Source organism: Salvelinus fontinalis, chromosome 16, assembly GCF_029448725.1.
Source record: "Salvelinus fontinalis isolate EN_2023a chromosome 16, ASM2944872v1, whole genome shotgun sequence".
In the NCBI taxonomy this organism is placed as follows: domain Eukaryota; kingdom Metazoa; phylum Chordata; class Actinopteri; order Salmoniformes; family Salmonidae; genus Salvelinus; species Salvelinus fontinalis.
Genome location: NC_074680.1, coordinates 6306664 through 6595021, shown reverse-complemented (window position 1 = coordinate 6595021; position 288358 = coordinate 6306664). Strand labels below are relative to the sequence as shown.

General features: G+C 42.5%; 9 protein-coding genes across 15 annotated transcripts; 4 read left to right on the top strand and 5 right to left on the bottom strand.

The window, feature by feature from the left end:
• The first annotated feature begins 48147 nt into the window (after positions 1 to 48147).
• Positions 48148 to 102361, top strand: rcan3 (regulator of calcineurin 3). The gene is made up of 4 exons (XM_055864241.1): positions 48148 to 48474; positions 82102 to 82275; positions 91924 to 92095; positions 99062 to 102361. The coding sequence occupies exons 1-4, from the start codon at positions 48388 to 48390 to the stop codon at positions 99226 to 99228; spliced, it is 600 nt and encodes a 199-aa protein (XP_055720216.1). The 5' UTR covers positions 48148 to 48387; the 3' UTR covers positions 99229 to 102361.
• Positions 102362 to 136734: 34373 nt separating this feature from the next.
• On the top strand, positions 136735 to 142339 carry tmem234 (transmembrane protein 234). The gene is made up of 5 exons (XM_055864237.1): positions 136735 to 136792; positions 138161 to 138312; positions 138465 to 138531; positions 138717 to 138809; positions 138972 to 142339. Exons 1-5 carry the CDS (start codon positions 136780 to 136782, stop codon positions 139082 to 139084), a joined length of 438 nt encoding a protein of 145 aa, XP_055720212.1. The 5' UTR covers positions 136735 to 136779; the 3' UTR covers positions 139085 to 142339.
• Positions 142340 to 144439: 2100 nt separating this feature from the next.
• Positions 144440 to 150043, bottom strand: LOC129812572 (doublecortin domain-containing protein 2C-like). 3 transcript variants are annotated; one of them, XR_008753029.1, is made up of 5 exons: positions 146786 to 147433; positions 145731 to 145770; positions 145553 to 145618; positions 145268 to 145420; positions 144440 to 145021 (listed from the first exon to the last, which is right to left on the bottom strand). XR_008753029.1 is itself a non-coding variant. In XM_055864238.1 (5 exons), the coding sequence occupies exons 1-4, from the start codon at positions 149394 to 149396 to the stop codon at positions 145406 to 145408; spliced, it is 303 nt and encodes a 100-aa protein (XP_055720213.1). In that variant the 5' UTR covers positions 149397 to 150043; the 3' UTR covers positions 144440 to 145021; positions 145268 to 145405. The 3 variants fall into 3 exon arrangements, 2 of the variants coding, with proteins under 2 accessions (XP_055720213.1, XP_055720215.1); XM_055864238.1 differs by lacking the exon at positions 146786 to 147433 and adding an exon at positions 149215 to 150043; XM_055864240.1 differs by lacking the exon at positions 146786 to 147433 and adding an exon at positions 149215 to 150043 and having other exon boundaries at positions 144440 to 144864.
• A 66-nt stretch (positions 150044 to 150109) lies between these two features.
• On the bottom strand, positions 150110 to 155387 carry iqcc (IQ motif containing C). The gene is made up of 5 exons (XM_055864236.1): positions 155162 to 155387; positions 154268 to 154408; positions 151072 to 151402; positions 150819 to 150943; positions 150110 to 150694 (listed from the first exon to the last, which is right to left on the bottom strand). Exons 1-5 carry the CDS (start codon positions 155195 to 155197, stop codon positions 150659 to 150661), a joined length of 669 nt encoding a protein of 222 aa, XP_055720211.1. The 5' UTR covers positions 155198 to 155387; the 3' UTR covers positions 150110 to 150658.
• Positions 155388 to 155451: 64 nt separating this feature from the next.
• On the top strand, positions 155452 to 231690 carry fancm (FA complementation group M). Of its 4 annotated transcripts, none has more exons than XM_055864232.1 (23): positions 155452 to 156271; positions 156369 to 156541; positions 157373 to 157450; positions 157712 to 157870; positions 186185 to 186316; positions 186677 to 186809; positions 186920 to 187009; positions 187449 to 187547; positions 187942 to 188120; positions 188663 to 188869; positions 190362 to 190587; positions 191820 to 191971; positions 192363 to 192521; positions 206446 to 208330; positions 208594 to 208682; positions 212379 to 212450; positions 212684 to 212803; positions 213019 to 213184; positions 213533 to 213639; positions 214812 to 215486; positions 215973 to 216339; positions 217866 to 218157; positions 227647 to 231690. In XM_055864232.1, exons 1-23 carry the CDS (start codon positions 155545 to 155547, stop codon positions 227774 to 227776), a joined length of 6417 nt encoding a protein of 2138 aa, XP_055720207.1. In that variant the 5' UTR covers positions 155452 to 155544; the 3' UTR covers positions 227777 to 231690. The 4 variants fall into 4 exon arrangements, with proteins under 4 accessions (XP_055720207.1, XP_055720205.1, XP_055720204.1 ...); XM_055864230.1 differs by having other exon boundaries at positions 190362 to 190617; positions 213022 to 213184; XM_055864229.1 differs by having other exon boundaries at positions 190362 to 190617.
• Positions 159160 to 180109, bottom strand: soul3 (heme-binding protein soul3). The gene is made up of 5 exons (XM_055864235.1): positions 179490 to 180109; positions 170991 to 171085; positions 165389 to 165530; positions 165098 to 165281; positions 159160 to 164560 (listed from the first exon to the last, which is right to left on the bottom strand). Exons 1-5 carry the CDS (start codon positions 179740 to 179742, stop codon positions 164389 to 164391), a joined length of 846 nt encoding a protein of 281 aa, XP_055720210.1. The 5' UTR covers positions 179743 to 180109; the 3' UTR covers positions 159160 to 164388.
• On the bottom strand, positions 230918 to 240210 carry LOC129812568 (mitochondrial basic amino acids transporter-like). The gene is made up of 4 exons (XM_055864234.1): positions 239651 to 240210; positions 238308 to 238351; positions 234694 to 234777; positions 230918 to 233983 (listed from the first exon to the last, which is right to left on the bottom strand). The coding sequence occupies exons 1-4, from the start codon at positions 239688 to 239690 to the stop codon at positions 233210 to 233212; spliced, it is 942 nt and encodes a 313-aa protein (XP_055720209.1). The 5' UTR covers positions 239691 to 240210; the 3' UTR covers positions 230918 to 233209.
• Positions 240211 to 240434: 224 nt separating this feature from the next.
• Positions 240435 to 248699, bottom strand: LOC129813456 (tryptophan--tRNA ligase, cytoplasmic). The gene is given in 11 exon segments (XM_055865782.1): positions 240435 to 242893; positions 243337 to 243449; positions 243751 to 243840; positions 244284 to 244294; positions 244527 to 244709; positions 245059 to 245178; positions 245440 to 245491; positions 245494 to 245526; positions 248126 to 248321; positions 248419 to 248475; positions 248640 to 248699. Coding segments are annotated over 11 exon segments (1077 nt in total). The 3' UTR covers positions 240435 to 242731.
• A 10469-nt stretch (positions 248700 to 259168) lies between these two features.
• Positions 259169 to 286242, top strand: wdr25 (WD repeat domain 25). Of its 2 annotated transcripts, XM_055864227.1 has the most exons (8): positions 259169 to 259282; positions 266265 to 266377; positions 266775 to 267425; positions 277521 to 277668; positions 281581 to 281711; positions 282906 to 283076; positions 284662 to 284802; positions 285611 to 286242. In XM_055864227.1, exons 1-8 carry the CDS (start codon positions 259171 to 259173, stop codon positions 285830 to 285832), a joined length of 1689 nt encoding a protein of 562 aa, XP_055720202.1. In that variant the 5' UTR covers positions 259169 to 259170; the 3' UTR covers positions 285833 to 286242. The 2 variants fall into 2 exon arrangements, with proteins under 2 accessions (XP_055720202.1, XP_055720203.1); XM_055864228.1 differs by lacking the exon at positions 266265 to 266377 and having other exon boundaries at positions 259171 to 259282.
• Positions 286243 to 288358: the final 2116 nt, after the last annotated feature.

The window sequence follows — 288358 nt, the reverse complement described above, 5'->3', positions numbered from 1 at the left end:
ACTACAGACACCTGTCGTCGTCATGGGAAAGATTCATTGTTATCTTTTCGTAAAACAACTGGTTGCAGTAAAGAGCCAATCCGGATACTAAGCAGATCCTGAGGGAAATCGACGAGTACGAACAGCTTTACGCTATGGAGGAACAACATACTCCATCGTGGAAAGATCCGACCACCTCACAAAATAACTTTAACCCGACAAAAAAAGAAAAACAGATTTATCTACAGACACTGATGATTTACTTACCATTGAGGTAGCTGGAATCTGACTGGAATGGCTGGAATCCATGCAACACTGGAAAAGTTGTGTGAGGAGGTAGCAGGGCTGAGGGGAGTTTGGAGTTCAGCCAGAGTGAAATTCTCATGTTCCAAAGAGAAAACAAGACACTCACAGCCAAGGTAAAAATCCACGAATCCAACATGGATTGTCTACTCAGGGAAAACAGAGTGATGAAGGAGTCACTACTAGATATACAAAGTCGTAACATGCGTGAAAATCAATTTTTTTCTGGAATTCCTGAGGGCGCATCCAATAATCCAGAGGGCGCGATCAGAGAATTCATGCAATCCGCCTTGAAACTTCCTATAGAGACTGTAAACAAGGTGGTTTTCCACCGAGTACACAGACTTGGAGCTCGGAGCAACAAGACCAAGGGTCCCCGACCGATCATCGCAAAATTTGAACACTACCAAAAAAAGGAGCTGATCAAAAGCAGGGGGAGGGAGCTTAAAGGGACCAAATTCGGTCTCAATGACCAATTTCCAAGAGAAATAAACAAACGTCGCAAGAGACTGTATCCGGTACAAAGACAACAGAGGGAGAATGGTAAGCGTGCCTTTATCATTGTGGACAAACTCTTTATAGATGGACAGCTATTCCCGAGAGAGCTCTATAACATCGTGGCTGTACTAAATTCTACAGGGACTTCAGGTTACGGAAAAAAAGAAGGTATGGGAACTGTAAAAATATCTGAACATTATGAAGTGGATATGAACACACACGTACTCAATTACATGCTTGCTTACACATACGGACTTATACATACACACACACACACCTTCTCTCACTCTCTCTTTCTCTCTTTTCTCTTCTCTTCTCTATTGTCGAGAACTGTTTTATAATTGAATGTGATTATTGTTTGTCTATCTTTTTTATGTATTTGTCTACAAGTTCATATATGTTTACAACAAGCAAGGGGAAGATATCAGAATAGGGGCATTGGGGATAAATAACATATTGTATGCAATAAATGTATATGTACTGTAGTGAAGCCGTCTCTAGAGTAATACAAGGTCTCTTTCATAATCATGTGAAACGTCAATTGCTAGGATGTGTTTTTCAATTATGTTGAAGGTAATTATGATGCAACTATGATGGTGATAAGATATGGATTACAATTATCATAATGAATATTAAGGCTATACGCACTACATGTTACACACATAGACACTCAACCATGCAAATTGGCAGAGTTATTATTTATTTGGACATCACACATTATAGTCTTACTCTTATACAGACATCGTACACACTCTCACTATATCACATCCAATATCATACACATCGACCTACTCAGATTTGTTACACATATAATAGCTTGTCTCAATTTTCTAATATCTTTGGCATTGGCTCACAGGCAAACAGGCAAAGGAATAAAACAAATACTACTAGAACCTATTTCTTGAATTCTACATATCAGACACTTGAAAGCTCTGGTTTTGATCGTCATAATACCGCTGATGGCAGTAACTTTACAAGCACTAATTATGGTAAATTTAGACTGAGAATAGTATCTAGTTATTGTAAGGGGTGAAATAAGTATAGCTAGTAATAATTGTAACGGTTTAGCAGATTGTCACGACTTCCGCCGATGTTGGTCCCTCTCCTTGTTCGGGCGGTGTTCGGCGGTCGACATCACCGACCTTCTAGCCATCGCTGATCCATTTTTCATTTTCCATTGGTTTTGTCTTGTCTCACATCACACCTGGTTTCAATCTCATCATTACATGTTGTGTATTTAACCCTCTGTTTTACCTCATGTCTTTGTCGGTGATTGTTCGTTGTATGTATAGGTGCTATGTCTGTTATGGTGTGCGACGGGTTTTATTGACCCACTTTTCTTTATTTTGGATACGTTGGTTTTTGGAGTTTGAGTTTTCATTAACCTGTCTAGGATGAGGGTGCCGCTAGCGGCACTCCCCCCCCACCCCCACTGAAAAGGCAGAGCCGCGAAATTCAAAAAAAATATTTTTTTTAAATATTTAACTTTCACACATTAAAGTCCAATACAGCTAATGAAAGACACAGATCTTGTGAATCCAGCCAACATGTCCGATTTTTTAAATGTTTTACAGGGAAGACACAATATGTAAAGATGTAAATCTATTACCTAAAAACACATTAGCATAATCCACCATCTTTTATTTGTCCACCAACACCAGTAGCTATCACCAATTCGGCTAAACTAAGATATTTATAGCCCCTAACCAAGAAAAAAACTCATCAGATGACAGTCTGATAACATATTTATGGTATGGGATAGGTTTTGTTAGAAAAATGTGCATATTTCAGGTAGATGGCATAGGTTACAATTGCACCCACCGTCACAAATGGACTAGAATAACTACATAGAGCAACGTGTTTACCTACTTACTAATCATCAAACATTTCGTAAAAATACACAGCATACACTAATCGAAAGACACAGATCCTGTGAATACAGACAATATTTCAGATTTTCTAAGTGTCTTACAGCGAAAACACAATAAATCGTTATATTAGCATAGCACATAGCACATAGCAGCCCAGCATTGATTCTAGCCAAAGTGAGCGATAACGTCAACATCGCCAAAATATATTAATTTTTTCACTAACCTTCTCAGAATTCTTCAGATGACACTCCTGTAACATCATATTACACAATCCTGTAACGGCTGTCGCTCTCCTCATCCTCGGACGAGGAGAGGAGAGAAGGATCATCAGACCAAAATGCAGCTTCAGGGAAATAAGCCATCCTTTTATTTACACGACGATGGCAACACGAAACACAAAACACTTTCAAATTTACAAAACAAGAAAACGACGTCGACGAAACCTGAACATAAACTTACATAACTAAACATAAACTCACGGACAGGAAACAGACGACATCAAAATGAACGAACAGCCAAACAGTCCCGTATGGTATCGACACGACACAGACACGGAAGACAATCACCCACAAACAAACAGTGAGAACGCCCTACCTAAATATGACTCTTAATTAGAGGAAAACGCAAACCACCTGCCTCTAATTAAGAGCCATACCAGGCAACCCAAAACCAACATAGAAACAGATAACATAGACTGCCCACCCAAAACACATGCCCTGACCATAAACACATAAAAAACAACATAAAACAGGTCAGGACCGTTACAGAGCCCCCCCCTCAAGGTGCGAACGCCGGGCGCACCAGCACAAAGTCCAGGGGAGGGTCTGGGTGGGCAGTTGACCACGGTGGTGGCTCCGGCTCTGGACGCTGTCCCCACACCACCATAGTCACTCCCCGCTTCAGTCTTCCCCTCCCAATGACCACCCTAAAACTCACATCCCCTAAATAAACGGCCAGCACCGGGACAAGGGGCAGCACCGGGACAAGGGGCAGCACCGGGACAAGGGGCAGCACCGGGACAAGGGGCAGCACCGGGACAAGGGGCAGCACCGGGACAAGGGGCAGGTCCCGGCTGATATACTCTGGCAGATCCTGGCTGAGGGACTCTGGCAGGTCTATGCAGGCTGACGGCTCTCGACGCTCATGGCAGGCTGACGGCTCTCGACGCTCATGGCAGGCTGACGGCTCTCGACGCTCATGGCAGGCTGACGGCTCTCGACGCTCATGGCAGGCTGACGGCTCTCGACGCTCATGGCGCTCTGACGGCTCTGGCTGCTCATGGCTCTCTGACGGCTCTGGCTGCTCATGGCTCTCTGACGGCTCTGGCAGATCCTGTCTGGTTGGCGGCTCTGGCAGATCCCGTCTGGTTGGCGGCTCTGGCAGATCCCGTCTGGCGGGCGGCTCTGGCAGATCCTGTCTGGCGGGCGGCTCTGGCAGATCCTGTCTGGCGGGCGGCTCTAGCGGCTCCTGTCTGGCTGACGGCTCTAGCGGCTCCTGTCTGGCGGATGGCTCTGTAGGCTCATGGCAGACGGGCGGCTTTGCAGGCTCATGGCAGACGGGCGGCTTTGCAGGCTCCTGGCAGACGGATGGCTCAGACGGCGCTGGGGAGACGGATGGCTCAGATGGCGCTGGGGAGACGGATGGCTCAGATGGCGCTGGGGAGACAGATGGCTCAGATGGCGCTGGTGAGACGGATGGCTCTGGCCGGATACGGCGCACTGTAGACGTGGTGCCGGAACTGGAGGCACCGTGCTAATGATAAGCACCTTCCTACTAGTGCGGGGAGCAGGGACAGGGCACACTGTATTCTCAAAGCCCACTCTATAACTGATGCATGGTACCGGCACTGGTGACGCCGGGCTGAGGACAAGCACATCAGGATTAGTAGGGGGAGAAGATACAGTGTGTACAGGGCTCTGAAGACGCACTGGTAGCTTAGTGCGTGGGGCCGGAACTGGAGGCACCGGGCTAGATACACGCACTACAGGGAGAGTGCGTGGAGGAGGAACAGGGCTCAGGATACGCACTGGTAGCCTAGTGCGTAGTGTAGACACTGTAGGTACTAGGCTGGGGCGGGGAGGTGGTGCCGGAAATACCGGACCGTGGAGGCGTACTGGCTCTCTTGAGCATTGAGCCTGCCCAACCTTACCTGGTTGAATGCTCCCGGTTGCCCGACCAGTGCGGGGAGGTGGAATAACCCGCACCGGGCTATGTAGGCGAACCGGGGAAACCATGCGTAAGGCCGGTGCCATGTATGCCGGCCCGAGGAGACGCACTGGAGACCAGACACGTTGAGCCGGCCTCATGACACCTGGCTCAATACCCAATCTAGCCCTACCAGTGCGGGGAGGTGGAATAACCCGCACTGGGCTATGCACTCGTACAGGAGACACCGTGCGCTCTACTGCGTAACACGGCGCCTGCCCGTACTCCCGCTCTCCACGGTAAGCCTGGGAAGTGGGCGCAGGTCTCCTACCTGCCCTTGGCCCACTACCTCCTAGCCCCCCCCAAGAAATTTTTGGGAATTACGGGCTTTTTGGGCTTCCGTGCCAGACGCGTTCCCTCATAGCTCCGGTTCCTCTCTCCGGTAGCCTCTGCTCTCCTCAGTGCCTCCAGCTGTTCCCATGGGAGGCGATCTCTACCAGCCAGGATCTCCTCCCATGTGTAGACACCTTTTCCATCCAATAAATCGTCCCATGTCCATTGCTCCTTCTTCTCCTGTCCCTTACTCCGTTTATTTTTCCCTTGCCGCTTGGTCTTAGCGTGGTGGGTGATTCTGTAACGGCTGTCGCTCTCCTCATCCTCGGACGAGGTGAGGAGAGAAGGATCTTCAGACCAAAATACAGCTTCAGGGAAATAAGCCATCTTTATTATGAATACGACGATGGCAACACGAAACACAAAACACTTTCAAATTTACAAAACAAGAAAACGACGTTGACGAAACCTGAACATAAACTTACATAACTACACGTAAACTCACGGACAGGAAACAGACGACATCGAAACGAAAACGAACAGCCAAACAGTCCCGTATGGTACATACATTACACGACACAGGAGACAATCACCCACAAACAAACAGTGAGAACGCCCTACCTAAATATGACTCTTAATTAGAGGAAAACGCAAACCACCTGCCTCTAATCAAGAGCCATACCAGGCAACCCAAAACCAACATAGAAACAGATAACATAGACTGCCCACCCAAAACTAACGCCCTGACCAATTACACATACAAAAACAACATAAAACTGGTCAGGACCGTTACAAATCCATATAGAGTTTGATCGAAAATGTGCATATTTAGCCACCAAAATCATGGTTAGACAATGTGAAATGTAGCCCAGCTGGTGAGAAAATGTCCGTGCGCCATATTAGACAGTGATCTACTCTTATACATAAATACTCATAAACGTGACTAAAAAATATAGGGTGGACAGGGATTGATAGACAATTTAATTCTTAATACAATCGCGGAATTACATTTTTTAAATTATCCTTACTTTTCAATACAGTTTGCGCCAAGCGAAGCTACGTCAAAAAACATGGCGTCCTAAGCCACTAACATTTTTCGACAGAAACACGATTTATCATAATAAAAATGTCCTACTTTGAGCTGTTCTTCCATCAGTATCTTGGGCAAAGGATCCTTTCTTGGGTCTAATCGTCTTTTGGTGGAAAGCTGTCCTCTTGCCATGTGGAAATGCCAACTGCGTTCGGGATGAACTGGAAGCGTGCCCAGCAATTCACAGCGTTTCAGAAATAAATGTCCCAAAATCGCACTAAACGGATATAAATTGCTATAAAACGCTTTAAATTAACTACCTTATGATGTTTTTAACTCCTATAACGAGTAGAAACATGACCAGAGAAATATTACTCCCTCCACTAATGCTTGGAACAGGTGCGGGTCGGTGTCCTCCACGCGCACCAAAAGACTTACTAGCTACAGGGTTTTTTAATTTATAGTGCCTGTGAACGCGCAATCGACCCCATTCAAATCGTCATCACGTAAAGGCATCCAGGGGAAGACGTAAGCAGTGTCCGTATACTCATAGCAATAACTGTGGCCTTTTAACTGACTCCAGATCAGGGGCCAACATTTCTGAAATCTGACTCCATGTCAGGGAAATTGCTGTAGAATGGGTTCTGTTCCACTTAGAGACAAAATTTCAACTCCTATAGAAACTATAGACTGTTTTCTATCCAATAATAATAATAATATGCATATTGTACGATCAAGAATTTTGTGGGAAGCCGTTTCAAAAATTACACGATTAGCATAAATAGTGACAACAGCGCCCCCAGCCTCAACAGGTTAAATACTCAGTTTATACCAAGTTCGTTCTCCTGCGCCTGACTTCCCTGCCACCAGCACGCACCACATTACACAGATTATAAAAAATGAAGATCAGTCTTTACATGGCTAAAATAAAATTAATATAACATATACTGTTTACAGGAAACTCACTCTATATCCTTAGATGAAGTTGAGTGGAAAAGGGAATGGTGTGGTGAAATACTTTTCTGTCATGGACAAAGGAACTCAAAAGGTGTGATATTAATTAAGAAAAATGTTGATCTGAATGTGCAAATAGTCAGGAATGATTCGCAAGGAAGGTGGATCCTTTTGAATATGAAAGTGGACGAAAAAGAGATTTGGCTCATTAATCTATATGGTCCAAATCAGGATGATCCACACTTCTTCAAAAACAACAATTTATTGAACTTACAGGCAACAGATGATCTAATCATTATGGTAGGAGACTATAACACAGTGCTAAGTACCTCAATGGACCGTAAAGGTAATCACTCAACAAACTATCATCACCGTGCCCTTAAGGAAATCACAAATATTATGGACACATTAGAAATAGTAGATATTTGGAGACTAAAAAACCCTGACCTAGTGGCTATACTTACATGGAGGAGACTTAATCAAGCTAGTCGTCTTGACTACTTTCTTGTCTCTTTCTCTCTTGCATCAAAGGTTAAAAAAGTTTTAATAGGAGAAAGAATGCGATCGGATCATCATCTAAATGGCACTCTTAAATGTAATCAAAGTTTACTGGAGGACAACTTATTTTTAACTAAGACAAAATAATTTATAACTGAATTTTTCCGGTATAATATAGGTTCAGCAAATCCCCTTATTGTTTGGGATACCGTTATGTACCTTCAGGGTCATTCAATTCAATATTCATCAATAATAAAAAAGCAGTTTCTGGCTAAAGAGACAAGACTAACAAGGGAAATCCATGAACTAATAGTACAGGTAGATAGCAATAAAAACGATACTAGAGATACAAAATAAGTTAGAGGAAAAACAAAAAGAACTTCAGGAACTTATTCAAGAATGATGTAATGTAATCTAATACAAAAATAAAGCAAACTGATGGAATATGGAGAAAAATTCTTCATGAATCTCCAATACAGGAACTCGTAACAAAAATAATTTGCAGAAACTCGTTACTGAAGACGGAATCATCTATGATTCTCCTAATTATATTTTAAAAGGGGAAGCTAATTATTTCAGGCAGATGTTGTCACGCCCTGACCATAGTTTGCTTTGCATGTTTCTATGTTTTGTTTGGTCAGGGTGTGATCTGAGTGGGCATTCTATGTTGTATGTCTATGTTGTATGTCTAGCGGCTGGAAGCCAGATAGGCAGCCCCAAAAAATATTTTTTTGGGGGGGAACATGGGGAGTGTGGTTAAGTCAGGTAGGAGACCTGAGCCAACTTACCGGGGACACCGTAGGCAGGCATAGCCCGGTGCGGTACATAGCAGCGCCTCGTATCGGCCGGGCTAGAGTGGGTATCGAGTCAGGTGCCATGAAGCCGGCTCAGCGTATCTCGTCTCCAGTGCGTCTCCTCGGGCCGGGGTACATGGCACCAGCCCTACGCATGGTGTCCCCGGTTCACCAGCACAGCCCAGTGCGGGCTATTCCACCTCGCCGCACTGGCCTGGCCACGGGGAGCATTCAGCCGGGTAGGGTTGGCAGGCTCGGTGCTCGAGACCTGTAGTGCACCTCCATGGTCCGGTCTATCCAGTGCCACCTCCACGCACCAGGCCTCCGGTGGCAGCCCCCCGCACCAGGCTGTCTCTCCGTCTCCTCACTACAGGTGCTCCCGCTTGCTCAGCGCCGCCCGAGCCTCCCGCCTGTCCGGCGCCGTCAGAGCCGTCCGTCAGTCCAGAGGCGCTCCTCAGTCCAGTGGGGCCCTTTAGTAGGGTTGCCAGTTCAAGGTTGGCGGCGAGGGTCGCCGCTCCTAAGAGGCCACTGAAGCGGGTAATGACTATGGTGGAGTGGGGTCCACGTCCCGTGCCAGAGCCGCCACCGCGGACAGATGCCCACCCAGACCCTCCCCTATAGGTTTAGGTTTTGCGGCCGGAGTCCGCAGCTTGGGGGGTGGGGGGGTACTGTCACGCCCTGACCATGGTTTGCTTTGTATGTTTCTATGTTTTGTTTGGTCAGGGTGTGATCTGAGTGGGCATTATATGTTGTATGTCTAGTTTGTCTAAGTGTAGTGTTTTGTGTCATGCACTTTATTCGATAGCGTCACGTTCGTTGTTTGTTATTTATGTTAGTTCGTTCAGTGTTCTCTTTTCTAAATAAATTCAAGATGAACACTTACCATGCTGCATATTGGTCCTCCGATCCTTCCAACTACTCCTCCTTAGAAGAGGAGGAAGACGAACGTGACAGATGTTCTCTATTCCGTCTCATCCTTTCCCGCTGAATGAAGATTATGGTAAGGAATTCTTTCCAAATAATATATAAAATGGAAAATTAACAAATGTACAGAAAGATCAGTGCGAAGGCCAAATTACAGAGGAAGAACTTTTTGAGGCTATTAAATCCTTTCAGTCTGGAAAATCCCCAGGGCTTGATGGCATACCGGTAGAGGTATATCAAGTATTTTTTATATACTAAACGCTCCATTGTTAGATTGTTTTAATAACAACTTGTCAGGGTTGTGTGTGGAGAATACTTGGAGTCAAACGCAGGACACAGGTGTTGAGCGAAACCACAGAGTTTTACTCAAGATAAATGCACAATTCCACAAATGGAACATAAACAGATACGAACACGTATCAAATACAACACCTAACGCACAAACAATCACGGACAAACAGAAATGAAAGCCAGAGGGTTAAATAGGGAACATGATGGGGGAATTGAAACCAGGTGTGTATAATACAGACAAAACAAAACGAAACTGAAAAGTGGATCGATGGCGACTAGAAAGCCGGTGACGTCGACTGCCGAACACCACCCGAACAAGGAGAAAGGCCGACTTCGGCGGAAGTCATGACACTACTCCTTTAGAAATGGTAGTCTGTCAGGTACTCAGCAGGAAGGTCTGATTTCTCTATTATTAAAACAAGACCCAGTTGGCAAATATAAAGACTCGGTCTATCTAAAAAACTGGAGGCCCCTTACACTTCAATGTTGTGATGCAAAAATACTAGCAAAATGCATAGCACTCAGAATTAAAAGGGTTTTACCAGGTATTGTTCATTCTGATCAGACAGGTTTTTTACATGGACGATACATTGTAGATAATATACGACAACTACTAGAAATAATAGAACATCATGAAACATATAAGAAGCCAGGAATGGTATTTATAGCGGATTTTGAAAAGGCATTTGATAAAGTAAGACTGGATTTTATTCATAAATGCCTGGATTTTTTCAATTTCGGTAATTCTCTTATAAAATAGGCAAAAATAATGTATAGCAACCCCAGGTGTAAAATAGTAAATAATGGCTACTTTTCAGAGTTTTGAATTGTCAAGAGGAGTTAAACAAAAGTGTCCGCTATCACCATATCTATTCGTTATGGACATCGAAATGCTAGCTATTAAAATCAGATCCAATAACAGCATTAGAGGATTAGAAATCCAAGGCTTAAAAACAAAGGTGTCCATGTATGCCGATGACTCAAGTTTTATATTAAGTCCGCAAGCTAGATCCTTGCAATGTCTCATTTGAAGATCTAGATAACTTTGCTGTACTCCTTGGACTAAAACCTAATTATGATAAGTGTACAATATTACGTATTGGATCGTTAAATGCAACTTTTACATTACCCTGCAGTTTACCTATAAAATGGGCTGATGGTGAAGTAGACATACTCGGTATTCATATCACAAAAGATATAAATAAGCTCTCCACAATGAATTTCCATAGAAAACTCGTAAGATCCTGCAACCATGGAGAGGTAAATACCTGTCTATTTATGGAAAAATTGCCCTGATTAACTCCTTAGTCATATCTCAGTTTACTCACTTACTTATGGAGCTGCCTACTCCTGATGATTCGTTTTTCAAATCATATGAGCAAAAAATATTTCGCTTTATCTGGGACGCTAAACCAGACAACATAAAACATGCTTATCTATATAATGCATATGAATTGGGTGGGTTGAGATTATTAAATATGAAAGCACTAAAACTCTCTCTAAAAGCTTCACTCATTCAAAAGTGTTATTTGAACCCTAAATTTGAACCCTAAAAATGGCCTTTTTGCTTTTGTGCAGATTGCCATGTCTCATTTTTGATTAATTGAAAATGATACTTTTTTCAAAGTATCTCTCTTTTTCAAACAAGCATTGCAGATCTGGCTACAATTTCAATTTCATCCCCCTGAAAAGAGAGAACAAACATTACAACAAATATTATGGCTGAACTCAAATGTGCTCACTGATAAAATACCTGTATTTATGGGAAAGATGTTTGAAAAGGGTATTTTGTTCTTAAATTATATTGTAAATTGGAATGGTAGAGTTATGTCCGTCATTGAGTTATCAGAATTGTACAGAAAGGTCTGCTCAATCCACGAGTACAACCAGTTGATTACAGCATTACCCAAAAATGGAGGAGGTAGGTGGCAACGGGAGGAGGTAGGGAACTGGTCTGTCTGCTCAATATAAAGGATCAAAACTTGCGGAGGAATAAAAATAACATACATAGAAAAGTATACCAGTTTAATTTGAGGACCAGAATGTTGACAACAGTGCCATACAGATTGGACAAAAGCTGGGAAGAGATTTTTGATGTACCGATTCCATGGTACAGGGTCGGTATGCGTTGATATATAAAACAACCCAAGATTCAAGACTTTGTGCTTTCCAGCTAAAACAATTATATAGAATTCTTGCAACCGACAAAATGTTGAATATTTGGGGCATACAATCACTGCAGATATTTTTGGTGAGGATACAGAATCAATATGTCACGATCGTGTGGTGGATTGACGGACCAAAATGCAGCTTTTGGAAAATAAGCCATCTTCTTTTATTAAACAACACGAAGATGAACACGACACAAAAACACTTTAACAAAACAACAAAATAACAAAACGACCGTGAAGCTACAAACGTTGTGCACATACAAACAGGCTACAAACGTTCTTACATAGACAGAAAACGAACTATACTTGAATAACTACAAAACAACAAACGACGTAGACGCACCTGAACATAAGAACTTACGTATAACGAAGAACGCATGAAAACAGGAACAGACTACAAAAACCGAACAAACAAAACCGAAACAGTCCCATGTGGCGTAACATCACACAGACACAGGAGACAACCACCCACAAACAAACAGTGTGAAAACACCTACCTTAATATGGCTCTCAATCAGAGGAAATGAAAACCACCTGCCTCTAATTGAGAGCCATATCAGGTCACCCTTAAACCAACATAGAAACAGAAAACATAGACTGCCCACCCAAACTCACGTCCTGACCAGCTAACACATACACAAACTAACAGAAAACAGGTCAGGAACGTGACACAATAGACCATTTGCTTTGGTATGGGAAGGCCAGCATGCCGGAGTCGCCTCTTCACTGTTGATGTTGAGACTGGTGTTTTGCAAGCACTATTTAATGAAGCTGCCAGTTGAGGACTTGTGAGGCGTCTATTTCTCAAACTGGACACTCTAATGTACTTGTCCTCTTGCTGAGTTGTGCACTCCTCCCACTCCTCTTTCTATTCTGGTTAGAGACATTTTGCGGTGTTCTGTGAAGGGAGTAGTACACAGCGTTGTACGAGATCTTCAGTTTTTTGGCAATTTATCGCATGGAATAGCCTTCATTTCTCAGAACAAGAGTAGACTGACGAGTTTCAGAATAAAGTTCTTTGTTTCTGGACATTTTGAGCCTGTAATCGCACCCACAAATGCTGATACTCCAGATACTCAACTAGTCTAAAGAAGGCCAGTTTTATTGCTTCTTTAATCAGAACAACAGTTTTCAGCTGTGCTAACAATGGTAAAAGGGTTTTCTAATGATTAATTAGCCTTTTAAAATGATAAACTTGAATTAGCGAACACAGCGTGCCATTGGAACACAGGAGTGATGGTTACTGATAATGGGCCTCTGTACGCCTATGTAGATATTCCATTACAAAATCTGCCGTTTCCAGCTACAATAGTCATTTACAACAATAACAGTGTCTACACTGTATATCTGATCAATTTGGTGTTATTTTAATGGACAAATAAATGTGCTTTTCTTTCAAAAACAAGGACATTTCTAAGTGACCCCAAACGTTTGAACGGTAGAGTATGTTGCGTAGAAATGCGAAGAGGGTGGCCAGCAGAGATAGGTGGGAGGGGCTGAGGGAAGCTGAGGGTTGGGATGCGGAATTGGAGACAAGTGGGAGTGGAGTTTCTTGGCGGGGGATAGAATGACGGTCAAAGATAAAAGTATAAAAAATCGAAATAAAACAAAAATTACGTTTAAATCGCACTGAGGGGCAGTGTTTTACAGCTAATGCCGGTTTGCCTGAGGCTGATGCCGTGCGGGTGTTTGTACACATGTATATACAGACACTCTCATTCAAATGCACATACACGGACACACACACACATGTAAATAGTGCCGAACATGCACTCAAACATATTCAGTTGACCTTGCTGTTATGATTTTTGTTGTCTTCAGTTTTTTGCATTGTTGTTTTCTGTTTGCCTTTTGTCTTTCACTTTTTTTTCTTTTCATTTTCTTGTTATGGGGGGTGGGGAATGTTTTTTTAATGTTATTTTTCTCTGGGAGGGTCTCAGATGGTTGAGGGGCAGCTCTTGGGGAACTGGGGGGAGGGGGGGGGGATCTTGGAGGGCTGGTAGCCTGGCGGTTGGGAGCTTGAGCCGGTGGGTGATGGATGGCTGGTTCGGGTCCTTGTTTTTGACCTTGCGGGAGATCTGTCGACGTGCCCTTGAGCAGGGTGTTGACCCTGGTTGCTTCTGTGTGTCGCTCTGGATGGGAGTCTGTTAGATGACTAATGTGATGTAGTTGTTGAGCGGCTTCACTGCAAGTATATTGTATGTTTCAGATACTCAAAAACAACAACAACAAATAATTACCAAAAGGGTTATAAACTGTTATTTTTTTTACTTTTTGTTTTAACGTGTTTTATTAACATGCTTGAATCGTCAAGTAGTAGTTGGAGATATGGTCTAAAATGCACAATGATTCAATGTGTGGATTTGATTTAAAACTGAAGGAACTGGGGGAAGAGACGTAGAATAACGCCATATTTATTGTGTTGAAAGCATAATATGAGGGTTGAGAGGCTTTATTTGAGTTGTCTTGGTGTTGAGGATGGATTTGACACCATTTTCTGCTCTTTTAATACAAATAATTTTAAGTAGGGATCTAGCTGCATTTATTCTGTGGACTACTAGGATATTGAATGTTTTGGGTTGCATAAATATTATTACAATTTCTATGTATCGCTGTGCAAGCAAAGCCAATATGAAAAGAATTTCTATGGGTAATTAGAGAGGTGAATTAGAATAGACTACAGACTTTACTGGTCAAAGCTTATTGTTTGTCATTCTGGCAGAATGGCAGAACCATGAGCTCACAGAATCCCATTGTGTTTGCTTCTTATAACCCTTAACCTCATTGCCATATTGCTGTTGTATTGTGCACTGGGTAAAGCTAATAAATATTATACTACTGATGTTCATTCAAAAGATTAACGTATGACCATATAAAACATCAAATCTATGAAAGGGTTCCCAAATACACAGATTATCCATTATATTGACCAGATACTCTAGTGGCCGCTCTAACAATGAAAATAAATGACTTCAAAAATGGAAGGCAGTCGGGAGGAGGCATGATCAGGTGGGACCATTCTAGCCAATGAGAGGGCACAACCGTTTCCACTAGTTACCACAGCTACAAAGTCAAAATTAGCCATTATTGTAAAAAAAAATAAAAAAAATATCATGAGCTTTTTAGTCTTCATTTAAGGTTATCGTTAGGTATAAGGTTAGTAGTGTGTTTAGGGTTATGTTTAAAATCACATTTAAAGAAGATAAATTGTAAAAATAGGGTTTATGACCTTGTGGCTGTGGTGACTAGTAACAACTTGGCCCAACTCCCATATAAAGTGTTTTTAATTACTTTTAATGATAACTTTGACACCTTCTGGAAACAGAAGATACTCCACAGGAATGACGGAGTCCATCCAAATCATCTTGGCTCCTGGACACATTTCAAGGCTGTGTTGAAACAATGACTTATCAATGACCAAAGACCAGCTCAGCTAATCCCTCCCATTGTGACAATGAGTCGTCATAATGCTGCATCAAATGTACATTATCCTAAGGGCATTGGCAGACACAATGTAAGTAACTTAATTTATGTCCCCCTAATTGCCCTGAATACCTTTGTTAATCCTACTGCTATTTGATGCAGTAATCATGAGCCTATGAACCAGAGTTACACTGTTAGCACTGTGCCCTAGTAGGTAAAACCACTTTGTGCAGCTCACCCTGCACTATTTTATTTATTTATTTCACCTTTATTTAACCAGGTAGGCAAATTGAGAACTATCAAGTCTACTTCTGATAAGCTTCCCAGTAAAGCATTAAAAACAATCAAACAACACAGAAAAGTGCTAAAAAAATGGCCCATATTAACATATGCAGCCTGAGAAACAAGGAAGGTACATGAAATTAATAACTTGCTTGTAACAGATGACATCTCTGACTATCTCTGAAACGCACTTAGATAATACCTTTGATGATACAGTGGTAACAATACATGGTTATAACATCTACCGAAAACACAGAAATGCCAAAGAAGGCGGTGTTGCGGTCTATATTCAGAACCACATTCCTGTAAAGCTTAGAACAGATCTAATGTTAAATACTGTTGAAGTAATATGGCTACAGGTTCATCTGCCTCACCTAAAGCCCATTCTTGTGGGAAGCTGCTATAGACCACCAAGTGCTAACAGTCAGTATCTGGATAATACGTATGTGTGAAATGCTTGATAATGTATGTGATATCAACAGAGAAGTATATTTTCTGGGTGATTTAAATATTGACTGACTCTCATCAAGCTGCCCACTAAAGAAAAAAATTAAAACCGTAACCATTGCCTGCAACCTGGTTCAGGTTGTCAGTCAACCTACCAGGGTATTTACAAACAGCACAGGAATGAAATCATCAACATGTATTGATCACATCTTTACTAACGCTGCAGAAATTTGCTTTAAAGCAGTATCCAAATCCATAGGATGTAGTGATCACAATATAGTAGCCATATCTAAGAAAACCAAAGTTCCAGAGGCTGGGCCTCATAAGAGGTCATACAATAGTTTTTGTAGTGATTCATATGATGTAAAGAATCTGTGGTGTGTAATGAGGAGCAACCAGACTCTGCACATTTATGAAATTGCTTATTCCAGTTACTAATAAGCACTCACCCATTAAAAACGTATTTAGGATCGGTGGGTCCGCCACCGGACGGTTGAGCTAACGTGGACTAATGCGATTAGCATGAGGTTGTAAGTAACAATAACATTTCCCAGGACATAGCCATATCTGATATTGGCAGAAAGCTTAAATTCTTGTTAATCTAACTGCACTGTCCAATTTACAGTAGCTATTACAGTGAAAGAATACCATGCTATTGTTTGAGGAGAGTGCACAGTTATGAACTTGAAAAGTTATCAATAAACCAATTAGCCACATTTGGGAAGTCTTGATACAATATTTTGAACAGAAATGCAATGGTTCAATGGATCAGTCTATAACTTTGCACATACACTGCTGCCATCTAGTGGCCAAAATATAAATTGCACCAGGGCTGGAATAATACATTATGGCCTTTCTCTTGCATTTAAAAGACGATGGTACAAAACAAATACAAAAAAAGGTTAGTTTTTTCTTTGTATTTTCTTTTACCAGATTGAATGTGTTATAATCTCTTACATTCATTTCACATTTCCACAAACTTCAAGTGTTTCCTTTCAAATGGTATCAAGAATATGCATATCCTCGCTTCAATGCCTGAGCTTCAGGCAGTTAGATTTGGGTCATTTTTGTCATTTTAGCCAAAAATGTAATTAAAGGGTCCGATCCTTAATTAAGAGGTTTTTCAGAAAATTACTGTAAAAACTGTTAAATACCCTTGGTTTGATGAGGAATTGAAAAATTGTATGGTTGAGAGGGATGAGGCAAAAGGTATGGCAAATAAGTCTGGCAGCCCAACTGATTGGCAAACGTACTGCAAATTAAGAAATCATGTGACTAAGCTAAATAAAAATAAACTAAACTATGAAACAAAGATAAATGAAATAAAGAATGATAGCCAAACCCTTCGGAGCACCTTAAATACATTTATGGGGGAAAAAGTGGTAGAGGTGAGAAATTGTTGTTGTCTATCAACAATGACAAGCCACCGGGGTCTGACAATCTGGATGGAAAATTACTGAGGATAATAGCGAACGACATTGCCACTCCTATTTGCCACATCGTCAGTTTAAGCCTACTAGAAAGTGTGTGCCCTCAGGCCTGAAGGGAAGCTAAAGTCATTCCGCTACCCAAGAATAGTAAAGCCCCCTTTACTGGCTCAAATAGCCGACCAATCAGCCTGTTACCAACCCTTAGTAAACTTCTGTAAAAAATGGTGTTTGGCCAGATACAGTGCTATTTCACAGTAACCAAATTGATAACATATTTTCAGCAAACACACTCAACAAGCACAGCACTTACACAAATTACTGATGATTGGCTGAGAGAAATTTATGATAAAATTATTGTGGAGGCTGTCTTGTTAGACTGCAGTGCAGCTTTTGACATTATCGATCATAGTCTGCTGCTGGAAAAATGTATGTGTTATGGCTTTACACCCCCTGCTATAATGTGGATGAAGGGTTACTTGTCTAACAGAACACAGAGGGTGTTCTTTAATGGAAGCCTCTCAAACATAATCCAGGTAGAAGCAGGAATTCCCCATGGTAGCTGTTTAGGCCCCTTGCTTTTTTCAATCTTTACTAACGACATGCCACTTGCTTTGAATAAGGCCAGTGTGTCTATGTATGCGGATGACTCAACACAATACACGTCAGCTACAACAGCAACTGAAATGACTGCAACACTTAACAAAGAGTTGCAGTTAGCTTCAGAATGGGTAGAAAGGAATAAGTTAGTACTAAATATTTCCAAAACTAAAAGCATTGTATTTGGGACAAATCATTCACTAAACCTTGAACCTCAACTACATGGAAATTGAGCAAGTTGAGATGTCATGGTCAAAACATATTGATGCAACAGTAGCTAAGATGGGGAGAAGTCTGTCCATAGTCCTGAATGTATTGTAATGTTTTTAAATTGTATAAACTGCCTTCATTTTGCTGGACCCCAGGAAGAGTAGTGGCTGCTTTGGCAGCAGCTAATGGGGATCAATAATAAATACAAATACAAATAGGGTGAAGCATGGTGGTGGCAGCATCATGCTGTGGGTATGTTTTTCAGCGGCAGGGATTGGGAGACTAGTCAGGATCGAGGGAAAGATGAACGGAGCAAAGTAGAGAGATCCTTGATGAAAACCTGCTCCAGAGTGCTCAGGACCTAAGACTGGGACGAACGTTCACCTTCCAACAGGACTACGACCTTAAGCACACAGCGAAGACAACGCAGAAGTGGCTTGGGGACAAGACTCTGAATATCCTTGAGTGGCCCAGCCAGAGCCCGGACTTGACCCATTCTAACATCTCTGGAGAGACCTGAAAACAGCTGTGCAGCGATGCTCCCCATCGAAGCTGACAGAGCTTGAGAGGATCTGCAGAGAAGAATATGAGAAACTCCCTAAATACAAGTGTGCCAAGCTTGTAGTGTCATACCCAAGAAGACTAGAGGCTGTAATTGCTGCCAAAGGTGGTTCAACAGTCCTGAGTAAAGGGTCTGAATACTTGTGATATTTCAAAAGAAAAATATATTTTTCTTTTATTTCTAAAAACCTGTTTTTGCTTTGTCATTATGGGGTATTATGTATAGATTGATGAGGGGGGGGATGATTTAATCCATTTTAGAATATTGCTGCAACATAACAAAATGTGGAAAAAGTCAAAGGGGTCTGAATATTTTCCAAATGCACTTGTTAGTGCTTGCGACTGGATGTGTGGTTCTGTATGATAGCCACATTAGCAGCTAATTAGCATTTAATTTTCGGGGGGGTACTTACAGCCCAATAAATTGATAAAAGTTACCTTCTCCGAGAGAGATTTGCACCGTTATCAAAACATCACGCCAGGGTAAGCCTACACCAAACACAGACCTTATATGAAGTTGTTTAAAAATCCCAGACAAAAAATTAATTGTGAAAAAATGATTGGAACCACTTCTGTGTTTTACCGCTAGGTTTTATGGGTATTATGACTCATACTGTGGTACTCAATATGGCCGAGTCTAACCGAACCACAGACTGAATGGCAAACACTTCCAGCTGATTGCAAGGAAATGTGCTTCGGTCGACTACATTCGGCTATTGTTTACATATTGTAATGTAACAGGCAGCAAGCGCTGCTTGAACCCTCGACCTATCCCGAAGCCCAGTGCACCATCGACTGTGCCACAAAAGCATGCTTGAGTAGCAGAGTCGATATCCACGCTTATAAACCAGGGTCGCTACAATATTGTGCATCATGTGCAATGAATCAAAAGACAAGTGACAGAACCTACCAGCGGCGCAAAAAGTCAGGTAAGCAACACTTTTTAGGGGAGATTTTTTTTTGTGCCCACGCAGCTGAAACAGGACTAGTAAAGGGCCATTCTGATTTTTCAGGGGGTGCTGCAGCACCCTCAGCATCCCTACTTCCCGCGGCTGTCCACCTCCTACCACCAAAAGGAACAACAGCATGTACAACCGGTAAAGTAACCTCAAATGCCATTTTATTCAACATTCTGGCTTGTTGAGACTATTGCAGCCTTTTTTAACAGCGACTTCTTTCAGACTGATATCCATGGAGTAACCATGGTAACAGTCTGATGTTTTGGCAAGGATAAAAGGTGAACCACTTTCCTGGTAGCACTATCAGTTATCCCGAGTTGAACTCAGAATTTAAATTAAAATGTAACTCCTCAATCCTGTTTCGAAGTATATGGCTCAGAATGGCCCGGTTCCAAAATGAATACATTTTTCACCCCTCGCTGTAACGGCTCTCGTTGGTGGTAGGAAGAGTAGACCAAAGCGCAGCGTGGAAAGTGTTCATGATTACTTTTATTCGAAAAACACTCAAGCAAAATAACCAAAGCGAAAACGAAAGCGCACGGTTCTGTCAGGCTAAGACACTAAACAGAAAACAAGATCCCACAAAACCCAAAAGGAAAATGACAATTTATATATGATCCCCAATCAGAGACAACGATAGACATCTGCCTCTGATTGGGAACCACACTCGGCCAAACACAAAGAAATAGAAAACAGAGACTTTCCCACCCGAGTCACACCCTGGCCTAACCAAACATAGAGAATAATAAGGATCTCTAAGGTCAGGGCGTGACACTCGCAAACTACGTCTACCTGGGCGCCGGGCCAGATTAATATAATCCACTCATGGATGGAGTTTACCTCCTTTCGTTTCAGCTCAGCTCGCATTAAACTTTTCTGGCAGCTCTGTAACAAAAAACGGTATACATTGTAGCTTTTAGAGAGATTACATTGTTACAGCCTTGCGTTGTTGACATGCTGTGCAGTTTTGACTAGGCTACACAATATTGTTGTTGCCTATATAGGCTATATTCTGTGCTTTGGAAAGAAATGTACCAGTATGTGAGTTGTATTTCATCACACAATGTGTGATTAAATTGTACGAATTGTAAATACATAAGGACTAATCATCTATTCAGGCTGGGTAGTGTTTCAACTATATCTTATCAGCCACCAGGGGTCATCCTATCCGACCACAGCGTTTGAAATGACCCTCTATTGACTTATTCATGTAGGGCTACACTCTTAGAAAAAAAGGGTTCCTCGGTTGTCCCCATCGGACTACCCTTTTTGGTTCCAGGTAGAACCCACCCTTTTTGACTCCAGGTAGAAGATCTACCTGAAACAAAAAGAGTTCTTCAAAGGGCTGTCCTATGGTGACAGCCGAATAACCCTTTAAGGTTCTAGATAGCACTTTTCCCCGCCTAAGAACCTAGTTTAAATGCTAGTGTTGAGGTCTTATAATGGGAAACATGTATACGGAAAAAAGGAATATCTGCAGCATTTGGTTTGATCAATATCCTCATCACTTGTTGTCTAGTATGCCTACTGCCTGACTGACATAATAATAGATAGATTAGAACAGTAAGACCATGCAAGGAGCAAGGAAATTACAACATCAATGTCATATAGATCGATTATTTGATTACTTTAAAAAAGTAAAAATATCAATACTTTATTTCTGTATCTCTCTCTTTCTTTCTCTCCAGTCTTGTCCCTGCTAGTGCCCCAGTAGGGGGGCCTCCTCTCCACCTAGCAGCTCACCTCTACCCCTCTGTTCCCTGTCCCTGGGCCTGGCTGACCATGCTGCAGGAGGGGGCCAAAGCCTGGAAGAGGCTTACAACATAGACCCTGAAAGACGGAGGAAGAGGACATGGTATGTGGGGAGGATGAAGACAAAGTGGAGAAGATGATGGACCTCAGTGACCTGCCCAAGCCCTGTTCGCCTTCAGGGTCCACGAGGCCTTGTTCGAGGAGGACCGCCACCGGGTGAGACTAGTGGTGATGTCACTTCCTGTTTCAGATGTGCCACACCCCCTGGTTGACTTGTAGGCTAAACTAAATTAAGGCCGTTAGGAAGCAATTCACCCAAAATGTTGTTTTGATTTAGCATGTGTGTGCACGCATGCATGCGTGTGTTATGTATCTGACTATCCATGCATGTGTGTGTTACCTTACATGAGTTCTGTCCGTCTCCCAACCACAGATTCAGTTCTCCACAAATAGCATGATGTCATTACCTATCGAGAAATCGCACCCCACACAGCCTATCCCCAGCCTGGCCAAATTCAGTCATCTCTCCCACAGTGGCTGCCAATGGCCCAGGAAGTACACCTGCTGCTACAAGGTTTATTGGTGACACATATGCCAGGGAACATCCCATGCTGGGGTCTGATATAATGACTCACACCCTATCCCTAGATGAGCCACTTGCCATATTCAGTCACATTATATCATTGTATGCATGCACATGTGGTTAGCTCGGCCTTAGCATGTGCATGCATGCACTTCTTTCATGAACACGCACACGTACACACACACACACACACACACTCACACACATGCATAATCACGCACACATGCATTCAAGCACACAGACACACACACACCACCTAAGCTGAACCTATGGGCCATGTGCCCCTCTGTGACACAGTTGGTGGATCAAGGCCTGTCACATCTTTATCTACCAGGGATGAAACACAGCCCAGGCTGTCTAAAATAAAATACTTTTTAATTTTCTGCCCCTCTAATCCAATTAGACTGTCCCAGCATCCATCCCTCCATCTGGCATGCCTCACATTCCTCTCTCTCTCACTCCCTCTCTCTCTTGATTCTTTACCTCTATATTTCACTCACTCAGTTCCCGCTCTTGTTTCCTCACTCGCTCCTTTCAATTCCCCCTGCACTCTTTTTGTCTCTCCTTTTCATTCTCGCTCTCTCCCACTCTCTGTCTCCTTGGACAAATGATAACCAACACACAAGCAGGCAACAAAAAAATGGCACACAAATAAGTGAATCACTCTCACTTTGTGAATTTGGTTGGTTGTACACCCTTTGCTCCTTGCAGTTGAATCCGCCCCCCTTCCCTCCCCATCCTTTGATTCCTTTTAAGTAGAAATGCCACCCCCTCCCACTTCAATTAACGGATATCAACACATTGTCACCGTACACTGCATTTGAATAGGCCTGACTAAAAATAACCATTTCAACACTTATTTGAATATTCGAAAACTGTGAACGAAATGAGAAGGTAACCTTTCAAAGGTTATGGGGGAAAACTCTCGATGCCCCCGCATGTGAATGTTGTAAGTAAGAGAGTAGGTGGTCATTGTATCCATGAACACACACAATCACACAGACGTCCATTAACATACAGTTCAAGCACACACACATAAACCCACACACATACAAACCCACACACAAGCGCTGTATGTCCCAAATTTACAGTTGAAGTCAGAAGTTTACATACACTAAGGTTGGAATTATTAAAACTCGTTTTTCAGCCACTCCACAAATTTCTTGTTAACAAACTATAGTTTTGGCAAGTCGATTACTTTGTGCGTCTACTTTGTGCATGACACAAGTCATTTTTCCAACAATTGTTTACAGACAGATTGTTTCACTTATAATTCCCTGTATCACAATTCCAGTCAGTCAGAAGTTTACATACACTAAGTTAACTGTGCCTTTAAACAGCATGGAAAATTCCAGAAAATGATGTCATGGATTTAGAAGCTTCTGATAAGCTAATTGACATAATTTGAGTCAATTGGAGGTGTACCTGTGGATGTATGTCAAGGCCTACCTTCAAACTCAGTGCCTCTTTGCTTGACATCATGGGAAAATCAAAAGAAATCAGCCAAGACCTCAGAAAAAAATTGTAGACCTCCACAAGTCTGGTTCATCCTCGGGAGCAATTTCCAAACGCCCGAAGCTACCACATTCATCTGTACAAACAATAGTACGCAAGTATAAACACCATGGGACCACACAGCCGTCATACCGCTCAGGAAGGAGACACGTTCTGTCTCCTAGAGATGAACGTACTTTGGTGCGAAAAATGCAAATCAATCCCAGAACAACAGCAAAGGACCTTGTGAAGATGCTGGAGAAAACAGGTACAAAAGTATCTATATGCACAGTAAAACAAGTCCTATATCGACATAACCTGAAAAGCCGCTCAGCAAGGAAGAAGCCACTGCTCCAACACCACCATAGAAAAGCAAGACTACGGTTTGCAACTGCACATGGGGACAAAGATCGTACTTTTTGGAGAAATGTCCTCTGGTCTGATGAAATAAAAATAGAACTGCTTGGACATAATGACCACTGTTATGTTTGGAGGAAAAAGGTGGATGCTTGCAAGCCGAAGAACACCATCCCAACCGTGAAGCACAGGGGTGGGAGCATCATGTTGTGGGGGTGCTTTGCTATAGGAGGGACTGGTGCACTTCACAAAATTGATGGCTTCATGAGGCAGGAAAATTATGTGGCTATATTGAAGCAACATCTCAAGACATCAGTCAGGAAGTTAAAGCTTGGTCGCAAATGGGTCTTCCAAATGGACAATGACCCCAAGCATACTTCCAAAGTTGTGGCAAAATGGCTTAAGGACAACAAAGTCAAGGTATTGGAGTGGCCACCACAAAGCCCTAACCTCAATCCCATAGAAAATTGTGGGCAGAACTGAAAAAGCGTGTGCGAGCAAGGAGGCCTACAATCCTGACTCAGTTACACCAGCTCTGTCAGGAGGAATGGGCCAAAATTCACCCAACTTATTGTGGGAAGCTTGTGGAAGGCTACCCGAAACATTTGACCCAAGTTAAACAATTTAAAGGCAATGCTACGAAATATTAATTGAGTCTATATAAATTTCTGACCCACTGGGAATGTGATGAAAGAAATAAAAGCTGTTATTATTGACATTTCACATTCTTAAAATAAAGTGGTCATCATAACTGACCTAAGACAGGGAATCTTTACTAGGATTATATGGCAGGAATTGTGAAAAACTGAGTTTAATGTATTTGGCTAAGGTAAACTTCCAACTTCAACTGTAATATCTTTGTTGCTTCCATTCCCTGTTTAAATCTCTGGTGCATTGATTCTTTCTCATCTGTAAGAACTCACATCCCAATCCCAGCCTTTCTCCTACTTACCAGCGAGACAACATTCTAGAGTCAGACACACGTGGTAAGTGTGGGCTAGTCTGCCACTGTAAACAGGTACTGTAGGGCTCTGTAGTCGGAGCAAGACGTGCCATAGCTTTATCAAATGCTCTTAAGAACTGCAAAGAGCTTTTCCCCCCAGCTGCATTGGCAAAGGGAAAAACCTAGTGACACACTTTCTTTATCTGAATTATATTTCCGTGACCTACTCTCAGCAAAAATAGAAAGGACTTAGATTTTTTTTTAATTACGCTTAATTCTACCTAGAAGTTATGGCGGCCCAGTCTTTCCTCCCCGTCGTTATGAAGTGATAGCCTCATGGTAATTCTTTATTTTACAGCCCAATTTCAGCTAGTACTTACCTTATATTTACATAGAAACTATGTGGGAATAATGTCTAGCGCTTACCTCAAAGAATTCAACACAATTGGTAACTACCCGTACCAAATGGTACATAGAATATAAAATAATAAAATAGAAAATAGAATAGATTAGTAAGCAGTGGGCTGTAAAACAAAGCTCTACCCAACTCATTTATTTAGTTTGTATTTTATATGAATTGCCCTAGATTTGCTGCACTTGTTATTACACGGATAGAAATTTCTGTCTAAGGAAGGTCACGCATGATGAGGCTATGCTGATGAGGGGTGTGTGAGGGAGTTTTTGGTTAGTAATGAGAGACAAGAATGGGAGGGGTGGTGGTGGAGGGGAGGAGGTAAAGGTCAGTAAAGGCTATTAAGACTTCTCATGTCTTATACAGTCCGTGCCAGCAGCCTAATCAGATGCTCTCAGTGCGGCTGACAGGAACAATACTTGTAGGCTACTTTCACTGCCTATCATGATTAAAGTAGAACCCCCATCCCAAAACCATAAGACAATGCTCTTTGTGGTACAGACATACTGCAATGAAACAGTAGCAGAGCATTGGTAGTGCAAAAAAAAGTGATTTATTAGTATCTACATACAATCTAGTGCTTTGAACACCAGCAAAATCTAATACATAGTAGTTATATTAAGCTTAACTATACTGAATACATTTTCCATTTGCACAAAAAAGCTTATTTTTCTCAGATTTTGTCCACAAATTTGTTTACATCCATGTTAATGAGCATTTATTTTTGGCAAGATCATCCATACACCTGACAGGTGTGGCATATCAAGAAGCTGATTAAACAACGTGATCATTACACAGGTGCAGTAAAAGGCCGCTCTAAAATGTGAAATTTTGTCACACAACACAATGCCAGGGATTTCTCAAGTTTTGAGGGAGCGTGCAATTGGCATGCTGACAGCAGGAATGTCCACCAGAGCTGTTGTCAGATAATGTAATGTTCCTTTCTCTACTATAAGCCACCTCCAACATAATTTTTGAGAATTTGGCAGTATATCCAACCGGCCTCACAACCGCAGTCCACGTGTAACCACGCCAGTCCAGGACCTCCACATCCGTCTTCTTCACCTGCGGGATCATCTGAGACCAGCCACCCGGACAGCTGATAAAACTGTGGGTTTGCACAACCGAATAATTTCTGCGCAAACTGTCAGAAACCGTCTCAGGGAAGCTCATCTGCGTGCTCGTCATCCTCACCAGGGTCTTGACCTGACTGCAGTTCGACGTTGTAACTGACTTCAGTGGGCAAATGCTCCCCTTCGATGGCCACTGGCATGCTGGAGAAGTGTGCTCTTCACTGATGAATCCCGGTTTCAACTGTACTGGGCAGATGGCAGACAGTGAGTATGGCGTTGTGTGCGTGAATAACTTTCTGCTGTCAATGTTGTGAACGGAGTGCCACATGGTGGCGGTGCGGTTATGGTATGGGCAGGGATAAGCTAAGGACAATGAACACAATAGCATTTTATTGATGGCAATATGAATGCACAGAGATATCGTGTTGCGATCCTGAGGGCCATTGTCGTGCCATTCATCCCCCCCGCCATCACCTCATGTTTGAGCATGATTATGCACGGCCCCATGTCGCAAGGATTTGTACACAATTCCTGGAAGATGAAAAATGTCCCAGTTCTTCCATGACCTGCATACTCACCAGACATGTCACCCATTGAGCATGTTTGGGATGCTCTGGATCAACGTATAGTTTGGGATGCTCTGGATCGACGTGTACGACAGCGTGTTCCAGTTCCCGCCAATATCCAGAAATTTCGCACAGCCATTGAAGAGGAGTGGGACAACATTCCACAAGCCACAATCAACAGCCTGATCAACTCTATGCGAAGGAGATGTGTCGAGCTGCATGAGGCAAATGGTCACACCAGATATTGACTGTTTTCTGATCCACGCCACTACCTTTCTTTTTTTTTTAAAGGTATCTGTGACCAACAGATGCGTATCTGTATTCCCAGTCATGTGAAATCCATAGATTATGGGCTAATTCATTTATTTGAAATGACTGATTTCGTTATATGAACTGCAACTCAGAAAAATCTTTGAAATGGTTGCATGTTGCATTTATATTTTTGTTCAGGAGTAACATCATCGCCCTGATTGCATTGTCATTGTGCACTGTGCCATGTAACCCTCAACTCCGCATTACAATTAGTCAGAGTGGTTAGGATCAATTCGAATTCAAAAGAGTCAATTCAGGGAGTAAACTGAAATTCCAATTTAATAACTGAGAACATTGCTTTTATTTTCAGTGACTTCACAATAGACCGAAGAGGATAAACAATTACAAAAGTTCATACGTTATTTTTTATTTCATCACTTCCCGATTTGATCGAAACCCTGCAATTTGTGCTATAGTACGATTTAGTGAAGGCACAGCATTGACTGTTTGTACAGTTGGGAAGCAGCAGAGCCATATAGACCAGAGTTCAGTGTTGTGGCCTGTGTTTGTTTGTATCTAGAACCGAGAGATTAAAGCCAGTCTGAAGGATAAAGGTAATATTGGATTGAGCTCCTGTGCTGCGTGTGTTATGTTGTCCGTCTATTTTTGGGTCTCTGTCCCGTAGGGGGAACGTGCGGGAGGGCGCACAGAGAGCTGAAGGTCACCCACGATGCACTGTTGCAGAGTGTGTCCATCGTCCATTCCTCCGGAAGACTTCTGGAAGTCTTTGGTGAGGTAAGCCTTACTCATAGTCAAGTTCATGGTCTTGTAATGGCTGACCTCAGCATCCACAAGGAAAACTTGAGCACGTCTGTCACAAGACATAATGATGGCCTTACAAACAAACAAAAACACTTCAAAATTGCAGTTGAGAATAACGTTTTCACCTCAATTGTGAATTGCGGTTTCACATGGGAAATTTCAATAAACGCTACTTTGTTAAAGTTCGATAACCAAAGTTTTATGCAGGTTGTTGTTTTTGAAGGAGGGGATGACATTTAAAGTACACTGTCATTGTGTTCTTTGGAAAGGACATCGTCTTGTTCTTTGCTTATGCCTTTTGCCGCTGCAATTTGCCTGGCAGGGAGTCTTGCTGGAGGATGAAAAATCTATGTATTACACTCTCTGTTCCTCTCTTTTTCTATTTTTCTATCTCCCCCTATGTCTCTTTCTATCCACTTATCCCTGTATGTATCCACATCTCTTGCCCTTAATTACTCTCCATCTCTCTTTTATCCCTTCTCTCTCAAGCTCTATTTATTCCTCTCCTGTCATTTCAATCTCTCTGCCTCTCTCTCTCTAAAGGTACAGTCTATTTTTAATTCCCTGGCATGTTAGCTACAGTTCAAGTCGGAAGTTTACTTAAACTAAGATTGGAGTCATTAAAACTTGTTGTTAAACTACTCCACAAATTTCTTGTTAACAAACTATAGTTTTGGCAAGTCTGTTAGGACATCTAGTTTGTGCCTGACACGAGTAATTTTTCCAACAATTGTTTACAGACAGATTATTTCACTGTATCACAATTCCAGTGGATCAGAAGTTCACATACACTAAATTGACTGTGCCTTTAAACAGCTTGGAAAATTACAGAAAATGATTTCATGGCTTTAGAAGCTTCTGATAGGCTAATTGAAATAATTTGAGTCAATTGGAGGTGTACCTGTGGATGTATGTCAAGGCCTACCTTCAAACTCAGTGCCTCTTGCTTGACATCATGGGAAAATCAAAAGAAATCAACCAAGACCTCAGAAAATAAATTGTAGACATCCACAAGTCTGGTTCATCCTTGGGAGCAATTTCCAAACACATGAAGATAACACGTTCATCTGTACAAACAATAGTACGCAAGTATAAACACCATGGGACCACACAGCCGTCATACCACTCAGGAAGGAGCGGTTCTGTCTCCTAGAGATGAATGTACTTTGGTGCGAAAAGTGCAAATCAATCCCAGAACAGCAGCAAAGGACATTGTGAAGATGCTGGAGGAAACAGGTACAAAAGTATCTATATCCACAGTAAACGAGTCCTATATCGACATAACTTGAAAGGCCGTTCAGCAAGGAAGAAGCCACTGCCCCAACACCGCCATAAAAAAGCCAGACTACAGTTTGCAAATGCACATGGGGACAAAGATCGTACTTTATGGAGAAATGTCCTCTGGTCTGATGAAACAAAAATAGAACTGTTTGGCCATAATGACCATTGTTATGTTTGGAGGAAGAAGGGGGAGGCTTGCAAGCCGGAGAACACCATCCCAACCATGAAGCACGGGGGTGGCAGCATCATGTTGTGGGGGTGCATTGCTATAGGAGGGACTGGTGCACCTCACAAATGGATGGCATCATGAGGAGGGGAAATTATGTGGTTATATTGAAACAACATCTCAAGACATCAGTCAGGAAGTTAAAGCTTAGTCACAAATGGGTCTTCCAAATGGACAATGACCCCAAGCATACTTCCAAAGTTGTGGCAAAATGGCTTAAGGACAACAAAGTCAAGGTATTGGAGTGGCCATCACAAAGCCCTGACCTCAATCCCATAGAACATTTTTGGGCAGAACTGAAAAAGCCTGTGCGAGCAAGGAGGCCTACAAACCTGACACCAGCTCTGTCAGGAGGAATGGGCCAAAATTCAACCAACTTATTGTGGGAAGCTTGTGGAAGGCTACCCGAAACATTTGACCCAAGTTAAACAATTTAAAGGCAATGCTATCAAATACTAATTGAGTGTATGTAAACTTCTGACCCACTGGGAATGTGATGAAAGAAATAAAAGCTGAAATAAATCTCTCTACTATTATTCTGACATTTCACATTCTTAAAATAAAGTGGTGATCGTAACTGACCTAAAACAGGGATTTTTTACTCGGATTAAATGTCAGGATTGTTAAAAACTGAGTGTAAACGTATTTGGCTAAGGTGTATGTAAACGTCCGACTTCAACTGTAGATCTCGTAGTGGCATTGTAAAAACAGGAGAGAGACTAAAAAGGAATGGGAGCACATTCTATCCTTAAGCAAATGAGCCTGTGGGTTTCGTAAATAACAATGCTACTTCCCTCTGTCTGCTTGCCTCGTGAAAATGACACGCTTAAGTCTTGGAACACTGTGCCGTCTTCAACATTTGTTTATCCTCTTGTCTTTCCAGCTGCTGGCTATTCAGGCTGACATACAGTGCATTTGGAAAGTATACAGACCCCTTACAGACATTACAGCCTTATTCTAAAATGGATTAAATAAATAAATACATCATTATCAATCTACACACAATAGATTTTTAGACATTTCTGGAGATTTATTCAAATAAACAGAAATACCTTATTTACATAAGTATTAAGACCCTTTGCTATGAGACTCGAAATTGAGCTCAGGTGCATCCCGTTTCCAATGATCATCCTTGAGATGTTTCTACAACTTGATTGGAGTCCACCTGTGGGAAATTCAATTGATTGGACATGATTTGGAAAGACACACACCTGTCTATATAAGGTCCCACAGTTGACAGTGCATGTCAGAGCAAAAACCATGCCATGAGGTCGAAGTAATTGTCCGTAGAGCTCCGAGACAGGATTGTGTCGAGGCACAAATCTGGGGAAGGGTACCAAGAACTTTCTGCAGCGTTGAAGGTCCCCAAGAACACAGTGGCCTCCATCATTTTTAAATGGAAGAAGTTTGGAAAAACCAAGACTCTTCCTAGAGCTGGCCGCCCGGCTAAACTGAGCAATCAGGGGAGAAGATGACCAAGAACCCAATGGTCACTCTGACAGAACTCCAGAGTTCTGTCAGAGTGACCATTGGAGATGGGAGAACCTTCCAGAAGGACAACCATCTCTACAGCACTCCACCAATCAGGCCTTTATGATAGAGCGGCCAGACGGAAGCCACTCCTCAGTAAAAGGCACTTGACAGCCTACTTGGAGTTTGCCAAAGGGCACCTAAAGGACTCAGACTATGAGAAACAAGATTCTCTGGTCTGATGAAACCGAGATTGAACTCTTTGGCCTGAATGCAAAGCGTCACGTCTGGAGGGAACCTGGCACCATCCTTACAGGATGTCATTGAGTGGCCCAGCCAGAGCCCGGACTTGAACCTGATCGAACATCTCTGGAGAGACCTGAAATAGCTGTGCATCAACGCTCCCCATCCAACCTGACAGAGCTTGAGAGGATCTGCAGAGAAGAAAGGGAGAAACTCCAAGTAGAGTTGTGCCAAGCTTGTAGTGTCATACCCAAGAAGACTCGAGGCTGTAATCGCTGCCAAAGGTGCTTCAAAAAAGCACTGAGTAAAGGGTCATGAATACTTATGTAAATGTGATATTTTCAGGTTTTTTATATACATTTGCAAATAATTCTTAAAACCTGTTTTGCTTTGTCATTATGGGGTATTCTGTGTAGATTGATGAGGGGGGAAAATGAACGAAAGATTACTTAAAGGGTTCTCCTATGAGGACAGCCAAATAGCACTGTAAGGTTCTAGATAGCACCTGTCTTTCTAATAGTGTACATTACGCGTTATAATGCATTTTCAAGGAATACTCTTCCTATCATTTGGTCAGTACTTGTCTTCCTCGGCTGTGCTCTCATCCAGGTTTGTCCTCTGCACCTTGCTTCTCGCTATCTCTTTCTCGTTCTTGCTTTTTCTCTGTTCCCCATGACTCTCTCTCTCTCCCCCCTCCTTTCTCTGTTTCTCTCTCTTTCTCTCTCCTCTCTTTAACGCTGTATGTTCTTTCTCTCTCTGCTCTCTCCATTCTTTCTTTCTTATTCCCTTCCCCTCTCTCCCCACATGCTCCCTTTCTCTCTCGCTGTCTCCCCCTGGCTCCCTATGCCTGTACTTGGCTGCTTTGCTTTATTATTAGCTCGGCCTAAATTACGGCAGCTGCAGTGGCGCCAGGGGGTGGCTGAGCAGGGCCGAGTGAGGAAGTGTGGCACTGGCAGCCTCCATCGCTGCGAGGGCACAGTGATGGTGTGTGTATGTGTATGTGTGTGTGTGGAGGGGGGGGGGGGGGGGGGGGTACAGTGCTGTTTTTAGGCATAAGCGACATACGGGAGCCCCCAACGAAAAAATGAAGTCAGTCGGGGTCTCAACTTACTGTTAGTTAGGATAGTCGAATACACAACGTTCAATTTTGACATTTGGTAGCACATCAACAGTTTACCTCTTGTTATGTCAGTATCTGACTGTCATTCAATTAGCCCATGTCCGCTAACAACTTATAGACTGCTAGGTAATTTATCCTAACCAGCCGTCTAAAGCTAAAGCTTGTAGTAATCATGGCCGAATTACTGACCGTATTCCTGACCTCCAGGGGGCCCCCAAGTCACTCTCACTCAGATATCATATGAACATGGCAAAATGTGTAGAATTGCAGGAAATTAGCTTTAAAACTGCCAATATGTTTCTCCAGCCTATGGCGAAATGTGAACGGCAGGAAATTTGCTTTGAAACTGTGAAATGTTCTCGCCGTCCCATGGCAAAATGTGTAGAATTGCAGGACATGCCAACCAAAGAAACAGCTCTGGGGGGTTGTGTGTGTGTGTGTGTGTGTGTGTGTGTGTGTGTGTGTGTGTGTGTGTGTGTGTGTGTGTGTGTGTGTGAGAGACCCTGTACAGACAGACTTTACGATACGTTGCCGGTAAAGAAAATCAGGCAATGTTTTTAAGAGCCCAGTTTATACAGTTTAATTTACCACGTTATTGCCAGGATAAGCCTATTATATCTCCTGTGCACATGCCTGCAAGTTTAGGAGTGGGAGCAGATATGGGCTGTTGTAGGTGGACATCTATTTGAATAAATCCATTGAATATACACCATAACAAAGAAATCCATTATTCATTTGTTGTAGGCAGGTCATAGGAAATATTATAAGACGAATAAAATATATTTTCAAAAGAATAGAATGGCATATTTTGAGTTGAATGATGTTTCTGGTCTGTGGAAGCCTACATGCTAAATGTCTGCACCATGCATATGAAATCAATAGTTCAACTATTTTGTTTATTAAAACAGACAAGAATATCATGAAAAATAACTGAATAAAATACAAATAATATTTTTTCCATAGAACAGAACTTTCCATGGAAGTCATACAGTAATTTTAAAAAAGGGATATTTTGAAACAGAGCCCAAGCTTTTTTGGGCTCTGTTTGGGCTCTGTCTTACGTTGTCACGTTGCTGACCTGTTTTTCCTTTTTCTTGTGTTTATTTAGTTGGTCAGGGCGTGAGTTGGGGTGGGTTGTCGGTGTTATTTTCTATGTTGGGTTGTTTGTGTTCGGCCGGGTATGATTCTCAATCAGAGACAGCTATCAATCGTTGTCCCTGATTGAGAATCATACATAGGCAGCCTGTGATTCACGTGGTTTCTGTGGGTGTTTGTATCGCGTGTCTGGGTTAGTACCACACGGGACTGTTTGCGGTTTGTCACGTTTGTTGTTTTGTATGTTGAAGTGTTCAGTCTGTTTTCATTAAATATGAACACTAACCACTCTGCATATTGGTCTGATCCTTCTCGCCTCTCCTCCTCGTCCGAGGAGGAGGATTACAACGATCGTAACAAACGTTGAGAGTAGGCTTATCTTCATCATGATACCGATAGAAAATAATAAGAATCTACACTACCGTTCAAAAGTTTAGAGTCAGTTACAAATGTCCTTGTTTTTGAAAGAAAAGCACATGTTTTGTCCATTTAAAAGAGCTTAAAATTGATCAGAAATACCATGTAGGCATTAGAAAAACCCTTTTCAATTATGTTAGCACAGCTGAAAACATGTTGTTCGGATTAAAGAAGCAATAAAACTGGCCTTCTTTAGACTAGTTGAGTATCTGGAGCATCAGCATTTGTACGTTCGATTCAGTGTAGACATTGTAAATGTCTTCCGGAGGACGTCCTCCAACCTATCAGAGCTCTTGCAGCATGAACTGACATGTTGTCCATCCAATCAAAGAATCAGAGAAGGAATCTAGTACTGAAAGCATAAGCTACAGCTAGCTAGCACTGCAGTGCATAAAATATGGTCAGTAGTTGACTCAAAGAGAAAGACAGTACTTGGAACAGTTGAACAAATAAATGTATTCAAAAGAGAGAGATATTTTGTTCACTTTGACTTGGCCTACTATGCAGCTAGCTAGTTTATCCTACACAAACACTCGGCTCAAACAGAGAGGGATGCAATGTTAGTTAGCTGGCTATGGCTATCCAACACTAGAAGTCTTCCAAGTCAAGGAACAATTTTGGTTTTATTCACTTATTGCCACCGTGGCCCACCGGTGTAACTGCTAAACTGCTTGCTTCTGACCGTACACTGTATTGCATGATTGTAGCGGGTTTACTAATGAGTTAGTTCTAGTAGCTATGTTTTTTTTAATCGTGTTTTGAGGGGGTTCTTAAAATTGTAATGTCTTAAAGTAATGATGGACTGTCATTTCTCTTTGCTTATTCGAGCTGTTCTTGCCATAATACGGACTTGGTCTTTGACCAAATAGAGCTATCTTCTGTATACCACCCCTACCTTGTCACAACACAACTGATTGGCTCAAACGCATTAAGAAGGAAAGAAATTCCACAAATTAACTTTTAACAAGGCACACCTGTTAATTGAAGTGCATTCAATTAACTTCATGTGACTACATGAAGCTGGTTGAGATCATGCCAAGAGTTTGCAAAGCTGTCATCAATGCAAAGTGTGGCTACTTTGAAGAATATAAAATATATTTTGATTTGTATAACACTTTTTAGGTTACTACATGATTCCATATGTGTTATTTCATAGTTTTGATGTCTTCTACAATGTAGTGTCCAAACTTTATTTATTTAAAAAATATACATATTTTCCTTTATTATTTGCCCCTAACCCCTCCCCTAATTGGAGTAAACTAATGGACAACACAATGTATTTTACAATCGTTATCTTTTTCTTTTTCTTTTTGATTTTACAATCGTTATCTGTCAGCTACCCTCAACTCCTCCCATTTATCTCTGAAGACCATCCAATTTGATTTCTATTTGCCATATATTTTTAACTTTGCTGTTTAACAAAAGTTCGGAACCTATATACATTTTACAGACACAGTATACAGTTGAAGTCGGAAGTTTACATACACCTTAGCCAAATACATTTAAACTAAATTTTTCACAAATCCTGACATTTAATAATAGTAAAAATTCCCTGTCTTGGGTCAGTTAGGATCACCACTTCATTTTAAGAATGTGAAATGTCAGAATAATAGTAGAGAGAGTGATTTATTTCAGCTTTTATTTCTTTCACCACATTCCCAGTGGGTCAGAAGTTTACATACGCTGAATTAGTATTTGGTAGCATTGCCTTTAAATTGTTTAACTTGGGTCAAACATTTTGGGTTGCCTTCCACAAGCTTCCCACAATAAGTTGTGTGACTTTTGGCCCATTCCTCCTGACAGAGCTGGTGTAACTGAGTCAGGATTGTAGGCCTCCTTGCTCGCACACGCTTTTTCAGTTCTGCCCACAAATGTTCTATGGGATCGAGGTCAGGGCTTTGTAATGGCCACTCCAATACCTTGACTTTGTTGTCCTTAAGCCATTTTGCCACAACTTTGGAAGTATGCTTGGGGTCTTTGTCCATTTTGAAGACCCATTTGCGACCAAGCTTTAACTTCCTGACTTGAGATGTTGCTTCAATATATCCACATAATTTCCCCTCCTCATGATGCCATCAATTTTGTGAAGTGCACCAGTTCTCCTGCATCTAAGCACCCCCACACCATGATGCTACCACCCCCGTGCTTCACAGTTGGGATGGTGTTCTTCGGCTTGCAAGCCTCCACCTTTCTCCTCCAAACATAAGGACGGTCATTATGGCCAAACAGTTCTATTTTTGTTTCATCAGACCAGAGGACATTTCTCCAAAAAGTACGATCTTTGTACCCATTTGCAGTTGCAAACCGTAGTCTGGCTTTTTTATGGCGGTTTTGGAGCAGTGGCTTCTTCCTTGCTTCCTTCAGGTTGTCAATATAGGACTCGTTTTACTGTGGATATAGATACTTTTGTACTTGTTTCCTCCAGCATCTTCACAAGGTCCTTTGCTGCTGTTCTGGGATTGATTTGCACTTTTCGCACCAAAGTAGGCTCATGTCTAGGAGACAGAACGCGTCTCCTTCCTGAGCAGTATGACGGCTGCATGGTCCCATGGTGTTTATACTTGCGTACTATTGTTTGTACAGGTGAATGCGGTACCTTCAGGCGTTTGGAAATTGCTCCCGAGGATGAACCAGACTTGTGGAGGTCTACAATTTTTTTATGAGATCTTGGCTGATTACTTTTGATTTTCCCATGATGTCAAGCAAAGAGGCACTGAGTTTGAAGGTAGGCCTTGAAATACATCCACAGGTACACCTCCAATTGACTCAAATTATGTCAATTAGAATATCATAAGCTTCTAAAGCCATGAAATCATTTTCTGGAATTTTCCAAGCTGTTTAAAGGCACAGTCAATTTAGTGTATGTAAACTTCTGACCCACTGGATTTGTGGGTGAAATAATCTGTGAAATAATCTGTCTGTAAACAATTGTTGGAATAAATACTTGTGTCATGCACAAAGTAGATGTCCTACCCAACTTGCCAAAACTATAGTTTGTTCACAAGAAATGTGTGGAGTGGTTAAAAAACAAGTTTTAATGACTCCAACCTAAGTGTATGTAAACTTCCAACTTCAACTGTATTTTACACGAGTTATCTTGTTGTTTTTAGTCCCACTCTTCAGCTCCACTCAACCCTTTCATCTATTTCTTAACATCATCCATTTTTTAAATTATATTTGCCATTTATTTTTCAATTGTGCTGAGATGTTTCACAAAAGTTCTGAATCTTTCTATTCTCATAGTTTCTACAGATTGTAAATACATTTTTTTCTAAAAGTATTATTATATTGTTGATCGATTAACTATGACTTTTAGAATCACCCAGCAGTGCTATTTGCAGAGTTAGCTCCAGGTAAATGTTGCAATTCTTCAGCTATTCCTGAACGTGCGACATAAAACAAGCTACATATGGACAGTACAAAACAGAGCCAGCAAAATCTGCAGAGCTGGGATGGTTGTATCCCCATATATATAGCGTTCTATTGATTGCAAGAATTTTGTATAATCATTTAAATTGAAAAACTCTTAAGTTCTGAATCGGTCGTCGTTTTGCGAATCAGTTCATATACCAAGTGCCATGGAATCGTAAATCGAAAATCTATTCCCAACTATTTTGCAATCTATATTGCACAGCTGTAAATGTTTTGGTACTTAAATTCAACTGGTATACTTTTTTTTATTTATCACAATTTTCTTCAACCAATGTTGGTCTATAACGCAGAGAAGTTCCTTACTATTTCCCCCTTGCCTCTTCCATTTTTGGTAATGTTGCAATTAGTTGGTTGTACTTTTGAGTAGAGCAGACATTTCCATATTTTTGTTAGCTGCATGTGTGGCATAACTCCACCAGTCCTATTTAGGATATCATTTACAAAGATTATACTGTCCTAAAAAAATGTATTTCGCGTAAAAAAAATGTTTTATTCAATTAGTTTGAGTTTAACCATCACTTTTGTTGTATTATTCGAAAAGTATTTAGACCCTTGACTTTTTGTTACGTTACAGCCTTCTAAAATGGTTTAAATTGTTTTCCCCCTCATCCATCTACACACAATACCCCATAATGACAAAGCAAAAACAGGTTTTTAGAGATTTTTGCAAATGTATATAAAAAACTGAAATTACATTTACATAAGTATTCAGACCCTTTACTCAGTACATTGTTGAAGCACCTTTGGCAGCAATCACAGCTATAAGCTAGAAGTTTGGCACAACTCTACTTGGAGTTTCTCCCATTCTTCTCTGCAGATCCTCTCAAGCTCTGTCAGGTTGGATGGGGAGCGTTGATGCACAGCTATTTCAGGTCTCTCCAGAGATGTTTGATCAGGTTCAAGTCCGGGCTCTGGCTGGGCCACTCAAGGACATCCTGTAGGGATGGTGCCAGGTTTCCTCCATACGTGACGCTTTGCATTCAGGCCAAAGAGTTCAATCTCGGTTTCATCAGACCAGAGAATCTTGTTTCTCATGGTCTGAGTCCTTTAGGTGCCTTTTGGCAAACTCCAAGGGGGCTGTCATGTGCCTTTTACTGAGGAGTGGCTTCCGTCTGGCCACTCTACCATAAAGGCCTGATTGGTGGAGTGCTGTAGAGATGGTTGTCCTTCTGGAAGGTTCTCCCATCTCCACAGACGAACTCTGGAAATCTGTCAGAGTGACCATCGAGTTCTTGGTCATCTTCTCCCCTGATTGCTCAGTTTGGCCGGGCGGCCAGCTCTAGGAAGAGTCTTGTTTTTTCCAAACTTCTTCCATTTAAGAATGATGGAGGCCACTGTGTTCTTGGGGACCTTCAATGCTGCAGAAAGGTCTTGGTACCCTTCCCCAGTACTTTGTTGAAGCACCTTTGTTGAAGCACCAATCCTGTCTCGGAGCTCTACGGACAATTCCTTCGACCTCAAACTGTAGCTTAATTTTTGCTCTGACATGCACTGTCAACTGTGGGACCTTATATAGACAGCTGTGTGCCTTTCCAAATCATGTCCAATCAATTGAATTTACCACAGGTGGACTCCAATCAAGTTGTAGAAACATCTCTAGGATGATCATTGGAAACGGGATGCACCTGAGCTCAATTTCGAGTCTGCAACGGGTCTGAACACTTATGTGAATAAGGTATTTCTGTTAATTTTTTATTTTTAATGCATTTGCCAAAATAAAAAAATAACTGTTTTTGCTTTGTCATTATGGCTATTGTGTGTAGATTGATGAGGAATAATAATATTTAATACATTTTAGAATAAGGCTGTAAAGTAACAAAATGTGGAAAAAGTCAAGAGGTCTGAATACTTTCCAAATGCACTGTAGTTAAACTGGGTTTTGACTAAAGAGTTAATCAGGGTGATTTTTCCACAAATAGACAGGTATTTTCCTTTCGGTGGTCGCTAGATTTTATCAGTTCTTGCTCAATTGCTAATAAAATGTATTGTAGTGAGAATTTCTTTGCTACGGGATATGAAAACTGAGTATGTCCACATCACCATCAGACCATTTTGTTGGTAAACTACACGGTAATATAAAAGTTCTGTTTTTTTGTGATCCAATACATAATATAGTACACTTATCATAATTTGGTTGTAATCCAGAGAGGTTACAAAAAGTATCTAGAGGCCTCAATGAGGCTGTGCAGTGTTCCAAGTTGTGGATTTAAAGAAAACATAAATCCCCAGCGTACACCTTTGTTTTTAAGCCCTGGATTTCCAGCCCCTTGATATTATTGTTGGATCTGATTTTAATAGCGAACACTTTGATGGCCGAAGTAAATAGACATGCCGATTGTGGACAACCTTGTTTGACTCTTCTTGACAGTTGAATTGTTTCTGAGAAGTAGCCATTATTTATTATTTTACACATAGGGTTACTATACATAACTTTAACCCATTGTATAAGAGATTCTCCAAAACTGAAATATTCCAGGCATTTATGTATAAATTCCAGGCGTACTTTATCAAAATACTTTAAGTCAGCTATGAATACCAGGCCATTTTTGATAGTGTTCTAATGTTCCCAGTACTTGTCTTATATTATCTCCAGTGTATCGTCTATGTAAAAAAAACTTTGATTAGAATTAATAATATCAGACAATAACTTTTTAATTCTATACTCTATGTATTTTGCTATTATTGTTTTCAAGCGTAATAGGCCTCCAATATTTTAATTGGACTGGATCTTTATATTTACCACTTGGGTCCTTTCAGTAATAATGAAATCAGACCTTCTTGTTGAGTATCTGATAATCTACCATTTCTATAATAGTGATTAAAACATGCTAATAACGGTACTCTGAGCACATCAAAAAGGTTTGGTATACCTCAACTGGTATGCCATTTAGCCTAGGAGTTTTCCCGGATGTAAATGCTTTAATTGCATCAAGTTCTTCCTCTGTAATTTGGCCTTCACGTAAGTGTTTCTGTATGGCTGTTAATTTGACATTATTCATAGAAGAAAATCCATAGAATCAACTTCGGTTAGTGGAGATAGAGAAGACTGAAACGAAAACATATGCTTAAAGTACTTGGCTTCCTCTTTCAAAATATAGTGTGGTGAATCATGGGTGACTCCATGACTTGTAACACGTTTCAGTAGATTCTTTGTGGTAGCATTTCTATGTTGAAAGTAAAAAAAAAAAATTGGTGCATTTTTCCCTTTATTCCATCCAGTTCACTTTATTTTGACAATATATTACACTTAATCTTTCTTGAATAAGTTTGTCCATTTATTTTTGTTTTCTCTCTAACTTATTCTGTGCCTCTCTGGTACAGTTTTTATTGATATCTATCTGTACTGGTATTCCTTCTTATCAGGTATCAAGATAGGACTCAGATGCAAACCGTGTTGAAGTAACAATGTTTATTACAGCAACAGGGGCAAAGGTACAGGACAACAGGCAGGCTCAGGTCAGGCAGAGGTCGGTAATCCAGAGGTATGGCAAAGGTACAGGACGGCAGGTAGGCTCAGGGTCAGGGGTAGGCAGAGTGGTCAGGCGGGTGGGTACAGGGTCAGGACAGGCAAGGGTCAAAAGCCAGGAGGACGAGAAAAGAAACTGGGGAAAAGCAGGAGCTGATACAAAAACGCGGGTAGGCTTGACAAACAAGACGAACTGGCAACAGACAAACAGAGAACACAGGTATAAATACACAAGGGATAATGGGGAAGTTGGAGCCAATCACACAGACAGGTGAAACAGATCAGGGTGTGAAACGTCTATTTCTTTTGTTAATATGGATATAAATATCTTTTGACCTAAATTGCTTTTGTTTTAGAGATGGGTATTGAATTGCATGGCCTCTTATAGACACATTTAAAAGTATCCCATAAAATAAGGATATGATGTACCTATGTTATGTCAGAAAAAGTAAGTTGTAAATTATTCTGTCCTAGTTAAAAACAAGTTATAATCCAATAGGCTTTGGTTTAATTTCCAAAATTCTCGCCCTCGTAGAAAATCAATTATTTGATAGTCCGACCACATTCTGTCCCCATCAACACTTTTTAAAAACTTTTGGTGTCAGTGAGAATGACATAAGAAGGTAGTGAAGACGACTAGCTTAATTGAACCCCCGCCATGTATATCTCACTAGGTCAGGATATTTAAGCCTCGCTCATCATTAAGCTTGAGGCCCTGGGTCTGAACCCCGCCCTGTGCAACTGGGTGCTGGACTTCCTGACGGGCTGCCCCCAGGTGGTTTAGGTGGGAAACAACATCTCCACTTCGCTGAGTCTCAGCAATGGGGCACGCAAGAGTGCTTGCTCAGCCTCTTCCTGTACTCCCTGTTCACCCATGACTGTGTGGCCACGCACGCGTCCAACTCAATCATCAAGGTTGCAGACGACACAACAGTAGTAGGCTTGATTACCAACAATGACGAGACAGCCTACAGGGAGGAGGTGAGGGCTCTGGGAGTTTGGTGCCAGGAAAATAACCTCTCACTCAACGTCAGCAAAGGAGAAGATCGTGAACTTCAGGAAACAGCAGAGGGAGCACCCCCCCATCCATATCGGAAGGACCGCAGTGGAGAAGGTGGAAAGCCTCAAGATCCTCAGCGTACACATCACTGACAAACTGAAATGGTCCACCAAAACAGACAGTGTGGTGAAGAAGGCATAACAGCACCTTTTCAACCTCAGGAGGCTGGAGAAATTTGGCTTGGCACCTAAAACCCTCACAAACGTTTACAGATACACAATTGAGAGCATCCTGTCGGGCTGTATCACCACCTGGTACGGCAACTACACTGCCCGCAACCGCAGGTCTGTCCCAGAGGGTGGTGCGGTCTGCCCAACGCATCACCGGGGGCAAACGTCCTGCCCTCCAGGACACCTACAGCACCCGATGTCACAGGAAGGGCAAGAAAATCATCAAGGACAACAACCACCCAATCCACTGCCTGTTCACCCCACTATCATTCAGAAGGCGAGGTCAGTACAGGTGCATCAAAGCTGGCACCGAGAGACTGAAAAACAGCTTCTATCTCAAGGCCATCAGACTGTTAAATAGCCATCCCTAGCACATTAGAGGCTGCTGCCTATATACATAGACTTGAAATCACTGGCCGCTTTAAGACATGGAACACCAGTCACTTTAATAATGTTTACATATTTTGCATTACTCATCTCATTTGTTTATACTGTATTCTATTCTACTATATCTTAGTCTATGCCGCTCTGACATTGCTCGTCCATATAGTTATATATTCTTAATTCCATTCCCTTAGATTTGTGTGTATTGTTGTGAAATTGTTAGATATTACTTGTTAGATATTACTGCACTGTTGGAGCTAGAAATACAAGCATTTCGCTACACCCGCAATAACATCCACTAAACACGTGTATGTGACCAATAGAATTTGAAGGTCAGTCAATCTGGAACATTTCAAGAACTTTGAAAGCTTCTTAAAGTGCAGTCGCAAAAACCATCAAGCACTTTGTTGAAACTGGCTCTCATGAGGACTGCCACAGGAAAGGAAGAGCCAGAGTTACCTTTGCTGCAGAGGATATGTTCATTAGAGTTAACTACACCTCAGATAGCAGCCCAAATAAATGCCTCAGAGTTCAAGTAACAGACACATCTCAAAATCAACTGTTCAAAGGCTGCATGAATCAGGCATTCATAGTGGAATTGCTGTAAAGAAAGCATTACTAAAGGAAACCAATAAGACGAAGAGACTTGCTTGGGCCAAGAACCACGAGCAATGGACATTTGATCAGTGGAAATCTGTCCTTTGGTCTGATGAGTCCAAATTTGAGATTTTTGGTTTCAACCGCTGTCTTTGGATGATCTCTGCATGGCTGGCTCCCTACATGAAGCATGGAGGAGGAGGTGTGATAGTGTGGGGGTGCTTTGCTGGTGACACTGTCTGTGATTTATTTAGAATTCATGGCACACTTAACCAGCATGGCTACCACAGCATTCTGCAGCGATGGTTTGCGCTTCGTGGGACTATCATCTGTTTTTCAACAGGACAATGACCCAACATACCTCCAGGCGGTGTAAGGGCTATCTGACCAAGATGGAGAGTGATGGAGTGCTGCATCAGATGACCTGGCCTCCACAATCACCCGACCTCAAACCAATTGAGATGGTTTGGGATGAGTTGGACCTCAGAGTGAAGGAAAAGCAGCCAACAAGTGCTCATCAGACGCAATAAGAAGGAAATAAATTCAACAAATTAACTTTTAACAAGGCACATCTGTTAATTGAAATGCATTCCAGGTGACTACCTCATGAAGCTGGTTGAGAGAATGCCAAGCGCGTGCAAAGCTGTCATCAAGGCAAAGGGTGGCTACTTTGAAGAATATAAAATATATTTAGATTTGTTTAACACTTTTTTTGGTTACTACATGATTCCATGTGTTATTTCATAGTTTTGATGTCGTCACTATTATTCTACAATGTAGAAAATAGTAAAAAAATAAAACCCTTCCCAAATAGGCATAGGCCTACATAATTGGGAATTGAAACGATCCACAGCAAAAAAATGTAAATAAGCTAATGATCCTTTGTGGCTAAGTCATGCTCCCTGGTGAAATATTTTGAATTATTTCACTTAGACAGGATATATAATATATAATTTTGCTAAAACATCAATTTACTTTAGGGCAATCCAGCATCCTAACAGTGCACCCGCCAACCTTCCTTTCCAATTCACAAGAGGCTGAAACCAGAGGTCTGTATTTAATGACGAGACGCTCGTGTCTCCGACCTAACAATGGGAGTCTGTGTCCCAAAGGTGGGAAGGCAGGTGACAAGCTTAGGTCTGCATATTATGCCCATAGAAACGCATAGAGCTTATTCTGGACAGATTTTGGCGAGAGTGAGCCCTTTCGCTTTGCCTCTTCTCTGCTGAAACTGTCACCCGAGAAAGCATCTGAGTGATTGAAACAGTGCCCCTATATATGTAGCCCATGTAGGTGATGCTGTTTTGCCAGAAATCATATGACATGCCATACTCTTGGTTCAAACAGCACCAGATACATTTTCTACACGTACTGAGACAGAGGGGCGCTGTTTTGTTCGCTCGGATGCTTTAAAACCTGTTTGGGAAAGGGTGCAGCATTTTCACTTTGGATGAATTGGTGCCCATAGTGAACTGCCTCCTACTCTGTCCCAGATGATAATATATGCATATTATTGTTACTATTGGATATAAAACACTCTGAAGTTTTTAAAACTGTTTGAATTATGTCTGTGAGTATAACAGAACTCATATGGCAGGCAAACTTCCAAACAGGAAGTGAGAATTCTGAGAAGGGTCGATGTGAAAGTCATCACCTATTCAATTCTCTGTAATATATGGATCTGTTTGCACTTCCTACGCCTTCCACTAGATGTCAACAGTCTGTAGAACGTGGAATGAAGCCTCTAGTGTGATGTGGGGCCGGATGGGAGCTATTTGAGTCAGTGGTCTGGCAGAATGCTAGTTTCTGGTCACGAGCGCTAGTCATGAAATGGCATTGTGTGCCATTACTTATACAGACATGAAGAAATGCTCCGGTTGGAACGTTATTGGATATATATGATAACAACATCCTGAAGATTGATTCTCTACTAAGTTTGACCAGTTTATTCGACTTGTAATATAACTTTTTGAAGTTTTCGTCCGACGTTTGCCTGAATCTGCGCCAGCGTTTGGACACGTGTACTACACATGCTAGCTAAAGTTGCTAATTGGACATAAGTAATGGACATTATCGAACAAAACAACAATTTATTGTGGAACTAGGATTCCTGGCATTGCATTCTGATGAAGATAATCAAAGGTAAGGGAATATTTATGATGTAATTTCGTATTTCTGTTGACTCCAACATGGCGGAGAAATTGTTAAATCTGAGCGCCGTCTCACATTATTGCATGGTGTGCTTATAAAAAAAAAATATAAATCTGACACAGCGGTTGCATTAAGAACAAGTGTGTCTTTAATTATATGTCAAACATGTATCTTTCATCAAAGTTTATGATGAGTATTTCTGTTATTTGACGTGGCTCTCTGTAATTACTCTGGATATTTTGGAAGCATTTCTGAACATGGCGCCAATGTAAACCGAGACATTATCGAACAAAACATAAATGTATTGTGTAACATGATGTCCTATGAGTGTCATCTGATGAAGATTATCAAAGGTTAGTGATTAATTTCATCTCTATTTCTGCTTTTGTGAGACTATTTAAAAAACATTTTTTTTAAATCGGACACGATGGGTAGATTAACAAGATGTTTATCTTTCATTTGCTGTATTGGACTTGTTAATGTGTGAAAGTTACAAATTTCAAAAAAATAATTTTGAATTTCGCGCGCTGCTAGCGGAACCCCTGGGCGAGAAAAGTTAACTGAGATTGATGTGTCTTTCTGTCGGTGCACATCTCACACCATGCCCAAACCGGACTCGCGCGTGCGTCCACCATCGTGCACAAATTGATTTTGTCCCCTCACACCAAACACGATCCCGACACGCAGGTTGAAATATCAAAACAAACTCTGAACCAATTATATTAATTTGGGTACAGGTCGAAAAGCATTAAGCATTTATGGATTGCAGTTGCTAGCTAATTTGTCCTATTTAGCTAGCTTGCTGTTGCTAGCTAATTTGTCCTGGGATATAAACGTTGAGTTGTTATTTTACCTGAAATGCACAAGGTCCTCTACCCCGACAATTAATCCACATATAGAACTGTCAACCGAATCATTTCTAGTCATCTCTCTTCTTCCAGGCTTTTTCTTCTTTGGACTTTATATGGCGATTGGCACCTAACTTTCATAATAAGGTGTATTACCACGACCGACCAACCAACCTCAGTTCATCTTTCAATCACCCATGTGGGTATAACCAATGAGGAGATGGCACGTAGGTATCTGCTTCTATAAACCAATGAGGGGATGGGAGAGGCAGGACTTGCACCGCGTTCAGCATCACAAATAGAACTGACTTCTATTTTAGCGCATGGCAACGCAGATGCTCATTGGCGCTCGCGAGCAGTGTAGGTGCAATGATTGAATAACATGTATGTGTATATTTATTTTGCAACGCTCGCAAACGCGACGCGAGCGGTGTGGTCAGCATGTCAGCCAAATAAATAATCAATATTTCAATATTTTATTTGGACGGGCAAGGAGGTACGGCAGGGCGGGCCAGGCCACCTAAGGCCCGCCCATAACGCCGACCCTGGTACAATCAACTTTAGGGACAGTTCTTTGTGTACTTCTGTGGTCTGAAGTAACCTTTTATGAGTGGATCATCTATTTTTTTTTTTTTTTTTTTTTTTTACCTTTATTTAACTAGGCAAGTCAGTTAAGAACAAATTCTTATTTTCAATGACGGCTTAGGAACAGTGGGTTAACTGCCTGTTCAGGGGCAGAACGACAGATTTGTACCTTGTCAGCTCGGGGATTTGAACTTGCAACCTTCCGGTTACTAGTCCAACGCTCTAACCACTAGGCTACGCTGCCGCCCCATAAAACCGCCCCGTGTGACAATTTTAGGTCCCCTATTAATCAAGGATCTGGTGAAGGGAATGACGGTTGAATATCCAGGACACTCTCAAAATATATTTAATTGCAATTCATAGAGTAAAAATATTCATTTCTCAGATATATTTGCAAGGAGGATAAACCCCTCTGAGAACACTGGATTAATGAGGATAGATGATGGTTTTATTCCAAATAGATTTTAAGATGAGTTTAGAAAATGCTGACTGAGATCATTTGCAATTAGTAAGAAAACTCTAAAGGGGAGCACATCCTCAATCTACTCATTTTTATAATAATTGCATGATATTACTAATAGAAAGTAGTACTATGATAATGGATCAAAAAGTGTAACACCATCCCATTCGATTATATTCTATTCCATTCTACTCTAGTAACATAGTGCTTCTTAGTCAATTCACACTCTAACAGCGGGGTCATAGCCTCAGGCCGGTCAGAACCAGATTGCGCCACCCCAGTTAACAGTGGATAATATCTGGCTCGCATGGTTGTCTGTCTGTCTCTGTGCCCTGTGGTAAATTACATGACAGACAGACAGCCCACTCCCTCCAGCCTATTGCCTACTCATCATGGCTTATGACAACTTGTATTGTCTTAGCTAGTGAATGATGAAACTGAGAGCTTGTGCTGGAGTTGTGGAGTGTGAGGTAATGCAATACTGAAGTCTGTCGGAAGTTTGGGCCAATCAGATGATGTTGAGAGAGAGAATGCACATGTCACATATCATCATAATGAGTAAGGGAGATATGACAATTGTGGCAAGTTATTGTACTACATACAGGCTGCTTCTGCAAGGTCCACAACATATTAGCAGGCTATACTGGATTTGTCTGGATTGTTCTGTATTTGCACCAGGCACTTTACGATCAAATGCATTGGGAACATTATAATGACAAAGTACTACTGTGGCATATAGACAGCCTACCCCATGAATAGATATTCAGTAGTGTCACTACACATGTTGTGGGAAAGGATGGGTATATAACAGGAGCATGCATATCACTTGAATTTGAGTAAACCCAAACGGACTTATTTCATTTGATTGAGCATGGTGCGTTCTATGTCAGAGAGAAAGTAGCCTAGGCCTATTCTATGGAACCAAGACATTATCAAATTCAATTCCAGGCTATTTTTGTGGACTGTGCTATAGGCAGTCCTGATTATTATTGTTGGGTGAAGTAGGCCTAGGATACATCATTTCAGAGTTCTTTTCGCAGTTATGTTCATGGACTAAACGAGAAGGAGAAATAAATAAAGGGAGGCAGTTAGAAACGCACCGTAGGCTACTGGCTGCAGTGCCTCCTCCCTACAGCATCGCTAAACGAACAAATGAAGCATGACGTCAGTGTTGTGCCTGAGCGCGCGCTGGTTGGTGCGCTCGCGAGCGTCTCTGACGGTCGTTCTGTATTGGAGCGGTGTAGGAGTGAGAGTTTACAGCTGCAGCATCACTTCATGTAGCGCACCCAAACTGCGAGGACACCACTTCATCCGAAGCAAACCCATTGGAGTGTACAATCACCTGCGAGGCGGTGACTGCACTTTCTCTGAAGCAGACAAGAAACCAACGAAATATTTTCTTTATTTATTTATTAGCTACGAAAGGGAATGCCATCTATAAATATGAAACTGGAGATGGTGACCATCATCGCCTGCGAGGTAGATACCGACGTGTTTACGTCCGACAAAATGCAGGTAGGCCAACAGTTTCATAAAACCGCACGTTCAGTATTTTGATTATATTTTTCGTTTTGTGCTCCGAATTACGCATGACCGGCTTTTCTGCATGGCCCAAAGTGCCTGTCCTGATGACGTTTTATGGAGTCACCCGTTCACCATGGATATTTATCAATGAAACCGCAGTTCGTCAAGATGCACGTCCTGAATGCGCATGGATGTCCTCGATTTCATAATTGATTGACGTTTGTGAGGTTGGAGAAGTGGGGACGGGAGGGCGGACAAAAAAGCCTCATGCAGTAGGCTATACTTTTTTTTTTACTGTATGCGCCTCAGACTACTATCTCACCACAAGTCAGTTTTGGTACGCAAGTTACATGATTAAATGCAAAGCGGGTGAAGGGGGGGGGGGGGGGGTTATCGAAATTCAGATTTCTTTTAGACGCAGTGTCGGAGTCGGACCCCCCTCAACCCTCCCCTTTTCAGCATTGCAGGGGCGCGAGACTGCTACTTTAGGGAGCGCATCCATCGAATCCAACGGTCACGGGGCAGACGATGTCGGTACTTATATGCCCAAACGTTGTAGCCTTGGAATAAGAAAATGCTAATAATTCATTGAAATGCCGCACATATGTTGTTCAAATGGTTCATTGTGGATCAAGGCTGGCAATTGTATTGTCCATTGCAGAGAACAGCGCGTGCCGTGCAAGAACAACAAGGTATTAGGAGACTAAGTCTTTCCTAAATACAGTTATGCAGTCTGAACAGAGGTCTTATGCTATGCAAAAGTAAACGGTAGCTCTGCCATGGCCTCAATAAACACAAACATTATGCATGTGTGCTCGTGCAAACACTCACACACACACCTCCGACTCCAAAAACAAAGCACTTATTTTTTTTGACATTCAAACCTGAGCTCTACATTTCGTAACTCTTCACCTCACTGACTCACAAAACCCTACTACCACTGGGGATGCTCGTGAAATCATGCAATGCAGGGGAGCGCGCGCAGGCTCATGTTGGAATAGGATGGCACAAAGAACAAGACTAATCCGTGTTTCTGGCAGACTGGGCACGAGAGGACAGGGGTTTGGGGGGGAAAGATTAGCGGGGCATGCACGTGGTTGGGGAACACTGATTGAGATCATCTCTCCCAGGCAGCTTGCGTTTTGGTTCGTTGTTTCAAAAATCATTCAAGGATGCCTCATCTGTTGTCTTTGTGTTCTTTCTCCCTTTATTCATCCAAAGCAGTGGTCACCAACCTTTTCTGAGTCAAGATCATTTTCGCAGTCAAAAAGCAAGCTGAGATCTACTGCTCAGATTTGTACTTTTTACGTTAACCTCACACAAACAGTTTTCTAGGAATGATGTATGGGCAGTAGGCCTAATACATTATAGCATATTGGCTATATGATTGGCCTGACAATATTTTTAATCAGCCCATATTATATTTCAAAACTCGAGCTTTGATAACAAAATAGATCATTTGGTTTAGCACTTGTGAGGCACTGTGGAGCATGAATTGAAATGGCCTGCGAAAGTTTTCACCCCCTTTGGCATTTTTCCTATTTTGTTGCCTTACAACCTGTAATTAAAATGGATTTTTGGGGGGGTTGTATCATTTGATTTACACAACATGCCTACCACTTTGAAGACAATTTTTTTTTTCTTGTGAAACAAACAAGAAATAAGACAAAAAAACAGAACTTGAGCATGCATAACTATTCACCCCCCCAAAATCAATACTTTGTAGAACCACCTTTTGCAGCAATTACAGCTGCAAACCTCTTGGGGTATGTCTCTATAAGCTTGGCACATCTAGCCACTTGGATTTTTGCCCATTCTTCAAGGCAAACTGCTCCAGCTCCTTCAAGTTGGATGGGTTCCGCTGGTGTACAGCAATCTTTAAATCATACCACAGATTCTCAATTGGATTGAGGTCTGGGCTTTGACTAGGCCATTGCAATACATTTAAATGTTTCCCCTTAAACCACTCGAGTGTTGCTTTAGCACTATTCTTAGGGTCATTGTCCTGCTGGAAGGTGAACCTCCGTCCCAGTGTCACATCTCTGGAAGACCAAATACAGGTTTCCCTCAAGAATTTCCCTGTATTTAGCGCCATCCATCATTCCTTCAATGACCAGTTTCCCAGTCCCTGTTGATGAAAAACATCCCACAGCATGATGCTGCCAACCCCATGCTTCACTGTGGGGATGGGGTTCTCGGGGTGATGAGAGGTGTTGGGTTTGCGCCAGACATAGCGTTTTCCTTGATGGCCAAAAAGCTACATTTGCCTAGAGTACCTTCTTCCATATGTATGTGGAGTCTTCCACATGCCTTTTGGCAAGCAAACGTGTTTGCTTATTCTTTCCTTAAGCAATGGCTTTTTTTCTAGGGCTTTAAGTGGTCCTATGGACAGATACTCCAATCTCCAATGTGGAGCTTTGCAGCTCCTTCAGGGTTATCTTTGGTCTCGTTGTTGCCTCGCTGAATAATGCCCTCCTTACCTGGTCTGTGAGTTTTGGTGTGCGGCCCTCTCTTGCCAGGTTTGTTATGGTGCCATATTCTTTCTTTTTTTATAATGGATTTAAAGGTGCTCCGTGGGATGTTCAAAGTTTCAGATATTTTTTTATAAACCCAACCCTGATCTGTACTTCTCCACAACTTTGTCCCTGACCTGTTTGGAAAGCTCCTTGGTCTTCATGGTGCCGCTTGTATGGTGTTTCCCTTGCTGAGTGGTGTTGCAGACTCTGGGGCCTTTCAGAACAGGTGTATATATACTGAGACCATGTGACAGATAGATTGCACACAGGTGGACTTTATTTAACTAATTATGTGACTTCTGAAGGTAATTGGTTGGACCAGATCTTATTTAGCGGCTTCATAGCAAAGGGGGTGAATACATATGCACGCACCACTTTTCCGTAAAATTATTATTATTATTTTTTTAACAAGTAATTTTTTAAATTTCACTTCACCAATTTGGACTATTTTGTGTATGTCCATTACATGAAATCCAAATAAAAATAAATTTAAATGACAGGTTGTAATGCAACAAAATAGGAAAAACGCCAAGGGGGATGAATACTTTTGCAAGGCACTGTACCTGCATCTGATGGTCAACGAGGTCAAATCATGACGTCAGTGATTTTCAGGTCGAAAAGTCAGAGCTCTAGAAAGATGCCAGAGTTTCCGACTTGAAATTCCGAGTTGGATGACCGTTCAAAACGATTTTTCCCAACCGCCTCTCACGGTCCCTGCTCTCTCCTTCCTTTCCTCCGGTGAGACTGACCAGAGAGAGGGGACACCGTTTCCACCTGATAGCGTCACACCGCATCTGCCTCATGCACAAATTCATGTTCCTATGACTAGAGAAATGAAATATTCCTTAATATTAAAATCGACATGACGAGCTGCTAATAATAATAATAAAACGCAGGGCTGTCGATACTTGGCTACTCATTCATTGCAGCTGCAGCCCGAGCGGAAGTATGGAGAAGCGCGTTTTGTAATAGTGTTGAATAAAACAGAGACAGTGCTGAATATAAACTTAAACATGAACTCACACATAAAAACAGCAGCTCTTTGCTGTATTCGTTGAGTCTCTCTGTGGTCATGGTTTTAAAAGTTCTTAAATCTTACGTAGACTAGTAGCCTATTAAACTTGGCTGTGGCCAGGGTCATGGAAGCTCTGTAGTCAAGGTGATTTGAGCTATCCGATTGCGCAGCGCGGTAGGTGCACTCGATTTAGTCCCAGATTTGCCGGTCCGCCGGGTAGGCGGAGTTTGTCTAATGGGAACACTTTACTTACTCGGTTGGCGACCACTGATCTAAAGTGATAGATGCCTGATAATATCCCGCTGCTTCACCGCTGTTAGTCTGGGTAAACTGAACTAATATAGGCTGTGGTGAACCGTGGACTGGATTGACAGTCAATAACATAAATATTATAGCATGGAGTTTGAAGCTATAGCTGATATTTAAATGTTACCCAGCTAGCACAATCTAGAGGCGAAAGAAACACACACCTATTTAGGCGAGGTGCTGGCTAGCGGAGTGGAACACTTATAAAAAATAAAGGAGAGCCGCACACTCTAGGAGCTGAGATGCAAAAATATTTATGTCCAACATTTCGACAGACAAGCTGTCTTCATCAGGGTATAATTGTCAGAGTCGTGTGTATAGGTGGCAGGGAAGTCAGGCGCAGGAGAGTCAAACGGAGTGTAAAATGGAGTCTTTTAATGAAAGTCCAAACACATGCTCCATAACACTAATAAGAAACGAACAAACAAATTATGGGTACGAAGACCCGTCGCGCACCTATACACATAAAAAACAATACTAACAAGAAACAATCTCTGACAAAGACATGAGGGGAAACAGAGGGTTAAATACACAAGAGGTAATGGATGGGATTGAAAACAGGTGTGTGGGAAGACAAGACAAAACCAATGGAAAATGAAAAATGGATCGATGATGGCTAGAAGACCGGTGACTCGACCGCCGAACACCGCCCGAACAAGGAGAGGCAACGACTTCGGCAGAAGTCGTGACAATAATGACAAACACTGCGGGATGACTCATTTATATAGTGTCAAAAGACACACACAGGTGTCTGTAATCATGGCCGGGTGTGGCCTGATATCATTAGTTAATTCTCATATATTAAAATAGCATACAAAAAACATAAATGAATAGCATACGATCATAGATACAATTTGGCTACATAAGCCTACAGACATGTACAATAGCAAAATCACAATAATCAGAGGAATGGCTTCAGATCAAAGCCTACGTTCAGACAGCTAGCACAAAACATTCGTGTGACGTTTCCGAAAGGTTCTCCTTTGGTTATTCGAAAAACAACTTTCCCATTTACGTTCTGGGAATAAAAATGTGTTAGCTGGGTAGGCTATCTTGTCGAGGTGTCTTGTCTTGAGCCAAGGAGCCAGTGTAGGAATTGAGAGACAGTGTGTGATGATATTGTTGCTGGTTAATACTGATACAGTGTCTGGTTGTGTATGATACTATGCTGTCCATCTGGACGTGTGGTTCATAGCCAACCTAGAACTGATACTGTTCTGAATCTGCCATGCAGGCTATGAAATCTGAAGGAATTGCTACCTACAATATCCTACTAAGCGTATATCTAGTTCTGGTCCAGGCGGTGCGTTCCTCTACTAACAGTGTTTGTGGAGGAACATGCAATAACGCCCTGGACCAGAGCTAGCTTTTAGCTTGCAGTCTGTTTCGAGATGATTATACTATGTTTTTCCGATTGCCACTGGTCTAGGATTAGTCAGTCAGAAGGACTGGTTGGGTCTTTTCTTAATAGTATAGGCTGAACCTGTGGTTTTAGGTTAGTAATGCCAATTGATAGCCTGGTCCCTGATCTGTTTGTGCCGTATTGCCAACGCCTATGGTTATTGTCATGCCATCGCAAACAGATCTGGGACCAGGCTAGTTAATTTAGTGCTGTGCCCGGTGTTTTTGTGCCAGTGACGCTAACTGGTGCTTACAGGGTTAGTTTAAGTATATGGCTGGCCTGGTCTGTGTGGTGGTTTGTAACACTGTTACCTGGAAAATATAGAGCAACATCAGCGGATTAAATGTGAAGATCACAGGAATGAGCTACATGAACAGGCTCTCTCGCGTTAGACAGCATAGACACGTACATACATGCACACACGCGCACACAAATGAACATAGAAAGTACAAACACACACACATGCAGATGGGCAGTAATTCTGTTACAATGTATTTAAAATATGTATTTAAATTACTTCTGAGTATTTTGTAACTTAAATTACATTGGGCTGAAATGCACTCCAATGTATTTTGTAACAAGATACCTTCGAGAGCTGTAATTTCTATACCATTTTTTTTTTATTATAGCAGTTCACATTTTGTGGCTCACTTTCACCCTGCATTGGTATCAAAAGTCTGATGACACTATGGTGTGATAAAAGGGTTTGCTAAATGAACTAAATATAAATGTACACTACCGTTCAAAAGTTTGGGGTCACTTAGAAATGTCCTTGTTTTTGAAAGGAAAGCAGATTTTTTGTCCATTTAAAATAACATCAAATTCATCAGAAATACAGTGAAGACATTGTTAATGTTGTAAATTACTATTGTAGCTGGAAGCCGCAGATTTTTAATGGAATATCTACATAGGTGTACAGAGGCTCATTATCACCAACCATCACGCCTGTGTTCCAATGGCACGTGGTGTTAGCTAATCCAAGTTTATCATTTTAAAAAGCTAATTGATCATTAGAATTGATAAATTGTATGTTTGATAGGGATGAGGCAAAAGGTATCACATAACTCTGGCAGCCCAATCGATTGGCAAACGTACTGCAAATTAAGAAATCATGTGAATAAACTAAATAAAAATAAACTATACTATGAAACAAACATAAATTATATAAAGAATGATAGTAGAAAGCTTTGGAGCACCTTAAATGACATTTTGGGAAAAAAGCCATCTCGGCTCCTTCATTCATTGAATCAGATGGCTTATTCATCACAAAACGATCGCTAAACCCACTGATATTGCCAACTAGTTTAATGACATTTTCATTGGCAAGATAAGAAAACTTAGGCATGACATGCAAGCAACAAAAGCTGACACTACATCATTGTAGGGCAGATTGCAGAGGTCTTGAAAAAGAAGGGTCAACACTGCAAATATTGACTCTTTGCATCAACTTCATGTAATTGTCAATAAAATCCTTTGACACTTGTGAAAAGTGTGTAATTATACTTCAGTGTTCCATAGTAACATATGTCAAAAATATGTAAAGAAACTGAAGCAGCAAACTTGTGGAAATTAATATTTGTGTCATTCTCAAAACTTTTGGCCATGACTGTACATAGTATTTCTGACCTAATTCTGAAAGACAAGCATTGTACTTTTGAATTCTGTAAAATTAGTGTGGAAGAGGTGAAAAAATGATTGTTGTCTATCAACAATGACAAGCCACCGGGGTATGACAATCTGGGTGGAAAATTACTGAGGATAATAGCGGACGATATTGCCACTCCTATTTACCATTTTTTTAATTTAAGTCTATTAGAAAGTGTGTGCCCTCAGGCCTGGAGGGAAGCAAAAGTCATTCCGCTACCCAAGAATATTAAAGCCCCATTTACTGGCTCAAATAGCCGACCAATCAGCCTGTTACCAACCCTTAGTGAACTTCTGGAAAAACTGTGTTTGACCAGATACAATGCTATTTTATATTAAACAAAATTACAACAGACTTTCAGCACTCTCATTGAGAAGGACATTCAACAAGCACAGCACTTAAACAAATGCTTTGTTAGACTTCAGTTCAGCGTTTGACATTATCGATCATAGTCTGCTGCTGGAAAAACTTGTGTTATGGCTTTACACCCCCTGCTATATTGTGGATAAAGATTTACTTGTCTAACAAAACACAGAGGGTGTTCTTTAATGGAAGCCTCTTCAACATAATCCAGGTAGAATCAGGAATTCCCCAGGGCAACTGTTTAGGCCCCTTACTGTTTAGGCCCCTTACTAACGACTTTGAGTAAAGCCAGTGTGTATGCCAGTGTGGATGACTCAACACTATACACGTCAGTTACTACAGCAACTGAAATGACTGCAACACTTAACAAAGATCTGCAGTTAGTTTCAGAATGGGTGGCAAGGTATAAGTTAGTCCTAAATATTTCCAAACCTAAAAGCATTGTATTTGGGACAAATCATTCACTAAACCCTAAACCTCAACTACATCTCGTAATGAATGATGTGAAAATTTAGCAAGTTGAGGTGACTTAACCTGTTTTGCGTGCAAGCCCGACGTCGGTACACTTATGACAACAGCCACTTCAAGTGCAGGGCGCGAAATTCAAAAGATATATTTTTTTAAATATTTAACTTTCACACATTAACAAGTCCAATACAGCATATGAAAGGTACACATCTCGTGAATCCAGCCAACATGTCCGATTTTTAAAATGTTTTACAGGGAAGACAAAATATGTAAATCTATTAGCTAACCACGTTAGCAAAAGACTCCACTTTTATTACTCCATCAGTTTTTGACTCCATCAGTAGCTATCACAAATTCGGCCAAATAAAGATATAAATAGCCACTAACCAAGAAACAACCTCATCAGATGACAGTCTGATAACATATTTATTGTATAGCATATGTTTTTTTTGAAAAATGCATATTTCAGGTATAAATCATAGTTTACATTGCAGCTACATTCAGAAATTGCACCGAAAGCAGCCATAATATTTACAGACACCAACGTCAAATACCTAATTACACATCATAAAACATTTCTGAAAAATACATAGTGTACAGCAAATGAAAGACAGGCATCTTGTGATGCCAGACAATATTTCTGATTTATTAAGTGTTTTACAGCGAAAACAAAATGTAGCATTACATTAGCTTAGCACAATAGCCAGAAACACTTGGGCGCCGGCGACTACGACAGATAAATGAAATAACATCATAAATTGGGTCTTACTTTTGCTGATCTTTCATCAGAATGTTGAACAAGGTGTCCTTTGTCCAGATGAGTCGTTGTTTGGATTCAGAATGGCAACTTTCTCTCTCCATTTAGCAAGCGCGCTAGCCGGGTTGCATGGATCTCTCCATGTAAACAAACGGAAGAGAACGGAACACGGCAAAACTCCCGAAAAAATTTCAATAATCTGATGAAACTATATTGAAAAAACATACTTTACGATGATATGGTGACATGTATCAAATAAAATCAAAGCCGGAAATAATAGTCGTCTATAACGTCAGCAAAACAAAAGGCAACCCCACTGTCCAAATCGCGTTCTTCAGAGTACCGGAAATGGGGTACACGCCATTCCAAGAGGATTTATTCCATCCCAGATCGAGATAATCACCTCATTTCTTCTCTCACAGCCTTCTTGACACCCAGAGGAAGGTGTATGACGTGCATGTATACTAATAGCTCTTGTGCCCATTTATAGGCAGGAAGAGGAAGAGAGCATCGATTTCAGACTTTGAACTTCCGGGTCAGGAAAAGTGCTGCAGAATGAGTTCTGTTTCACTCAGAGAAATAATTCAAACGGTTTTAGAAACTAGAGAGTGTTTTTTAATAATATGCATATTGTACGAGCAAGAATTGAGTACGAGGCCGTTTGAAATGGACACATTTTATCAGGCTACTCAATACTGCCCCTTGCAGCCATAAGAAGTTAACTGCTTGGAGTAACCCTGTATTGTAAACTGTCATGGTCAAAACATATTGATACAACAGTAGCTAAGATGAGGAGAAGTATGTCCATAATAAAGCTCTGTTCTGCCTTCTTAACAACACTATCAACAAGGCAGGTCCTACAGGCCCTAGTTTTGTCGCACCTAGACTAAAGTTCAGTAGTGTGGTCAGGTGCCCCAAAGAGGGACTTAGGAAAATTGCAGTTGGCTCAGAAAAGGGCAGCATGGCTGGCCCTTGAAAGTACATGGAGATCTAACACTAATGATATGCTTGTCAATCTCTCATGGCTAAAAGTGGAAGAGAGATTGACATCATCACTACTTGTTTTTGTAAGAAGTGTTGACCGCTGAATGTACTGAGCTGTCTGTTTAAACTGCACAGCTCTGACATCCATGCATACCCCACAAGACATGCCACTAGAGGTTTCTTCATAATCCCCAAGTCCAGAACAGACTATGGGAGGCACACAGTACTACATAGAGCCATGACTACATGGAACTCTATATGGAACTCTTTTCCACATCAGGTAACTGATGCAAGCAGTAGAATCAGATTTTTTTTTTAAACAGGTAAAAATATACCTTATAGAACAGCGGGGACTGTGAAGCGACACACACAAATGTACAGACACACACATACATTGTAATATTGTTGTATGGTGGTATTATACATGTTGTATATGGCAGCAGCTAATGGGGATCCCTAATGAATACAAATACAGGAGAAGCATTTGAACATCTTTTTTTTTAATCAAAATGCTTTTTTTGGCAGTAATGCATTCTGGAACATGTGCACTTTCATGTGCCTTAATAACTAACTTGTATGCCATCTGTGAATACAAATAAAATTGTTACATTACGAGCCTAGTTGGTTTAGCCACGGAAAATGCCAGGAACCTTCCCGCTAGCCATGATTTACTGACACAATGGATGGGCTGGACATGCCAGGAGATGAGTGTGGATTGGTCTGCCATGTAGCGTGCTTCTGTCTATAACCTGAGCTGCTCATGTTGGTGTTGATAGTCCTTTCAACCGCAGCTTTTTTTAAAGATATAACGTTAGCCATCGAGAACTACAAATGTTTTACTACTTTCTCAACAACATTGATGCCCTGTATTTAGCAGGCGCTATCGACAGATAAGTTGGAAAAAGTAGTGATGTGCTACTTTCTGCACACGCCACGGTCAGTGTGACCCGGAGTGACTTGACACAACGCTGGCCAAACAAGATGTAGCTTGAAACAAAACAGAGATAAATGGCCGTGAAGCGTTCATTCATTTACACGGGTAAGAGGTCTAGCTACATTTTCCGATATTACACATTTCAAATTTTGGCAGGAAGTCGTTTTCATTTCAAGTTAAAGCGTACTGTTAGCTGGCAAACGTTAGCTTGCTGGCTCGCTAGCTAACATTACATGTATGATCTGTGTAGTAATATTTTTCGAATCAGAAACCGTTTGCATTGCTAGTTATAGCCTAATGTTAGTTAGCTAACATTGCACCTAGCTGGTTAGCTTTATCTACCTGCCGATTCATACTACAGCTATGACAATGTTTGTATTGGTAGTAGTATGAGTTGAGATTATTCCGGTTCATTGTTTAGCTAGCTAGCTACATGTCTAAACAAAAGACTCTACTTTGGCCAGATTATTACATGACCATCAAGTTAGCCAGGTGTGTCTGGGAGTGATTATGGCCATCTATTGTATTTCATGAACATGTGTACATGTCTCGACAATAATGACCCATCTACTTAGCTAGATTTGGCTGGGGGGTGGTTATAGCATTTCTTTCACATGACCCATCAATTTAGACAAGTGTGTCTGGGTAAGCATCATCTAATAATGATAAAATGTTTATAAAATATTTTTATCTGGACGTTTTCTGTTTTTCCTATTGATACTTTAAAAGTAACCATTTCATTGTACTGTTTACACCTTCTGTATTCTGTGAATGTGAATTTGATATTGTGTGTGTTTACCAGAAACGGTAATGTGAAGAAGAACATGGCCTGCACCAAAGTCAGATTAGGATATAGGCTAAGGACTAGATAAAGCGTATTTTTACCTGGAGTTTTACCTTATTTGTAGGCTACTACTTTTACCACTTTTAGTCTTGTTAACTACACTACTTACTCTGTTTAGCATATGGCCTCACATGTGAAGCCTTAAAGAGATGGGGGGATAAGGTTTAAGAGGGTGTGAACGATGCTGAATGGGTGGAGACAATGAAGAGCTCTGCAGTAGGTGTACCGGACCATTCAAGGGCCATTTTCTCAAAAGTGGAGTTACAAGTTTATCAACTTTCAAAGCAGAATTATTTTCCCATTGTTCCTCAACTGCAGTGCATGATATACTATTTTCTAGTCTTTACTTTTATCCAATGTAAAAAAAAAAAACACCATTAAAAATGTTGCTATGTAGGACTGAATCCAGGTGGAGGGTCACAAATAACTTCCCCTTATAGTGTGGCTCACTAGGTAGATCAATGCGCTTGCAACTCCAGGGTTGTGGGTTTGATTCCCACGAGGGACCACTATAAAAATGTATGAACTCACTACTGTAAGTTGCTCTGGGTAAGAGTGTCTGCTAAATGACTAAAATGTAAAACAAATGAAAAAAGAAACAACACATTATGTGACCTTCACACACATGCACAAACACACTCCACATACATTATATCGGATCACATGTACATGCGCTCTCTCTTTCACAGTAGTGACAGGATGGAAAAAGGTAATTGTTGTATATTCCCTCTGCCAGCAAACCTCCATCCATCCAGACTAAATCCCAGGCCTGTAGAACCCTACTTTCTTTCCATCAGCATGTGGTCTGCCTGTCTGTTCCCAAGCCTATCATCATAACAATGGCAGCTGTCTGTGTCACTTGTACCTCTGACTACCGCCCTGGAAACTCAGGGGAGAGCTTTGAGGAGCCACATCTTTTTGATGCCTGGCCAGCTCACTTGAACTCCTGTATGGTCTATGTTTTTGCTGAGGTCTGTGTTTTGGCCTCTTGCCTATTTATCAAGCACGTACCAATGGTATATTCAATGTGGATGTGTCAAAACGTCATGTATGAAATTATATTTGATTGAAAACATGGAACATTTGGATTGCTGTTTGGCTTGCTTTAGTAAGGTCATCGTATCATCTTCAAAAACCTGCATTGATAAAAAATCTATCCATATTTCAAACAATCAGCAACCTATTAGCAAGGTTGCACTCAGCAAGCCCTCACGAAGTGCAGGCACTTGCTCGATGATATAACTATTCTGAAACAGCTCTGTAGAGGTTTGCATCGCTATAGTAGAGAGATATAACAAACCGCGTGTGTCAGTCAAACAGGTATAGGAGAGGGGGAAGAGTGGCGGATGAAGCGGATGGCCGTATTATGTTCTGTCCAGGTGGGAAACCAGATCTGGCCCTGGCAGGTGGACAAGGCCTAGGCCCCTGGTGCACCTGTGTATAACTCTGATAGCCTAGTCCAGAGTAGGGGGCTCAGGTGTTCACCGCTCTCAGTCTGTGGATATGTCGATCTGGGCCACGGTCGTCTCACATTCCCCCGAAACCTTAGAGAGACTCTGGGTCTCAGGTGTCACGTAAAAGGTTAGGACGATGTCCGCTGGAGTGACGTAGAAGAAAAACACAAAGAATAAAAGTCTCCGACTCCTATCGTTGGCGTTGTGTTGGGATACAAGAGCCAAGACAACAGGGTTGTGAGATGATAAGGTGAAGGCTAAAGAAAAAGCTTTTTATCCACTGAAGTGGAGATTTTTTGGGGATCAATGGCAGGATGACATAGTAACTTTCATGGCTACCACTTTGTTGCCATGTAAAAGCATCATCTGAAATTAACGTTTCAGAGCTTTCATTTGGATAAGGCATCAGTGCCTTTACATCACACAGTATGCCAATAGAAACAGCTCCATTTAAAAAATAAAATAAAATCCAGGAGCAAATTCTATTTATATTTATGAAAATGTTCATATTTTGAGTCTCTCCGCTAGCAAGGGCCATTGTAAGCTCAACGGAGTCATTCAATTTGTGTAGTTGGAGTCCTACCATCATGATTGGTGCAATACTTCAAATAATATCAAGTGAACGATGGCTTACTGTAGGCGTTGATGTTGTAGCCGAGGATATGGATACTGAGTATAGTCGTCTGTCAATCTGTCAGTCTGTCAGTTAAATAACCTCTACAGCGCTCCATAGTCCTGAATTACCGCATTAAAAAGAGACGGCACAAATCTTCAGACCAGGCCATTACTAGGCCTAGCTCACAACCAAGGTGACACACAAAGCGACACGCGAGGGAGAGAGCTTCATTACATTCGCTGCTGAGGCGTAAGGTGAGTGACCCGCCATCACAGCATCTTCTGGAGGATGTTGTCAGGGTTATGTCAACCATTGGAAGTTTGGGAAGGATATTGATGATGAAGATTATGAAAGAAATTGTCTTTCACAGTGAAATAGCTAAATGACAGATTGGTAATAGGATTAATTTCTCCCCACAGCTATAAACTCATTTCAATCTATGAAGTACGGAGCGAGTCCTCAGAGGCCTTTTCGTCTCGCCCGTCAATACCATCAGTGTTTCCAATTTAACAACTTTGTTGCTATATGTAGGGAGTTTTCATACCCCTCCAATTACTTTTATTGGTAAAAGATTCTAGCGACAAAATGTAGCTACTTTTCAGGCTGCCTTTGGGGAGTTTTGACACAGAGGGTTTCTATGGTTTTGATAGCATTTAGTGAATTTTCCCACAAAATTCTGCCTCAAACTAGAGTGGGAGAAGCTGTTTGTGCAACAGAAGTCACAGCAACGGCACACACAGGCAGAGAAGCACAAGGGGAGGGGGTGTGCGGCGGGAGAAGGGGGCGAAAACGTTATTCGGGGACTGCAGCAGCAAGGCAAATTGGTGCAGTGACGTTGTCGCGGCAACAGCAACGCGTAATCTAGCGATTTCTAGCGAAAAATCAAGGGGCCAATAGCGGATCTCACTGAAAAATGGTTGACAACACTGGATACTGCTCCCACTTCCGTATTGATCCCACAGCAATTACATGCCCGTTTTGCCTGCTTTTTAGTTGCCCGCTTTGCAGCGCTGAAGGCTAGGCTAAGAGCATAGTGCAGCTAGGTCTGAAGCATTAGCATATGAGGCTCTAGGTAGCCTTACTGCCATTTGTCATGAGTTGTTTTGGTGCATTGTTGTTTTGTAGCGCTGAAGGCTAGACTAACGTGCTGACTATACTGGCCACACGCACCAGACGCGATCATGACACTCAGGTTAAAATACAAAAAACAACTGTGAACCAACTATATTAATTTGGCGGCAGGTCGAAACACACATGAAACATTCATCGACATTTAAGTAGCTAGCTATCTGTTGCTAGCTAGTTTGGCCTGGGAGATGAACATTGGTTTGTTATTTTACCTGACATTCATATGGTCCTCTTTTTAGCTGGTTCTTTGTAGAATTCTGACTTGGAGTCATACAAAATCGTGGGTTTCTCTATGCCGATGATTAATCCACAGATAAAAAGGAAAATCTAGTTCGTTTTTAGTTATTAATTAATCTTTCAAGCATCCACGTGGGTTTGTATCTTCCTGATCCATGTTCTATTTTAGCGCTTAGCTACACAGACGCTCTTTCACGTGTGTGGGTGAAATGGTGGAATAACATGTATGTGTACATTTATTTTGCGACAGTCCAGACCAAATCTGAACCAATCATAGATGTCTATGTATCACAGGTTTGGACAGCACATTAGAGCACTGCAGAGTACATTACAGTTCAATACATTATAGTCACGTAGAGTATAGTACAGTACGTTACAGAGTACAGTCAAGTATAGTTCAGTACAGTACATTTAGAGTAAAGTACAGCACATATTGTATTGTACTGTACCCTACTTTACTGTACTGTTCTCTAATGTACTCTACTGAACTAAACTGTACTGAACTAAACTCTACTGTACTGTAATGTGTTGTCCAAACTTGTGAAACAAATACTTCCGGTCTGGACTGACCAAATTTGGTCTTGTTTTGGGGCGGAGTAATACCCAGCTTGCTTTGCAAGTGTTGTTTTTTTACATTTATTTTTCTACATTTCATTTTACATTTTGTGCTTTTAGCAAATGGTATTTTTCAGAGTGACTTACAGTCAGTGGATAAACAACCACATGTCAGAGCAACAAAAGCCTTTCTGTAACTGTTGCTGAGAATGTTATTGTAGCTGTGTGTTCTTTTTTATTACATTTTTTGGGTCTGAAAACTTTGAAAATTATCAATGCTAGTTTTAAAGCTTAAAAAAAAGTTACATAAGTGCATGTGACAGATGGGAGGCAACTTTTCCTCTAAGCTGCGCGGGTGCTCCCACCTCCTGGACTGCCGCACAGAATAAATGCCATGTTGCGCAGAGACGCAAGAGTTCGAACTTTACTGAGTTCGCCCCATTAGTTTGCACTACATAGATCAACTTTATTTCTATGATCGAATCAACATGATATCAGCCCCTTTTCAATGCAACAAACCAAGACAAATCTAACTTGGCAAGATTGAGGATGTGATTTTGCTGTAGACTGAGCCAGAGCAACGGAGTAGAATTCTATTGGCAGGGGTGGCCCATGAGCTGTCTTTCAGTCACCCACGATTGAATGCACTTTTCAGATCAGATCAAATTGTGCGTGTGCACATTTGTTGATATTATTTGCTCGTTAGTGAGTTATTAGCCCAGTTATAGATAAGTATTGGTCAGCAATGGGGAGTTACTGCTTCGTACAAGTGCAAGAGGTAAAAGGAGCAGTGTTGTATTTTGAGACAGAATATGCAAATAAGCTAATAGGTAGAGGGGTAGCCTACATTGTTTAATTCTCTGTATGGTAATAATAATTAATTGTCTTTTGTAAAGTGGTTTCTTGCATCATGCAACACAATGCAATGTACAGTGTCACATGGTGTTACAGACCAAGTAAAAAATCATGAGGTAACGTTTTTAAAAGTCTCATGCAATCAGTGGCGACCAGTCATTCATGGCCCCACATTTTTTGACTCCCTCCCCCCGAAAAAATAACAAATTTGGGGGGGCTTGCCTGTTTTGCATGTTATTTTGGTATTAATACGTGTCGCATATCAGTTTGCAAACAATGTAAAAATGATATATCATTGAGTTAATAAAGCCTTATACAAACATGGTCTCTTTTTTGTTTTCTTGAGTAAGGCAGCTCCAAAATGCAGGAGTTTCAGCCTAGCTTAGTGCTTTCTGTGGTGGTGGGGCAAGCCAGCAGAAAATACGGAGCGTTGCGCCGTGATTGGCTCAGTGTTCTGTCGCTCATGGGGACACTACGTCACTGCCAAGTCTAAGGGGAGACCTCGATAATTCTAGCCCCTTGGGTGCTGCCATAGAGTTACATTAGAAGTGTCCATCCAAGAAGGCTCAATGTCATTGGCCACAGATAAAATGTCAAATCACGTTATATCTACAGTAGCTTTGATTGGACTGATCTTAGCTAGCAGTCATCATCATGAATCAAGTCAACAATCTACTGGCAAATCCATTTTAATCCTTGTCATATGATGAGAAATAATTAAGAGAAATGATAGATAAAACGTATTGGTGCTCTTCGGCCATTGGAATAAACATTATACAACAAGTTGGTAATCGTAAATTTAACAATGAGTGGTTTGGAAGGAGTCAGTGGCTAACTGATTTACATGCTAAAATCGCCACTGCGTGCAATGTAGGCAGTGAACACCACATATAGGCTACTGTAGGCTATATCATAGAAATCAAAGCTATTTCCATGTGAAAATGTGATGGGATTTGCTCCATTGGTTTTGTTGGTAGGCCTATTATGCTCAAATAGCCACAATAGCCTATTGGCTACTGTCTAAAACTGTAAGGGTAAAGCATCAGTGTTAACTGTAAACACGCGCCGGAAGTTGAACAAAATTCTCACAACTTTCAAGTTTCCGATACCAAACATTTGCTCTGTGCCCCAAAACATTACAGGGAAGATTGATGGGAGGAATATAATGTTTTCTGCATTGACATGTAGAAATAAATGATTGTATGTACTGTTGAAATTTGGCCAACGTAAAATACGTTCTTTAAAAGTCGGGAAGAGATGTATTTTCAACATTCAATCAGAACCAAAAAATAAATGTGATTTTAACGTTTGGAAAAGACACCCCAAAAAGTATTTTTAACTTCATTTTTCTCACTGGGTAAGGCTTAAGTGCTGCTTGGCTAAGGTGTGTTTTTGGTTTGTTATAGTCTGTAGCATTAGCACATGAGGGAAAAGCTATCCACTCTGAGGTAAATGCTGAGGTAAATTACTCTGAGGTAAATTATAGCGTCTGGTGGAGTTGTCCAGACTAGTCTGTGGTTAGTGGTTCCCAGAGGCGCCAACCTCAGGCCTCACCCAGTGTGTCAATCTTCCCACTGGAAGATTCAGACAGTAAACAAGTGTTAGTCTGGGCACTAACACCCTCCTCCCTGCTCTACAAGCCAGTACCAGGGGATAACATTGTGCTAACACCAAACAAACACTCCCATCATTCATTATGACACGGATTATTTTAGAACTGTGAAATTCTAATCTAGAATCTTTCAAAGCTACCCTTTCCTGCCACCTTATTGTCTGGTAGGTGAGATTAGAGATATCTCCTCTGACTTGAGGAAGTGTAGTTTGTATGCGTGCGTGAGAGTGTGTCCGCACACACAAAGATAACAGGTGGATCACTCAACTGCTCCCATCATCCCCTGACCTGCTTTGATTGGCTCCAGCACACCTGACAGGGGGACTGTAATTAAAAAAGATTCTTGGCACACTTAAGAGATAGATTTCCTTAATTATTTCAGAACACTCTATTTTTAGTTTAAAGTCCTTACTGAATCCTTCCGGGCGGCATGGCCTAGATTGTTGGTTTTCACCCAAATCTCCCGCAGTGGATGAGAGTCTCTTCAGTTTGTCCTTAAGTAAAGCCCTGCCTCTAGCTCTGATTACCAGCTGACTTGGCGGATATCGGTTTTTGGCTAGCCATTCAGGGTCATATTAGGGCACACTGTAGCAAAATGTTTTGCAACTGAAAACTAAAAACCAGTGTTTCTTATTGGACATGTTCAGGTAGGCCCTCTCTGTTTCAGTCCGCTTTCTTCCATTTGGTGCCTAATGAAAACAACCCAGGCTATAAACAAGTTCCAAACTGGTAGACGACAGCCAGCGACTGCTCTCTCCACTCTCTTGCTATTGAACGCTCCCCCGCCTGCTGATTTAACTCGATTATGTAACGCAACATGTCAGCCGATGGAGTGTGCAGCTGCGGAAGTGTTTTACGATGTCTCACATCGTGTGATCTATAAAATGACAGTAGGCCCATTAGCCGAGAGGCTTTTTTTTGGACGAGTGTCGCTCATGCATTTATCAGACATGGAGGATCAAGCCAATGTTATGGTGAGATGACCACCATCAGTTTATTTCCACTGATAAAGCATGTTCAAGGCTTATGTCGTCAGAAAACATTTAGTCAACATTATGTTGACCTTGCAAAATATTAAATGTCTGAGGCTTTAATACAGATGACGACCTATTTTTTAAATGTTGTATATGTTTTCAAGCAGTAGGGAAAATGACTGCTTGAACTTTGCTATATACTTTTATGTTTACAGAATCCAGTGCAGCCCTGCTGTTTCTGTATTATCCTGGTTTGACTGCTGCATCAGTGTGTGTGTGTGTGTGTGTGTGTGTGTGTGTGTGTGTGTGTGTGTGTGTGTGTGTGTGTGTGTGTGTGTGTGTGTGTGTGTGTGTGTGTGTGTGTGTGTTTTTTGTTTGTTTTACTATCCTTGTGGGGACCAGACACAAGGATCACAAGGATATTAAAACAAATAAAATTCAGACAAGTGGGGACATTTCGCCAGTCCCCACAAGAAAAAAAGGCTATTTTAGGTTTAGGGGTTAGGGTTACAAATATGGTTAGGGTTAGAGTTAGGAGTTCGGGGTTAAGGTTAGGTTTAGGGTTAGGTTATGGGTTAGGGTTAGAGAAAATAGGATTTTGAATGGGAATCAATTGTTTGGTCCCCACAAGGATAGTAAAACAAACGTGTGTGTGTATGTGTGTTTACTCGGCTAGCAGAGCAGTATGGGCCCGGCCAATCGTCACTGAGCCACATGCTAATCTAAACCAACTCACTCATACTTTAACATAACACAGCATACAGCCACATAGTGAGTGTATGTGTGTTCCCCTCTCATCCACACTAACACCGTAGAGACAGCTAATTTAAATTCCATTTCTAACTTAATTTCCTGTCTTCCTATCTGTGTCATCTTGGTGCTGATGAATGTGAGTCAAGGCGGTGTCCCGTTGTTACAGCCATGACAGCTTTTCCATTACCATCAGGAAAATGACCGTCTCATTACCCACAGGGCAATCTGCTAAAAGATGGGATTGTGTCACTCGTCTCTGTCTGTCTCTCTCTCTCTCTCTCTCTTGGCTAATTTGGGCCAGCTCATTGGCCGGCCGAAGTAACCTGGAGTGTTTCATAAAGGTGACATGGGGAGGTAGTGGAGGAGCACGGGTAAAGCGGTAATGGCCATCTTTTCTCTTGGAGCTCTTGGGGAGCCAGACTTTGGCCACGTTTCAATGTCCAATGTCCATACTACCATAGGCTACTACTTAGAATGGATGCCAAATGGATTGCTTCATACTAAGTGTTATATTCTAGTGTGGCTATTGGCTATTGTAACAGAGCCTGTTGTCTGTCTCTGACTTGGCTTTTTCTGGGGCTATTCCCCCTCCATTATAGAGTAGGAGACCAACTCATTACTCATTGGCCTTGTGGTCGGAGTGTCCGCCCTGAGATTGGAAGGATGGGAGTTTGATCCTCATCCGAGTCATACCAATGACTTGTAAAAATGGGGCCTGGTGAGTTTCTGCTTGGCACTCAGCAGTAACGAGCTCGATTGGGGGTAAGGCCCTGCGATAGACTAGCGTCCTGTACTTGTACATCAAGCTGGCCTCACTCTACAGCACGTGTCAAGCTCATTCGACGGAGCGTGGAGTGTCTGAGGGTTTTCGCTCATCCCTTGTAACTGATTGATGAAATAAGGTCACTAATTAGTAAGGGACTCGGCTCACCTGCTGTCAGAAATCAGCAGACACTAGGCCCTCCGTGGAACGGGTTTGACACCCCTGCCCTACAGAAACAGGCTCCTACTCCTAAAAGCCGTTTCGGCTCGCTCAAGCCAAGCCTTGTGACTTACGTATGTACAGTACATTCACATGATCCGAACAGTCATTCAGCCTTACTTGTTCTTTCCCGTTACTTCATCTCGTGACACAAAATGTACCCCAAGTCGCTGCACAATGTTACCTCCATGAAGTTAGAGGAACAGGGCCCACAGCGGCCATCTCTGATTTTAAAAAAAAGTCACCTTTGAGAGAGTCAAAAACAAGAACAGCTTGTTCTGTTTTCCTCATACTCATCCTTTGTCCACCATGTCTTCATGCTTCTCTCTTACTGTGGATAGGAGGTTCAGTGGGGTGTGTGTTTGTGTGTGTGTGTGCGCGTGCGTGCGTGCTCGTGCGAGTGAGTGGTTTTGTGTGTACTTATGTGTTAGCGTGTGTGTGTTCTACACCTTGGATTAAAAAGACCCGGTCAGTCTTCCTTGACAGGCCACACGGTCGTCCGTCAGCTCCAATTGGGTTCGAGGTGCGTTACCTGTCACATTATTTTGCCCGTGCCCACATGACCCCTTATTTATGAGAGAACAAATCCTCAGGTTACATCAGAGCCCAGATGAGAAATTAAGTTATCAGTACAGGCACCACCGCTGCTCTGAGGCTTGCTATACTGACAGTCAAAATGACACTTGTCAAATAATCACAGCATGAGCCTGGTCTAATATGCAAGTCCTCTTTAGCTCAGTTGGTAGAGCATGGCCCTTCGGTTCAATTCCCGGGACCACCCGTACGTAAAATGTATCCTTGCATGATGGTAAGTCCGCTAAATGGCATATATTATTATATTTGAAGTTGCTCTGGATAAGATTTGATTGTAATAAGGCGCTCTGAAGAAGAGTGTCTGCTAAATGACTAAAATGCAAATGTGAAATGTATGTTTGAGTACCAGTCTGATCATGCCAACTCCTTGTCACACATTTTCATGCCAAACTATTTTGTCTTGCAAATGACAGCCTACAGCAATGGCAGTTGGCAAGAGCACAAACATATCTGGGACCAGGCTACTAAGACTTAACATAGAGCCTTTGATTCCATAAGTGTGTTGTAATACATCACTAAGATATTGAGCTTGATGAACCCTATGACATTGGCGAGTAGGTGGCTAGTAGTAGTATTACAGTGCACATGCACAGTCCAGCCCTGGGTCTTGTACACAGTTACAAAGGGGTTTAGACTGCAGTTTGCTATGAAGCCACCCATTTTCAACGGAATTCTGGATTCAGTAGCAAGTGATGACTCTGCTCGCATATTTGTTTTTTTACCTGTCACGCCCTGACCATAGAGAGACTTTTTATTCTCTATTTTGGTTAGGTTGGGGTGTGACTAGGGTGGGTAATCTAGGTTGTTTTATTTCTATGTTGGCCTGGTATGGTTCCCAATCAGAGGCAGCTGTTTATCATTGTCTCTGATTGGGGATCATATTTAGGCAGCCATTTCCCCACTGTGTTTTGTGGGATCTTGTTTAAGTGTAGTTGCCCGTGAGCATAGCATAGCTTCATGTATCGTTTGCTTTAAAAAAAATTGTTCTGTGTGTTTCACGAATAAAAAGATGTGGAACCCATATCACGCTGCGCCTTGGTCCGAATGTTATTTCGACGATCGTGACATTACCCCGTTTTGAGTTTTTCAGAAGTCAACTATAGAAATTAAAACTTACTTCTGAAAAACTCAAAAGGGGTAAAAACAAGTGGAGAGGGGAACTGTTTACAGGGGAACCAGGAAGTACCAGGAGTAGAAGCTGAGATGTCTCTCTGCTACTAGTATAGCTCTGATTGACCATTTGTTTAATAATAGAGAGAAGATTTCCTGCTCTAGTATACGAGCTGAGTCTCCACTTGCTACTGAATCTGGAAAATGGGTGGCTTCATAGCGAACTGCAGCGCCCCATTCTGAGTGCCCTTTCTGGATCCAGAGTGCCAGAGTCCCTTCTATACGCTCACTGTATGGTAACAAGTGGTGCGTTTTTGCGAAGTGGTGTGATCATTCCTTACCAAAGCTTTACATTTGAGATCCTATGCTTTTTGCTGGATCTTCTGGACAGAGCAAAGGCTTTCTCCACTGTAAAGGTCTATTTAGCGCTATCTCGGCCTTTCATATAGGCTTCAACAACAACACAGTAGGGAGGCATCCCACCTGTTGTCTTGCTTTATGAAGGAGCCTCCAAGCCTTTAGCCACATTTTGGGACCTACAGTGCCTTGCAAAAGTATTCATCCCCCTTGGCATTTTTCCTATTTTGTTGCATTACAACCTGTAATTTAAATGGATTTTTATTTGGATTTCATGTAATGGACCACTCCCTTGGTTATGAAGCCCCTAAATAAGATCTGGTGCAACCAATTACCTTCAGAAGTCACATAATTAGTTAAATAAAGTCCATCTGTGTGAAATCTAAGTGTCACATGATCTCAGTAAATATACACCTGTTCTGAAAGGCCCCAGAGTCTGCAACACCACTAAGCAAGGGGCACCACCAAGCAAGCGGCACCATGATGACCTAGGGGCTCTCCAAACAGGTCAGGGACACAGTTGTGGAGAAGTAAAGATCAGGGTTGGGTTATAAAAAAATATATTTGAACATCCCACGGAGCACTATTAAATCTGTTATTAAAAAATTTAAAGAATATGGCATCACAACAAACCTGCCAAGAGAGGGCCGCCCACCAAAACTCACGGACCAGGTAAGGAGGGCATTAATCAGAGATGCAACAAAGAGACCAAAAATAACCCTGAAGGAGCTGCAAAGCTCCACAGCAGAGATTGGAGTATCTGTCCATAGGACCACTTTAAGCTGTACACTCCACGGAGCTGGGCTTTACGGAAGAGTGTCCAGAAAAAAAAGCAATTGTTTAAAGAAAAGAATAAGCAAACACGTTTGGTGTTTGCCAAAAGGCATGTGGGAGACTCCCCAAACATATGGAAGAAGGTACTCTGGTCAGATGAGACTAAAATGTAGCTTTTTGGCCATCAAGGAAAACGCTATGTCTGGCGCAAACCCAACACCTCTAATCACCCTGAGAACCCCATCCCCACGGTGAAGCATGGGGGTGGCAGCATCATGCTGTGGGGATGTTTTTCATTGGTAGGGACTGGGAAACTGGTCAGAATTGAAAGAATGATGGATTGCACTAGATACACGGAAATTCTTTAGGGAAACCTGTGTTTGGTCATCCAGAGATTTGAGACTGGGACGGAGGTTCACCTTCCAGCAGGACAATGACCCTAAGCATACTGCTAAAGCAACACTCAAGTGGTTTAACGGGAAATATTTAATTGTCTTGGAATGGCCTAGTCGAAGCCCAGACCTCAATCCAATTGAGAATCTATGGTATGATTTAAAGATTGCAGATTTAAAGATTGCAGTACCGTTGGATAGTGGAGGCTATTATACTGGCTTATAATAGCAAGGCCACTGGAGGGCCTGAGGGCTCATTTCACTAGAGGTATGGCTACCTCTTGGGCACTTTTCAAAGGCATCTCTGTACAGGAGATTTGTGATGTGGCATGTTGGGCCACCCCGCATACATTTGAGTTTTTTCCAACTGGAGGTGACTGCACCTTCTTTGGCAGTCAGTATCAGAGCCTCTGACCTCCAGTATCAGAGCCTCTGAGGCGTGATGATGTTGGACCCTGGCTTCGAAGAGCTTGTCTGCGATACGGAGTTGGCCAAATCCCACAGTGAGACATGGGAACGAGTATTTGAAAGAGAACCCAAGGTGACTTGTGTAACCCCAATTCTCTGAGAATATGAGTGAGATGCTCGCAAGAGCGCAAGGAAGAGAGACATGCTTGAGAATGACCAGAGGGTGTATTGAATGGCGCCTTATAAAGTGGGAGGGGCTCACCTCATTCGCCACTCAACCTGTGCGTCTCCGACAGATGTTGTGTGATTGGTTCTGCCGTAGTGATCCGCCTATCCAGCGATACCATAGTGAGACATCTCAATCATATTCTCAGAGAACCGGGGTAACTTTGAGTTTAGCCTCAAACTGTGCCAAGGAATCAGGTTTAGAGGATTCATGTCCCACATTGAGTGGCAGTTTTGTCGAGTCGCCTGCCAAGTGACTATCCTCTTGCCAATATCACATATATTGTAGGAGATATGTTTTGTTGCTATGGAACTACTGTGTGTGGCTGCTAAGGGCTAGGACTGGTACTGGAAGGATGTATCAAAGTCTGTGTGGTCCAGGATGTAGAATTGAAATGAGTGTTGTCATTGGCTGGAAGGATGTACAACATTTGTTTGGTCCAGGAAGTGGAATTGAAATTAGTGTTGTCATTGGCTGGGAAAGGTTGTCTGTGAAAGTGCTGCCCACGCATACACACCATTCCTGGCCCACTCTACCATGACAGCTTTTGAGTGGCGCTGCATTATGCAATATTTAGCTTGAGTTTCATCTATTTATATTTGACTACCACTGGGAGAGATTGACTCACAGGCACAGCCATAACAATATTATGTGATCACCAGTCTTACAGTGAGGTAAGATGGAACTGTGAACTGAGGAGTTGAACACAGTTGTTGGGTCATAGATGGGGTGATGTGTGTCACTGTTTTCCGTCTGGGTAGTGGTTGCCTATGCTAGTTTCAAGTGCTAGTTATCAAGCGTGGCTGACAGTCTGCGATTGATATCTATTGAAATTGAAAGTGGATTAAGCTGGTAAAGTCAAACATCACAACACTTTCTAAACCACTCTGGTGACAAACACCTTTTTCTTTGTCGCCATTCGTCCACATGGCTGCTGGCTTCGCTATCACCAGAAATATTGTGACGATTGCCAATTATTTTGTTTTTGTAAGGACCCAAAAAACAGAGGTAGTAGGGGAACCTATTCAAGTAAGTAAATACATTTGTTTTATGTAAAACAAACCATTTATTATTAGCTAGCTAGCAGGCAACAGCAGGCCACTTTGTAGGCTGACTCAACTGAGCTGCTAACTTAAAACACACTGTTCAGCTAAATGAATTAAATATCATCAGTTAGCTATCTAGCTGTCTTGCTGTAAATTCAAAACACCATCTTCAAATGCATTTGTAAATAACAGCCATGGAAGAGGCTGAAATTGCAGCTCCAGCTGTCTGTAAAGAGAGAGTGTAGGCTACTGGATAGTGCAGGTAATTTTGTGGGGGGACATTATGAAAAGATTCTCCAGTTCCAGTCCCTAGAGGTGAAAACTTTGAGGACAGAGCAACATAATATTCAGTGCTGTCTAATTTGAGTATAATGAAGTATGTTTCTTTGTGAGGTTTTCAGTCCTCGGATATGTTAAGCTGTGAAAGCCTGTTTGCAGATGAAAAAAGAGGTCCCAATGAATGTCCCAAGATACTAAGGGTATGTCCTATATGCCATGGGTTATACGTGTAGGCAAATGTTGTTTACAAAAATACAGTTAAATACATCACAAACAATGTATGAACCAATTACAATTGGAGCAAGCCAACCATGCTGGATGTCTGCTAGATGTGCAGGGTTCTGCTTCAGCCCAGCAATAACATACCTGATTCAACTTATTCAATCTAATGAGTTGATAATCAAGTGTGCTATTGCTGGGCTGGAATAGAAGTTTCCTCACCCAGTAGATCAGGGATCAGTGGAGCAAGGTTGGCCACATATGGAGTTTTTTTTGTTAACCAGAAATGATGCCTTAGTAATAAAAGCCTACTTGTTACTACTCAATTATATATTGTTGTTTAGACTAAGATGTCTAATCTTTGCATACGAGTTAGCTTATTTGTACACTTTGAAGTGATGAAGTGTTGATTCTTTGAAGTTACGTTGTTAAGTTGCATTGCTTGCTGTTTGGGGTTTTAGGCTGGGTTTCTGTACAGCACTTTGAGATATCAGCTGATGTACGAAGGGCTATATAAATACATTTGATTTGATTTAAGTGTTTAAACTTGTTTTAATTGTTGAACTATTATTCAAAATGAACTAATGTCAGAGTTGATTAATCACATCTCAATCCTTTAATAAAGAGGGGAGGGGGTTCTTTCTCTAATGTTTCTGTGTGGTATTCTCAAATGAACATGTCCTTTTTGGCTAGTTGTAAGATCTTCAATCTCTTTTATTTGATTGGTACTCTTGTGAATCCATTTTTGCAGCTTAAGAAGACACTTATTTCTTAGAATGAGAACAAGTTGCCTATTCCTGATGTAAATAAAAGATGTGTATGCTCATTGTACATGTATAAAACACAGACAGAACATGACAGTCTGTGGCTAAAATGCTGCTAGCGGTACGTGGTACGAGACAAACTGAGCATCCATTTTCCACAATCATGTTCATTGATACTCTCGTTCTAGTAGTGTCTGCTCTATTCTACATTTTGGGAGTTGAGACATAAAAAGGGTGTCGTTAGAAAGGTTAAGTTCTCGTCTGTAGCGAGTTTAAACTGCATGTTGTCAGAGAGGAAGAAGTTATCGTTCGTCGTTGTCAGTGGCAGGGGGAGGGGCTTGGTGTCTGTGTGCGAGTGGCCTGCACAGAGCCCTGACCTCAACCCCATTGAACACCTTTAGGATTCATTGGAACGCCGAATGTGAGCCAGGCCTAACCGCCCAACATCAGTGGCCCGACCTCACGAATGCGCTTGTGGCTGAGTGGAAGCAAGTCTCCACAGCAATGTTCCAACTTCTAGTGGAAAACCTTCCCAGAAGATTTAAGGCTGTTAAAAGGGGAGACCAACTCCATATTAATACCCATGATTTTGGAATGAGATGTTTGACGAGCAGGTATCCACATACGTTTGGTCTTGTGGTGTAGCTAGTAGCTAGCTAGTTATACCTAGGTAGCTTACAAGGTTAGCTGACTTCTCAAAACGAACCTCATTGTGGCTAGCTACTTCTTGTCCCTCATGCTAGCCTTTACAGGCAAATATCACATCAGAAACGTCAACATTTAAAAAATATTGATATGGCCAGCATTGAAGACCATTTCTCCCCTTTTCCTGCAGCTTTAGCTAATCTCGAAATGACAGAGAAATGCTGTGAAAACCAGTCTGCTGCAAACGTTCTAAAATGTTTTGTCACCAGGGCTTGTTATGTTGCCATTTTCTGTCCTCACACGCTGGTGCTCCTATGGCGCTCTTCTGGTGAGCACCTTTGGAGCTTCGCCCAAGCAAGGCATTTGATTTGTTTGACGTATTGTGAGGCGCAGTGGTGGAAAAAGTACCCAATTTTCACACTTGAGTAAAAGTAAAGATACCTTAAAAGAAAATGAATCAAGTAAAAGTGAAAGTCACCCCGTAAAATACTACTTGAGTAAAAGTCTAAAAGTATTTGGTTTTAAATGTACTTAAGTATCAAAAGTAGAAGTATAAATCATAAAAGAAATGTTATTTTAAGCAAACCAGACCGATTTCTTGATTTTTATTTATTTACAGATAGCCATGGGCACACTCCAACAACTGAGACATAATTTACAAGCGAAGCTTTGGTGTTTAGTGAGTCCACCAGATCAGAGGCAGTTGGGATGACCAGGGATGTTCTCTTGATAAGTGCGTGAATTAGACCATTTTCCTGTCCTGCTAAGTATTAAACATGTAACGAGTACCTGTTTTCCCGTTTTAGGGAATCCTGGTTCGCGACGAGGCTAACCACAGCATATCAGGTGATTGGTGACAGAGCTGAAACTGACAGGGGTCACAAAACAGCCATAACTCAAGTACTGGATGAATGTAGCCTACTGTAATAGGGTTTGATATGCAACCCAATTCCTGGCAGCTCAACATCAGGAGGACTTTGGTATATCCATGATGTTTTTGTGTGTGTGTTTTCCACGTGGTAGTCATGGGTGTTGATGATGGTAGTCTAGAATTAACCGCAGGGGGTTCACCACTACTCGTTCAGTACAGAGGCTCTGAGTGGAAAAGTAGTCCCTATGTCAGGGGGTTGGCACGGCTACAGACTGAAGGGCGGAGTCAAGACACAGAAACATAAATTGCACCATTTTCTTGGCTTATGAATGGAAAGGCCCTTGTATGGTGAGTTAAACACCAATCAGATGTGCCCCGATAGTGAATCTAGCCCTGGCTGGAAAGCAGATAGGGAAATTCACATGGGGATTGCAGCTTATTCACTTTTCCACAGTTTACGCTCTTTATCAACCTGTTACTGTCAGTGTCTCATACCTTGACACTTCCGTATCCCCATATCAACGTGGTACAAACGTGTATGTGTTTGACGATACCTTTGGAACAAGAGGTGAATTACGTCTTATGCTCTTGTACCAATAGTAAAGTCTGACACGTACGTGTACCAGTACCAATATTATTGGTATTTTAGCATTTCCATTTGAAGGAGTAATCATTATTTAGTGTGATAGTAAACGCTTCAATCAATCAATTGTGTCCGGAAGACTATGATATGTATGTGATTGAGAGTCTTTCTGTTTAGCTGAATTCAATAACAGTTGCTCTAACCCAAAATGGCACAGCCGAGCCGACCAAAAGGAAGACGGCACCAGATCCTTTTAAATGATGCCTATAGTTTCATGGCTACCTTTCTTCCCTCTCTCAAAAACAGGTTTGATGAGAGAGAAAGAATAGTCTCCTTGAATGCTCTATCTGTGGAGCGTGCTGTGAGAAAGCCCCCTGTATCGACTAGCCAGCCTCCACCTTCCCTGGTCTCTTCCCAGTTACTGGCTCCCGACAGAGTCCATCGATTGAATTCACAGCTAAAATGTCACTCTGTCCAAGCAGCGAGAGAGACAGCAAGATAGGGGGAGAGGGAGAGAGAGAGAGAGAGAGAGAGAGAGGGATGGAGAGAGAGGGAGAACATTGAGAAAAAGAGGGCGTTGGAGGGAGAAAAGAGAGAGGTTGGGAGATAGGGAGAGGAGAGCCTTGATAGCATCTGGAGGGCCAGAAGGATTCAGATGGGAAATCTAATTTCCTTACCAAACACAGCAGTGGATGGGCAGAGGAACACCATGGTTACCCCTGATATATATATATATATACAGTATATATATACACTACTCCAAAAAATAAAGGGAACACTTAAACAACACAATGTAACTCCAAGTCAATCACACTTCTATGAAATCAAACTGTCCACTTAGGAAGCAACACTGATTGACAATAAATTTCACATGCTGTTGTGCACTTCAGCATGTGAACAGCATGTGAACAGTGAACATTGCACAACAGCATCTTTTGCCCTCAGAACAGCCTCAATTAGTTTGTGCATGAACTACAAGGTGTGGAAAGCGTTCCACAGGAATGCTGGCCCGTGTTGACTCAAATGCTTCCCACAGTTGTGTCAAGTTGACTGGATGTCCTTTGGGTGGTGGACCATTCTTGATACATACGGGAAACTGTTGAGCGTGAAAAACCATCAGTGTTGCAATTCTTGACACGCTCAAACCGGTGCACATGGCACCTACTACCATTACACGTTCAAAGGCACTATAAATCTTTTGTCTTGCCCATTCACTCACTGAATGGCACAGATATACAATCCATGTCTCAATTCTCAAGGCTTAAAAATCCTTCTTTAACCGGTCTCCTCCCCTTCATCTGCACTGATGGAAGTGGATTTAACAGGTGACATCAATAAGGGGTCATAGCTTTCACCTAGATTCACCTGGTCAGTCTATGTCATGGAAATAGCAGGTGTTTTTAATGTTTTCTACACTCAGTGTATATATACACACTATAAATACAAAAGTATGTGGATTAGTCCACTTCAAATTAGTGGATTCGGCTATTTCAGATACTATTTCACATACTTTTGGGCATATACACACTACATGACCAAAATGGACACCTGCTCATCTATCATCTAATTCCAAAATCATGGGCATTAATATGGAGTTGGTCCCCCCTTTGCTTCTATAACATTCTCCACCCTTCTGGGAAGGCTTTCCACTAGATTTTGGAACAATCCTGCGGGGACTTGCTTCCATTCAGCCACGAGAGCATTAGTGAGGTCGGGCATTGATGTTGGGCGATTAGGTCTGGCTCGCAGTCGGCGTTCCAATTCATACCAAGGGTGTTCATTGGGGTTGAGGTATGGGCTCTGTGCAGGCCAGTCAAGTTCTTCCACACCGATCTCGACAAACCATTTCTCTATTGACCTCGCTTTGTGCATGGGGGCATTGTCATGCTGAAACAGGAAAGGGCCTTCCCCAAACTGTTGCCACAAAGTTGGAAGCACAGAATCATCTAGAATGTCATTGTATGCTGTGGCATTAAGATTTCCCATCACTAGAACTAGCCCGAACCATGAACAACAGCCCCAGACCATTATTCCTCCTCCACCAAACTTTACAGTTAGCACTATGCATTTGGGCAGGTAGCGTTCTCCTGACGTCTGCCAAACCCAGATTCGCCCGTCGGACTACCAGATGGTGAAGCGTGATTCATCACTCCAGAGAACACGTTTCCTCTGCTGAGTCCAATGGCGGTGAACTTTACACCCCTCCAGCTGACGCTTGGCATTGCGCATGGTGATCTTAGGCTTAGGCTGCTCAGCCATAGAAATCCATTTCATGGATCTCCCGACGAACACTTCTTGTGCTGGCGTAGCTTCCGGAGGCTGTTTGGAACTCATTAGTGAGTGTTGCAACCAAGGACAGATGATTTTTATGCACTTTAGCACTCGTGGTCCCGTTTTGTGAGCTTGTGTGGCCACAAGCTCACTCCACAATCACCCGACCTCAACCAAATTGAGTAAAAGAAAAGCAGCCAACAAGTGCTAAGCATATGTGGGAACTCCATCAAGACTGTTGGAAAAGCATTCCAGGTGAAGTTGGTTGAGAGAATGCCAAGAGTGTGCAAAGCTGTCATCAAGGCAAAAAATAAATAATTTGATTTGTTTAACACTTTTTTGTTTACTACATGATTCCATATGTGTTATTTCATAGTTTTGATGTCTTCACTATTATTCTACAATGTGGAAAATAGTAAAAAATAAAGAAAAATACTTGAATGAGTAGGTGTGTGCAATCTTTTGACTAGTACTGTATATTAATGTATATAGAGTCAAGAAACTGCTTATTTTCTTAAAAAGTTCGTAATGTCACGATTTCGAAGCTACAGTGCATTCAGAAAGTATTCAGACACCTTGACTTCTTCCAAATTTTGTTACGTTACAGCTTTATTCTAAAATGGATGAAATATTTTTTCCCTCATCAATCTACACACAATACCCCATAATGACGAAACGAAAACATGTTTTTGACATTTTTCCAAATGTATTAAAAATAAAAAACAGAAATCCCTTATTTAGGTAAGTATTCAGACCCTTTGCTATGAGACTCGAAATTGAGCTCAGGTGAATCCTGTTTCCATTGATTATCCTTGATGTTTCTACAACTTGATGGTGTCCACATGTGGTAAATTCAATTGATTGGACATGATTTGGAAAGGCACACACCTGTCTATATAAGGTCTCACAGTTGACAATGCATGTCAGAGCAAAAACCAAGCCTTGAGGTCGAAGGAATTGCCCCATAGAGCTCCGAGACAGGATTGTGTCGAGGCACAGATCTGCTGGAAGGGTACCAAAAAATGTCTGCAGCGTTGAAGGTCACCAAGAACACAGTGGCTTCCATCATTCTTAAATGTAAGAAGTTTGGAACCACTAAGCCTCTTCCTAGAGCTGGCTGCCCGGCCAAACTGAGCAATCGGGGAGAAGGACCTTGTTCAAGGAGGTGACCAAGAACCCAATGGTCACTATGACAGAGCTCCAGAGTTCCTCTGTGGAGATGGGAGAACCTTCCAGAAGTACATCCATCTCTGCAGCACTCCACCAATCAGGCCTTTATGGTAGAGTGGCCAGACGGAAGCCACTTCTCAGTAAAAGGCACTTGACAGCCTGTTTGGAGTTTGCCAAAAGGCACCTGAAAGACTCACCATCCCTAAGGTGAATTATGGTGGTGGTAGCATCATGCTCTGGGGATGTTTTTCAGTGGCAGGGACTGGGAGAGAGAGAGATCCTTGATGAAAACCTCAGGACCTCAGACTGTGGCGAAGGTTCACCAACGACCCTGAGTACACAGCCAAGACAACGCAGGATTGGCTTCGGGACAAGTCTCTGAATGTCCTTGAGTGGTCCAGCCAGAGCCCGGATTTGAACCCGATCGAACATCTCTGGAGAGACCTGAAAATAGCTGTGCAGCAATGCTTCCCATCCAAGCTGACAGAGCTTGAGAGGATCTGCAGAGAAGAATGGGAGAAACTCCCCAAATACAGGTGTGCCAAGCTTGTAGCGTCATACCGAAGAAGACTCAAGGCTGTAATCACTTCCAAAGGTGTTTCAACAAAGTACTAAGTAAAGGGTCTGAATAGTTTTTATTTTTAATACATTTGCACACAAAAAATACAAACCTGTTTTTGCTTTGTCTTTATGAGGTATTGTGTGTAGGTTGATGAGAAAGAAACAACAATTTTATTCATTTTAGAATAAGACTGTAACGTAACAAAATGTGGAAAAAGTCAAGGGGTCTGAATACTTTTCCAAATGCACTGTATAATATATCTGATATACACTATAATTTTTACAAAAAGTCTGCCTTTTCCAGGCTGCTTAGTGAACAACAGGGGAGGGTGACCTGGAAAGTTGGAAACCTCAAATTTCACAATCCAACATGTCCGCCAGTCCAGAAAATCCAATAGGCGTAGCAGATGCCGCTAGAGTGCTACCACAACAGAGGATGGGCCACAAGAGAGGAACTATGACACATGACACCCCTATGTCCCCTATTGCTCAAATGACAAGATCATATTCTGTTTCAAATGGCTGAATAATTGATTCACCCACCCTTTTCACTACTCCCATCTCTCCCACTGTTTGTCTGCTCCCTTTGATGAATTAGTAGAATATATACTATATTGTCCCTTTTGTCCCTTTTTGTTTTCAGCCTAATCTTAACCCTCCCCATAATGCACACATTCACGTGTATCACACACACACAAGGCACAGGGTCAGCCATGGAGCAGCATCTATGGATGTAGAGTTTATAATAATTACATTAATCGATTGCATTTATATATCACCTTTCCAGATGCTCAAATCCCTGTAAAGGGGGGAACACACCTCTAGAGCTATGCTGCAGTGTAGAGATATGCTACCTTGCTAAAAATGCCTGAAATGCTTAATGGTGACATTTCAGGACAGGTGCAGGATCGACTCCAGTCTAAAATGGCCCCCTTTTTTTTCTCCCAGGAGCGGTTTGAGGCCTTGTTCAGGATCTATGACGAGCAGACGTCCTTCCAGATGTTCAAGAGCTTCAGGCGAGTCCGCATCAGTTTCAGCACTCCGGAAGCGGCCGCCCGCGCTCGTGTCGAGCTCCACGAGACCGAGTTCAACGGGAAGCAGCTCGAGCTTAACTTTGCCCAGGTGAGTGAACTTGGTTTAAGGTTTGTTTTGTAATGGAAAACTAAAATGAATGTTTTTAAAGTCTAGATTGCATAGTCCGTCCATTTTTCAGTGTTTCTTTTTCAATTTGGTACCTAATAAACACGACCCCAGGTGTTACAGAAGCCCCGTTTATACCTGGTTCTAACATGCAGCCTTTGTCACATTCAGATTGTTCCCACATTTTCAGACAGGTGTAGACGATTAACAGACACATTGTGAACTGTTTGTGATCAGATCTTCCTGACCACTTCCGGAGGTAGTCAGGCACGCATTTTGTCAGGATATCTTACATGTGTCGATGGATCAGGACAGTAAAACCATTTAAATCATCATTATTCCACCTTATGAAATCATTGACAGGTGGCACCATTGACTTATGCATCAACATGCATCTTAAAATAAATAAATAAATAAATATTATTTTTGAAATAATAGCTGTAAAATAATTTGCATACAGGGAGGGACCAGGAAATTTGGTCACAATCCAGACACTATTCCGCAACAAGCCTCGACTCATTCCGCCATTCGTACCCTAGTAAAACTGACTATCCTACCGATCCTTGACTTCGGCGATGTCATCTACAAAATAGCTTCCAATACTCTACTCAGCAAATTGGATGTAGTCTATCACAGTGCCATCCGTTTTGTTACCAAAGCGCCTTATACCACCCACCACTGCGACCTGTATGCTCTAGTCGGCTGGCCCTCGCTACATATTCGTCGCCAGACCCACTGGCTCCAGGTCATCTATAAGTCTAAGCTAGGTAAAGCTACGCCTTACCTCAGCTCACTGGTCACGGTAACAACACCCACCGAGCGCGCTCCAGCAAGTATATCTCACTTGTCATCCCCAAAGTCAACACCTCCTTTGGCCACCTTTCCTTCCAGTTCTCTGCGGCCAGTGACTGGAACGAATTGCAAAAATCGCTGAAGCTGGAGACTTACATTTCCCTCACTAACTTTAACCTGTCTAGGATCAGCGTGGCGCTAGCGGCACACCCCCCCCCCCCCCACTGAAAAACCAGTGCCGCGAAATTCAAAAAAAATATTTTTTTAAAATATTTAACTTTCACACATTAAAGTCCAATACAGCTAATGAAAGACACAGATCTTATGAATCCAGTCAACATTTCCGATTTTTAAAATGTTTTACAGGGAAGACACAATATGTAAAGATGTACATCTATTACCTAAAAACACATTAGCATATTCCACCATCTTTTATTTGTCCACCAACACCAGTAGCCATCACCAATTCGGCTAAACTAAGATATTTATAGCCCCTAACCAACAAAAAAACTCATTAGATGACAGTCTGATAACATATTTATGGTATGGGATAGGTTTTGTTAGAAAAAAGTGCATATTTCAGGTATATGGCATAGTTTACAATTGCACCCACCATCACAAATGGACTAGAATAATTACAATGAGCAACGTGTTTACCTAACTACTAATCATCAAACATTTCGTAAAAATACACAGCATACACGAATCGAAAGACACAGATCCTGTGAATACAGACAATATTTCAGATTTTCTAAGTGTCTTACAGCGAAAACACAATAAATCGTTATATTAGCGTAGCACATAGCACATAGCAGCCCAGCATTGATTCTAGCCAAAGTGAGCGATAAAAGTCAACATCGCCAAAAGATATTAATTTTTTCACTAACCTTCTCAGAATTCTTCCGATGACACTCCTGTAACATCACATTACAACATGCATATACAGTTTGATCGAAAATGTTTATATTTAGCCACCAAAATCATGGTTAGACAATGTGAAATGTAGACAAGCTGGTAAAGAAAACGTCCTTGCGCCACTTAGACAGTGATCTACTCTTATACATAAATACTCATAAACGTGACTAAAAAATATAGGGTGGACAGGGATTGATAGACAATTTAATTCTTAATACAATTGCGTTATTACATTTTTTAATTTATCCTTACTTTTCAATACAGTTTGCGCCAAGCGAAGCTACGTCAAAAAACATGGCGTCCTAAGCCACTAAAATGTTTCGACAGAAACACGATTTATCATAATAAAAATGTCCTACCTTGAGCTGTTCTTCCATCAGTATCTTGGGCAAAGGATCCTTTCTTGGGAGAAATCGTCTTTTGGTGGAAAGCTGTCCTCTTGCCATGTGGAAATGTCAACTACGTTCGGGATGAACTGAAAAGCGTTCCCAACTTTTCACATCGTTGCAAAAATAAATGTCCCAAAATCGCACTAAACGGATATAAATTGCTATAAAACGCTTTAAATTAACTACTTTGTGATGTTTGTAACTCCTATAACGAGTGAAAAGATGACCGGAGAAATATAACAGGCTAAACTAATGCTTGGAACAGGAGAGGGTCGGTGTCTTCCACGCGCGTTACGCAGCAAGAAAAGACTTGCTAGCTAAAGGTTTTTTTCATTTGTAGTGCCTGTGAACGAGCAATCGAGCCCGTTGGAATCGTCATCACGTAAAGGCATCCAGGGGAAGACGTAAGAAGTGTCCGTATAGTCATAGCAACGACAGTGCCCGTTTAAATGACTTCAGAAAAGTGGCCAACGTTTCTCAAATCTGACTCCATGTCAGGGAAATTGCTGTAGAATGGGCTCTGTTCCACTTAGAGACAAAATTTCAACTCCTATAGAAACTATAGACTGTTTTCTATCCAATAATAATAATAATATGCATATTGTACGATCAAGGATTTTGTGGGAAGCCGTTTAAAAAATTAGCCACATTAGCATAAATAGTCTAAACAGCGCCCCCATCCCCAACAGGTTAAACATCAGCTATCTGAGCAGCTAACCGATCGCTGCAGCTGTACATAGTCCATCTGTAAATAGCCCACCCAATCTACCTACCTCATCCCCATATTGTTTTTATTTACTTTGCTGCTCTTTTGCACACCAGTATCACTACTTACACACCATCTGCTCATCATCATCTGCTCATCTATCACTCCAGTGTTAATCTGCTAAATTGTAATTACTTTGCTACTATGGCCTATTTATTGCCTTACCTCCTGATGCCATTTGCACACACTGAATATAGACTTTCTTTTATTTCTATTGTGTTATTGACTGTACGCTTGTTTATTCCATGTGTAACTCTGTGTTGTTATTTGTGTTGCACTGCTTTGCTTTATCTTGGCCAGGTTGCAGTTGTAAATGAGAACTTGTTCTCAACTAGTTTACCTGGTTAAATAAAGGTGAAATAAAATAAACAATTATTTTAAAAAGACACAGTGGACGGATATGAAACACATTTTAATGTGTAGACATGTTTCAGAAAATGTGGGCACAATATCAGAATGAGGACAAAATCAGGACAAAAGGACACTTGTTAGCACCAGGTATAAATTAGGCTTATAGCATAGACATTAAAACCAGTAGATAGTGATGTCATCCACGTATTCCTATGGAAAACTCCAGATGGCATGTGAAGCTGGAAATATTTTAATTTGAAGCACGCCATATTGTTGAATGGAATGGCACCCCAAAATCACTAAGCATCATGGTGAAAGTGGCCTTAAGAGAGTCAACCTATGTGGCCTAAGAGTCAACCTATGGCATGAGGGGGTGAGTTTCCTCGTAGCCTGCTGGCCCTTGATTGGTCTATGTCAGCACGTGGTACTGTGTGACAACAAAATAGTAGTCAGAAAGGATCACTATTTAACCCATATGAATAAACCCTGTCTAAGCCGAGGTGGGGGGGGGGGGGGGGTCTACTATGCTATAAGGAATTGTTTTAAGAAGGTCATACCAAGGATCTTTTTGCTATTTGATTTTGAATTGTAAAACTCCTTTTAAGTATAAAAAAGTATACTTTTTATATATTTAACTGACTGCTATTAGCCAATACAAACACATGGAAGAACAGAATCTAAAGGAAGTTTGTTCTGAAGTGTCTGTCCTCGATCTGAGAGATATAAGAAAGATCAGGAAACTTTTTTTTTTACATGTACAGTTGAAGTCGGAAGTTTACATACACTTAGGTTGGAGTCATTAAAACTTGTTTTTCAACCACTCCACAAATTTCTTGTTAACAAACTATAGTTTTGGCAAGTCGGTTAGGACATCTACTTTGTGCATGACACAAGCAATTTTTCCAACAATTGTTTACACACAGATTATTTCACTTATAATTCACTGTATCCTAATTCCATTGGGTCAGAAGTTTACATACAATAAGTTGACTGTGCCTTTACACAGCCTGGGAAATTCCAGAAAATGATTTCATGGCTTTAGAAGCTTCTGATAGGCTAATTGACATAATTTGAGTCAATTGGAAGTGTACCTGTGGATGTATTTCAAGGTCTACCTTCAAACTTAGTGCCTCTTTGCTTGACATTATGGGAAAATCAAAAGGAATCAGCCAAGACCTCAGAAAAAAATTATAGACCTCCACAAGTCTGGTTCATCCTTGGGAGAAATTTCCAATCGCCTGAAGGTACCGCGTTTATCTGTACAAACAATAGTACGCAAGTATAAACACCATGGGGCCACGCAGCCGTCATACCGCTCAGGAAGGAGATGCGTTCCTAGAGATGAACGAACTTTGGTGCGAAAGGTGCAAATCAATCCCAGAACAACCGCAAAGGACCTTGTGAAGATACTGGAGGAAACAGGTACAAAATTATCTATATCCACAGTAAAACGAGTCCTATATCGACATAACCTGAAAGGCCGCTCAGCAAGGAAGAAGCCACTGCTCCAAAACCGCCATAAAAAAGCCAGACTACGGTTTGCAACTGCACATGGGGACAAAGATCGTACTTTTTGGAGAAATGTCCTCTGGTCTGATGAAACAAAAATAGAACTGTTTGGCCATAATGATCATCGTTATGTTTGGAGGAAAAAGGGGGTGAATTGCATGCCGAAGAACAACATCCCAACCGTGAAGCACGGGGGTGGCAGCATCATGTTGTGAGGGTGCTTTGCTGCAGGAGGACTGGTGCACTTCACAAAATAGATGGCATCATGGGGCAGGAAAATTATGTGGATATATTGAAGCAACATCAGTCAGGAAGTTAAAGCTTGGTCGTAAATGGGTCTTCCAAATGGACAATGACCCCAAGCATACTTCCAAAGTTGTGGCAAAATGGCTTAAGGACAACAAAGTGAAGGTATTGGAGTGGCCATCACAATGCCCTGACCTCAATCCCATAGATTGTGGGCAGAACTGAAAAAGCGTGTGCGAGCAAGGAGGCCTACAATCCTGACTCAGTTACACCAGCTCTGTCAGGAGGAATGGGCCAAAATTCACCCAACTTATTGTGGGAAGCTTGTGGAAGGCTACCCAAAACGTTTGACCCAAGTTAAACAATTTAAAGGCAATGCTACCAAATACTAATTGAGTGTATGTAAACTTCTGACCCAGTGGGAATGTGATGAAAGAAATGAAAGCTGAAATAAATCATTCTCTCTACTATTATTCTGACATTTCACATTCTTAAAATGAAGTGGTGATCCTAACTGACCTAAGACAAGGAATTTTTACAAGGATTGAATGTCAGGAATTGTGAAAAACTGAGTTTAAATGTATTTGGCTAAGTTGTTTGTCTAACTTCCGACTTCAACTGTATTTATCCCCATATTTCTGGCACTAAACAGTCCCCATATATACAATATATATACAAAAGTTTGTGGACACCCCTTCAAATTAGTGGATTTGGCTATTTCAGCCACAGCCGTTGCTGACAGGTGTATACAATTGAGCACACAGCCATGCAATCTCCGTAGACAAAAGTTGTCAGTAGAACGGCCTCACCGAAGAGCTCAGTGACTCTGGAAGCAACGTCAGCACGAACTGTTCGTTGGTAACTTAATGAAATGGGTTTCCATGGCCGAGCGGCCGCACACGAGCCTAAAATCACCATGCGCAATGCCAAGCGTCGGCTGGAGTGTTGTAATGCTCACCACCATTGGACTCTGGAGCAGTGGAAACGCGTTGTCTGGAGTGATGAATCATGTTTCACCATCTGGCAGTCTGACGGACAAATCTGGGTTTGGCGGATGCCAGGAAAACGCTACCTGCCTGAATGCATAGTGCCAACTGTGAAGTTTGGTGGAGGAGGAATAATGGTCTGCGGCTGTTTTTCATGGTTCGGGCTAGGCACCATAGTTCCAGTGATGGTAAATCTTAATGCTACAGCATACAATGACATTCTCGACGATTCTGTGCTTCCAACTTTGTGGCAACAGTTTGGGGAAGGCCCTTTCCTGTTTCAGCATGACGATGTCCCTGTGCACAAAGCAAGGTCCATACAGAAATGGTTTGTCGAGATCGTGTGGAAGAACTTGACTGGCCTGCACAGAGCCCTGACCTCAACCCTATCGAATACCTTTGGGATGAGTTGAAACGCCGACTGCGAACCAGGGCTAATCGGCCAACATCAGTGCCTGACCTCACTAATGCTCTCGTGGCTGAATGGAAGCAATTTCCCGCAGCAATGTTCCAACATCTAGTGGAAAGCCTTCCCAGAAGAGTGGAGGCTGTTATAGCAGCAAAGGGGGACCAACTCCATATTAATGCCCATGATTTTGGAATAAGATGTTCGACGAGCAGGTGTCCACCTACTTTTGGTCATGTAGTGTACTTCCGTTCATCTTTTCAACTTGTACCGGGGGACCTTCAGACCACTTTTTTTTTAGGAAAACAGCTGACAGGTACGTATTCGAGAGAGTGTCACCTTTCCACAGAGGGATCATGTTGATGTGTAGCCCAGACTGTTCGATTGTAGGGGTCATAGAGCAAAACAGAGCCCACCATCATGTTCGTGAGAGTCTTCCCTTTCGATAGAGGGGTCATAATAGTTTGTAGGCCAAACAGTTCCGGATGCTATCGCCGATTTTGTGATAAGACCTATATGTGGAGTGCAATGTACTACGAAGATAGAGCCCGGCACATGCCATTGGCAGCTGCTCCCATTTAAGTACTTTCCCAAGTACTTTATTTTCACTGGTTCCACAAGAGAGATGTTTCATATGCAAGATACAAGACACACAGCCTTGTGGTGCAGGTTGAATCAAAGTACTCGGGAGGAGCATATTTGTGTGCAGCCTTTCTTTCTCTATTTCTATACTGTACTCTCCCCATTGAGAATGTAGTGGCCTCTGAGCTAGACCTGACCTCGTCCTCCACTCACAATGGGTTCAGGTCCCTCAGTCGGAGGTTTTTCTGCAGCGTTGTCATTAGTTCCAAATGTTTTCCCTCTTGTGTCGTTGCAAGTGTGCGTGTGTCTTTGTGTGTCTCTCCACAGGCATTGTGTATGTGTGCGCGAGTGTGTTCTGTGTTTGTGCGTGAGTGTGTGTTTTGTGTTTGCCTGTGTGTGGTCGGGCGTGCGTCCTTGTGTGTATTGTGTGTGTGTGTGTGTGTGTGTGTGTGTGTGTGTGTGTGTGTGTGTGTGTGTGTGAGGGAGTGGGTTCTGCTAATGACTACTATCCTTGGTTGTGCTCAGCATGTGTTTGTTCTGAGTGTATTTTCTACGTGGGTGGGCCGCTAAGGGGACTAACCATGTCACAACTTCCGCCGAAGTCGGTTCCTCTCCTTGTTCGGGCGGCGTTCGGCGGTCGACGTCACCGGTTTTCTAGCCATCGCCGATCCACCTTTCATTTTCCATTTGTTTTGTCTTGTTTTCCCACACACCTGGTTTACATTCCCTCATTTCGTGACGTGTATATAACCCTCTGTTCCCCCCATGTCTGTGTGTGGAATTGTTTGTTGTAAAGTGTATGTGCACTTCAGACTGGTTTGCTCCGGGTTATTTCAACCCATATTTTGTTGTTCTGGTAGCCGTTGGTTTTTCCTCATTAAACTGCTCCGGTTATTACCCAGTTCTGCTCTCCTGCGCCTGACTTCCCTGCAGCCAGTCACGCACCTCTTACAAACCAACGTGTTAGGGATTGGCATTTGACATTTTTAGTCACTTTTTTTATGCAACAATGCCTCATATCATAAACATTACAGATAACAAATCCTAGTTGCTCAATTGCCCCATATACATTCAGCCAATAAAAAAAGCAAGTGCCATTTAAGATTAATTTATTGAAACCGTAATATCAACTGGTTATATTGTATAGTGAAACACAATCTTCAAAAAGGCAGTAACCTCAGCAGTGGCACTTCATTTTTGAAATTTAACTAGGCAAGTCAGTTAAAAACAAATTCTTACTTTCAATGACAGCGGGTTAACTGCCTTATTCAGGGGTAGAATGACAGATTTGTACCTTGTCAGGTCAGGGATTTGAACTTGCAACCTTTCGGTTACTAGTCCAACGCTCTAACCACTAGGCTACGCTGCCACCTATTGTAGAAGCCTATGGCTGTGCAATGGCATAACCTTGTTTTGTTGAGCAGACAAGAACCTCTCAAGGTCTTATCACAGTCAAGACAAACCTATTTTATAGTAAAAAGAAAAAAAACATGATGTAATATAACAGAATAAAATAGAACATACAAATTCAACAAGTTGCTAGTCCTAAGGTATATGCACCTCGCGCGTCTGGAACAGTCATTCTCACAGGGTGATCATTTGAAACGGGGCTCGGTTTGGTGAGTTGAAAGACCATTTTTTTCAGGGTTACAAACCAAAATGTGTCTACAGTTCGATTTAGTTTATTCTGCCTGTTCTTTGGAATTTTCGAAAAGGATGAACAATTCCACATTGAACATGGCATGATGATGAATTACTACCTATGTAGGCCTCTGCTTAATGATTCTGATAAAAAATAGACTCTGTCTTTATCAAACTAAAGTTTTTGCTTATTTTCAGTGTGGAACCTGTCTATGGGTTATAGCCTAGGCTAACCAATTGGAAATGGCACGAGCAGTTGGCAAAGTAGCCTAAGCTGAAAATAGACGGGAAGCAATTATTCCAAAACTGCAGCTCATTGTTGGAACACATATTTTCCTACTTCAATTAGCCAGTCCATTTTGAATTTGTGATGAAACTGTCGTCATTTGGCAAGGAATGTAGCGTGTGTAGTATCCCATCAGTTAGATGCATTCATCTCTGTATGCCTAACAGGAGCTTGTGTGCGCACTCAGCACACGTGTGTAGAGGGAGCGGTCGGGAACGCAATTGAGTGAATGAGACATGGCGGGGAAAGGAAATGTAGGGAGAAGAACTGTCTGATGCTTGGCTTGGTTTCTTTTTTGTTGTGCCCTGCAAATGCACATGTACAAATGGAACACTAGGGTCAAAGCAAATTAACATCGTCTTCAAGACAACAACAAAAATTCGGACAGGCACTAAGCACATTCCACCAAATAATTAAACAGTATATGAAAAAAATGTGATCTCTGGTTAAAAATCGAGCTTTGATGTCTGTTCGAGTACTCGATTACTCTTGTCCATCTCTACATCGAGTGCGTGTATTATATAGATATGATCCAGTACATAGTGTTCCAACATAAAGAGCCAACAGGATGAGAACACAGTGTGCTTCCTATACAACAGCAGCCGGGGTGTATTCATTAATGCACAACGTAGCATTAATGTTTTCTACTTTAATGTTTCCAGCATTGCATTGTTTTTAACATTTTCCATTTGTGTGTCCAAATGAACATGATCCGTTCTGACATGCCCCTCTCTCCTCACCTCCTCTCTCCCCCTCTATAGGTTCAGAACTCTGGGGAGGACATAGACAAGTCGTACCTGGCCCCTCCCGCGCCCGTCAAACAGTTCCTCATCTCGCCCCCCGCCTCGCCGGCCGTGGGCTGGGGCCAGAGCGAAGACGCAACGCCCGTCATCAACTACGACCTGCTGTGTGCTGTGGCCAAGCTAGGCCCAGGTCAGTACACACACACTTTACACACACTCTTGCGCGCACACACACGAACACACACGTATAAATACATATATAGACACATACGCACACAAATGCACGTGTCACATACTTACGTACGTACTCACAAATACACACCATCTTGCAAACACACACACACACGCTACCCTTTTTATAAACATTTACTAAAATTGTTAACTGAACTGAGCTCATCAGCTTTATCTGCTGTGGTATCATGAGAATCATAGGCTAACAGTAAGGTCACAAGAAGGGCACCAATTAGCATTCAAGCATACAACTGCTTTGTGCAGCATGCTGGATGGTTGTCTAAGTATGAATGTCCATCAGAAATAGAGATTCATCCTCAGACTATATATTATGTTCTCGAATGCCTCTTTCTTATGGCATCCATACTTCTCTGTCTGTCTGTCTGGCTGAGTAAAGGACTAGCGTTTGCAGACAGACGGTGGCCTTTGAGAGATGCCCGCCATGTCAAACAGGGGTTAATGACACCTGTGTTGGCGTAATGACACCTGTGTTGGACTAATGACACCTGTGTTCTTTCTACTGGGGTCAGGAGGGTCACATGGTTTACTAAGTCACCAAGCTCCCAGGATTATTCACTGTGTGCGTCCCAATAATATGTCCTTTCTCCTGATGTGTGCGCTCATACACAACTCCCCACAAATGTTAAAACATTGGGCTAGAGGGAGTTTCCACTGTTATTCTTACACCAGTTATTTCCTTCTAAGTCCACGAAGGGAAGGGAACCAACAATTGCACACTTCAGGAGGAAGGACAGATTCAAAGACCCTTGCCATCTGTAAAAAAAAAAAAAAAAAAAAAAAGGAGACACTTCTAAGATATACAAACTTAACAGAAGACGCTGTATGATGGTAGTCAGTTACACCATCATATGTTTTTAATAGGCCCACGTGACCTGATCCAAGAAACTCCTGGCCAGTTGTCAGGAAAAGGCCTGGTCCCTAGATATATTATAGGTGTGTGTTCTTCACTCTACATGTGTGTCAATAAGTTTGTGTGTGAAGTGTCTTTTCATCCAGACATCAGTACCATTTTGAGTGCTTCTCTTGTAGTCTACCCTAGAACATTAAGGGCTGTAAAACGAGATATAGCCTATGCCATTTAGCCTTGCCTCTGACAAGGCTTCATTTCAAATGCACCACCACCACCCCCTCTAATGCATTAAAAGAACAATCATGATTCCCACATTACATGATTTACCATGTTGAAGCCCAGACCACCGCTCCACTCACTGTTACTATGGTAACAGGAGGAGGCATCAGGAAATAGAGCTGACGCTTGTTTGGGCTTCTTTAGCCTGCCTCGGATTCAGATTAGTGCTTTGCTGCAGTGTGGCGCCCTAGCACTCTCTGCTGGCCGCCTATGGTAGTGACCTCCTCGAGACAAAATAGGGCCTTGTTTTTCCTGTCAGACAGTGGTGTGGGAAACCTCTTATCACGTTTCCCTCTGCCCTGTCTGGTCTTCATGGCAACCGTGATACAATCTGCATGCGTATTTGAGGGCAGTTGTGATGTGAGCATTGGTGTTGCCTCGTCGGTATTAAATAGAACATTGAGGCCCTGCCCACCTTTGGGGAAAACAACATGTGGTTACCTTGGTTACCCAATTGGCTCACAGCAAAAACATAACCTTTTTCAAACGCAATTTTCTTGTTTTGTTCTTGTTTTAGTCAATAACAAAACTACATTTAAGAAATGTACAAAATGTCAAGGTTACTTTTCAACATTGCCTGCTCCCAAGCATTTTCACTGCTTAGAAAAATGTAATATTGTAGGGCTTTCTTCATGCCCCTTTTCATGACGGTGCTAACATTAAGCCACGTGAGGGCTTCCTTCATGCCCCTTTTCATGAAGGTGCTAACATTAAGCCACGTGAGGGCTTCCTTCATGCCAATTTTCATGACGGTGCTAACATTAAGCCACGTGAGTGCTTCCTTCATGCCAATTTTCATGACAGTGCTAACATTAAGCCACGTGAGTGCTAGCTATCTACCAAGCAGAGCTTTAAGCTGTTGAAGAGGATGGGCACGCCCCCTGGTCATGGCATTCTGCCAGGGTGTGGAGTCCCTACATAAGACATTGCAGTAACTCCTTGTGTCTACCAAAGGTGGCTCCTTACAGGGAGACAGCATTGTGGAGCTGGTCTGTGCCTGCTGGGTCAGTCATGGCCAGTTCGTACTATCAGAACTGAGGATAAGACCCAGATGCAGACAGCCAGAGTCACAGATGTTTACTGACCCAAACAGGGGGCAGGCAAAAGACAGGTCAAAGGCAGGCAGAGGTCCGTAATCCAGGTCAGTGTCAATAAGGTACAGAACAGCAGACAGGCTCAGGGTCAGGTCAGGCAGAATGGTCAGAACCGACAAACTGGCAACAGACAATCAGAGAACACAGGTATAAATGCACTGGGGATAATGATGTGACACCTGGAGGGGGGTGGAGACAAGTACAAGACAGGTGAAACAGATCAGGGTGTCACGTTCCTGACCTATTTTTATGTTATTTTGATTATGTTTAGTTGGTCAGGGCGTGAGTTGGGGTGGGCATTGTATGTTGTGTGTGTTTGGTTAGTCCATGGGTGTTGTATGTGTATGGGATAGTGTTTGTTAGGTTGTCTAGTTATGTCTATGGCTGCCTGGATTGGGTCTCAATCAGAGACAGCTGTCATTCATTTGTCTCTGATTGGGAGCCAGATTTAAGGTAGCCATAGGCAGTAGGCTTTTGTGGGTGTTTGTTCCTGTGTCCACACAGGACAGTTGAAGGTTAGTCACGTTTGTTGTTTTGTAGTTTTGTAGTGTCTTGTTTTGCTGTGTTCATTAAAAGATGGCTTATTTCCCTCAATCCGCATCTTGGTCCTATCCATGCTCCTCCTCGTTTGAGGAGGAGAACAACATTGACTGCCTTTACAGAAACACCCACCACAACAGGACCAAGCGGATTGAGGAGAGAGAAAAGGAACTACAGCAATGGGGAAAAGAGGAATGGACTTGGGAGGAGATTCTGGACGGAGAAGGACCCTGGGCAGAACCAGAGGAGTGTCGCCGCCCCAAAGCGGAGCTGGAGGCAGCAAAGGCGGAGAGGAGGTTTTATGAGGCAAAAGCAAGGCGGAGAGGCTGGAAGCCTGAGAGGCTCACCCAAAAATTTCTTGGGGGGGGCTAAAGGGGAGTGTGGTGAAGCCGGGTTGGATACCTGAGCCAACTCCCCGGGCTTGCCGTGGAGTAAGAGGGCGTCGTACTGGTCAGACACCGTGTTATGCGGTAAAGCGCACGGTGCCCCCAGTACGCGTGCTTAGCCCAGTGCGGGCTATTCCACCTTGCCGCACTGGGAGGGCTAGGTTGGGCATCGAGCCGAGTGCCATGAAGCCGGCCCAACGTATCTGGTCTCCAGTACGTCTCCTCGGGCCGGCGTACATGGCACCAGCCTTACAGGTGGTGTCCCCGGTTCGCCTGCATAGCCCAGTGCGGGCTATTCCACCTCGCCGCACTGGCAGGGCTACGGGGACCATTCAACCTGGTAGGGTTGGGGAGGCTCGGTGCTCAAGAGCACGTGTCCTCCTTCACGGTCCGGTATATCCGGCGCCACCTTCCCACCCCAGCTCAGTACCACCAGTGCCTACACCACGCACCAGGCTTCCAGTGCATCTCCAGAGCCCTGTTCCTCTTCCACGCACTCTCCCTATGGTGCGGGTCTCCAGCCCGGTGCCTCCAGTTCCGGTACCACGCACCAGGCCTGGAGTGCGCCACGAGAGTCCAGTGTGCCCAGTTCCTGTTCCCCGCACTCGCTCTGAGGTGCGTGCCCACGGCCCGGTGCCTCCAGTTCCGGTACCACGCACCAGGCCTATAGTGCGTCTCAGCCGGCCAGAGTCTGCCGTCTGCCTAGCGCCAGAGCCGTCCTGCCATGACCAGCCAGAGCCGTCCTGCCATGACCAGCCAGAGCCGTCCAGCCAGGACCTGCCAGAGCCGTCCAGCCAGGACCTGCCAGAGCCGTCCAGCCAGGACCTGCCAGAGCCGTCCAGCCAGGACCTGCCAGAGCCGTCCAGCCAGGATCTGCCGGAGCCGTCCAGCCAGGACCTGCCGGAGTCCCTCAGCCAGGACCTGCCGGAGTCCCTCAGCCAGGACCTGCCGGAGTCCCTCAGCCAGGACCTGCCGGAGTCCCTCAGCCAGGACCTGCCGGAGTCCCTCAGCCAGGACCTGCCGGAGTCCCTCAGCCAGGACCTGCCGGAGTCCCTCAGCCAGGACCTGCCGGAGTCCCTCAGCCAGGACCTGCCGGAGTCCCTACGCCCGGACCTGCCGGAGTCCCTACGCCCGGACCTGCCGGAGTCCCTACGCCCGGACCTGCCGGAGTCCCTACGCCCGGACCTGCCGGAGTCCCTCAGCCCGGACCTGCCGGAGTCCCTCAGCCCGGACCTGCCGGAGTCCCTCAGCCCGGACCTGCCGGAGTCCCTCAGCCCGGACCTGCCGGAGTCCCTCAGCCCGGACCTGCCGGAGTCCCTCAGCCCGGACCTGCCGGAGTCCCTCAGCCCGGACCTGCCGGAGTCCCTCAGCCCGGACCTGCCGGAGTCCCTCAGCCAGGACCTGCCGGAGTCCCTCAGCCAGGACCTGCCGGAGTCCCTCAGCCAGGACCTGCCGGAGTCCCTCAGCCAGGACCTGCCGGAGTCCCTCAGCCAGGACCTGCCGGAGTCCCTCAGCCAGGACCTGCCGGAGTCCCTCAGCCAGGACCTGCCGGAGTCCCTCAGCCAGGACCTGCCGGAGTCCCTCAGCCAGGACCTGCCGGAGTCCCTCAGCCAGGACCTGCCGCCCCTTGTCCCGGTGCCGCCCCTTGTCCCGGTGCCGCCCCTTGTCCCGGTGCCGCCCCTTGTCCCGGTGCCGCCCCTTGTCCCGGTGCCGCCCCTTGTCCCGGTGCCGCCCCTTGTCCCGGTGCCGCCCCTTGTCCCGGTGCCGCCCCTTGTCCCGGTGCCGCCCCTTGTCCCGGTGCCGCCCCTTGTCCCGGTGCCGCCCCTTGTCCCGGTGCCGCCCCTTATCCCGGTGCCGCCCCTTATCCCGGTGCCGCCCCTTATCCCGGTGCTGCCCCTTATCCCGATGCTGCCCCTTATCCCGATGCTGCCCATTCAGTTAGGTGGGTTTAGTTGGAGGGTGGTCATTGGGTGGGGGATACGGAAGCGGGGAGTGACTATGGTGGTGGGGGGACAGCGTCCAGAGCCGGAGCCACCACCGTGGACAGATGCCCACCCAGACCCTCCCCTAGACTTTTGGTGGTGCGTTCGGAGTACGCACCTTGAGGGGGGGGTTATGTCACGTTCCTGACCTATTTTTATGTTATTTTGATTATGTTTAGTTGGTCAGGGCGTGAGTTGGGGTGGGCATTGTATGTTGTGTGTGTTTGGTTAGTCCATGGGTGTTGTATGTGTATGGGATAGTGTTTGTTAGGTTGTCTAGTTATGTCTATGGCTGCCTGGATTGGGTCTCAGAGACAGCTGTCATTCATTTGTCTCTGATTGGGAGCCAGATTTAAGGTAGCCATAGGCAGTAGGCTTTTGTGGGTGTTTGTTCCTGTGTCCACACAGGACAGTTGAAGGTTAGTCACGTTTGTTGTTTTGTAGTTTTGTAGTGTCTTGTTTTGCTGTGTTCATTAAAAGATGGCTTATTTCCCTCAATCCGCATCTTGGTCCTATCCAAGCTCCTCCTCGTTTGAGGAGGAGAACAACATTGACTGCCTTTACACAGGGTGTGAAAGTACCCTACAATTACATCTGCAACCATGTGCATGTGAGTAATAAACTCATCTAAAAATGAATATATTCTAATCTAGCCAAGACCAACAACACAAACATAAAGCTAGTAGTAAGTAGTAAGTGGAGTTACAAACACAGACTATACTAAACAAGCTATGATTAAATGTTTTCCACACCCATAGCTATGTGAAGCTTACTTGGACACGGTGTCCCCACTCTCCCACTCTTCCACACCGAATAGCCTGAAGCCAGAAGGCTATTCTCGCAGGCTCTATTTCCTGACGTGGACGCATTGCGAACCAATGGTCAGGCTTTTTTTACCTGTTTACATTCACATTGAACAACCCAGCAGCTTTTCGGGAAGTTTTGTAATTTCTGTATAGCAAAAGATCGATGACGAAGTTGGCTCTTTTTACAACGGGGGTCAATGGGAATTAATGTTTGTTTTCCCAAATTTGTGGACAAATTCCTTCTTATGACACGAATACCGAAGTATATCAAATCTTGATATCCGTGTTATTCCACCTCTATTTGAAACATTATACTGGCTGTATATTTTAAGAATCATATAACGTTAGTAACATTTGTTCCATGCGATGTAATATTTATAACGTGTTATATATTCTCCAGTAGCCAATTCTCTAGTTGTTTGGCACATGATAGCAACAGACAGTTTGATCCTATCCTATCTTGCAGTACATTTCATTAGGCTGCAGCCAGCCAGTGTTGCAACAGCTGATAACATTGGCCATTGGGTACCACCGGTCATTGCAGGAGAGTTCCGTCTGTCAGGAAGGGTTCTACATGGACCCCTGAAGAGTTCTACCTGGAACCAAAAGGGGTTCTTCAAAGAGTTCTCTTATGGGGACAGCTGAAGAACCCTTTTAGGTTCTAGATAGAACCCTTTTTTCTAGGCTTGCATCTGTTCCTGGAGTCGGTTGACTCGCTTCACTCTGCTTCAGTGGGAGATCCGACATTCAGGGGCTCATCTAATCAAAATATTGAAACTGGAATGCTGATGTAGGCCTGTTGATGCATGTGTAGCACTGTAAAAGGCAAATAAAGTGCTGTATCTGGTGTATTAGTCTTTCTCTTTTTTTCCCTCTCCCTCACTCTCTTTCTCTCCCTTTCTCTCCCTCCCTGTCTTCCCCCCCCCCCCCCCCCTCCTCCATCCTTGCCTCCCCGCTCCCTCTCTAGGGGAGAATTATGAGCTGCACGCGGGCACGGAGTCGACCCCCAGTGTTGTAGTGCAGGTGTGCGACAGCGACGCCGAAGACGACAACAACGCCGAAGCGCGTCCCAAGCAGAGACAGCAGATTGTCCAAACCCGGCGCCCCGATGGACCACCGCGAGTCCTCAACTAGGACCCTCCACTTCGGACCCCACTCCTACAACCCCAAAAAACACGCACCTAGACCTGTCTCCTCTGTCTCTGCACTCGCAGAGCACAATGAGACAACGCCCCTCATTTCAATTCAACCAAAAACAAACAAACGACAAACATTTGGTGGTGTTTGTGGACGGAGCGTGGCTATTGGATGGAATGAGGCGGCCTGGCCTGTATGGATGATGGAGGATGGATGAGATTCACACACACACTCATCACACTCAAAGGAAAGGGAGGGAGGGATAACGGAACCCTTGACCCTTACTCAGCCAGGGGCGGTAATGTAACACCTTGTCCCCCTAAAGCAGGCACACTGTCATAGAATCATACACTCAGCTCTCATATGTGCTCGTACTGTAGTAGTTCCGCTAGTCTGACCTCTCCTTCTTCTTTCCTTCTTACGTCATTGGTTAGTCGTGTGCAATGGACTTCGGGGACATGCAATACTTCCGAAGAGAGATTTTGGTTGTTCTTCTTCTGCTCTTTTATCTTATCAGCTGATTGGTTGTTTCTGCTATCACAGAATCAGGATTGATTGCCTGGTATTCCTCTTGTCTGCATGTATATATGAGTTCTTCTGAGAAAAATACTTACTACAGAGACTCAAATACTAAACTACTGTATGAAGCAAAGGAACCTATCGAGGTCACACACTACATAACAAAAGGTCGCCATGTGGTAACAACAAAGTTGCGGTGGTGTTTGCATTTTCTTCATTTGTTCTGCTTCTGTCTTCTTCTTTTTTTTTAAATCAGAGCTGTGTATGTCGGTTTTTGCTGAACTAGATGTGTATTCTTCCTCTTAACATGTATTTGATACAACAAACAATCGCTTTTTTTTTTTGCATGCTTACTTACTATAGTCGGCAGCTGAAGCGTTTTATACTGGTCCAGACGACAGGGAAATGGGATGGCGCTTTTGAAGACACGCATATCTCTAGTTTTATAGTGTCAAGTGAGAGGGGAGAGGCTGGCTGAGCAAGATATAAGACTGAGAGTGAAAGAAATCTTTACAGTGTGAGTAAAGGTCTAAGAGTAGGCCTCTCTCTTGAAGCCTAATAGTTGGGCTTTGGGATAGGAGTAAAAGCTAGCGTTAATCTTCAAGAGTGTTGATGTTTTTTCAGGGGGTATTTTTATGATTCCCATCTTTCCGGTAATGGTTTTTGGTTCTTGTTATGATATCAACCCAGTTTATATATATATATATATATATATATATATGTGTGTCTGTTTTTCTTCTTCTGAGACCTATATTGCTTGTTTTGCAATGAAAATCTCGAGATCTCTGGAGCTACACTGAAGGAATGTCCTGAATTTCCTCTGTCAGCTCTTAAGAGTTGAAGACCGCTTCTTAGTTCTCGCTGTAAATAGCTGAATAGTCAGTAGGTTGAAATAGTCCATTAGGTTTTAATGATTGACATTAAGCGTTGCTGAGAAAGTGAAAATTGTTAATTGGCCTCCTTGCCTCTGGAGATATCAACCAAAGCCTTCGTCTCACCTTGCAGTCGCAACACAAATCATTGGAAACTCAAGAAACTCAAGAGAAATGTATTGATTTGAATCACTCCAGTTTGGAAAACTGCTGCATTCACAGTTGTTACTTTGCTCTCCCCCCAAAAAAGTTATTACCAACTCCTAAATAAATAAAGTGTGCTTTTAGCCATTTAGCCAATTATTTTAGGAGTAACTTTTTCCAGAATGTTCGATTTTTCTCCCCACTATGCACCTTGAATAAAATAAAAAAATGTGATGCCAAGTGTCTGTCATTACAATGATTTCATGCCATAAAAAGTCCTTATGTTTTAGTTTTGTCACAGAAACATATTTCATACAGTGAGACTGTTGAATACAGACTATTCCATGTTGAGTCCTTGATTTTATTCCCATCCTGAAAAGGTGTTTTGAATCTAGTCCTTTTTTTTTCTTCTAAATTAAAGCCCAAGCATTGAGGTGGAGTGTTCAAGTGTTCAATACAGTACATTTGGCCTCAGTGGTGAACGTAAACCTTATCCGTGTTAGAAAGCATTAAAAATGACTTATTTTTTGCTCATATTTGTAAAGAAATGATGGTCTCTTTGCATGCGAGCACTTTTTCTGCATTTTTTTTTATCCTTGTAAGATGCAGTCTTGCTAGAGAGAACGCTCCTCGTCGACGTTATTTTCTTTCTGTTCTTTTTTTAAAAATCTTCTGTTTTTCAAGATAAACACCTGGGAAGCCTTCTCACCAACAGAGCAGTGTGAGTCCAACACTCAAATGATCTGAATTCCACCTCTCGCTAATGGGGTTTTGAAGGCCCGGAGTCCTTTGGATATAAGTGTACTACTGAATAGGTGTGGAAGGAAGAACAGGAAAACTTGTCTTTTGACAGGATAGATGGTTGACAGAACAAATGTGTGTTTTTGTTTCAGTGCTTGTCTCTGGAACATACTTCCATGTGCAAGCGTTGTCCTTTCAGAGGTGACTTCTAAAAACGAAGCCGGCAGCAAGTGTTGAAGTGCACCATAATGGCATAAGCAGTTTTTAGTTTTGCTGACTGGTGAAAATATTGATGATTGATGACAATGATGATGATTATGTTGATGATGCTTATCTGATGTTTTTTACTGTCTTTGAAACTGGGTGCATTTTTGGTCACTGTTGAAAAGAGAAAACGTATATTTATGTATATATGCCAAGTGTTTTTGTTGCCGAGACCAGTTCCAGCGTGCATAAAAAAATTGTGGCTTCTACTTTTATGTTGATGTAAAGATTTTAAAAAGCTTAGTCCTGAAATGCTCGATCAAATCAATTCTCATTGCGTCGTGTTGAAAATTTACTCTGTTTGAATGTTTTTTTGGAAAGTCTACAATACAAAAAGGTCAATACCGTCCGTTATTGTTGTATACTGTTCTGTTGAAATCTGAATATTGTGTATTGTACTGTAGTTATCCAAAAAACAAAGTAGCAATCAAGCAATAATTTACAGTTATATACTGGTATCTGTATTTCATGTTATGTACTAATTTCCAGAGTGGTTTTCTCTGACTGTTACAACAGTACTTGCTTATTTGTGTAGTATGATTGTCATTTGTTTCACATAGAGAAATATATAAAGAACTATTCTTAAAGAAGTTTGGAGTTTGTGTGTTTTTTAAGTTCCGGTATGATGTATTTTTTCCTTTTGCTCTAAATGTATCTTCAAATATTTGACATATAGTATACTTGTACTATATACTACCAGTGGTGGGAAAAGTACCCAATTGTCATACTTGAGTAAAAGTAAAGATATCTTAAAAGAAAATGACTCAAGTAAAAGTGAAATTCACCCAGTAAAATGCTAGTTCAGAAAAAGTCTAAAAGTATTTATTTTTAAATATACTTAAGTTTTAAAAGTAAATGTAATTGCTAGAATATACTTAAGTATCAAAAGTAAAAGCATAAATAATTTCAAATTCCTTATATTAAGCAAACCAGACAGCATCATTTTCTTTCTTTCTTTTATTTACTGATAGTCAGGGGAACACTCCAACACTCAGACATCATTTACAAACAAAGCATTTGTGTTTAGTGAGTCCGCCAGATCAGAGGCAGTAGAGATTACCAGGGATCTTCTCTTGATAACTGAGAATTGGACCATTTTCCTGTCCTACTAAGCAATCAAAATGTAATCAGTATTTTAGGGTGTCAGGGAAAATGTATGGCGTAAAAAGTACATTAGGACTGTAGTGAAGTAAAAGTAAAAGTTGTCAAAAATATAAATAGTAAAGTACAGATACCCCAGGAAACGACTTAAGTTAAGTAGTACTTTAAAGTATTTTTAATTAAGTACTTTACACCACTGTACAGTATACTACTAAACTATAGTACTACTGGAAATATACTGCTACAAGTATAGCGTGAAAGATGGATCTCATTTCATGTTTTGAACCAGTAGCTGTTGCACAGACAGTCAACAGTGCCAACTGTTCTCTTGTTTGAAGGTCAATATTGTCATTGTCAACCTTTTCAATCGCTTTCATACTTAATAGTTAGTTAGCCCGTTACCTGAATGTCTTTTCTAACGTGACTGAATTCTCAACGGATTGATTACTCTAAGCTGAACATCAAAAAGTCTTTAGCACTGCAGTGCAGTGTCTGGTAGAACTATCCGGACGACTCAGTCTTTTTAAACCTCGTTGTATCAACACTGTCATGCATGAAACAATAACTTTTTTAGATTCAATTCATCGTCAGATACAATTCCCAACAACTTTTTCACAGAAGGAGTTTTAACAGATGCTCATTCACAGGAAGAAATATGTATGTAAACAAATCTGTTCTAATTGTTACATGTAATAGGTATGCCAGCAGCATACCACCCTGCATACCACTGCAGGCTTGCTTCTGAAGCTAAGCAGGGTTGGTCCTGGTCAGTCCCTGGATGGGAGACCAGATGGTGTTGGAGGGCCAGTAGGAGGCACTCTTTCCTCTGGTCAATTTTTTTAAATATATATCCCAATGCCCCAGGGCAGTGATTGGGGACACTGCCCTGTGTAGGGTGCCGTCTTTCGGATGGGACGTTAAACGGGTGTCCTGACTCTCTGAGGTCATTAAAGATCCCATGGCACTTATTGTAAGAGTAGGGGTGTTAACCCCGGTGTCCTGGCTAAATTCCCAATCTGGCCCTCAAACCATCATGGTCACCTAATAATCCCCAGTTTACAATTGGCTCATTCATCCCCCTCCTCTCCCCTGTAACTATTCCCCAGGTCGTTGCTGCAAATGAGAACGTGTTCTCAGTCAACTTACCTGGTAAAATAATGGTAAAACAAAAAAAAAAAGTATGATTGGTCTGGCTACTGTCCTTAATAGTGAACACTGCTTTTACCCATATTTCACATAAATCTATCAACCTATGTTTAATCAAAAGCATAAAAGGCTGCTGAAAGCTATATGGTTGCATTTGACATCACAGCTCAAAATAAAGTGGCATTAACATGGTAATAGTATGGTAACACGTTATAGTTACTCACCATACATTATATTGCCCAGATACCCCTTAATTTCAGTGTAATTATATTCTTGTTTTAGGGTAATACCCCATACAGTGCCTTCAGAAACTATTCACACCCCTTTACTTTTTCCAAATGTTATTGTTACAGCCTGAATTAAACATTTACTACATTTAGATTTTGTGTCACATCTACACACAATACCCCATAATGTAAAAGTGGATTTGTTTGTTGTTGATTTTTTTTAAAGCAAATTATTTAAAAATGAAAAGGTCAAATGTCTTGAGTCAATAAGTATTCAACCCCTTTGTTATGGCAAGCCTCAATAAGTTTGACGAACATTTGCTTAAAGGAAAGATTCACCCATTTTGAATGTTATATTGTTTTTGTGCATCCCTGAGCTATTTTCTATTGATTCCTTGTGTCATTTCATGTTTTTATGTAAATCGGACCTATTGCCATTCAAGCAGGCAGAAATATAACCGGTATGCTTGAACAGAGTTGGATACACACATGAAATGAGCTGGAGAATCGATAGAACATTGCTTAGAGATGCACAAAAACAATATAACATTCAAAATGGGTGAATCTTTCCTTTAACAAACCACAAATTCCAAACCAGAAGCCATGGATTACGGGCAACACCGCACCGAGCAAAAGGCTAGAGCTGCTGCTTTCAAGGAGCTGGACTCTAATCCGGACACTTATAAGAAATCCTGCTTTGCCCTCAGACGAATAATCAAACAGGCAAAGCGTAAATGCAGGACTAAGATTGAATCCTACTACACCGGCTGTGACACTTGTCAGATGTGGAAGGGCTTGCAAACTATTACTGACTACAAAGGGAAACACAGCCGGGAGCTGCCCAGTGACACAAGCCTACCAGATGAGCTAAATGCCTTCCGTGCAACACTGAAGCATGCATGAGAGCACCAGCTGTTTCGGACGACTGTGTGATCACGCTCTCAGTAGCCAATGCGAGCAAGACCTTTAAACAGGTCAACATTCACAAGGCCATGGGGCCAGACGGATTACAAAGGTGTAACAGTATAAACTTTACGTCATCCCCTCGCCCGGACACGGGCGCGAACCAGGGAACCTCTGCACACATCAACAACGGTTGCCCACGAAGCATCGTTACCCATCGCTCCACAAAGGCCGCGGCCCTTGCAGAGCAAGGGGCAACACTACTTAAAGTCTCAGAGCAAGTGACGTAACTGATTGAAATGCTACTAGCGCGTACCCGCTAACTAGCTAGCCATTTCACATCCGTTACACTCACCCCCCTTTCAACCTCCTCCTTTGCCGCAGCAACCAGTGATCTGGGTCAACAGCATCAATGTAACAGAATAACTTTACATCGTCCCCTCGCCCCGACACGGGCGCGAACCAGGGAACCTCTGCACACATCAACAACGGTTGCCCACGAAGCATCGTTACCCATCGCTCCACAAAGGCCGCGGCCCTTGCAGAGCAAGGGGAAACCCTACTTAAAGTCTCAGAGCAAGTGACGTAACTGATTGAAATGCTACTAGCGCGTACCCGCTAACTAGCTAGCCATTTCACATCAGTTACAAAGGCATGTACTCACAATGCAGAGAGAAGAAAAATAGCAAAACAATAGAAAAGTAAAACACGTAAAATAAAAAGAATTAATAGATACACAATGCGTAATGACAACTTGGCTATATACAAGGGGTATCAGCACCCAGTCAATGTGCAGAGGTACGAGGTAATTTAGGTAAATACACTACATGATCAAAAGTATGCTCGTCAAACATCTCATTCCAAAATCATGGGCATTAATATGGAGTTGATCCCCCCGTTGCTGCTATAACACTCTTCTGGGACAGCTTTCCAGTAGATGTTGGAACATTGCTGCGTGACTTGCTTCCATTCAGCCACAAGAGTATTAGTGAGGTCGGGCACTGATGTTGGGCGATTAGGCCTGGCTTGCAGTCGGCGTTCCAATTCATCCCAAAGGTGTTCGATGGGGTTGAGGTCAGGACTCTGTGCAGGCCAGTCAAGTTCTTCCACACTGATCTCGACAAAACACATCTGTATGGACCTCGGTTTGTGCACGGGGGTGTTGTCATGCTCAAACAAGAAAGGGCCTTCCCCAAACTGTTGCCACAAAGTTGGAAGCACAGAATCGTCTAGAATGTCATTGCATGCTGAAGCGTTAACATTTCCCTTCACTGGAAGTAAGGGGCCTAACCATGAAAAACCGCCCCAAATTTTACAGTTGGCACCATGCATTCTCCTGGCATCCGCCAAACCCAGATTCGTCCATCAGACTGCCAGATGGTCAAACGTGATTCATCATTCCAGAGAACGCGTTTCCACTGCTCCAGAGTCCAATGGCGGAGAGCTTTACACCACTCCAGCCGACGCTTGGCATTGCACATGGTGATCTTAAGCTTGTATGCGGCTGCTCGGCCATGGAAACCCATTTCATGAAGTCCCCGACGAACAATTGTTGTGCTGATGTTGCTTCCGGAGGCAGTTTTGGAACTCGGTAGTGAGTGTTGCAACCGAGGACAGACGATATGTACACGCTTCAGCACTCAGCGGTCTCGTTCTGTGAGCTTGTGTGGCCTACCACTTCGCGGCTGCTCCTAGACATTTCCACTTCAGAATAACATTTGACCGAGGCAGCTCTAGCAGGGCAGACATTTTACGAACTGACTTGTTGGAAAGGTGGTATCCTATGATGGTGCCACATTGAAAGTCACTGAGCTCTTCAGTAAGGCCATTCTACTGCCAATGTTTGTCTAAGCATGGCTTGGTGCTCGATTTGATACACCTGTCAGCAACGGGTTTGGATGAAATAGCCAAATCTACTAATTTGAAGGGGTGTCCACATAGTTTTGTATATATAGTGTATATACAGTATATGGTTCCTTCCTAGGTTCCTGCCTTTCTAGGGAGTTTTATATATATATATGTAACTGAAAAAATTATAATGGGCAAATATTGCACAATCAAGTTGTTACAGACTTACCCAAAAAGATTCACAGCTGTAATCGCTGCCAAAGGTTTCTAACATGTATTGACTCAGGGGGGTGAATACTTATCTAATCAAGAGACACTGAGTATACTAAACATTAAGAACACCTGCTCTTTCCCTGACAGACTGACCAAGATAATCCAGGTGAAACCTATGATCTCTTATTGATGTCACTTGTTAAATCCACTTCAAATCAGTGTAGATGAAGGTGGAGGAGATACGTTAAAGAAGGAGTTTTAAGTCTTGAGAAAATTGAGACATGGCTTGTGTTAAAAGTTAAACAATTTAAAGGCAATGCTACCAAATACTAATTGAGTGTATGTAAACTTCTGACCTACTGGGAATGTGATGAAATAAAAAAAAGCTTAAATAAATCACTCTACTATTAATCTGACATTTCATATTCTTAAAATAAAGTGATGATCCTAACTGACCTAAGACAGGGAATTTTTTTACTAGGATTAAATGTGCCATTCAGAGGGTGAACAGGCAAGACAAAATATGTAAGTGCCTTTGAACGGGTAGTAGGTGCCAGGCGCACCGGTTTGTGTCAAGAACTGTTTCTGGGTTATTCACGCTCAACAGTTTCCTGTGTGTTCAAGAATGGTCCAACAGCCAACTTGACCAAACTGTGGGAAGCACAGGGGGTGCAACTCAGTAGGTCAAATCAAATTGTGTTTGTCATATGTGCCGAATACAACCTTACAGTGAAATGCTTACTACAAACCCTTAACCGACAATGCAGTTTTAAGAAAATACAACAACAACAAAAAGTAATTAGAGAGCAGCAGTAAATAATAATAGTGGGGCTATATACAGGGGGTACTGGTACAGAGCCAATGTCAATGTGCGGGGTCACCGGTGTCGAGGTAATTGAGGTAATATATACATGTAGGTATAGTTATTAGGTGTTCCTAATGTTTGGTATACTCAGTGTATATTAGTGTTTTATTTTTGATTAATACAAAAAAAGTTTGAACTTTGCACGCACTTTTACGTTACAGAGTATTTTGTCTAGATCGTTGACCAAAAATGACAATTAAATCCATTTTAATACTACTTTGAAACACAACAAAACTTGGAAAAAGTCAAGTGAAAACTTTCTGAAGGAACTGTACATAAAAAGAGGAACAACATCCGAACAACAGTAACTTGTGCTAGAAGTTAAGGTTTGGAAAATAGATTCATTGGTATATTGGTCAACATAATACCGTGATAGTAGGTATATTTGAAGAGTTTTTTTCCAAAACACGATATCCACCCATTTTTCACATTTGTGTTTTTTCATCGGAAATGGTTTCTTACTGTTCTCAGATGTTATATTCTTAGATTTGGTGTGTGAACATGTTTTTTGTTTGTTTGCAAAACCCTATAATGTAATAACGCTATATTATATTCATTGTTTAGGTGGAACGGAATGTTTGTATCCTGTATATTTATTTAACTGTGATATGTGGTTCTCACCTAGCTATCTTAAGATGAATGAACTTTAGATAAAACATGTAAGTCACTTTAGATAAGAACATCTGCTAAATGACTAAAATATCAACAACAATAAAATACAATCTTTTTTAAACTTTTCTCCCCAATTTTGTGGTATCCAATTGGTATTTACAGTCTGTCCCATCGCTACAACTCCCGTACGGACTCGGGAGAGGCGAAGGTCGAAAGCCATGCATCCTGGGAAACACGACCCTGCCAAGCCGCACTGCTTCTTGACACACTGCTCGCTTAACCCGGAAGGCAGCTGCAACAATGTGTCGGATGAAACACTGTACAACTGACGACCATGTCAGCATGCATTTGAAATTTGTATTTATAATGGATCCCCATTACTCTTCCTGGGGTCCAGCAACATTAAGGCAGTTTATACAATTTTAAAACATTACAATACATTCACAGATTTCACAACACATCCTCAGGCATTCGCCCGGCCTGCCACAGGAGTCACTAGAGCGCGATGGGACAAGGACATCCTGGCCAGCCAAACCCTCCCCTAGCCCGGACGACGCTGGACCAATTGTACGTCTCCTCATGGATCGAACCCGGATCTGTAGTGATGCTTCAAGCACTGCAGTGCCTTAGACTGCTGTGCTACTCGGGAGGCCCCCAAATGTAAATGATTTACATAACAGATCTCATACTACTAAAAATAAAATTGTCACAAATGTATAATTTGTAAATTTCTTTACAAAAATGTAGTTATTCGTAACATTTGACTGTGTAAAACCTAGCTGTGCTACTTATTTATCTAAGAGTGAGGTGGATATATAGCATTTTGCAAAAAAACATGATTATTTGTCTCTGAAATAAACCATTAAGCGATAGATTTTAAACAAATGCATGTCTGTCATTGAACAACCCTATGATTAGATAGTGAAAAACACCAATGTCTTCTATAATTGATTTGTGTGACATATCCCAAAACCTTAGAAGCTGTATGTTTCTGGGACATCTCTTCTCTTACATTGATTGACTGTTGTGCAACAGTGTTGTCGGCCTCTGTGTGTTAGATAGAGGGTGCCCAGGAACATGAATGATTGTCATCCCATTTTTAAAAAAAATAAAAAATCGTCCCTCATCCTCTTCAACTTTTTCTCAGTCACTTCAAAAATACAGGCGTGCTTCCTAACTCAGTTGCCGGAGAGCAAGGCCAATAGTGACTTTAAAACAGTTCCAGAGTTTCATGGCTGTCATAGGAGAAAACTGAGGATGGATTAACAACATTCTAGTTACTCCACAATACTAACATAAACGACAGACTGAACAGAAGGAACAGAATAGAAATATTCCAAACATGCATCCTGCATGCAATAAGGCACTAAAGCAAAGTGGCAACGAAAATAACTTTCTGTCCTGAATACAAAGCGTAATGTATGGGGCAAATCCAACACAAACCATCACTGACTACCACTCTTCATATTTTCAAGCATGGTGGTGGCTGCATCGTGTTATGGGTATGGAGTTCTTTAGGATTAAAATGAATGGAACAGAGCTAAGCACATGCAAAATCCTAGAGGAAAACCTGGTTCTGTCTGCTTTCCAACAGACACTGGGAGCCAATTTCAGGACAATAATCTAAAACACAAGGCCAAATATACACTGGAGTTGCTTACCAAGACGACATTGAATGTTCCTGACCGGCGTAGTTACAGTTTTGTCTTAAATCGTCTTGAAAATCTATGACAAGACATGAAAATGGCTGTCTAGCAATGATCAACAACCAACTTGACAAAGTTTGAAGAATTTTTTAAATAATAATGTGGGGGCCAGTGGCACAGTGGTCTAAGGCACTGAATCGCAGTGCTTAAGGCGTCACTACTGGGTCGGGTTCGATCCCAGGCTGTGTCGTAGCCGGCCGTGACCGGGAGACCCATGAGGTGGCACACAATCGGCCCAGCGTCGTTAGGGGAGGGTTTAGCCGGCCGGGATGTCCTTGTCCCATCGCGCTCTAGCGACTCCTTGTGGTGGGTTGGGTGCATGCACGCTGACTGCGGTCACCAGTTGTATGGTGTTTCCTCTGATACATTGGTGACTCTGGCTTCCGGGTTAAGCACGCAGTGTGTCAAGAAACAATGCGGCTTGGCAGGGTCGTGTTCCGGAAGACGCATGGCTCTCAACCATCACCTCTCCCAAGTCCGTACGGGGGTTGCAGCGATGGGACAAGACTGTAATTACCAATTTGATATCACAAAAAAGGAGGTAAAAAGTCAAGTCAAAAATTTTGTGCAAATATTGTACAATCCAGGTGTGCAAAGCTCTTAGAGACTTACAAAGAAAGACTCACAGATGTAATCAGTGATCCTAACATGTATTGACTGAGGGGTGTGAAGACATAAGTAAATTAGATATTTATTTATTTTATTTTCAATAATTTGAAAAAACATTTCTAAAAACATGTTTTCACTTTGTCATTATGGGGTATTGTGTGTGAGATAGAGAAAAATATATTTAATCAATTTTGAACTCAGGCTGTGACACAATAAAATGTGGAATAAGTCAAGGGGTATGAATTACGCCATATATTATGGGGTAACTGTGTGAATGATATCTACTTTTCCCAGTTAGGAGATGGATTATGACCTAATGGAAAGACCCAGGTGTGTTTACCCTCATGCATCAAGCTGGTGATTGATCAGCTCCATTCCTATTGCTCTACAGGACTGGTTGTACTTTCCCCACACACACACGAAGGCATGCACACACACACACACACACATCACCTTTCCATGCTATGTCTCAAAGGACCAGTGTACAACAGAGGTATGACCACTACCACCATGAAAAACATCTGTGTCGTAGTTTATACACTTGGAAGAATGTGAGCTTCTCACTCCTTTCCAGCACGTGTAGAAATCCAGTCTGTGTGGAGGCGTGTTCTGCTTCATGTCTTCTAAGATACATCCCAACTGACACCCTATCGCCCTATGGGCCCTTGTCAAAAGAAGTGCACTACATCTGGAATAGGCTACCATTTGGGACACAGCCCTAGTCTTGCCCACAGCCCTTCTCTTTGTTGTGGGGAATTCCCCAGCACAATACCCCCCAGTGTTTTACTCAGAAGGAAGTTATGCTGAATGGGATAGTTCACCTGCACCAACTATGAGGATCATTGTATCAAATAACAAGCAATGGGTGTCAATGTATTGTGGTCATAGTCACTACATTTTAAAATCACAGGCAAAACATACAACAGATTAAGCCGATAACACTTTTTCAATGGAGATGCTCCTCCTCTTGCTTTTTAGTCAGAGAGTAGGCTTACTGTAATCTGTGTCCTGGAAACTAGTGTTTTGGAGTAAGAATATAATCTTTCATGGGCTAAATTAGTATAATGGGGCAAATGAATTGACAGAACATATAGGCCCTATATCGATTTATTTATTCCAGGTCCCTGTCATATCATACCTCTTCTGTCTGCCTTGGCCACGTTGAAAATAAGCTGTTAATGCCATAAAGAGATGAAGGCAGACGACGGAGGCTAATGTCAACACTTGAACCTATACCTCGTGATGGGAGAAGTGCACAAAGGTTGCCTTGCTATTGTAAAGACGCTTTGACTCCCCTTTGACCGTACTGAAGTAGCAGATTTCTGTTTGTCTAGAATATATAGAAACTTGAATAGGGAACATCATGTACGTACTGCATGGAATACTTTGTACTCTCTGTAGGGGCTAAACGAGCAATCAATTGAGCCATATGGTGGTGTGATATGTCAATGGCAACAAACCAAAAATGGATACAGATAAATAGTCAGGAATATGACATAACCAATCTCTGAAGAGCAGCATGGTGTTCACTATCAATGATTAATCGTTAACTCAATTAAACCTTGAAAAGCAATTCATCAGTTATTAATCAGTAATACATCAACAAACAGCGGTCACTGCATCCCCTGCCGACTGTTTGTATTGTAGTGAGATCAAAACAAAAGGCATACCATTTTGAACGATGCATTCATTCTTCTCCTGTGTCTGTATGAAATCCGATCCAAATCTTTAGAACTGGCTAAAGTAATGATTCCTGATGATAAAAACATTTTTCTACCTGTGAATTTGGGGATTGCGCAAGCAGCCAGGCAAACAGAGTTTATCCTCTTGGGAGCAGGCAGCAGAACAATACCTGTCCACTTTAATGAAGCTTAGTTACACTTTCTCATTGAAGAGCGAAAGTAATTAGCTACCCTTAAAGAAAAATCACATGATTTCGCATTGTAATTTCACATGTGAAATCATGTGAAAGCGTGTTTTTGGAACACATCACCTGTGATCACGTTTTCCCATGTGTAGTTTCATGTTATCACATTAACTTCACATAAGATCACACGTGATCACATTCATGTGTTTTCCCCGTAAGGGTACTGCCTCAACCTAGCCTCCACATGTAAACAGTCTTGGGTTCAAATACTATTTGAAATCATTTCAAATACTTCATCTGGGCTTGATTGAGTTTGCCTGGTTTAACGGATCAATCGAATAGTTCCCAAACTGAAAACCCCGCCCATTTCGTACTCCAGAAAGGTTAGAGGAAACGCAAAGAAGTTTTTGAAATATTTAGAATAGTATTTGAACCCAGGCGTGCAGGTAACATGAGGCTAACCGCTAGAGGCTAACCGCTAGAGGCTAACAGCTAGAGGCTAACAGCTAGAGGCTAACAGCTAGAGGCGAACAGCTAGAGGCGAACAGCTAGAGGCGAACAGCTAGAGGCGAACAGCTAGAGGCTAACAGCTAGCGTGTCTATTGAATAGTTGGCACGGCTAGGAAAGCCACTGTTGCCTGTCATTGGATCTGGTGAGAAGAGAGGAGAAAGGAGGAGAGAAAAGACAATTCTTCACAGAGAGAAAAAGCATGCTTCCATTCAGCGAGACACTTCTTGGGCAAGCCTTTCATTGAGGCTGTTTGTCTTAGTAATGAATATCCCCCATGGGATGAGGGCTGTGGCTTTCTGAAAGGGATAAGGCACGCCATTACATACAGTGCCTTCAGAAAGTATACACACCCCTCGACTTTTTCCACATTTTGCTTTGTTACGGCCTGAATTTAAAATGGATTCAATTGAGATGTTGTGTCACTGGCCTATATACAATACCCCATAACGTTAAAGTGGATTTTTTTTACAAATAAATTAAAGAAGAATAGCTGAAATGTCTTGAGTCAGTAAGTATTCAGCCACGTTGTTATGGCAACGCCTAAATACAGTAAGTTCAGGAGTAAAACGTTGCTTAACAAGTCACATAATAAGTTGCATGGACTCTGTGTGCAATAATAATGTTTACCATTATTTTTTGAATGACTACCCCATCTCTGTACCCCACACATACACATGCCTCGCAAAGAAGGGCACCTATTGGTAGATGGGTAAAGATACAATAAAAAGCAGACATTGAATATCCCTTTTAGCATGGTGAAGTTATGAGTTATACTTTGGATGGTGTATCAATACACCAAGTGACAAAGATACGGACATCCTGCCTAACTGAGTTGCTGAAAAGGAAGGAAACCGCTCAGGGATTAATACAGTTAAAGAGTTTAATGGCTGCGATAAGAGAAAATAGGATGAATCAACAATGTTGTAGTTACTCCACAATACTAACATAAATGACAAAGTGAAAAGAAGGAAGCCTGTACATGAAACAAATATTCCAAACGATGCATCCTGTTTTGCAATAAGGCACTAAAGTAAAACTGCAAAATATGTGGCAAAGAGATTAACTTTATGTCCTGAATACAAAACGTTATGTCTGGGGCAAATCCAACACAACACATCACTGAATACCACTCTTCATATTTTCAAGAATGGTAGTGGCTGCATCATGTTATGTGTATGCTTGTATTTGGCAAGGACTAGGGATTAGAGAAAAACCTGGTTCAGTCTGCTTTCCAACAGACACTGGGACACAACTTCAACTTTCAGCAGGACAATAACTTAATTAAAACACAAGGCCAACTATTCACTAAGCTGCTTACAGTTTTGACTTAAAACAGTTTGAAAATCTATGGGAAGACTTGAAAATGGCTGTCTAGCAATGAACAACCAACTTGACAGAGCTCAAAGAATTAAAAAAATGATAATGTGCAAATATTGTGGTGTGCAAAGTTCATTGAGACTTACCCAGAAAGACTCACAGCTGTAATCGCTCCCAAAGGTGATTCTAACATGTATTGACTCAGGAGTAAATGAGATATTTCTGTATTTCATTTTCAATAAATGTACAAACATTTCTAAAAACATGTTTTCACTTTGTCATTATGGGGTAATGTGTGTACTGTAGATGGGTAAGAAAATAAGATATTTAATACATTTTCTATTCAGGCTGTAACACTGCAAAATGTGGAATAAGTCAGGTATGAATAATTTCTGAAGGCACTTTACATCACATTATTTTGATTGTTTCTAGTCATTTAGTTAGTGACCAATCCAAAACATCCATTAATTCCTTGAAGTTACGGGCAATGGAACGTTTCAGAGAGACTTCATACAATGAACACACACACACACACAGAGACAAAGACAAACACTGCATTTACAGAGTTTTACAGAGTTCCATCCTTACATGGACTGTAATGGTTTTTGTCTTTCGAGGTTGGGGCACCCCCCCCCCCCCCCCCCCCCCCCCACACACACACACACACACACACACACACACACACACACACACACACACACACACACACACACACACACACACACACACACACACACACACACACACACACACACACACACAATGATACACAGACAAAGCCGCACCCTCTGGATGCAATTGAGAACTCCAGGGATTTGAGACAGGCAGGCTGGAGCAGAGGTATAGCTAGGCAGGCACCCTGAGACTGGAGGAGCGTCGTTTTAATCAATGCATGCAGCAGTGGCCAAGGCACGCCTAGGGCCAGGCAGTCGGACCTGAAAAACAAGCTGCTCAGAATTACAGTTACCAAGCAGCGTGGCGTCCAGCCTCTAGATACCACACTCTACAGAGAAGCAACAGAAACCATCCAACCAACCAACATTCTGTTGTGTTTTCTCTTCTCCCAACACCGTGCGTGAAGTGTGTGTAGTTTCTGCGGGTCGTCTGACTTTTTGAACGCTTTTCACTTTCAAGTAGCTTTTTTTTCTTCTACTTCGTTTGGCAAAGTAGCCCACTCCTCTCTACTCCAATCCCAGTTTCTGAGTGGACTATGTCCCCTGTGGCTGAGGGAGTGGGGGCCAGGTGCTTCTCCTGAGGCTCCTGGAAGAAACGTTCCTGGAAGAAAATCCGAGACAGTTAGGTGAGCAATCTGAAAGAGGGAAAAGTAGTGACAAAAGGTCTCTCACTTTCTTCCCCATATACTCTATCTCTACCAGTCTGCTGGGTCTCTGTGGTGTCTTTATGTGAGTTGGTTACTATACTGACTCACAGACAAGCTAATCTGGGAGTGGGCTAGAACTGGCAAGGGGAGGGGGTGGGGGAGGGGGGTAAGTCCTAGACGACGTGGCGACTGACATGCAGCAGGTGAGTCTCAGGTGGAACGCCGAAGTCAGAATAGCTGACATTCCAGAGAGGGGTAGTAAAAGATTTGGAATACTAGTTGCGCTGCTATTACGGCTGAAACATAAAGTTTGATGTCTTGTTCTCACTCTTCCTTTCTGGGTCGGATAGCTGATTCATGGGAACGTTAAGGTAACGTTACCGAGGCGCTTATCACCACGTTGATGGTTGAAGGGGACTGGGAAAGATCAATGCTTTGGGATAGAGGCTGACAAGGTAGCATTATGAGATGACTTTTTCTGAAAATAAGTTTTCACTTCTTGGATTTGACATGTCATATCATTTACAGAGGGTGGAATATGTTGAGTTATTATTTTGTCAACATGTCATGACATATGTCATCAAAATCAAAAACATACCAGATGAATGAATGACGAAATCCTTCAATATTCATTCAAATTTTTGGGGTCGATCTTTCTTATGAAAGCAGTAAAAACATTTTACAATCAACTATTATTCCCATATAGCATATTTGTTTCACATTGAAATGACAAAATGTACCGTGTAATTATAGTACATAGCTTAATGTGTACATTTTCTTGTATATGAAGACTGCTTCCTCTCAGTATTGTTCTAAAAGTAGATCAGTGACCTGCCATTCTGCTGTCCTTGGCTTCTCTCCAGTTGCTACAGAAAAGGTCATCGAGTCCTTGAGTTTTTTGAGGATGCTATTCTACACACAGTTCCACTATATTTAAGTGGTTTTATAAACTCAATATGTGCCTAATATCAAATGAATAGTGTTAGATCGTACCAGATGAACGTCTTGTTGCACAGTTCATCGTTGGAAGTCTCGTTTTGTGGAATCCTATAAATATATTTTTGTCACATACTGTACATCAGTAGTCAATTTCATATATATATATATATATATATACATATGACGGTGCCATGTTGAAAGTCACTGAGCTCTTCAGTAAGGCCATTCTACTGCCAATGTTTGTCTATGGAGATTGCATGGCTGTGTGCTCAAGCACACATCGAGCTTAAAAATCCAGAAAATCACATTGTATGATTTTTAAGTAATTAAATTGCATTTTATTGCATGACATAAGTATTTGAAAACTTACCAACCAGTAAGAATTCCGTCTCTCACAGACCTGTTAGTTTTTCTTTAAGAAGCCCTCCTGTTCTCCACTCATAACCTGAATTAACTGCACCTGTTTGAACTCGTTACCTGTATAAAAGACACCTGTCCACACACTCAATCAAACATACTCCAACCTCTCCACAATGGCCAAGACCAGAGAGCTGTGTAAGGCCATCAGGGATAAAATTGTAGACCTGCACAAGGCTGGGATGGGCTACAGGACAATAGGCAAGCAGCTTGGTGAGAAGGCAACAACTGTTGGCGCAATTATTAGAAAATGGAAGAAGTTCAAGATGACGGTCAATCACCCTTGGTCTGGGGCTCCATGCAAGATCTCACCTCGTGGGGCATCAATGATCATGAGGAAGGTAAGGGATCAGCCCAGAACTACACGGCAGGACCTGGTCAATGACCTGAAGAGAGCTGGGACCACAGTCTCAAAGAAAACCGTTAGTAACACACTACACCGTCATGGATTAAAATCCAGCAGCGCACGCAAGGTCCCCCTGCTCAAGCCAGCGCATGTCCAGGGCCGTCTGAAGTTTGCCAATGACCATCTGGATGATCCAGAGGAGGAATGGGAGAAGGTCATCTGGTCTGATGAAACAAAAATAGAGCTTTTTGGTCTAAACTCCACTCGCCGTGTTTGGAGGAAGAAGAAGGATGAGTACAACCCCAAGAACACCATCCCAACCGTGTCGCATGGAGGTGGAAACATCATTCTTTGGCGATGCTTTTCTGCAAAGGGGACAGGACGACTGCACCGTATTGAGGTGAGGATGGATGGGGCCGTGTATCGCGAGATCTTGGCCAACAACCTCCTTCCCTCAGTAAGAGCATTGAAGATGGGTCGTGGCTGGGTCTTCCAGCATGACAACGACCCGAAACACACAGCCAGGGCAACTAAGGAGTGGCTCCGTAAGAAGCATCTCAAGGTCCTGGAGTGGCCTAGCCAGTCTCCAGACCTGAACCCAATAGCAAATCTTTGGAGGGAGCTGAAAGTCCGTATTGCCCAGGGACAGCCCCGAAACCTGAAGGATCTGGAGAAGGTCTGTATGGAGGAGTGGGCCAAAATCCCTGCTGCCGTGTGTGCAAACCTGGTCAAGAACTACAGGAAACATACGATCTCTGTAATTGCAAACAAAGGTTTATGTACCAAATATTAAGTTCTGCTTTTCTGATGTGTCAAATACTTATGTCATGCAATAAAATGTGAATTAATTACTTAAAAATCATACAATGTGATTATCTGGATTTTTTTTAAGATTCTGTCTCTCACAGTTGAAGTGTACCTATGATAAAAAAATTACAGACCTCTACATGCTTTGTAAGTAGGAAAACCTGCAAAATCGGCAGTGTATCAAATACTTGTTCTCCCCACTGTCTATATATATGTATATATATAGTACCATATAGTACCATAGTACCAGTCAAAAGTTTGGACACACCTACTCATTCAAGGGTTTTTCTTTATTTTTACTATTTTCGACATTGTAAAATAATAGTGAAGATATTAAAACTATGAAATAACACTTAGGTCAGTCAATCCAGAAAATTTCAAGAACTTTGAAAGTTTCTTCAAGTGCTGTCGCAAAAATCGTCAAGCGATATGATGAAACTGGCTTCCATGAGGACCGCCACAGGAAAGGAAGACCTAGAGTTACCTCTGCTGCCACAGAGGATAAGTTCATTAGAGTTACCAGCCTCAGAAATTGCAGCCCAAATAAATGCTTAAGAGTTCAAGTAATAGACACATCTCAACATCAAATGTTCAGACTGTGTGAATCAGGCCTTCATGGTCGCAGTGCTTCAAAGAAACCACTACTAAAGGACACCAATAAGAAGAGACTTGGTTGGGCCAAGAAACATGAGAAATGGACATTAGACCGGTGGAAATTGATGAGTCCAAATTTGAGATGTTTGGTTCAACCACTGTGTCTTTGAGATGCAGAGTAGGTGAACGGATGATCTCTGCATGTGTGGTTCCCACCGTGAAGCATGATGGAGGAGGTGTGGGGGTGCTTTGCTGGTGACACTCTCTGTGATTTATTTAGAATTCAAGGATCACTTAACCAGCATGGCTACCAAAGCATTCTGCAGTGATACGCCATCCCGTATGGTTTGAGCTTAGTGGGACTATCCTTTGTTTTTCAACAGGACAATGACCAAACACACCTCCAGGCTGTGTAAGGGTTATTGACCAAGAAGAAGAGTGATGGAGTGCTGCATCAGATGACCTGGCCTCCACAATCACCCACCCTCAACCCACTTGAGATAGTTTGGGATGAGTTGGACCGCAGATTGAAGGAAAAGCAGCCAACAAGTGCTCAGTATATGTGGAAACTCCTTCAAGACTATTGGAAAAGCATTCCAGGTGAAGCTGGTTGAGAGAATGCCAAGACTGTGCAATGCTGTCATCAAGGCAAAGGGTGACTACTTTGAAGAATCTGAAATATATTTTGATTTGTTTAACACTTTTTTGGTTACTACATGATTCCATATGTGTTATTTCATAGTTTTGATGTCTTCACTATTATTCTACAATGTAGAAAATAGTACAAATGAAGAAAAACCCTTGAATGAGTAGGTCTGTCCAAACTTTTGACTGGTGCTGTATATATGCTAGATTTTATACACCTGTCAGCAACAATGTGGCTGAAATAGCCTAATCCACTAATTTGAAGGGGTGTCCACATACGTTTGTGTATATATATTTGTGTACAAAACATTAAGAACACCCTCCTAATATTGAGTTGGATTCACCAGGTCATGGAAACAGCAGGTGTTCTTAATGTTTTGTAAACTCAGTGGATATACAGGAAGTGCCAGAAATCCCTATGTTGATACATTTAATAAATTTTGCCATTCCAGATAAATTCTTAATTTTTTACATAATTTAGTTGCAAGATTAAACATCACCCTGATTTTGGATTTGGATACAATACATTCTCATCACTTCTAGAAGCTTCTAGATCTTGTGACTCTCAGTAAAGGCAATGCTTAAATGGTTGAGTGCCTGGGGCCTAGATGGTGCTCTTCAAGGATCAAGCCACTGGGGCCTGAAAAGTGGGCTGTAGGTGACAATTAATCAAACCTGCAGTGGAAAACTAGGAACCAATGAAAGTTTTCTGTAGTTTTAGCGTGTGACGAGGGGCCCGAACATTGCTGACGTTATTGCTTCGTGCCCTAATATGAAGAGTGGAACGACTAGGTGCACCTGTGCCATATTGACTGGTTCAATATTGACTCAGACCTTCATTTGATTAAGGTTGCTCACTGTACTGTGGGTTAAATCAGGGCATTTTTTTATTTTAAATAGAGGAAACTAAATTGTACTGCGGCGCTTGTCCGTTGGAAGTCAATTGTATGAAAAGAACAATAAAACATGATTTGTTTGCAGAGGGAAATGGAGAGGATATTATGCTTACAATGGGGATTTGTGGTTTGTGGAACAACATACAGTACACACATGCGGCTGGAAGGGTCAGAGAGGGGTTCGAGAGAAGTATAGATGGAAAAGAGGAAGAACAGCAAATAGAACAAAAGGTACAGTTGAAGTCAGAGTTTATAGTCGGGTTTACGTTCAGTGGACTATTCCCGCTGGGCACAGACGTCAGTTCAATGTCTAGTTTTGATTTCCATTTGGTTGAGTTTGTCAACTAACCTGAATTCAACGTGAAATCAACAAAAAACGTCACCATCTCATTGAATGTAGGTTAAAAGTCTGTTGAAAAAAAGACGAAATGCCCTTTACGTTGATGACTTTTTGCAAATTCAATCAGTTTTCCAAGTTGATTCAACGTCATCACATTGATTTTGGTTAAAAATACGTGGAAACAACGTTGATTCAACCAGTTTTTGCCCAGTGGGTTGGTTGTTGAATAAGTTCAGGTGTAAGGTAGGTCATTGCTAGCCTGGTTAATGCAATGCAGTGTTCAGTCTAGTTTAACCAGGTTTTGTCACTGCTGGCCTACTGTGCTATAGTTGAGCAAATTTTCTCAACGTTTCAATACCAATGGCATATGGTTGCTTATTGATCTCCAAACGTCCAGAGAATATCCCTAGAACGTCCGTGACTCACCTATACAGCATGTGATCCATTAGTTATCAATGGCTGTTACCTCAGTAAATAGCAAAGCTGATAAATAGAGTATGTCATTAGTAATCGCCCATGGCCTAATGTTGAGTCAACATGAGAGAGTTGTGTGATGTTTGCTGCAGAATTAGGAGACAGATGAAGTGTGGCAAAATTGGAATTGGAAACATTAGTTGAGGTAAATCTTGCCCTATTTTTTTCTGTTTCTGAAAATAAGACTATTTGTCAGTTGGCTGAGATATTGTTTCAAAAAGTTGAGAGTTAAAATGTATTTATTTGCACCTATGGCCCAATCTAATTCCAGCTGTACAGACCACATCTCCCTGTCTGGCATCAGTTGAGTTTAATGGGAAAGCCATGTGTGAGGGGCGGGAGGGGGGGTCGTAAACTACATTTCACCTATCTTCCTGATTGCCCAGCTCAAAAAGGGATATCATCCTAGAGTGGCCCTGGAAGTGAAATTCTGACTGCTGACCTCTGAGTGAACCTGGCAGTGGGTGTTGTCACCAGGCAGAGAGTACCCGGAAGCACTGGTCTGGAGCCAGCTTTTAAATATTGTTGTGATGGTTTTAGTTAGTTTTGTAGTTGTTAAGGCAGGTCCAGAATCAGATCAGTAGCCTATAGTTATACCTTGCTTAGTAGGATATGGCACAGGCTGTCACAGAGGTAGTTAGGATAGTGTTGGGCATTGGACTCTGTTAACCTGAGGGGTTTTAAATAAATCTCAGATACTGGCTGAGACGGCAATACTGTCTTGGTTCCATCATATCCGTGGGTAACACCAAAAATGGTTGATAAAGGGACAGTTCACCCAAATAACAAAATTACGCATCTGCTTCCTTACCCTGTAAGGAGTCTTTGGACAAGAGACATGCAATCCATTTGTTTACTTGGCTGCTGTCAACAAATGCTAACTTAAGTCACGTTAATATACCCTAAGTTAGCATGGGATAACAACAACATTATTTGATTCAGTCTTACCCATGGGCAACACAGAGAATGGTTCACCAAGGAGGTGTACCACTGATCCTTCGACTCACTTTTCTATTACGTTATTGCGGTTTTGTTAGAGCAAGGGTGTCTTACCAAGCATTGAGAACGTCAACAAAAGATCTTGAGAAGGAATAGGATCTGGCATTCTAGGATAATTGTTCTTCTTTGCACTTATAATCTACTGTAAAGATATATGAAATGAGGGCTAGCATGATGACATGAATGGTTGTTGATTCATAAGGGTTGGATTGAAAGCAAATAATATCCCACTTAAATTGTGATTCATTTACAATATAAAGTCAGTCACTACGGAGACTTTTAAACACTTCCGATCTGTGTGTTAAATCCAACATGATCTCACTCGCTAGAGACCATGCTGTATGGAGACTCAGTGCTGATCTAGGATCTGTCCATACAATGTTATTCATTGTACTCCTACTCCGAGGCACTTTGTGGATACGGACCCTGGTCTGATCAATGGAGACAATACTCTACTGGCTTGTGTTTTAAACAATGTGCTACATAGTTTTCCCTCAGGGTTAGTGTCTATCTATCAGAAATACTGTTTATGTAGAAGTTGACTTTTCCAGCCAATGGATGGCTTATTATAAGTGGCCAATTGATTGGTTGATGAATTGATAAACTTGATTGGCTGTTACTATTTCGGGAAGAAGTTGCTATGAGGCTGTTATGCTGATAGCGGTGAAGCAGAGACTAGACACTTCACTGCCAACATGTTCATCACTCTGGACAGTAGTTTGGATTTATGGAAAACAGACGTGGGGCCTCCCTGGTCCTGCCCCTGAACAGTTCTACTAGGCTTTTTATCAGTAGAGGAGGCAGCTACGCTCCCAGCGTGGAAAATATAATTGCTGTTGTGAAATTGTGGTGGTGAATCCATTTGAATGTAATCAGCTAGGAATAGTGCTGGCTTTTTGTTTCTCTGAGTGTGTGAGTGTGTGTGTGTGTGCGCGGGCGTGCAAGCAAGCATCCGTGCGTATGAGCGTGCACGTGTGTGTGCGTGAGAATGTGCGCGGGAGCAGTACTAGTGGAACAGAGTCTGATCTTCCGTGTTCCAGAGTTTTGAGCTTTTTATAGCCAATGCAAATGTTGTTCTCTTTTGAAGCACCTGTTCAGATAAATGGGGGTCAATAAGGCGCTAGCTCAACCACCCAGCATGAGATGTGAGACTATTCATTTGTTCTCCATAATATCATATACAGTGCAATCGGAAAGTATTCAGACCCCTTTGACTTTTTCCACATTTTGTTACATTACAGCCTTATTCTAAAATGGATTAAATTGTTGTTTCCCCACATCATTTTGCACACAATACCCCATAATGATGAGCAAAAACATGTTTTTAGAAAATGTAGCAAAATTATTACAAATAAAAAACTGAAATATCATATTTACTTAAGTAGTCAGACCCTTTACTCAGTACTTTGGCTGTGATTACAGCCTCAAGTCTTACACCTGTATTTTGGGAGTTGCTCCTATTCTTCTCTGCAGATCCTCTTAAAGCTCTGTCAGGTTGGATGGGGAGCGTCTCTGCACAGCTATTTTCCGGTCTCTCCAGAGATGTTCGATCGGGTACAAGTCTGGGCTCTGGCTGGGCCACTTAAGGACATTCAGAGACTTGTGCCGAAGTCACTCCTGCGTTGTCTTGGCTGTGTGTTAGGATCGTTGTCCTGTTGGAAGGTGAACATTCGCCCCAGTCTGAGCTACTGAGTGCTCTGGAGCAGGTTTTCACCAAGGACCTTTCTGTACTTTTTGCTTCGTTCATCTTTTCCTCAATCCTAACTAGTCTCCCAGTCCCTGCAGCTGAAAAAAATCCCCACAGCATGATGCTTCACGGTAGGCTTGGCATTCAGGCCAAAGAGTTCAATCTTGGTTTCATCAGACCAGACAATCTTGTTTTCTCATGGTCTGCGAGTCCATTAGGTGTCTTTTGGCAAACTCCAAGCGGGCTGTCATGTGCCTTTTACTTCCATCTGACCACTCTACCATAAAGGCCTGATTGGTGGAGTGCTGTAGAGATGGTTGTCCTTCTGGAAGGTTCTCCCATCTCCAAAGAGGAACTCTGGAGCTTTGTCAGAGTAATCATTGGGTTCTTGGACATCTCCCTGACCAAAACCCTTCTCCCCCGATTGGCCAGCTCTAGGAAGAGTCTTGGTGGTTCTTCCATTTAAGAATGATGGAGGCCACTGTGTTCTTGGGGACCTTCAATGCTGCAGATATTTTTTGGTACCCTTCCCCAGATCTGTGCCTCGACACAATCATGTCTCGGCATCAGGTATCAAGGTAAGACCCAGATGGACACTGTTTCAAAGTAATAATGTTTATTACAGCAACAGGGGCAAAGGTACAGGACGGCGGGCAGGCTCAGGGTCAGGTCAAGCAGAGGTTGGTAATCCAGAGGTGGGGCAAAGGTACAGAACGGCAGGCAGGCTCAGGGTCAGACAGAGAACACAGGTATAAATTCACAGGGGATAAAGCGGAAGATGGGCGACACCTGGAGGGGGGTGGAGACAATCACAAAGTCAGGTGAAACAGATCAGGGTGTGACACTCTGAGCTCTACGGACAATTCCTTCGACCTTGGTTTCTGCTCTGACATGCACTGTCAACTGTGGGACCTTATATAGACAGGTGTGTGCCTTTCCAAATCATGGCCAATCAATTGAATTTACAACCAATCAAGTTTTAGAAACATCTCAAGGATGACAAATGGAAACAGGATTCACCTGAGCTCAATGTCGAGTGTCATAGCAAAGGGTCTGAACACTTATCTAAATAAGGCATTTCTGTTTTTTTTAACTATACATTTGCAAAAATGTCTAAAAACCTGCTTTCGCTTTGTCATTATCCGGTATTATGTCTAGATTGATGAGGGGGAAAAAACGATTTAATCCATTTTAGAATAAGGCTGTAACAAAATGTGAAAAAAGTCAAGGGGTCTGAATACTTTCCTAATGCACTGTAGCTTTGAAATCATGACATTATGAACTTCTGAAGAAAATAATCAGTTTCTCGACTCATAAACGGGCTTTCTAGAAGGGAGTGCGTGGCGAATGGCTATGCAACCGCATGACACAGCACGACAACGTGAATTTGATTGGCCAAGAATACCCATGCTTCGAGCATTATGCATTTCTCCATTCATTTCCCCCACTGTTTACCATCTCCTTCCTTCGTATAAATATATCTGATACTTATTTTCTACTACAAAGATCTGGTCAAAGGTCAAATCATGAATGAGGCAGAGTGAAAGCGAGACAAGATACACTACAAAACACTCAATCTCTAGAGGAAAAGGGAGACATCCATGTCCTGTTTCTACTCAGTGAAACACTGTGTATAGCTAAGGCCATACAAACTAAATTCTATGTTTAACGGATGCCCCTCGAAATGAAATGAAAACGTGCTCGGCTTTCCTCACAAAAAATAAGTTATTAACGTTTGTAGCGAGCACCTCAATCAACAACAGTTTTTAAATCAGCATTTAGAAAGGGAATTCCAAAAGGAAATAATGGGAAGGTTTCGTGCCAAAAGAGATAGCACTGGCTGTAGCATCTGTATTGTTCTGTATATCTATGTAACTATATTCAATTGATGATTGATGATCACTTCCCCAACATGATACGTCCATAAGATAATTGTAACCAAGTAAATTCATTTCAATATGGTGACTAATTGCAGCTTTTGTCTTGTCATGTGGAAGGCCACGGAAATATTTCATCCATATTTACTATGACATCACAGATCTTCAACGTCTGCACATTTTGTTTTGATGTAGGTGTTCACAGTTTAGGTGTTCACAATGTCATCATCTTCACAATGTCATAGTGGAAAAAAAATGGGGCAATCTTGGCATTCTTGGAAAAAAATGGATGTGTAACATTTAGAGTGATGCACAATATGTTGTAAAATATGTTGTATAATATGCACCAAGGTAACAGACAGAGGATATGACGTAAACAAGGTTATTTTATTTTGATCAGGGCCGGTCTGTAACGATCGTTGTTGGAAGGATTGGACCAAGGTGCAGCGTGGAAGGCGTTCATCATGTTTATTAATGTGAACCAGCAACAAAACAATAAAGAGTAACAAAAGGAACGTGCAGCTTTGTAGTGCAAAAAGGCTACAATACAAAAATAAGATCCCACCCACAACAGGTGGAAAAAAGGCTGCCTAAATATGATCCCCAATCAGAGACAACGATAAACAGCTGCCTCTGATTGGGAACCACACTAGGCCAACCTAGAAACGGAAAACTAGAATGCCCACCCTAATCACACCCTGACCTAACCAAATAGAGAAATAACAGGATCTCTAAGGTCAGGGCGTGACACCGTCAGTCAAACATGCGACTGGAAACTTGTTTCCTGGGAAATGAACGATACAGACACGGGAACGAGGAGAAACATATAGTATCACCGATATAAATATAATTGATGATATTTCTATGGTACTGTATCACCACTCCATTATACAATATGGTTCATGCTCAGGTATAGCCTAAATGGGTGCCCAAGGTAGGGCAACTTCATTCCAGTGGCTTTTGCCATGTGTTCATTAATTCATTCCACCCACTTGTATTCTGTCTTTCTCCGTCCACTCTTTCTCTTCCTTTCTCTATTTTCCTCGCCCCTTTTGTTGGCGAGGATATGGCAGGCGTTACTCAGGTGGCTCTTGAACTCATAAAATGTAGTACGTTAATGACTCTGACTCATGACAATCTCCATGCTTAGATTTAAAATGTCTATGCTGCAGGCACATCGTTAATGTGACAGACCCTCTGCAGGGTGACACCAAACGCTAAGTTCATTAACAATCATCTAACAATAACCATCGTCTAACAATAACCACTCTCTCGCAGGGTGACGCCAAGTTCATTAGCAATCATCTAACGATTACCTATGTAATATAAAAAAAAAAAAGTTTTTTATATGAAATGTGGAATTTTATTGCAGATATACAGTATCCTCTTTGCATGACACGTTTGTACCTTTTGAATGCACCCAACTGTAGTCAGAGGGAATCCTAATCATCAATGTGAAGGTTGACTGCAGGTCCCGGGAATCATCAGATGTCACGCTGCATGTTTTCTCTGTCTGCACACAGGATATTGTTGAAGATGACTTCAACTGTCTCACCTGTGACCAACTTCACTACAGTATTCTCCAATGCCACGATCACCACCAAGTCCAATGAACAAATACTCACTCAGAGTAAGTGGGCGTGTGTGTACATGCGTGTGTTGTGTGCGTACATGCATGTGTACTGTATGGGACCTGGCTGGTGTGTGTGAGAACTGTTAGTTAACACAATTTTATTAGCAGTTTTTTGTTACATTTCAGAAGTGAATAAACTATTCGTAATAGTTTCACAGTGACACCAAGTAGTAGTAATCATTTAACACAACGCCTCCCCAAATGAAATTTGAAATCAATAGGAAATTATAGCCATAGTTAAGATAAGCATGTGCTTCTAAATAACATCACATACATCTACAATCCCTCCACAACAATGCTATCAACAATGCCATAAACAATGAGAGGCAGCATGCTAGATGGCTAACGAATGAATGTTGATGACAGTATACTAAATGACCATTCACTCTCACAAATAAATAACATTGTTACCTCTTTGCTCATTTCCCCAGGTTCAGGGGCTATGATTGCTGTCATTGTCATTGGGATCATTATCCTTCTAACCATACTGCTTGTCATCCTGAGGACATACAACAGGTCAGGCTGCATTTCATATAAATAGGCCTCAATTACATTCTCAGTGACACAGTCAGCCATTGCAGGTTCCCTTTCAGTTATTTGTTTCAAAATCTCACAGTGGGATTCACCAGAATCTCTAGAAGCTCGAAGAACCAATCACAGAGACAGACAGGTCTAGTGGTAAACAAGATGAGCCCCTCCCCTCATACTGAAGAGCCACTAGCCTGACCTCTGGTCATTCTCATCTCTCTTCCTCATCACGAAGAGTACTACTCTAGGCTGCTCAGCACGACTTGATCTGTTTTCAGGTTCAACTGTTCACAGGTGTGCTGCAAGGTTACGCCGCCAAGCGCAGGTTTTTCAGCTCTTGTCTTCTGCGTCACTGGTACTTCCTGTTTGAGTTTTTGCTTGTAAGCCGGAATCAGAAGGATAGAGTTATGGTCTGATTTGCCAAAGAGAGGGCCTTTTATGTGTTTCTGTATGTGGAGTAAAGTTGATCTAGAGTTTTGTTGCCTCTAGTTGCGCAGGTGACATGCTGGTAAAAATGAGTTAAAACGGAGTGTCAGCATCGGTTCGTTGTGATAAAAAGACAGCTACGAAAAATATACATAAACTCTCCTGGTAAATAATATGGTCGGCAGCTTATCATGCGGTATTCTAACTCAGAATCAAAAACGTGAGACTTCCGTAACATTAGAGATCGCACACCAGCTGTTGTTAACAAACAGACACACCTCTCCCCCTCCCGCCTTACCCAAGTCTGCCGTCTGGTCTTGACAATGCATATAAAAACCAGCGAGTTGTATATCCATGTCCTCGTTCAGCCACGACTCCGAGAAACATAGGATACTACGGTTTTTCAGGACCCGTTGATAGTATAGTCTCGAACAGAGATGACCCAGTTTCTCTCCAGTGACTGCACGTTTGCCAACAAAACAGAGGGCATTGGTGGTCTACATGCTCACCGACGTAATCTCGCCGCCTCGCTTGCCTCTCTTTTGCCGCCGCTTCCTCTTTCGAGTCACAGGGATCAGGGCCTGGTACGTGGTAAGTAGAACATCCAGAGCTGCTGACTCGTTGAAGTAGAAAACTTCATCCAAAACGAGGTTAGTGATCTGTGGAGCAGAGCACAATTACTTTCACTTGTGCGACTCATGTCCCGGGCGTGCTAAATGTAGGAGCGGACTTATTGTCCAGAGCGAATCATCATCCCGGGGAATGGAAACCATCCCCAAGTGGTGAAACACGTCTTCTCCTATAAAGCCTCATACTCCCCACTCAGAGTGAGGGAAGAACGCTCGTTTCTCATCTTGGCAGCCCCTCGATGGCCAGGCAAGCTCTGGTTAGCAGAGATCATTATCCTGCTGTACGACGAGCCCTGGCAACTCCCGTTATACAGGGATATTCTGATCCAAGTGAACTGAGACATTGTCCACCCTCACCTGCAACACCATGGCCCTCTGGGCCTGGCCCATGAGGTTCAATCTGGATGTGACAGGCCTGCCTCTTTGAGTCATTGACTATGCACAGTGCCAGGGCCCCTTCTACACGCTCGCTGCATGAAAACAAGTGGTGCATTTTTTAGAAGCGGTGTGACCAAAAACAGATAATTCCTTACCAATGTTCTGTATCCGCGGTGTTATGCTTTTTGCAGGACCTTATGGACAGGGGAAAGGCTTTATCCACTGTTAAGGTCTATCTAGCCGCTATCTCGGCCTGTCATATAGGCTTCAACAATAACATGGTGGGAAAACACCCCCTGTTATGTTGTTTCATGAAGGGGGCACAGACTTTTTAGCTGCCGGAAAGTGTGGAGATATATGTCCTTTAACACTGTTTTTACATTTGCAAAGAGAGTGAGTGTCTACAGTTTGCCCGGGGCTTTTCCAAGGTTTCCTTGTTGCCCAACCCTGCCTTGATGCCTAAGGTCAGGGCAATAACAATTTTCTTGCCTTGGAGCTTGTGGTTTTCCACCCACCGCCTTTCACTTCGACCAAAGAAGAGCGGTTCCACCGTTCGTGTCCAGTATGCGCGTTGCACATAGAACAAGAGCTTTACGCAAGAGCAACCAACTCTTTGTGGCCTTGGTGCCTCCCTGCAAGGGAAGGCCCTTCTCTCATCAATGGTTATCACATTGGATTGTGGAAGCTATTATGTTGGAAGGGGGTTACAGCCTCCAAAAGGCCTGAGGGCTCACTCCATTAGAAGTATGGCTACTTCTTGGGCGCTGTTTAACAGGAATCTCCTTGCAGGAGATTTACGATGCGGCTTGTTTGGCAACCCCTCAAACTTTTATGAGGTTCTACAGGCTAGACTTGACTGCGCATTCCTTGGTGCATGCTGCCCATTCTTCTGAGAGCATGTGCGATACGGGAGTTGGCCATATCCCACTGTGAGATATCAAAACAAGATATCTCTGATATTATCAGTGCGATATCTCACCACATTCCCCTACTCACAAGAGTGTGAGGAAGTTTGACATGCTCGAAAATGACCAACGGGCAAGTATCTCCGACAGATGTGTGTGATTGGTTCTTCGAGGGCTGTACAATTGAAAAGTAAACTCACACACCTATAGTGTTACAAGGTGCACGGAGAAAAACTGAAAACACTGAATATAAAGCAAAACTCCTGCACACTGGTGATCCTGATGCTTCAGAAAATATTATGGATCTCATAGAATAACTGTGCTATAACAACTCAATTATGTTTTAGCAAATGTATGATTGAGTGTATATGTTCTGCTAATCCAGATGCTATTGAGTTTTTGTGATTAGTCTTTAGAAATTAACTAGACTTTTAAAATGCAATGTATTATCTATTTCGCTATAGTGAGGGCTTTGACAGGTTACATTATCAGGAAAAACTCAGGGCCCTGAGATGGATCTTTATATGTATTTTACCCTTCACCAGGCGGACACATGCGTCCAGAGTGCTGGGTACAGGCTCCAAAGGGCCACCTCGACAGAAGATGTCCTCTTCCACAGTGCAGACCAGCATGCCCTTGGGGAATTCTGTGTCTGGAAGCTTTGCGCTGTCAAGTAGTATGTCCGAAAATGGATTCCGGCTGCCCCGAGTGGAACTAAACAGCCTGGACCAAAACAACTTGGCGCAACAAAGCAGAATCAGCGATTCGACAGTAGTCACCATACATGATACTCCATCACTAGGGAATACATAGCAGGCCGCTAACTTATTGGACAGGTGACAAATTCAGCATATAATGCTTGGAAAGGAAACCTTTATTATGAACAAAGTGGTTCTATAGGAACGCAATGAATATGCATGGGCACTCCTGTGGACATAAACAATTGCTTTCTTGACTACAGTGTTCAGAACATGGACAAAATGATCCTGCTGTCTGTGCATTTGCAACTATGCTACCAACAACCACGAGGATAAGCGTTGGAGGAGAGATGTGTACAAGATTTACGGCATGAACATGGTTTCACGTCTAGTTTTTCTGTGTGCGTACATTTCTGCGAGGGAGTTGTTCACAGGGTTTTACATTTTTTCACATTATTCTGATGTAAGATTATTATAATTTTTTTTATTTGAATAATGTTGTGGTTTTCAGGAAAAATCATGAGAATGTTTCTGTGAAAAGTCGATACTGGTTTGAATCCCTGTGGAGATCTAGATAGCATACAATTATGAAATAATAAGTCGCAATTAGTTTGATTCCAAAGGATTTTGCAATATTCACTCACCCTATCCTGTGATTATTTTAGCTTGTTGTTATTTCATTGAAATGAATATTGAAAATAAATATTGATATTTCTAAAAGCGTGTGCATGTTTCTGCGTGAATATGATTACATTTGCATTTCGTAATTTACAGTGCATTCGGAAAGTGTTCAGACCTGTCAGATCTCCCCAAGGAGATGTGGATGTGGAGTCAGGCGCAGGAGAAACAAGTTCCAAAGAAAAGGGTGTTTGTTTTAACTAGCTCAAAAAACAACAGGAACACCGGACTACAGCAATAGCCACGAAAACCCCACTCAGACACAGTCTATGGGAAAAAACACCTGTAAAACATGAGCTAATGAAAACGAAACCCAAACTCACTGACAGTTCAAACGAAAACAATCTCGCACAAAACCCCAAAGGAAATGTCGAATTAAATACCCCCCCTAATTAACCAAAATGAAACCAGGTGAAACACAAAACAGACATAACCAAAATAAAATAAAAAAGGATCGGTGGCAGCTAGTAGACCAGCGACGACGACCGCGGAGCGAACAGGGAGAGGAGCCACCTTCGGTGGAAGTCGTGACAGTACCCCCCCCCCCCTGATGCGCGGCTCCCACGGCGTGCCGATGCCAGCCTGGAGGATGACCCGGAGGGCGAGGCGCAGGGCGATCAGGATGGAGGCGGTGGAACTCACCCAGCAGAGATGGGTCCAAGATGTCCCCCACCGGCACCCAGCACCTCTTCTCCGGACCGTACCCCTCCCAATCCACGAGGTACTGCAGGCCCTCCACCCGACGTCTAGAGTCCAGGATGTACAGTGTACGCCGGACCCCCCTCGATATCCAGGGGGGGCGGAGGGACCTCCCGCACCTCAATGTCCTGTAGTGGACCAGCTACCACCGGCCTGAGGAGAGACACATGAAACGAGGAGTTAATACGATAGTAAGAGGGGAGTTGTAACCTATAACACACCTCGTTTATTCTCCTCAGGACTTTAAATGGCCCCACAAACCGCGGACCCAGCTTCCGGCAGGGCAAGCGGAGAGGCAGGTTTCGGGTCGAGAGCCAGACCCTGTCCCCTGGTGCGAACACGGGGGCCTCACTACGCTGGCGGTCACCTTCTGTCGCCCACCGGCCCGTTTAAGGGATTCCTGGACGGCTCCCCAGGTCTCCTTTGAGCGCTGCACCCAATCCTCCACCGCAGGAGCCTCGGTCTGACTCTGATGCCACGGTACCAGGACCGGCTGATAGCCCAACACGTACTGAAACGGCGACAGGTCCGTGGAGGAGTGGCGAAGTGAATTCTGGGCAATCTCGGCCCATGGGCGACTGCCGAGCGCCAAGCGCCGCCCGAACAGGGAGAGGAGCCACCTTCGGTGGAAGTCGTGACAAGACCCCTTTACATTTTACACATTTTGTTACGTGACAGCCGTATTCTAAAATGGATTACATCGTTTTTTCCCCCTCATCAATCTACACACAATATCTCATAATGATAAAGGTTTTTAGACATTTTTGCAAGTAAAAAATATATTTAAAAAATGAAATATCACATTTACATAAGTATTCAGACCCTTTACTCAGTACTTTGTTTGAAGCACTTTGGCAGCGATTACAGCCTCCAGTCTTCTTGGGTATGACGTTACAAGCTTGGCACACCTGTATTTTGGGAGTTTCTCCCATTCTTCTCTGCAGATCCTCTCAAGCACTGCCAGGTTGGATGGGAAGCGTTGCTACACAGCTATTTTCAGGTCTCTCCAGAGATGTTTGATTGGGTTCAAGTCCGGGCTCTGGTTGGGCCACTCAAGGACATTCAGAGACTTGTCCCGAAGCCAATCCTGCGTTGTCTTGGCTGTGTGCTTAGGGTCATTGTCCTGTTGGAAGGTGAACCTTCGCCCCCAGTCTGAGGTCCTGAGCACTCTGGAGCAGGTTTTCATCAAGGATCTCTCTGTACTTTGCTCCGTTCATCTTTCCCTTCGACCCTGACTAGTCTCCCAGTATCTGCCGCTGAAAAACATCCCCAAGGCATGATGCTGCCTCCACCATGCTGCACCGTAGGGATAATGCCAGGTTTCCTTTAGACGTGACGCTTGGCATTCAGGCCAAATAGGTCAATCTTGGTTTCATCAGACCAGAGACTCTTGTTTCTCATGGTCTGAGAGTCCTTTAGGTACCTTTTGGCAAGCGGGCTGTCTTCCGTCTGGCCACTGTAGCATAAAAGCCTGATTGTTGGAGTGCTGCAGAGATGGTTGTCCTTCTGGAAGGTTCTCCCATCTCCACAGAGGAACTCTGGACCATCGGTTTCTTGGTCACTTCACTGACCAAGGCCCTTCTCCCCCGATTGCTTAGTTTGGCCGGGGGGCCACAGCTCTATGAAATCTTAGTGGTTCCAAACTTCTTCCATTTAATAATGATGGAGGCCACTGTGTTCTTGGGGACCTTCAATGCACTGTAGCAGACAGAGGTAAAATGTGTTTTATATTAGTAGATATTTGTTCTTCTCTCATCAATAGCTATTTAACCAAGTATGCAATGACTATGAAAATGGTATACTCTGAATCAGGGGTGGATGGAGAAAAATCCACACTTTAGATTTGTATAAATGTAGATTTATTTTTATTTTTCAGATTTCAATCTTCAATAACTTTCAAAAAAAGCATGCCATGTCTATGGAAATGATATATTCTGAATCAGGGGAGGATGGAGAAAAATCTACACCATTTAGATTTTTATGGGGGAGGGGTTCAATCTTTAATAGCTCAAACAATTGAATCAGAAAATATCATTTTTCATGGTCATGGCACGCTTTGTTTAAGAGCTATTGAAGATTGTTAAGAGCTATTGAAGATTGAAATCTGAAGATAAAAAAATAAGAAATATATGTTAACTAAAAAAAAAAAATTCTACATCCTCCCCTAATTCAGAATATATCGTTTTCATAGTCGTGGCACGCTTTGCTTAAGAGCTATTGCCGAGAGAAAACCGAATATCCACCAAATATCCAATATAAAAAAAAATGTGCCTCGGCATTTTTTTGTACAAGTGACTGGCAACTGAAAGATTCAGTGCCCTCATCTGGTAGAAAGTAGCCATTGGCAGAATTCTGAGGCTGCATTACAGATCTCCATTAGTTTCAAGTTGCAATATGTTTGGGAGTCATTTAAAGTGGAACTGACAGCATTTTAGCAACATTACATCTTATTCAAATCTGTTCATATTCACCCTCAGGAAGAATGACATGTATTTTAATTTTTGAGAAGTGAGATCTTAGATATTGTAACGCTCAAAGAGTGAATGGGTGTAGAGTCAGGCGCAGAGGATACGGGAAAAAACACGCTTTAATGTCCAACCAAAAAAGGTACAAAAGGTAACGCCGAACATAGAGATTTGAACATACACTCCACCTAAGTACACTCTGGTATCAAACCGGACAGCGGAAAACCCATATAAATAAACACCTCTCAACATACAGAAACAAGCCCGCACAAACGGGCTAATCGAACTTAAATAACAACCACCCCAAAACCCCAACAAGGAACAGGTGAAAACAATTAGACAAAACCAAACGAAAAGGGAAAAAAAGATCGGTGGCAGCTAGTAGACCGGTGACGACGATGGCCGAGCGCCACCCGAACGGGAAGGGGAGCCAATTTCGGTGATATTCGTGACAGATCTGGTCATTTTCATACTTTCATGGAATGTTTGGGAATGATGTGGAATAAAGTATTTGTGAAAATTCTTTAGAAGCCGTGGGTTGGACAATTGATAGTACATTTTTACATTATGTAATGTTCACTTGAATAGAAACAGTGCTGTACTGAACGACCAGTTGACAAACTGGGAGGTGTTGGGTTGTGGGTTGGGGAACACTGTCAGCATGGCCACTGCCCTTTAAATATGTCACTCATTGCTTCAGCCCACACCTTGCCACACACACCAAACATAAGCAAAAATAGGTCAAAGGCTGTTCAAGAACATACAAGAACGTTTTTGGGAAACGTGTTAATCTGTACAAACCATTCCGCATCGTAGCAAACGTTCAAGCGAACTGAATGGACCTCCGCACCGGACTTTACACAGACCTGTGCACCATAGTCAAGCAGAGCTACAGTAGGCTTATATGCAAATAAGCTATTTGGCCATCATTCACTTTGAACTGGACTGTGTGTTTGCAGGCACTAGCAACAGCGGCACTTTAGATCATTAGAAAGCATTTGCCAAAAGCCACAAAATACAAATACCTAAATCGATTTCTGCCAATATGTAAATACCACAGGAGTCAGCTTACACTTGGGAACTTTACAGTCCTATTGCTCAAATAACCATGAAGAGCACAGGAGGTTGGTGCCACCTTCATTGGGGAGGATGGGCTCGTGGTAACGGCTGGAACTGAATAAGTGGAAGCAAAAAAGGGGTGGAGGCAGCAAATATTACCAGGCCAGCTGTGATTTACAACCTAATACCAAGAAATGTATTGGTGAATGAGTTATATTTGCTTGAATTTCCTAGTTAAATAAAGGTTAAATAAAATCAAATAAAAATACCTATTAAATCTGGCATTAATGTCTTACTCTATGTCATGGAATTTTGAGTGAAATAGAACCTATTTTTAAAAACCTCTTATAAAGTTGGTGTTCTAGCATAAACTGGGAATTTGATATTTTTGACTGATATGATTGTCTGTTTGTTTTATATCTGCAAAGTACTTCAAACTGTCTGTTCCAGTTTAAGATGTTACAGTAAATTGATTAAGACCATAATGGTTGACCAAATATATATATTTACATTTTATGCTTTTATTTCGCTTCTGAAATAAAACTATCAGATATAATTACTACGTTTGACGGAGTGTTCAGCCAACGTTGTAGAACTGTTTACCGTAGGTGACTTGAATGCGACTCAGTACTCGTGTTTAACAATGGTGTCCGTGGGTAAGTACAGTAACTAGCGAGTAAATCGGGTATACTAGCGTAGCTATATACTTACACATTGCTCTCTAACAGTCCTTATTTATTGTATTAGTCATACAATGAAACCGAGCTTGCTGAATTTATTATTTACTGAGGTTATAATAACTGTGATTACAAGAGAAAACGAATTAGCGAGGGCTTTGCTAGGCAGCTTCCGGGTAGCATTATCTAGCTAAGGGAAAGTCAAAAGTTAGTAACTTGTAGCTAGCTTTCAATCAATTTATAAAAGAGTTTGAACATATTTACATGAACGTTAAATGCACACGTTTTGAACAGTTCAACAGACCGTGGGGAAATATGTATGTGTAACACCTGTTGTGTAAAATACATATTGAGCAAATGTCATAAGCTAGAGAGTTTTATCTTTTTGTACTCTCACTTTTCTGGCCATAATGACAAATCAAATGTTATTGGTCACATACACGTGATTAGCAGATGTTATTGCGGGTGTAGCGAAATGCTTGTGCATCTAGCTCGACAGTGCAGTAATATCTAACAAATTACACAACATATACCCACTACACACAAATCTAAGTAGGAATGAATTAAGACTATATACATTTGGAAGAGCGATGTCAGAGCGGAATGGAATGGACTAAGATAGAAGTATGGAATACAGTATGTGAGATGAGTAATGCAAGATATGTAAACATTAAGTGAATGAGATACCGTAGAATAGTATAGAACAGTATATACATATGAGATGAGTAATGCCAGATATGTACACCTTATTAAAGTTACTAGTGTTCCATTCCTTAAAGTGGCCAGTGATTTCTAGACTGCCTATAGGCAGCAGCCTCTAATGTGCTAGTGATGGCTGTTTAACAATCTGATGGCCTTGAGATAGAAGCTGTTTTTCAGTCTCTCGGGCCCAGCTTTGATGCACCTGTACTGACATTGCCTTCTGGATGATAGCAGGGTGAACAGGCAGTGGCTCGGGTGGTTAATGTCCTTGATGATCTTTTTGGCCTTCCTGTGACATCAGGTGCTGTAGGTGTCCTGGAGGGCGGGTAGTTTTCCCCTGGTAATGCGTCGGGGAGACCGCACCACCCTCTGGGGAGCCTTGTGGTTGCGGACGGTACAGTTGACGTACCAGGCGGTGATACAGCCTGACAGGATGCTTTCAATTGTGCATCTGTAAAAGTCTGAGGGTTTTAGGTGACAAGGCAAATATAATAATTGAGTGGTTGTTGGCAGTGCACATAGGCATTGTTGTTTGTCCAACATGAGTACCATTATCAACTGAAATTGTGTTTATCCTAAACTTATAATTAACAGTTTGAATCCAATTTAATCAAGACAGATGATTGACAGACATTTCATTTCTAGTGGAGGTACTATGCCTCCTGTTGGTAGCTGTGCTGTGGGGCTGCACCAACCCATTTCTGAAGAGAGGCACAGAGGGGATTGAACATGTGAAAAATGATAACAAGTTTCTTCAGTTCCTGGCAGAGGTTAAGTTCCTGTTTTTAAACATCAAGGTAAATTGACACTTGTATTTGGAGAGGGACTAAAACTTTTTCCATTTAGGCCTATAGTCTTGTATGTAATTCTTAATTGATGCAAATGCACTTTCCATGCTTTTCCTGTTATTTATAGCAGATGTAGCCTAAGTGTCCCTTTACATTTGCAGTACCTGATACCATTCCTACTGAATCAGAGTGGGTCCTTGGTGTACTACTTCACTCTTGCCACCACAGGTTAGCTACATCTTACTACTAAGACATGTTGAACTACAGTATGACTGTTTTACACATCGACCGCTCACAATCTCATCCTCCTCAGGTTTCTCTTATCTCCAAATCACATGATTGAAATTGCCCCTAGATGCAGATTTTTCTTCCTCACCCTTTCCCCCCCCCCCCCCCCTCCTCCCCTCATACAGATCTGTCTCTGGCTGTGCCCGTGGCCAACTCCCTCACCTTCCTCTTCACCATGCTCACTGGGAAGCTACTCGGGGAGGAGTTTGGAGGGAAAGGTAAGTGTTGTGTGGTTATGATGTCACCACTCTCCAAACATAATGGCACACATTCTACAACATTGCCATCGCTCTCTGGGCTGTTTGGTTAGCCTTAGCACACATAGCATTGAGAATTGTCTCATTTTTCACACGCTGTCTCTGTGTGTTTGTTTGTTGCAGGAGCTGTTGGAGGAATGGTCCTCACCATGGTGGGCATCACTCTATGCATAGCGAGCTCCATCAGTGAGACTGAGAGCAAGGGGCAGCAGAATGGCACGAAGGTCTCACCATAGAAATAGATACCGTATCAGCACAGTACTGTATATCTCTATGGGTCTCGCTCTAAAAAAGGATGACTGGACACATTTTAAAAAGGTTCTATCCCATACCACCTAGTTCAAGTTATTGTTTCTTGTCTAGGGTACTTTCTATAGGCTTAGTTATGTCTTCAATAGAAGTGACTTTATGCCACATAACATATTTCAACTACAGCGGTGTTTAGGCTATCCAAAGGGACCAAAGCATATCGCTGTAGAACACAACATTTTGTAACAGATAATGAAAATGAGAGCTTCTTATTGGACAAGTTCAAGTAGTAAGCTACCTCCCCAGTCCCTGTTTCAAAACGTTTTCTCCCTACTGGACACAATCCTGACCTATACCAGCCAGGCAGTAGAGTGATTGGACAATATGTAGAAGAGAATGCAAATGAGCTTAGTGGGAACTCATCATGAACAATGTTGTGGCTCCCACACCTTATAACAACTGTGACAGTGTTCAAGTAGGGTTTATTCCAGCCGGGGTCCAGATGTATTGCCTATCTAGTTAATGCCGAGCCAGCCATTCTTGCCACTTTGCTGGCATGCTGTGTGAATACTGCCCATAGAAACACTAGGCTATAGGCCTATAGAAGACCACAGTCAATGTGTTAGTGTTGAAAATAGACCAACTAGAGTTCACATCTTGAAATCACAGTGCTGCTACTGTATACCAAGGTCAGAGAAACCGTTATTACATTGTAATGTCTTAATGTAACTTATTTTGATATGAAACTACGAAGGCGTTCCATGCAAGGTGATATGTTGAGTGTGGAAAAACTGTAGTCTGCTGTTTTATTGCACTTTTTTTTCAGAAATAATGGCATTTAACACAAAAAGCTTATACTGTACAATCAGAGGACGTTGCTGTTTTTTGTAAGATAAAATATTTCATATTGTATATTTCCAAGTTTATTTTGATGAAGAGGAATTCTTTACATTCAATGTACACTACCGTTCAAAAGTTTGGGGTCACTTAGAATTTTCTTTATACACTTTTTTTTAAAGCAAATTTTTGGTCCATTAAAATAACATCAAATTGATCAGAAATACAGTGTAGACATTGTTAATGTTGTAAATGACTATTGTAGCGGGAAACGGCAGATAAAAAAAATGGAATATCTACATAGGCGTACAGAGGCCCATTATCAGCAACCATCACTCCTGTGTTCCAATGGCACGTTGTGTTAGCCTTTTAAAATGATACATTTAGATTAGCTAATTGATCATTAGAAAACCCTTTTACCATTGTTAGCACAGCTGAAAACTGATGTTCTGATTAAAGAAGCAATAAAACTGGTTAGTTGAGTATCTGGAGCATCAGCAATTGTGGGTTCGATTACAGGCTCAAAATGGCCAGAAACAAAGAACTTTCTTCTGAAACTCGTCAGTCTATAACTACTATGAGAAATTAAGGCTATTCCATGCGAGAAATTGCCAAGAAACTGATGATCTCGTGCAACGCTATGTACTACTCCCTTCAAAAGTAAATTTGTGGAATTTCTTTCCTTAATGCGTTTGAGCCAATCAGTTGTGTTGTGACAAGGAAGGAAGAGTGTGCAAAGCTGTCATCAAGGCAAAGGGTGGCTACTTAAACAAATCAAAATATATTTGAGTTTCTTCTAACACTTTTTTGGTTACTACTTGTTTCCAAATGTGCTATTTCGTAGTTTTGATATCTTCACTAAAATTCTACAATGTAGAAAATAGTCAAAAATAAAAACAAATCCTGGAATGAGTATATTTGTCCAAACTTTTGACTGGTACTGTATGTATACAGTTGAATTCTGAAGTTTGCATACACCTTAGCCAAAACTGAGTTTAACTGTATTTTCACAATTCCGGACATTTAATCCTAGTAAAAATTCCTTGTTTTAGGTCAGTTAGGATCACCACTTTTTTTAAGAATGTGAAATGTCCGAATAATAGTAGAGAGAATGATTTATTTCAGCTTTTATTTCTTTCATCACATTCCCAGTGGGTCAGAAGTTTACATACACTCAAGTAGTATTTGGTAGCATTGCCTTTAAATTGTTTAACCTGGGTCAAATGTTCCTGGTAGCCTTCCACAAGCTCCCCACAATAAGTTGGGTGAATGTTGGCCCATTCCTCCTGACAGAGCTGGTGACAGGTTTGTAGGCCTCCTTGCTCGCACACGCTTTTTCAGTTCTGCCGACAAATTTTCTATAGGATTGAGGTCAAGGCTGGCCACTCCAATACCTTGACTTTGTTGTCCTTAAGCCATTTGCCACAACTTTGGATGTATGCTTAGGGTCATTGTCCATTTGGAAGACCCATTTGCGACCAAGCTTTAACTTCCTGACTGATGTCTTGAGATGTTGCTTCAATATATCCACATAATTTTCCATACTAAGGATGCCATCTATTTTGTGAAGTGCACCAGTCCCTCCTGCAGCAAAGCACCCCCACAACATGATGCTGCCACCCCCGTGCTTCATGGTTGGGATGGTGTTCTTTGGCTTGCAAGCCTCCCCCTTTTTCCTCCAAACATAACGATGGTCATTATGGCCAAACAGTTCTATTTTTGTTTCATCAGACAAAATCAAATTTTATTTGTCACATACACATGGTTAGCAGATGTTAATGCGAGTGTAGCGAAATGCTTGTGCTTCTAGTTCCGACCATGCAGTAATAGCTAACAAGTAATCTAACCTAACAATTTCACAACAACTACCTTATACACACAAGTGTAAAGGAATGCATAAGAATATGTACATACAAATATATGAATGAGCGATGGCCGAACGGCATAGGCAAGATGCAGTAGATGGTATAGAGTACAGTATATACATATGAGATGAGTAATGTAGGGTATGTAAACATTATATAAAGTGGCATTGTTTAATCCAAAATTATAAACTTGGATTAGCGAACACAACGTGTCATTGGAACACAGGAGTGATGGTTGCTGATAATTGACCTCTGTACGCCTATGTAGATATTCCATAAAAAATCTGCCATTTCCAGCTACAATAGTCATTCACAACATTAACAATGTCTACACTGTATTTTTGATCATTTTGATGTTATTTTAATGGACACAAAAAAGTAGCTTTTCTTTCAAAAACAAGGACATTTAAGTGACCCCAAACTTTTGAAAGGTAGTATATGTTTGGTTAAAAAAATGTTGAAGAGAAGTCTTTCAACATCTTGTGTTCACTGTGATAAAACCTCATGTTACTCAAGGAATAAAGCGATCCCAGAAAGAAACACACCTGATCTCTGCTGTTGGAATGAGGAGGATCTCTGCCAATTAGACCCTCATCCTCCACTCTCTCTGCCACTCTCTAAAAGATAAACACAACAACACATATTCCAGTTTGCTAAACTATACACCAGACCAACAAACCTTACATACAGTTGAAGTCGGAAGTTCACATCCACTTAGGTTGGAGTCATTAAAACTCGTTTTTCAATCACTCCACAAATTTCTTGTTAACAAACTATAATTTTGGCAAGTCGGTTAGGACATCTACTTTGTGCATGACAAGTCATTTTTCCAACAATTGTTTACAGACAGATTATTTCACTGTATCACAATTCCAGTGGGTCAGAAGTTTACATACACTAAATTGACTGTGCCTTTAAACAGCTTGGAAAATTCCAGAAAATGATGTCATGGCTTTAGAAGCTTGATAGGCTAATTGACATAATTTGAGTCAATTGGAGGTGTACCTGTGGATGTTTTTCAAACCTTCAAACTCAGTGCCTCTTTGCTTGACATCATGGGAAAATCAAATGAAATCAACCAAGACCTCAGTAAAAAATTGTAGACCTCCACAAGTCTGGATCATCGTGGGAGCAATTTCCAAACGCCTTCATCTGTACCACCTTCATCTGTACAAACAATAGTACGCAAGTATAAACACCATCATACCGCTCAGGAAGGAGACGTGTTCTGTCTCCAAGAGATGAACGTACTTTGATGCGAAAAGTGCAAATCAATGCCAGAACAACAGCAAAGGACCTTGTGAAGATGCTGGAAGAAACAGGTACAAAATTATCTATATCCACAGTAAAACGAGTCCTATAATCAACATAACCTGAAAGGCCGCTCAGCAAGGAGGAAGCCACTGCTCCAAAACCACCATAAAAAAGAGAGACTACGGTTTGCAACTGCACATGGGGACAAAGATCATACTTTTTGGAGTAATGTCCTCTGGTCTGATGAAACAAAAATAGAGCTGTTTGGCCATAATGACCATCGTTATGTTTGGAGGAAAAAGGGGGGAGGCTTGCAAGCGGAAGAACACCCTATCCCAACCGTGAAGCACGGGGGTGGCAACATGTTGTGGGGGTGCTTTGCTGCAAGAGGGACTGGTGCACTTCATAAAATAGATGGCATCAGAGGATGGAACATTATGTGGATACATTAAAGCAACATCACGACATCTGTCAGGAAGTTCAGAAAACCAGTCAGTATCTGGTGTGACCACCATTTGCCTTATGCAGTGTGACACATCTCCTTCACATAGTTGATCAGGCTGTTGATTGTGGCCTGTGGAATGTTCTCCAACTCCAATTCAATGGTTTTACAAAGTTGCTGGATATTTGCAGAAACTGGAACACGCTGTTGTACATGTCGATCCATAGCATCCCAAACATGCTCAATGGGTGACACTTCTGGTGAGTATGCAGGCCATGGAAGAACAGACATTTTCAGCTTCCAGGAATTGTGTACAGATCTTTGCGACATGGGGCCGTGCATTATCATGCTGAAATACGTGGTGATGGTGGCGGATGAATGACACGACAATGGGTCTCAGGATCTCGTCACAGTATCTCTGTGCATTCAAATTGCCATCGATAAAATGCAATAGTGTTCGTTGTCCATAGCTTATGCCTGCCCATGCTATAACCCCACCGCCACCATGGGGCACTTTGTTCACAATGTTGACATTAGCAAACCGCTCGCCCAAAATATGCCCTACACGTGTTTTGCGGTTGTGAGGCTGGTAGGACGTACTTCCAAATTCTCTGAAACGATGTTGGAGGCGGCTTATGATAGAGAAACAAACATTCATTTCTTAGGCAACAGCTCTGGTGGACATTCCTGCAGTCAGCATGCAAAGTGCACACTCCCTAAAAACTTGAGACATCTATGGCATTGTGTTGTGTGACAAAACTGCACATTTTAGAGTGGCCTTTTATTGTCCCAAGCACAGTATAATCAGCTTCTTGAGATGCCACACCTGTCAGGTGGATGGATTATCTTGGCAAAGGACAAATGCTCACTAACAGGGATATGAACAAATTTGTGCACAAAATGTTAGACAAAGAAGCTTATTGTGAGCTTATCTTTTATTTCAGCTCATGAAACATGGGACCAACACTTTACATGTTGCATTTATATATTTTATCAGTATAATATACCTCATACATCATTTCAAGGAGAGAAGTGAAAGATGGTCCAATTACACTGCTTAAGGGAAGAAATAACAGCTCAAACTTAATCCCCAGAGGGAAATTTGGTTGCAGGCAGGGGTAACATGTTAAAAAAACAGATAGTACATAGATTTATTTTCTTCTTCAGGCAATAGAATGCATGCGAAAATCAGATACTGCACCATTTCATTCCCTATCCCTACTTGGGCCAAGTGTTTAACATGTTTTAGCCGGTGGGTACAAAGGAGTGCTTGTATCAGTTGCTTTTTAGTCTGGTTTGCATCTGGAACCTGAGGGTTAGAAGTTGGAACGCGGAGTGGAGCGGGTGGTTGCTGTCCTGGAACGGAGGACTTTGGGTAAGGAGGACAATAGAGTGGAGGAGAGAAAAGAGGTATACCTGGTCAACAGGGAGATCTACTGCTGTGTTCTCATCTTCCAGCACCTCCTCGGCCCCCTGCACCTCCTCTCTCCTCCTCCGTACACATCCTTTGAACACACTGGCCTGGACTGCATTGCACACACACACAGAGACATGAACGATCAATCATCGTAAGTGTGTACAGACACAATCATGAATACAATACTTTATACTATGCCAGGGGTCTCAAACATGTGGCCCAGGGGCTACATCATGCCCACAAGTTGCTTTCTTGTGGTTCCACTTCTGATATCTAATTCCTATTCAAATCAGGCCCTCTGTGAGAACAGCAAGACTGACACTGCCCCCCAGGTAATTTGAGTTTGTGTTCTTACCTGGTCCACTCCTTGGCAGAGGCCTAGGTTGGGCTCTGTTCCTCACTGGTCTGGCGTAGAAGATAGCGCTCACCTCCTTCTTTGGTCACCTTTGGATGGCTGGGAGTGTCGTCTTCCCTACTTCATCCCCCGTTGACTTCACCCTCCGTCCGACTGGAACCACAACATCAGAGTTGTGTTCATTAGACACCAAATGGAAGAAAACAGACAAACAGGGCGGGGCTACCTGGACTTATAAGAAAAGCACATTTTCACTACATTTTTGCTACAGTGTTTCGACTGTACCTCTGGAGAGTCCAGGAGAGCAGAGTCCCTGTATCTGTCCTCAGGGCCCCTGGCTGCCTTCCTGCCCTGAGCAAGACAAAGGGAGACCGTGTGTACCTTTATTACCACGCTCAATTGTCCTACAGACAAAATAAATATAAAATATGAATCAGTAGATGATAAGCACAGAGTAGCTTACCTCATATCTCCTTGACAGCCTTCTAATTCCAGGGTAAATTCTGGAAAATAATGGAAAATTGAAATTCATGTAATATAGATATTTTATTAAATATTAAATATTAAATATTTTATTTAGAATAAAATACACACACTAGTCTTAGTCTTGTCTGTCTAAAAGCGGTTCTATTGTCAGTTTCTCTCAAACGTCTGTATGATGATAATTCCATCCATACATCTCAGTGGCTTTAGGAACCGACAGCTCGACATAGGGAAGCTTCTTGAACCTCTCTGCTCCCACTGCCAGCTCATCTGCGCTGGACACGGTCACACCCTCTAGAGTGCACAGCCTAAGAGGTAGCAGGGTCAACGGTCAGGGGGTCACTAATGGGGTCAGAGAGCCTCTAGCCTTTCGGGGGCCCTAAGTGAGATTTGGTTGGCGGCAACAACAAAAAATCTAAATTGTAAACTTAATTTCCTGCATTTCATACCCATTTTGCCATGGGGAGTAGAGAAATGTTGCAGTTTTAATTTATGCAATTCTACACATTTTGCCATCGGGCGGAGAGAAGTTAGGCAATTTTTTATAACACATTTCATGCATTTCTACTCATTTTGCCATGGGGCAGAGAGACATTTTTTGTTTTACTTAGCTGACATTGCTAATTGTTAGCTGACATAGCTAATTAACTGACGGTCAGTGACTGACATAACAAAAGGAGACCTGCTGAAGCAGAACCAAGTTCTGAAATTCCACCTTGTGTATTCTACTATTCTAACTCTTAACACTGAGTTCCTATTTTTTGGGGTCGTGGGCCCCCTGGCGACCGCTTATGTCGCTTATGCCTGGAGCCTGCCCTGGAGAGACTGTCATCTGTGTACCATTAGGTCATTAGACTGCCATTACCTGTAATAGGTCAAACATGCTGTGAGGGTGTGACAGCTGTGTTGTCCTATGTGATCAGTCTCAGTGTGTTTCTATGCGTGCCTGTATGAGTATGTGTGGTGTGTGTGTGTGCGTTTGTGTCTGACCATTCATAATCTCAAATAGTACACACATTGCACATAGAAACATACAACTTATTTGTGTGCGTTCCTCTACAGTGTTTTCCACAATGGAGATCTCCTCTGCTTCCCATTCCGGTTCATCATTCCCAGGACCTGGCAGCGAGACCTGGATCAGATCCTCGGTCTAATCACAGAGAAGGCCAATTTACACACTGGAGCCGTGCGCAGTGAGACGGTTAATAGGGAAACTCACTTTACGATACAGGGTAGAGGAATATACTTTCTCCATTTTGCTGACACATTCGCTCTGTGGAGTAATATTGCCTAGGACAAAAAGATAACAGAATACTTTACAAATAAACTACAGCACTGTAGTTCTAGATAGATTTGTGAGTCAGAAAAAAAGACAAGGCAGAAATACAACCTCCTCTGAGCAGTGAATGCCAAATAATACAATTTGATAAACAATCATTAATATAGCAACTATCCCATTTGATATGATTTGACACCAGGTAGTTAAGAGCGTTGGGCCAGTAACTGAAAGGTTGTTGGTTCAAATCTCAAGACGTCTAGGTGAAAAATCAGTCTGTGCCTTTTGAGCAAGGCACTTAATTCTAATTGCTTGTGTAGGTTGCTCTGGATCAGAGCGTCTGCTAAATGACTCAAATGTCAAATACCAATTGTATTAATTACAGAACATTCACCCACAGACATTTCACAATATCACTTATGGCCACGCACCCTTCAGTCATAGGGCAGTGTCCATGGCAACACACATCATCATCCTGGCCAATAACACATCTACATAGACAGATTGAGTGCCCCACTTGAATGAATAACTAACAATATAGCCACTCCGTCCACAAAACGGCCACTGACCTTACTGTTAGGTCCAGAGGCTATTGAGGCAAGCCCTGTTAATATCACTCATTGTTTCTGACCACATAATGTAACAATAAATCAATACTTCAAACTAAACCTAGCCATAGACAGATAATGTTTCTACAGTGTTTTCACTTTGATGTGGTACTATGCAACGTTGTTGTATTTCAACCGAGCGGTAGGCATGGGGGCTGCCAGTGAGGGGCTGCGTACAGATGTAGGATCTTAATTTCATGACTCTTTTGTTGCAGCACAGCAGGAAATGCAAACTTGTTTAAAAAAGTTTGCTGGGTTTTTAAAGGTTTGTAATTTCCACTTTGAAAATTCAGACTTGATTTGCCCTAATGAAAAATGTATTAACCCCAATAAAAATGGCCATGAATTATAATCCACATGCTAATTCACATTTCCTGTTGCTGCAGGATTATTTACCTGCTGTGGCAAACTGGCTCAAACTAAGATCCTACATCTGTAGGCTGTGTATCAGGCCTTCCCAGGCATGTTCAGAGCCCTGATAACACAGTGGCAAAACAACATCTGTGCCAACCCAAGTGTCACACAATTGCCTTTCTACTGTTTCATATTAACTCAGTGGTGTAGAGAAAGAATGCTGACGGGCAAGTTATGGTGGCCTTTCTGGTCCCAGTCAGATAATGGAGATTTATATTATTTTTAGGAGTACGATATTGCTCCAAAGCAGTACACACACTCCACAGCTGAAAATTAAATACATTCATATCTTGCTATCCAACCAATTGGACTGAATAAAAAGCAAGCACTTTCCATTGTGCGGAAAACATATAACCCTAACCCTAATGAGATGCTGCGCTTGAAATGGCCTTGTATGACAAGCATCCGTGACACGTCCGAGAGTCCTTGCATAATATTACCTCATCAAGACAAGATCTGTCCTCCTTTGATATACGAATGTATCTGATGATAGAGAGAGCTATTGAAATGGGCCAACAATTACCTAAGACACTGGGTGACAGCTTGAATACAGCACAGAACATTGATGTTTTGATGTTATTATGGGTGCTTATTTTCATATTTGTTTTGGTACCGGTTCTGATCCACCTGATTTGAGTGGGTGTGCTAGCGTGACCATCTCCCTCGGAGCGTTCCAGTGGCGAGTCCGAGATGGTTTAGGCATGGACTAACGAGTGATGGACCCGGCGGAGAGCCGCCACACACAGAAAACCATACTGAACCTTACCTGAGCTCCTTCTCTGGGTACAGGCTGCGTCTTCAACCCTGTGGTCAAATAACTGTATGGAGGGTTCACACGTCATCACCGACGTCAATGAGACATAGAACGCTTGACCCATGTCTGTATGAAAATATTTGCATAATAGTTTACTAGCTTCATGTGCATTAGGCACACAATGCATACATCACATAGGAAACGTTCATTCGGACCAAATAATGTAACCTACTGGAGCTAGACATTTACACACGTCATGATAGACATACATGGTAGACATGAATAAATGGACCGATGCCATTGAACATACAGGGGTAGAATTAAGACAATTTCTAGAGAATTCATAATTCTGCCTGGTAGACTACTACTCACTCCAGCTTCTTGAACCTCTCAAAAGACTGCAGCTACGTACTTGGCCCCGGTCTGGAGGTCATGCAGCTCCCTGACCCTGACGGGGGTGTACAGGGTCCTCACGGCTAGTGGAGCCTGGATGCAGTGGGTCACGTCATTGAGGAATGCCTCCATGGTGGCCACCTGTCGATGGTTGACCACGAACCTCCTGCCAGAGTAGGAGTCACCGTTCATGTAGACCATCACGCTCTTGACCGGAGGCAGGAGTTGCTGACCCACTAGAAGCCATTTCACCAGATGCTGTCTTTGTCCCCATCTGCTCGGGGTCTAACACACCACCTCTCATACACTCAAACCTTAGAAGGCTAGAAGAGTGTCGAAATGTTTGAATTAGAAGGTGAGACCCCCTTCTGTTGTTGTGTTCTGTGTGGTGGTCTCTCACAGCTCTGGACTCTCCCGCTGCTATCTCTCTCTCTCTCTCACACACACATCTCTGGCGGCTGTGAGTATTTCCTGGTTGCCATGGCAGCAGGGCCAGCAATGACTGGCTTTGTGGGCAAAACCATCAGCAGCAACGAACGACAAGAGGGAGAATACAGGAGCAATAGTCAGAGAGCAAGGGGACAGTGTTGTAAGCTGAATAAAGAAACCATAAAACAATGCATCATCTTAAAAAAAACACACACAAAAAAAAACATACAAAACCTGTGGAAATTGACATGGTCAAATTCACAAGTGAAGCCTAATGGTAGTTCTGTAGTATGTACAACGGAAACAGTACTTAAAGCTCAGGGATAACCCCTCTACAATAGGTTAGGCTCTGGGAGTTGACTTGAGGGAGTTGGAATACCTTTTCCATTCATCCATTTCAAACATTCTCCCTTGCTTGACCTTGTATGGGCTGTCAAGAAAGCAGCTTTGGTGTTGTCGATATCCCCACAAACAAGGACAGTATGTTGAACTGTATAACTGCACTTTAATGATTGTATTGAGTATGTGGTCTCAATGGGAAATACGAGCTTGCGTGGATCACCTGAGATAAACTAAAGGCAGCAGGAATTCCCTTGAATCTCACCCATATCTTATTTGAAAACAACGGAGATCACCATAGTTATATGGAACGATGAAGACAATAGCAGTGACGTAAAGCGACATCACATATAGCACTGACAGCAACAACATAAGTATTATTGTTAAAAAACATAGCTTGAATATATTATTTGACCACGTCATCAATGGATAGTTACACACATAAACATTATTCATAATATGTTTCCCCCAAACATTCACTCTGTGCCACTCAAACACATCTTGAATAAATACCCCCCCCCCAAAATTATACATTTAATTATACCCCTCCCACTGTGGGATAGCTAGATTAATTTATTTGGTATATGATTATTTATGTATCGTTAACATAATTTCATTTATCAACATGGGGAAAGATTCAGTCCTTCAGATCATTGTCCAGTTTAGAGAAACAGCCTCTCCTTGGTCCTCTGCCATTAGGAAATATTCAGTCTCTCTTTCAGTGACAGGTACTGAGAGAGAGAAGAGAAAGATAATGCAATTGTTAACCTTGCATTGAATATTGGTCTTATTCTTCAACACAATCAATGAAAACAATGCGCCAAATGACATAAAATTTGAGAAAACGGCTTTCACTTTTTTACGGCTGGCAATAGCTTGTTGAAGCCATAGCATCTCCATGGCCAGATTGTTCCTGTGTAGCTGCAAGGCTTCGGGGGTATGGGGCTCGTCCTGGGCCAGACTACGCCACCGCTGGGAACCTGGGAAAAGGCAGACACGTTCAGAGCAAGTCATTAACTTACATGCCCTAAAAACAATGAGTATAAAGTCTCTAAAAACAAGCATATTTGGATTCACACACACTACACTTTTATTTGACCCACCTTACCTTTCTCAAAACAACCATAGCTCACATCTCGACCCAGACTGCTCCAGACAGTGGTCGTATCCCCTGTGCTCTCCAGCATGCCTCCTCCATCCAGCTGCTCAACCTGACTGCTCTCAGTCTCCCCCTCACCCCCAGGTGGACAAGAAGAAGGACTGGGTGAGCCCCTGGAGATGGATGCCTGTCCATGGCTGTAGGGGTCATCTCTCTCCGGTTCTAGCCTATCAGACATAAGCTGTGCCCCTTCTCTCTCCCCTGGCTGCTCCAGAGGATGGCTTCCCCTGTCTGCTGCTTCTTCCACATGTTTTTTGGTGAAGATACCAGATGGGCCATCCTGTATGGTAGAGTACAATAACATTTGTTAGATACACAAACTGTGCAGAAAATGACAGGCAGAACTTACGGTCTTCGACAGAATGGCAAACTCATCAAGGATCTCAACCACCCTAGCCACGGTTTGTTCACCACGCTACCAGAAGGTGGAGACAGTACAGGTGCATCAAAGCTGGGGTCGAGAGGTTGAAAAACAGCTTCTATTTCCAGGCCATCAGACTGTTAAATAGTCACCACTAGCCGGCCTCCACCTAGTACCCGGCCCTGAACTTTAGTACCATCCGGTACTCAGCCCTGCACCTTAGAGACTGCTGCCCTATGTACATAGTCATTGAACACTGGTCACTTTAATCGTGTTTATACATTGTTTTACCCACTTCACATGTATATACACTGTATTCTAATGAAGGCACAACCTATATAACTACTGCTGTACCTTTTCTATTCATATACTGTCACTCCATAATGTCTATACACACACACACACTATCATATACACTACCGGTCAAAAGTTTTAGAACACCTACTCATTCAAGGGTTTATCTCTAATTTTACTATTTTCTACATTGTAGAATAATAGTGAAGACATCAAACCTATGAAATAACACATATGGAATCATGTAGTAACCAAAACAGTGTTGAACAAATCAAAATATATTTTATATTTGATTCTTCAAATAGCCACCCTTTGCCTTATTGGGTTCTGAGATTATGATATATACTTAGTCATGTCACTGAGGGAGAGAGGGTCATTTATAACGTTTACATTATATCAGGGATCCTATTGAAATATTGAGTGCTTAGGGCTTCACCAGAAGATAATGGTAATCTGCAGGAGGAAGGTACAGTTGAAGTCGGAAGTTTACAGACACTTAGGTTGGAGTCATTAAAACTAGTTTTTCAACCACTCCACACATTCCTTGTCAACAAACTATAGTTTTGGCAAGTTAGGACATCTAAAACGAGTCCTATAATCAACATAACCTGAAAGGCCGCTCAGCAAGGAGGAAGCCACTGCTTCAAAACCACCATAAAAAAGCCAGACTACGGTTTGCAACTGCACATGGGGACAAAGATCGTACTTTTTGGAGAAATGTCCTCTGGTCTGATGAAACAAAAATAGAACTGTTTGGTCATAATGACCATCGTTATGTTTGGAGGAAAAAGGGGGAGGCTTGCAAGCCAAAGAACACCATCCCAACCGTGAAGCACGGGGGTGGCAGCATCATGTTGTGGGGGTGCTTTGCTGCAGGAGGGACTGGTGCACCTCACAAAATAGATGGCATCATGAGGGAGGAAAATGATGTGGATATATTGAAACAACATCTCAAGACATCAGTCAAGAAGTTAAAGCTTGGTCGCAAATGCGTCTTCCGAATGGACAATGACCCTAAGCATACTTCTAAAGTTGTGGCAAAATGACTTAAGGACAACAAAGTCAAGGTATTGGAGTGGCCATCGCAAAGCCTTGACCTCAATCCTATAGACAATTTGTCGGCAGAACTGAAAAATCGTGCGGGCAAGGAGGCCTACAAACCTGACTCAGTTATACCAGCTCTGTCAGGAGGAATGGGCCAAAATTTCATCCAACTTATTGTGGCAAGCTTGTGGAAGGCTACCCGAAACATTTGACCCAAGTTAAACAATTTAAAGGCAATCCTTCCAAATACTAATTGAGTGTATGTAAACTTCTGACCCACTGGGAATGTGATGAAAGAAATAAAAGCTGAAATAAATAATTCTCTACTATTATTCTGACATTTCACATTCTTAAAATAAAGTGGTGATCCTAACTGACCTAAGACAGGCAATTTTTACTCGGATTAAATGTCAGGAATTGTGAAAAACTGAGTTTAAATGTATTTGGTTTAGGTGTATGTAAACTTCCAACTTCATTTCCAAGTTTAAATAAGTTGAACAGCTATTGTTCAAGAGGGGGGACTGTTGGGTTCTGAGAATATGTAATATACTTATTCATGTCACTGAGGGAGAGAGGGTAATGTATAACATTTACATTATATCAGGGATCCTATTGAAATTAATTTGTGTAATTCCTTTTGTTCTTAATGCATTTGAGCCAATCAGTTGTGTTGTGATAAGGCGGTGGTGGGGTGGGGTGGGGGGTGGGGTGTATACAGAAGAAAGCCCTATTTGGTAAAAGAGCACGTCCATATTATAGCAAGAACTCAAATAAGCAAAGAGAAATTACTTTAAGACATGAAGGTCAGTCAATCAGGAACATTTCAAGAACTTTGAAAGTGCAGTCGCAAAAACCATCAAGCGCTCATCTCTGGTCTGATGAGTCAAATTTGAGATGTTTGGTTCCAACAACCGTACCTTTGAGACACAGAGTAGGTGAACGGATGATCTCAGCATATGTGGTTCCCACCGCAAAGCATGATGGAGGAGGTGTGGGGGTGCTTTGCTGGTGACACTCTCTGTGATTTATTTAGAATTCAAGGCTCACTTAACTAGAATGGCTACCACAGCATTCTGCAGCAATACGCCACCCCACCCGGTTTGAGCTAAGTGGAACTATCCTTTGTTTTTCAACAGGACAATGACCCAATACACCTCCAGGCTGTGTAAGGGCTATTTGACCAAGAGGACGAGTGATGGAGTGCAGCATCAGATTACTTGGCCTGCACAATCACCAACCTCAACCCAATTGGGATGGTTTGGGATGAGTTGGACCGCAGAGTGAAGGAAAAGCAGCCAACAAGTGCTCAGCATATGTGGGAACTCCTTCAAGACTGTTAGAAAAGCATTCCTCATGAAGCTGGTTGAGCTGGCTGGTTCGCGATAACATCTGCAAAATGTGTGTACACATCCAATAACATTCGATTTGAAACCCTAAAATGCTTACGTCTTTGAAGTGAGGAATGGCAATAATGTTCCCCTTCCAATCTAAATGGTTCACTCCTCCATCGATATCTCTCACAATGTCCTCAAACTCTGAACGTGCGCAGTTGATCTCCTTTCTCATCAGATATCCACGAGCGCGTGCCTGTGGGAAAGGGATGAGGTGACCACTGTGTTAAGTGTTAGCTACAAAACCTGGTGAGGTTAAACTTGTTAGCTAGTAGTAGTGTAGCAATTGACAACTAGAGCTAGGTTTGAGCCAACAACCATTCAGTAACAGGGAGAGCAGATTACCACCTCTGCCATTAAGGTCCCTCCAGACCTATTGGCAGGGGCTGTTGTATACAGAATGGCACTGGCCACATTATTCCACCTCTCCGGAGAAGCCTCTATTCCCAATGAAACACTTCCATCAAATGAAGGAGGCTTTTGGGATAATCGACCTACCGTTAGAGCATGGGTACAGCTAGGGCATGAACAAACAATTAGCTACTGTACTGTATGTTACAGAGCATGTTGTAGTACACTTTCCTACTGTGCCATAAAGGTCCAGACCGTTTGGCAGAGTACATTCAAATACAGGGAATCTACACTATCATAAAAAGCTAGCTACATACATTTAGTGAATACAACCCTGTTCAACAGAGACTGTAGTTAGCTACAATACTGTATTTAGCTAGCAGCTAGAACGCATCGTTTAACGTTAGTTAGTAACTTAGTTAGTAACCTCCCACCCACACTCATTCCCCACTGCCAGCCAACACTAGCTAAAGTTAGCTTTGAAGCTGCTTTCAAACAACATGCACGCAGCTATAGTAGCAAGACAACACGGTTAAGCAAACGGGCATTATTTGTTTGGAGACGCCAGCTAGTTAGTTAGCTAGTTAGCTGTTTTTACCTGAAATAGTATAAAAATCCACTCGCTTCCCTCCATTGCTATGGTAACGAGGCAAAGTGCGCGGGAAATAAACCGATTTTTGTTCCTTTTCCGGGGTCACAACACGTCAAGTGAAAATGAAAAGTCCCTTCGTGAAAAGTGTAATTTAAAATATATATCAACATCTCCTTATAAGTTGGAAACACGTCTATATTTCTAATATATTCAAAGCTATTATTAGTCATTTCTGCGTTATGTCGTTATTGGTGTTTATTTTGAAAAATATGTGAGCGACCCCGGAAGTACTTATTTTTGCAAACTTTGTAACGCTACCGCTGTCCAAAAATATTTGGCTGTCGGGTTGCCGCATGGCTTCTTGCTAAAAATCAACGCCACACGCGAAAATGAGTGGTGTGAACCAAATGACTTTGTTCCAGACGTGGGGAGCATCTGTTCCGCAAAAGGTTAGTCAAACGAATAATGTAAAGAAGTCTTCCGGGCGACGAAAAACAACCCAAAACAGCAGGGGCAGCACAGCAGCCTCAGTCAAGACTCAGAAGAGGGCGACTGGTATAACTTTGCCACCCCCGGCGCCCCGTAACACGCTATGGGGTGAATTTGATCAAGGGTCCACAGCTGACAACGAGGTGAGAGATGTCGAGGAGGTTGCTGCTGCTGATGAAGATGATGATGATTTAATGGTAGTTGCTGTTTATGAGGCGGAAAAGTCTTTGCAAATTGATGGAAACGTTGGACAACAGAGTGAACACACAACAAATGTTGAGAGTACTTGTCTCACACAGATGAGCTCAAGTGGATCAACATATTACAAAGACTTCCCTGGCCTTGACAGCTCCTCTGCAAAGGTATGGATCTACCCCACCAACTATCCCATAAGGGACTACCAACTAAAGATATCGGAGGCAGCTTTATTTCAGAATACGCTGGTATGCCTCCCCACTGGCCTGGGCAAGACTTTTATTGCTGCTGTGGTAATGTACAACTTTTATCGATGGTATCCATCTGGAAAGATCGTTTTCATGGCACCAACAAAACCGCTGGTGGCACAACAAATAGAAGCGTGCTACAAAGTGATGGGTATTCCACAGACACACATGGCAGAGTTGACGGGTAAGTTGCCACACATGTACCTTAAACGCGTTTAAACAGGGCCATGGCAAGGCTATAAAACGTCTCTTGTCTGACATTTCCAGTCCTTTTCCACCAGGGAGCACGCAGGCTCAGCAGAGGCAGGAACTGTGGAGGTCCAGGCGCGTCTTCTTCCTCACTCCCCAGGTGTTGGTGAACGACCTGTCTCGAGCTACCTGCCCCGCGCTGCACGTCAAGTGTGTGGTGATTGACGAGGCTCACAAGGCACTGGGGAATCATGCCTATTGCCAGGTATCTAACACTTAAAACCATACCTGGGAATGTTTCTGCTTTAACTAAGGACGTTTGTGTTGAACTTTCCATTTATGTCAATGACCATTACAGACCAGAGGTAAGCTATTTCACCACTGTTCTATAACTGATACTGGCTCCAGTTACCACCAGGGGAATTGATTGATTGATAGAATTTAATAGATGATTAAAAGTAATTAACATTGACATTGACATTAAAAGACAAAATTACATGCATACAATAAAACACAATACAGCCCAGATGCTTATTTTAATTGCTGTCCCCAAAATCAAATCGAATCCTATGTTATTGGTCACATGCAGATGTTATTGCTGGTGTAGCGAAATGCTTGTGTTTCTAGCTCTGACAGTGCAGTAATATCTAACAAATAATATCTTAACAATTTCACAACATATACCCAATACACACAAATCTAAGTAAAGGAATAGAATTATGAGTATTTAAATATATGGGCGAGCAATGTCAGTGGCACAGACTAAGATACAGCAGAATAGAATACAGTATATACATATGAGAGGGGTAATGCAAAATATGTAAACATTATTAAAGTGACTGGTGTTCCATTTATTAAAGTGGCCAGTGATTTCAAGTCTATGTATATAGGGCAGCAGCCTCTAATGTGCTGGTGATGGCAGCAATAATTATCAACAGCAGAGGTGCCCGTTTGAGAGGCCTTGTGAGAAAAATACCCCCAATCAAACCGCCATGTTATTTCTCAGATATTGTTTTTGTGACACCTTAAAGCTATTCTCTATTTAGACTGTTAAATTGCGGGAATAATGGGATGTTATCGCTGCTTCTCTCCTCAGGTGGTGAGACAGTTGGGGAGCCAGACTCAACAGTTTCGCATCCTGGCACTCAGCGCCACGCCAGGTGGAGACTCAAATGTGAGCAGCACAGCCTCTTCCACAACACTCTGAGGATGTTTACCACTATTATTTTGACCTTATGATGCTTGCAAAAGGGTGTTAAATGGACTAACATGACATTATGCACTGGCATTATGTAATGATGTACCACTTCAACCATTTACAAGAGAACAGAAATTATATTCCACCTCAATAGTATTCACGTTATGTAGGATTATCACCCAAATGACCTACTTCTTAGAAATCTATCAGCTCACTCGGGACTGTCTTCCTCTGCAGTCAGTGCAGCAAGTCATATCCAACCTGCTGATCTCCCACATTGAGCTGCGGTCTGAAGAGAGCCCTGACATCCAGGCCCACTCCCACCAGCGCAGCCTGGAGAAGGTGGTGGTTCCCTTGGGGGAGTCGCTGGCCGGGCACCAGGCCCTCTACCTACAGGTAGGCACCATAGATCCTCTCATATCAGACTTGGCGGCACAGATTGTTTTCCTGGAAATGTGATGTAGCTTATGTCAACTAGAAAGGTAAACAGTGTTCCTATCTGTATGACAGCTGTAGAGCCTTCCAAAACACAATAATAACGTCTATATTTTGTTAGCTTTTTGAACTTTGTGGTGAAGGAGTGGGTTCTGAGGCTGGTTCCCTTTTGACCCTGGGTTATGTGATATTTGTGTTGGTGCACTGTCACCATCTTCTGGCAGAGATTTGTTTTTGCAGGATGTTTTTTTCAACTCTACCGTACTTGGAAGTAAACATTCTCTTTTGCCATCTCCGTGTGGTACAACTTAATTCATTATTTCTAACAATTTAGTGAGAAGCTGCATACCAGCGTGCACTGTGGTTGTTCGTCAATGTACTGTTGTGCCCATTTCAGACTAATTGGTCTCAATTGGCTGGAGTGGTAGAATGTTGTGGCTGTAGAGCAAAGGGCCAATCCACCAGCTACTCCTCCAGCACTGTACCTCCAACCTCAATCACTGTCACCTGTCAAGGTGCTCCCCATGATCCAGCATTCCAGACAGCCTCTGGCGAGGAGGAGACTGGACTCGTGTGGTGCACCTCTTGTCTGATGTGCTCAATTTCCAAAGTTACTCTCATGGTTTATGGTCTAGACAAGATGACATGGCCTCAACATTGACTAACTCAAAGTAGGTTTGCCTCAGCAAGCATTGCCTTCATGGTCTAGACTAGTTGCTCTCAACATCGACTAACCGTAGTAGGTTTGCCTACTCCCTGGGCGCCTCATTGCATAATATCAATGTAACTGCCTGAGCCTACTTGAGGCTCCATGATATATTGTGCATGGTTCCCGCTTGTGAGGGATTGTGTTTCACACAAGTAATTGAGCCCACAATTATTCCCTTGTCATGTGAAAGAATATTTGTTCCCATTCCCTCTTTTGTAGGTTATGTATTTTGGGTGTGAATTGAGTAATTTGGCAGACATGTCAGATGTTCCCTCTGGAGATTTCCTGCTCCCTCAGGCACTAAGCTGGGGCTTAGTAACCTCATATGCCCCCATCTCACCTTCAGGTTTTGAATAGCCTTCAGCATGGTGCCATTTCCATGCTCACTGGTGCCAGATAGGTTTGAAACTAAACTTTACAGCTGTGGATCTGCTTCCGTGTGTCTGAACATGACTAATCAAGCTTTTTTTGTATACTGGTAGTCTAGGTTATTATTGGGAAATATCCATTCTCACCATCATGGCTGAAATCACACAGCGAAGACTTAATACCATTTTTTATTTCTTAATGTTTGGTTTCTTTAACAAAACAATCAATAAATCCACAGCTCTCATCGTTGCACTTCCTCAAAAATGTTTACTGTACAGAACACTTTTACAAATCACAGGGGGGAAAAAATGGCAAAACCCTCCAAATTGTATCCACTCCAACTGGATGTTCCCAAATGACCAGTCTGTTAGACATGGAGTTCAAATCTTTAAGCATGTTCCAATTCTGTGCACATTAGGCTCGTTAACATTATATCCTACTTGGTGTCTACATCATCTGATTCCGGCCAGCAAAACAACAAGCTTAGTGTAAAAAGCTGCAAAGGCCAAACAGTTAGCCTAATAACCACCCCTGGAACAACTTGGTTAAAAGGTGCGTGTTATATCACTATGCTGATCATAAAATTATGGGGCCGACGATTTCTCAGAACTACATTTAGACTGGACTTGGCGATTTGAAGTGATTGAGATCCTGTTTACATGCTGCTGAATGTGGTGAAATAATGGTTATGAATGGCCATTAACCCACACTGGGCAATGAGAAAGATGATCTTCTGAACAAGTCTTCACACAGTGATGATTTGGCAAGGTACTGACGTACAGTACTGTCTGTGACTAGCGTCATCACAGCTACTTTACTATATAGTCCGGTGTTAAGCAGTATAGGCCTAATTCTCCTCTAAAACAAGAATGACCGATCTATGTATTGTTGAGTCAACAAAATAGATGATACAGATGATCACTTAGACGTTAAATCAATCCACTTAGTCATTGGTTTTATGACAAAATATTTGTGAAGATAGAAAATACCTCCTAAAAATCGTATTTTGAGTTCATGGATTTTCGTTAAATTGGGTATAGATAATGTGGTGAACTAAAAAACAATGAACTTTTCTTAGAATAAAAATACAAAGCACATCAGTGCGTGTATACGATAGGTTGCTCTATGCTTTTCCTCTCTTTTCAATGTTACTTGTTTCTCATCAGCAGTGGCAGGTAACTTGCACCAACATTGACACAAAGCAATGTCTGGATTGGAACAGTATGTAAAGAGACAGAAATACGTAATATTGTACTGTAGTTTGAACAGCTTGTCTTTAAGCAGGGTTTTTCTGTATCAAAAAGAGGCTTAGGTGGTAGGCATGGCAGGGGACCGGTCAGGCTGTCGGTGTGGCTGAATTTCAGAGAATTTGAGCCCCCCCCCCCCCCATCTAGCAGATTTTTTTTTTGCATTTAAGCTGATTTCTGGCAATTCTACACATTTTGCCATGCAGCTGAGAAATGTTGCAGTTTAAAGCACATTTCTTGCAATTCTACATTTTGCCATGCCGCTGAGAGAATTTTGCAGTTTTAAAGGTAGACTTAGTGATATGACGTAGATGCAGAAAGTAAACAGCATAGTGGGTACATTTCCGTTCTTTTGGTTCCGTGGCGCCCACGTTGTAAGAGTGAAGCGAACCCGTGCACATGTGCAGATACTGTGTATGACTGTGAGAGCGATATTTGCGCTGCTGCTTGTGGCATTGTCATTTAGCTGAGTCTACCTTTTTTAAAAGCTAATTTCCTACAGTGCTATGCATTTTGCCATGGCTAATGTGTTATTATGCTCTAAAACTAAATCTATACTGCTAAATTAATAGTTTACATTTTTATTTCCTTTAGGTGATTGTTAGTTCGCAAAAATAAAAAAATATATAGGTCCATTATCTAGTTTTAGTAGTTTAAGTTTATACTGAAATCATTTTTCCATCGCCCAAAAAGTTATCCCCCCCCCAAATAATATTTTTCACTGTTTGGACTTAGGCAACCGGAAAAAACATTTAGGCAGCCCGCCCAAGGATTAATGGCAGAAGAAACCCCGGCTTTAAGAATGAGGAATGCGTTGACTCTGATCATAGAGAAATGTAGTATGCGGCAGATAGCATGCTTGATTGTCATACAGCAAAGGTCAGTGATTTTGGTTTGTAGTAATGCTTTTTTTTCTCCTTCTCTTTCTCGCAGTGCTTTGGCGGTATAGCGGGGTATTTGGAAAAAGCCACGATTGTTTTTCAATACTGTCAAAACTATTTATTGTATATTTATATCTTTTAAGTTAATACCTGCAGTCAACTTGTGCAATATGTTAGGAGATAAAGCAGATTGTGTTCTTCATTTCACCTGTCACATTATGAAGCTTTACCGTAGTTCCCCAGAACAGTTGAGCTAATCATTTTTGTTTGTAAGTAGCACAATGGGATAAAGCTAGTGCTTGTGAGTCCAGCTGGGCATTTGGTTTGTCTTGTTAGTTAGCTAAGTAAGTGAATGGGCAGGGTATCGTATAGTGCTAGCTTTCTGCCGTGTTTGAGAAGTCAAAGAGCTTTGGATGGGTATCTTGATTTCCTTGCGTTTATTTTTTTTTACCTTCTCGGTCAGTCTACTCCTGCCGCCTATTTATCCGAGCGAAGCAGGCAGACCCGTTGCCCTAGCGACTCCACATAGACACCGCTGTACACATACCACTCCCTTATGACAAGCATGCTTCAAAACATTGTTCATTTGCACAATGTCTCTCGTTCACATTTGCTCGTAAATGTCCAAACTGACAAAAAGACATTCGGTAGCTACTACCTATACTTGTTTAACTTTGATGCTGGATTGCTTGTCTTTGCGCTCGTTAGCATATTTAGCTAGCAGCTGCTATTGAAATTCGCTTTTAGTTTGTGCTAATTTTGTTAGCCTTCTGGTAATAGACGCACAATGGGCATTGTTTTAGTGCCCCCTTGTGTACTAAGGCGGTAATACTCTAAATCCTGGGATGAGAGAAGGACTGTATGACGATATGAAAATCTGGATACCGCACAACCCTAGTGTTTATACATTGACTGTTGGCCGATTCAATACATGTTTATATAGATCTGTGTTTGTCTATATGTCGTTATGTTGCATCTCCAGTGTTTCCTTGACAGAAATAAAATGGCCTGCTTTACATACACTTATTTATTGCTAATAAATCCACCCTCCTATCGCATTAAATTGTCTAAAGTTGGTAGTTATCATGGTGAAGATTGCAATTAGGTCCCCCCCCCCACCTAACTCTGACTGGAATAGGTGTCATCGTTCAGGATTGTTAATTGCTTGGTAAAGATTCAAGTTCTTTGAGGTTTACAGTGACTGGTGCAAGAATTAGATATCCACCCACTTTCCACAAAATATCAAGTAAACGTCACTTGGCTCCTCACCTTTAGGAGGAGGTCAAGACTATGTGAGGAGAAAACAGAGGTGCAGAGTAACATCAGTAGTTGGCCTATCAAAAAAGGTGCTAACCCTTGAGTCAGTTTCTGCGGCCCCACAAATCTAATTAGCTTAAAAAAAAAACATAAAAATTACGTTAGAAATATCCTTTTGCTTGGGCTGCGTCTCAATCCACCGCATCCGCCAAATTCGGCCTTCCGCAGCTGCGGTGAAAAGTGGCAGCAGCGCCACAGAGGTGTTTGTCAGATCATGAGACATCCCGAAAAATCGTTCTTCTCACGGTCTAGTGTTTGGCCTACAAACTATGACCCCTCTAAGGTGAGACTCCAACACGTCGGTGATTTTTGCGCTCAAAATGAATGCAAGTTAAATATAGCATACACTGAGTGTACAACACATGTAAGGACACCTGCTCTTTCCATGACAGACTGACCAAGTGAATCTAGGTGAAAGCTATGATCCCTTATTGATGTCACTTGTTAAATCCACTTCGATTAGTGTAGATGAAGGGGAGGAGACAGGTTAAAGAAGGATTTAAGCCTTGAGACATGGATTGTGGAGTGGTGTTAGGTACTTAAGTAAAAATACTTGAAAGTACTACTTAAGTTTTTTTTGTTTGGGCTATCTGTACATTACTATTCATATTTGACAAATTTTACTTCACTACATTCCGTAAGAAAATAATGTACTTTTTACTCCATACATTTTCCCTGACACCCAAAAGTACTCGTTACATTTTGAATGCTTAGCAGAACAGGAAAATGGTCCAATTCCCACACTTATCAAGAGAACATCGCTGGTCATCCCTACTGCCTCTGATATGGTGGACTCACTAAACACATGCTTCATTTATAAATTGTTGGGGCGTGACCCTGGCTATTCATCAGTAATACAAATGGTGCCGTCTGGTTTGCTTAATATAAGGAATTTGAAATGATTTATACTTTAACTTTTGATACTTAAGCATATTTTAGCAATTACATTCTACTTTTGATATTTAAAACCAAATACTTTTAGACTTAAGATTTTACTGAGTGACTCACATTTACTTGAGTCCTTTTCGATTAAGGTATCTTTACTTTTACTCGTATGACAATTGGGTACTTTTTTCACCACTGGGATTGTGTATGTGTGCCATTTGAGGTTGAATGGGCAAGACAAAAAGATTTGTGCCTTTGAGAGTGGTATAGTAGTAGGTGCCAGGCACACCGGTTTGTGTCAGGAACTACAACCTGCTGTGTTTTTCACGCTCAACAGTTTCCTGTGTGTATCAATAATGGTCCACCACCCAAAGGACATCTGCCAACTTGGCACAACTGTGGGAAGCATTGGAGTCAACATGGGCCAGCATCCCTGTGGAACGCTTTCGACACCATGACACCTTGTAGAGTCCGTGTTCCGAGGCATTTGAGGCATTTGAGGGCAAACTGCGGGGTTCAACTCAATATTAGGAAGGTGTCCATAATGTTTTGTACACGTGTGTATGGAAGTAGTTTAGTGCCTAAAAAAGGGGTTAAATGTGTCAAAATATAACCCGTTTCCTGATCTCAGATATAAGACAGACACTTCAAAACAAACTTCCAGTTGATGTTTTACTATGTTTTTCCTTGTATGAATCTGTAATTCAATGTGTTTATGGGCTAATAGCAGTAAGGCCAAATTCAATGTTTCATCAAATAATTTCATATTTTTGGGTCCTAAAATCGAATATCTAAGTGATCCTTTGTATGACCATCTTAAAACAATTCCATATGTTAGCTTAGTAGAACCCCCACCCTCCTCTTCCAGGTTTAGACTCTAGAGGATCAATGGACCCAAATGATGCAGCCTTGCACAGAACTGGTGATAACCTTTTTTCAGCAAAGTCCCAAAGTCTCTTCTCTCTCTAAAATGGGAAGGGGTTTCCATTAGGGGTGAATCGGTAGGGTCAGATAAGGACGGGGTGTTGGGTGGGTCAAGTTCAGGAGGAGAGGTCAAGGTTAGGCTGGCCCTCAAGGCTGCTCCAGGAACCAAATCTCGTTCTGTCGGTTTACCGCCGCGGGGTTTGTGTAGCCGGCGACAATGAATGAGCCATTCACGCAAATGGCGGGGGAGTCGAGCACTTCCGCCATGGTGCGGATCTCGTTGATGATGGTCACCTCGTTCGTAGCACCAGCGAAGGTCCTGGAGCGAGAAAGGGGCACATAGGAACCTAATGAGATTTGATTCAAGTAATGGAGCTGTGCGTTTAAGGTATTTTAACCTCCCTACTCATTCTGCTGTATAAAATCCAATGAGATTGTCCAATACAATATGCCATGAAAGTGAATGTCACAATAGGCTAAATGGAAACACGACTGCAGCCACTTTGTCATATTTGGAAGCATGATGCAACCATATGATGTCTAGCAAAAAGTGTTGGGGTGGTGGCTGATTTGACTGAAATAATGTAAATAACTTTAGCTAGTTAGTCTCTCTTGTGACTGACTTAACAAATGTTTGTGTCCAATAGAGTAGCTAGCTAGTTACATGAGATTTGGTTCCGAGATTCCCAGTAAGCTAACTGCAGGCCTAAACAGCTTGTTAGAAACTGAACTTGTTCATGCCGCAAACTGACAAAGTGGCTCCAGTAATGATTACAATTTGACATTAACGTATCTACTTCCATATTGTATTGTCATAAAATATATCAGGCAGCACAACATAATCGCAAACTCTTACCTTGTGTATACAATAGTGGCAGGCCATTCCTCAATGCTTATTTCAGTGTCAGAAGGCTGGGGTGGCTGGGCTTGGTATTCTGTGGGCAGGTAGTAGGCCACAGTGACGTCACTAGACAAGACCGAGTGGTTCTCGTCCGTGCGGATCACCGTCAGGATAGGGATGGTCAAACCCAGATAGGTACCTAAGGACAGGACATGAACAACCAAGAGTCTGCAGTAGATTTGGCGAAACAAGGATGACGTTCGAAGAACAAAGACTCACTGACTACTGTAAAGGCTTTGGACTCACCTGAGGAGTTCTGCTGGCAGATGTATCTCATGAGCTTCATGAAACCGTAACAGATGCTCTGCTCGTAGGTGTCCTCGTGAACCGTGATGCACGCCCAGTGGGCCTTCTCATAGTGTCTCTTCTCATAAAGCACGTCCCCACACTGTATAGACGGACACAAAGGCTCAGGCTCATGCATTTGGCTGGGTCACTATTAATGATGCGCGGATCAGCGGTTTGTTCACCGGCCCGCAATTGCTAATAACCCATCCACAACCACTCGAGTGGCCCAGCCAGAGACAGACTTGAACCCGATCGAACATCCGAGGCATGAATATAGCTGCGCAGCGACATTTCCCCCTTCCATTCTGACAGAGCTTGAGAGGTTCCGCAGAGAAGAATGTGAGAAACTCCCCAAATACAGGTGTGCCAAGATGACTCGAGGCTGTAATCGCTGCCAAAGGTGCTAACATTCAGAAAGTATTCTGAACCCTTGACTTTCCACATTGTTGTGTTACAGCCTTATTCTAAAATTGATTAAATTGTCCCCTGCCCATAATGACAAAGCAAAAACAGGTTTTTAGAAATGTTAGCATTTACTCAGTACTTTGTTGAAGCACCTTTGGCAGCGATTACAGCCTCGAGTCTTCTTGGCACACCTGTATTTGGGGAGTTCCTCCCATTCTTCGCAGATCCTCAAGCTCTGTCAGGTTGGATGGCAGGTTGGCTGCACAGCTATTTTCAGGTCTCAACACAGATGTTCGATCGGGTTCAAGTCCGTCTCTGGCTGGGCCACTCAAGGACATTCAGAGACTTGTCCCGTAGCCAGTTCTGCGTTGTCTTGGCTGTGTGCTTAGTCATTGTCCTGTTGGAAGGTGAGCTTTCTCCCCAGTCTGAGGTCCTGAGCACTTTGGAGCAGGTTTTTAATCAAGGATTTCTACTTTGCTCCATTAATCTTTCCCTCAAATCTGACTAGTCTCCCAGTCCCTGCTGCTGAAAAATATCCCCACAGCATGATGCCGCCACCACCATTCTTCACCATAGGGATGGTGCCAGGTTTCCTCCAGATGTGACGCTTGGCATTCAGGCCGAAGAGTTGAATCTTGTTTCTCATGGTCTGAGTCCTTTAGGTGCCTTTTGGCAAACTCCAAGCAGCTGTCATGTTGCTTTTTCTGAGTAGTGGCTTCACTATGGCCACTCTACCATAAAGGCCTGATTGGTGGAGTGCTGCAGAGATGGTTGTCCTAATGGAAGATTCTCCCATCTCCAAAGAGGAACTTTGGAGGTCTGTCAGAGTGACCATCGGGATCTTGGTCACATCCCTGACCAAGGCCCTTCTACCCCGGTTGCTCAGTTTGGCCGGGCGGCCAGCTCTAGGAAGAGTCTTGGTGGTTCCAAACTTCTTTAATTTAAGAATGATGGAGGCCACTGTTTTCTTGGGGACCTTCAATGCTGCAGAAATGTTTTTGTACCCTTCCCCAGATCTGTGCCTCGACACAATCCTGTCTCGGAGCTCTACGGACAATTCCTTTTGACCTCATGGCTTGGATTTTACTGACATGCACTGTCAACTGTGGGACCTTATATAGACTGGTGTGTGCCTTTCCAAATCATGTCCAATCAATTGAATTTACCACAGGTGGACTCCAAAGATGTATAAACATCTCTGATCAATGGACTGTGAAGCAACACAAACATTGGCACAGACACATGCATGCACACACACCCACACGGATTTAGTACTGTAGATATGTGGTAGTGGTGGAGTAGGTGTCTGAGGGCAAAAATTGTATAAACTGACTTAATTTTTCTGGACCCCAGGAAGAGTAGCTGCTGCCTTGGCAGCAGCTAATGGGGATCCATAATAATCACAAATGGAAACAGGATGCACCTGATCTCAATTTCGAGTCTCATAGCAAAGCGTATGAATATATATATATAAAAAGCAAACTGTTTTCGCTTTGTCATTATGGGGTTTTGTGTGTAGATGGAGGAAATGTTTATTTAATCCATTTTAGAATAAGGCTGTAATGTGGAAAAGGTCAAGGGGTCCGAATACTTTCCCAATGCACTGGATATTATTTCTCTTTCTATAGAATTGCGCATAATGACTATGGCTCCAGATTTCAGAAAAAAGCTTCTGGACATGCCTCCATAATAAGGTAAAAAAATTGAGTGGACAAAACATTAACATGCTCTTTCCATGAGACTGACCAGGTGAATGTCCCTTGTTAAATCCACTTCAATTAGACGGGTTAAAGAAAGATTTTTAAGCCTTGAGACAATTGAGAAATGGATTGTGTATGTGTGCCATTCAGAGGGTGAATGGGCAAGACAAAATATTGAAGTGCCTTTTAACGGGGCATGGTGGTAGGTGCCAGGCGCACTGGTTTGAGTGTCAAGAACTGCAAAGCTGCTGGGGTTTTCACACTCAACAGTTTCCCGTGTGTATCAAGAATGGTCCACCAAAGGACATCTGCCAACTTGACAACTGTGGGAAGCGTTGGAGTCAACATGGCTCGACAAGTTTGAGTAACCCTCAGAATAGCCTAGTCTTAGGAAGGTGATCATTAATGTTTTGTACACAGTGTATTTTTTTTTTTTAAACATGCAAACTGCCTCCATCGCACATGGTGGATTGAGACTCATCCAATGAAAAGAAAAAAAAGATCTCTAGCTTAAACTGACGGGTTGTTATGGGGATTGTTTTATGCTTTAGATCGACAATTTCTGTATGGACCTCGCTTTGCGCAAGGGGGCATTGTCATGCTAAAACAGGAAAGGACCTTCCCCAAACTGTTGCCACAAAGTTGGAAGCACAGAATTGTCTTGTCATTGCATGCTGTAGCGTTAACATTTAATTTCACTGGAAGTAAGGGGCCTAGCCCGAACCATGAAAAACAACCCCAGACCATTATTCCACCTCCACCAAACTTTACAATTGGCACTATGCATTGGGGCATGTAGCTTTCTCCTGGCATCCTCCAAACCCAGATGCGTCCGTCGGGACTGCCAGATGGTGACGTGTGATTCAACACTCCAGAGAGCGCGTTTCCATTGCTCCAGAGTCCAATGGCGGCGAGCTTTACACCACTCCAGCCGATACTTGGCATTGCATCTTAGGCTTGTGTGCGGCTGCTCAGCCATGGAGACCCATTTCATGGATTTCCCGACGAACAGTTATTGTGCTGATATTGCTTCGAGAGGCAGTTTGGAACTCGGTAGTAAGTGTTGCAACTGAGGACAGATTTTTACGCGCTTCAGCGGTCCCGCTTCTGTGAGCTTGTGGGGCCTACCACTTTGCGGCTGAGCCGTTTTTGCTCCACTTAGTTGACCGGGGAAGCTCTAGCAGGGCAGAAATTTGATGAACTGACTTGTTGGAAAGCTGGCATTCTATGAAGTGCCACATTGAAAGTCACTGAGCTCTTCAGTAAGGCCATTCTACTGCCAATGTTTGTCTATGGAGATTGCATGGCTGTGCTCAATTTTATTCACCGGTCAGCAACGGGAGTGGCTGAAATAGCCGAATCCACTAATTTGAAGGGTGTGTATGTATGTATGCGTGTGTGTACCTCCATCCTTGAAAGCTGAATATGACCTCGTTCCACAGCTGTACTATACGAGGTCAAGTATGTGTGGTCTTGGCAATTTTTTTTTTTTAAGGCTTGGGTAATCTTTAGCTATTGACTGGACTGACTGATTGATTGGTGACCCCTTGGTGGTGGAAAGTATTAGGAACATATTTGGATTTAGCAGGCATGAACTCATTCCACAATTTTTCTACTTCATATTCATCATCTATAACACCACCCCAACATATGTGAATGGCACATTTATGTTCTGTAGTAAAAAAGTATATCTTGCCTAATGCCTACTCATAATTGGTTAAAAAAACACACCGATGTCATTGGAAACACTTACTACAAAACCTAGAAAAGTGCAATTTTCACATCTTGATGTTTGGGTGATGCTGGAGATGTTGTGAAATGTCCTTTTATAGGTTTGGGGAAAATGGCCTAGAACACACTGTTCCTTGAAGGATGTTTGCATTTCAACTGATGCAAACCTACTGTAGGAGAACCCAAATTGAAAGTGTGCTTGTATACTTACTCCACACACATACTGCTGCTACTTATTGTCTATCCTGTTGCCTAGTCACTTTACCCCTACCTACAGTACCAGTCAAAAGTTGACACACCTACTCATTCCAGGGTTTCTTTATTTTTACTATTTTCTGCGTTGTAGAATGATAGTAAAGACGAACTATTTCTTCAAGTACAGTCGCAAAAACCATCAAGCGCTATGATGAAAGTGGCTCTCATGAGAACCGCCACAGGAAAGGAAGACCCAGAGTTACCTCTGCTGCAGAGGATAAGTTCAGTAGTTAATCAGGCCTTTGTGGTCGAATTGCTGCAAAGAAACCACTACTAAAGGACACCAATAAGAAGAGACTTCCCTGTGCCAAGAAACATGAGCAATAGCCATTAGGAAATCTGTCCTTTGGTCCAAGTCCAAATTTTGGTCCAAGTCCAAATTTTGGATTATTGGTTCCAACCACTGTCTTTCCGTCTCACAGAGTAGGTGAATGGATGATCTCCGCAAGTGTGGTTCCCACCGTGAATCTTGGAGGAGGTGGTGTGGGGATGCTTTGCTGGTGGTACTGTCTGAGTCATTTTGAATTCAAGGCACACTTAACCAGCATGGCTACCGCAGCAATACACCACCCCATCTGTTTTGGGCTTAGTGGGACTAACATTTTTTTCAACAGGACAATAACCAAAAACACACCACAAGGCTGTGTAAGGGATATTTGACCGAGAGGGATGGATCAGATGACCCGGCCTCCACAGATGAACCGGCCTCAACCCAATTGATATGGTTTGGGATGAGTTGGACCGCAGAGTGAAGGAAATGCAGCCAACAAGTGCTCAGCATATGTGGGAACTCCTTCAAGACTGTTGGAAAAGCATTCCTGGTTGAGAGAGTGTGCAAAGCTGTCAAAGGCAAAGGGTGGCTACTTTGAAGAATCTCAAAATATATTTTAATTTGTTTAACACTTTGTTACTACATGATTCCATGTGTTATTTCATAGTTGATGTCTTTACTAGTATTCTACAATGTATAAAATGGTAAAACAAATAATAAAAACCCTTGAATAAGTAGGTGTCCAAACTTTTGACTGATATTGTAAATGTACAGTACATAGCTACCTCAATTAGCTTGTATCCCTGCACATCAACTTGGTACTAATACTGCCTGTGTGTAACTTATTTTCTACTCCTTATATATAGCCATATTTATTTTTTTACACATTTGCTGTATTCCTCAGTGTCACTATTTTGGACCTTCTCTTTAACTCTTCATTGTTGGACATTTACCTGTAAGTAAGCATTTCACTGTTAGTGTACACCTGTTTTCTGCAAAGCATGTGACAATTGCCTAGAATTTAGTGTGAATTGTCCAATAATAAAACATTTTATAAATTAGCAGACTTAGTGTAACATACATTTTTGGTACGTGTGATCCCTGCAGCCAAACAGGACCACACGTTTTACAGAGTCTTATTGGTTGGCTGGCAGAGTAGATATTGTTCGTTGGTGAATTTGTCAGATGATGGACTTGCCTTCTCCTTATGAGCGATGAGGGTGAAGGGCACATGCTCCCGGTCGTGTTGTCCGTTGTTGTTGCTGGTGATCTGCTGGATGGGCTCGGCCATGTCTGTTTTTGGAGATAAAAACAGACTTGGTTAATTTTTATCGAGTTGCGTCAAGTAGGGGACCGTCACATGTTATGGGGAAAGAGTGGGGAGTTTTGCAACCCTACCTTCAAGTACAACACATGTGAAGTTAAGCTGTATGCTTAATGACAATGCTGTAGTGCTACTAACAAAACTCTTACATTTCCGATCCGGATTTGGGCTCCACAGTTTCAGAAAAACGTTGTCTGCCAACCTGCCTAATAGAAGTCAAACTAGTTGAGGCAAAGGCCAAGGTGCTGAAATATATAGACCCCTATGGCATGACTGTAGCTAGTACAAGAAGTATTGGTTTCCTATTGCAGTCTATAGACTATAGTCGCCGTTCCCAAACTAGGGGTCGCCTGATATAAAAATGGGGTCGTGGGAGAATTTCCAAAATCCTGAAGGGAAAAAAATATACATAATTTTGAGAGACAATCTTATGTGGTTAACCTTAATCTAATAAATTATTCAAATTTGAAAGATAAAATTAGATCACTTGACTGTTGCACTTGAATCATTCCCAAGGTGAATGGCTAGGCCCCGTTATGCTATAAAACCACCCACTATTGCGGAGACTTTGATATTACCGGCCGCAATTGATATGGTGAAAAACAATGTGCAGAGGCACAGGAAACTCAAATACCTTTTGTCGTGACACTGTTAAAGAATTTATGCTATTGCTAGCAATCAAGAGAACTCGGACTCAAACTCCCCAGCTTATGCACTCCAAATGGACGTTAGCTGTGACGGCCAAGATGCCCGTGGATTGACTTTCTTTTGTTTGCTATACATGTCGGGGGATGCTATCCATGTGAACATTGTTCTGTCTCACGATTCCCAAGCATAAAAAGGCACAGGATGTTCAGTGTGCTACGTGGCTATATTGACGAAAACAGATCCTATGGGATCGAAATGGTGAGCTTTTGCACAAATGGTGCGCCATCTACGGCGGGCAGGCCTCTGCACTCTAGTTACGAAGATGTCTCCCTCTGCCATATGGACGCATTGCATGATACACCGAGAGCAACTGGCGACTATCTTCGATTTATAAACTACATCAAACCACATCCGCTGCACGCACTTCTGTTCGTAAAACTATGTGGAGATATGGGATCAGAGCATGACAATGTTTCACACCGAGGCTTGGTGGTTATCGAGGGGGATTGTTAAAAAGATTTTGACATTAAGAAAGGAACTGTTGTCTTTTACAATGGATTTAAAAAAAAAAAAAAAAATCCTATTTTTTTTAAAAGACTTGACGTTCTTTGTAATAAAATGTCTCCTTGCCTATGTAACACATATTTGGTCAACTGAACACAAGCATGCAGGGGAAATACAAAAACATTCTACAGATTGACTGAGTCAGTGGATTCAGATCAGAGGGAAGAATTCTGATTGGAGAGAGTCTTTCAAAAGTGAACCATGCCTCTTGGCTGTGCATGTTTATAACACAAAACAGCATCAGTACGTTTCCAACATGAGTAATGACTGCTTGCCTCAAGCTTGAACGAGCAGTTTGGTACCTACAATTGACTGTCACAGCCCCACATTTAAAAGTATGTGATGGTGAGTTGAGAAGACAATCAGAAATACTGTTAGTTTTTCAATTGTTGGCCCTTACCCCAAATCAAAAAGTAAACATTGGTTGTTAATTACATTAGTTTTCACATGGTTGGGGTCGTGAGAATTTTCAGATATCAAATTGGGGTCGTGGGTCAAAAAAGTTTGGGAACCCCTGGCCTATAGTCTACAGTAGGCTTGGGCAGTATCCAGATTGTCATACCTTCATACCGACCTTGTGCCATCCCGGGATGTTTTGTAATACCGGCACTGAACACAAGGGGCACTAATTTCATACCCGACAGCCTCTGGAATCCGAAGGTTAGCAATGCTAACAAGTACATGTACAATCCCATAGAGAATGCTAACGAGTGCAAGTAAACTTCCTAATGAAAAATGATGTATAGCAAAAAGTGTATAGCACTTTTTATTGTACTGATCAACATTTGTATAGAAGTAGATTATTTTCTAATTCCCCATGACAGAGGAAGAACCATTACGCCGGTAATATGGGTCAGATCTTTTGAACGGTTTGGGTTGGAAACCGGCAGTTTGCTGTATTAATGGTGCAAGCGTGGCGCTAATAAATCTGTGCTCTGGGAAATAATGGTACAGCAAAGCCTTACAACTACTAAAAAGTCATTTGATATAGGATTTACTCCATGTCGCACAGCAAAATATTGAAATAAAGGTCAAATAAAAATAAGTTGCTCTGGATAAGAGCATCTGCTAAATGACAAGTAAAAGATGCCCTTGTGCTGTTTTAAACCAGAGAAGTTGGTTCTAAGGGGCAATTAACCTTTAAAGAAACAATGACCCTCCTTCCCAAAAATATTAGCAGACCGTCATAATGCGTCACCCATGTATGATCATGCACATCACCCCGCCATCTTAGTCATCTACTGACCATCTGCTCGCTGATAAATTGTAGACCTAATGTGTTGAAATGGCAATGGAGCCATTAGCCGATACAAAGCCACACATGAAACTAACTAGGAACAAATTCTTATTTACAATGACAGCCTAGGAACAGTGGGTTAACTTCCTTGTTTGGGGGCAGAACGACAGATTTTTACCCAGTCAGCTCGGGGATTCGATCTAGCAACCTTTTGGTTACTGGCCCAACGTTTTAACCACTAGGCTACCTGCTGACATATAGGAGCAATTAGGGTTAAGTGCCTTGCTCAAGGGCACAGACAGAATTTTCGCCTAGTCGGCTCGGGAATTCGAACCGGCCCAACACTCTTAACTGCTAGGCTACCTGCCGACATGAGTCAGAAACATTAATTCTAGTGTAAAAATTGTCTACAAAGTGTAAATAGGATAATGTTGGTCATAAAGTCTAGAGGGCTGGTCATGGATTACAATCATGCCCAGTGCCTACTAACATGAGAGAATAGGGCTGGGCCCTATATACCGTATTTGACCAAATACTGTACACGAGCCGGAACAAATATCTAATTGCTATTTTTTTGGGGGGGGCCTTATATCGCAATTGCGATTTTAGAAAATGTGGTAATTCCATCAGACATGGTTTAAACAAGTGTCAGGGTAGAGAACATTCATTGTAAAATGAGATCTGAATGAATACATAGTGTGCTAACTGATTACAAAACCAAATGTTCTTCTAGACTAGCGTAATAATCCACCTGTGAGCTCTGTTTTGTAACCATAAGCCTAACTGACTGCAGCCCAATAGTGTGAAAGAGCTCTCGATCACAGATGACCTCTAGTGTATGAAGGGGGTATTGTTCACATGAGCGCTAGGCTATAGTACAGTGTAGCCTAATCTTTATTCGTGGAAATGTGCTTATTGACCTTTCTATGTACAGTTCAGAAACGCCTTCTTCAATAGAACGGCTGCACCGAGTGTTGCGCAAACCAACGTGTCGCCTGTCTGTGTTTTACTACGGCGGTATTACAATGGACACAGACAGGAAGATCTTAATAAATAGACTGAACACCTTTTTGAGCACCATTCAAAGCCCAAGAGCGCGTAGGGCAGAGGTTTACTGTACAACTTTGTAAGCCACCGTATTTCAGGACCGGATTTAATAGCCCAAGCTTTCCCTTAACCAGAGCAGGCTAGGCTATATCTCATCTGTTAAGCCTTTAATGCCGCAACGGCGGCTCCATGCTAAGTCTCCAGTTAGTGAGTCAGAGGAGAGAAGGAACAGGCGGGAGTCCCAGCCTAACTGGAACTCTGTAAGCAGCATACCATAACCTCATCACTCAATGTTCAGCAGCCTACACATCCAAACAAAAGGGCGTTTATTTCTAACCTGTGGCTTTGACACTAGCCTACTTCAACCTGGGTTGTGTTTAGGGCTGGGCGATATGGCCTAATAATCATATCTAGAGGTATTTTTTTAACTTATGGGCATTTCACAATACACAATTATGTAGACACCCCTTCAAATGAGTGGATTTGGCTATTTTAGCCACAGCTGACAGTTGTATGAAATTGAGCACAATGCCATGCAATCTCCATAGACAAACATTGACAGAATGACCTTACTGAAGAACTTCAGTAACATTCAACGTGGCACCGTCATAGGATGCCACCTTTCCATCAAGTCAGTTAATCAAATTTCTGCTCTGATAGGGCTGCCCCGGTCAACTGTAAGTGCTGTTATTGTGAAGTGGAAATGTCTAGGAGCAACAATGGCTCAGCAGCGAAGTGGTAGGCCACACAAGCTCACAGAACGAGACCACCGAGTACTGAAGTGGTGGGTTGCAACACTCACTACTGAGTTCCTAACTGCCTCTGGAAGCAACGTCAGCACAAGAACTGTTAGTCGGGAGCTTCATAAAATGGGTTTCCATGGCCGAACAGCCGCACCACAAGCCTAAGATCACCATGTGCAATACCATGTCGGCTGGAGTGGTGTAAAGCTTGCCGCCATTGGACTCTGGAGCAGTGGAAACGCGTTGTATTACGCTTCACCATCTGGCAGCACGACGGACAAATCTGGGTTTGGCGGATGCCAGGAGTACGCTATTTGCCCCAATGCATAGGCCAAGTGTAAAGTTTGGTGGCAGAGGAATAATGATCTCGGGCTGTTTTTCATGGTTCGGGATAGGCGCCTTAGTTGCAGTGAAGGGAAATCTTAACCCTACAGCATACAATGACATTCTAGACGATTCTGTGCTTCCAACTTTGTGGCAACAGTTTGGGGGAAAGCCCTTTCCTGTTTCAGCATAACAATGCCCCCATGCACCAAGCAAGGGCCATAAAGAAAATGGTTTGTTGAGATCAGTGTGGAAGAACTTGACTGGCCTACACAGAGCCCTGACCTCAACCCCATCGAACACCTTCAGGATAAATTGGAACGCCGACTGCGTACCAGGCCTAATCGCCCTACATCAGTGCCCGACCTCACTAATGCGTGTGGCTGAATGTAAGCAAGTCCCTGAAGCAATGTTCCAACATCTAGTGGAAAGCCTTCCCAGAAGAGTGGAGGCTGTTATAGCAGCAAAGGGGGGACCAACTCCATATTAATGCCCACGATTTTGGAATGAGATGTTCAATACTTTGTCATGTAGTGTTTCCCTAAATAAGCTTTCTTGTACAATTTAAAGGTCAAATACACTGCATTTGACAGTCAGCAATAATCTAATGAATTCAGAGCTTGTGAAATTATACATAGAATAATTAAATGAGTGGGTTTTATAGTTGAAGGCTAAACATAAGCCTATGAAAAATTACAAATTTAACCAGAACCATGCATAATGCACATTCAATAATAATGGCTAACTTCTTATAGCAGGCATTAGAAAATAGACACAGGTCTCAAACACGTGCTAGTGAGTAGCCAGCTAATCTTTTTATATTTCAAGTTTAGCCAACTTGGATGTTTTTGCTAACAAGGTAGAACAGTTGAACTGTTATGAACACACCCTTCTGTCTCCAACCGTTTGAAAAGCATGCTTGTCCACTTTCTTCAGATGTGAAATCAAGTGGCCTGCCTTTCTCAGAATGACAGTTGCCAATTCCTTATATAATTGTGTTATTATCGATCATCTATAAAACAGACTAGACAGCTAGAATAACAGTCTTCGGCTAAAATGCTGCTGGCGGAACCGCACGAGACAAACCAAGCATATATTTTCCAGAATCTATGGTCATTCATACTAGTTTTAGTAGTGTTTGTTCTACTCACAATTTGAGGAGTTGAAACATAAAAAGGGTGTTAAAGGTTGAATTCTTTATTACAGTAAAATGTCTCAATGTGTTTGTTTCCATATGACCGATTTTCTGTTGGACCAAACCTCAAATGCAAATAGCGAGTTCAATCCGCTTGTCAGAGAGGAAAACGTGATCTCTCATCTGTAAGTGTGTGTGTGAGAATTGGAAGGTACACAGCCTACAAGCTATTGCACAGAAGACGCAAAGGAGATGAGACCAAAAAGACGACAAGTGGACATAAACGCTCATAAAAAAAAAAGTATTCTTACAATATAGGCATTTGGAATATAGCGCCAAAACATACATTAGAATTCATCTAATTAATTTGATATCGCGCAGCCCTACTTGTGTTCATTAGGCAATACATTTGAGGAAACCAACTCAAAACACAGAGGGGCTGTGGATATGTCCAATAATGTTTTGGTAGTGTGTCCTACGGAACACAACCCCAGACTGCAGGATTGAATTGCTAGAATCGAGTTAAAACACCAGCGATACTAGTCATGCTCAGAGGTTTTGGCTTGACTTTGGCATGTGCCCAACTGGACTGTAGTGGAGGGGATACCTAGAATGTAGATTGAACAGCGGTAGTACTATTTAGGTTCAGAGGTTTTGACTTTACTCTGGGGACAGCAGCATAGACAGCCCAGTCTGTGTGTACCCCGTCAGCCTTCTGTAATTTTGCTGCTAGCTGCCTGCTGCAAACCCAGTCTGCATTCCAGACGACCTAGTAGGTCAGGCACAATTTTGCTCAGTTTCCTTTCAGAAATATAAGCAGTTCTGGGTACAAATCTGGTCTCAGTACAGCGTCGCAGTACTGGCTTCTGTGTGCAATAGGCGGCCTATCCTTTGTTTTACTGTACATGCAGACTGCTGCAATCTGCAGGGGGAATTGAGTCACTCAGTGTTGTTGCCTCATGTTAACCTTGCAGGGGTGTTAAATTCAGGACAAAATATTCACATTCTCCAGAACAGAACAGTGTCTTTTCAACCTGGGGTTTTTTGTAGGCTATATGGCAGGGATCATCAACTAGATTCAGCCACGGGCCGATTTTTATTTTCTTGAGAGGATAGTCGGGCGGCAGGAACATAATTACAAATTTGTAGATGGCAAATTGACCTCAAGAAGACCAAACATATGTTTGACAAAAACAATTTCAAACCTTGCTTACATTTGTATACGATCACATGTTTCTTTCTATTATGCATGGGAATACTTGAACAGATGTCTTAAATAAAAATCACTTGGAGCTGATTTTCAGGTGTTTTGTTTATGTCCAACGCTAATAAAAACATATCTTTGGGCTCAAAACATGGGTAAAACCATCCACCGGCCAAATTCGGCCCATTTTTCAGCCATTACTGTATTCTGGCTTTAATTTTTCTGAGAGGTAGGTTCTGAAAAAGTGACGCCATTTTCAGGGCCTGAAACATTGCTGTCAATATGTTTTTTCTTTGCTGAAAGAGTATGTTCAATATTTAAATTGTTAATACTTTCAGTTAGTATTCTAATTACCACATTTCATTTGGCATTTGTTTACAGCAGGGGTATTCAAAGAGTCAGAGGTTCTGTAATTTTTTTTAAAAAAGTGGAATTTTCTTTTATCAAAACTATCCATGTCTGTCATCCCCACAAACGAATACTCCCCACTGATGTTAACATTACAACCTAAAGGTAAATATTGAATGAGGGGGGTTGACCTGAAAATTCACTGACCCCTGTAAGGCCCTATTTCCCTCTCCTCCTATGCACAGCAATTATTGTCCCTCAGGGATGAATACAGTTTTATTGAAATTTAACTATTTTTCCATTTCGTTTTTCCACTGACCAGACCATTTTTCCATCTTCAAGATTTATGTTAGGAAAACGATTTCTTAACAGATGCATTTCTTAAAATGTCATTGGCATGGGGATGCCTGCCAAAATGGCTTGCAGAGTGGTAATCTGTTGGATCGGGGTTTGTTAATCATTTTAAAAGCGCCTTTACTGGCCATGATGGGCAAAAGGATTAGGGGCTTTAAGTGACATCCGTCATGTTACTTGCTACAATCACTCATTTTTCTAGGCTAGCCCCTCATTTTCACACATGGCATTATTCACAGCCTAGGATTTCATGTAGCTCAAGTACATTATACGTGTTTAATACTTTTCAGTGTTCCTTAACTAGCCTAGTGACAATAGTACCGCTTGTGTGAATGTATACATTGTCTTGAGCGCTGATACAATGTATCCCGTTTCTTGGCTGAGACACAGCACGTTACCCACAATGCACTGTTTTGACAGCCGTCAACATTGACCGAGAGTTTAAACGACGTCGACAATGGTTTAAGAGTTTAATGATGATCACTGTATGTCTATTTGTGAAAAAAAAGTAGCGTTCATTTGTGTGTGTTCATGATGACGTCGACTACAGGAATAGTTCGAGTTCGAATTTGCGGCTGATCTCTCACGCAGAACTAGGTCAATCGATGAAACACAAAATAAAAACAAAAGTAGCCAACTTTGCACATTTATTGTTGTCACAATAAACAGTGTCAACAGTTTTGTTTATACTGTCCATACAGCATTGCCCATACAAAATCCACTACTTTCTAAATTCGAACTGTACAGCTCTAAATCCCAAATGCTTTACCTCGAGGCACTTCGACTTGGTGTCCCCGAGCAGCGTCCTGCCAGTAGCGCAGCAATCGGTCTTGCTGCCCTTCGTCCTCCATCGTCTCACTCTCCTCTTCCAGACTTCCATTGCCCGAATCTGACAGCTGGTCTTCCGAAAAAGATTCCAGATCCTCTAGCGTGATCGTCCCAAATACGGATTCGCTGCGGTCTCCACCACCGATAGCATCGAGTCCACCACCTCCATTCATACGACAATTGCCAGGATGCATTCTCCACTCTTGGAAAAAATACTTTAAATAAATGTATTTCAAAGCAAATGTGTACTGTTGGGTCTAAAGAAAGACAGCTTTTGGCGGTAGATCCGAGCGCGTTCCAGTCACAATCCGATGCGGCAAATTCTGATCCAGGTTAAATCCGATTTAGGAAAACTTCAGGGCCATTTTTGCTCAAGTCTTGACGCGCTCGTTTTATTTACACAGCTGTGCAACCTATATTCTATTTACAGAAACCATTTCAAACGTATTCTACTGACGTTATTAATCGTCGAAGACTGCAAGACAAATACCTTGCCTGTCATAACGCGCTGCTTTCCATATGCTGTTGAACCTATCTTGACGTGTATAGATGATGGGACACCACATGACACCTGGCCACTCCTACTGCAAGACGTGATAAATGCTGAAGTTCATTCACCTGAACAACTTTGCCTGAATTCAGACGTTCTGCTTTCCCTTTGTCATTAACAATTGCTATTGTTTTAAATCGGGTAGACAGTAAATTAGGTGCAAATGTTGTTTTTCACATAAATCAGAGTGGGATGGTGTTTGTTTTCAGTAACTGGGAGAATTGTTTCTCTCGCACATCTTTGGCCAGAAATGCATATCGTGAATTAATTATCTTGAGTCCATTGAGTAGGGGAGATGGGAAGGGACAGGGTTATTAAAGAGTAATAGAGAATATGCTGACATGAGGACATTTTATATAATCCTCTGCTCTGTGATGTGATACATGGGGCACACTCAAAACCAGTTGGTCAGTCAGTGCTCATCTGGGGTAACTTGGCCCTAAAGAAGGGCTGCAATCCCAAAAAACAAGTTTATTTATAGTCAAGTGAAGCCTGTTGACCTCTTAACCGTTTTCACCTGCGGTGATAATTATCTCATCTAACTTGGGCCATGACCCAAATCCTTTGCACCGGCATCCATTGTAGACATGCAGCAGTGTATTGGCCCGTAAATTAATAGCTACAAAGAAAGGCCACTCGATTGGCTCCCGCGTCACCTAACTCCACACTCGCTCAGCCAATGAGGAGAGAGCTCCTTCACCGAGTTTGCTCTGTAAGCCTCACGGCCAAGATGGACTGTACTAGTGGCACTCGGCTAGCTATGCTAGCTTCGCCCTCATGGGGGTGCTAGCAAGCAACCTAGGTAGAGCTAGGTATCAACAGCCCATGTCAGCCAATCCAGTAGGGGCTGAAAGTTATGGCGAGCTTCGATTGGTCACTCACGCCGCGATATCGCAGAAGATTTGCATAAAATTCCGCTTTCCCCAACGTTAGTCCCTGTTCAGCTCCCAGGCCCTCGCTCGCTTCACTCAGCGTTCCCCGCCCACTCCGCTTATCTTCTCTTTCCTTCCACAGAATTTGAATGACTTCATGATGCCACTGTATAGGAACACGAGCTGTCAGTGTTGTGGGTTCCAGTACTCGCCATCCTCCCGTTCCTGCAGCTCATGAGTTGTGTCTGCCAACTGGTGGGTGTCTGAAATGGAGCTCATGGGAAAACTGGCCTTTAGACTATAATGATAATATATGGGTTATAATGAGAATTAAAAAAAAAAATTCTCCACGTTTTGGTTGAAGCACTACACAGCCGATCCAAATAAGCAAAGCTTGATGATGAGTTGGTTATTTGAATCAGCTGTGTAGTGCTAGGGCAAAACTAAATTGTGCACCCAGGGCCCCCACCCCCTGTGCACCTTGCCCTGTTGCTTCACCTTTAATTCACTTGCTTTACCTATGACCTTTCTTCAGGTCAACGGACGGTCACTAGCATACTACACTGAAGAAAAATATAAACGCAACATGCAACCATTTCAGAGATTTTACTGTGTTACAGTTCCATATAAGGAAGTCAGTCAATTTAAAATAACTTCATTAGGCCCTAATCTATGGATTTTGCATGACTGGGAATACAGATATGCATCCGTTGGTCACAGATACCTTAAAAAAAAAAAAAAAAAAAAGTAGGTGGCATGGATCAGAGACCCAATCAGTATCTGGTGTGACCACCATTTGCCTCATGCAGCGTGACACACATCTCCTTCGCATAGAGTTGATCAGGCTGTTGATTGTGACCTGTGGAAGGCTGTCCCACTCCTCTTCAATGGCTGTGCGAATTTGCTGGATATTGTCGGGAACTGGAACACACTGTCGTACACGTCGATCCAGAGCATCCCAAACGTGCTCAATGGGTGACGTGTCTGGGGAGAATGCAGGCCATGGAAGAACTGGGATATTTTCAGCTTCCATGAATTGTGTATAGATCCTTGCGACATGGGGCCGTGCATTATATGCTGAAACGTGGTGATGGCTGCAGATGAATGGCACAACAATGGGCCTCAGGATCTTGCCACGGTATCTCTGTGCATTCAAATTGCCATCGATAAAATGCAATTGTCTTCGTTGTCCGTAGGTTAAGCCTGCCCATACCATAACCCCAACGCCACCAAGGGGCACTCTGTTCACAACATTGACATCAGCAAGCAACGCCACAGGTCAAGACCCTGGTGAGGACAACGAGCACGCAAATGAGCTTCCCTGAGATGGTTTCTGACAGTTTGAAGAAATTCTTCAGTTGTGTAAACCCAGTTTCATCAGCTGCCAATTGCACGCTCCCTCAACTTGAGACATCTGTGGCATTGTTTTGTGTGACAAAGCTGCACATTTTAAAGTGGCCTTTTATTGTCCCCAGCACAAGGTGCACCTGTATAATGATCATTCTGTTTAATCAGATTCTTGATAAGCAAAACCTGTCAGGTGGATGGAATATCTTGGCACCGGAGAAATGCTCAGTAACAGGGATGTAACTAAATTTGCGTCTAAAATTTGAGAGAAGTACGCTTTTTATGCGTATGAACATTTCTGGGATCTTTTATTTCAGCTCATGAAACATGATACCAACACTTTACATGTTGCGTTTATTTTTGTTCAGTATACTTAACCACTCTGGTTAAGTACACACAAGTGACAGAAACAACTGCTCAAAGCAGGTTTTGATTCTGAGGATCTTTTATTGTTCAAATCATTTAAAATGTACATTGGCGTGTTGCGGGTGTAGCGGAATGCTTGTAACAAAGTTGCTTAGGAGCCATGAACAGGGTGACCGTGTCTATTGGCGTCGTCTTGTACCTTAATTTCTGGGCAACGTGGATGCAGCCATAGAAATAGAATCTGTAGAAGGGGATTAAGGGGCGCCGACGACGTGGATGCCGATTATGGCAGCCCCCCGCACCTCTCTGATTTAGAGGGGTTGGGTTAAATACGGAAGACACATTTCAGTTGAATGCATTCAGTTGTACAATTGACTAATGGCCCCCTTTCCCCACTATGCTGCGATAACAGCCTCCACTCTTCTGGGAAGCCTTTCCACAAAATGTTGGAACATTGCTGCGAAGGCCCTTTCCTGTTCCAGCATGACATTTCTGTAGGGCACTGATGTTGGCCGATTAGACCTGGCTGGATTAGACCTGGCTCGCAGACGGCGTTCCAATTCATACCAAAGGTGTTTGATGGGGTAGAGGTCAGGGCTCTGTGCAGGCCAGTCAAGTTCTTCCACACCAATCTCGACAAACCATTTCTCTATGGCTCTCGCTTTGTGCACGGAGGCATTGTCATGCTGGAACAGGAAAGGGCCTTCCACAAACTGTTGCCACAAAGTTGGAAGCACAGAATCGATTAGAATGTCATTGTATGCTGTAGCTTTAAGAGGCCTAGCCCAAACCATGAAAACAGCCCCAGACCATTATTCCTCCTCCGCCAAACTTTACAGTTGGCACAATGCATTGGGGCAGGTAGCGTTCTCCTTGCATCCGCCAAACCTAGATTAGTCCGTCGGACTGCGTGATTCATCACAGATGGTGAAGTGTGATTCATGCATTGTGCATGGTGATCTTAGGCTTGTGTGCATCTGCTCGGCCATGGAACCCCATTTCATGAAGCTCCCGACAAACAGTTGTTGTGCTGACATTGCTTCCAGAGGCAATTTGGAACTCGTAGTGAGTGTTTTTACGCGCTTCAGCACTCGGCGGTCCCATTCTGAGAGCTTTTGTGGCCTACCACTTCGCAGCTGAGCCTTTGTTGCTCCTAGACATTTCCACTTCACAATAACAACACTTAAAGTTGACCGGGGCAGCTCTAGCAGGGCAGATAGTTGATGAACTGAGTTGTTGGAATGGTGGCATCCTATGACGGTGCCACGTTGAAAGTCACTGAGCTCTTCAGTAAGGCCATTCTACTGCAAATGTTTGTCTATGGAGATTGCATGGCTGTGTGCTCAATTGTATACACCTGTCAGCAACTGGTGTGGCTGAAATAGCCGAATACACACATTTTAAGGTGTCCACATACTTTTGACTATATAGTGTATCATCGAGGGCACGCTGTCTGCCCTACAGGAGATCTACAGCACCCGGTGTTACAGAAAAGCCAAGAATAAAGGACCTCAGCCACCCGAGCCGCAGCCTGTTCACCCCGCTACCATCTGGAAGAAGGAGACAGTACAGGTGCACCAAAGCTGGGACAGAGAGACTGATAAACAGCTTCAGGCCATCAGACTGTTAAACAGTCACCGCAAGCCGGCCTCCGCTCAGTACCCATCTCTGAACCTTCGTCACTGTTACTAGCCGGCTACACCTGGTACTCTACCCAGCACCTCAGACTGCTTTGCCCTATATACATAGTCATTGAACCCTGGTCACTTTAATAATATCGACATACTGTTTTACCCACTTTATATGTATATATGGTATTCTAGTCATAGCTCATCCTACATAACTACTGCTTTACACACATTTCTAGTCTACTGTATACACACTTATATATTGATATTTCTTAATTCCGTTCTTTTTACTTTTTGAGTAGGTGCGTATGGTTTTCTCGGTATTATTACTGCACTGTTGGAGTTAGAAATACAAGCATTTCGCCGCACCTGCGATAACATCTGCAAATTTGTTTTACGCGACCAATAAACTTTGATTTGAAATTTGACCCTGGCCCTGTTGAAAAGGTAGATGGGCCAGTTTGTCACGAGGGGTTGATTTTTAATTTGATCCCCTAATCCCTTTATGTAATGGTTTGTGGAAAAGCCTATTTGAAGCAGTCAAAGGCTTCGGTCCCAGCTGGCACACGTCTCCACAGTGCCCAGTGCTAGATTACAGACCCATCGCTCCATTAGATACCCTCAGAAATAAGACCTCATTCATTTACATTTGTGCCCCATTACATATCTCATTTCAATTGTGATTGTGAATGTGCTGATAATAAAGGCCTATGATCTGCAGTGTTCATTAGGCGCCAAACTGAATACATTTGTTTTATTATTCCGTCGCTGTGCCCTGATTGAGGGGTTGGGTTAAATGCGGAAGACGCTTTTCAGTTGTACAAGTGACTAGGTACCCCCCTTTCCCTGATGAACACGACCCAGGTGTCATTGTTGAATTGTGGCATCTGGGAAAGTTTCGATTTTTTTTAAATTTCTGAGCATTAGATTGATTGTGTTAGAGAGAATAGACCTAAATCAAACCAATCCCTTAAAATGGCTTTTTGCTTTTCGGATTTGGGAAGAGCGAGTTTTGAGTCCAGCCATTGAAAGATTGAACAACTTAATTTAGAGTCATCTTCATGCCTGCTGGATTGGACAACTCGAATCAAATTGTATTTGTCACATGCGCCGAATTTACAATTTTAATTTACCTTAGTGAAATGCTTACTTACAAGCCCTTAACCAACAATGCAGTTTTAAGAAAATACCCCAAAATTAAAGTCAGAAATAAAAGTAACAAATAATTAAAGAGCAGCAGTAAAATAACAATAGCGAGGCTATATACAGGGGTACCGGTACAGAGTCAATGTGCGGGGGCACCGGTTAGTCGAGGTAATATGTACATGTAGGTAAAGTTATTAGAAGCCTCTTGGACCTAGACTTGGCGCTCCTGTACCGCTTGCCGTGCGATAGTAGTCAGACTGTTTTCTCTGCTATGTCCAATCGGTTGAAATCCTCACCTTGATTGGGAGAAATCCTCCCTAATGTGTTTGTCTTGTGTGTGGCAAAAATATCTTCGTTTGGTATCTATCTAATATGCTTTTGCGACGTAAAAGGTCCCTGGAATTAATGTGAATAGTGACTTATGTGAATCGAGGACTCTATACAAAGCATTATTTTCTTATTTTTCTTCCATACCAGCCTATAACTGACTTATCTTATTCTGAATAGTTGCAGTCACACTGGTTCCAGGGCTTCCTGTTGGAGACTTCAATCTCCTGCTGGGAAGATTACAGGATATGAATATTGTGGCCACAATTTTTTTTTAAATAAAATCTGCCTCGCTCTGAAATGGGGAACAGATAATTGCAGAGCCGCCTTCGGTTTTGTGTTGCGTTTGTTGAAAAAGGCGCTCAACTTATCCTTTCTGTGTCGCCCATTGTTGTTCCAGGTACTGGAACGGTTCACGGGCCGTCTGATCCAGAACAGGGCGATGTCTCAACGCAACTTGCACTCCCTTACCAAGTACCAGCTCATCCTGGCCCGGGAACAGTTCCGCAAGAACCCTCCGCCCCACGTCACGGTGCGGTATACACACGGGCGTATGCAGGCACACAGTGCCACCACACACACACACACCACCACCACACGACACACACACACAGAGAGAAAGGCATTCCTTGACTTACACTATACTTTTAATAACTTTATGAACATTTTGTAATACACAGCCAACCAATGCTCATCTTTTTTGGAGCAGGAATGTCCTCAGAGTAACCCCTATTCATTTTCTTCTATGATCAATCAACATGTTGCTGTTTTGCGATGGAAATCCAATGTCAAATTGACTTGCAAATCGATGTCAAGTTATGTTATGTCTTGCTGTCAAATTAAGTCAAGCTACACACGTTAAGCCTATCTTTGTGGTCCTGGCTGTTAACAGAGGGCTCAGCAAGGGGCTCTGGAGGGGGACTTTGCTCTGTGTATCAGCCTGTACCATGGCTACGAGCTGCTGCTCCAAATGGGCCTGCGCTCCCTCTTCCTCTATGTCCAGGGCATCATGAATGGCACCAAAGGTAGGTAGGAGGCACCTCCCTACGCGCGCACGCACACTCACTCACTCACGCACTCTGTAAGTGATAGCTAGCATTCTTCTCAGGTGATTTCTCTGTTTATGCCAACTCAGAGAAGTCTCGAGCCAGGAACGAGCTACAGCGCAACGCCACCTTCATGGACCTGTACCAGGAGATGGAGGCCGTGTTTGTAAAGCCCACCGGTAGGATAAAGTTCCTACAGCCCCGTTCCTACAGTTTTTGAAGCCTCATGATAACACTTTATTTTACAGCCAGGAGCCTGGTTAAAGCTGGTACTTTCCTGGTATTTACATGGTGAATACTAAGAAACTGTGGTAACAATAAGTACCAAAAAATACTTACCTCAAAGAATTCAACACAATTTGGTAACTACCTGCTACCAAATGGTGCATAGTGATGCTTGTGTCAACGAATCTCAAAGAAACCGGAGTGTAATTATTACGCAATTATTAGTCGAGTACTGTTGTAACAAGTCATTTTTTAAATAACGACCTGTTCAACAGCTGGCTGTAAAAAATAAAAAAAGCGTTACCAATGCTTCTCCTAATTGTGAATGTTTATTATGGAGGGTGTCGTGGGCCCTGACTGACCTAATTGCCGTGTATTGCACTTTGCTTCCAGGCCCCGAGGAGCCCTTCATCTACAGCCACCCCAAACTGCAGAAGCTGGAGGAGGTAGTGCTAGGGCACTTTAAAACATGGGCTGAGAGCTCCAGCGCTGGTAATTTACTCTCTTGTTAGTAGCAACTAACTGCACTCGAATCTTAGCGATGACTCATCCTTTTAAGATATTTAACTAGAGCCGAATTAAACAGCAGGAATGAATGACATGGTTAAAGTCAGTCTGCTCCAGATGTTGTTATTCCGTATTTGCGTGGAGTGGTAGCAGATGCACTTAACAAGCAGTTGATCGGTTGTAAGAGCGCACACACGCACGCACTGAGGAAGGCACTAACCGAATGTATGCCGTGTGTATTTCAGTAGGAAATGTTGCCTAAAAGGAAATTTAAGACATATACTTAATTTACAACGACATGAAGTGAGCCGTGGTGCCCCCTTTTCATTGGTTGCAAGTAACCTCTTTCTCTTTTTCCTCTCCTCTTTGATTGGCCCAGGTTCTGGGCCCCAGGAAGTGAGCACACGTGTGATGATCTTTTCGTCGTTCCGGGAGAGTGTGCAGGAGATTGCCGCCATGTTAAATCGCCACCTGCCCCTGGTCAAAGTCATGACCTTTATGGGCCAGGCCTCGGCAGGGAAGGGGGTCAAAGGGTTCACCCAGAAGGAGCAGCTGGAGGTAGAAACACTCTATGTTCTATCTGGAACCTAAAATGGTTATTTGATTGTTCACATGGAAGAACCCTTTGAAGAACTTTTTCACAGAGCGACCTACCTGTAACCCAAAAGGGTTCTTCAAAGGATTTTCCCATGTGTACAGTCGAAGAACCCTTTTGGACCACCACCTTCAGTACATAGGCCTGTGTGTATTTATTGATGCAAACAAAGTGCAGTATATATTCACAGGTATGTGTGTGTGTGTGTGTGTGTGTGTGTGTGTGTGTGTGTGTGTGTGTGTGTGTGTGTGTGTGTGTGTGTGTGTGTGTACAAATATGGTCATTCAGCACCATTCACTGACTCATATTCAGTATTTGTGGCCCTGACCCATGCTTGGATTGATTCCACAACCCTCATGTTGCTATCACCATGCTCTTACCCACTAAATCATTAGAACCACATGACTTGACAGCACAGACATACATGTTTGTGATTGACTTCACATACAGGCACAGTGAAAATGTCTGTCATCCTGATAAAAATGTATCGATTTCTGTACCGAAGGTGATGCGGAGTTTTCGGGAGGGGGGCTTCAACACCCTGGTGTCCACCTGCGTGGGCGAGGAGGGGCTGGACATAGGCGAGGTGGACCTCATTGTGTGCTTCGACGCCCAGAAGAGTCCCATCCGCCTGGTTCAGCGCATGGGCCGCACCGGACGCAAACGCCAGGGCCGCATAGTGGTCATCTTGGCCGAGGGACGAGAGGAGAGAGTGAGCAACAACTCCTGCCTTTGGAATCTTAGGAATGGTCCCACATCTGTTTTGTGCTGTACCTCTATGGTCATTCCTATGATTGTTGTCATGCCAAACATGTTTATGTTTGGCATGACAATTAACATAGGGGTTAGCAAGACGGCACTAGGACCAGGTCAATGGAATGTCCTTATTTTTTTTCATCATATTTATTTAGACAGTTGAATAGAGGGGGGGAGACTGAGGTACAAAGTGTGCTCCAGACCCAGCTGTGTTTCCACTCTTTCAGAATAACAAATTCCACAACCCCCAACCGGACCCAGTCTTTTGTGTCTGTCGGCTTTTGGCTCTGGAGTCACTGTCTAGTGTTTACAAGTGTCTGGCTCCTTCCCAGGCATCTCACCGTTTTTATATTGGTTCCCTTTGTTATGCGAAGATAGACCAAACATCCTCGTTACCTGGCACTGCTTTAAGAATCCACGCTTCTCCTGTTTTGTCATACATTGATCAACCGCCAAAACATTTGCTCTACGGTTGCCTCTAGAATGAACAGATACAGTGCCATCAGAAAGTATTCATACTCATTGACTTATTCCCCATTTTGTTGTGTTACAGCCTGAATTCAATATGGATTAAAATAAATTATATATATATATCGTCTCGCCCATCTACACACAATACCTCATAATCGTGAAAACATGTTTTTAGAAGTTTGTGTTGTATTGGATTTGCCCCAAACATAACAGTTTGTATTTAGGACTAAAAGTTCATTGCTTTGCCACATTTTTTGCATTACTAATTCAGTGCCTTGTTGCAAACAGGATGCATGTTTCGGAATGTTTGTTATTCTGTACAGGCTTCCTTCTTTTCACTCTGTTAATTAGGTTAGTATTGTGGAGTAACTACAATGTTGTTGATCCATGCTTAGTTTTATCCTGTCACAGCCATTCAACTCTGTTTTAAAGTCACCATTGGCCGTATGGTGAAATCCCTTAGTTAGGAAGGACGCCTGTATCCTTGTAGTGACTGGGTGTATGGATACATCTTACAAAGTGTAATTGACTGCAACATTCTCAAAGGGATATTCAATGTCTTCTTTTTTTATTTTTTACCCATCTATCAATAGATGCCCGTCTTTGTGAGGCAGTGGAAAAACTCCTGGTCTTTGTGGTTGAATCTGTGTTAGAAATTCACTGCTTGACTGAGGGATCTTACAGATAATTGTATGTGTGAGGTACAGAGATGAGGTAGTCATTAAAACGGTCATGTTAGACACTATTATTGCACACAAAGTGAGTCCATGCAACTTATTATGTGACTTGTTAAGCAAATCACTTTGACATCATCGGGTATTGTGTGTAGGCCAGTGACGACAAATCAAAAAATTCATACATTTTAAATTCAGGCTGTAACACAACAAAATGTGGAAAAAGTGTGAATACTCTCTGAATGCATTGGTAGGCATGAAATAGCTTTTAAATAATCTTGACATCTTTTGTTTCCCCCTCAGACCTACAACCAGAGCCAGAGCAACAAGCGCAGTGTGTACAAGTCTATCGTGGGGAGCAGCCACAGATTCCACATGTTCCCCAGCAACCCCCGCATGCTGCCCGACGGGGTGCACCCCGCCCTGCACAAGATGCACATCACCTGTGGCCAGTTTGACCACCGGGAGAGCAGCGGGCGGCTCTCCGGGGGTTGGAGGGGGCGCAGGTCCCACTCCTTGGAGGGCCGACGTGAGTCCCTTATTCTTCCGCGGGGTCTAGGTAAGAGAGGCTGGGGCTCTTGGTATGTCTGTGATTGAACCGAACCGACAGCAGACTCTCATAGATAATAGTCTTGGTGTTGTTATCACCGTGCTCCAAATATATTTGGCCATCTTGTCCAGAGCAGAGCAATGTTTGCATTTAACTAAATATTTTTCACTTGACATACACTACTGTTCAAAAGTTTGGGGTCACTTAGAAATGTCCTTGCTTTTGAAAGAAAAAAATAAATAAATTGTCCATTTAAAATAACATAAAATTGATCAGAAATAGAGTGTAGACATTGTTAATGTTGTATATGACTATTGTAGCTGGAAACAGCTGATTTTAAATGGAATATCTACATAGGCGTACAGAGGTCAATTATCAGCAATCATCACTCCTGTGTTCCAATGGCACGTTGTGTTAGCCTTTTAAAATGATAAACTTGGATTAGCTAATTGATCATTAGAAAACCCTTTTGCAATTATGTTAGCACAGCTGAAAACGGTTGTGCTGATTTAAAGAAGCAATTACATCTGACCTTCTTTAGATTAGTTGAGTATCTGGAGCATCAGCATTTGCGGGTTCGATTACAGGCTCAAAATGGCCAGAAAGAACTTTCTTCTGAAAATCGTCAGTCTATTCTTGTTCTGAGAAATGAAGGCTATTCCGTGCGAGAATTGCCAAGAAACTGAAGCTCTCGTACAACGTTGTGTACTACTCCCTTCACAGAACAGCGCAAACTGGCTCTAACCAGAATAGAAAGAGGAGTGGGAGGCCCCGGTGCACAACTGAGCAAGAGGACAAGTACATTACAGTGTCTAGCTTGAGAAACAGACTCCTCACAAATGCTCAACTATCATCTTCATTAAATAGTACCTGCAAAACACCAGTCTCAATGTCAACAGTGAAGAGGCGACTCCAGGATTCTGGCCTTCAAGGCAGAGTTCCTTTGTCCAGTGTCTGTTCTTTTGCCCATCTTAATCTTTTATTTTTATTGGCCAGTCTGAGATATGGCTTTTTCTTGGCAACTCTGTCTAGAAGGCCAGCATCCCGTGGTCGCCGCCCGTAGTCGCCCCCAAACTTTTGAACGGTAGTGTATGTATTGGCTCTCCATATACTTGTATTGTAAGCTTTTGTAACAGTTGAAAGACAGACAACGGGCCTCTCTCAGCTTTGGAGTATAAAGGCGGCTTCCCCCTTGTGTTTTAATGGTCCAGTCGGGCACCAGGAGAATGCGAAGAAGGATGGCTTCCTTAGCCCCTCCGAGCTCACTCACTGGGAGTCTACGATGAAACTGGGGGAGGGGGAGGCTCCACCCATTCTGAGACGGTCCCGCTTCCTCTCAAAACAGGAAGGCTCGCCACCTCGGGTGAGTCATGGGTTAAATTCTTGCACAGATCAAACACACACACACACACACACACACACACACACACACACACACACACACACACACACACACACACACACACACACACACACACACATTGTATGCGCGTATTATTTTATTTAACCTTCATGTAACTAGGCAGGTCAGTTAAGAACAAATTCTTATTTACAATGACGGCTAGGGAACAGTGTGTTAACTTCCTTGTTCAGGGGCAGAACAACAGATTTTTACCTTGTCAGCTCGGGGATTCGATCCACCAACCTTTCGGTTACTGGCCCAACGCGCTAACCACTAGGCTACCTGCTGCCCCATTATCTCTTTGGATAATATCTGCTAAGTGGTATATTTTATGATTATGTTGTGGCTGTAGGTGGAGCCGCCCTCCAGCGGGCCAACCAGGGAGCTGTCTCTGTGGGAGTGGAGACACTGGCAGAACCAGCCCTTCCCCACTCACATTGTGGACCACTCCAACCGCTGCCACCACTTCACCAAGGTCATGGAGCTCATTGACGGCCTGCGCCAGGAAGAGGTGAGAGGGAGGGCAACCTGAGAGGGGGTCATCCATCTACCCATCCATGTGCAGTTGAAGTCGGAAGTTTACATACACCTTAGCCAAATACATTTCATCTCAGTTTTTCCTGACAATTCCTGACATTTAATCCTAGTAAAAATTCCCATTCTTAGATCAGTTAGGATCACCACTTTATTTTAAGAATGTGAAATGTCAGAATAATAGTAGAGAGAATGATTTATTTCAGCTTTTATTTCTTTCATCACATTCCCAATGGGTCAGACGTTTACATACACTCAATTAGTATTTGGTAGCATTGCTGTTAAATTGTATAACTTGGGTCAAACATTTCAGGTAGCCTTCCACAAGCTTCCCCCAATAAGTTGGGTGAATATGGGCCCATTCCTCCTGACAGAGCTGGTGTAACAGTCAGGTTTGTGGGCCTCCTTGCTCGCACACGCTTTTTCAGTTCTTTCCACAAATTGTCTATAGGATTGAGGTCAGGGCTTTGTGATGGTCACTCCAATACCTTGACTTTGTTGTCCTTAGGTCATTTTGCCACAACTTTGGAAGTATGCGTGGGGTCATTGTCCATTTGGAAGACCGATTTGCGACCAAGCTTTAACTTCCTGACTGATGTCTTGAGATGTTGCTTCAATATATCCACATAAACATCCGGCACCGACAGAAATGGCCGCTTCGCGTTCTTAGGAAACTATACAGTATTTTTGTATTTTATTATTATTTCTTACACTGTTACCCCAGGAAAGGAACTATTGGATATAAGAGCAACGTCAACTTACTGTCACGCCCTGACCTTAGAGAGACGTTTTATTTCTCTATTTGGTTAGGTCAGGATGTGATGTGGGGTGGGGTGGGCATTCTATGTTTTGTGTTTCTATGTTTTGGCCGGGTATGGTTCTCAATCAGGGACAGCTGTATATCGTTGTCTCTGATTGGGAATCATACTTAGGCAGCCTTTTTTCCTTTTGTATTTTGTGGGTAGTTGTCTGTGTTAGTGGCCTGTATAGCCCTAGTCAGCTTCACGTTCGTTTTGTTGTTTATTGTTTTTGTTGGCGACATATAAAATAAATATGTACGCTTACCACGCTGCACCTTGGTCCGGTCATTTCCACCTAGACAACGTTTGTGACACTTATCAACATTATGACCAGGAATAAGACTTTCCCGAAGCGGATCCTCTGTTTTGTCGACCACCCAGGACAATGGATCGGATCCCAGCAGGCAACCCAAAACAATGGCACATTGCCCACCGCTCCCGAGTATACTACTTGCCAATGTCCAGTCTCTTGACAACAAAGTAAACAAAATCCGGACAAGGGTTGCCTTCCAGAGAGACATCAGAGATTGCAACATTCTCTGCTTCACGGAAACATGGCTCACTCGGGATACGTTATCAGAGTCGGTACAGTCTCCTTCGTTCACGCATCGCGCCGACAGAACAAAACATCTCTCTGGTAAGAAGAAGGGCGGGGTTGTATGCCTTATGATTAACGAGACGTGGTATGATCATAACAACATACTGGAACTCAAGTCCTTTTATTCACCTGACCTCGAATTCCTTACAATCAAATGCAGACCGCAATATCTACCAAGAGAATTCTCTTCGATTGTAATCACAGTCGTGTATATCCCCCCCCCAAGCAGACACCTCGACGGCCCTGAAAGAAATTTATTGGACTCTTATGTATCCACATATCCCAAGGCTGCATTTATTGTAGCTGGGGATTTTAACAAGGCTAATCTGAAAACAAGGCTCCCTAAATTTTATCAGCATATCGAATGCGCGACCCGGGCTGGCAAAGTCCTGGATTATTGTTACTCTAACTTCCGCGGCGCATACAAAGCCCTCCCTCGCCCTCCTTTTGGCAAATCTGACCACGACCCCAGCCTATAGACAGAAACTAAAACAGGAAATGCTCAGGTCTGTTCAACGCTGGTCCGACCAATCCGATTCCACGCTTCAAGATTGCTTCGATCACGTGGACTGGGATATGTTCCGGATAGCGTCGAACAACAACATTGATGTGTACGCTGATTTGGTGAGCGAGTTTTTATTAGCAAGTGCATCGGTGATGTTGTACACTCGGCATCTATTAAAACCTTCCCCAACCAGAAACCGTGGATTGATGGCAGCATTCGCGCAAAACTGAAAGCACGAACCACTGCTTTTAATCAGGGCAAGGCGACCGGAAACATGACCGAATACGAACAGTGTAGCTATTCCCTCCGAAAGGCAATCAAACAAGCTAAGCGTCAGTATAGAGACAAAGTAGAGACGCAATTCAACGGCTCAGACACGAGGTATGTGGCAGGGTCTACAGTCAATCATGGACTACAAAAAGAAACCAGCCCTGTCGCGGACCCCGATGTATTGCTCCCAGACAACCTAAACAGCTTCTTTGCTCGCTTTGAGGACAATACAGTGCCACTGACACGGCCCGCTACCAAAACCTGCGGGCTCTTCACTGCAGCCAACGTGAGTAAAACATTTCAATGTGTTAACACTCGTAAGGATGCCGGCCCAAGCGGCATCCCTAGCCGAGTCCTCAGAGCATGCGCAGAACAGCTGGCTTGTGTGTTGACGGACATATTCAATCAATCCCTATCCCAGTCTGCTGTTCCCGCATGCTTCAAGAGGGGCACCATTGTTCCTGTTCCCAAGAAAGCTAAGGTAACTGAGCTAAACGACTATCGCCCCGTAGCACTCACTTCCGTCATCATGAAGTGCTTTGAGAGACTAGTCAAGGATCATATCACCTCCACCCTACCTGACACCCTAGACCTAAACATAACCAATCCTATACCACAAGCATGTGCAGACAAAGGGTTTATTTTCTCGTCTGTAGGCTACACTCATTACATTTTAGCTTCAAGACAAAAGCAGAGTTGCTAAAAGCATGTCTTCGTCAAGTACCGTTAGCCGATCAAAAATGTACGATTTAACCCTCTCGTACACATTTTAAACTGCAGTCGGGTGGAAAAAATACCCAATCGTCATACTTGAGTAAAAGTAAAGATACCTTAATAGAAAAAGACTCAAGTGAAAGTCACTCAGTAAAATAGTACTTGAGTAAAAGTAATTGGTTTAAATATACATAGGTATCAAAAGTAATTGTAACTGTTAAAATATGATTTTGTTTAAAAAGTAAAAGTATGTATAAATCATTTCACATTCCTTTATATAAACCAGACGGCACAATTTGTATTTATTTTTTATTTACTGATAGCCAGGGGCACACTCCAACACTCAGACATAATTTACAAATGAAGCATGTGTGTTTAGTGAGTCTGCCAGATCAGAGGCAGTAGGGATGACCATGTATGTTCTCTTGATAGATGTGTGAATTGGACCATTTTCCTGTCCTGGTTAGCATTCTAAATTTAACGAGTATTTTTGTGTGTCAGAGGAAATGTATGAAGTAAAAAGTACCTTATTTTCTTTAGGAATGTAGTGGAGTAATAGTACAAGTTGTCAAAGATATAAAATAGTCAATTAAAGTACAGAGACCCCCCAAAAACTACTTGAGTAGTAGAGATTTTTTTTGGTGCCACCTCTGAAATCACCACACAGTGTTACAAATGAAAAAACATATCCTATTTGTATGATCTACATTTTACATATTTTGGTGGGGCGGATAGGTCTCCGCTATTGCAACATTTTCAGAAAGTTACAATTTCAGCTAAAAACTCAATAACAAGTCTCAAATATTAGGAAAATGTCTGTCAGCTGTTTCAAACATTGCTCTGCTATTATCATCTATACTGTATGCGTGTTACCTCAACGAGACAACTGTTGGGCGATTGTGGTGCTATACCTCTGGAGGTAGCATTCGAGACGTAGCAAGTATGCAAGTTTACATTTGAGTGATGTGTAGCCATCGGTATTTCTACAAAAAGTGTAGTAGGTGATTAGGGAGATTTTAGGCTACGTTAAATAGATCCCTAGCAACAATGGAAAACCATTTACTACATCTATGTATCATCATCATCTATCTTTTACCACCATGCTAAGGATCATTTGTATAACTTTAAAAGATAATCAGAGAGCTCCATTGTGCTGACATTGGCTTTCATTCAAAGACAATAGCTGACATTCAGTCCTTTAGAGCCCTAGGTTTGTTTCAGGCGGATCTAGTTTTCACCTCATCCTAATAAGCTATTTTGGAACGTTTCCTCCGCCACAGGTTAACGAGACGTCGTGCCAGTTGGTTCCTCTTGTTTGTTCACCGTGGATCAATATTTGGGATCAATCTAGACAAGGACGTTTTCAGTGCATGTAGAAGCTCTATTTGTGGTCATCCATCTCACCAAAGTGTTTTTCGCAAACAACCACAAAATAGGCCTTGCGTATCTAGGCCACAGTTAACTGCTGTTTCAACAGTTTGAAATGGAAAAGATCTGAACGTAGTGTAGCTTTTTTTTCCACCGCCGTTTATATTTCCCTCATTAGACGAATCCACTATCATCAAATCACATTTTATTGGTCACATACACATGGTTAGCAGATGTTAATGCAAGTGTAGCGAAATGCTTGTGCTTCTAGTTCCGACAGTGCAGCAATATCTAATATGTAATCTAACAATTCTACAACAACTACCTAATACACACAAATCTAAGTGAAGGAATGGAATAAGAATATATACATATAAATAAATGGATGAGCAATTACAGAGCATCATAGGTAAGATGCAATAGATGGTAATAAATATTGTTTGTGCAGCCTCTCTGTGTTTAGTGATGGCTGTTTAACAGTCTGATGGCCTTGAGATAGAAGCTGTTTTTCAGTCTCGGTCCCAGCTTTGATGCACCTGTACTGACCTCGCCTTCTGGATGGTAGCGGGGTGAACAGGCAGTGATGCACCTGTACTGACCTCGCCTTCTGGATGATAGCGGGGTGAACAGGCAGTGGCTCGGGTGGCTGTTGTCCTTGATGATCTTTTTGGCTTTCCTGTGACATCGGGTGCTGTAGGTGTCCTGGAGGGCAGGTAGTTTGCCCCCGGTGATGCGTTGTTGTGCCACAGCCATTTTTCCAGCCAAAGAGAGGAGTCACAAAAAGCAAAAATAGAGATAAAATTAATCACTAACCTTTGATGATCTTCATCAGATGACACTCATAGGACTTCATGTTACACAATACATGTATGTTTTGTTCGATAAAGTGCATATTTATATCCAAAAATCTCATTTTACATTGGCGTGTTATGTTCAGTAATGTTTTGCCTCCAAAACATCCGGGGATTTTACAGAGCCACATCAATTTACAGAAATACTCATAATAAACATTGATAAAAGATACAAGTGTTATACATGGAACTTTAGATAAACTTCTCCTTAATGCAACCGCTGTGTCAGATTTCAAAAAAGCTTTACGGAAAAAGCACACCATGCAATAATCTGAGTACGGCGCTCAGACACAAAAACAAGCTATACAGGTACCTGCCATGTTGTGGAGTCAACAGAAGTCAGAAATAGCATTATAAATATTCACTTAGCTTTGATCTTCATCAGAATGCACTCCCAGGATTCCCAGTTCCACAATAAATGTTAGTTAGGTTCGATATAGTCCATAATTTATGTCCAAATACCTCCTTTTTGTTCGCATTTAGTACACAAATCCAAAACTCAGGAAGCGTGGGCAAGTCCAGGCGAAAGTCATTACAGTTCGTAGAAACATGTCAAACGAAGTATAGAATCAATCTTTAGGATGTTTTTATCATAAATCTAAAATAATGTTTCAACCGGAGAAATCCTTTGTCTGTAGAAATGCAATGGAACGCAGCTAACTCTCACGGGAGCTTGCGAGACTGAGCTCGTGGCACTCTGCCAGACCCCTGACTCAAACAGTTCTCATTCCCCCCTCCTTCACATTAGAAGCATCAATCAAGGTTCTATAGACTGTTGACATCTAGTGGAAGCCTTAGGTAATGCAATATGACCCCATAGACACTGTATATTTGATAAGCGATGACTTAAAAAACTACAAACCTCAGATTTCCCACTTCCTGGTTGGATTTCTTCTCAGGTTTTTGCCTGCCATATGAGTTCTGTTATACTCACACATCATTCAAACAGTTTTAGAAACTTCAGAGTGTTTTCTATCCAAATCTACAAATGCTATGCATATCTTAGCTTCTGGGCCTGAGTAGCAGGCAGTTTACTCTGGGCACCTTATTCATCCAAGCTACTCAATACTGCCCCCAGGCATAAGAACTTAAGGCTGACTGACTCAGCTTATTCAGAGGGTCGATGACATTAGCCAGGGCTTAGTTACATGGCCTAAATCGTAAAGGCCTTTGCATTCGTTCTTTCGCGTGCGCTGCTTTCCTCTCCCCTCCTGCCCTCACCTTTAAAACCAATGACCGGGACAACGCAAAAAAAACAACTCAATTTCAGAGGGAAATGTTTTTTTGTTTTTTTTAAAAAACGATCCCTTTTCATTTGAAGACCTCTCTGTGTGAGTCGGTGCACACACGCAGCCACGCTGCGTTTTTCATTTTCCTGTCTCCCCCCTTTTTTTATTTTCCTTTATGATGAGGAGAGAGGGAGACAGAGCAGGCAGACAGGCTGTCTCTCCCTCGCTTTTCTCAGAATTATTACGTTTCTCAGAATTATAAGCCCAGGAAGCACTAAGTAGGCCAGCCCTGGGTGACCTAGATATGCACGAGCTAGGAAGAGCAGAGATTAGATTGAAAGAGATGGGGAGCCTGACACCCTGTTGCCTCTGTGATGAACATAGAGGGGCCTGTCCAGTCCAAACCAGCGGTGTTTGGTTTGTTTTCCCTTACCAATGAACACCAGAGGGGTTTGGCCGTCACTATGGAACGGGATGAACTCGGGATTGGATTTCATTTCAATTTACTAGACTGGGCGGGCGGTCGCCTGGGAATCGCAGCTCAGCACCACTCATGTAAATTGTGAACCCAATGATCAAATTGTGGTCCAATGTTTTATATTAATGTTCCAGTTTACACTGGCTTGTGGTTAATTTAATAATAACATGCACTCGATCAAATGGTTAATCGTTTGAGCGAAAGACCAAGAACATTGTCTGGTACACGGAAATGGGAATTCAGTCCAGTGACCCAATTGCTCTCTCACCAGTGTTGAAATGATAATTGTGTTTCCGACGTTTGCAATGTGTTTTATCACGTCATCTGCTTCTGTCTGTCATTTACATTGGCGTTTATATTTCAATAGGTGAGTCATATCTAATGTAGGACTTTGAATTTCAAGGGGAATTCAGGATCAGATTGACGACGCGCTTGCGCCAGTGCAACATCTGATGTAACAAGGCAGTACTAACAAGTAAAATATGGGTTAAATAGGAATAGACGTTAAAGTGACTTTTTAAATTCCAAAATCACATCTCGTGAGATGTTTTCAGCCCTCAAAAGTAGTTTGACGTCAAGATGAATCCACGTCTCAGACCGTCTGTTTTGTAGATCCAGCAAAATTCCACAAGCTCTAAAATGAATGGAAAAGATAGGCACCATGCAGTTTGCGGGGCTCGTCTAATCCATGCATTTGGGGTGAAGGCATGTAGCTGGATCCACACAACCAATGGTGTGCGACGTGGACTCGTATTTACATTAGACTACTTTAGAGGTCTGAAAAAGTCTGACAAATTTAGATTCTGGTATATAATTACCCTTTTTAATTTCAAGCAATTGTAAACAAACAGTTTAGTGGTTTAGTTTAGTTTTTTTCCCCGTTTTATCCCCTTCTGTAAATATGCAGTACAATTGCTTCGGGTGTTATTAAATCAGTTAAATACAATGCCTGATTGTGCTGCATGAAAGTTTTGAAGTGTGCAACAGAAACATTTGAGGTTGGGTAAATGTCTCCAGCCCCATCACTGTCGTCTACCAAAACAATGGTGGCACTGGTTGTGCTTCTGCTTTGTTGTTTGAACTTCAGATTGCCCGTTTATCTATAGCCGCGTGCTTCAGTTGAAACAGACCCACGCAAAGCGATCAGGCTGGTTTACAAGGCTAATGTATCACGGCCTCAATCTAACAAACACTAAAATGTCCTGTGTGTTCTCTAACCCCCCCCCCGCCGCGTTCTGTCTCCCTTAGCGTAGTTCACAACTGTCAATATAATGACATGTGTTTGCCAAGAGGCGCTGTCTACGATAACTCATAACTAGGCCACTTCCCCTGTTGAGATCCATCTATACCCTCAGAGTGTTTAACTCCCTGAGTAGATGTGCTGGAGAGGTACACTATATATACCAAAGTATGTGGACACCCCTTCAAATTAGTGGATTCAGCTCTTTCAGCCACACCTGTTGCTGACAGGTGTATAGAATTGAGCACACAGCCATGCAATCTCCATAGACAAGCATTGGAAGTAGAATGGCCTTACTGAAGCCCTGTGACTTTCAACGTGGCACCGTCATCTGTAAGTGCTGTTATTGTGAAGTGGAAGTGTCTAGGAGCAACAACGGCTCAGCCGTGAAGTCTGTCCAAATTGTCTCTGGACGAAACGTCAGCACAAGAACTGTTAGTCGGGAGCTTCATAAAATGGGTTTCCATGGCCGAGCAGCTACACACAAGCCTAAGATCACCATGAGCAATGCCAAGCTTTGGCTACAGTGGTGTAAAGCTCGCCATCATTGGACTCTGGAGCAGTGGAAACACGTTCTCTGGAGTGATGTATCACGCTCTACCATCTGGCAGTCTGTCGGATGAATCTGGGTTTGGCGGATGCCAGGAGAATGCTACTTGCCCGAATGGATAGTGCCAACTGTAAAGTTTGGTAGAGGAAGATTAATGGTCTGGGGCTGTTTTTCAGGATCCGACTAGGCCCCTTAGTTCCAGTGAAGCGAAATCTTAACTATACAGCGTACAATGATGTTCAAGACAATTCTGTGCTTCCAGTTTTGTGGCAACAGTTTGGGGAAGGCCCTTTCCTGTTTCAGCATGACAATGCCCACATGCACAAAGCGAGGTCCATACAGAAATGGTTTGTGTAGATTGGTGTGAAAGAACTTGACTGTCCTTCGGGATGAATTGAAACGCCGACTGCGAGCCAGGCCTAATCGCCCAACATCAGTGCCCGACATCACTAGTGCTCTTGTGGCTGAATGGAAGCAAGTCCCTGCAGCAATGTTCCAACATCTAGTGGAAAGCCTTCCCAGAAGAGTGGAGGCTGTTATGGCAGCAAAGGGGGGACCAACTCCATATTAATTCCCATGATTTTGGAATAAGATGTTCGACAAGCAGGTGTCCACATACTTTTGGTCATGTAGTGTAAGTCAACAGTATGGCGTGTTTTAGCTGTAGTGGAAGGGGGCAACACCCCCACTACAGCTGTGTTTTGCTGTTCTCTACCAGTCATCAGGTAGAATGCTCTGGAATGCTCAGTGATTCATTTGTAAGGCACCGCAGTTGGATACTGTCCTAGCTGTCTTATCCATCCGCCTCCTGGATGGCAGCGGGGTGAACAGGCAGTGGCTCGGGTGGTTGTTGTCCTTGATGATCTTTTTGGCCTTCCTGTGACATCGGGTGGTGTAGGTGTCCTGGAGGACAGGTAGTTTGCGCCCCGGTGATGCATTGTGCAGACCTCACTACCCTCTGGAGAGCCTTACGTTTGTGGGCGGAGCAGTTGCCTACCAGGTAGTGATATAGCCCGACAGGATGCTTTCGATTGTGCATCTGTAAAAGTTTGAGTGTTTTTGGTGACAAGCCAAATTTATTCAGTCTCCTGAGGTTGAAGAGGCGCTGTTGCGCCTTCTTCACCACGCTGTCTGTGTGGGTGGACCATTTCAGTTTGTCCGTGATGTGTACGCCGAGGAACTTAAAACTTTCCACCTTCTCCACTACTGTCCCGTCGATGTAGATAGGGGGGGGGTGCTCCCTCTGCTGTTTCCTGAAGTCCACGATCATCACGTCACCTGTGGAACTGGAGGCCAAAAAACTCTAGACCACCTTTACTCCACACGCAGACGCATACAAGCTCTCCCTCGCCCTCCATTTGGAAAATCTGACCAGAATTCTATCCTCCTGATTTTACAAGAACAAACTCAAACCGGAAGTACCAGTAACGTGCTCAATACTGAAGTGGTCTGATGAAGCGGATGTTAAACTACAGGACTGTTTTGCTTGCACAGACTGACTTTGAGGAGTTTTCCACATCAGTCACCGCCTTAATTAATAGGTGCATTGATGACGACGTCCCCACAGGAACCGTATGTACATATCCCAACCAGAAGCCATGGATTACAGGCAACATCTGCACTGAGCTAAAAGCTAGAGCTGCTGCTTTCAAGGAGCGGAACACTAATCTGGACGCTTATCCACTACACCCTCCAACGAACCATCAAACAGGCAGAGCTTCAATACAGGACTAAGCCTACGCCGGCTCTGACACTCGTCGGATGTGGCAGGGCGTGCAAACTATCACAGATTACAAAGGGAAATCCAGCTCCGAGCTGCCCAGTGAAGCTAGCCTACCAGACGAGCTAAATGCCTTCTATGCTCGCTTCGAGGCAAGTAACACTGAACCATGCATGAGAGCACCAGCTTCTCTGGACGACTGTGTGATCACGCTGTACGTAGCCGATGTGAGGTTAACATTCACAAGGCCGCAGGGCCAGATAGATTACCAGGAAGCGTACTCAAAGCATTCACTGACCAGCTGGCAAGTGTCTTCACTGACATTTTCCCTGACCCAGTCTGTAATACCGACCATGTTTCAAAGAAACCACCATAGGTTACCTTGGCGTTCTTGGGCGCAGGGACTATCTAAATGTCTATCGCCCCGTAGCACTCGCATATGTAGCCGTCAATTGCTTTGAAAGGCTGGTCATGGCTCACATCAACACCATCATACCACCCTGCATACCACTGCTGGCTTGATTCTGAAGCTAAGCAGGGTTGGTCCTGGTCAGTCCCTGGATGGGAGACCAGATGCTGCTGGAAGTGGTGTTGGAGGGCCAGTAGGAGGCACTCTTTCCTCTGGTCTAAAAAAAAAAAAAATATCCCAATGCCCCAGGGCAGTGATTGGGGACACTGCCCTGTGTAGGGTGCCGTCTTTCGGATGGGACGTTAAACGGGTGTCCTGACTCTCTGAGGTCATTAAAGATCCCATGGCACTTATCGTAAGAGTAGGGGTGTTAACCCCGGTGTCCTGGCTAAATTCCCAATCTGGCCCTCAAACCATCATGGTCACCTAATAATCCCCAGTATTCAATTGGCTCATTCATCCCCCTCCTCTCCCCTGTAACTATTCCCCAGGTCGTTGCTGCAAATGAGAACGTGTTCTCAGTCAACTTACCTGGTAAAATAACGGTAAAATAAATAAAATAAAAATCATCCCAGACACCCTGGACTTCTATACCAGGCGGTGTCAGAGGAAGGCCCTAAATTGTTCAGACTCTATATACCCAAGCCATAAATTGTTCTCTCTGCTACCGCACGGCAAGTGGTACCGGAGTGCCAAGTCTGGCTCATGTACAGCTTCTACCCCCAAGCCATAAGACTGCTGAACAGTTAATGATTACTATAATGGCTACCTGGGATATGTGTTGATCCTCTTTATTTTGCACTGACTCTCTTGCACTGTTTCTACGCACACTCACAGGACTTTACCCACACACTCACATATACTACGCTGACACCCCAATATACACACACACACACACACACACACACACACACACACACACACACACACACACACACACACACACACACACACACACACACACTCTTCACAAATCTGTCGTTCTCCCCCTGAACAAGGCAGTTAACCCTCTGTTCCTAGGCCTTCATTGAAAATAAGAATTTGTTCTTAACTGATTTGCCCAGTTAAATAAAGGTCAAATAAAGGTCAAATGAAAACATGCGGTGCTGCTACTCTGTATATCATCTATCCTGGTTGCCTAGTCACTTTGACCCCTAACTAGAGTACATGTACATAATTACCTCAATTACCTCGTACCCCTGCACATTGACTTGACCGGTACTCCTTGTATATATCCTCGTTATTGTTACTGTTTCCTTTTTTTGTCAAATGTTTTATTGTAATTGTTTTACTTTTTAACTCTACATTGTTGGGAAAGGGCTCATAAGTAAGCATTTCACGATAACGTCTACACCTGTTGTATTCGGCGCATGTGACAAATAAAATGTGATTCGATTTTTTTAAAATCTTAAATCGTACCCTTGCTGAAATGCCGGCATAACTTTATACCCCACCTTTCTCTTACACCTCGGTTTCCGGCGTCGAGTTCTGTTTCGCTCCCGCTAGTCCACTTTGGGCCCACTGTGTCTGGATCACTTGCAGGTCAGATACAGTGCCTTCAGAAAGTATTCACACCCCATGACTTTACTGCCTGAATTTAAAATGGATTAAATAAACTCAGCAAAAAAAGAAACGTCCTCTCACTGTCAACTGCGTTTATTTTGAGCAAACTTAACATGTGTAAATATTTGTATGAACATAAGATTCAACAACTGAGACAAACTGAACAAGTTCCACAGATGTTACTAATAGAAATGGAATAATGTGTCCCTGAACAAAGGGGGGGTCAAAACCAAAAGTAACAGTCAGTATCTGGTGTGGCCACCAGCTGCAGTAAGTATTGCAGCGCATCTCCTCCTCATGGACTGCATCAGATTTGCCAGTTCTTGCTGTGAGAAGTTACTCCACTCTTACACCAAGGCACCTGCAAGTTCCCAGACATTTCTGGGGGAATGGCCCTAGCCCTCCCCCTCCGATCCAACAGGTCCCAGACGTGCTCAATGGGATTGAGATCCGGGCTCTTCGCTGGCCATGGCAGAACACTGACATTCCTGTCTTGCAGGAAATCACGCACAGAACGAGCAGTATGGCTGGTGGCATTGTCATGCTGGAGGGTCATGTCAGGATGAGCCTGCAGGAAGGGTACCACATGAGGGAGGAGGATTTCTTCCCTGTAACGCACAGCGTTGAGATTGCCTGCAATGACAACAAGCTCAGTCCGATGATGCTGTGACACTCCGCCCCAGTCCATGACGGACCCTCCACCTCCAAATCGATCCTGCTCCAGAGTACAGGCCTCGGTGTAACGCTCATTCCTTTGACAATAAACGTGAATCCAACCATCACCCCTGGTGAGACAAAACCGCGACTCGTCAGTGAAGAGCACTTTTTGACAGTTCTGTCTGTTCCAGCGACGGTGGGTTTGTGCCCATAGGTACAAACCCGCCGAGTTACAGTTTTGACTTAAATCTGAAAGTGTATGGCAAGACCTGAAAATGGTTGTCGAGCAATGATCCTCAACCAATTTGACAGAGCTTGAAGAATTTTGAAAATAATGGGACATTTTGCACAATCCAGGTGTGCAAAGCTCTTAGACTTAACCAGAAACACTCACAGCTGTAACCGCTGCCAAAGGTGCTTTTACAAAGTATCAAGTCAGTGGTGTGAATACTATTCCTGGGTTTTAATTTTCAATACATTTGCTAAAATTTGTTTGTAGATGAGTGATTTAATCCATTTTGAATTCATGCTGTCACAACAATGTGGAATAAGTCAAGGGGTATTAATGTTTTCTGAAGGCACTGTACACAACATTAAAACATCAGGCTTGTTTAAGCATTAAACCTAATGCTACTTCTCACATCCGCTGAATGAAGACGTAGCCTACTGAATACTGAAAACATGTTTTCACTTTGATTTAAATTCAGGCTGTAACACAACATGTGGAATAAGTCTAGGGGTATGATTACTTTCCAAATGACTTGTTTATTTAACCAGTCAACTTTGTGTGTTGTACCAGGTTAGTATTACATCTGTAACTTGCGTTATGATACAATAGCTTGTGCAACATCTGAAGAAATTTGCCAGACTTCAATCAAACTTTTTTTTTTTTTTTATAATAAAAAGGTTTTGTAGTTAGATTCATTGTTGTGTTTGTTTTATCTGACAGGGTGAAAGCAGATATGAGTTGGAGCTGCTGCCCCACCTCCACAATGCAGATGTCATAGGCCTCACGGAGGAAGCACAGCAGGAAAAGTCCATCAAAGGAAAGAAGCAGAAAGAGGGAAAAACGACAAAATCCAGAACCAAAATGGCCAACCTGAGCCACAAGCAGAAGACTTCCTGCCTTTCCTCAGCTGACCTAGACCGTGTCGAACTCAAAAAGGAAGTGCAGAGGGAAAGCATTTCTAAAGCAGAGACAACCTTAGTCTCTCCATGGACCCTGATAAAGGACAGAGTCCCTTCAGAATGCCACAAGGAGGTGACTCATGACCTCAGAGACCACCCAGGCCTCTGGCCACTCTCCTCCACCGGTGACCAGCAAATCATGGACATGGATTCTGACTGTATCATACTCAACAACGAGAGTGAAAGTTCAGAGGTTAATTCTCTAAGGGATTTTGAGAGCGAATCATTGAACTGCATTGCTGCTGTAGAACAGATTGACCTCAATCAGTTGACCTCAATTGCAGACCGTCAACCCAAGTCAGATGAAGATTCTGAACTGGAGGCTTTGTTTTACTTGCCCAAATGGGACGCTGCCGTCCCCAAGTTGCAGCCCCTGAGACAGAGGTTAGAGAGCTTGAGGGTCATTCTAGTCAACGTGACAGAGCTTCTGTCTAGGTCTCCTCCAGCTTTGCACTTTGACCTGGACAGCCCTCAGTACAACCCTGGGCCCTCCCCCTTCACCACCAAGGACTGTTCACATACACTTCCGGTTGAACCTCTGGATGAACTGCTGGATGTGGGTCAGACATTCCACGTGAATTTCTCCCTGGAAGTGGATGAGGACTTTGCCGATCCTGCTTCTCAATCTCCCAATGTTGATTTAGACGTTGGTTCTCTAGACTGTGAAAGCCATTGTGAACCACCTCATCAGCAGCACTCTCCTTCTTCACCGATTACTGTGCCAGCAGACTGCATGGGTAGGGAAAGTGCCGTTGGCAGCCCTAGCTGGGATGAGGTCTTCGAGGATGACATTAATGACATAAAGGACGATGATATGGATGATAAAGCGGACTTCAAGCCACCATGTCATCCCACTCAGCCTAAAGCCCAGCACGCTAAAACCAACCTGGACGAGAGCATGGACCTGTTTGGAGATGACGAGACCTTCCTCCAGATGACCATCCCGAACATCCCTACGCCAGAGAACGTCAGTATCCGAATACCTAGCCCCCTGAAGGCTCCGGAGAGGTTAATAGGGTCAAGTAAAAGTGTGACAGAAACAAAGATGGTGTATCAGGTCAAACCTAGCCGTAGCCATATTTCTCCTGTAGCGCAGCAGGAGCCTGCTCAGGACCTTGACAACTTTGACTATTCTCAGGATTTCTTCTCTGTCAACTTTGACTTGGGCTGGGAGGAGGATGAAGGGGACACAGAGGCTGCTCCTAGTCCGTTCCCCTCAAAACCTTCAACCCCTGGGTCCAAAAAACAGGAAGCACCCCTTTCCTCCTCAGTGAATGGGCCACAAATCTCTGGCTCATCCACTCCCCTCTTTAGTTTCCATAGGAAGAACGTGTCCACACCCCTGGCAGCCTGTCCCGGAGGGAAGAAGGCAGACACCTCTGCTCTGGCTTCGCCTCAGACCTCTCCTCTGACCTCCAAGAGCGGAGCTCTGTTCTCACCAATCCCCACATTAGGGCCGAGGCGAGCTCTGCTGCCTGGTCCTTCCACCACCCCATCCACTTCGTTCTCATTATTAAAGAGGAAACTCCAGGGGACCTTACAGAATGCCCGGACTCCCAAAGCTCAGGTTGGGGACCCAGGAAATGGTTCTATAGAGATGGGACACAGTTTGTCTCACAAATCCATCTTGGACCCACCTCATCCAGGTTAGTTCACTCCAACTATTACAGGTGCTTGATTTCAATGTGTCCCCTAGTTTCCCATTCACAAACAACTAAGCCACCTTGTTGATATGTATACCTGGTCGAGACATTAGCAGGTGTGTAGGTCAGATTGTCAGAACAGCTCATCAAGGTAGCACATTCTGAGCGATAGGTCAGATTGGTACTGCTTTGCATTGACTGTTTGTGCCTGTGAGTGGGTAAGCACTTCAGGCATCTGCATTATGATTTGTTGTCCCCTGCCGCAGGCCTGTGCACCAGTGACAGTGAGGAGGAGGTTATCACCCGTAAGCGGGTTCATCATCATGTCAAGGCGAACCCCTTGTCTTCTCCAGTGGTAAGTCCCAATTTGCTACTTTTTCACTGTGTGTCAAGGACTATATAGTAAGCCTTCAGTAATGCATCTTCATTCTGTCAAACAGCCACCAAATGTAGGTCTGGTGAACACTTGCACTAGGTCTCTAATTCTAGTCATGTCGTGGTGTTAATGTTTATTTTTCTAACTTACGTACACTGAACAAAAATATACACGCAACATGTAAAGTGTTGGTCTCAGAAGTTTTCTATACACACAAAAAGCGTATTTATCTCAAATGTTGTTCCCAAATGTGTTTACATCTCTGTTAGTGAGCATTTCTCCTGTGCCAAGATAATCCATACACCTGACAGGTGTGGCATATTAAGAAGCAGGTTAAACAGCATGATCATTACACAGGTGCACCTTGTGCTGGGGACAATAAACGGCCACTCTAAAATGTGCAGTTTTGTCACACAACACAATGCCACAGATGTCTCAAGTTTTGAGGGAGCGTGCAATTGGCATGCTTACTGTTTTAGAGAATTTGGCAGAACGGTCAACCGGCCTCACCAACCGTAGACCACGTGTAACCACACCAGCCCAGGACCTCCACATCCGGCTTCTTCACATGCGGGATCGTCTGAGACCAGCCACCCGGACAGCTCTCAGGGAAGCTCATCTGCTCGCTCGCCATCCTCATCAGGGTCTTGACCTGATTGCAATTCAGCGTCGTAACCGACTTCAGTGGGCTGATGTCAACGTTGTGAATAGAGTGCCCCATGGTGGTGGTGGGGTTATGGTATGGGCAGGCATAAGCAACTGACAACGAACACAAATGCATTTTATCGATGGTAATTTGAATGCACAGTGATACCGTGAGGAGATCCTTAGGCCCATTGTTTTGCCAGTCATCCACCGCCATCACCTCATGTTTCAGCATGATAATGCAAGGCCCCGTGTCACAAGGATCTGTACACATTTCCTGGAAGCTGAAAATATCCTAGTTCTTCCATTGCCTGCATACTCACCTGACATGTCACCCATTGAACATGTTTGGGATGCTCTGGATCGACGTGTACAACATAGAGGTCGACCGATTAATCGGAATGACCGATTAATTAGGGCCATATTCAAAACAATCGGTAATCGGCATTTTTGATTGTGGCCGATTACATTGCACTCCACGGGGAGTCTGCGTGGCAGGCTGACTACCTGTTACGCGAGTGCAGCAAGAAGCCAAGGTAAGTTGCTGGCTAGCAAGTTAACTTATCTTATAAAAAAACAATCAATCTTAATATAAGCACTAGTTAACTACACATGGTTGATGATATTACTAGTTTATCTAGCTTGTCCTGCGTTGCATATAATCGATGCTTGTTCATTTCTTATCGAATCACAGCCTACTTCGCCAAACGGGTGACGATTTAACAAGCGCATTCGCGAAAAAAGCCCTGTCGTTGCACCAATGTACCTAACCATAAACATCAATGCCTTTCTTAAAATCAATACACAAGTATATATTTTTAAACCGGCATATTTAGTTAATATTGCCTGCTAACATGAATTTCTTTTAACTAGGGAAATTGTGTTACTCCTCTTGCGTTCCGTGCAAGCAGAGTCGGGGTATATGCAGCAGTTTGGGCCGCCTGGCTCGTTGCGAACTGTGTGAAGACCATTTCTTCCTAACAAAGAACGTCATTAATTTGCCAGAATTTTACATAATTATGACATAACATTGAAGGTTGTGCAATGTAACAGCAATAGTTAGACTTAGGGATGCCACCCGTTAGATAAAATACATAACGGTTCCGTATTTCACTGAAAGAATAAACGTTTTGTTTTCGAAATTATAGTTTCTGGATTTGACCATATTAATGACCTATGGCTTGTATTTTTGTGTGTTATTATGTTATAATTAAGTCTATGATTTGATAGAGCAGTCTGACTGAGCGGTGGTAGGCAGCAGCAGGCTCGTAAGCATTCATTCAAACAGCACTTTCCTGCATTTGCCAGCAGCTCTTCGCTGTGCTTCAAGCATTGCGCTGTTTATGACTTCAAGCCTATCAACTCCCGAGATTAGGCTGGTGTAGACTATGTGAAGTGGCTAGCTAGTTAGCGCTAATAACGTTTCAATCGGTGACATCCCTCGCTCTGAGACCTTGAAGTAGTTGTTCCTGCGGCTTTTGTGGAGCGATGGGTAATGATGCTTCGAGTGTGGCTGTTGTCGATGTGTCCCTGGTTCGAGCCCAGGTAGGGGCGAGGAGAGGGACAGAAGCTATACTGTTACACTGGCAATACTATAGTGCCTATAAGAACATCCAATAGTGAAAGGTATATGAAATACAAATGGTATAGAGAGAAATAGTCATAATTCCTATAATAACTACAACCTAAAACTTCTTACCTGGGAATATTGAAGACTCATGTTAAAAGGAACCACCAGCTTTCATATGTTCTCATGTTCTGAGCAAGGAACTTAAACGTTAGCTTTTTGACATGGCACATATTGCACTTTTACTTTCTTCTCCAACACTTTGTTTTTGCATTATTTAAACTAAATTCAACATTTCATTATTTATTTGAGGCTAAATGGATTTTATTGATGTATTATATTAAGTTAAAATAAGTAAATAAATAAACAAAATCGGCCGATTTAATCGGTGCCGGCTGTTTTTGGTCCTCCAATAATCGGTATCGGCGTTGAAAAATCATAGTCGGGGGACCTCTAGTACAATAGTGTGTTCCAGTTCCCGCCAATATCCAGCAACTTCGGACAGCCATTGAAGAGGAGTGGGAAAACATTCCACAGGCCACAATCAACAGTCTGATCAACTCTATGCAAAGGAAATGTGTCACGCTGCATGAGGCAAATGGTCACACCAGATACTGACTGGTTTTCTGATTCACACCCCTACCTTTTCTCATAAGGTATCTGACCAACCGATGCACATCTGTATTTCCATTCATGTGAAATCCATAGATTAGGGCCTAATTTATTTATTTCAATTGACTGATTTCCTGATATGAACTGTACCTCAGTAAAATCATTGAAATTGTTGCAAGTTGCGTTTTTCTATTTTTGTTCAGTAGTAGTGCATTGAGTTGCACTACCATCAATTGTACAATCATCCATTTCTATTATGTAACCTACCATATCTAATTTCTGTCCTCTTTTCCACATTTTATTTGCCATGGCTGTAGAGCATATGTGCCCTATTTAAGAAGTGCTCAATATATAGTAATGATACCATACTTTGTCGGAATATTGAGCGGTTGGATGTATCTCACTTCTCTATATAAGCCTTTAAGCATAGTCTGTCTCATAGCTGCCTGTTGTCGGCATGGCAACAGGCTCGCAGACTGCTTTTGCGAAGATCTATTTTGTTAAAAAAGTTCTATTCAGACTGGCCTCTTTTAGGAAAGCATCTGTTTTCTCTGAGACAACTCAGGTTTGGACAATACAAGACTATTCACCACACAGTTGCATACATGGTCTTGCCAGAGATAAAGAAAGCATAAGTGGGTCAGAATAGTCACGTGGGCTTCCAACTAAAGATTTACACTTTGCATCTTAGGTGGAATATCAATGATGCAAATGCAAAAGTGTCTGGGGGGAAAAAAAGTTATTTGTTTGAGAGATGATTCCTTGTGGTACCCAAGTAAAAAAATGTATTCACATTATTCTGATGATTGATGATTCTCTTTATCCATTGTTTGTTATATTTCCTCTCCCAGTCAATGCTTCTCAGTGATGTGGATTCTCCTATACAAGTGACCAGGAAGTCAAAGCATGCAGTGGCATGCATTGTAAGATAATCACTATAACCACTATCACTAAAGTATCATTATCAAACGTGTCAGTTCTAGCAGCTTGTGTGTACGATTCTCTTCCTCTCAATTATCTTTTACTTAATTCAGTACAAGCTAGCATCAAATAAATACTTGTGGATTACAATGAATGTTGACATTTTTTTTCTTCTTCTTGCCGTCATAATAAAGTTAATATGGCTTTGACCATGTCTTCCAAACCTCTTTTCCAGTCAGATGAGAGCGAGGGGGAGGGGGAGGCGATGTCTGACGATGACTTCCAGCATGTTCGACAGCCAAGAGCGCCCCCCCACGTGGCTGCGAAACCATCAGCATCGCATGGGAAAGCTAAGGTCAGTCAGGTGTCAAATACATCTCACATGAGAAGTGGTTGTCAGTAGCCCAGGGTCATTTCAAGTGTCTTGTCGTTCAGCTACCTTCTCTGTTGGTCGACGTATTTCTGTGTCTTTTGGAGGGTTTGGTATAAAGCAGAAGACATTTTAGTTTTTTCATATGTACGTTGGACAGTAAAGTAATCTACTCCTTCGAATCAACATTTCCTTCCCAGCAGGCCGTGCAGCACCACCACCGAGGAGCCCGTCACTTTCTGGACGAGGAGGCGGCGCTGTCCGAGGGGGCGGAGGTGTCATCTGACGAAGAGGACGGTGAAGAGCAGAACCGCTCACTGGAGGGCTTCGTTGTGAGCAACACCCAGTGCTCCCAGGGAATCAACGGTGAGGGGTCAAATTTAATAATAAGAACAACAACATGGGTTTTAGTACAACACTTTTCATGGACCCAAAGTCTCTTGTTATGTTATACAGTTGTTATACAGGTAGTCACCTATTATACAGTTCATTCACTGGGCATGAAATGGAATAAAGCGTTTCTAAAATGGGGAGATGCCTAAGAATCGCTCACTTTCATTTTCTGTTGCACTATGTATTGACATGATTTGGTGTGCCCTAACATGACCCAGCACTCAAGCATTTTGTCAAAGGGGACTACTGCTGGCTCGAGCAGCTTGGGCATTACTTGACTGACACACACACACACTCTCATTGTATCTCCCTGTGTGACAGATTCTGAGATGCAGGGGGTTTACCTGAAGTCAGTGAGAAGTCCTGCTGTGGCTGGCAAGTTCAAAATGATCTACAAGCAAAACCACAACATGGACATCTTCTCTCAGGTAGGATTATCAGGATTTCTTTGGTGTCGACTAATCTTAGGGCCGGTTTCCCAGACAGAGGTTAGTCCTTGTCTGAGATGCACTTTCAATAGTGAATCTCCGTTGAATGTGATTTTTAGTCTAGGATTTGGCTGTGTTTGGGGAAACTGTCCCTTAGAGTTTTATTCTATGATTTTTATCAACTGTACCCTTTTCACTCACTAAACAAAACAGTAACTAAACCCTAAACCTCAACTAAATCTTATAATAAATCATGTGGAAATCGAGCATGTTGAGATGACTAAACTGCTTGGAGTAACACTAGATTGTAAACTGTCATGGTCAAAACATATTGATGCAGTAGTAGCTTAGATGGGGAGAAGTCTGTCTATAGTAAAGCGATGCTATGCCTTCTTAACAGCACTATCAACAAGGCAGGTCCTACAGGCCCTTGTTTTGTCGCACCTTGACTACTGTTTAGTCGTGTGGTCAGGTGCCACAAAAAAGGACTTTTTTGAAAATTGCAAATGGCTCAGAACAGGGCAGCACAGCTTGCCCTTGGATGTACACAGAGAGCTAATATTAATAATATGCATGTCAATCTCTCCTGGCTGAAAGTGGTGAAAGTGGTTGATTTGAAAAACAGATTAAAAACCACCTTATGGAACAGCGTGAAGCAACACAAACGTTGGCACAGACACATCCATACACACATACGATAACATACGCACTATACATACACATGGATTTAGTACTGTAGATATGTGGTAGTGGTGGAGTAGGGGCCTGAGGGCACACAGTGTGTTGTGAAATCTGTGAATGTAATGTTTTAAAATTGTATAAACTGCCTTAATTTTGCTGGACCCCAGGAAATGTAGCTGCTGCCAATGGGGATCCATAATAAATACAAATACACTCAAGTTGACTTTTTTTCTGATGAATGCTTTATGCTGAAATCTATAGGTGTTTATGAAGGATAAATAAAGGCTTTTTTACTTTAAAACCCACTGGACCTTGGATTTTTCAAGCCACTTAAACCCTTTTTTGTTGGATTAGATAAAACATTTTTTAAATCTGACTTAATAATTTCTTAAAGTTTTTAAAGAAACAATGAATAGAAGTAAAGAAACGAAGTTAGCCGATTCAATCACTTTATAACGTTTTGCTTAAGCTTCTCTCCAAACCGTCCATAGGTGCCTGAGCTGGACGAGACATACGCGGAGGACAGCTTTGTGGTGAGTGGCAGTGGTGAGGAAGAGCTCGGCGAGGAGGTCCCATTGGAGCTTATCTACGAGGACTCCTTCGTGGAGGGGAGGAGGCAGTACCCCACCAGACGCAAGGCGCTGATCCGAAACATCAGGGCTCAGGCTGGGAGCGGGCTTGCCACTCTGGACAAGCGGGCTGCTGACCCTCAACCTAATCCTGCTGGGGGAAAAAAGCGCTCCCGCATAGTGCACTTGGAGGACTCCAGCTCGGAAGAAGAAGTGGAGAAAAGTAGAAATAGTGTGAAAGCTGGAGGTGTTTCTGCCATCTGCAGGCTAACTGAGTTACAGCAACAGCATGACTGGGTGTTTAAAGCTCCACAGCAGCAGGTGCCCCCTAGTGGAACCACCAGAGCCTCCACAGCGAGCTGTGTGGTGGGGCCTAGAGTCCTCAGTGGAGCCAGGTCCTCCTCTATGAACTCTGTGATGGAGCCTAGCGCCCCAAGTGGAACCAGCAGGACCTCCTCAGTGAGCTCCGTGAGGGGGCCTAGAGAGGAGCAGCAGGAAGAGAGGTGTTGCCAGAGGCTCCATCAGCAGGCCCTCCTGTCTGAGGAGCTGGACTTTGAGCAGTCAGAGTCTCTGTTGTTCTCAAGTAAACAGCCACAGGTAATGTGGTAATGTACTGATATGGGCCACATGATATAGGCCAAATAGGTTGTGTTTACACAGGCAGCCCAATTATGCTATTTTTTTCCACCTATTGGTCTTTTGACCAATCACATCCAATCTTTTACAGAGCTGACCTGATTGGTCAAAAGACCAATTAGTGAAATAAAATCTGATTGGGCTGCCTGTGTATACACAGCCATATAGGTCACACAGATATGTCAGATGCTGATCTATGTACCATGATGTTAGTAAACTGTAATAAATTCACTTAGCATCACGTGCCAAGGGATATTTAGTTACTGTAAATAACAGATGTTTGAATCAATACAGAGTACAAACAACAACTGTTCTATTTTTTTTCATCCGTCTAGGCCAAACTTATCCTACAATAGAAGAACGGAATAGAATCTTCCGGAATGTGGATTACAGAAGTAGTAATTCATTTGATTTCTCCCTAAATGTCTATGTTGTGTCTTTCCCCAGGCTACCTCCTCCACCTCCTCAGTACCCCACGCCCAGACCTCCTTCTGTCAGGCCGCCACTCTAAGCAAGCCCCCTGCCTCGTCATCGAACCCATCGGGCCTCGTCTCTGTACTGGTGGACAGCCGCTGTATCATAGCCTGCGCGGATGTGGTCTCCAGCCTGCGCCAGCGTTACGCTGTCACGGCCCACGTGTGCTCGCTGGACGGCTGCGACTTCGTGGTCAGTAACCGCATGGCGGTCGAGAGGCAGTGCCAGTCGGAACTGGCCGGGATGCCGAACCGCAAACGGCTTGTGGAGAAGGTGACCAGGTTGCAGGGCCTATTTGAGCGGATCTGTCTCATCGTAGAGAAGGACCGCACCAAACCAGGTGAGGGAGGGGACGCACTCACTTTTTAATGGACCAGTTGGCTGGGATACTTCCTGTGGGGGTCACTTCCTGATTTTCTACATTATGCTTGTCACATCACTTTTGTTTGATTGTGACAGAAGCCACTTGATTTAGCTCGCCCAGCTTGCTTTGTTTTCATTTGGATCCATTCCACAAGCAAATGTCACGTTCGAATGATGCACCAGCACCAAAATGCTCTTGTAGTAGGATAGTTAACGCTAAGGTCGGGACCTTGACAAACTTAAAGGGCAACTGCACTTCCTTATTTGGCCCCGTTTTAGGTTTGGTTCATTAAGAAATGGAAGCGGACTAATTCAAAAGTGAGTTGGTTCCAGGGTGTGGTTTGATGTGGGTGCCTCTTGTGTGTGTTCGCAGGTAGGAAGAGTTAGACAAATTATTTCGCCAATTAGCTTCAGCCGGCTGGTGTGCGACCATGGCAAAGCTGGTTTGACTTTGGATAGCCCATCTCTGGGAATACTTGGGGACTGTCAATAAATTACACAATGTAAATGGGACAATATTTCCATCTTGCACATATTTTAGTTGTCTCATTACATGCTTTCAATATTTGTATATGAATTTCTACAATTTATAGTTGGTTTGAGGTTAAGTCATTGAAATTTGGAGCAATTGACCATTTTAATATATTGTTTAATTTACTGATGGTCCCTAACTAGCCCCATTAGGATATCGAATGTCAAAGCTAATTGACCATGGGCGTTAATGATTCGGTCGTGTGCAGCTGCTCTCTGAATTTATGATTACGTGGATACTGCCAACCCATGGAAAACTGTTACGGTATCCTCCATTCCATGACACCATTTTTTTTCATCATCTCGCAAACCTCAGTTTTGGACGAGACGGACTTTATGACCAAAATGATCCTATTTACACTTTGTAGTCAATTTTGACACTAGAATAAATGTTTCTAAGTCGTATCGATGCCACATAGGCCATTTTCAAAACAAGAAGATGCTTTTAAGGGCAGTCACTCTTTAACAGTGAGTGATGGCCATAAAAACGTGCAGGACTGATGGCTATAGCTACAGTATGTTCAACAAGTATATTATTCCTCTGGCTTCATCTAGCTCTATTTGTGATATTTTACCTTGCCTCGTTGGCTTGCTAGCTTGCCCGGTAATCAATCTGATGACATCTGCAATGTTTGTTGACTTGCATGAGCTGCATTTGAAGTTGCATGTAAACATATCCGCTCACTGCTAGGTAAACAAAGAGCTTTCTGATTCCGAACCGCGTGCCCAACTTTTCATGATGTGGACAGGTGGGCAAGCTACATCAAGTGTGTCTAGCGATGACCGATGACAGAATGTATATGGAAGTTTGATAAAATATTGAATGTAACACTATAACCAGGAAGATCCCACATTACATTATTTAAAGGGTTCAGCATTGCCTTTCTGTCATCAGACAAACATTTTTGGAAAGTTAATCTACCGTTCGTTATTCTTCATATTTTGTACATTTGCCTCGCCTTCTTCCCATAGGTGAAGCTTCACGTCCTTTCCAACCTACACGCTACTACGACAGCACACTGGCCAGCTTGGTGCAGGCAGGCGTCCGACTCCTGGTGAGTGGGGGGCCTGAGGAGAGCGCCACCCTACTGGCTGAGCTGGCCCGAGTGGAGCAGAGGAAGGGCCAGGCTATTACCGTGCCATTAGAGGTCAAAGGTCACCGGCAGCAGGCGCTACTCTTCTACCGAACGCTGCCCTGTGTCAGCTATGTCAACGCCCTCAACATGAGCCACAGCTTCAGATCGGTGGGCCACCTGGTCAACAGGTAGGGGAAATAAACTGCTATTGTTCGCATCACTGTTAGCATTATTAGCTCTGTTAGCATGTCAGTTAGCATTACCTCTGTTATCAAATCAAGCTTTATTTGTCACATGCGCCGAATACAACAAGTGTAGACCTTGCTGTGAAATGCTTACTTACAAGCCCTTAACCAACAGTGCAGTTCAAGCAGAGTTAAGAAAATATTTACCAAATAAACTAAAGTAAAAAAGTAACACAATAACATAACAATAACAAGGCTATATACAGGGGGTACCGGTTAGTCAGTGTGCGGGGGTACAGGTTAGTTGAGGACAACACTGCCAGTTCTCTGACCACCTCCCTATAGGCTGACTCATCGTTGTCGGGGATTGGGCCTACCACTGTTGTGTCGTCAGCAAACTTAACGATGGTGTTGGAATCATGTTTGGCCACGCAGTCGTGGGTGAACAGGGAGTACAGGAGGGGACTGAGTACACACCCCTAAGGGCCCCAGTGTTGAGAATCAGCGTGGAGGTGTTAAGTCCCAGGGTCCTTAGCTTAGTCATCTCTCTAAGCATTGTTACCTCGGTTCTATGTTGTAAGTATGAGGACACCTGCTCGTCAAACATTTCATTCCAAAATCATCGGCATTAATATGGAGTTGGTCCCCCCTTTGCTGCTATAACAACCTCTACTCTTCTGGGAAGGCTTTCCACTAGATTATGGAACATTGCTGCCGGGACTTGCCTCCATTCAGACACGAGCGTTAGTGAGGTTGGCCACTAATGTTGGGTAATTAGGCCTAGCTCGCAGTCGGTGTTCCAATTCATCCCCAAGGTGTTCAGTGGGGTTGAAGTCAGGGGTCTGCGCAGGCCAGTCAAGTTCTTCCACACCAGTCTCAACAAACCATTTCTGTATGGACCTCGCTTTGTGCATGGGGGCATTGTCATACTGAAACAGGAAAGGACCATTATTCCGCCTCCACCAAACTTTACAGTGGGCACTATGCATTCGGGCAGGTAGCGTTCTCCTTGCATCTGCCAAACCCAGATTCGTCCGTCAGACTGCCAGATAGTGAAGCGTGATTCATTACTCCAGAGAACACGTTTCCACTGCTCCAGAGTCCAATGGCGGCGGGCTTTACACCACTCTAACCAACGTTTAAAATTGCGCATGGTCATCTTAGAAAACCATTTCATGAAGCTCCCGACAAACAGTTTTTGTGCTGATGTTGCTTCCAGAGGCAGTTTGGGGGAGGGGTAGGCAGTCATTGTGAATAATAATTTGTTCTTAACTGACTTGCCTAGTTAAGTAAAACTTGGATCCTGGATCTAGCTGTCGGACAGCTTTTTGTAAAGAGATCTCGGAAATGCAGTGTAACCACGTGACATTTTGTGTCTCCTTATGTTACGGGATGAAAACAGTTTTTATGGGCACATAATACATGTATGCCATTGCAGAATCGAATGCTTCTAACCGAAAGAGTCACCTTACTGCGATACTTAAAACCTAAATTGATACTGTCAATAACTCTTCAATGATTATGTGCATTTGGTGTGGAGCCGTTTTAATTATGTTGTGATATTATTACACATCATCTGATCCAGGAAGGAATTTTCTGAATGACAGTCAAGTGAGGAACAGCTGATGTGATAGCACATGCGATGCAACAACAGCCCAAGTGCTGGGAAATACAGTTGAAGTCGGAAGTTTACATACACCTTAGCCAAATACATTTAAACTCAGTTTTTCACAATTCCTGACATTTAATCCTAGTAAAAAATGATCTGTCTTAGGTCCGTTAGGATCACCACTTTATTTTAAGAATGTGAAATGTCAGAATAATAGTAGAGAGAATGATTTATTTCTATGGGTCAGAAGTTTACATACACTCAATTAGTATTTGGTAGCATTGCCTTTAAATTGTCTAACTTAGGTCAAACGTTTACCATAAAGGCTTGATTGGTGGAGTGCTGCAGGGATGGTTGTCCTTCTGGAAGGGACTCTCATCTCTACAGAGGAACTCTAGAGCTCTGTCAGAGTGACCATCAGGTTCTTGGTCACCTACCTGACCAAGGCCCTTCTCCCCCGATTGCTCAGTTTGGCCGGGCAGCCAGCTCTAGGAAGAGTCTTGGTGGTTCCAAACTTCTTCCATTTAAGAATGATGGGGACCTTCAATGCGGCAGAATTTTTTTTGTACCCTTCCCTAGATCTGTGCCCCGACACAATCCTGACTCTGAGCTCTACGGACAATTCTTTCGACCTCATGGCTTGGTTTTTGCTCTGACATGCATTGTCAACTGTTAGACCTTTTATATAGGCAGGTGTGCGCCTTTCCAAATCATGTCCAATCAATTGAATTTACCACAGGTGGACTCCAATCAAGTTGTAGAAACATCTCAAGGATGACAATGGCAACAGGATGCGCCTGAGCTCAAATTCTAGTCTCATAGCAAAGGGGCTGAATACTTATGTAAATACGTTTTTATTTTAAATACATTTTTTTGCTTTGTCATTATGGGGTATTGTGTGGAGATTGAGGAAAATACATAATTTAATACATTTTAGAATAAGGCTGTAATGTAACAAAATGTGGAAAAGGGGAATGCACTGTGTAAGGGCTTTCGTTCTCCTCTTCCTCGGACGAGGAGAGGAGAGAAGGATCATCAGACCAAAATGCAGCATTAGGGAAATAAGCCATCTTTTATTTAACATGACGATGGCAACACGAAAAAACAAAACACTTTCAAAAATACAAAACAAGAAAACGACGTAGACGAAACCTGAACATAAACTTACATAACTAAACGTAACACTTACGGACAGGAAACAGACTACATCGAAACGAACAACCGAACAGTCCCGTATGGTGCAAGACATAACACAGATACGGAAGACAATCACCCACAAACAAACAGTGAGAACACCCTACCTAAATATGACTCTTAATTAGAGGAAAACGCAAACCACCTGCCTCTAATTAAGAGCCATGCCAGGCAACCCAAAACCAACATAGAAACAGAAAACATAGACTGCCCACCCAAAACACACGCCCTGACCATAAACACATACAAAAACAACATAAAACAGGTCAGGACCGTTACACACTGTATATTTGCCATATATGCCAAACCCCTCGGGTGTTATTGCTTAATTATACAACGGGTGGGTCTAACCCTGAATGCTGATTGGTTAAAACCGCATTCCAGCCGGTGTCTATTCCACAGGTTTCCACCGCTAAATCTATGATATTAAATGCCCATTTACTCTTCCATCTGACTGCGCAATCCACTGTCTCATCAGCCCAGCCAGGCAATTTATAAACTTGATCTCCAGTATAAAAATCATCTAGACATTGTCACATTTTAGACTAACATTTAGTTTTCAACAGCTGAGATTTGTATAAACCTTGCTGTCTGTTTCTCCGACATTTGCAACATAGTTTCAAAATTCAAATTCGATCTCCAGCTGTCCCATAGTAATGAACGTGTCAGAAAGGCAGGGAGAGTTTCTTAGCCAGTCGAAATCATGAATCAGCTGGCATCATTTTTATGGATATACTGTGTATATGCACTGCTCAAAAAAATAAAGGGAACACTAAAATAACACATCCTAGATCTGAATGAATGAAATATTCTTATTAAATACTTTTTTCTTTACATAGTTGAATGTGCTGACAACAAAATCATCAATGGAAATCAAATTTATCAACCCATGGAGGTCTGGATTTGGAGTCACACTCAAAATTAAAGTGGAAAACCACACTACAGGCTGATCCAACTTTGATGTAATGTCTTTAAAACAAGTCAAAATGAGGCTCAGTAGTGTGTGTGGCCTCCACGTGCCTGTATGACCTCCCTACAATGCCTGGGCATGCTCCTGATGAGGTGGCGGATGGTGTCCTGAGGGATCTCCACCCAGACCTAGACTAAAGCATTCGCCAACTCCTGGACAGTCTGTGGTGCAACGTGGCTTTGGTGGATGGAGCGAGACATGATGTCCCAGATGTGCTCAATTGGATTCAGGTCTGGGGAACGGGCGGGCCAGTGCATAGCATCAATGCCTTCCTCTTGCAGGAACTGCTGACACACTCCAGCCACATGAGGTCTAGCATTGTCTTGCATTAGAAAGAACCCAGGGCCAACCGCACCAGCATATGGTCTCACAAGGGGTCTGAGGATCTCATCTCGGTACCTAATGGCAGTCAGGCTACCTCTGGCGAGCACATGGAGGGCTGTGCGGCCCCCCAAAGAAATGCCACCCCACACCATGACTGACCCACCGCCAAACCGGTCATGCTGGAGGATGTTGCAGGCAGCAGAACGTTCTCCACGGCGTCTCCAGACTCTGTCACGTCTGTCACATGTGCTTATGTGCTCAGTGTGAACCTGCTTTCATCTGTGAAGAGCACAGGACGCCAGTGGCGAATTTGCCAATCTTGGTGTTCTCTGGCATATGCCAAACGTCCTGCACGGTGTTGGGCTGTAAGCACAACCCCCACCTGTGGACGTCGGGCCCTCATACCACCCTCATGGAGTCTGTTTCTGACCGTTTGAGCAGACACATGCACATTTGTGGCCTGCTGGAGGTCATTTTGCAGGGCTCTGGCAGTGCTCCTCCTAATCCTCCTTGCACAAAGGCGGAGGTAGCGGTCCTGCTGCTGGGTTGTTGCCCTCCTACGGCCTCCTCCACGTCTCCTGATGTACTGGCCTGTCTCCTGGTAGCGCCTCCATGCTCTGGACACTACGCTGACAGACACAGCAAACCTTCTTGCCACAGCTCGCATTGATGTGCCATCCTGGATGAGCTGCACTACCTGAGCCACTTGTGTGGGTTGTAGACTCCGTCTCATGCTACCACTAGAGTGAAAGCACCGCCAGCATTCAAAAGTGACCAAAACATCAGCCAGGAAGCATAGGAACTGAGAAGTGGTCTGTGGTCACCACCTGCAGAACCACTCCTTTATTGGGGGTGTCTTGCTAATTGCCTATAATTTCCACCTGTTGTCTATTCCATTTGCACAACAGCATGTGACATTTATTGTCAATCAGTGTTGCTTCCTAAGTGGACAGTTTGATTTCACAGAAGTGTGATTGACTTGGAGTTACATTGTGTTGTTTAAGTGTTCCCTTAATTTTTTTGAGCAGTGTACAAAGAAATGTCAAACAAAACAATATGCAGCTAGTTTGCATTCTTTCTAGCTCCAGTTTGAAGTGATTGTGTTAGCTGTGTTGTTGGCTAGCTCCTCTGAACAACAGTGTCCTGACGAGTGAGCACATTTTCTATGCCAGGCGAAATTGCATTAGCTCATTGTTATGGATGTATCCAAATAAATGTCACTAGAAGAAAGCTTAAACATATGCAGCTATTTTGCTGATATTCTGGTTGTAAGTTAGCCGTAGTTGAGTAGCTAACAAGCAAGGGATAACGTTGCCAGCCATTGGAACATAGATACAGAACAAAAAGACTGAACAACTGGGTCGCGTCATTGGCAACCGAAACGAAGGGTTGCAACTCTAGATTTGTCTTGGGACTGTATGAAATAGTATGAATAAATTCATCAAAATAATGTTTTTTTTTTTATGAAGATATGTCAATCATTGTTTGAATATGTTGGTAACCCATTGTTTAAAAGTGATAATGCCCTCGAAGCCTCGACTTCGTCTCGGGCCTAACAACATCGGTGCCGATATATCCTCCAAACACCGGCTTCTCGGCATTTTCACTTATGCGGGCACTAACATCTAATGATGGCTTCAACTTGGCTTGCCATACAAATCCTTCCGTTACTAAAGGAATCTGTTTTTGGAGGGACTTTCTCATTATAAAAACAGGGATGGTGAAATTCTAATGGTGAGATTTAATGTTACCACTATTCATGTCTTTATAATGTGTGCCTGCGTTGCTCACAAAGGCTACAGAAAAATCACCATGCGTGCATCCAGGCAAGTCCGCATTATTCTCACATATTTTAGAATGTACTAGTAATTTGAATGTCAGTGCATTGACAAGGCCCCAAAAAATTCATTATTATTAAAGTGGTAATTAATTTATTTATTTATTACAATTTTTGCATGCTTTTTTTTGGGGGGGGGTTCTATATTGGGGGTGTTCTACAATTTTCTAACATTGAGGTCTTTGAAAAGTACAATTCAGTGCTTGAAAAAGTCCCTGAAAGTCCTTGAATTTGACTTGCCAATGTATGCATGAAACCTACTTAAAGGAAGTATAGTTCTAGGCCAATGTTGTATACAGTGGGGCAAAAAAGTATTTAGTCAGCCACCAATTGTGCAAGTTCTCCCACTTAAAAAGATGAGAGAGGCCTGTAATTTTCATCATAGGTACACTTCAACTATGACAGACAAAATGAGAAAAAAAATCCAGAAAATCACATTGTAGGATTTTTTATTAATTTATTTGCAAATTATGGTGGAAAAATACGTTTTTGGTCAATAACAAAAGTTATCTCAATACTTTGTTATATACCCTTTGTTGGCAATGACAGAAGTCAAACGTTTTCTGTAAGTCTTCACAAGGTTTTCACACACTGTTGCTGGTATTTTGGCCCATTCCTCCATGCAGATCTCCTCTAGAGCAGTGACATTTTGGGGCTGTTGCTGGGCAACACGGACTTTCAACTCCCTCCAAAGATTTTCTATGGGGTTGAGATCTGGAGACTGGCTAGGCCACTCCAGGACCTTGAAATGCTTCTTACGAAACCACTCCTTTGTTGCCCGGGCGGTGTGTTTGGGATCATTGTCATGCTGAAAGACCCAGCCACGTTTCATCTTCAATGCCCTTGCTGATGGAAGGAGGTTTTTACTCAATCTCACGATACATGGCCCCATTCATTCTTTCCTTTACACGGATCAGTCGTTCTGGTCCCTTGGCAGAAAAACAGTCCCAAAGCATGATGTTTCCACCCCCATGCTTCACAGTAGGTATGGTGTTCTTTGGATGCAACTCAGCATTCTTTGTCCTCCAAACACGACGAGTTGAGCTTTTACCAAGAAGTTATATTTTGGTTTCATCTGACCTTATGACATTCTCCCAATCTTCTTCTGGATCATCCAAATGCTCTCCAGCAAACTTCAGACGGGCCTGGACATGTACTGGCTTTAGCAGGGGGACACGTCTGGCACTGCAGGATTTGAGTCCCTGGCGGCGTAGTGTGTTACTGATGGTAGGCTTTGTTACTTTGGTCCCAGCTCTCTGCAGGTCATTCACTAGGTCCCCCCGTGTGGTTCTGGGATTTTTGCTCACCGTTCTTGTGATCATTTTGACCCCACAGGGTGAGATCTTGCGTGGAGCCCCAGATCGAGGGAGATTATCAGTGGTCTTGTAGGTCTTCCATTTCCTAATAATTGCTCCCAAAATTGATTTCTTCAAACCAAGCTGCTTACCTATTGCAGAGTCAGTCTTACCAGCCTGGTGCAGGTCTACAATTTTGTTTCTGGTGTCCTTTGACAGCTCTTTGGTCTTGGCCATAGTGGAGTTTGGAGTGTGACTGTTTGAGGTTGTGGACAGGTGTCTTTTATACTGATAACAAGTTCAAACAGGTGCCATTAATACAGGTAACGAGTGGAGGACAGAGGAGCCTCTTAAAGAAGAAGTTACAGGTCTGTGAGAGCCAGAAATCTTGCTTGTTTGTAGGTGACCAAATACTTATTTTCCACCATAATTTGCAAATAAATTCATTAAAAATCCTAGAATGTGATTTTCTGGAGAAAAAAATTCTTCATTTTGTCTGTCATAGTTGAAGTGTACCTATGATGAAAATTACAGGCCTCTCTCATCTTTTTAAGTGGGAGAACTTGCACAATTGGTGGCTGACTAAATACTCTTTTGCCCCACTGTAGGTATAGTTATGGGCAATTTGCATATATTCCTCTAAGTACACATGTGGAACTGCATACATTTTTTTTTAGTTTTAAACATTTTTTTTGTAATATCCCAATGTCACACATTGGCCCCATTTTATTTATAGAAATACCCCCAGTTGCATATGTGGATATGGAAATGTCTTCTTCAGTCTGGTGTAGAAAAAACCCTACAACATGATAAACATTCAGACGTCAAAGGGCAACTTCATATTCATCTCCTCCAGCACCACCCCAACATCAACACATGTGAAAATGGTGCGTTTGTATGTTTTGTAGTAAAAAAGATCATTGGTGTGCATCGTGTGATTTTGACCAATTGTAATTAGGCATTGCCTACTAATTGGTCGATGTCATTGGAAACAATTATCTTTCTCAATCTTTTTTCCCCCCACAGAACATAGAAATGTGCCATTTTCACATACAGTATGTTGGGGTGGTGCTGGAGATGAAGTTGAACAATTGTGAAATTTCTATTTAATGTGCTGCAGAATCTTTAATAACAATATATGAGCAATATGTGATACCATCAGATGCACGACATGGCCAAAAGTATGTGGACACCTTCAAATTAGTGGATTCAGCCATTTCAGCTGTAAGTCAACTCTAAGTTCTGTCATTGTGAAGTGGAAACATCTAAGAGCAGCAACGACTCAGCCGCGAAATGATAGGCCACACAAGCTCACAGAACGGGACCACCGAGTGCTGAAGCACGTAGTGCGTAAAATGGTCTGTTGGTTGCAACACTCACTATGGTTCAAACTGCCTTTGGAATCAACGTCCACACAAGAACTGTTTGTCGGGAGCTTCATGAAATGGGTTTCCATGGCCGAGCTGCCGCACACAAGCCTAAGATCACCATGTGCAATGCCAGGCATCGGCTGAAGTGGTGTAAAGCTCTCCGCCACTGGACTCTGGAGCAGTGGAAACGCGTTCTCTGGAGTGATTCATCACGCTTCACTAACTGGCAGTCCGACAGACGAATCTGGGTTTGGCGGATGCCAGGAGAACACTACCTGCCGAATGCATAGTGCCAACTATAAAGTTTGGTGGATAAATAATGGTCTGAGTCTGTTTTTCATGGTTCGGACTAGGCCGCTTAGTTCCAGTGAAGGGAAATCTTAATGCTAGAGCATACAATGACATTCTACACAATTATGTGCTTCCAACCATGTGGCAACATTTTGGGGAAGGGACTTTTCTGTTTCAGCATGAAAATGCACAAAGCGAGGGCCGTACAGAAATGGTTTGTCGAGAGCGGTGTGGAAGAACTTGACTGGCCTGCACTGAGCTCTGACCTTAACCCCATCAAATGTCTTTGGGATGAATTGGAACACCCGACTGCGAGCCAGGCCAAATCACCCAACATCAGTGCCCGACCTCACTAATGCTTTTGTGACTGAATGGAAGCAGGCCCCTGCAGCAATGTTCAAACATCTAGTGGAAAGCCTTGCCAGGAGAGTGGAGGCTGTTATAGCAGCAAAGGGCTGACCAACTCCATATTAATGCCCATTTTGGAATGAGATTTTCGACGAGCAGGTGTCCACCATAGTTATGGCCATGTAGTGTATATAGTAGAGAATACATTAATTAGCTACAGTAGCATTAACTCTCTCTCTCTCCTCTACTTGTAGCTCTATCGAGGCTCTACAGAAGGGGGCGTGTGTGAGCCGCTCCAGAGCCGAGGAGATCTACCGCTGCCTACGCTACTCCTGTGACACCACCCTGATGACTACCAACACACCCAGGAAGAACGACCTTTAGCCAGCCATCACTGCTTAAATCTCCATTGACACTGGTCTAAGGTCAGTGTGGCCCTTTTCCTTCCTAATGGTTACTGGTTAGGATTTTGGGAGAGTTTACCGATCCCAGATCTGTGCCTCCAGGACAATTGACAATCTTGCTCTCAAACAGGACCGTTAATGGCATCATGGCCTTGAATCGTGTGGATTAGTCACCAAATGGAATAAAGAATAGTGAATAAGGGATGGTCTACCTGGACTTCACCTTCGTTCCCCATTACAAAATGAGTATTTCTTGCACATTTGAAATAAGACTTGACTTGATAACGGACACTAAGGTGAATGTAAGTTGTAAGTACTCGCTCCCTCCTATGTAAAATGTGTAAGTGCATTTCTGTTTTGTTTAACAAATATTTTAAGTTATTACAATATCTGTTCAAATAATGGAGTAATATCTTTGTGTTCATATTTTGTAAAGAGATCAAATATAAGGTTTTGATTGCAGGAATAAAAATGCACAATTTTTCTGTAACAAAATCAAATTCACAATGAAATCAGAGGCATTTGTTTATTATTCGTTTAAGGTAATTTGATTCAGTCAAAACACAATGACAGGTATTATCCCCCAAGAATACAAAATGAAGTTTATGCACATATCTTTCTTAGTGTTAGATTCATACATTCCTCTTTGTCCAACATTAATAGTTGGTTGTATTTGACTGTAACAGGTCAGTGATTTCAACTTATCTCTGTCTGTAGTCTCTTCGCATTGCAGAGTCTGGCAAGACTAGTCTGTCTGAAGCACAAGGGTTCACCCTTTCATTTCATGACGAAGACATAACGACAGAGTAGGACACGTCATTGGTCTTTCCAGTCTTTATAATAGAGTTCCCGCATAAAAACATTTGACACTCTGGGGGCGAATATGCACTATGGAGTCATATATATAGTACCTTCTGAAAGTATTCACACCCCTTGACTTTTCCCACATTTTGTGGGGTTACAGCCTGAAATTTAAATGGGTCACTGATCTACAGACAATACCCCATAATGTCAAAGAGGAATTATATATTATTTGAGATGTTTACAAATTAATAAAACATTTAAGCTGAAATGTCTTGTGTCGATAACTATTCAACCATTTTGCTATGGCAAGCCTCAATAAGTTCAGGAGTAAAAATGTGCTTAGCAAGTTGCATGGACTAACTCTGTGTGCAATAATAGTGTTTAACTTGATTTTTAAATGAGTACGCCATCTTTGGGGGTACAAATATCTGTCAGTTCCCTTAGTAGAGCAGTGAATTTCAAGCACAGATTCCACCACAAAGACCAGGGAAGTTTTCCAATAGTTTGCAAAGAAGGGCACAAAAAAGCAGACATTTGAATATCCCTTTGAACATGAAGTTATTAATTACACTTTGGATGGTGTATCAATACAAAGATATACAGGCGCCCTTCCTAACTCAGCTGCCAGAACGGAAGGAAACCTCCCAATAGGTACCCTTTTTGAGGCTTTGTAAAACCTCCCTGGTCTTTTTGGTTGAATCTGTTTTTGAAATTCACTGCTCAACTGAGGGACCTTACAGATAATTGTACGCTTGAGGTACAGAGATAGGGTTGCCATTTTTTTTAGTTAACGTATTAATGCACACAGCGATTCTATCCAACTTATGTGACTTGCTAAGCACATCTTTACTACTTATTAACTTATTTAGGCTTGCCATAAAAGGGCTTGTGAATAATTGACTCAATACATTTGTTTTTCATTCATTAGAAAAAAATCTAAAAACATAATTCCGCATTGACATTATGGGGTATTGTGAGTAGGCCAGTGACAACTCAAAATTTGGTCAATTTCAAAGGGCGGCAGGTAGCCCAAATCAAATTGTATTTGTCACATACACATGGTTAGCAGATGTTAATGCGAGTGTAGCGAAATGCTTGTGCTTCGAGTTCCGACAATGCAGTAATATCCAACGAGTAATCTGACAATTCCACAACTACTACCTTATACACACAAGTGTAAAGGGATAAAGAATATGTACGAGTGATGGTACAGAACGGCATAGGCAAGATGCAGTAGATGGTATCGAGTACAGTACATACATATGAGATGAGTAATGTAGGGTATGTAAACATAAAAGTGCATAGTTTAAAGTGGCTAGTGATACATGTATTACATAAAGATGGCAAGATGCAGTAGATGATATAGAGTACAGTATATACATATACATTATATTAAGTGGCATTGTTTAAAGTGGCTAGTGATACATTTCTGATCAATTTCCATTATTAAAGTGAGCTAGAGTTGAGTCACAGGCACACCATTCCCTAGCATACCACTCGCCAATGTCCAGTCTCTTGACAACAAGGTTGATGAAATCCGAGCAAGGGTTGCTTTCCAGAGAGACATCAACGTTCTTGCTTCACGGAAACATGGCTCACTCAAGAGATGCTATCGGAGTCGGTGCAGCCAGCTGGTTTCTTCACGCATCGCACCGACAGAAACAAGCATCTTTCTGGTAAGAAGAGGTGCGGGGGGTATGTCTTATGAAGAATGTTAACCTAGCGGTTAAGTGTGAATCAGTAACCAAAAGGTCGCTGGTTCAAATCACCAAACCGACTAGTTAAGGAGTAAAAAAAAAGGCATTTTTGTCCTTGAGCAAGGCACTTAACCCGAATTGCTAAGTCACAGTAAATATACTGTGTAAAGGTTCAGACATTTTGTGAAATAGCACAGTTAAATAGAAATCAAACTGGATGGACATCAGAAATAAAAACATAACTATTGTTAAGTGTGTATAAACTGAAGGTGTATTAGTTTACTCCAATTTGGGGGAAGGATGGTAGGGTTTGCAGGGAATAAAGTATATTCTTAAATGTATATGGATATATATTTACCCCAAAAATATATGGGGGATTGGAAATGATGCAGACAATTACAATGACGGAAGCAACAATCTTTGGGCAATAAAGCTTAGGCCAGGATTTAATCCGATCTGGCGCCGTTGGCAAATGTTCCAACGTTCGTGCAGACCACGTTCACTGTAAACGCGTTGCTGCACATCTCAGCTTAGTCGGAGATTAAATTGAAATGGTGCATCCTGACCTTTGGCAGACATACTTTGTTACATTCTTGCCTTGAAAAGACATGACAAAAGACTCCATATTAGATCGTTTTTATTCTGCCATTTCTTTTTCCACATATTGCTTTGGTTGCAAGACATTAAGACCTATAAAGAACAAACATTACACGTACAAAATAAAAGTTACTTGCCCTTTTGGACATATGCCATCCAACCTGTACAGTACAACCAAAATGCTGATGGTTTTCCGTAACAGTAAAACAAAGGAAGCAGCATTCCATATAGTTGAGTTGCCCTTGTGTCTACGATCACACTTAAATTCTGCCATAAAAGAAATAAGACGAGAAAGCACTGACCCAAGTTCACAGTATAAATACATCATACAGTAGGTTACTCTGTACAAGCAGTGTCATCCAGCATATAGAAACGAGTCGTTAGTTATTGTGAAACACATGCAATTCAATTTGATATCCAGTGTAGGGTTTAACCTCCAGTGAAAGGATGCAATATCCTTAAGATATGTTTACATACATATCATACTTGTAGGATAATTTCTCAAATCATGACATGTACATCATTCAATATTAAGTTGGTATGTAACAATTTTTGCCCAAAATGTAACACAGGCTGTTAATTTAATTCACTACATTTGCTAGGCACTGTGCTGCCTCAAATACAATGCTACTGTAAAAAAAACTTTTGTCCTGAATCAAAACAATTCACTTATTTCGCTGTGCAATATGGTCGTGCCATTTCATACTTAACACTGCAATGATTTCAGCACATTTGCTAATCCCGAGTGTTTCAGTAAAATAAACAAGGAGCCACCTTTACAAGGTCTCAGACATGATGCCCCTGAGTGTTTAAATTAGGATTATCAAGAACTAAGAGTTGTGTAATCAGGAACCAGCTAGTGCAGACGTCACACCCAACTCTAATGTCCATGGCTTTCCAAAATGGTTACTCAAGATAATCTTCACTCATGGGCCCTAAGGCTCCGTTCACACTGCTCGCCGTAAACATCTATGCAAGGAAGTCATTTCATTGGTCCTAGCCAGCAGAATCATTGATTAGAACTAATGAAATGGCTTCCTTTCTGGCATAGTTTTTTCCCTGCAAGCAATGTGAACGGGCCCTTAGGGACTCCACAGTTTGTCTATCGGAAAGCTTCACTTGTGTACAGTCGTGGCCAAAGGTTTTGAGAATGACACAAATATACATTTTCAAAGTGTGCTGCTGCTTCAGTGTCTTTAGATATTTTTGTCAGATACTATGGAATACTGAAGCATTACTACACGCATTTCTTAGGGGCTGAAATGCAGTGTAAATGTTTTTGGGGGATTCGGTTCATTTGCATGGCAAATAGAGACTTTGCAATTAATTGCAATTCAGCTGATCACTCTTCATAACATTCTGGAGTATATGCAAATTGCCATCATACAAACTGAGGCAGCAGACAAAATGAATGTGTCACTCAACTTTTGGCCACGACTGTACATATTTTCAGACATACATAAGCAGGGTTGGGTAGTTTAATCCGTTAATTACTAGTTACATGTGAAATTCTAATCAGTAACGTAACTTTTGGATTACTCAAACTTTGTTACTTTCCCCTTAAGATGCATTAGAAGACAAATGTATATTACCAATTGAATGATAAATCAATGTTAAGGGCTGGCCAGAATGGATGTTGCATTTTAATGACAAAGTCTATAGGCATCTGCTAACAGATACCCATAGACTTCCAGTCATTGGCTAGCGAAACTACCTCCTTCATACTGGACACGGAATTAAGAACGGTATCCATGAGTTCATCTGATTCTGGGGAAGTAGATCAAATCTGTAAGTATCTCTTTAAACTTGCGTCTTTTTTCAATGCTGATTTGAATGTCAGGAGAAAATGGAAAGGAGTCCGATTTCCCAGGCCCCAAACATCCTTTCTGAATTCAAAAGTATCAAATCTGATTACAATAATTTTGCCGGTAACGGATTAGTTTTATGTTACATGTAATCCGTTTCTCCAACCTTGAAATATAAATATACTAAGCTGTGCATACATACATGTATAAGGGTGTTTTTGTTTGTAACCAGATCAGTAATTTGAGTACTTTTTCAGTGTGATTGTTAATTAATTTGTCACTGGGGGAAGAAAGCAGAGGGGGAAAAAGGCTGCTCTGTACAAAACCAAGGGTCAAAAAGGGACACGTAAATATTTACAACCAAAGTTTTCCAATCTTAAAATACATTGTATAAAAATATCCTTTGTCTAGTGGTCAAGTCACTCAGGTCTCAGCAGCTTAACTGGTGCACTGTGGGACCACCTCCACTCCAGTAAGGGTCACCAGAGCAGAAGCACCATCTTCCCCAGGTCACAGGCTTGAGGGCTGGGCCTGCTGTGGGCTCGCAGTGAGTGAGGAGTGGGCGGGTAGGGGCTCGCAGTCTGTGATGCCGCCCTCGTCGTTCCGCATGTACATGAGGAACAGAGTCACGGTGGCAAAGGTTGTGGCGTTGACTGGGAATGCCCGAAGCAGTGTGGAGGTGAGGCCACGCGTGAACACCCGCCAGCCCTCCCGCTTCATGCTCTGACGCATGCAGTCTGCGATGCCGTTGTACTTGTTGTGGCCACCCACGCCGTCCGCCTGGAGCCGGGATTTTATGACGTCCACGGGGTAGGTGGAGATCCACGAGGCGATGCCCGACATGCCGCCGGCGAACAGCAACTTGAGGATCATGTAGGGGTCGTCGGGCTCGCAGCCCAAGTGGCGCGTCAGGACATCGTAGGTCAAGAAGTAGATCCCAAAGCCCGGCGTCTCGCGGACCAGCGTGGTCACCATTCCCCGGTTGATTCCGCAGAAGCCCTCCTTCCGGTAGATGCGCACCAGGCAGTCCAGTGAGTTCTTGTACAGCTTCTGCTTGGACTTCCTCTCGCCCAAGCCCTGCAGCTGCATGCGTGTCTTAGCCAGCTCCATAGGGCAGCAAATGACGCTCTGCAACGCGCCCGCCGACGCCCCAGCCAGGAACTGGTTGAGCGGCGTGTCGTGGCCCAGCCTGCGCATGGCGTTGCCCTGGACACCGAACACGATGGCGTTGATGAAGGTCAGGCCCATCATGGGGGAGCCGATGCCTTTGTAGAGCCCTGTCATCTGGACACAGCAGACAGAGAAAGAGGGGTAATAAGGTAATGAAGCTGAATAACTTGGAACAAAGTCGTTTTGGATAAAAGTATCTGCTACATCACACTTTCACTACAATAAATGCTGTTCTCAAGGCCAGACTCTTTATAAAGCAATGGTATAATGCTAATGTGCTGTATATGCCGCTATTCTACTCCTTTAATGATATAGCTTAACACTAGTACTCCACCATTGAGAAAATTGTGGAATTCCTAAATCACAATGAAAAACAGGTTTAGGCAGCCCAGCAGAATCTAGCCCATTAAAACCTGGCGTAACTCCAAACCTGCGCGAGTGCTAAGGCGGTTCTCTTAATTTAGCCACGCAGCAGGCACAACACCTCCGATTTAACCCTTGCTACTGATATCTCTCCCAACCTCCTCCCTCCAGACTGGCTGATGTGCGTCAGCCTAGCAGAGAGCCTAAGACTGTAACGAGAGACACTTGAGTAGAGTCCTGTTCTAACCAATGGTACAACTGTAGTTGGCACTGCACAGAGCACATGGCAATGCAGAGCCAACCACCTCAAACTGATTAATTCAAATATGAAAAGATTTCACCACTGGTGTTTCCCCCACTACAGCAGTCTCAAACTTCCAGCCCGTAGGCCACATCAGTTGAGTTCTACAGACATGATACTGTGAGGAACTTGAGTCGGTCATGGTGGTGGTCGTACTCACCGACTCTTGTCGTACGATAGACTGGAAGCAGTGATACGTGCCGCGGTACAGAGGTCTGTCCACACTCTGAACTTGGAGTCGTACCTAAAAAAATGGACACCTCAATGTTAGTAAAAAAAAGCACAAAGACAATAGTGCCACATTTAATAATAGAAAGGAAAAGAGACAATACATGAATAAGTGACTATTGGCAAATGTAGTGTACTAAGGTATGGGAGTTGGGTCAGGTGCAATGTGTGGTGGTGAAATTATATATAAAAAAATATATTTAAAAAAGTATTCTGTGCTTGTACATCTGGAGAATATTTTTTACAAAACACGGGGGGAGAAACAGAAGACCTTGACCGTACTTACTAGCTAGGTCACACATCCGTGCAGAGGTTGATTATCCCTCATCTACAACAAAGTGACACTTTATGCTGTTAAAGACAGCCCTCCCCGTTCAGGGATAAAATCAACATGGTGTCCCTCCCTCGGCGCCTTCGTATTCCAAAAAAATGAATACACAACGGGGGAAAAAAAGGTTCTGTCAAATATCAAACAGGTGTAAAGTACAAATATCCTGATACGGGTTGTAACTTGTTGCTTAGAGATTGAGTACACATATTCGAAGATTCAGTGTCGGCAAATTACAGCTCTTCGACTAATTACATGTATGAAAATACGATAAGGCTTGTACTGACATTTTTATAATAAAACAATTAAGCCGACTGATTCTTAGTTTCCACAGCTATATAATATACATTGAGAGGCTATTTTGAGCCTAAATAACTTTATTGCTATGACTGGTATAACTTTACTAGAAATTACCTAATGGAACAAAGTACATGTTTACAAAATACTTAGCCCTCTGCCTTGACAATCAACCGTGTGTCAATTCTAGGAAGATTTCAACCCACGTATCCCCAAAAAATTCTCAATGTCTCCAAGTTTCACCATAATTGTAAAGCCCTAGTAACTTTAACAAATTCAAATCTGAAGATTTATTTCATGTGATTAGTGATTTATCTGCCCCTCATTTTAAGGTCAACCCTGTTATCTGAACTATTGTTTTAATATGGTAAAACTATTCCTTTTTAAATGTGTTTTTCAAAAGAAACATTGAACATCAAAGTATATTCATAGTGTAAAAGCAGGTCAGCTGGTTCTATGCCTTTTGGGCATTTTCTAGTGTTTTGTGGGGGAAAACTGAGCAGGTCAAGCATAACGTTAACCCTGTTACCCCATAGACAGGCTAGAAATGTTTTAGCGATTACATTTTTTTTGTGAAGCTTGCATTCAATTTCCACTCCCTGTTGCTTCCAATACCCGTCCCGAGGGGATTTATGATAATCGTCAACTCTTACTTTATTTGGCACATAATAGGCACTTACTATAGTCATTTTCATTTAACATCTTGAGATGGGGAAGTGTTTATGAAGTTTAGAATGTGCTTTTTATGACCAAGTAAACAAAAAATATTTCACCTTATTTTAACAAAGTTACACTTCTCAAAAAGGCACCGGATTGGTGGAACGACCGTCATAATTATGAGATAGTAAGTCTGGATCATGGACATTGAATAGTCGTGCAGGTCAACACCTTTTTAAAAGGACAATCTAGGATTCAACCAATAACTAAGCATTTTCCCCACCACTTTATTTGCTAAATAGCTGAGGAATGGGGCAGGAGAACAATTTTACCACTCAAATACATAGACACAGGGACATCTCACATATGGATGCAAAGACTGAACACCAATGAGATAAGAATAATAGTTTTAACCAGGTTTTGAAACGATACAGTGATTGCTTACAAATAATAAACCAAGGTTATATTTTGGGTTCTGATAGGGTAAGACCAATGCTCATGAGGAATTTAAGTTACATTCAAGAATCAATGGCTACAGTTGAAGTCGGAATTTTACATAAACTTAGGTTGGAGTCATTAAAACTTGTTTTTCAACCACTACGCAAATTTCTTGTTAACAAACTCTAGTTTTGGCAAGTCGGTTAGGGCATCTACTTTGTGCGTGACAAGTAATTTTCCCAACAATTGTTTACAGATTATTCCACTGGGTCAGAAGTTTACATAGGCTAAGTTGACTGTGCCTTTAAACTGTTTGGAAAACTCCAGAAAATTATGTCATGGCTTTAGAAGCTTCTGATAGGCTAATTGACATCATTTGAGTCAATTGGAGGTGTACCTGTGGATGTATTTCAAGGCCTACCTTCAAACTCAGTGCCTCTTTGCTTGACATCATGAGAAAAATCTAAAGAAATCAGCCAAGACCTCAGAAAAAAAATAGACCTCCACAAGTCTGGTTCATCCTTGGGAGCAATTTCCAAACGCCTGAAGGTACCACATTCATCTGTACAAACAATAGTACGCAAGTATAAACACCATGGGACCACGCAGCCGTCATACGGCTCAGGAAGGAGACGCGTTCTGTCTCCTAGAGATGAACGTACTGTGATGCGAAAAGTGCAAATCAATCCCAGAAAAACAGCAAAGGACCTTGTGAAGATGCGGGAGGAAACAGGTACAAATCTATATCCACAGTAAAAGGAGTCCTATTTCACCATAACCTGAAAGGCCGCTCAGCAAGGAAGAAGCCACTGCTCCAAGTGGCCATCACAAAGCCCTGACCTCAAGCCTATAGAAAATGTGTGGGCAGAACTGAAAAAGCGTGTGCGAGCAAGGAGGCCTGTAAACCTGACTGTTACACCAGCTCTGTCAGGAGGAATGGGCCAAAATTCACCCAACTTTTGTGGGAAGCTTGTGGAAGGCTACCTGAAACATTTGACCCAAGTTAAACAATTTAAAGGCAATGCTACCAAATACTAATTGAGTGTATGTAAACTTCTGACCCACTGGGAATGTGATGAAGGAAATAAAAGGTGAAAAAATCATTCTCTCTACTATTATTCTGACATTTCTGAAAACTGACCTAAGACAGGGAATTTTTACTAGGATTAAATGTATTTGGCTAAGGTATGTAAACTTCCGACTTCAACTCTATATATTAATTTAAGTCCAAAAATGCATGTACCAATCCCAGATTGACCCTTTTAATAGACTGTATTTAATTAAATCAGTGTCAACCAGATGTCATCAAACAGGCACCAACAACTCTCCAATCCATTAATATGGAACAATATCACCACCAACTCTCCCACACACACGCACAATGTATCATTGACAATGGGATATACATGAGGGCCTGATGCAAAGTGCACATTGGATTCATGTGATACAGACCCCTAAACGTATCTCATAATAATGACTCGTAAGAGTTTTTTGGGTAGCGGGAACAGTGGTCCATATTTCCATAGATGTCACTAGTTCAGAAAACAGCCAAAATACCCACGTTTGTGTGGTCTGGGGAAAAAAGGTGCTGTTTATTATTTGTAAGTAGTAGCTGAGAATGTGGTTCTTTAAATGTTTTGATTGGAAAAGAGCATGCATAGCCTATTTAATTCTCTAACAAACGCTTTTGGTCATTTGTATTCGAACTCGCCCTTTCGACGAGGCTTAATAAACCCCACGGTAGCTAAGATAATTCAATTTCAGTGTGATTTCTAAGAAAAATATAAACACGTGCCCGGCATTTGCCAACGAGAAAACAAACCCACCTTTACAGTATCAAAAGGATGGCCAACCAAAACACCTGCAGCACCTGAAAATGACAAAGATCTGTTAGTCAGCACTTGCTTGTTGGAAGCAGTTGATTTCTGCTAAGTAATGTAGGCTATACTAAGTTAAAGCCATGTGAAACCAATAGGAAAAACAAACCCTTAATTGCAAAACAGGATAGCATAGAGTGAATAACTACAGTAAAGATACAGTAGAGAGCATGGAGATGTTTTCAACTGCTTATCAGTCTCTGAGCCAAGCCATGATTTAAGTTAAAACCACTGAGGTACTGTTGCAACAGTGGCGGGTGCATGTTTGAATATCAAGCGCATCACACACAAGAACAAACAGTCTTATCTGGACTGCCATCAACAGTTGTTCACTGTACCCTTGTCCTTGACATTATTGCTAGAGAGAGGGAAACGCAATACTGTCTGACACCACCTGTGTGTGTCACAGGACTAAACCTGCCTAGGGCAGTTTCAGATTAGAGTACATTAGTCTGACCCTCACTTGCAAGACATTATCTGTAGCTGAGACAGTATCACAATAATGCTCAATGATATAGTTTATTAATCAATAACTTTGTCTGTCTGGCTAACCGGACAACATTCATATCATTTGAGATGGAGGTAGGGTTAAAAGGCAATTATACATCTTTGTAGGAAGTCAAGAAAATAACTTCCTGTGGAGAATAATTTTAACAAATGTAATTTAGCTAAGGTCCTATTTCACAACGCCTCTAAGGTCTAGAAATACACCTAGTTGAATTTTGTGTTGGGGGGGGTAACTCTTAAATGAGTACCCCCGTCTGAAAAATTTAAGATTGTACGTAACGTTACTTCACATTCACCAGTTTTGACCATGTGAAGTTGTTGCTTGAGGGACGACTGCCCATTGTACCACTCCCAACTATGAGCACATAGTTTGGATTGAAATGAATGTAACGTTAATTGTTTGGCTGTGAGAGAATTAAAAGGTTATCAACAATATATATTCTATAGCTAAGAAACCTACAGGTTTAGCCAGCTAAGTACATGTAATATGGCGAGTTAAACAACAATGGGGGGAAAAAAGGGCTAGACTAGCAGACAAGACGCTCACAGTACTCAGTATTTTTCCATTCATTAACCTACTTTTTTGGTAAACTTGCGCCATCACTAGGCACATTTCTGCATTAGCTAATAACACTGCTAGCCATGAATCAATAAGTAAATTCAAAACGATTCCAACGCGACGCATTTGGCAAACCCTTTCCATGACTCGGTGTTGCTGCCACGTAGCAATCATTGAAGCAATATATCCAAGGGTTTGCTTGCTAGCTAGCTATAGTTTAACTTACCTCCTATGCATCCTGCCGCAAAGTCCAATGTAAAGTCCATTCCCTCAGTCTTTGAATTAATCAAAAGATTGCTAGCGGTCAGTGAGCCTGTATTTCTTCGGGGCACAAGGGGCTAGCCAATTCAAAGGTCTGGTTTGGTGCAATCTTGCAATGCTTCAAGCTAGCCGAATAATTTAGCAAGCTATCAGTTTCCACCTGTAGTTTGATAGCTGCATCTGTAACGTTAGCTATCTGCTAGTTGAATTGCTAGCCCGAGCTAGTCTCCTCTTGATATAGAACAGTTAGCGAAGTTCTGTTTGTGATTTCACTGGCTACCCAAGCGAGCTCGTGAATAAGCTAGATAAGTAGCTTAGTGTGCATGCTTTAATTTAATAATTGAATTGAGGCTCTCCCACAGTTAGCATACTTCCACCGGCTGTGTCTTCTATTTCTGTATATCGTGTGAAGTTCAAAGCCCATTTTGAGGAAGCATTTAGCCCAATCGGATTACTGTGACGAAGACAACACCCCTACCGCCCCCACACTCGTTGACTCGATGTGATTTTGCGTGGGGTTCTGTTCAAAAACTGTGATTACAGTACTTTCGACTCCAAACAACTGATTTATGATCAGCTCTCCCCAATCTAGTCTAACCCTTTAGTATAGGACCGAAGTAACAAAACAGACCTTGGACCAGATGTTCTTAAGGGTAAAATATGGTAAATTGTTGACCAAGACACATTCAAGATTGCAACGTTTATAGCATATTAGACATTCTGAAAAACACTCACTGTATGGTCAAACCAAACATTGTATAATCAGATTTATTTATAAAACCCTTCTTACATCAGCTGATATCTCAAAGTGCTGTCCAGAAACCCAGCCTAAAACCCCAAACAGCAAGCAATGCAGGTGTAGAAGCATTTAATTTTTTTAAGTGGCAAATTACCAACAATGACAAGGCAGCCTACAGGGAGGAGGTGAGGGCCCTGGCGGAGTGGTACCAGGGATATAACCTCTCCCTCAACGTGTCAACAAAACAAATCGTGGACTTCATGAGACAGCAGATGGCGCACACCCGTATACACTTCGACGGGACCGCAGTGAAGAAGGTGAAAAATGTCAAGTCCCTCTGCGAACACATCACTGACAATTTGAAATGGTCAACCCACACAGACAGTGTGGTGAACAGTGCCTCTTCAACCTCAGGAGGCTGAAGAAATGTGTCTTTGCCCAACCGAGCCACGGCCTGTTCACCCTGCTACCATCCAGAAGGCGAGGTCAGTACAGGTCCACCAAAGCTGGGGCCGAGAGACTGAAAAACTAGCTTCTATCTCGAGGCCAACAGATTGTTAAATAGCCATCACTAGCCGGCTACCACTCGGTTACTCAACCCTGCACCTTAGAGGCTGTGCCCTATATATATATATATATATACACATGTAATCACTGGTCACTTTAATAGTGGAACACTAGTCAATTAGATAATGTTTACATACTGTACTGCTTTTCTCATTTCATATGTATATACTGTATTCTCTTCTACTGTTTTTTAGTCAATGCCACTACGACATTGCTCGTCCTAATATTTATATACCTCACCTCCACTTTAGAAAGTCATAATATGATGTATCATATTATGTGTTTATCGTACTGGGAACACTGATGCGCTATGTCCTTGCCTGTTGAGTAACAATTGTACTGTATTATTATCATCAAATCAAATTTGATTTGTCACATACACATGGTTAGCAGATGTTAATGCGAGTGTAGCGAAATGCTTGTGCTTCTAGTTCCCGACAATGCAGTAATAACCAACGAGTAATCTAACCTAACAATTCCACAACTACTACCTTATACACACAAGTGTAAAGGGATAAAGAGTATGTACATAAAGGTATATGAATGAGTGAAGGTACAGAACGGCATAGGCAAGATGCAGTAGATGGTATAGAGTACAGTATATACATATGAGATGAGTAATGTAGGGTATGTAAACATAAAAGTGCATAGTTTAGAGTGGCTAGTGATACATGTATTACATAAAGATGGCAAGATGCAGTAGATGATATAGAGTACAGTATATACATATACATTATATTAAGTGGCATTGTTTAAAGTGGCTAGTGATACATTTTTGATCAATTTCCATCCATTTCCATTATTAAAGTGGCTGTAGTTGAGTCAGTATGTTGGCAGCAGCCACTCAATGTTAGTGGTGGCTGTTTAACAGTCTGATGGCCTTGAGATAGAAGCTGTTTTTCAGTCTCTCGGTCCCTGCTTTGATGCACCTGTACTGACCTCGCCTTCTGGATGATAGCGGGGTGAACAGGCAGTGGCTCGGGTGGATGTTGTCCTTGATGATCTTTATGGCCTTCCTGTGACTTCGGGTGGTGTAGGTGTCCTGGAGGGCAGGTAGTTTGCCCCCAGTGATGTGTTGTGCAGACCTCACTACCCTCTGGAGAGCCTTACGGTTGTGGGCGGAGCAGTTGCCGTACCAGGCGGTGATACAGCCCGACAGGATGCTCTCGATTGTGCATCTGTAAAAGTTTGTGAGTGCTTTTGGTGACAAGCCGAACTGTGTTCAACGCTGGTCCGACCTAAGCCCACCACTGTAGTGTCGTCTGTGTAATGATCATGCCGTTTAATCAGCTTCTTGATATGCCACACCTAGTGGATGGATTATCTTGGCAAAGGAGAAATGCTCACTAACAGGCATGTAAACAAATTTGTGTACATCATTTGAGAGAAATACACTTTTTATGCCTATGAAAAAGTTCATTAATCTTTCATTTCAGCTCGTGAAACATGGGACCAACACTTTACATGTTGCGTTTATATTTTTCTTCAGTGTAATTTCCATTTCAGTTAACTGTATGTGGAACTAATAAAGTAAGGTAAGTGTATCTATAACGCCCGATTTACATCAGAAGTTGTCACAAAGTGACCTCTTTGACACTAATAAGCTGAGCTGAGCTGCACTGTGCCAGTCTGGTTAGGCATTCACTATTGCTGGAACCATGCTGGAAAGGACGAGGTGAAAAGAACATACCAGAGCAAGCACAGTGAATTTGGGGTTGGCAAGGTAGTGTAAACAGGGTATTAGAAAGCGTGTCTGTGGAAGAAGATGGAGGAGTTGGCGTCGCTGGCGGACATCTTGGTCTGGGCCCCCTGCAGTGCGGGGAAGAAGGTTGAGTGCAGTAGGGCAGGCTTGGGGTAGCCGATCCTGGGGGCCACATCCCGGGTCATCCGGAAGTAGGAATCCTACAGGGGTAGAGGAGGAGTCGGGCATGGGTAAGTGGATGGATATGTCTTCAAAACCATTATGGTGCTCTAGATGTGATGCTAAATTACTTGAGTCCCTGTAAACGTAATCATTTCAGATTGAACTTAACTGAGTTCTTTACCGTCTCAGTAACATGCTGTCAGACCCTACTAATCAGATCCTTCTGTTTCTCTCAAAAAATACATTTTTAACTTCACATGATATTATTCTGGCTAAATGAAAATATACAGTCACAAGCATAGTGTGTAGAAAGAAAGGCTGCTTCTAAGCTTAATTAGTTGCCACTAGTTCAGCGCATTGAAGATGGTCAGTCAAAGCATCCCATTTCTAAAATGATCTGGTAAAACTTTCTTTCAGATCTTTCCCTGTTAAAGGTTAGCAGACACTGTGCGTCCTAGTTGTGCTGTGAGGCATGACTGACCTGGTCTATGGCGCAGGGAATGAGACACTGGACGTCTTTTCTGCCCTTGAAGATCTGAGGGAAAGAGTTACTGAACGACGGAGCGGCCTGGATGGCTGGGAATGCGAACTTTCCTTGGGTGGGAGAGATAAGAGGAATACTTAACTGTTAAAAATCATTCACCTGGTTCGTATTCATTAGTAAACACTGTAGCAAAACCTTTTGCTACGGAAAATGAAAATTAGTGTTTCTTATTGGACAGTTGGTCCTTGTTTTTTCTGTCTGTTTTCTCCTGTTTGGTGTCCAGTGCTTCAATGTGAACTGTACTGACTGTATTGATTACATTGTAGCACTCATTATGCAGATCAGAAAGAATTTATAAAGTTTGTATAATTGCTCAACAGGTGTTGACGATTTTCCTGCAATCTCTCTTACCGATACAGTCACTTTCGCCAAATCCAAAGATGCCTTTGACCTGGTTGAAAGTCACACGCTTCTCTATTTTCACCACATTCCTGTAGAAGTCTGGTGCCGCCCCGTAGAGACAAAACAATTAAGAGCTAAGAACAATCAGTAAAATACTGTAGCAGACCTGACAGCATCGTACCACTAGCCAGACATGGGTGAACTTTGAATAGGTCAATTATTTGTCACTGTGAGCTCCTTCTATTGAATGATAAACATTGGCTTTGCAAATATCTCCCAGTCACATCAAGCTGTTTAGCATACCACCCACAGCTAAGAGTTATGATGACAGAAGGCTAGAGGAGCGAGAGAGAAAAATATAGGCTTCTATCTGTATTGACTACTTTGAAATTATTGCAGTACAGCACCACCTTCTGTGAGATCAGTGAACAGACATGGGATAAATCCAAAGTAACAAGTCTTGTGAAAGAGACTCGTTTTTAGTATTCCCATGATGTATGAATGCTCAAACAGCATAGAGCTTGATGAGAGGATTCTGAAACAGGCAGAATATCTAATTGTACTCAAATGGAATACGTACAGTCCCTGCACCTCTAAAGTAAATGAGGACCAGGGCTCATATCCACAAAGCTCCTCAGAGTGAGTGCTGATCTAGGATACGTTTTGCCTTTTAGATCATAACGAGTAACATTACATAGACAGAGGGGATCTGATCCTAGATCAGCACTCCTAAACTGAGACACTTTGTCGATACGGGCCCAGAGACATAGTGGTTGGTTAGTTACCCCATGTAGTCCAGGTCAGAGAAAATGAAGGTCTTGTTGACGTCGAAGGCGCAGGTGATGATGTCCTTGGCATTCTCCACGGCGTAGCGGTGACAGTCCTCCAGGGACAGGTCCTTCCACAGGTACTTCTCATCGTCCGTCAGCTGGATCACCAGCGGGATGTCAAACGTGTCCTGCAGCCACCTGGGAACAGATGGAGGAGCACAACCCTTTACTCTCAACTGAATCCACTACGATACCAACTGGCCGTAAGCCTTCTTCTACAAGCCTGACTGAGAACGCTAGGGCTTAGGTGTTTTTGACATTATGCAGTGTGTGTTATATAGGCAGTGTTATACACTAGGTAGGTCTTTGAGTTTCCTGACAGCGGGACCTAACCAGGACAAGGTCTGGGATGTACCATAGTGTAGGGTTAATAGATAATAAAAATTATTGAACTTTCGGTGGTTCTTCATAGAGTCAACTTCCTCCATCTCAATAATAGATACTAAAACGAATAGAGAAACAGTATAATAGCAGAGAGGAGCCTCACTTTGTGAAGATGAAAGGGATGAGGTGGCCCACATGCATGGCCTCTGAGGCAGGTCCTCTGCCCGTGTAGAGGTAGAAAGACTTGTTCTTCTCCTACGCGTCCAGAACCTGGTGCATATCTCTGAAAAAGAGCAACAGCACACGGTTAAGGCATATAACATATCCTAAAATGCCCTCAAGGTAAAATGAGAGCAGATTAAGACTAGATTCTTAATACAATTTGGTATCAATTCCTCATGCTCAATCCCAGATAGACAGACACGCCGCCCTCTAGAGTACATTCAAATAAATGAATAGGAAGGAGGAACTCGGGGATGACAAGCACAGCTGTCATACTAGAGAAGTGAACACGCTGGTGACCGTATTAACTAGTGCCACTGACCTGTAGGAGAAGAATATTCCTCTGCGTAAAAACCGGTGTGCCTTCTGTCCACCAGCTCCTGGTCAATCTTGCTACTGCCAAACCTCACTGGAAGAAAACATGTTACAGCAGTCCCCTCTTCCTTTCCTGTGTAAGTTCTGGTAGTCCCCTCTTCCCTTCAAGTGTACACGGTTAGTATTATTTCCTCTTATCTTTGGTGGAGTCATTTATATATGATATTTATTTAGTAATTCTATGATTCATACTATTTAAAAGATAATTGCTGCTTGATATGCATCATTGTAACAAGTCTTCGGTTTAGTCATTCGGAAAAGTATTCAGACCCCTTGACTTTTTCCACATTTTGTTCTAAAATGTATTACATTCTTTTTTTCCTCAACAATCTACACACAATACGCCATAATGACAAAGCAAAAACAGGTTTTTAGAAACTGTAGCTAATTTAAATGTAAAAAAACATTTACATAAGTATTCAGACCCTTTACTTTGTTGAAGCATCTTTGGCAGCGATTACAGCCTTGAGACTTCTTGGGTATCACACTACAAGCTTGGCACACCTGTATTTGTGGAGTTTTTCCCATTCTTCTCTGCAGATCCTCTCAAGCTCTGTCAGGTTGGATGGGGAGTGTTGCTACACAGCTATTTTCAGGTCTCTCCAGAGATGTTCGATCGGGTTCAAGTCCGGGCTCTGGCTGGGCCACTCAAGGACATTCAGAGACTTGTCCCGAAGCCACTCCTGCGTTGTCTTGGCTGTGTGCTTAGGGTCGTTGTCCTGTTGGAAGGTGAACCTTCGCCCCAGTCTGAGGTCCTGAGCACTCCGGAGCAGGTTTTCATCAAGGATCTCTCTGTACTTTGCTCCGTTCATCTTTCCCTCGATCCAGTCTCCCAGTCCCTGCCACTGAAAATTTTTCCCACAGCATGATGCTGCCACCACCATGCTTCACCATAGGGATGGTGCCATGTTTCCTCCAGACGTGACGCTTGGCATTCAGGCCAAATAGTTCAATCTTGGTTTCATCAGACCAGATAATCTTGTTTCTCATGGTCTGAGAGTCCTTTATGTGCCTTTTTGCAAACTCCAAGCGGGCTGTCATGTGCCTTTTACTGAGGAGTTGCTTCCCTCTGGCCACTCTACCATAAAGGCCTGATTGGTGGAGTGCTGCAGAGATGGTTGTCCTTCTGGAAGGTTCTCCCATCTCCACTGAGGAACTCTTGAGCTCTGTCAGAGTGACCATCGGTTTCTTGGTCACCTCCCTGACCAAGGCCATTCTCCCCCGATTGCTCAGTCTTGGTGGTTCCAAACTTCTTCCATTTAAGAATGATGGAGGCCACTGTGTTCTTGTGGACCTTCAATGCTGCAGACATTCTTGGTACCCTTCTCCAGATCTGTGTCTCAACACAATCCTGTCTCGGAGCTCTAGGGACAATTCCTTCAACCTCATGGCTTGGTTTTTGCTCTGACATGCACTGTCAACTGTGGGACCTTATATAGACAGGATGACCAATGGAAACACAATGCACCTGAGCTAAATTTTGCGTCTCATAGCAAAGGGTCTGAACACTGATGTAAATAAGCTATTTCTGTTTTTTTTTGCGTAGATTGATGAGGACATTGTTTTTATTTAATTCATTTTAGAATAAGGCTGTAATGTAAAAAAATGTGGGAAAAGGGAAGGGGTCTGAATACTTTCCGAATGCACTGTATGTTTCCCATAGTGTTGCCTCTGTTCTGATCTACTATACCACGCCATGGCAGTGGATTTTGGTTAAAAGGACATGTTTATCAAATAAACATGGGTATAGCAAAGGAAATATTCAAAATGTTTAACAATAATTCACATACACGCACCATTCAGATTTTATGGCATAGCTGCCAATCTACTCATTTAACTTGCATCAGCTTGCGTGTTGTGGGAAGTGTTCGGGGGAAATGTATCTCCTGAGAAACAAGTACTTGATTTATATAGTTCCACTATGCATTTTATTTATTACCGTAGTAAAAGAAGTTATAATATTTACATGTCAAAACGTTAGAGGAAAGCCAGTCTCATCAAATGAGAAGTGCATAAATGACGATGCAAGTCTGGTCAAAATGTCAACGGTGCCTGCCCGGAAATGTTTTTTTTGTTCTGACTGACTGATTTCAAAATAAAGGTTCTGTGCGATTGTCGAGTTAAGTCTGCGCCGTGCAAGTTAGGATTCAGGGCTCTACACGGACCTTTTTTTTTAACAATCAGCATGTGTACGACTAAATTGAAAAATGTAGAAGCACAAAGAAACGGAGGAGCACAATGAAAAATATGAGGCAACAGGCCGTTTTCTTTGTAGTAATGGTGCTGTAAAAAAATGTGGGAAAAGGGAAGGGGTCTGAATACTTTCCGAATGCACTGTATGTTTCCCATAGTGTTGCCTCTGTTCTGATCTACTATACCACGCCATGGCACTCAGGGGCTGAGCATCTGCGCTCAGTGTATTCTCTATGGCACTCAGGGGCCGTGGTACAGTGACGTAATCGTCGCAACAATTATCATCAGGGTGATTTTTTTTCTAGGCACACTGGTGCTCCTAAATTTAAATTCCAGGTCGCACAGCAAAATATTTAGGCGCATATGCGAGTAATATGGTCCCACTGTAGAGCCCTGGGATTCCGCCCCCAGAGATCTACCATTATGATTTTCCCTCTGACCTATCAGCTTGTCGTAGTCCATTCCTTTGGCGCCGGTGGTGGACACGTTCCAGGGGTCAACCATGTCGTCCCCATTAGCAGTTGCTGCTGGCCCATTGTTTTTTGAAACGTCGCTTTCCGAGGGTGGACACCCAGCCTTGCCCTGCTTCGCCTGGTGTGCGAGGTTGTGGAGGTGGGGGGTGTCCCCGGCTGGAAGTCATGCCCAGAGAGAGGGGTGTTGACCCGGGCAGGGATGGAGGCCTATTGGCCCGGAGGTCCGTATCTCCAGGGGGTAAGCTCTACTCTCATGTTACCTGCTTGTAGTCAACTTTGAGCTTCAGCAACAACTGTACAGCAGCATCGATATCAGCCTGTAATCCAAAACAGAATACATGATTCCGGTATTACACTGACATAATGGTATCCCATTATTATGGCCACGGATGAATTCACTATATGAAGAAGATATTACACATTTTTACTATGACTGTATTGCATAACTTGTACAGTAACTTATTATGATATAAAACCTCACTTTAGCAGCCTTTTCCTTTTTCAGGGTTTGGACTGTCTCGTCTCCCTGACAGTTTGTCATCTTCAACCTGGTCAAGACCCATTAGGAGAGATACAAGTCTGTGACACAATTTTACATGCAGTAGCTTACTTCATGTACGTTAGCTTTTTAACCAATGCAATCGCATATATGCTATCTAGCTAGATAGCATGTCTAGCTGATTCATAACGTCGTATGGAGTGCATAGTTACTAGTAGTATGCCATAAGACTGCATTTTGCCTGGTAAAATATATTCCAGGTTTTTTAGTTTCTTTGCCTCGGGAAAGTAGCAAGCTAGCTAATGTATGAGCCGTGTATATCAACAAAACACACGTGGCTGTCAAGGATTGTTTTTGAAGTTCACGTACATAGCTAATGAACAGCAATATCTAGCTGTCTGGTTTTGTTATGGTCCATGAGGCCACCTTAACAGAAAGGATGGTTCAAGGCGCATATTGTATGCTGTGATTCAAGAACCAATCTCTACTGCATTAGCTCGTCTGGGTGGTTATGCCATTGTTTCCCATAGCGTTGCCTCTGTTCTGATCTACAACTATGACAGTGGCTTTCGGTTGACCGGACATGTTTATCAAATAAACACGGGTACATCAAAAGGAAATATGCCAAATGTTCACAAATAATTCACATACACGTACTGTTCCAATTTTATGAAGCTGCCAATCCAGTCATTCAATTTGCATCAGCTTTCGTGTTGGTGGAAATGTATCCACTGAGAAACAAGTACTTGATCTATATAGTTCCACTATGCATTTATGTCTTACCTTAATAAGATAAGTTATAATATTTACACGTTAGAGAAAAAACAGTCTCATCAAATGAGAAGGTCATAATGAGAAACGCATAAACGACAATGCAAGTCTGTTCAAAACGTCAACGGTGCCAGCCGGAAATGTATTATTATTATTATTATTATTATTAAAATAATCTATATCTATCGTATCTGTTTTTATTAATCACCCAACTTCTTGCAAATTCTTTAAAAAATAGTTCTGTACAAGGTATTTCCATAGCTGGTAAAGAAATTATTATAAGCCAGCTGGCTGATGATACTACACTTTTTCTGAAAGACGCTAACCAAATTCCCATATCGATCAATGTGATACAATCCTTTTCCAAGGCGTCTGGTCTCTACCTTAACATTAATAAATGTGAACTCATAGCTGTCAAAGATTGTGTGACACCTTCATATTATGGTATTCCAGTAAAAGAAGAACTTACATATTTAGGCATAACCATTACAAAGGATCAGAAGTCTAGAGGCTTACTAAATTTTAACACTCTTATTAAAAATACCCAGAAGAAGCTAAATCAATGGCTACAGAGGGACTTATCTTTAAAAGGTAGAGTCCTAATAACCAAGGCTGAAGGTATCTCTAGACTAACATATGGCGCTCTATCTTTATATCTTGACAGTAAAATAAGCAAGGAGATAGACCAGATGTTTTTCAACTTTCTGTGGAGAAACTGTACCCATTACATTAGGAAAACTGTTGTAATGAACACTTATGAGAATGGTGGACTGAATTTTCTGGACTTTACTACTTTAAATAATACTTTTAAGATCAATTGGATAAAACAATTCCTAAGAAGTCCCACTTCTATCTAGAATTTTATTCCTCATCATGTCTTCTCTACTTTTGGTGGCCTTAACTTCTTGTTGTTTTGCAATTATAATATTGACAAAATTCCAGTGAAACTTTCTGCTTTTCATCGGCAGGTTTTCTTGTCATGGTCCTTAATTTATAAACACAATTTTTCTCCACACAGATATTCTATATGGAATAATCGGGATATATTGTATAATAATACTTCTTTGTTTTTAAAATATTGGTTCCGAAATAATATCCTATTGGTGAGCCAACTGGTAAATGCAGAGGGTCTTTTACTCAGTTATAAGGAATTCTTATCACTTTACAAGGTCCCTGTAACACCTAAAGAATTTGCAATTGTTTTAGATGCCATTCCCTCAGGTGTTGCTCTGTTATTCAGGAACGTGTCACGACCTGACCCTCAGAGCCTACCTTCTATTGACCCTGTTGACTCATCGGTAGGAAAGATTTGTTTCTCTTTTGGTGTATTCAACAACAGAGCGATACGAACCTTGTTTCAGCAGGATGTTGTATCTATACCTTATGTCATGCCTTATTGGAATGGATTTATTGATAATATCTGTTGGAAAAAAGTTTGGATGTTGCCACACACACCTATTTGTTAACAAAATTAAGGAAGTTTCCTTTAAAATTATTCCTAAATATTATCCTGCCAACCACTATATGAAGAAGTTTAAGGAAAACATCAACTCAAATTGCTCCTTTTGTAATGACCACCCAGAAACAGTGTTGCATCTTCTTTGGCATTGTATTCATGTAAGAAAACTGTGGCAAGACATCAGTAGATTTATAATTGAACACATTTATGAAGATTTTACACTGTTGTGGAGAGATGTACTGCTTGGATTCTTTATTTGGGGAGAAAAAGGAGTACAAAAATAAAACACTAATAAAAACAACAGGACCGACAGACTTTCTTATTTTTCTCCATTCACCCAGCGGGTCAGACGCCGGGCACCAATCACACCAGGAATTCTCGCTTTTGGTGGATCCATTTGTGGTTTCAGGGTGGGTGAGAAAGGAGTTGGGTGCAGTTGAATCAGCAAAGGTAACCTGTAGTGGACTTGTGATATTTGTTTGTGTTTCTTCTGACCAGAGTGGAGCGGGCGCTCTGTGTCATGCAACTTGGGTCAAGATCTGTTTCTTGCTTTGCTCTTAGGAACAGGGCACCATTGAAGGAGTCATTTCTAGGGTATCGTTAAGTGTGGAGGTGGAGCAATTTAAGTTGAAGACTCCTGATGTTTGTGACGCTCGCCGTTTACTGCGACGCAGATCCGGTGGGGAGCGTGGTGAAATAGAGGTGACACAGTCTGTTCTTTTGAGCTTTTCGAGATGAGGATCCTGAAAGGATCCCTTTAAATAGTAGATGAACTAGGGATAGGCCAATACATGTACGCTACGGTTACAAGACGCAGGCCTCCTTATCGTCCCTAGAATTTCTAAGCAAACAGCTGGAGGCAGGATTTTCTCCTGTAAAGCTACATTTTTATGGAATGGTCTGCCTTTCCATGTGAGAGACGCAAACTCGGTCTCAACCTTTAAGTCTTAATTAAATACTCATCTCTTCAGTAGGTCCTATGAGGGAGTGTGGTCTGGCCCAGGGGTGCGAAGGTGAACAGAAAGGCACTGGAGCGACGAATCGCCCTTGCTGTCTCTGCCTGGCCAGTTCTCCCCTCTCCACTGGTGCGGCTGGTAGCCTAGTGGTTAGAGCATTGGACTAGTAACTGAAAGGTTGCAAGATTGAATACCTGAGCTGACAAGGTAAAAAAAATCTGTCATTCTGCCCCTGAACAAGGCAGTTAACCCACTGTTCCTAGACTGTCATTGAAAATGAGAATTTGTTCTTAACTGACTTGCCTAGTTAAATTAAGGTAAAATAAAAAATAAAATAAAAATTCTCTGCCTTTGACCCTATTACGGGGGCTGAGTCACTGGCTTACTAGTGCTCTCCCATGCCGTCCCTAGGAGGGGAGTGGGTTGAGTGGGTTGAGTCACTGACTTGATCTTCCTGTCCGGGTTGGTGCCCCCTTGGTTTCGTGCCGTGGAGGAAATCTTTTTGGGCTATACTCAGCCTTGTCTCAGGGTAGTAAGCTGGTGGTTTGCAGATATCCCTCTAGTGGTGTGGGGGCTGTGCTTTGGCAAAGTGGGTGGGGTTATATCCTGCCTGGTTGGCCCTGTCCGGGGGTATCATCGGACGGGGCCACAGTGTCTCCAGACCCCTCCTGTCTCAGCCTCCAGTATCTATGCTGCAATAGTTTTTGTCGGGGGGCTAGGGTCAGTCTGTTATATCTGGAGTAATTCTCCTGTCTTATCCGGTGTCCTGTGTGAATTTAAGTATGCTCCCTCTAATTCTCTCTCTCTCTCCCTCCCCCTAGAGGATCTGAGCCCTGTGACCATGCCTCAAGACTACCTGGCCTGATGACTCCTTGCTGTCCCCAGTCCACCTGGTCGTGCTGCTGCTCCAGTTTCAAATGTTCTGCCTGCGGCTATGGAACCCTGACCTGTTCACCGGACGTGCTACCTTGTCCCAGACCTGCTGTTTTCGACTCTCTCTCTCTCTACCGCACCTGCTGTCTCAAACTGAATGATCGGCTATGAAAAGCCAACTGACATTTACTCCTGAGGTGCTGACCTGATGCACCCTCTACAACCACTGTGATTATTATTATTTGACCATGCTGGTCATCTATGAACGTTTGAACATCTTTGCCAAGTACTGTTATAATCTCCACCTGGCACAGCCAGAAGAGGACTGGCCACCCCTCAGAGATGGGTTACTCTCTAGGTTTCTTCCTAGGTTCCTGTCTTTCTAGGGAGTTTTTCCTAGCCACCGTGCTTCTACTTCTGCATTGCTTGCTGTTTGGGGTTTTAGGCTGGGTTTCTGTATAGCACTTTGTGACACCAGCTGATGTTAAAAAGGGCTTTATAAATACATTTGATTGATTATGCACGGGGCAGGTTCTCCTGGCATCCGCCAAACCAGTGGCGGTCGGTGCCGTTTAAGATGTTTTGTTCCGTTTGCTTCTGTTTAAGAAAGGTTTTTCAATAGAATCGACGGAATGCATACTCCCCTGATCACGTGTACATATATTTCACTTTCATAGCAGCCACGTTGTATTCCTTCTCGCATCTATGCGCTCTCCTCCTCTCACCTTTTGCTTGTGGACTTCAATGCACATCTGCTATATGTGACTAGGTGAAAAAACCTTTCCAAGCCAAGCCATATCATAACTGCAACACATAGCCTACATTGTTGTCACCATGTTAGCTAAAGTAACTTCATAGTCAACATAGCTAATAGAACTAACACGTTAGTAAACCCACTGCAATCATGCAGTAACGTTAGCGCACAGTCAGTAAGCAGTTTAGCATGGCGGGCCCCGGTGGCAATACATTTGTAAAACCAAAAGCTTACCTTGACTTGGAAGACATCCAGTGTTGTGTTGGATAGTCATAGCCAGCTAGCTAACATAGCATACCTCTGTTTGAGCAGGGTGTTTGAGTAGGCTAAACTAGCTAGCTGCATTTGCTAGCTACGTAACTGAAACCTCTCTCACTTCTCCTTAATTTTTGAAGAAATGTATTTGTTGAAAACTGTTCAACTATTGTCTTTCTATCTTTTTGATTAAACTACTCACCACATTTTATGCAGCGCTAGCTAGCTGTAGCTTATGCTTTTAGTACTAGATGAATTATCTGATCCTTTGATTGGGTGGACAACATGTTAGTTCATGCTGAAAGAGCTCTGATAGGTTGGAGGACGTCCTCTGGAAGTCGTCATAATTACTGCGTAAGTCTATGGAAGGGGGTGAGAACCATGAGCCTCTTAGGTTTTGCATTGAAGTCAATGTACCCAGAGGAGGACAGAAGCTAGCTGTCACCGGTTACACCAGGGTGCTACCCTACAGAGTGCTGTTGTAGTTACTGTAGACCTTCATTTCAAAACAAATAAAATTGAATCAATCTTTATTTGTCACATGCACCAAATACAACAAGTGTAGATCTTACCATGAAATGCTTACTTACAAGCCCTTAACCAACAGTGCAGTTCAAGAAGAGTTAAGAACATTTTTACCAAATTAACTAAAGTAAAAAATTATAAAAAGTAACACAATAACATAACAATAACGAGGCTATATATACGGGGTACCGGTACCAAGTCAGTGTGAGGGGGTACATGTTAGAGGTAATTTGCACATGTAGGTGGGGGCGAAGTGACTATGCATAGACAATAATTGGCGAGTAGCAGCAGTGTACAAAACAAATAGGGCAATTTGATTAGTTGTTCAGCAGTCTTATGGCTTGGGGGTAGAAGCTGTTAAGGAGCCTTTTGGTCCTTGACTTGGCGCTCTGGTACCGCTTGCGGTAGCAGAGAAAACAGTCTATGACTTGGGTGAATGGAGTCTCTGACAATGTTATGGGCTTTCCTTTCCTGGATTGCAGGAAGCTTGGCCCCAGTGATGTACTGGGTCATACGCACTACCCTCTGTAGCTCCTTACGGTTAGATGCCAAGCTGTTGCCATACAATGCGGTGATGCAACAGGTCAGGATGCTCTTGATGGTGCATCTGTAGAACTTTTTGAGGACCAGGGGACCCATGCCAAATCTTTTCAGTCTCCTGAGGGGGGAAGATTTTGTCATGCCCTCTTCACGACTGTCTTGGTGTGTTTGGACCATGATAGATCATTGGTGATGTGGACACCAAGGAACTTGAAACTCTCGACACGCTCCACTACAGCCCCATTGATGTTAATGGGAGCCTGTTCGGCCCACCTTTTCCTGTAGTCCACGATCAGCTCCTTTGTCTTGCTCACATTGAGTGAGAGGTTGTTGTCCTGTCACCACACTGCCAGTTCTCTGACCTCCTCCCTATAGGCTGTCTCAATGTTTTTGGTGATCAGGCATACCACTGTTGTGTCGTCAGCAAACTTAATGATGGTGTTGGAGTCATGTTTGGCCACGCAGTCGTGGGTGAACAGGGAGTACAGGAGGGGACTAAGTAGACACCCCTGAGGGGCCCCAGTGTTGAGGATCAGCGTGGCAGACATGTTGTTGTCTACCCTTACCACCTGGGGGTGGCTGTTCAGGAAGTCCAGGATCCAGTTGCAGAAGGAGGTGTTTAGTCCCAGGGTCCTTAGCTTAGTGATGAGCTTCGTGGGCACTATGGTGTTGAACGCTGAGCTGTAGTCAATGAACAGCATTCTCACATAGGTGTTCCTTTTGTCCAGGTGGGAAAAGGCAGTGTGGAGTAAGATTGAGATTGCGTCATCTGTGGATCTGTTGGGGCGGTATGCGAATTGGGGTGGGTCTAGGGTATCCGGGAGGATGCTGTTGATGTCAGCCATGACCAGCCTTTCACAGCACTTCATGGCTACTGACTTGAGTGCTATGGGGCGGTAATCATTTAGGCAGGTTACCTTCGCTTCCTTGGGTACAGGGACTAGGGTGGTCTGCTTGAAACATGTAGGTATTACAGACTCAGTCAGGGAGAGGTTGAAAATGTCAGTGAAGACACTTGCCAGTTGGTCCGTGCATGCTTTGAGTACACGTCCTGGTAATCCATCTGGCCCAGCAGATTTGTGAATGTTGACCAGTTTAAAGGTCTTCACAGTCTTCCAGAACAGCTGGTGCTCTCGTGCATGCTTCAGTGCTGCTTGCCTCGAAGCGAGAATAAAGGGCATTTAGCTCATCTGGTAGGCTCACGTTACTGGGCAGCTCGCGTGTGGGTTTCCCTTTTGTAGTTCGTAATAGTTTTCAAGCACTGCCACATCCGATGAGCGTCAGAGCCGGTGTAGTATGATTCAATCTTAATCCTGTATTGACGCTTTGCTTGTTTGATGGTTCGTCTGAGGGCATAGCGGGATTTCTTATAGGCGTCCAGATTAGTGTCCTGCTCCTTGAAAGCGGCAGCTTTAGCCTTTAGCTCGATGCGGATGTTGCCTGTAATCCATGGCTTCTGGTTGGGATATGTACGTACGATCACTGTGGGGATGACGTCATCGATTTACTTATTGATGAAGCCGATGACTGTGGTGGTATACTCCTCAATGCCATTGGATGAATCCCAGAACATATTCCACTCTGTGCTAGCAAAACAGTCCTGCAGCTTAGCATTCGCGTCATCTGACCACTTCTGTATTGAGCGAGTCACTGGTACTTCCTGCTTTAGTTTTTACTTGTAAGAAGGAATCAGGAGGATATAATTATGGTCAGATTTGCCAAATGGAGGGCGGGGAGAGAGCTTTGCATGCATCTCTGTGTGTGGAGTAAAGGAGGTCTACAGTTGTTTTTCTCTGTTTGCACATGTGACATGCTGGTAAAAATGTGGTAAATCTGATTTAAGTTTGCCTGCATTAAAGTCCCTGGCCACTAGGAGCGCCGCTTTTGGGTCAGCATTTTCTTGTTTGCTTATGGCCTTATAGAGTTGGTTGGGTGCAGTCTTAGTGCTAGCATCGGTCTGTGGTGGTAAATAGACGGCTATGAATAATATAGATGAGAACTCTCTTGGTAGATAGTGTGGTCTACAGCTTATCATAAGGTACTCTACCTCAGGCGAGCAATACCTTGAGACTTCTTTAATATTAGACATCGCGCACCAGCGGTTATTGACAAAAAGACATACACCCCCACCCCTCGTCTTACCAGACGTAGCTTCTCTGTTCTGCCGGTGTATTGAAAATCAGCTCTATATTATCCGTGTCGTCGTTCAGCCACAACTCGGTGAAACATAAGATATTACAATGCCTTAATGTACTGTTGGTAGGATAATCATAGGTCATCAATTTTATTTTCCAATGATTGAATGTTAGCAAGTAGAATTGATGGCAGTGGGAGTTTACTCGCTCGTCTACGGATTCTCAAAAGGCAAAATGACGGGGATCTGGGACTGTCCCCGGGAGAGCAGTATATCGGTCTTGTCGGACTCATTAAAGGAAAAGGCTTCTTCCAGTTCATGGTGAGTAATCCCAGTTCGGATGTCCAGAAGTTATTTTCGGTCATAAGAGACGGTAGCAGCAACATTATGTACAAAATAAGTAAAAAAATATGTTACAAACAACGCAAAAAAACTAACAAAATAGCATAATTGGTTACGGGCATGTAAAACGTCTGCCATCCTCTTCGGCGCCATCTTATGTGTGTTTTAATAAATTATTTGGTGATACTATATTTAGTATAGTTTTATCAAAAAATGATAACTTCATCGAGACATTGCGGTGGTTAGAAGAGCACGCTTGTTTGAAATGGAAAAGCGTTGCGGTAGCTTTAATAAAGAATAACATCAAGACAAAACAACTGCTTTATGAGGGGGATGCAATGTTGAGCGCTATACATCCCGAGGGGTTTGTGCTGATTGTACGGAAATTGTGACACCCGGTTAAATGGCGTCCCTTGAGAAAGCAAGAACAAGATGTATGTCAGGAGAAGTGCAGTATTATCATAAGGAGACGTTTACTTGGAATACATAGGAGGAATGGAGGGAAAAGGGAGGCAGAGGAGGTTTAAGTGAGAGAGGGAGGAAGACGGTGAGCTTGAGTTGGTTAAAAATGTCTGGTAAAGGGGAGATGGTTTGTTAAAGAAGAATGGCAGAAACTGTAACCAGAGAGAGCTGAAGACCGGAGGAGAAATGGAATTGAATGAGGTCGAAGTATTGGAGGTGGGAGGTGGGGTGAAGTTTTCGGAGCCCTAGGCTTTGCACCGAGGGTCAGGATAAAGATGAGTCTGTGACAGTAGGAGTGAAGTTTTGTGAAAAAGTGGACCCTTGCCTTTTAGCTGATTCATTTGTAGTATCAGGGTTGGGTACTGTGAAATCGGTGAAGGTAACCAGAAGTGGTCTTGTGAAAATTGTTTGTGTTTCTGCTGGTAAGAGGGAGACGGAGCTCCATTTTAAACGAATGGGGCAAGAAATGTGAATTGTTTCGCTCTCAAGAAAATGGCGCCATTGAAAGGAGTAATTACTGGGGTAGCAGTAAAATGTAAAAGTTGACCAACTGAAGGGGAAGATTCCCGGTGTTTGTGATGCTCGTTGTTTGGTGCGACGCAGACAGGGTGGTGAAACAGAAGAGTCTGTTCTTTTGAGTTTTGATGTTGAGTCTTTGCCAGACAAAGTGATGTTAGGATATATACGTTATCCTGTACGAGCTTTTGTGCTGAATACATTATGTTGTTATAGGTGTCAAGCTTAAGGGGATGTGGCAGCAGTGTGTAGGAGCAAGGTTCCAAGGTGTGAGAAGTATGCAGAAGGGCATGAGACAAAGGAATGTGTAGCATTGGGGAGAGTAGTGGTATGTGGTAATTGTAGGGGTGCCCATAGGGCTGGGGATCAGAGAGGCAGGTTGAGTTTTCTAGGGTTAGAGTAGGTCAGAAGTTGTCATATGCTGAGGCAGTGAAGAAAGTAGAGGAAGATGGGTCAAGGGGGAGGGATCCTGAGAGGAGTGGTGTGAGTAGTAGATCTGTAGCATCACAGAGGGGTAGGACAACAAGTGATATATGTGTCAGTAATGGACTTTTAGCATTTAGAGCAATGTTATCAACTGTACTGCAGGGATGGGACGTAAGTTGCAGAAAATTGAGGTTGTGGTGGTGGCAGCAGCAGAGAGATATTTAGGTGTGCGAGACTTGACATCAGAAGAGTTACAGGGTGTGTTAAGTGGTGATGTCCCATCCTTTCAGGTTGTTGGCATGAGGTAGGGTTGAATATATTTAAATAGCGGAATAGAGTGGTGTTATTATATATATATTAATTAATAAATAAATAAATACATGTGTGAGTGTAGTGTCAGATGGTAGAGTATATGTTATTGTTTTCGTTTTAATTTTTTCAAGCGAAGTATAAGGGAGTTGTACTCCAGTCTAGTAGGTGGCGGTAATGCAACATATTGGATGTCAACCGCCGTTAAACCTCATCGAAGAAGAAGGCATCAAACATTTTTAGCTGGACGCATTGGTTACATGCATTTACTCTACTTTCTCCTTAAAACCACTTCACTGAATCGTAAGTAATGTTAGTTACAGCTACCATTCCCGTAACGGTTAACTGTAGTGGCATATCTGTTATAGACACAGGAAGATGGATATTGCTAGGCAGCTTCTTGCTTGAGTTGCTAGCTAGTTAATGACTGTGTGACAAATGTTATGCGATTGTCCCTGACTTCAGCACATAGCTATCCAATTTGCCCACTACCCCATTCATTAACGCTAACTGCTTTAGCGCCTAATGACGATACGATAAAACTGCCCCGGTCAGAAGATACTAAGAGCCCCGAAGCTTGCGCTATACATTAAAACGCGTCCCGCTTGTTTAAAAACAACGAAGAGGGAAGCCACTAAAAATTACTGTAGCCTGCAACTGTGTTAACCGGGTCACTCAGTGTACAGTACATGTGTATTTTGCATTTGTGATATGAAAGTAGAGGGATTTATGTTTCTAGAGCCGTTACTGCAATTGAGAATCGTTTCACGTTTAGACGGAGTATGTTTTGGTTTCCAGAGAAAATGATCCTTTAAACAGAACATGTAAGGGCCTTGGACTAAAATTAGTACAGTAACGTTGGGCTCCTTTAGTCCGTTATTGGGCTAATAGCCGTCTAGTTAACTGAGTAGTGTAAATGGTGCAAAACGCATTTCCTCATGGGTGGGTATAATTTGTGGAACGTTCCAACAGGAATCTGTTCCAGAAACTTAGTAAACAACGCATACAACGTTGTATAGCGGCAGAGTAAGGTACCAGGTAGGGAGTGAGCAAATTTGTTGAGTTTTTCCACTCACCACGTTTATTCCGAAAAATGTCTGTCCTCACACTGGTAGCCTATGGACAAACATTACGAATAAGCTACGTGGTGAGTTGATGAGTATTCGGCAGCTAGTTAGCTAGGTGAATTGATCATGCTACGTTGTATGCATTGTTTGTTGACATCCTTGTTATTTACGCAGTTTTGGGAACAGATTCCTGTTGGAACGGTCCCCAAATTATACCCACCCTTTCCTCATTGATCACAGGGCCCAATGTGTTGGCAGGATTTGTAACAAAGCAACATTTGGGTATTCTAGTTTCTGAAAGCAGATAATTGCTACCAGTGACATTATGATTAGACCTACTCAGACAGAAAGCTGTTATAATATCATATTGCTAATAATGTCTATAAGAGGACCAATTACTAGAACGGTTGTGCACTTTTGGGTAGGGCTCAACAGTGTTCCCATTTTACTAGCATATGCGCCAAAATATTTCACTGTGCCATGTGGAGTTTAAATTTAGGAGCACCACTGCACTTAGAGCACAGAATCATGACCGCCATGCTTGCACTGTTACTAAAAATAACTGCTTGTGACGTCAAATTTGTCATTGTGCTCCTACATTTTTCAACTTAAACGCACATGTGCTCCATGTAACAAAAGTTCAGCGTAGAGCCCTGTTAGGCTAGCAGCTTTGTAGCTGTCAAGATAGCAACAGATTGTAAATAACGTTATATTTAACCATTAAAAACAAAAACAAATCCATTATACTGGGAGTTACTCTCGAGTGGCGCAGCAGTCTAAGGCACTGCATCTCATTGCTAGAGGTGTCACTACAGACAACCTTGTTCAAAATCCAGGCTATATCACAACCGGTCGTGATTGGGAGTCCCATAGGGCGGAGCACAATTGGCCCAGCGTCGTCCGGGTTTGGCCGGTGTAGGCCGTCATTGTAAATAAGAATTTGTTCTTAACTGACTTGCCTAGTTAAATAAAGGTTAGGTACTTATCAAATAATGACGTTTCCCTGAGCAACTGTCGTCATTACTGCTGTCACAGCCGGTGTACTTCCAAAAAAGGTCTAAATAAAAAGTGCCATTGGATGGTAGCCTAGGGGTTAAGAGCGTTGGGCCAGTAACCGAAAGGTCACTGCTTTGAGTCTCTGAGCTGTCTAGGTGAGAAATCATCAGTCTGTGTCCAAATCAAATTTTATTTGTCACATACACATGGTTAGCAGATGTTAATGCGAGTGTAGCGAAATGCTTGTGCTTCTAGTTCCGACAATGCAGTAATAACCAACGAGTAATCTAACCTAACAATTCCGCAACTACTACCTTATACACACACAAGTGTAAAGGGATAAAAAATATGTACATAAAGATATATGAATGAGTGATGGTACAGAACGGCATAGGCAAGATGCAGTAGATGGTATAGAGTACAGTATATACATATGAGATGAGTAATGTAGGGTATATAAACAAAAAGTGGCATAGTTTAAAGTGGCTAGTGATACATGTATTACATAAAGATGGCAAGATGCAGTAGATGATATAGAGTACAGTATATACATATACATATGAGATGAGTAATGTAGGGTATGTAAACATTATATTAAGTGGCTAGTGATACATTTTTACATAATTTCCATCAATTCCCATTATTAAAGTGGCTGGAGTTGAGTCAGTATGTTGGCAGCGGCCACTAAATGTTAATGTCCTTGAGCTAAATGTCCTTGAGCAAGGCAGTTAACTCTAATTGCTCTTGTAGTTCACGCTGGATAAGAGCGTCTGCTAAATCACTGAAATATAAAGTAAGAGTTATTCATGTGGCCTGGCTGGTCTAGCGGTATTGCTGCAGCCTCCGGCACGCGTCTACAGTGTTGTCATAGGTTCAAATCCGGCCTACTTTCCTTTGACACAACCTCTATCTTTCCCCCCTGTCATCCTCTCTCTAATCCCTTAAACACATTTATTTTATATATTTTTTTATAGCGTGCGGTTGTGTAGGTTGCCCATGTTATGCCTACTCATGGACTAAAAAAAAACATGTTCAATCTCTATTGAAAGTGGTCTTTACCCCAGGAGTAGATTGTGGAGGAAACGGTCTGCAAATGATGTAGACTACAAATGATGTAGATTGCAGTGTGTGGCCTGCAGTACTTCAATCCAGCAGGTGTCACTAGTATCTCTTATGAAGTAAATTGTTCTGCAGAGTGGATGGAAGTGGAGAGGGAATTGCATATGGACGGAGCTTAAGCCTCAGTGTAATAGACAAAGGGTGTGTTCAGTTCGCGTCAATGTTTGTTATGTAGCATGATGTTTTTTTTACTGAATCCGGCACCGTTCTTCAACAGCCTTTGAGGTACGCATTAGACAGAAGGAAGGGAAGCACTCCTAAGGTACACGATAGGTCTTTGTAGATAGGAGCTCTTTGGTAAATTGGTAATCAAAAAGGAGGACCAAGGCACTCTTCATATAATTAACTAATGTCTTTATTTGTATGGCGTGTTCAATTGAACAAATATTTAAAAACGCTTGCGTTTCGGCTGCGCGGCCTTTGTCAGGGAGTACAAAGATACAATGTCTTTTGAACAAAGTATTTTCCCAATCAATGCGGATTTAAGGGGGGGGGTGGTTACAGAATAGCTAGTCAATATTCATGAGACAACACCTAGTAACAATACTGTACATTCAAAAGTGAAATAGACGAGTTATAAAAATGAATATTAAAGTTAGAAGTATTAGAAAAGACAAAGTAGTTCTAGCCATGAATAGGAGTGGGTGTAGGAGAGCTATACATTTCATAGTGCACTAGATGACAGCAAACATGGACCACAGCATTCCAAACAGAGGGTAATTGGGCAATATGTCCACTAGATGACAGCAAAGGGACCACTAACACACTACCGGAATGGGGAGAAATCTATATCTTAATTTTAAACCAGGGTACTTAGTGGCCGGCCTGTAGTTTGTAAAACCAAAAACGTTCCCTTTGGTTTAGTGGTTTAAGGCGGTCCCCTCTTCTGATTGAGGCCGGTACATGATCAATACCCATAGCTTGAAGGGAGGCAGGGTTACCATGGTGTAAGGACTTGTAGTGCCTTGCCATGCGGTCGTCTTAGTTGCCTACTCCTTTGGGGCACTTATGTTCTGCTAAGCTGGTGGTTTTACAGTTAATGAAATGTTTGACTTGGTACTCTGTGTCAACAAAATACTTTTTCTGTGCAATATTTCTGCAATGGTTGCATTTGAAAGAGCCAGCTGGGTTTGTGGTTTAGTCTTTTGAGAGTCACCAGGGAGGTATCTGTGGACTAGTTTGTCTCTTAACGCTTATGACTAGTGGCTCTGGGAAGACTTTGTGTATCACTTTAGATGATTCCCCAATTCTCTTTTAAAGATTATTTTAATGTTCTGTGCTATATTTAATCAACAAGGCCCGAAGGGGTGTGGTATATGACCAATATACCACAGTTAAGGGCTGTTCTTAAGCACGACGCAACGAGGAGTGCTTCGATACAGCCCTTAGTCGTGGTATGTTGGCAATATACCACAAACCCGAGGTGCCTTATTGCCATTATAAACTGGTTGCTAATGTAATTAGAAGAATAAAAATAAATGTTTTGTCATACCCATGGTATACGGTCTGATATACCACGGCTTTCAGCCAATCAGCATTCAGGGCTCGAACCACCCAGTTTATATTTTGTAACAAAGTACACACTCTCTTGTGCATCACGAGGAGCTCCCCTTCGCAACAAGTCCTCTCTGTCAAGTCGTCCGGCCCTTTCAGAATTTGATTGCTTAACCCCGGCTCAAGAAGCGATTCTCCAATTCAGCAGATTTGACACTAGTCTGTTTCCTGATCGCAAATTCTGCAGACTCTTTAGAATTGGCTATAAGGAATTTTCTATTTTAGCCTTTTGGGATGGAAACTGTGTGCCCTCAGAATGGTATACCCATCTGTAGGCTTCTTAAAGTTGTATGTGTGCAAAAAGCCGTTGTCATTTTTACCGATGTCAAGATCCAAAAAATGTAGGTTCTCTTTGGTGTACTCAATAGTCAGTTTGATGTTAGGGTTAATGCTGTTAAGGTATTGGTGGAAGGAAATAAGTGAATCTTCTGAGCCGGACCAGAACAGGCAGACATCATCAATATAGCGTCCCAAACATATAATCCGGTCAAATAACTGTTTTTGTAGAAGGATCCAGAAAGAAGTCATTTTCCCATTTACCGAAGTACAATCCAACGTAGGAAGGGCTGTAGCAAGCTCCAATCGCACATCCTTTGACCTGTTTAAAGACGAGGTTCTGGAAGACAAAAAATGTTATTATTTAGAGTCCATTCAGTCATTGAGAATGAATTCTGAAAGAGGCATGTCAGGCCAAGTACTCAAGAATGTTGCATAGCTGCCAATCCTTCATATTCAATGGTGGTGTACAAAGACTCCACATCCAAGGTGACTGAAAAGGAAGCTGTGCCTCTGTTTAATTCCTTGATTTTATTCAACACACCTGTGGTGTCTTGAAGAAAGGCTGGGAGTGACGTCAGAAAAGGCTTAATAAAGTAATCAATGTACTTGGAGATGGGTTCTATCAGGCTTTCATTACTGCTAATGACTGGTCTGCCTGGGGGGGGCTCTCTTATCTGAACTCATTATCGGAAATATAACTTTTCACCTTAGCGTCTGTGAGGATCCCTTTCAATTGGGGCGGCAGGTAGCCTAGTGGTTAGAGTATTGGGCAAGTAACTGAAAGGTTGCAAGATCGAATCCCCGAGCTGACAAGGTAAACATCTGTCGTTCTCCCCCTGAACAAGGCAGTTAACCCACTGTTCCTAGGCCGTCATTGAAAATAAGAATTTGTTCTTAACTGACTTGCCCAGTTAAATAAAGGTAATAAAAATAAATCAGTTTTTAGGGCCTCTATGGTTGAAAGTAAGAGATTGGTAGAATTCATCATTGTATAATTGACGGTAGGCTTCTTGTCACGTTTTGTACTGTAGCGCCACCTTTTGTCTGCTTTTTTAACCACATTCTGTTCATTTTTGGACAAGGATTCAATTGCATCCCTCTGTCTTTGAAAGGTTACATTTTGTATTTATTATGGATCCCCATTAGCTGCTGCCAATGCAGCAGCTAAGCAAAATGAAGGAAGTTTATACAATTTTAAAACATTATAATACATTCACAGATTTCACAACCTACTGTGTGCCCTCAGGCCCCTACTCCACCACTACCACGTATCTACATGACTAAATCCATGTGTATGTATAGTGCGTATGTTATTGTGTGTGTATGCATGTGTCTTTGCTAATGTTTGTGTTGCTTTGTGCCAATGTTTTTATTTTTAATCTAATTTTACTGCTTGCTCAAGTTACTTAATGTGGAATAGGGTTCCATGTAGTCATGGCTCTATGTAGTACTGTGTGCCTCCCATAGTCTGTTCTGGACTTGGGGACTGTGAAGAGACCTCTTGTGACATGTCTTGTGGGGTATGCATGGGTGTCTGAGCTGTGTGCCAGAAGTTTAGACCGACAGCTCGGTGCATTCAACATGTCAATACCTCTCATAAATAAAAGTAGTGATGAAGTCAATCTCTCTTCCACTTTCAGCCAGGAGAGATTGACATGCATATTATTAATATTAGCTCTCTGTGTACATCCAAGGGCCAGCCGTGCTGCCCTGTTCTGAGCCAATTGCAATTTTCCTAAGTCCTTTTTTGTGGCACCTGACCACACTGAACAGTAGTCAAGGACAAAACTAGGGCCTGTAGGACCTGCCTTGTTGATAGTGTTAAGACATTATGTTTGGTTTGTGTTACTTTTACCCTTTTAAACAGGTTCTCTACATCAAAATGTGCAAATTTGTTTTGTGTCTCATTCTGGACAATGGGACAAAGTGGATTTAGGCTTAAAATGTGTTTGAGGGCACAGAAACTGACTGATCTGACACTGGTGTCTGTAGTTGGAAAGGTGTTTTGCTTGTACCAGGCCTTCAGATGTAGAAACAAAATGGGTCAATCTTTGAGTTAAGTTCATTAGTTGAGTATGTGGGAGCAAAGGACAGTCCTTTAGACAAGACCCTTACACTGTCATCAGAAAGGGGTTCTCCAGAAATGTTGATCACAGGCTTGTTCTGGTCCTGCTCCATGTGGTTGGATAATCTAGCTTTCTTCCTCCCCCTCTGTGTTGGCCTCTTCCGTATTCTCTCCACTTTGAGAACCTGCGTGGCTCCTCTTTCAGGTCTAAAAAATCTTGGGAGGAGCCGGCCTCGCGGAGTGTCTTGGATGATCCTCATCGTCACCGCTCGTAATGTTGAAAGAAACAGATGTGGGTGTGAATCTGAATTCTTGCAGGTTGGTTTTCTCCAGGAAAAGACCTTGCCATCTCTGTAGTCTACCTCACCTCTTCTAAACTTCCTTAGCTTGTCTAGCTTCAATTTAAGGGTGAATGTGTCTATATTGAGGTATGTACGCTTGCTCCAGTTTGGTGGTTGTGGTGAGTTGTGGCCTGAATCAATATGGGCGTGGCCATTTTTAAATCGCAAAATTTGTGCAGCACACTGTACGGTAAGCACCATCTGGGCCACCATAATCCACTTTTTTTCCCAGATGGTAATTCAGTACTGTTTCTGTTAAATTCAACGTTGCACATTTTTTTTCAAATGTTCTGTTGAACTGAACACAACCCAGGATTATTTAACACTGCTTTAAACACTGTCTCAATAAATCATCTTTAATTGACATCCCACAGGGTTCTGGGGAAAGGACAATGACCTCGTTAGTGGCCTATGATGATTCTGACCAGGAGGATGATGACGGAGCACTCTCTCCTCTTGCCAACTGTCCCATGGATGATATTAGGCAGTCCCAAGGAAACCAGAAATGGTTGGATTCTAACTTCTATGGACCATTATTACCCAGTCCCCATTACAAACAACTGGAAATAGGACAATGTGGTGATGGTAGGACAGTGTCAGAACCTCACAGGGAGATTTATCCCCTTCCATTGGGTCTCTCAGGGATTGTGGAGAACAGCTCAAGCTCAAAACCATACTCTGCTCCACAATCATGTGTTAATTTGACCACAGCGAAGAGGCATCAGGCTGCACCACCTGGTGTCTCGCCATACATTCCTAAGAGACAGAGGTTGGCCGCACCAGGAAAGAGAGAAGAACCAACCTCTTTGGAAACGACTGATAAGTCCACTGTCTCCAGGCTGCTGACCGAGGTCTCTGAGCGGGTGCGTCCGTACCTGGGGACCAGGCCTGGCAGGGCAGCGGTGCCCAGGTGCATGCAGCTCAGCCTCCAGGCCCACCAGGCTCCAATCAACGTGATCCAGTGGTGCCCAGTGCCCCAGCTCAGCCACCTCCTACTGTCTGCCTCCATGGACAAGACTGTCAAGGTAACCGTGATGCCATTTTGAATGGGATGTGGTAAAAGGTGTGTGTGAGCCATTGAGTGCTGTATGTTTTCGGTCATACATGTGGTAGTGTAAATCATAGCCTACGCACAGCATCATTTTACACTCGTCAGTCCTAGGGACAGGTAAGTGGGTAATTAGTGTACAGATGATCTGACATTCCATGTAAGTGGCTCACCAGGTTAGACGGTAAGATGGATGATAACCATCTTGCAGTGATATGGAGACAGAGCGAGACCTGTGTCACTGTCAAAGCAATGTGTGTCAGGACCCATGGGATTTCCTTTCCTCCACTACTACCTACTAGTGTTGTCGCGATACCAGAACCTTGACTTAGATACCATGTTCAGTATCACAATACTCGATACTACATACCAAAACAATATCCAAATGATACCACAGCAACAACAAATAGACTGCGTATTAGCCAAAGTCACAGGATGGCACTTGATCCAGATATCTTTTGAGTTCAATATAATTCCATTGATTTTTGAACGTGTGCATTAATTCATAAAATATAGAATCATACAATCAATTTCGATTCGTTTTTTACCAGTCTAACTACATAACAGCATAATGGTAATCATTTATTTGAATGGTAAATCTCTATTGATAGACTGGGTAAATCGAGATGTAGCCTAGGCCTGTTTTGGCTAGCTTGTTTTGGCTGATTTCACGAGGCTACAGATGGGAAAACAATCTGTTTACCCTCCATTTGGGACATTTTATTGTACTGATCAACAACATTTACATAGAAGCAGTCTCTTCTTTTGTAAAAGTGCCATGATGTCGTTCACACACAAAGAAACTCCCAGTGGTGAGCACATTTGCATGCACACAAATCATTTGATATTACATTGATTTACGGCAGTAAGCAGAGTATGGAAATTGTCATGTAAACATCTTACTCTGCTTATCTTAAGGTCAAAATCGAAGTAGGCATACATACACCAATTAAAACCTCCTGGTTTTCAGAGCAATCTTTCAAATTATTAGGATGTGTAAGTGGCTTAATCTGCGCATGTGCCAGCAGCAAGCCTCCCTGTTATGCCGAGTGAAGAGTTCGGGGAAAAACCTGTAAGTACGCATCTTAGAAATAGTTTTCACATACAAACTTTTTTTTCTGAATTCCGAAAAAAATGACATGGTCACTGTGGTAGAATGTTTCTTTTTATGGCCTGATTTCAGATGTAAACAGGATTATTAGGGAAAATGTTTTCAAATATTTATATTAAATCTGTCCAACTTCAGGCGCGCGTTTACTGTGAACACTGAAGCTGTACCCGCTTTAATTTACTGTTTTAACAGTGACCAACTAGGTTCCTGTGGCTATTTGATTAAAATGTCGGCCTACCAAAACATGCAGGGCTTGACATTAACCTGTTTATCCACTTGTCCTTCAGACAAGGAGGTGACTGAACATTTTGTTGTGGTGTTTAATGTAAGAAACCACTTTCATTATTATTCCCGTACCATTATTACAGAGAATCAGACAAATTATAATACCCTCTGCCTATTGGCTACTAAAAATACAACACTGCCCTTTTTTTAAGACATAAAAAAAAATTCTGTACCAGACTTGCTTTTCAAAGATCGCTACAAATGTACACACTTTGCTCTTGTAGGAAGCAATCACTCCCACATTGCTGACTACAAAGTAGCTATAACTCGGCCAACTAGCAAAGAATATGAACAAATGTGCACACGTGGCTACATGCAGCGCTCGCTTTGATCTCAAAGCAATTGTGTAATAATCGTGACTGCTCATGCTGTAAAATAGTCCATTTCAAAGTGAATGGCACATCCATATATGGCAAGGGTCTATTTGCATATAGGTCTACTGCAGCTCTGATTGGTTATGGCTCACCGGTCTGTACTCTGTAGAGTACGGGCCTGAGTCATGCCTATCAATGCAATAAAATCTGATGCGCTCTGCCTACAACAAAATCTCTTGCATAGTTTTGCATACAAAGTCTTGCATAGTTAGTTTTGTTTCGGTATGTTGCATTGAAAGTGGTTAATATTGCGTTGATTCGATCACATAATCCCACAGTAAAGGGAAACGTTGATAGGTTTAACTACCGGGGGAAAACTCCACTCAACTTTCTAATCTCGTGCTTCTCTGTGCTGGCTGTTATTTCTTCTGCAAGGCAGTCCTGGCGGAGCTGCGCACTCGCACACAGCTTAGATAGAACATTGTATGTAACCGTGCTCAGTGTTTCCTCATGGCAGGCTAGAGCTAGCAATGAGTGCGCTATGGGAATATCAGCTGTGCTGATAGACAAACTTGATCCTCTCTCAATCAGTAGGTGACGTGGGACACATTTGACAGAAGTACCCGAAAGTATGTTCTAGTATCGAAAGTACTGACGTTTCGGTATACCATGCAACACTACTACCTACCACATTTCACCAGGGTCGTATGGCACCAAATGGAAGAAAACGGGAATGAAACTGGGAGGGACTACCTTGCCAGATAAGAAATTGTTTTAATTTTCTGTTGCAAAATGTTTTGCTACGGTGTGCCCCAATTAATATGACCCAGGAAGACCTAAGTTTACCTAATGTAACCTAGGTTCTATGATATGAGTGATGTCTTTCACTTTGGGTAATGCCTGTTAGGTATGAAGTCTAGGAAGGTCCAATCACACAACGTCTGTCGGACAGGAGCAACGACCAATAGTGGACCAACCCACTTTCCATATAAGGAGCCGTAGTCTGCTCCCATCTTCACTTCTAAGTACGTTCATCTTCCTTACGCAAAGCATTAAGAGTAATGCGGTGAGAGACCTCACTCATAATATCATAGAACCGGGGTTACGTTAGGTAACCTAAAGTTATATTTCAATTACTCGTTCGGTCACTTTGGGGATATAGCCAACTCGAGTAGCGCTCATATACTCTCCGAAGCCACGTCTGGATCGGATCAACCCTCAGAAGTCCCGACAATAAGCACTGTATGCGCTAACAAGGGTGTAGTGACGTCCAGTTCATAGAACCTCACAAATGAATGGGGGGGGAGTTCCAAAACAAAGAGTTCCAAACAGCTAGTTTGGAGTTTTCCCCACCCCACATTATACACTGCTCAAAAAAATAAAGGGAACACTTAAACAACACAATGTAACTCCAAGTCAATCACACTTCTGTAAAATCAAACTGTCTACTTAGGAAGCAACACTGATTGACAATAAATTTCACATGCTGTTGTGCAAATGGAATAGACAAAAGGTGGAAATTATAGGCAATTAGCAAGACACCCCCAAAAAAGGAGTGATTCTGCAGGTGGTGACCACAGACCACTTCTCAGTTCCTATGCTTCCTGGCTGATGTTTTGGTCACTTTTGAATGCTGGCGGTGCTCTCACTCTAGTGGTAGCATGAGACGGAGTCTACAACCCACACAAGTGGCTCAGGTAGTGCAGTTCATCCAGGATGGCACATCAATGCGAGCTGTGGCAAAAAGGTTTGCTGTGTCTGTCAGCGTAGTGTCCAGAGCATGGAGGCGCTACCAGGAGACAGGCCAGTACATCAGGAGACGTGGAGGAGGCCGTAGGAGGGCAACAACCCAGCAGCAGGACCGCTACCTCCGCCTTTGTGCAAGGAGGTGCACTGCAAGAGCCCTGCAAAATGACCTCCAGCAGGCCACAACCTATTTGAGGATGCAAATTAATTGAGCCCTTATAGCAATATTTATTGTTTGTATAATAAACTGTCTAAAGTCGATCAATCTCACAAATCATTTGAATGGGTCACCCAATTGGAATATGCAATGCAAAATTAATCCAAGGCACAAATAAAAATGTTAATTAATCCATGAATCCATGGCACAAATAAAAATTTGTGCCATGCTGAGGAAGGAGGGACAGGTCAGTAGAGGACCCTATGTCCCTGGCCAGCCCTGGTCTACATTAGGCCTACACATTTTACAGCCTACTGTCAGAATTTTTCCTTTAGAGGGCAGTGTTTCTCTTACAATGATTATTTAGCTGAACTTGTTTAGATGTTGCTGTTGTTCATGATAGACGGAAATAGTATTGTACAGTTCACCTACTCCAGTATATTTCATTTTCAGCTCTTTTTTTTTAGTGTTGCTCTGGCATTCCCTCAATGTCTTCACTGCTTTACATTTCCAAAATATTTGTCTCTAAGCTTCTAGGGCAGGGGTCGGGAACCTGTGGCTCTTTTGATGATTGCATCTGGCTCGCAGATAAACTTTTTTTTAAATTATTATTTTTTTTTTTATGCCCTTTTCTCCCCAATTTGTGGTATCCAATCGCTAGTAATTACTATCTTGTCTCATCGCTACAACTCCCGTACGGGCTCGGGAGAGACGAAGGTCGAAAGCCATGCGTCCTCCGAAGCACAACCCAACCAAGCCGCACTGCTTCTTAACACAGCGCGCCTCCAACCCGGAAGCCAGCCGCACCAATGTGTCGGAGGAAACACCGTGCACCCGCCCCCCTCGGTTAGCTCGCACTGCGCCTGGCCCGCCACAGGAGTCGCTGGAGCGCGATGAGACAAGGATATCCCTACCGGCCAAACCCTCCCTAACCCGGACAACGCTAAGCCAATTGTGCGCCGCCCCACAGACCTCCCGGTCGCGGCCGGCTGCGACAGAGCCTGGGCGCGAACCCAGAGACTCTGGTGGCGCAGCTAGCACTGCGTTGCAGTGCTCTAGACCACTGCGCCACCCGGGAGGCCTATTCTCACTTGTTTTAATCCATCCATCGATTTTTTTTTTTTTAGATTTTTTTTAAAATTATTATTATTTATTTTTTTACTGCTCATGTCCTGTTCAGGGCTGCAGGAGCAATTGTCCATTATTTTAATTAAATGATACTGGCCTACGTTGGCCGTTGCTAGGTAAAACAGGTAACCGCCTCCTTTTGAATCAGTCTGCTCGGTCATTAGCTCAAAGCTAACCCTTCGACGAAGAAGATGGGGAAAAGAAAAAAAGATGACGAGTATCGTACATTTCAGGACGAATGGACCGAAGAATTCGCCTTTGTGGAGAGAGCAGGTTCTGCGGTGTGTCTAATTTGCAATGCCAAAATTACATCGATGAAACGGTCGAATGTAAAGCGGCACTTCGACAAATTCAGAGGCTTATTATACTGACATTTAGTTGAATTCACTTTTAAAATATATTATATGGCTCTCAATCATGGCTCTCTTAGTCAAAAAGGTTCCCGACCCCTGTTCTAGGGGATTCTGTTCGGTACAGAGCCGCGAAGAAGGAGCTTGTTCCTGAATTGACATGTCACACATTCCTGTTGACTCTCTGTGGAGTATATGGGGGCTGTCATACTTCTCCATGCTCTTTCATGCTCCGTGCAGTACAGTGTTCAATAATGAAGTAGAGGGAGACGGATCTGGCTCACAGATCTTCAAAGACCCTCTGTGGGTCTGGATATGCTACGGCATAGAAACTTCTCATCATTAGTTTTGGCCTTCACACAAAAGACCACCCACTCAATTTCAGACGTTTCCCTTGGAGACTTTTCCAAAGGGGCTGGCAGACGCTTTCTTTTGACACAGATGTCTCCCATGGCGCCGACAGTTGGCCCCATTGCCACCTACTTGAATCGGGGTTTGTCAGGTTCAGCAAGCCTCTAATCTCCAAAGGGTGAAATTGACTTATTTGAACCAGCGCCCACTTCTGTTGTCATTGGGCTGTTTTTGCAACCTTCCTCTTGTCAAGGAGTAGAAACACAAAGCAGTGAAGCATTGAACTACCTAATCCCACTCGTGACAGGCTGGTGCACTCTTTTCCTTTGTTTCTTCATGACTAAGATCAGAGAAGCCTGCATTCAAATCACAAAATCATTCAGCTATTTCTTTCTTGAGATTGATTTATGGCACTCAAAGTTAATTAGCTAGATAAATGAATTAGCGAGTGCTGTCTTGCTTTTTTAAACCCTCAAAATAAGCCCTAATTTACAACTGAATTAAGCCAATTTGTCAGCAAATAAAATAAAACGCATTTAAAGGTCCAATACAGGATCAAATAACTTCTGGGTGACAATTAAGTACCTTTTTATTGTGATTTGTTTTCAATGAAAATGTTTGTTTTTTTAAATGAGCAAAGAGCAATTTCTCAAGAATTTCGCTAGTGCTGTCAGGGGGGGGACAACTGAAAACTGAAAACTAGCTGTTATTGCCAAAGATGTTTGGAACTCTCTCTTATTGGTCTATGAACTAATTTACTGCCTGGTGATGTCACCAGGGAGGCCAAAACTCCCTCCTACCAAAACAGGCTAACAATTCTGGCGGCCTTTTCAGACAGCTATTACACTAAAAAGGCAGAATTTTCACAATTTCACAGTATTATTCCAACCTCAGTGTGGAAATATACACGGAACAAAAATATAAATGCAACACGTAAAGTGTTGGTCCCATGTTTCATGAACTCAAATAAAGAGCCAAGACAGTTTTCCATATGCACAAAAGCTTAATGCTCTTAAAGTTTGCACAAACTTGCTTATCCCTGTTAGTGAGCATTTCTCCTTTTCCAAGATAATCCAGCCACTTAACACGTGTGGCATATCAAGAAGCTGATTTAAACCGCGTGATAATTACACAGGTGCACCTTGTGCTGGGGGAATTAGAAGGCCACTTCAGAATGTGCAGTTTTGAGAATGCCAAGACTATGCAAAGCTGTCATCAAGGCAAAAGGCAACTTTGAAGAATCTCACACATACAATTTATTTAGATTTTGTTTAACACTTATTTTTTGGGTTACTACATGATTTCATGTGTTATTTTGTAGTTTTGATGTCTTCACTATTCTATAATGTAGAAAATAGTTTAAAAAAAATGAAAACCCTGGAATGAGTAGGTGTGTCCAAACTATTGACTGGTACTGTGTATATATAAAAGACAGGAAAATCATGTTTTTTTACTGCACTGGGACTTTTTAAAGGGATAGTTGACCAAACATGTTAAAAATCTAGTAACACAGAGATACTGCAATCCAGACCTGCGTTCATGACTAGTATCATTTTAAATCTTTACTTCCATAGTACTTTTGGTGTTTGCTTTAGTCTGGAGGGGCTCCTCTATGGGAGGAGTTTGCAGTTTTGCAACTAATCTATTGGTTCCATTTCGCTAGGGAAGCTCAATCAATCCCAACTAAACTTTTTGAAATTATTTCAAATAGTTTTTGACCCCAGGTCTGCTGCAATCCATGCATTTTCTGTGTTAACCTAGACACTGTCATCAGCCGCTAAAGTTGTTAGTATGTTCTAAGTTCTATGCCCAAATGAATGCAAGCATATCTGTTTTTGGTGCATATGCACTTGTTTCCCAGCCAAAGTGACAGGTGAACACAGAGGCTTAGATTACCCTTTATCCCCCTCAAAAGTCATTCAATGCCATCCTAAAGGACTCTGTGGCCGCCTGGGGCCCCAATGTGGGAGGCAGCAAATAGGATGTGAGATTGTTTACACGTACAGCAGCCCAGGGATTTTACTCTGGTTTCAATTTCGCCGCCAGATCATTATCTCAGCGTGATCCTACTAGTAGATATGGATTGCCGGCTTAACCTCAATTGCCTCGTCACATTGACATTCATTCACACAGTCTGAAAATAGCGTTCCTGATGGCTCTGGAGGTGACGGTAGAGCACCACAGGATGTATTCGACCAGTGGCCCTGTCATCATGTCACAGGCTCTGTCTCACTCATGACAGCGAAATATCCTTCACAAATAGCTCTAGTTCTCCACCAAAGCCAATTGATCTAGGCGGACATGTTTTGTAGTTAGAGTGTTTGCTTGTGGACTTCATTTAGCACAAACCCTTGATCCAATGTGCAATTGGAAGCCAAATACTTTTTAAATTAAAGATGTTAGATCTACAGTAGAGTTCAAATAAAAAAAGTATCCCTCCTGTACACACTTAGCAATATGATAGTGGGGCAGGCAACTTTTTTATTTAGGCTAAATTGAAGAACCGTGAAAGAAACTGATGAGTATCTTTTTTTCCTATAGTTTATAGGGAAATTGTCCAGGTTGAAACCCCCAATATTACTGATTTTACTTTAGCGAAGTGTGAATGTAGCACCCTCTTAAAGAACCATCCCTTTTTCTGATACAGAATAATGCGTGTGATTTTTTTTTTTAAAGCCTCTTTGTGCTCTTTCTGTGGTGTTTGAGAATTCCCATTACAACTGATAAAGTTCCTCAAAACACGACTGTCTCCATTTAACCACTGCAGTGTGTCCAGGGGTGTATTCACTAGGAACCAAACAGAAGCAACTGGGATGAAATGGGGAGCAAACTACCTGAATTTGTTCAATAAGAAACTCCGCGGTTTGCACTAGGGGTGCGCAGGTCAGCTGTTTGTTCACCTGCGATTTGCTAATAACCCGTCCGCAACCACCTGATGATGTGAACATTTGAGGACGGCACCCGACCCTAACTCGCAAATATAGAAAATGCACTATAGACTAGATTTGTTTTTTGTGAGCTGAAGCGCCAGTGCAGCTGGGTCATGCAGCAAGACAATGATCCAAAACACATAATCAAGTCTACATGAAAATGGCTTAAAAGTAACATTTTAATTTTTGGAATGCCCTAGTCAAAGTCCACACCTAATTGCAATCGAGATGTTGTGGCAAAACTTGAAATGAGCAGTTCTTGCTTGAAAACTTACATTTTGCTGAGTTAAAGCAGTTTTGCATGCAAGAGTGGGCAAAAATTCCTCCACAGGGATGTGATGCTAATCAAAATGACAGGAAGCATTTGGTTGGAGTCATTGCATCTAAAATAAAGCACAAGAAGTTATTGAGTGTAAGGGGGAAATTGCTTTTTCACACTGGGTGTTGCATAACTTTGTTAATAGAATAAGTAACAACAATAAGATTACTCTTGTGAACTCAGGTTCCCTTTGATCTAATATTAGGTTTCTGTTTGATAACATTCAGTATTAAAAATATGTAGAAATAGAGAATCAGAAAGGGGGCAAATACTTTTTCACAGCGCTGTACATGCAGCTTCTCTTCTGTCATTATATGTTGCCCTAAAAGACGAAATTAACCCTTGCTCACCAAAATATCATAAATCGATAGAATGAATGTTTCAATCTATTTGAAGCATCGGTAAAGTTTCATCTCTTCTTTCGCGTTCGCAAAGACGTTTAGGGGACGGGAGAAAGTGCAATAAGAAAAGAAAACTGAGATATAATATTGTTGTGACCAGTTGTAAGGAAATAGAAAGCTTTGAAAACAACCCGACATGTGTCTGTTAAGATTTCATGGATGTGGATGCATATTTAGTGGTTTAAATACGATCAGCTTTGATGCTAATGATGATGGCACCTCTACAGATGGTATCTAACTGAGCATTTGCATTCTCTCAAGATGCTGAAAGAAAGTAATCATATTTCTCCACACTTTGCCTACATTTGGTGTATGATTTCACTGCAAGAAATGCTTAATTCTGCAGGAGTTAATATTAAGGCTATGTGAGAGGTTACGGACTTATAGTCAGTGTCCAGATTTCAGTTTCCGTTTAACCCATCTGAACAGGAGGCTACAGTGCCCTTGACGTGCAATAGGCCTATTTGAAGACCTCATCTTGTGACTGTCAAATTTGAATAGATCTTCACATAACATAAAAGCCATCCTCATTTACCACTTCACCCCCAAAAAAATCTAAACATGACTTTTCTTGCCATCTTTCTCCTTATTTTCCAACTCTCCTTTCGCACCTTTCCTCTCACTGAATTCAACTCCGACATTGTCCTTTTTGCCTCTGTGGATTGACATGAACGTTTTCTTCCTGTTCCCAAAAGCATTTGGAAATTGACGCACGTACAGTTAGGCCATGAAGCTCAGGCTTATGCACTAATGCCAGATAGCTCAAAATAATGAAATAAATTTCACAAGAATAAAATATTTGGATTTTAAGATATTGTTCTCTCTTTATTCAACCCGCATGCCACCTTTCATCCACATAATATCTAATGACCCTAAACCTGTCCACCCCACCAGGACTGTGGGTTCTGAGTCAACCCGCATCACTAGTTTGCACTAATGATAAATAACATTTGATTTGATGAATACACCCTGTTTTGCAGATTTGGGATGGTGCAGAGAGTGGGCAGTGCCTGCAGGTATACTCCTCCCACTCGGGGGCGGTGCGCGATGCCTGTTGGTCCCCCTGTGGGCGACGCCTCCTCACCGGCTCCTTTGACAACACGGCCATGGTGACGGACGTGGAGACGGGTGAGCAACACTCTCTGGAACAATCCAAGTCACTTGTATTTCATATTGGTGACCAAAAAGGTTTTGTGTATTTTCTTGATTAGTTTAGGTCTACTAGTATCCCTTTTTTTACATGTATTTCAAATCAACTTTTATTGGCCACACACACGTGGTTAGCAGATGTTAATGCGAGTGTGTAGCGAAATGCTTGTGCTTCTAGTTCCGACAGTGCAGTAATATCTAACAAGTAATCTAACAATTCCACATCAACTACCTAATACACACATCTAAAGGGATGAAATAAGAATATGTACATATAAATATATGGATGAGCGATGACCGAGCGGCATAGGAAAGATGCAATAGATGGTATAAAATACAGTATATACATATGAGATGAGTAATGTAAGATATGTAAACATTATTAAAGTGCCGTTATTTAAAGTGACTTCTCCAAGATCTAACATTAGACCATTGAAAAATGCCATCTGTAGAAAACAACTATGGATAATCGTTGAGACAAATAGCATTTGATATAAGACTGATTGGGCACTTAAACTAGCATAGCCAACGTAAGTAGAAAATCTTGTAAAGTCCCCTTAAATCCTCCTGTAATGCATATCCTATTTTCTTACGTTTTTTTTTCAACAGTAAACACATGTAAGGAAGTGCGTTGATTTTAAAGCTCTCGGTGGCTCTCCATTTTTTAGGTCACCGCACGATTAGTCGTTGCAGTGTGCACTTCCTCTCCCCGTGTGGCTGTCAATTCTGCCAATAAAGCCCTTGGATAATTGCTTCACCCGCCCATTAAATACCCTGGCAGCTCGGGGTACGTGATCGATAGCTGATCCACAGGCAGAATCCAGCATGCCCACACACCGCCAACCCTCAGTCACCAGACTGCTGTGACATAATCTCCTGTTTACCCCTTCCTGTCATTGGTCACAGAGTGTGTTGACTCAGTGGAGGACTGACCCAGCAAACAGGGGATGTCCTTAGTACATAAGAGGATGCTCCCGTTGGGCTCCCTTTAGGGTTTTATCGGAACAATATCCCACCGAGCGATCTTGTTACAACACGTTTACCTCAGTTTGGTTGCAAAATAACATTACAGTAAGGACTCTTGATGACCATTTGGAAAGACAGGTGGGCTCCGTCAGTCAACTTTTACACTGCCAGGTCAGCACTCATGAATACCGGTATGCTGTGCTTCTTTATCTGGCAGGCAGGGAGACTAGGCTCCCTCTACCGCCATGACTAGATTTATATCCCTCCGGATGGCGCATTTTGGTGAATGGCCCAGACCCGAGGTATTGAGGTAATTAGAAAATCAATGCAGCAGCATTTGTTATGTACGTGCTGACAGTCACAAATTCATATATATGTTAATAGCAAGTGGACTGAGGAGCTGGAGTGGTGTGCTGGTGTTTGGCGCATCAGCTCGTAATCAATAGATGTGATTCATTGGCTCTTGATGCTCTTCAATAAAGCGGAGGCTCTCAGCTGCAACGAGAAAGGCTGGGTTTTTTAGATGATGGACTGTCAATGTAAACAGCACAGCTCTTGGCTGTCTGTCTGGCTTTTGGAGAGCCCGCATTTAGTGCCTTCAGAAAGTATTCATACCCCTTGACTTATTCCACATTTTGTTGTTACAGCCTGAATTCAAAATGGATGAAATAAAACAAATTCTCACCCATCTACACACACTACCCCATAATGAAAGTGAAAACATGTTTTTTTAAATTGAAAATGAAATACTGAAATATCAAATGTACATGTATTCACACACCTGAGTCAATACTTTGAAGAAGCACTTTTGGTATCGATTACTGCTGTGAGTCTTTCTGGGTAAGTCTAAGAGCTTTCCACACCTGGATTGTGCAACATTTGCAAATTCTTTTAAAAGTTCTTCTTGCTCTGTCAAATTGGTTGTTGATCGTTGCTAGACAACCATTTTCAGGTCTTGTCATAGATTTTCAAGGAGATTTAAGTCAAAACTGTAACTAGCTTATGGTAGAGAAATTAACATTAAATTGTCTGGCAACAGCTCTGGTGGACATTCAGTCAACATGCCAATTGCACGCTCCCTCAACTTGAGAAATCTGTGGCATTGTGTTGTGTGACAAAACTGCACATTTTAGAATGTTTTTTTTATTGTCCCCATTACAAGGTGCACCTGTGTAATGATCATTCTGTTTAATCAGCTTCTTGATATGCCACACGTGTCCGGTGGATGGATAATCTTGGAAAAGGAGAAATGCTCACTAACAGGGATGTAAACACGTTTGTGAATTTATTTTTATGGGTATAATAATATAAAAGCACTTGGATTTGGCCTACAGAATGACAGTCACAGTTCAGTAGCAATCGAGAGTTGGAGGGATAGATGACATAAATTGTATTTGAAGGGCATTAGTGAGAAGTGGCAGCTGCTTTTTGGCCTTTTTCAAGCATGTTCTTGGGCCAGTGTGATTGGAAGCCACTGGCAGAATATTCACAGGTAGTGGTTTACAACAGAAGCTGTAACTCCACTTTGTGACCCATCCCCCCCAGCCATCGTGTTTTTGGACGATTCTTCCTTCTGGGAGGAATGTATGTGAAGTGGTCATAATATCCTATGTAGCTCAACCACTAGTGTCCTGCTTTTTGTAGTTTCTCTAATGATGAAAGCTTATTATATTTTTGGCTCCATCTATCTTCAATGTCCTCGCTCTCTCTCGTATCATGTAGGCCAGCGCTGTGGATCATATGGCTAGGAGTTCAGAGACCAGCTCTAGCACAGAGATCGGTCGCCTCCCCTTATCTTCAAACTCCGCTAAGCTAATTAATGTTTCTTAATTAAAACGTGAAAGGCCTTATTTATTATGCAAATGAGGCTGGTTTCTCATAGTCTCCCCAAACATTAGCTTTGAATCTCGATGACAGATCTCAGATCCCTCCCAAATCACAACCATTAAAGGCAAAGGTGTGAAATGCACCCCGCTTGGCCACACGCCTGAAGAAATATTCCGCAAACTCTGCTGATCAATAGGACGGGGACTCGCTCCACCCAATAAATAAGCGAGTCCCTTGTCTTTGGCTATTTGTGGTGACACTTCCCCACTTTAACAGATTTGTGTGGAAATACACATTTTAATTATGAGGTAGTGTATTGTCAGGAGCTTACTAGAATTTAACACTTTTGAGGGAGTCTTTAACACTCCTTATAGAAGTCTTGGTTGTGTGTGGGATTGATTAAAGAGGAGGCGCATGGCCCTGAGGTACATTTTACATAGCCTTTGACAGGTCTGCTGTCTGGGTATAGTCTGGAACGGTCCCCTTGCAGGTTTGTGCTGTACGTTCTGACGGAAACATTGGGCTGTTGCACCCCTTTCAGGCTTAATTATATTTAAGCCCTGCAATGTTTATTTTGAAGCTCAACATCACTATAATTTAATAAGGAAAAGCTTGTTGACACTTGCTGGCCTAAGCAGTGGAATCTTTGTATCATTTCTTTGTCAGTTTTAAATTAGCTTTTTATCTGGACTTCTTTTTTACGTGTGTGTGTGTGTGAGAAAAGCTGCTTTTTGGTTTTCATTTGTTCTGCAACACTCATTTGTTCTGCATGGTTAAGGTTATAGTTCCAAAAATATCACAGGACTTTCCCAAATGTCTCATACTTTATTTGGATATCACTGATGCATTGTGCCAAAACATTGTGCTAACTGGGTTTGTCATATATGGTGCATAATGTTGCATTATGGGGTGGCGCAGGACCAAACATTTCCTGGGGTGGCGCAGGACCTTCCTTGATCTGAGGACTCCTTTGACTTTGAAGTGGCTCTGTGTCCAATTTCTCTGTCATGTATGCTTTTATCCAAGCCGTTATTTTTCCGTACTCCTCTCCTGTTTGCTAGAGGTTTGTGATGGTGGTTTCTGTGTTTGGTTCCTCAGGACAGCAGATCGTGAAGGTGGGGAACCAGTTCAAGGTGATGTGCTTGGCAGTGCAGCCCGACGACCCTGAAGTGTTCCTGTGTGGGGGTTACAGCTCAGAGGTCAAGGCCTGGGACGCCCGTACCTGCAAGGTCAGCTGCATCATTAACCCTCTCTTCTCTCCAGCACTGTAGGCCTATCCCTGTAAGACCTGGATTCAACTAGTATTTGTTTTCTTTGAAATACTTTCGTAATGGAAACAATAGCATAGTCCCAAAAGTGTAAAGCTCATCCTTCTGGCACTCTAGGCAGGCTCTGTCAAACACTCCATTTGAATTGGTTCCCAGGTCTGATCTCTCTCTGTGGCTGTCCGTCACCGAGAGTCATCTGAGCTAACAGCACTGTCGTGGCATGCTAATCTATACTGTGGTGCACTACACCCCTTCTGGCATGAGTTCAGACTGGCATGTTCCCAATTGCCTAGCCACTAGTACATTTTAATGCCAGTAGGTGTCAATGTACACTACCGTTCAAATTTTGGGTCACTTAGAAATGTACTTGTTTTTGAAAGAAAAGCACATTTTTTTTGTCAATTTTTTAAATAACTTCAAATTGATCAGAAATACAGTTTAGACATTGTTAATGTTGTAAGTAACTATTGTAGCTGGAAACAGCAGATATTCCTCACACTCCTCTTTTTTGGTTAGAGCCAGTTTGCGTTGTTCTGTGAATGGAGTAGTAAACAGCGTTGTACGAGATCTTCAGTTTCTTGGCAATTTCTTGCATGAAATAGCCTTAATTTCTCAGAACAAGAATAGACTGATGAATTTCAGAACAAAGTTATTTGTTTCTGGCCATTTTGAGCCTGTAATCAAACCCACAAATGCTGATGCTCCAGATACTCAACTTGTATAAAGAAGGCTAGTTTTATTGCTTCTTTAATCAGGACAACAGTTTTCAGCTGTGCTAACCTAATTGCAAAAGGTTTTTCTAATCATCAACTTGGATTAGCTAACACAATTTACCATTGGAACACGGTTGCTGATAATGGGCCTCTGTACGCCTATCTAGATATTCCATTAAAAAATCTGCCTTTTCCAGCTACAATAGTCATTTACAACATTAACAATGTCTACACTGTATTTCTGATCAATTTGATATTTTAAATGGACCAAAATTGCCTTTTCTTTCAAAAAACATGGACATTTCTAAGTGACCCCAAACTTTTGAACGGTAGTGTATGTTGCAGAGGAATTGGAATAGTCATATCTGCTAGAGGAGCCAAGCTTCACAACATGCAGTATTTATTCAACCTTGAATTTATGCCCTATCTTCTGTGTTCCCAGGTGGAGAGGGTGTACAGGGCACGGATTCAGCAGACTCTGGCCATCCTGTTCCTGACTGGGGGCAGGGAGTTTGTGACCAGCAGTGACTCGGTCAGCCGGGACTCTGCCGAGCGCACGCTCATTGCCTGGGACTTCCAAACCACCGCTAAGGTCTCCAATCAGATCTACCATGTAAGTAAGACCAGGGTCGTGTTCAGTAGGGCATACTGTATCAAAACAATTTGCAACAAAAAATGTATATGATAGTTTCTTATTGGACAATTTCAGTTAGTACCACCCTAGTTATCTCCGTTTCAAATTGTTGTCTCCCTACGGGACAAGGCCTAGATGGCTTGTCTCATCCCAACCATGTTGTCCCTAATTTGCACACATACTGTGCCTGTAAAGAGCAAAGAAAATCTCTTAACTAGTCATAAAGTACTTTATCAATCTACGATTGGTAAATTAATTATATATAAATACCCATTGGTTCTTGAAGAATATAACATAGAAAATGCAGCTTAGTTTATTTGTCATACCCCATCAGAACTGAAAATATTAGATTGTTTTACTCCAATGTTGGTCAAAAATGTAAATGTAAATAAACACAATATAGCCTCAAAGCACGAATAAAACTATACTGTACAAAAATATAAACGCAACATTCAACGATTTTACTGCGTCACAATTCAAATAAGGAAATCAGTCAATTTAAATAAATTCATTAAGCTCTAATCTATGGTTTTCATATGACTGGTCAGGGAGCCATGGGTGGGGCCTAGAAGGGCATAGGCCCCACCCACTGGGGAGCCAGGCCTAGCCAATCAGAATGAGTTTTTCCCCACAGGGGCTTTATTACAGAAAGAAATTCTCAGTTTCATCAGCCTTCCTGGTGGCTGGTCTCCGATGATCCCACAGGTGAAGAAGCCGGATAAGGTGGTCCTGTGCTGGCGTGGTTACACGGTTGGACTTACTGCCAAATTACTGCCACATTGGAGGCGGCTTACTTCTCAGTTCGGCTTATTTCTCTGACAACAGCTCTAGTGGACATTCTTGCAGTCAGCATGCCAATTGCACACTCCCTCAACTTGAGACATCTATGGCATTGGGTTGTGTGACACAACTGCACGTTTAGGTGGTCTTTTGTCCCCAGCACAAGGTGCACCTGTGTAATGATAATGCTGTTTAATCGGCTTTCTAGATATGTCACACCTGTCAGGGGGATGGATTATCTTGACAAAGGAGAAATGCACAACATTTTTGAGAAATAAGCTTAATTAGATTGTTTTACTCCAATGTTGGTCAAAAATGTAAATAAACACAATATGGAAAAATGTCTTATCTTTTATTTCAGCTTGTGAAACATGGGACCAACACTTTATGTTGTTTTTATATTTTTTTTCAGTATATTATGTTGATATCATGGATGGTAAGTCCTTGCATCCATAGCTATATTTTTGAATTTGAGTGGTTACATTTTTCTAGCCTCTATCCTTCAGCTTTTTACTAAAACAGTGACGGGGTGACCCGCTTTGTTTCAACTGCAGATTGCCCCTTTAAACCTCTTGTTTTTGTTTTCCATAATAGTTGGATACTACATTTTTCCTCTCCCTGTAATGTATGTAAATGTCGGTCCATGCAGCCATATGTCTTATTGACTATTTAAGTGCATGTGGGTGATTTTTATGGCAGAAAATACAGATAGTATCTTTTGAGTGTGAATGCCAAGCCAGTCGAATGCTTTCTGACTTTCTCCCATTCACTTGATTGAATCCAGGAGCGGTACACGTGCCCCAGCCTAGCCCTTCACCCCCAGCAGGACTCCTTTGTAGCGCAGAGCAATGGCAACTACATGGCCCTATTTTCTGCCCAGCGGCCATACAGAATGAACAAGAGGCGGCGGTACGACGGACACAAGGTCAGTGGTGATGAGGCCGTGCGCTTTGCATGGGAGATCCATACACTCTACAAGCCGCTCTATAGCGAAAAGCAGTAGTCCCTCTGGTCTGTCATTTACAGTCCTCTAATGAACACCGACGAGTCACATATATATAGAACGTGACATTCAGATATGTTATACGAATATTAAAGGGACCTGCTGAGGTTTTGCCGTCAATATTCGTCTGACGAGTGAGTAGCCTTCGGCTAGCTATAGAAAGCAGCTGTAACTTTTAGTGTAGTTCCAACGTTGGTCCTTTGTGTAAAAACATGGTCTGTCTGCTAAAACGGTGCTAATATATAGATTTTTTTTTTTTACATTCCAATTAGAATAAACATGTCATTTATTTGTTTATGCATGTTATTTCCCCTGTTTGGGAATGATATGCTAAACAGTACTGTGATGTGTATTACTAACAATAGACATAGGTGGTCTTTCTCTTAAATCCTCTCATGTGCATGAGATGGCATGACGGAGGTAATAAAGTAAACGGTGTGAATATGAAATGCATGCAAAGCAATATTAAAAATAATAATTGTTTGGGTTTTTCCATCAGGTGCTCTAATTACTATAGGGGGAATCTCAAGCAGACAACAGAGGATTGCAACCTCGAGCTGTATTATTGTAAACTTGTTTTTCATGAATAGCCAATTCCTATCTGCATTTTGATAATTTTTTGGCGCTGCAAGTGTCTGAATAGAAGTGGAAAATGTGGGCCTGGGTCATTTGCGTTGTGTGTATAGTGCTTAAATTGATTTCATTGCTAATGTAAGGTGTGATGGTTTAGGTAGAGGGCTATGCGGTGAGGTGTGGCTTCTCTCCGGATGGGTCCATACTGGCCACGGGCAGCTCCACAGGCTCCGTCCACTTCTACGACCAGCAGAGTGCTCGGACGCTGCACACGCTGCTCGCACACCAGCAGGCATGCATGTGTGTGTCTCTGCACCCTGTGCTGCCTGCTGTGGTGGCAACGTGCGACTGGGGTGGCGAGCTCAGGATCTGGCAGTGATTGGCACAAAGAAGGGGAGGAATTATAACACCCAGACACTACAAACATCCAGGCATCCTTCCTATCCGAGCTGCCGGAGAGAAAGGAAACTGCTAAGGAATATTTATTTCCATAAGGCCAATTGTGTGGCAATTTACTCTTCATACTGAAATTCGCTTCCATTCAAATACATACCTGTTGACCAAACTGCTGGCAGTTGTCTATTGCTTAGCTTATATCATAACTTCAATCAAATGTCAAGGCAAATGTAAAATTGACTTTTTTTGTTTTGTTTTTTTGGTACCATAGCTTACTCAGGAATTATTGTACAGGATTCTTACTCAGGAATTATTGTACAGGATTCACATTGTAAATGAACGACATGATGACCCTGTTTGTCACAGCTATAATAAAAGTAGTAACCTATTCTACATTCATTGTCATGTATTGTACTGTGTGTGGTCTTTTTGGAAGATAATCATTTGCAGTCAGGGGCACATTAGAGTGAAATGTTAATTAAGAAAACATGTCTTTGATCCTCTGCAAAGGGTAAATTATTAAAAGCTTTGTGAGTTTATTATCATCAGACAGTAGTGGGTATGAATGCAGCTCTAGCCTGTCTGCCATATTAAGTCACTGACCGAATTGCGAAGCAAGTCAGAATTATTCTCAATTCAGCAACTTGTATATTTCCTCTACCAATAGTAATTTAAAGAAACTTTTCAAAGGAATGTCCATGCCTGTCAATCATAAGTATTCCCCAAGGCCAGGTAACAATGATTGTATCAACTGAACGTGGAAATATTTTGAATATTTGTGTGCCTAAATACATCTAGCTGTTGGTAGTGAGTGACATCTAAATACCTACAATTAAATGTAACAAATAATGTCAAATGCAACATTACAAGATTATAGTGCATTTTACTTTAGATTACCTCCATCTTAACGGCTGATATTCCTTTTGTCCTCCTCTTCTCACCTGTGTGTATGTCTGAGCGAGGCAAGGCTCGCACTCCAAACTGTTCAGTCTGGGCGACCTGCCACCCATTTTCCTTTTTTAATCTAGGGCCGATCCTGGACAAGCTCCCAATCTAGGACCAGAAATTGGCTTTGAGGGCAGGACGACCCGAACGGAACAGTTACTGCAAATATAATGGATCCGAGCCATATATTTAGAAGAGTACAGACAACTTTTAAAATGTTGAATACTGTTCTAATTCTAAGCATTGTTTTAATAGTCCCCCATGTAATATGAATGGGGGAGCTAACATGGCTGCCATATAATTTTGAAGTGTTATATACAGTTGAAGTCAGAAGTTTACATACACCTAAGCCAAATACATTTAAACTGTTTTTCACAATTCCTGACATTTAATCTCAGTAAAAATTCCCTGTCTTAGGTCAGTTAGGATCACCACTTTATTTTAATTATGTGAAATGTCAATAATAGTAGAGAGAATGATTAATTTCAGCTTTTATTTCTTTCATCACATTCCCAGTGGGTCAGAAGTTTACATACACTCAATTAGTATTTGGCAGCATTGCCTTTAAATGGTTTAACTTGGGTCAAACGTTTCAGGTAGCCTTCCACAATAAGTTCAGTGAATTTTGGCCCATTCCTCCTGACAGCTGTGGTAACTGAGTCTGGTTTGTAGTCCTCCTTGCTCACACACTTTTTCAGTTCTGAATACAAATTTTCTATAGGATTGAGGTCAGGGCTTTGTGATGGCAAATACCTTGACTTGGTTGTCCTTAAGCCATTTTACCACAGCTTTGGAAGTATGCTTGAGGTCATTGTCCATTTGGAAGACCCATTTGTGACCAAGCTTTAACTTCCTGACTGATGTCTTGAGATGTTGCTTCAATATGTCCACATAATTTCCCCTCATGATGCCATCTATTTTGTCAAGTGCACCAGTCCCTCCTGCAGCAAAGCACCCCCACAACATGATGCTGTCACCCCCGTTCTTCACGGGATGGTGTTCTTTGGCTTGCAAGTCTCCCCTCCTTTTCCTCCAAACATAACAATGGTCATTATGGCCAAACAGCTCTATTTTTCTTTCATCAGACCAGCGGACATTTCTCCAAAAACTACTATCTTTGTCCCCATGTGCAGTTGCAAATTATAGTCTGGCTTTCTTATGACGGTTTTGGAGCAGTGGCTTCTTCCTTGCTGAGCTGCCTTTCAGTTTGTCGATATAGGACTTGTTTTACTGTGGATATAGATACTTTTGTACCTGTTTCCTCCAGCATCTTCACAAGGTCCTTTGCTGTTGTTCTGGGATGGATTTGCACTGAGTTAGGCTAATTGACATCATTTGAGTCAATCAGAAGCTTCTAAAGCCATGACATAATTTTCTGGAATTTTCTAAGCTGTTTAAAGGCACAGTCAACTTAGTGTATGTAAACCTCTTACCCACTGGAATTGTGATACAGTGAAATAATCTGTCTGTAAACAATTGTTGGAAAAATTCTGTCATGCATAAAGTGGATGTCTTTACCGACTTGCCAAAACTATAGTTTGTTAACAAGACCTTTGTGGAGTGG

What these genes read in the sequence shown, in the direction of transcription:
- wdr25 (XM_055864227.1), top strand. Translation starts at nt 259,171, where the DNA reads ATGTCAACCGCCGTTAAACCTCATCGAAGAAGAAGGCATCAAACATTT. An exon ending in CCATGGACAAGACTGTCAAG is followed by an intron (nt 267,426 to 277,520) that starts GTAACCGTGATG and finishes CCTGTTTTGCAG; the next exon opens with ATTTGGGATGGTGCAGAGAG. An exon ending in GGTGACGGACGTGGAGACGG is followed by an intron (nt 277,669 to 281,580) that starts GTGAGCAACACT and finishes TTGGTTCCTCAG; the next exon opens with GACAGCAGATCGTGAAGGTG.
- soul3 (XM_055864235.1), bottom strand. Translation starts at nt 179,742, where the DNA reads ATGCATCCTGGCAATTGTCGTATGAATGGAGGTGGTGGACTCGATGCT. An exon ending in CCAAGTCGAAGTGCCTCGAG is followed by an intron (nt 171,086 to 179,489) that starts GTAAAGCATTTG and finishes CTCCAAAAACAG; the next exon opens with ACATGGCCGAGCCCATCCAG. An exon ending in CTGCCAGCAGAACTCCTCAG is followed by an intron (nt 165,282 to 165,388) that starts GTGAGTCCAAAG and finishes TCCTGTCCTTAG; the next exon opens with GTACCTATCTGGGTTTGACC.
- tmem234 (XM_055864237.1), top strand. An exon ending in TCCTGTTTTTAAACATCAAG is followed by an intron (nt 138,313 to 138,464) that starts GTAAATTGACAC and finishes TTACATTTGCAG; the next exon opens with TACCTGATACCATTCCTACT. An exon ending in CTTCACTCTTGCCACCACAG is followed by an intron (nt 138,532 to 138,716) that starts GTTAGCTACATC and finishes CCCCTCATACAG; the next exon opens with ATCTGTCTCTGGCTGTGCCC.
- LOC129812572 (XM_055864238.1), bottom strand. Translation starts at nt 149,396, where the DNA reads ATGGTCTACATGAACGGTGACTCCTACTCTGGCAGGAGGTTCGTGGTC. An exon ending in GACCTCCAGACCGGGGCCAA is followed by an intron (nt 145,771 to 149,214) that starts GTACGTAGCTGC and finishes ATTATTTTCCAG; the next exon opens with AATTTACCCTGGAATTAGAA. An exon ending in GGCTGTCAAGGAGATATGAG is followed by an intron (nt 145,619 to 145,730) that starts GTAAGCTACTCT and finishes TGTCTTGCTCAG; the next exon opens with GGCAGGAAGGCAGCCAGGGG.
- fancm (XM_055864229.1), top strand. Translation starts at nt 155,545, where the DNA reads ATGAGTGGTGTGAACCAAATGACTTTGTTCCAGACGTGGGGAGCATCT. An exon ending in ACCAGGCCCTCTACCTACAG is followed by an intron (nt 157,871 to 186,184) that starts GTAGGCACCATA and finishes TTGTTGTTCCAG; the next exon opens with GTACTGGAACGGTTCACGGG. An exon ending in ACGGCCTGCGCCAGGAAGAG is followed by an intron (nt 192,522 to 206,445) that starts GTGAGAGGGAGG and finishes TTTATCTGACAG; the next exon opens with GGTGAAAGCAGATATGAGTT.
- LOC129812568 (XM_055864234.1), bottom strand. Translation starts at nt 239,690, where the DNA reads ATGGACTTTACATTGGACTTTGCGGCAGGATGCATAGGAG. An exon ending in TGCGGCAGGATGCATAGGAG is followed by an intron (nt 238,352 to 239,650) that starts GTAAGTTAAACT and finishes TGTCATTTTCAG; the next exon opens with GTGCTGCAGGTGTTTTGGTT. An exon ending in ATCCTTTTGATACTGTAAAG is followed by an intron (nt 234,778 to 238,307) that starts GTGGGTTTGTTT and finishes CCATTTTTTTAG; the next exon opens with GTACGACTCCAAGTTCAGAG.
- iqcc (XM_055864236.1), bottom strand. Translation starts at nt 155,197, where the DNA reads ATGGAGGGAAGCGAGTGGATTTTTATACTATTTCAG. An exon ending in GGATTTTTATACTATTTCAG is followed by an intron (nt 154,409 to 155,161) that starts GTAAAAACAGCT and finishes CCTTTCCCACAG; the next exon opens with GCACGCGCTCGTGGATATCT. An exon ending in CTATTGCCAGCCGTAAAAAA is followed by an intron (nt 150,695 to 150,818) that starts GTGAAAGCCGTT and finishes TCTCTCTCTCAG; the next exon opens with TACCTGTCACTGAAAGAGAG.
- rcan3 (XM_055864241.1), top strand. Translation starts at nt 48,388, where the DNA reads ATGCCATCTATAAATATGAAACTGGAGATGGTGACCATCATCGCCTGC. An exon ending in TCGAGCTTAACTTTGCCCAG is followed by an intron (nt 82,276 to 91,923) that starts GTGAGTGAACTT and finishes CCCCCTCTATAG; the next exon opens with GTTCAGAACTCTGGGGAGGA. An exon ending in TGTGGCCAAGCTAGGCCCAG is followed by an intron (nt 92,096 to 99,061) that starts GTCAGTACACAC and finishes CTCCCTCTCTAG; the next exon opens with GGGAGAATTATGAGCTGCAC.